This window comes from Symphalangus syndactylus, chromosome 10 (genome assembly GCF_028878055.3).
Source record: "Symphalangus syndactylus isolate Jambi chromosome 10, NHGRI_mSymSyn1-v2.1_pri, whole genome shotgun sequence".
Lineage (NCBI taxonomy): Eukaryota > Metazoa > Chordata > Mammalia > Primates > Hylobatidae > Symphalangus > Symphalangus syndactylus.
Window position 1 is genome coordinate 27,803,258 of NC_072432.2, and position 243,793 is coordinate 28,047,050.

The window sequence follows — 243,793 nt, forward strand, 5'->3', positions numbered from 1 at the left end:
GGAAACTTCTCTCCATGCACAGCCCATTCTTGGCTCAGGTTCTCCTTATTTCTCACCTGGATTAATGCTATGGTTTTTCTCAACATCTATGCTTGGCCTCTTTTGTGAGAGGCTTTTCTTGTCCATCTGTACCCCTCAGTCTCGGCAGGATGCCCTATATCTTTGCACTGCAACTTATCCCATGTATGCTGATTACGTACTTAATTTTGTCTCTTCCTCCAATTCACCATAAGCTTCTTGAGGATGAAGACTGTGTTTTATCCTTGAATGGCCAGCTCTGAACAATGCCCCACACATCGCTGATACTCATTGTCTGTTGAGTAAATGGAAAATGATTTGCAGTTGGTGCTGTGTTTTGTGTTCCTGGGGGAATCTTGTCCTGAGGGATCGGAGTGTGATTATGCAGCTTCTCTATCTGGGGCTTTGGGTAAGTCCCAGTTGTTTTTTTGTTTGCATCTCTTTTGCAAAAATGAATGAGAACACAGAAAAATCAACGGCATTTAGCACAATGTTATGAATATTACAGGTGAGAAATAAGCTTTTTTTTTTTCTGAAACAGAGTCTCTTTCTGTTGCCCAGGCTGGAATGGTGTGATCACGGCTCACTGTAGCCTTGAACTTCTGGGTTCAAGCAATCATCCCACCTCAGCCTCCTGAGTAGCTGGGACTACAGATGTGTGCCACCACCCCTGGCTAGTCTTTGTAATTTTTTTTTGTAGAAATGGGGTTTCTGCATGTTGCCCAGTCTGGTCTCGAACTCATAGGCCCAAGCAATCCTCCTGCCTCAGCCTCCCAAAGTACTGTAGAAATACACTTTTTAAATTGAAACAGGCAGGTTGAATGAGGCTCAAACCTAAGGATTTAGTTTTTAGGCTCTATGATGTAGAAAAACATCTGTTTTTTCGATATTACCAAAACCTCAGCATATTGTATAGTATAATACCTGGCTATAGCAGGCATTTAAAAACAGTAAATAACAAAAACAATGATAATAAGAGCTATCATTTGAGTGCTTCCCATGTGCTATGTATTTCCTATTCTGAATATGATGTGAATATCTCATTTAGTCCTCACAACAGTTTTATGAAGTTAGTATTATTATTATTATTATCTCTATTTAATATTTGAGAGCACTAGGACCCGAGGACTTCAGTGACATGGTTAAGAACATCCGCAAGTCAGTAATGGCACCAGATATGGACCTGTTTGTCTAATTTCAGAGCCCACATGCATTAATCACTACGCTGAAATTGGTGCACACGTGACTAAATCTATGTCATCCTCTACTCAGCTAACTCTCAGCCGGTGAGAGACAGCTGCTGAAATCTGATTTGTAGCAGGCAGAGAAAAACCAGGATTTTTGTTTCTGACATCCTTTCTGATAGTCACAGTTAGCTTACTCAAATTCAGGCAAGTAATTGAAATAATCACACATGCTCAGGTGTGTTTAACATTATGTCTTTTCTTAGGTATAACTGAAGGTAGACTTCACTCAAAGGCATTACTTCTCAACATCCTTCTCAAAATTATCATTCTGGAAGATATTTGCTCAAATTACTTGATTTGTATAGGAGTTGAGGCTTTTTAAAGAATGGATGCGGCTAGGTGCTGTGGCTCACGCCTGTAATCCCAGCACTTTGGGAGGCCGAGACGGGCGGATCACGAGGTCAGGAGATCAAGACCATCCTGGGTAACACGGTGAAACCCCGTCTCTACTAAAAATACAAAAAAATTAGCCGGGCGTGGTGGCGGGCGCCTGTAGTCCCAGCTACTCAGGAGGCTGAGGCAGGAGAATGGCGTGAACCAGGAGGCGGAGCTTGCAGTGAGCCGAGATCGCGCCACTGCACTCCAGCCTGGGCGACAGAGCTAGACTGCATCTCAAAAAAAAAAAAAAAAAAAAAAGAATGGATTCAAAATATATTTAGTGCTAAAACATACAGATTTTTGAATCTTTTCTTGTCATGGCAAAAGAATGAAAACTATCTGCCTACAGCCACCCACACCTTTGGAACAGTTTTTACCCTAGTTGGCTTGGTTTTTACTTGTGGATTGAGAAAGATAAGTATAACGTGGGCCAGAATCGTGTTGACATGAATATGACCTGATTCTAAAAACTATTTTAGCCAAAAACTTTTAAAAGGCAGCTCTGGGAATTACCAACAGATGGGTTCTCAGATGACCAGCTTTACCTAAACGTGGCCAGAAGATCTGCACCACACTGGGCAGGTTTGTGGGTTTCTTTAAAATAGTTGGTGAAAAACATCAACCTTAAATTTTACCTTTTCTCTCTGATGTCCACCACTCTGTATTACCAAACCATAAAAATGTGATCCACTGAGCCTACTCATATAAAACATCACAGAAGCGAAGAGGAAATTAGGTTCTATTAATTTAGTGTTTTACTCAGTTGTCTAAAAAATGTGTCTGCCTCAAGCTTTCGGTTATAGTATGGTTCACAATAATATTAAGACCTTTTTTTTATCCTTTTTCCTCATTGTTAAGCACCAGTTCTAAGTTTTTAAACATTACTTAAAAATACGTCTTTAGGGGTTACACCATGTGTCAAATTCTCAAAGATTTAAGGACACGTGGAAGGCTTTTTTACAGTTAGGAGACTCAGTTATTTATGGCAAAATTACCAATGTGATACTGACAAACATTTCTTTCAAGAGCTGTGCACAAATAAATGCATTAATTATTGCTTTAATATTAAGAACTAAAAAACAAAGAAACTGTTTTTAAAATTTCAAAGCCACTCCAATAAACTTCCCAGATTAACTGTTTGTCTGGTTTCTTAAGGAGCATGCCTGGACTGTACTCTCTACAGACAGGAAAATGTTCTAGAATAAAAAACAATCAGTAGCTTAACTTGTGTCCAAAAGAAGGCTGTTGAGAGTAAACTATCAACAACTCATAAAGCTACCATTATGTTAATAGCTCTTTAACGACCTTTGAAATTGAAAAATGTTAAATATTAAGTGAGAATTGAAAAGTCATGGGAAAATTTTTACTACAACGTGTACATATGTGGGAGAAACTAACAAATAAATACTTCTGCAATATTTGTGTGACAATATGTCAAATATCAGACTTGATGTTTTCTGGGCAAAAGTAGATATCAAGAGTATGCAATGGTTGAAACTCTTACAACTGTAAGTTCAGATCTTTGCATTTCATTATATGTAAATTATACTTCTATTAAAAATAAAAACAATCCCCAAAACGCTCAAGGTCATAAAAAACAAGGAAAGCCAGAGAAGCTGTCACAGTCTGCCTAGGAGACATGAGGACTAAATGTGATATCCTCGATGAGATTCAAGACCAGAAAAAGTGAAAAATAAAGAAATCCAAATGAAATATGGAGTTCGGTTAGTAACAATGCATGAATATTGGTTCATTAGTTGTGACGTGTCCCACACTAAGATGTTAACAGCAGGAGAAACGGGAGGTGGGGTATAGAACTATGCAACTTTTCTGTAAGCCTAAAACTATTCTACAATTTCAAAAAGCTTATTTTTAAAAATATAAACAAGGAGGATAAGAGAGAAAATAGTGTGACAGTCACTGAAAATACTGCAGGAAGGTCAAGAAAGTGAACATTAAAAGAACAGTATACATTATCTATTTCAAACAATGTGTAAATTAGCCACAAAGGGCAAATGTGTTTATCTGTTGGGTATTGGTGCTGAATACTTCTTCATCACATTTACTTTCCCATGATAAAACAGGTTAGGTGGTCATTATGCCATTATTTTCTAGCTGGTTAATGTTAATAAAACGCTTGGACACATGCAAATGGCAATGAACTAAATAAACAATATAGCTTTTATTTTCAGCACAAACATAATCCTCGTTGTAAATTATCTAATGCCACTAATCTGTCCTGCTGAACCCCACCATCCAGGAGTTACACACATTCTTTATACACACAATCATTTTGTGCCTGCCAAACGTTTTCAGGTATGAGTGCGTGTGCAGAGAGATGCGTAAAGAATACTCGATTACCATGCCACCTACATCTTTTTGTTAAAAATGCCTTTATGAAGCCTATAATCCTTATCAAATTAAACCCTGCGGATCCCCCTTTTAATACACAGGGAGTCTTCCTCCTCATTTATGGGCGTCGGCGCTAAGCAGCTCTGGAAACGGCTCGGAGGGGCAGACCCAGCTGTGCAGCGATGTCCAGCGTCGCCGCATCTGCCCCACGGGGTGCAGCATGAGTCTTCCTTTGTGGCGTGCGGCTCCATCGGAACGCGCGTTGCGACGACAAATTCCTTTCCCCTCCCCGCCCGCAGTTAACAGCTCTGGGGCAGAGGCTGGTGGAGAGGCCCAGAGCCCACTCAGACCGAGATGAAGATGAGGAAAAGCATGAGCAGGAAGAGGCTGGCGGCCGCAGCGGCCACAGGGAAGAGCTCGGTGCGCGGCGCAGCCTCCCGCGACCGCGACTCCTGGGCTGCGTCGAGGAGCCGCGTTGCCATAGGAACCGTAGCGGCGCCCCCAGCGAAACCCTGCGTTTGTGACAGGAGAAGCTAACCGCGGCCGCCCACTCCCACCCGCGCTTCCTCCCCGCCCCCACCTGCCGTGCGTGAAAAGCAGAGATCCGAGAACCGCGTGCGGTACAAACGGCAAAAGCTTCGCGCGCATTTTCCGGGAGCTAGAGCGCGGCCGCAGGCCGGGAACCCACAGCTCTCAGGCTCCCAGCCCGGGCGCTACGACCCTGTGGGCGCCGCCTGTGCGGCCCCTCCTTCCAGCCCGCTCGGGCGCATCCCCCAGGCCAGGGCAGCGATGCGGGCACCGGGAGCCCCTCCCTCCGGTCCGGGCTTTGGCCCACACCCGGGGACCGCGGAGTGGAAAAGGAACCGCAGCGCGGCGCCTGGCCGACCGCGGACGAAGTTCAAGGCCGGAGGGCGTTTTCTTTTTTGCAAAATTGCCCCAAAGCCAGGGCCGCCATGTACCCACTGTCTCCTTTGCCCCGCATGCTCCAAGAAAATAAGACACATTGTATCCCGAGTCCTAATTATCGGGCCATTTCCTTAACGCGCGGTCTGTCCCCGTGGCCAGAAACATACTGCGAGATGCAATGTTTGGGTAATTAACAAAGAGACGAGACCCAACTGGGCTTCCGAAGTGCTAGATACTGCGGCCGGGTCGCCCCGCATTCGGGCATCGCGCGGTTCCCGGCCTTCGGGACGTTCCGGCCCGGCCGACTTTGACCGCTGGAGTAATTAGGAGAAACGCAGAAGGCGGACGCTCCCCAATTTCCCCATTGAGCCTTCTCCTCCCGAGTCTTTGCGAAGCCCCTGGCTCCGGAGACACCGGCTCCGCGCCTGGGCCTGCAAATCCGCCTCCAGCGAGGGCAGGCCCTGTCGCTCCGGGCTATAAATATTAATAAGCTGCGCGGCTCCGGGCTTAATTATCTCCGTTTAATTGCAACTCAAAAAATCCAGTCTCCTGCCACTCAGCCCCCCTAGGTCGGGATCGTTTGGTTTCGGTGTCAGGAGGCTCCCCGGGCTCAGAGTCGTTCTTTGTATTCGCAGTCCAACCTGGAAAGCATATGCTGCACCTCTGCGCCGGTTAAAATCACCCCCAGACAGATTCGAGCTGCCGCCTCTTCGCCTTTCATTCTGCCGCCTGCGTCCCCAGCAGCCCCGGGTCCCCAGTTCCCTCCCCTCCGCCAGAGGACCCGGCCTCTATCCTTCCCCCGCACAACTAACGCAATAGCCTGAGGGGTTTGGTAAACAGAAGCGGCCCCGGGAGGGGGTGGGATTCGCCCCGGGTGTGACCCAAAGGCACCTGCGGCGGCCCAGGCCCTGGGCGAGGCCTGTCGGCCTTGTAAAGGCCTCCGTGTCTGTGCGCGGCAAAGCAGCCCTAACGGTTTCACCGCAGCCCACGTCTCTCCAGTCTGCAGGCCCGGCCTGCCCTGTGCCCGGCTGCGTCCGGGCCGTTCTTCCCCACCGCCCCTGCAGCCCGCTCCCTCCCCAGGGGCTTATCTTGTGCCCCTAAGGGGCTGCGCGCAGCGGAGAAGAGGTACCCGGCTGCAAGGGGGCCGCTAGCCAGGAACTCAGCGCGCTCTCCCCAGGGTCTTCTGGAGGCCCAGGGGTCGTGCACTGCTGCAGTTCCTCGTCATCCACCGCCCTCTCTGGAGACGCGATGCCAAAGCTGAGAGCCGGGGCGGTGGTGGGGAGCCAGGGTCTCGCCGCAACTCCAGGGACGTCCAGGCTGACGCTGGCTGCTTCCACTGCTCAGGTCTCCCTCAACGTCGGCTCCCTTCTTGTCCCAGGGGCTTGCGACGCCCGGGGGAGGCCGCCTCTCGTCTCCCAGGCGTGGAGCTGTCAGCAAGGGGAGGTCTTGGGGGAGCCCAGCCGCGTTCAGCCCGGGAAAGCTGGTGGAGGCGGCCAGGAGCCCGTCCGGAGGACACACCTGTCGCCGCCTGAGAAGGCCGGGCTCTCCGTGCGCAGACCTGGTCGCTCAGACTCGTAAGGCACCACTGTAGGCTGAGAGGCGCTGCCTAATTATGTCTTGCCTGCTTATTTCAGTTCGAGACTTGTGTGCCCGCAAACCGCTGCCCAAGGCAGAGAGGTGCTGTCTACTTCCTGGGGATTATGATGGTCATTTAAATACATAACTGTCTGTTTACTTGATATGTTTCCACTTAAATTACAAGAGGAAAGTTCAAATTGCAAAATAAGGATTCAGGTAAAGCACCCAAAGAAGTTAAATTAGCTCTAATTATGTTTCAATTTAAAATGCAGACCCAATTAAAAGAAACTAAGCGTTCCACAACCTGAAATTGTCAGTGATCAGACTGTGATGGTCACAGAGTTTCATGATTGCTAACCTTCTACTGACATGAGAAACAAGAAATCCACCTGGGCTACTTCAAGACTGTAGCTCTTGTGGGCAGTTACTGCAGGTCACTCGAGGCAAGATCAGCTTTTTTTAAATCAAAGTTTCCTGTATAATTAACATAGGCTCAAGGCTCTGGCAGCAAATAGTTAACTGAGGCCCAGAGCTGGGGACACCCATTTTGGTGGGCAGGTGGCATAGGCTGCTCTCATAAAACCACTGTGGTTTGCATCTTCCCTTTTCTTCCCCGGCCCAACCCCAAGTCTAGCACTCAGGTCACCTGGGTGGGGAAGGAGCCTGCCTGATGGGTAGAAGTTGGTCACCTTGGAGGAGGGGGTCATTGAGGGCAGGAGCAGCAATACAATAGGATGGCAGCAGTGGGCATTTGGGCAGGTATGGGTTTCACTTATTATACCTGCACCCAGCAACTATTCAGTAAGTATTAAAGGACCCAGAAGAGCTACATGAAGACCACGTGGGGTTGACCTTCTCTAAAGGGCCGTTGAGCTAAGCCACTTCGTTTAGAATCAGGCCTCGAGCCTGCATGGAGTAAAATGTGTTCTGTCCCACTTTTCTTTCTGCTGTGGTGTGGGATACAGGCAGTGGTGGGAGCCAGGCAGCCACAAAGGCCTCCTGTCCCTTTGGAGCACAAGATGGCATCTGGAAATCAGCTAGTGGGAGTATTTCTTGGAATGTCTTGGAAACTCTTTCATCTCAACCAAGAAGGGTTGCACAAGGCAGGCATAGGCATTTAAAAATTGTTCTTTGCTAATGACAATCCTGGGTTGCTCTCTCTCTCTCTCTCTCTGCCCCTGACCACCCAACTTTCTGTGTCTCTCTTCTCTCTCTTACACTCACCCACATATACACACAAATCTGCTATTTTTGTATTTTATATTACCCTTTTTAGCTTGATAAAGATCAAAGTCACGTACCAACTTGTCTCTTGGAAACCCTACATACAACTCCTGGTCTTCTCTGGCAGTAAAAGTCTGAAAGCTGTTTTTGAATTCTGCTAGCTCAGCCTCACCCTACCCCTCCCCAGATGATGCAATACTAGAACAGGGCCCAGAAAGCTGCTGTGTCTGTTACCAGCTGGCTGAGTCTTGCCTCGAGGTGCCACAGAGAAGTGGACCAAACAAGAGCTTTGCTGAGTGCTTTTCCCCCAATGGCTGGAGCTGCTGCAGAAATGACAACGAAACACCCTTTGTTGTTATGAGACTTTAGATCTGACAGAATATTTGCTGGTTCCTTATGACAAGTTCTTATTATCTGCGTTTAAAGATGAAGAAACTAAGGCTGAGAGAGGTTAAGCAATTAGGCTTAGGCCACATAGAGAGAATGGGGGTCTTCTGTGTCTGTCTTGGGGCTTTTGCTACCACACCCATCACCATCACCATCACCATGGAGTCAACAGGAGACACTGAGCTATAATCGGTTTTTGGAGAGATGGTTTTGTCCTGGAATTCACATTGCATATTCACTGTGTTTTGCTGTGTTTGGCAGGAGGTGCACAAAACACAGCTGTCAGCAGCAGAAGGACCAGTGGGTGCCTGATATGGTTTGGGTCTGTGTCCCTACCCAAATCTCATCTCGAACTGTAATTCCCCTGTGTCCAGGGAGGGACCTGTAATCCCCATATGTTAAGGGAGGAAAGTGAATGGATCATGAGGGTGGTTTCCTCCATGCTGTTCTCGTTATAGTGAGGGAGTTCTCACGAGATCTGATGGTTTTAAAAGGGGCAGTTTTCCCTCTTTCATTTCCCTTTCCTGCTACCTTGTGAAGAAGGTGTCTGCTTCCCTTTCACCTTCCACCATGATTGTGTTTCCTGAGGCCTCTCCAGCCATCCAGAATGGTGAGTCAATTAAGTCTCTTTCCTTTATACATTACCCCATTGCAAGCATTTCTTTATAGCAGTGTGAGAATGGACTAACACAGTGCCTGACAAGAAACCGGGTGCAGTCCAGGCCACAGAACCAAAGGCACACGTGGGAGCTAGGCCTTTCCACAGGACAAAGGTGTGCAGCTGGGGATGTGACACGCATAAGCTAGAAGCCCCCCTTCACAAAGATAGATAGCAGCCGCAGCAGGAGGAGTCCCTGACACCCACTCCCATGGTGGCCATAGATCGTGTTTCTCCTCTTCCCTCCACTGCCCCTGATTGGACACAGGCCCAGGCAATTGCCCTTAATTAGCAATGCAGGCCTGGACTGGGACAGTTTTGTTTGCCCGCAGAAGCTGCGGGATGTGTTATTTATCAGCGCTGGACATTCAGCAATCTCACACCTGTACAACCTACTGGATTTTATACAACATAGACACCCAGACACACCCACCACTCATAAAAACTAACACTCATCTACACTTCACACCTGGTTAGAGCTTGTGAAAATGAGACTGGGATCTACAATAATTGAATACAGTCTTTCTCTGTTTTGCTTGGATTTTCGTATTTGCTACTTAGAGCTGCTCATGTCCTAAGCTTGGTGTCATAGAAAATACTGGAAAGAACTAGGTAGGTATTATAGAAAAGATGGCATCTTTTGATGGGTAGACCTGGGCCTAATGAGCCTTTGGGGGAGTAAAGATTTTTGTTGACTACTTATAGATGTGTGAAAATTAATGCTCAATTGTCATTCGCCAAAGCAGTGAGTCTGGTTGATAATGATAGTGGACATTTATGAGTGCCCACTGCGTATAGGGCACTCTGAGCACCTATTGCCGAATTTCATCTTCACCGCAACCCTATATGGGGTAAGTACTCTGAGTGTACCCATTTTACAGGTGAGGAAACTGAGGCATAGAGATGTTCTGTAACAATGCTGGTAAGTAGCAGAGTCGGGGTTTGACTAAATTCTGTTCACCTGTGAGTTAGCACAAGCCATCAACCAAATAGGTGAAGCTGGCTTCACCAAAGTTGTAGTCACTAATGCTAAGTGGCTTCATTTGGAAAGTAAGTCTTTATTATCTTGGTTCGATCTCAGCTCACTGCAACCTCCGCCTCCCGGGCTCAAGTGATCCTCCCACCTCAGCCCCCAAGTAACTGGGACTACAGGTGTGTGCCACAAGGCTCGGCTAATATTTGTTTTTTTGTTTTTGTTTTTTTGTTGTTTTTTTTTTGTAGAGATGGGGTTTTGTCATGTTGCCCAGGCTGGTGCTGAAATCCTGAGCTCCAGTGATCCTCCCACCTCTGCTTCCCAAAGTGCTGGGATTACAGGTGTGAGCCACCATGCCTCGCTTAGTCTTTACTGTCTTCAAGAGAACACATTTCAAGTTATTTTTTCTTCCTCTTGCTCCTCTGAATAACCTGAGATTCCTGTGGCCATGCCTGGAAGAAGGTGGCAAGTGTTAAAAATGGGATGACTTGTTGCCCTTAGTTCCTCCAGTAACCTACTGTCCCACACAGCTGTCAGTCAGCAATGCCGTGGACAGAGTCTGGCTAGGCTGCCATGCACTAGAAAACTCCTGCTGCCAGCCATTTGACACTAGATGTGTCTTCTTAGGTCAGTAACAATAGTGCCTTTTACATGAATTACATGTATTTACAGTCTACAAAGAAAATTCACTCATGGCCTCTCATTTTAGGTGTTTCCTCTTTGCACTTGGGGCTTTCTCTCTAATTGCAGAATGAAAGGCTGCTTCCCTTGTTAAAAAGATCCCAGGTTAGGCCAGCCTGCCCCCAGATAGAAGCTAGTGATTCACTGTGCCTTCTGAAGGAGGAAAATGCAAACTCAACCTCAAGATCAAAAGGAGGAGGGCAGTCCTGCCCAGACGCTTTCCTACAGGGGGTTTCACCTTCTTTCAACTTGTACTGGTGGCTCACATTGCAACTCATTTTTCCCAAATTGTTCTTTTCCTGTCTGCCCTCCCTCTCCCCACCCCCAATCAGAGTTTGGAAACCCTGCTATCCAGGAGCCAACTGGAAGCATGGCTCAGAGCTGCTTTCCTTACTCTTCTGACCTAACACTTCTTTTTCCCTTTTGGGTGACGTTCAGACAGGAGACCAAATCTAGACTGTCAGGGCAGTTTCTCCAGAAAAGAGATGTGTGTCTTCGGCAACGTAGAAAGTGGAACAGTCACATGTAGGTTACTTGATGAGTGGAAGACTGGAGTCAGGTTCCTGTGTGTACAGACCCTTCACCGCGGTGTCAGTTTCCATTAGCTCTGTTAGGAGCATTTCCAGCTTTCTGACCTCTTCCCCTTTTCACAGGGCTGGTACTAGGGTGAGGTGAATAAGACATTGGCCTTGGGCACAAGATTTAAGGGGCTGCCAAAAGTTTCTCAGTGATCAAAATATTTTATTTCAATTGAGACAGGGTCTCACCGCGTTGTGTAGGCTGAGTGCAGTGGCACAATCGCAACTGCACAGTCTGCCTCCCCGGCTCAGGTGATCCTCCCACCTCAGCTTCCCGAGTAGCTGGGACTACAGGGGTGCACCATCACCCCTGGTTAATTTTTTTTTTTTTTTTTTTTTTTTTTTTTGTAGAGAGAGGGTTTCACCACTTTGCCCAGGCTGGTCTTGAACTCCTGAGCTTAAGCGATCCTCCTGCCTTTGCCTCCCAAAGTGCTGGGATAACAGGCATGAGCCACCACATCTGGCCTAGATAAATATTTTAATGCAATATTTTTTAAAAAATCAAAATTAACACAAAAATTCATGATCAACAAATAGTCAATTTTTTAACTAAAAATACCATTACTGATCTTTTCTTTTTGTCCCACCCTTCATTATAGCTTGTCATATCACTGCTTTTTAATTTATCTTTTAAATCAGAGGAAAGAAACACGAATAAAAACTAACTGAAATAAACCTGAGAAAGTAGGTGTGAATGAAATGAAACCAAAAGTACATGCACTGGAAGTGAGAGAGCAAGAGAATGAGAGCGACTAGATTAATATATGAATAGTTTTTTTAATCAATGGCAATTAAAGATTTTTTTTTTTTTTTTTTTTTTTTTTTTTGAGAAGGAGTCTCGCTCTGTCGCCCAGGCTGGAGTGCAGTGGCGCAATCTCGGCTAAATGCAAGCTCCGCCTCCCGGGTTCACGCCATTCTCCTGCCTCAGCCTCTCCGAGTAGCTGGGACTACAGGCGCCCGCCACTACGCCCGGATAATTTTTTTGTATTCTTAGTAGAGAAGAGGTTTCACTGTAGTCTCGATCTCCTGACCTCGTGATCCGCCCGCCTCGGCCTCCCAAAGTGCTGGGATTACAAGCGTGAGCCACCACGCCCGGCCAGCAATTAAAGATTTTCATAAAGAACTGTTTGACTCTCCAGCTCTCATCTGGTTTTCAGCAATTGTTAAAGATATCCCAACAGTTCACAATGGTTTTTAGGCACATCTGTGTTTCCCTTAGTCCTCTAAACCTATCTTTTAGTAATGGTAGTCTGTTTTTAGAGTGCTTCTTAACTTTTCAAAGCACTTTTTCCATGCATATAATTTCATTTATTCTTATATTAAAAGAGAGAGATGGAACATATTATCCTTTCTCAGAAAATGGGCAGGTGAGATTGCAGAAGAAAAACTAGTTTTTTTCAGTGCTAGGCACTGAGCTTGGTGCTTTACCTACATTTCCTTACTTATTTCCCAGACAGCCCTCAGAGATATCAGCTCCCTTTTATAGATCAAGAAACTGAAATCCAGGACAATTGGTTAATTAGCTAGAAATGTTCTCAGAATATTTATTTCCTACAATGTATATTTGTGTCCTTGTTTTAGTGCATTTGGTTGTTAGTAAAATTTTTTAAAAAGCCAATTACATTAAGAAGTTGTATTCTAACTCCAAAAAATGTTTTATACTTCCATATCTGGTTAAAGTAACTCGAACATTTTCTCTTTGCTTCTTCTGAATGGTCTAATATATACCTATGCCAGAATGACTCAACCTCTAAAGTGCTCGTTTGATAGAAGTGGAGGGTATCTTAAGATGGAATTACTTTGAATTAAGTAGATGTTAATGATTAGACAGCAAAGTGGTTGAGTATTTATTTCTTCTTTACAAATGCATATGGTTTATGTACTGCCGTTTTGCCTTCTGTAGGGATTGTGATAGTGTATCATTCTGTTAGCACTGAACAAGAAAACCAGTTTTACCTTAACCTTGATAACATTGGATGTGTGATTTCTTTAAAAAGATGCTATATGGGCAGGTATAAAATTGCTTCTTGGGGTTGTTTTAAAAGCATATTTCTTTGATTACAAATGAAGACGTACATTTATTAGATGTTTGCTAATTTGTCCTTCCTCTTACCTGTGAATTGTAGTTAATACACTTTGCCCATTTATCTACTGGTGACAATGTTTTTCTCATGAATTTGGATGATCTCTTTATACCTTATACATAATCTTGTCTTTCATATCTGGTTAAAATACTGTCCTACTCTCTGTTTGGCCTTGTAAGTTTTGGTAGACTACATTTAAAAAATAATTTAATAATTTAAGTGACCAATTTTGCAGCCTTGCCAGATAACTCAGTGGTATTTGATTATATAGTTTGTTTATGAAAGCTAATTGAAGTTGATGAGTATGAAGCAGGGAGTAAACTACCTTAACTCTAACAAGTCACGCTCGAGAATAAATTTCTGCTATTTTCTATCATTGAAGTAAGAGATACTTAAATAAATGCAAGTAACTAAAGTAGACTTATGCAGCCTTTATGTTTTTCATTAAAAATTGTAAGTTATATTTATTTTAACAGAAAGTGACATGGGCATCTCTGATTTTGCTTTTTAGCTGTAAAAACATTTCCTAGCAAAGAATAGAAATAATATTCAAGTCCTGTAAAAATATTTTCAAGCAAATAATAGAAATAATATTTCATTCAAGTCCGCATGAGTGACCTGAAATGATAGATTTTGTTGTTAACTCAGATTTAGTTTTCACTTTTTTTTTTCCTGGTACTTTCCCAAAATGGAAAAGAAAAAGTTTTCTGGATCTTTCTAGGTAGTCTTGCAGACAGCCTCTGGGGGACTACACATTATTGTTCTGCCCTAGTTATAAAGGTTTTCTGAGGTGGAAACACCATTTATATCAGTTTTTTTTTTTTTCCTAATTTAAGGTGCAGTATCTGATCACATGCCCTAAAGTTGTGCATTTTTCTCATGTGCATACACGTGTGTGTGTGCACGCACACACACAGGCACACACATACTGATCTTTTACAATCCACCCATGGAGGTTTTTATGGGGGCGGGGGTGGCCATGGGGTCTCACTCTGTCACCCAGGCTGGATTGCAGTGGCATGATCACAGCTCACTGCCACCTCTGTCTCCTGGGCCCAAGTGATCCTCTTGCCTCAGCCTTCAGCCTGCCTAGTAGCTGGGACTACAGGCATGTTCCACCATGCCTGGCTAATTTTTGTATTTTTTAGAGACAGGGTTTTGCCATGTCACCCAGGCTGGTCTCAAACTCCTGGACTCAAGCAATATGCTCACCTCGGCCTCCCAAAGTGCTGGGATTAGAGGGTGAGCTACCTCACCCCATCTTTTTTTTGTTTTGTTTTGTTTTTGTTTTAATCTACCTACCCTTAAGGACCAGGAACACATCCATTAGTTGAGAGAATGTCATGATTAAAAAGTGTTGCTCTCTCCTGCTAAGCTTCCCCTCTTCCTTAATACACACACACACACACTCATACACTCCTGTTTTGTAAAGTGTCCAGACCTGAATTGGTTCTGGTGAATTAGAGCTTTGCATTGAGTTAGGCAATCCCTCAATTTTTCCTTTTTAATAATAGGAGAATACATGACTTTGACTATCATGGAAATCTCTTTGCTGCAAATAGGCAGAGGAAAAATCAAAGGATAAAAAGAAGTCAAGAAAATAAAATGTTTACAGAATAGTGCCAACTCTTTGTGAGGGACCTGGCAATTATGGGTCTGTTGTCTTCTTGTTTCCTGTTTTTTTTTTTTTTTCTCCAACATTTTCATTTTTATTTTTGTAGAGGTAGAATACTTTGTAGAGACAGGGTGCTGCCATATTGCCCAGGCTAGTTGTGAACTCCTTGGACTCAAGTGATCCTACTGCCTCAACCTCCCAAAGTTCTGGCATGACATGCATGAACCACTGCAGCTGGCCACGGCCCTGTTGTCTTAATGGCCATGGTTAGTGTTGCCACTTTTCCTTCTCAGTGCCGGGAAGGAGCCCCTTGTTTCTCTAGGAGACCATTAACTTTTACCAAAGCTCTGCTACCAAAAATGGGTTAGATATTCTTAGAACATCAGAGGAGCTTCCCCAGGACTTTGAAGGCAAAGTTCTGAAAATATAAATGAGTTGCCACAGATTATATTTTGCTTCCAACAGATGCTACAAAGTTGTTCAAAGCACAGTAGCTTCAGAAAACAGGATATCCTTGAACCATGAAGTTAATTTGATCCATGTGGTGTCCGGAATTCCAAGAAACCCGTCCTGAGGCAGCTTTCCTGCCAATGTTCTCTCTCTGACATATTCTGATCTGCTGTACTAGATGAACTATTTATCATTTGGCCTTCCTTCTCCAATTATGACATATTTCCAGATACTTTCTTCCTGAAATATGCCAACAAGCTGGCTGTATGCCCAGGGCATGAAATATCTCCTTAAAATCTCAACATTTGTATAAAACCAGTTTATAGGTACTTTTTTGAGAAAGAGGAGTTAGAAAACTGTGTTCTCTGATGGGTGGTGAATCTTTTTTCTAAGATTTATTTGGAACAAACATTGTTCACATGTTTAAAGATTCACCTGGCCTTCTTCCTACTTGAACTCCCCTTTACCATTTCCTACAAATTATTGTTCCAGTGGCTGCAAACATAGCTCCCTGCAGCCTCAAACTCCGGCTCAAGCAATCTTCCTACCTCAGCCTCCCATGTAGCTGGGACTATAGGTGCATGCCACCATGCCCAGCTAATGTTTTGATTCTTTGTAGAGTTGGGGTCTTCTCATGTTGCCAAGGCTGGTCTCGAACTCCTGGGCTCCTACTGGCCCAGAAAAACCCTTATTGGAAGAAAAAGGGAGATAACTTACAATTCGTCAAGTTTGAATTCAGTGCCCATTATTTGTTGTACAAAATAGTTCTTGCAGTCTCCTGATTACATTTTAGCTCCTCTCATTTATGGAAGACCCCATCCACAGTTCTTTGCAATTTTTGTAAAGGACCAGAACTATTTACTCATCATATTTCTGAGGTGAAGCAGGGAAGAGATTTTCTGTCACAGATTTTCTTAAAAATAATACAGCTCAAGTGTCACTGGACTATCAAACGAATGCCATATTGATTTAATAGATAGTAGCTCTTAAATGAAGTGAAAGGACCTTTGCTTAATTAATTCAGTAATTAATTCAGTACGTATTTATTGTGTGCATGTCACATGCCCCCACTGGAAGGAACATCTGCCTATCATTCTGTGCTTACTAAACCAGAGGAATCAAACCATGCAATAATAGTTGGCATTTATTTGGGTTCATAACACATGTTGAGCTCTGTGCTAAGGATTCTTCACACATAATTTTATTTAATCTTCTGAACCATCTGTTCAGGTAGGTATTATGATCTTTATTTCAAACATCAGGAAGCTGAGCCTTACAGGATTTATCTCTCTGAAACCGTAACAGTACAGCTGGGATTGGCCCCCACTTGGCCTAAATCCACGTATGGCCTGGAATCACCTTAGGTCCCTGCCAAGTTCTCCTTTGAGATAATACTAAGAATGGAATGAAGATAAGAGGGTTGAATCTGGAGAAATCATGAAAGGTGTGAAGTAAAGTCACTTTATAGCCTTTATTGTTAGATTGTGGCTGTTTGTTTCATAGATTGTATTATTTTTTGTTTTGAGACAGGGTCTTTCTCTGTCACTTAGGCTGGAGTGCAGTAACATGAACACAGCTCACGGCAGCCTCAACCTCCTGGGCTCAAGTGATCCTACCACCTCAGCCTCTTAAGTAGCTGGGGTTACAGGTGTGAGCCACCCTACCCAGCTAATTAAAAAAAAAATTTTGTTTTTTTTGTAGAGACAGGATTTTGCCATGTTGCCCAGGCTGGTCTCAAACTCCTGAACTCAAGCAGTAGTCCCACCTCAGACTCCCAAAGTGCTGGGATTACCGGCACGAGCCACTGTGCCCAGCTAGATTGTACTATCGATAACCCTGTTGTTGCCTGTTTATTTATAAAGCCTTCACTCCTTCATTTTAAATTGTTGTAAATGTATTGTTCCAGCTGTCCGATCAGCAGCCCTTCTGGTCTGTAATACCTTGCATCTTCCCATGGCTCGGGTGAAGCTAATCCCTCCTCTAAGAAGTCCTCCCTGATCACGCAGGCGATGCTGCTGTCTCCCTCCATGAACTTCTAAGCACAGCCACTGACACCTTTCACTGCACATTGCTTCTTAACGTTTTCCTCTTGAGAAAGAGGGCAGGGACTCTTTTGTATCCTTCCTGGTGCTTTTCACATGATTCATTCTTTCTTTTTAGAGCCAGGGTCTCTCTCTGTTGCTCAGGTGGGAGTACAGTGACACCATCATAGCTCACTGCAGCCTCCAACTCCTGGGCTCAAGTGATCCTCCTGCCTCAGCCTCCCAGGTAGCTGGGACTACAGGCATGCACCACAGTGCCCAGCAAATTTTAAAAATTTTCTCACTGTGTTGCCCAGGCTGGTCTCAAACTCCTGGCCTCAGGCAATCCTCTTGCCTTGGCCTCTGAAATTGTTGGGATTACAGGTGTGAGCCACTGCACCCGCCTACATGGTACCTTTTTAATACATACTTGCTAAACGTAGGAACACCACTTATGACTTTTGAGGAATCACAGAGGTGAAAAGGGCTGAATAGTTTCAGGGTATGTTGAATTCTCTCTACAAGAGAGAATTTTCCACCTTGGCAGGTGGAAAAGTTCTATCAAACATCACTGTCAGTTTGTTAATCCCTCCAAGAATCCAGCCTGAAAGAAATGAAGTCCATGTAAAGACTCATAAAGACCAAATAAGTGTTTTATATGGAAAATAAATTAGCAAATTCACTGTCAAATTCCAAATGGCAAGGAAGCATGGAAAGTTGCAGTTTAATGTCCTCAACAAACTTGTCACTGATGGCCAGATGACAGAGCCTGTCAGAGAAACCTGGAGTCACTTTGGAAACAGACTGCTCTGATATACAGCATTCATTCCTGGGCCAGTCTCAGAAGACTAGAAGAGGGTGCACCATGAAATCTCAAAAAAAAAAAAAAAAAATGTACTTGACTGTACAGAAGTTTCCTTTCAACTTTGAGGGTATTTTGGAAGCTGTGTGGATTCCACCTATGAAAAGGAGTACTTGTCATGGGAGTCTTTTATGGGAAGTAAAATAAATTTGAAAATCTACTCCAGTTGCATCATTCCATGTAGTATAGGGTTTTTCTCTTGGGAGACACACTATGAGTCAGATAGGGCAGACCCAACTCGTTTCTTTATCATCAAGACTTCCCAGATCTGGCCCTATGTGCTAAGTATATCACTATTTGTTCAGTGTGTTGGGGAAGTAAGAATTGCCATACTAAAAATATGCCAAAGTATTCTGAGAGGCCTAAAGAACAGCGATGAGGTAAAGAAAACAGTATGCTGATGGAAAGAAATGCTAAATGGAATAAAGGAACCTGTTCATGACCCATCTGTCTGATGACAAACATTTATTGGGATTGCAGGTACATGCCCACCACCGTTGGCTAATTTTTTTTTTTAATTTTCTTGTAGAGATGGGGTCTTGCCATCTTGCCCAGGCTGGTCTCAAACTCCTGGGCTCAAGTGACCTTCCCGCCTTGGCCTTCAAAGTGCTGAGATTACAGGCATGAGCCACCATATTTGGCCTTTCACAAAGTTTTGTACCATGTCCTGGGCCCTATATTAGGTTCAGGACATGAAATGTGAGACAAAGCAGTCATGGTGCTTCTCTTTATGACTCTTACAATCTATCAGGTGAAAGCGACAGTAATAGAATAACCACATACATTAATGTAAAATTGCAACTATGATTGGTTCCAGGAAGGGGAGAGTACATAGTTCTTTAAACCCCCCACAAAAGGAAAGTGTTACCTAATCCAGTAAAAACTCCTGAAACTTGAGGATTAAAGTATCACCTCTCTCAAAAAACAAAACCTCCCAGATTTAGCTAGAAGCACTGATGATCATATGTGTCTGTGTATACACACATAATATCTATATTATTTATTTATTTATTTATTTATTTATTTTAGAGATGGGATCTTACTCTGTTGCCCAGGTTGGAGTGTAGTGATGCAATCATAGCTTACCATAGCCTCAAATTCTTGGGCCCAAGTGGCTGGGACCACAGGTGTATGCCACCATGCTTAGCTAATTGTATTTTTGGTAGAGGAAGGGTCTCACTATGATGCCCAGGCTGACCTTGAACTCCTGGCCTTAAGCAGTCCTCTAGCCTTGGCCTCCCAAAGTGTTGAGATTACAGGAGTAAGCCACCACACCCAGCCTGTGATACTGATTCTTGCCTACTTCCAAGGTCAGCCTGAGAGCACAGTCATCACTGACATACAATCATCATGGCAGAGCAGAATAAGAAGAGCTGACGATTATATCAACATCTAGAGAGACTTCTTATTGTGTCATTATCTGATGAGTTAACTCTTTAGGGAGTTCCAATTCATCTACCAACAGAAAGGCTGAATTGCAGGGGAGGGGGACTGGAATGGAAAGTTCAAGCAGCAGCCTCCATATTGCTTATCTAGTGTCCCAGTAGGACATCCCATGGGTTGAGTTATTTTTCAGCTATACCACCTGGTACAACTTAGATTGCTGTACAAATAATGGCACTTTTGCTGCTAAATGGACTATTCAAATATGCTCAAAATTTTTGCAAATGAGCTACTTTTTCCAAGATAGCATAGAAATTCCAACATAATTCAAGTTACATGAAGACAAGGCCTTAGTTGTCTTATTCTGTATCTGCAGCACCTGACAGTCTCCATCCTGCCATAGGTGCTCAGTAAATATTAGTTAAATGAATGGATCTATCTAAGTGATTGGTTGGATGTCACAATCTGCCTCTTGCATCCAGTTGCACTGCAGCAAATATTTCATCTTTTTCTAATAAGAGGAAGATCATACAAGGTTTCATGCTTGAGGAAGCATTTTCCCAACTCAAAATCTTTCTGTGTCTGCAGTCTACCATTGCTCTGGTTGCAAACCTGGCTTTGACCTTCAGCTCTGTAGTGACTTTTGAGTTGGTTCTCTGTACTTAAGTGGGACAGCTGTCCGGCTTTAGCTCATCTCTCAATCACTACCTCTGACCTTTGTGCGTGCCCATATCCACCTTGTCTCTTTGGTTTGCCCTGACACTCAGTTTGCCAAGATGCAGCCTTTTGTCTCTGGATCTTTATTCTCTCTCTCTGATCTCATTACCCACATGACTATGATTGTCAAACCTCCAGCTTCCAAGGGGCAGCATGCCAGCAGAGAGCCAGTGGGCTGAAACAACATGCATGGGACTAGTTGCTTGCTGACTACAAGGCAGCCAGAGTTTCACAGGTGCTGTTGCATGGCACCATTACAGAGGGCCAAAGAGTGATTTTCTAGAGCCACACTATCTAGGTGCAGAGTTAAGGGGCTCATCTTATTTCTTCAAGTTCTTTTGTAAATTAGATTCTAGTTTTATTTGTTGATAATAGTTTTGCTTAAAAAGATGTTTTCTCTGATTATGAAAGTAAAACATATTTATTATAGATAATTTGGAAAACATGAGGTGTTATAAAGTAAACACCTGATCCCTGTCTTACCATCTAGACATACTTAGCAAACCCTGCTAATGCCTAGATCCTATTTAGATGCCGTGAGGTAGGAAACCTGCCTTGTGGTGTATGTGTCATATAAGCCACAGGGACCACTTCCTTCCTACTTAAGGTGACTTCCACCTTCCCCCCTTCATGCAACCCCAGAACTGGGCATTATCATCTCACTACAGCAATGTTTTTCAGCAGCCAATATGGTGCCAGGCTGAGAGTAGCTTTTAGGTCCCTGCAGCCTGTTTTGGAAGAAAGCTGTGTATCAATCAAGAAAGCAGCTGGCCTTGTGCCAGAGATGGTTAGCTGCCTGCCAAAGCCTATCTTCTCCCTCCGTAGGACAGACCTATAGCTAGGAAGCAGTGTGCAAACGTAAGCTACATTGCCTGGCCCTCTTTGTAGTCAGGTACAAAGTCCTCATGTGACTGGTCCTCACAGAGACAATGTGAGCAGGTGTGTGGCATCTTGGGGCCAAGGCCTTTAAGAAGTAGGTGTGCCTCCTCCATCTCCTCCACCAGCTTGCTGCAGATACTTAGGAGTAGAAGATAATGGAGCTACACATGAAAGGAGCCTGGGTCCCTAGCTATAGCATTGGGGAAGGCCACCTTTGCAGCTAAGGACACCCACCAGGGATCACAACTTGAGCAAGAACTAAATTCTAGAGTGTTGGCATCATAATAAGTCTTGGGTCTATTTGTTACTGGGACCTCGGTGACCTTAACTAATATAGTCCTGCCAAATGTCTAGTGAATGCATTAATAAATGAAGACAGTAAGGTCACAGCAGATGATATTCTGTCACTTCATTGGAGTTTACAGAGGTTGAGCAGGAAAGACAAACTTAAATACATCTTCTGAGAGGAACTATTATAGAGGTCTGTGCCTGGCTGTTTTCAAAATGTCCATTGAGTTTGCTATTGAAAAAACCAACTCATTTTAATCCTCTGTTCATGAAGCAATATTTCATAGGCTAACACCTTATACAAATTAGTTGCTGGAGAAAGAAATAGAAATATTTCTATAGAAATATGCAAACCACAACTGCCATTAGGAATGCCAGAGCCATTCAGATAAGCAAAACTAATTGATGCAACCAGGGACTTACCATTCATAAGCATATGTAATGGTGTAGATAGCTCAATCCTCTTCTCCAATAAGAAATGTCCCAGAGATTATGTGTTTTGAGAGCCCCCAGCTAAACTGAGATTCCAGTGCCAGGGCGGCTAGCAACCCTGCCCCAACGGTAAATGAAGGGGAGCTGAATCGGGATGGTTAAAATGTGCCTTTCACGGCATCCTTCTTTTACCTGGAGGATGGCTTAATGTCTACCTGTGACCAGGGGTCCCTCATATGGGAAATTTGTTTATACTGGCAGATGCCCTTGTCTGATCATGGCTTTGGTGCTGGGAGCCTGACCTATGTTCTCCCTGGCATCCAAGGGGAAAACTCAGCCTGGGGCAGCCCCTGGTCCTTCAGATGGAAGGCACAAATTCAATACACCACCACAGTATGGAACAAATTAAAGGGTTTTTATCTACAGATTCTAGGCAACGAGAGTGCAATGAGCTGGGAGGGCAGTCCTCTGTCCCTGGGTTACCAGTGGCAGGAATGAAGGGTCAGGCAGAGGCATGAACAGCATGCTGCAACCAGCGGTGCAGAAAGTGCCTGACCTGTGGTGGTTTTGACTTCCAATTTCTGGACTTTACTGTGGTGCAAAAGTCATATGCATTCAGTAGAAACTACTTCAAGGACCCATACAGCCATTCCAATTTTTACTTTCAGTACCATGTTCAATAAATTACATGAGACATTCAATGCTTATTATAAAATAGGCCTTGTGTTAGGTGATTTTGCCCAACTCTAGGCTAATGTAAGTTTTCTGAGTATGATGAAGGTAGGCTAGGCTGAGCTATGATGTTCTATAGGTTAGGTGTATCAGTGCATTTCTACTTAGGGTATTTTCAACTTATGATGGGTTTATTGGGACATAGCCCCATCGTAAGTCAAGAAGCATCTGTATAAAGGAATAGGGCATGGGTCACTTTAAGTTCACTGGCAAATGTCTCAATGGGTAGTTTAAAGGAAGCGCTGGGAAAGTAGGGAGCCCAGCCTGCTAGGGGGGAGAGATGCTTCTCAGTGTTTATCTCTGGCCATTGGCTTAAACCATTTGGGTGTGGAGTAGAACTGGAAACTGCATCAAGGGTGGCTGAGCCTTGCTTCTGGTCTGATAAAGTTAAAGTTCTATTCAAAACGGAGGCCAAGGCCACATAACATAAGAACTCATTACATGAGGGCATTAAGTACTTTTATTTAGTACAATACCCCCAGAGCAAAGTCCCTGCCTGGTAACTAAGCTGCAGCTATGTATTCTGTGAAGTGTGATAGGTTTGGCTACAAAATTCTGAAAAACCCATTAGGCTTGGTTGCAAATTCTTGGAAGTCCATTTATTTCCAAAGCTGTGATGAACAATGAATGCAGAAATCTAAGTGCCTTCTTACTGAATTTTAAAAGCACAGTTTAGCATTGCCCCTCAGATGCCTGTGTATTTGTATTATGGGAAAGCAGTGGCCCAAAGATTTATTCAACTAGGTGCAAAAGAGCAAGGATTTATTGTATAACTGCTCCACTCAAAGCCGTATCTCCTAAGCACTATGGCTGGCAGGCACCACCTCTGCCATCATAGCTGAGGGAGGTATGTGCCCGCCTACTCTCTGCCTGAACCCCCACCAGCAGACAGACCAGTGCAAATCACAATCATTCCAAATAGCTCAAGATTTTCATCAAACAATGCAATCATTGTCATGAAAAGTAAATCTAGCTGACATTTATCCTGAGTATTTAATTAGTAGGAATTACCCAGTAAGACATGGCGGGTGGTGGGGCATGTGCTGGTATTTTCCCTTCCCCAGGTAAAGGCACATGTATATGTGTGTTTCAGTTGTATCCTATTCCAAAGCTTGTAGAGAGTTTCTGAAACATAGTATCCCCATGGCTAAAAACAAGGATTTATGTGTAGCTGAATCCATTTGCCCTTCTTGGAGATTCCAAGGAGGTGATGAAGGAGGATAGCGGCCACATCATGTCCCCTCTCAAAGCCCCTCTGGCTTTCAGAACTGATTTCTAAGCAGACCATGCCCTCAGGCTTCTGTGCTTGGGCATGGGCATGGAATGCTTTTCCCTGGTAACAGGTGAGGAGCATAAAAATAAATGAATGTGTCCTCACAATGCATTGGTTGCCGGCACCGCAGATGCTTGGAGGCTGGAGTATATCTTTGTCATTGTCTCCAGGTGTGTTCCCCAGAAGGAGAGCAGGCAGAGGGGCTGTTGGACAGCATCATTCAGTTTCGCGGAGGCCATGCATGCAAATTCTCCCACTGTGCCCTTGGAGGTCAGACAGTGTCTCAGTTAGAGGAGGGGCAGTGTGATCCTAACTGCCTTCTGTGGGGCCGTCTCTAAGCCATCCTCTGCTACTGCCAGAGCATCTTTCTAAAGCACACATCTCCCCTTGTCACTCCCCTGCTGAGGTTGACTGTGTTGACTCCCTGCGCCTTCTGGATAAAGTCCATCCCCTTAGCAGATACACTAGCCTTTTTTTTTTTCTTTTCATAATCAACTTTATTGAGGTACAATTTACACACAATAAAATGCACTGATGTCCCAAGTATAGTTCAATGAATGTTGACAATTGGATTTATCCATGGAACCTCTGCCACTGTGATCAGGATCTAGAACAATTTGCTCACACCCTTTCATTTCTGTCCCCTCCCCTTATCTCCAGCCCCTGGAAAGTATTGGTCTGCTTTGTGTCACTGTAATTTTGTCATTTAAAAAATTTTTTTGTTTTAGAATTTCACATAAATGAATCGTAGAGTATGTAGTAGTCTGTGTAGTCTGGCTTGTTTTCATCTATAAAGCTTTTGATATTTATTCATGATGTGTATATCAGAAGTTTGTTCTTTTTTTATTTTTTCAGCTGATGAGTATTCCATTGTGGGGACATAATCACAATTAGTCTATCCTTTCACCAGTTGGTGGACATTTGTGTTATTTTCCAGTTTTTTATATTCTGAATAAAGCTGCCAGGAGCATTCATGTACATGTCTCTGTGAGCATTTTTATTTTTAAGAGGCAGGGCCTCATTCTGCTGTCCAAACTGGAATGCAGTGGCATGATTATAGCTCACTGCAACCTTGAGCCTCCAGGCTCAAGCGATCCCCTTACCTCAGTCTCCCAAGTGGCTGAGACTACAGGCACGTGCCACCACATCCAGCTAATTTTTAAATATTTTGTAGAGATGAGGTCTTACTATGTTTTCCAGGCTGGTTGCAAACTGTTGGCCTCCAGCAATCCTCCTGCCTTAGCCTCCCAAGGTGCTGGGATTACAGGTGTGGGCCACTGTGCCCAGCAGTAAGCACATGTTTTAATTTCTCTCAGGTAAATACCATTCCTGTATTGTACAGAAGTATATGTTTAACTTTAGAAGACTGTTGCAAACTAGTTTCCACGGTGACTGCAGCATTGTACAGTCCCTCCACTAGTGCTTGAGAGTTCTGGTTGTTTCATATCCTCATCAACATCTGGTATTGTCCATCTTTTAATCTTAGCCACTCTAGTGAATTACACAAGGCCTTGAAGCCCACCTGTAAGCGTATTGCCCTTTTCTTCAGGTGGCACCTCCACTCCAGTCTCATGGGTGAATGCTCAGTTTCAAGTCACCAACCTTCCTATGTGAGGCCCCTGCCCTTCTCAAGCTGCACTGGCACCCTAGCGCGGGCACCAACAGTACCTGTGCACACCCGTCCATATAGTGTGTCTGTTGCTGTCTTTGCCTGCCTTCTCCTCTCAACTCCAAGTTCAGTAGCAGGAGTGGGGAGAGGCAGGAAGTTTCCATGTATTTGAATCCCAGTACCACATCTCTACAAAAACTAAACAAAATTAGCCAAATGTAGTGGTGTACGCCTATGGTCCCAGCTACTTGGGAGGCTGAGGTAGGAGGATTGCTTGAGCCCAGGAGGTCAAGGCTGCAGTGAGCTGAGATTGCACCACTTTACTCCAACCTGGGTGACAGAGTGAGACCCTGTCTCAAAAAAAAGAAAAAAAAATGAATCTCCCAACTTTAAAATGTCTTCTAATTGAGGGGACTCATTCCCCATTAAAATGTGCACTCCACCATGCTTCAAATAATGGATGTGTGCATCTCTCTCCATGGATGCTCTGGCCTTCATTTGCAGAAAAGCCAATGATCCATCCAGCCACAGACTAGGAACCAGCAACACTGAGCAGGTCTTAGCAGGACTGAAGTTTTGGCTTTATGTACTTTGCATCCACCAAAGCCATTTGCTCATTTAAAGGTGGATATCAAACACTCACTGTGTGTGAGTGCTTTGGTGAGGTTCTGAGGGTCTGTGGAAGACTCCAGGGAAGGGGGAATGAGGGGGAAATGATCAGAAAAAGCTATAGGGAGGAGGTGCGATTGGAGAGGATGCTGAAGGAATGGCAGCAGCTGCATGGATGGAGAGATGGGGGAAGGATGTTCCTGGTGGCAGAGTTAATGCTCACGGAACTGAAAGGTGATGTTAATCACTAGTTTAGGTGAGAGCATGGTTAGAGCAGAGGGTCCCTGTTGGAGAACTGCGGCACATTTATTAGAGGGGCCTGTGACCAACTGGGGGAGGCGCTAGAATGTTTGAGGGAGGACACTGAATTCTGCCTTACAGGTCAGGGGCTGGGGGGCAGGTGGGGGCAGAGCCATTCACGTATTTATTTTTAATGATGAGCTCAATATTTTAGAAAAAGATTTCCATAACTAAATGGGAGAAAGGGCAGGGAGGCTGAGCCAGCTCAGAAGCCGTCTTAGATATCTGGGCCAGCCAGTGTCAGCTATCTGTGCCCCTAGACCCCCCAGAAATGGGTCACACCTTTAGCAGCCGTCCTGTTCATCACTCTAAAAGAATGTTTCCTCAGGATGCTCACAGCTGCCATGAGGCTTCTCAGGTTGGATGGCTTTCTCTCTACCCTGGCCCCACCACCGATGGAGCAAAGCTTTTGTGTGGCAAGTCTAGTTTTATTTGACCATACTCAATATCCATCAGATAAGAAAAATGAACATTGGCATAGTGATTTAGAATTTACTAGATATCTGGCAGTTCCTAGGTACCTGGGAACCATGACTGTCACTAGGCATCTTGTAAAATTCTGAGTATGACCATCCAAGACTACTCTATGTATGCAGGTCAGCGGGCCCTTGAGGGGATAATTGGTGCAAAGTTCTACTTAGTGGTTCACAGCTTCTTTTGGTAGAAGTGGTACAAGTCCCCTGGGACTTGGCATGGGGGTTGAGAGGGGTGAAGGTGGGTCATTTCAATGGAAAAGACAAGTGTTGCCTTCTACACCATTGCCTTTTTTACTTTTTCTTTTTTTTTCTTTGAGACGGGGTCTGCTCTGTTGCCCAGGCTGGAGTGCAGTGGCATGATTACAGCTGGAGTGTAGTGGCATGATCATGGCTCACTCTAGTCTAGAATGCCTGAGCTCAAGCTGTCCTCCTGCCTCAGCCTCCCAAGCAGCTAGACTATAGGTATGTGCTACCACACCTGGCTATTTTTTTTATTTTCCTAGAAACAGGATCTTGCTATGTTGCCCAGGCTGTTCTCAAACCCCTGTCCTCAAGCAATCCTCCCACCTTGGCCTCCCAAAGTGCTAGGACTACAGGTGTGAGCCACTGTGGCTGGCCAACTTTTGCATTTTTATCTGTCTTCAAAAGACATACTTCCTTTCAGAACTGGTCATATTCCCAGGGAATAGTCACCTCACATCTCACAGTAGAAACACCCTACCTGAGGGTCCTGTGTGCAGAACATTTTTTTTTTTTTTTTTTTTGCAAAGACCCCCACAAAGGCCAGGTGGGCTTTGCTGCAGGCTTAGACAGTGGACACAGCCTGCAGCTGTGGCCTGGGCAGCGCCGAGTTTTTTAAATTTTGATGGTCATTCCCAGCATTGCCCTTTGCATTTAAACTATTAGAGCCAATATAAAACTGTAAGTTCAAATAAACTTGAAAGGATTCATAGGATATACATGGCTCCAGAGTCCCTACACAGAATCTTGTGGCCAGAGGGCCCTCTGTCTGGTCCTTGTGGTGGGGACCGGTTAATGCCCTGGTGAGGTTCTCAAGGGCGGGGGTGCAGCCTCAGACCAGGACTTGAGTTGACTAGAAAGTCTTTCTTCTCCTCTCTGCTTCACTGCCTCAGCCTGTTTTTCTCTCCTGTCTTGACTTGGAATGGAAAACAGCTGGCCAACCTCCTTCCTCTTTGAAGGTGGTTTTTGAATTCTGTCCTTTCTCATTTTCACCCATAGGTTTTGCCCCTTGTCACTTACTGGGCATCTGAGGTACCACATCAGCATGAAAACTCATTACCTGCCCATCTGGTTCCACTGCCTCAGCTCCTTCTTGGAAGCAGGTGGCCTCCACAGGATGAATATGTTTAAAAGGAAAAGAAAAAAGGAAAAAAAAAAAAAAGGAAAGAAAACACCTCTGGTGTGTTGTTAGACTGGCTTCTTATTAGAGACACAATCCTCATTTCAGCCATGTATATTTGAGCCACACAAAGGAGCTCATGAGTGGAAGTATGTTTTTGTCAGGAATTGTCAGAGGCAGTGATTGAAAAACTATAAGCTGCCAGGGGAATTGATCAGCCAGCTCAGGGAGATATCAATATTGCTTAGTTACAGGCAGGCGGTGTTTCCATTTTGCTTAGTTACACATGTGCAGAGGCGTTTCCTCTTTCCACATGGAAGAAGTCCTGCGTGGGGGAGTAGGTTCCATGGAGTGAGCCGGGGGTGCCAAAGGCTTTCGGGCAGAGACCCTGCCCCTAGGGGCACACTGGCCTGGCTGTGGGAGCTGACCTAGGGAAGCATGTGTGTGGAATAGTGACAACCAGCAAGCTCAGGAAGAAACTACCTGGCAGTTAGTGGTGCCAGAGTGAACAGTGACAACGTTCAGGTCTGGCAGAGATGTCTGGTAAAAACTTTGGGGCCAGGAAAGAATACTTCTGAATGTGATCCTCAAATTAAATATCAATTTCTGCCAGGTGCAGTGGCTCACACCTGTAATCCCAGCTCTTTGGGAGGCCTAGCTGGGAGGATCACTTGAGGCCAGGAGTTCAAGACTGGCCTGGGCAACATAGCAAGATCCCATCTCTACAAAAAATAAAAAAATTTTAGCCAGGTATGGTGGTGTGCCTCTATAGTCCCAGCTACTCTGGAGGCTGAGGCAGGAGGATCATCTGAGCCCAGGAGTTTGAGGCTGCAGTGAGCTTTGATCACTCCACTGTACTCCAGTCTGGGTGATAGAGCAAGATCCTATCTCTAATTAAAAAGATACATAAATTAAAAAGTTAATTTCATTGGGAGGCTGAGGTAGGAGGATTGCTTGAACCCAGGAATTTGAGGCTGCAGTGAGCTATGATTACACCACTGTCACCTGGGTGACAGAGTGAGACTCCATCTCTTTAAAAAAATACTAACTTCAGTGACTTTGGATTAATTAGTTTCATTTCACTTATATCCCTCTCACATTTTGGAGACAGAAATATGGAAAAAGAAGAAAGAAAGGGGAGAGAGGGACAAAAGTTCTCAGACATTGGTGAAGTAATTGAAAGACTACAGGGTGAAATTGAATACTGAGAAATGCGTTTGTCGCAGGTCATTTAAGCTGTTAAAATCTACTGTCATTGGTTAGTAAAGAAAGAGCTGTTTAAACTTTGGCAGCTTGATAGACTTTTTAAAAAGCCTCTTTTGCAAGGTTGACTTTAACATAAATCTTGAGCAAGCATAACATGTAAAACACCACTCAGGGCCATTACAGTTATGTTAAAGTTTTTATTTTCTCTTGCCAGTGGGATTTCTCTCTCCACTGGTATTATATGTGCCTGCCAAAACCATCTAAAAAGGCTTCATGCAGAAAAGTTTCCAGTGCCAGAAGCCAATCCAGTTTTTTCCCAGATCTGAAGTTTAACACCGGGCCTGGAGACTGTTAGGAAATAGATGTTACAAAAGATGCGGAGTTAGGGAAGCGGGGAGCGAAGATGAATGAATTCAGTGTCCAGTGTTCCCAGGCTTCAGGGCAAAGGATGCAGATGCTTCAATTCATTACTGTGAGAGCTGAAGGGAGACAGAAGTTTATGGTGTTTTTCAGTGACATTTATCTGCTCATCTGTCAGGAATTTCTTTCTGTCAACAGGGATAAGCTGCTAAAAAACAAAACCACATGCAACCCTGGAGTTCACAATAATCAGTATGTACCTTGGCACTTTTCACACATATTTATGCCAACACAAGTCATCTTGTTTCCTCTCTTCCTCTTAAAATTAGGAATTACAGAGAGGGCTATAGGAAAAAAAATGATTTTCTCTAGTAAATAGCTTTGGTGAAACATACACGTACACACACATACACACACATCCTTCCTGTGGCATTTAGACTAACACCAACCTGTCTAGAGCTGACAGTCATATTTTTATATTGTGACATGGGCCACATATTCAGGACCATCGAGATAGATAAGAATTTTGAAGGCCCTCGTGATTCTACTGCGTGAGGAAGGCTTTGTTTGGCTCCAGGCTCTGTTCTCAGGACAATGGGCTGTGAGTGATATATGCAAATGTGTCCTTTTCCCATTACTGGAAGTGACCTTTATTATTAGATTGGAATAGCAACATCAATTCTTGGGTTAATATGACTTATTGGCCTAAAGGGAGGGAACATGTTCTCCTAGCAAGGTTTAAAAACTGAGAATAAGGTACAATTCTTGCCTTCACCATAGCTAGAGGATTCTTGTGTGATGTTGGAGAAACACGTTACCTTTGTGTATCTCATTTGCTCCGTTTGGAGATTAGGGAAAACCACATCTCCCAGGAGCATTATGAGCCTTTATTAAAGGTTTCCCAAAAAAGCTGGAAGAGATTGATTCTCACACAGAACAATATTTGGATTACTTTAAGCCCCAGTGCCATGGAGGAGGCCAGATTCAGAGAAAAGCATGTCAGTAAAAATCGTGAATGAAGTCAACAGTTACTGCTTATTGGCAAGATGGTCCTGTTGCAACTAAATACAGAAAACACAAGAAGGTAATTTCCCTGAGGGGATGGTGTTGCCTTACCAAGCAAACTATCCCTAGCCGTCCTGCAAGCCAGCATCATGAGGCCTTGAACAATGAGTCTAAGTACCATTTAAGTGCTCTTTTCAGACTCCAGTCTTGGTTATTTAATTATTTTGAGATGGAGCCTCACTCTATTGCCCAGGCTGGAGTGCAGTGGTGAGATCTTGGCTCACTGCAACCTCTGACTCCTGGGTTCAAGTGATTCTCCTGCCTCGGCCTCCCAAGTAGTTGGGATTACAGGTGCCCACAACCATGCCTGGCTAATTTTTTTTTTTTTTTTTTTCTTTTAGTAGAGGCGAGGTTTCACCATGTTGGCCAAGCTGGGTCTTGAACTCCTGACCTTAGATGATCCACCCGCCTTGGCCTCCCAAAGTGCTGGGATTACAGGTATGAGCCACCGTGCCCAGCCTCATCTTAGTTATTTATTTGCCCCATGATAACACCTTACCTTTTAAAAATGCCTTAAAATAACCTGATCAGTTTTTCCAAGTCAAAATATATTAAGAAGCAGGGAGAAAAAGACTAACCTTAAAGATGAAAAGGCAAGCTAGCATGTACTGACGAGTAACATGGAATCACTGGCAAAGTAAGCACAGATGAATGGGGTACATTTTTTAGGAGTCTGGGATTTCAAAAGAAGCAAATTAAAAGTAGTGATATCATTGAAAGGAAGAAAGCACTGGCCACTGTTAGAGGAGGGTTGGGACCTTTAAGTTAAAAAAAAAAAAAAAACAACAAAAGTAAAGACAAGGTTTGCAACTGTGTGAACATTTATGCAGTTTGCCCTCATGGTCTACAGATAAATTGCTGTTGTAAAGCTCACCTGAAATGTATCCAGCAAAAGAAGTTATCTCTTTGCTAAAATATCCTTCTATGTAAAAGAGGCATTTTTGGCTGGGTTTCCCATCCTTTGGGTTAAAATGATTAAGTATGTAATTGCTTAGGAAGTAATCCTATTATTTCAGATTTCATGCATAATAAATCTTTTTTCCTAATTTGAGGAATTATGAAGGGAAAATGAGATTCTCTGGTACATTTATTTTTGAAAGAACACTTGATAGATGTTGGAACTTCTAAGCAGCTCTGGTCAGGAAGAGGGTCTTAGCACCCGATTGAGAATTCTGTCTTGAAGGGTGAATATGTGAAACCCACATGACAGTCAAATGAGGTGATGTCTGCCTTTGGTTTAGAGCATAAAGTCACCATAAAGACCTGACTCTTTAGAAGCAGGGCATAAAGGAATTCTTTGTTTCATTAAAACCTCTAGTATTTCTCATGGGAAGTTGGGCATTTGAGTAAATGTCTCGTCTTAAGCATTTAATAGTAAATTTGCACACCTAAGCATTTAACAGTAAATTTGCACACCTATGAGAAGTCTGGGGAAACAGGGCCTGTCTTTATTTCACAGTTTTGGTCACAAGTGACCAGACAAGAAGGTGATTCTAAACAGAGGAGAAGAAAAGGATGGATGGGTCAGGGGAGGTGTTGGATGAATAGAGGAATTGCAAGTATCTCGGAGCTCCTGGTACATAGGGCAGGCACTAATAAAGATTTGTTGCATAGATGGATGACTGGACAGACAGAGTGGAAGGTTTTGTGGCCACAAAGAAAGGTCAGTCACTGCATTTTCTTGTAGATTCTCTTCCCTCCCCCCATGATTGGGAAGTGGGGACTTCTGATTAAGTTGATTAATATGCCCTAAACGAACTACTTAATGTCAAAAAAAAGTGTTCAAAGGCCTTAATAACATTCACACCACACAGACCAAGCCAACCATGATTTATGTGGCTCTTTGGTGAGTCATAAAGCCCTGAGGACACTGCAGTACCCCGGTGTCATTTATCACCACGCAGCTTAGCAAAAGCATTCTGCGAACTGTTGTTTTCAGATAAATTTGATTCTGGAGGACTAGTAATTTCTTTTATTTAAATTTAAATTTTTATTTTTAGATGATGAAACATGCTGTTATCTAATCTATACTTGAAATTTTCACAAGAGTATTTTGCATGTTGGGGGAGTGGACACCAGCATTGACCTTTGTGGATGGGTTTGGCCTTTGCTAAGTGGGATTCTTCTTGGGGGTCTGCCGGGGCTCTGGAGAAAGGGACCCTCTGTAAGTGAGAAGATTTAAGCCACAAGCAATTAAACGGAGGTTTTGGAATTCGTGTTGAATTTTTTCTTTGTGACTTTGGCTCTGTTTATAGTTTAATGGGATAAACATCCTTTTTTCTTATGCTTTTTAAACTTCTTCATTGCTCCTCAAAAATATTTTTAGGAAGTTTTTTTTTTTTGGTTGGTTTGTGTTTTTAAAGATGGGGTCTCACTATGTTGCCCAGGCTGGCCTCAAAACTCCTGAGCTCAAGGGATCCTCCTGCCTCAGCCTCCCAAGTAGCTGGGACTACAGGTGTGCTACATCATGACCAGGAAATTTGTATTATTTAACTTTTATAGTTTAGTGAAACATCTAAGGATAATTTATTCACAACATCCAAGAAGCTGGACGTTCACTCAAGAATTCTTCCTACCCCCTCGTGTCTCTCTCTCCCCAAGACAGAGCAGACCCATCAACATGGTTTCCTTGAATTCCTATTTGAACACAGTTTATTTTTCCTGAGTTGTATAATAGATCTAAAGAACACTCCAACAGAGGGTCTGCACACATTTTACCTTTAGAGAAAAATAAGAGTGGAAGCCAACAGCCAGGAAAGGTTTTAGGAAGATATTGAGCAAGTGGCTAGATGTTAGATTATGAGGCAACATGCGAATGAAGAAAACCGTATCTTGGGTGTTGTTAAGACAGCTTCAGATAAAACTCTCATCCTGACAGAAAACCCATCAGCAATGTGTACGTCAGGTCCTGGGAAGCTGTTTTTCTGTCACTGGAGGTGAGAGTCTGTAACATGATCTGCCCGGGAGAAACTCCTTTTGGAAAGCTGGCGGCAGGCTGAACAGTCAGCTAGAATGCCTTACCTGCCCTGTTTTCTCTTCCCTTTTGTCAGAGCCCAGGCTTCCTCAGGAATTCCATTGGTTCCATAAAGTTATAATCTTCTCATCAGTGTGTTGCTTTCTGTTACTGCGGAAAAGACGTTACTCCCTCTAGGGTATGATGGGATCCTACTTGGTGATGGACATTGGAACTTAACTTTGTCTTACATACAAATCAAATCATAATATCCCAACATTGACCTTGGGCTGACATTAGAGTAGAAATGGCTAACCTTGCTCTGAAACATCATGTGAAGATAGAAGAAAGGAAGTTTAAAAGAATGATTGAGAGGGAAGGACAATGTTCTGATAATATGGTCCATAAATAGGAAGGAAGGAAAATGAGGCATAAAGACAGAGCATTGATGTATCTATAACTCTATAGCATCTGTGATACCATACCTGTCTATAATGCAGATGGTTGTATGAACATGGCTTCCATTATTCCGTCTAATAGGAAAACCTTATGAATACCCACAGTCCTGAATGGATGTGCTACGTCCTAAAACTAGTGCATAACGTAAGTTACCTCAGGTAATCACTAAAACAACCGTGTAATGTGGAAACTGAATCTCTGAAGCCTTCCCAGAGTCATGCTGCAAGGGCTGGGGTTCAACTTCAGATTTAAAGGATTTTAAAGTCTGTGCTTTCCTTACTATGGGATATACAAGGACAGACATTGAGGCTTTGCACTTAGAATCTGGAGTATGCTGGGGAGACACATATCTATCTACAGGCAGCAAGCAGAGACCAGAGGCCCAGACCCATAGTGAGAGGGTGCCCCCAGTCCTCCAGTGCTGGCATGGTGTTGCAGTTGTCTTCCAAGCTAGCCTGTAAACTGCCATAGTTTATTGACTTGTTACAATGTCAGCGGCTCTCACAAGGCTTAACCCGTAGTAGGAACCCAATAAAAGTTTGCTCAATGAGATTATGACGTAAATTCTGTATAATCAAGTCTTGGAAGTCTGCCCCGTCTGTTCATCTAGAGATCTTGTTTCTTGGCAGCACTGACTCTGTGGCAGCCCTGGTTTATGGGCGTCTGGGACACCTACTCTGATGGCCCAACCCAGCCTGCCCACACAGCCCGCTCGTTTCCTCTGCTGACTGTTAGAGCTGCTCCCAGCACTAACACCGGGACTGCTGTTGACATCTGATTCACACGTCTCGATTGTTTTTACCCCTGTGAGAATTATGGTTGGGGAATAACAAATAAATGAAAATAAGTGAGAAAATAAAAATGAGAAGAGTCAAGCGGGGGAGATTCAACGTCCTCTTTTGTACAAGTATAGTGGTAAGTGCTGTGTGGACATTTGCTCAAAGAATAATGAGGAGGTGAGTCGACATCTGGTACCATCACTGACGCTCATGATTCAATTCAGCCATGGGAATGTTCAGCCAATCAACCAATCATCACCCGGTCATTGCCAGATTTATGAGATCTGCTTCAGGGTGCTGAGAAGGTGGAAGTGAGAATGTAACTCATTATTCTCTCTGCTTAACACACGGGCAGAGATTTTCAGGAGCAAAACCACCAGGAGGAAGGAGAGTTAACTGCGGGCTTGGGCTGCTTTGTGGACATCTTCCTGCCCTCTCTTCTTTTTGAGAGCCCTTTGAAGCATCAACAGTTGGCCATTTCCCCCATCCCAGAGCAGGCTCTGAGAAATCACACCTCGGAGAGATGGGCAGTCCATGAAACTTCCAGGCTCCCCCGACCATCGAGCCTCACTGTCTTCTTTATTTTGATGGAAAGAAATTCCCAGAACAAGGGAGATAGTGAGTGCTCCAAGTGATGACAAATAACATTTTAAAAGTCATAGGTATTTACCTCGACTTCAATATCATCACTTTTTTAAAGAGTTATGATGTAATTTGTATTCTGAACTAGGTAAATAACATGCAAAAGGTACAGAAGGATACATAATGGAGAGGAAGTCTCCTTCCCACCTGTTTCCTTCCCCTCCTGGGGGCAATCACTGAAACTGGTTTCCTGTTTTCTCCCCAAGATATTCTATGTATCTACAGTCTGTATGTCTATGTATGCACGTGAAACACACATGGACTTGTCCTCTATACACTTTGGCACCATGTTTGTTTTTTTTTCTCATTTTTTGGTTAATTTTGGACAGATCATTCTAACGTTTAACACTAAAATGTGCATCCTCACATTTTTTTTTCTTTTTTTTTATTGTCCAACATGGAGTCTCGCTCTGTGGCCCAGGCTTGAGTGCAGTGGCGCAATCTTGGCTCACTGCAACCTCTGCCTCCCGGGTTCAAGGGATTCTCCTGCCTTAGCTTCCTGAGTAGCTGGGTCTACAGGTGTGTGCCTCGACATCTGGCTAATTTTTGGTATTTTTAGTAGAGATGGGGTTTCACCATGTTGGCTAGGTTGGTCATGAACTTTTGACCTCAAGCAATCCGCCCACCTCGGCCTTCCAAAATGCTGGGATTAGAGGCGTGAGCCAGTGTATCTGGCCCATCCCCATTCTTTTTAAGGGCTGTGTGGTTGCCCCTTTCTTGGATAACATCTCATTTAACAGTCCTCTTCTACCAGACATGGAATTTGCTTTCCACATTTGCTATTACAAACAGTGCTTCAGTGAATGTGCAGACATTATTTCACATGTATTTGAGTGTGTATGTCAGATATATTCCTATCAGAGGAATTGCTATGTCAAGGGAGTAAATCGAGTACCGTTATTTGCAGACATGATCCAGTGTGTGCTGCCTCATCATGTTCAGCCTTCTAATACTCTTGGCCTTCAACATTTTTTTTTAATTATACAGGATCTTGCTCAGTTGTCCAGGCTGGAGTGCAGTGGCACAGGGCTTACTGCAGCCTCAACCCTATGGGCTCCAGTGAGTATCCTGCCTCAGCCTCCTGGCTAATTTTTTAATTTTTATTTTTTATTATACTTTAAGTTCTGGGGTACATGTGCACAACGTGCAGGTTTGTTACACCCATCAACTCGTCATTTACATTAGGTATTTCTCCTAATGCTATCCCTCCCCCAGCTCCCCACCCCCTCACAGGCCCCAGTGTGTGATGGTCCCCTCCCTGTGTCCATGTGTTCTCATTGTTCAACTTCCACTTATGAGTGAGAACATGCGGTGTTTGGTTTTCTCTTCTTGTCTTACTTTGCTGAGAATGATGGTTTCCAGTTTCATCCATGTCCCTGCAAAGGACATGAACTCATCCTTTTTTATGGCCGCATAGTATTCCATGGTGTATATGTGCCACATTTTATTTATCCAGTCTATCATTGATGGGCATTTGGGTTGGTTCCAAGACTTTGCTATTGTGAACAGTGCTGCAATAAACATGTGCATGCATGTGTCTTTATAGTAGAATGATTTATAATCCTTTGGGTATATACCCAGTAATGAGATTGCTGGGTCAAATGGTATTTCTAGTTCTAGATCATTGAGGAGTTGCCACACTGTCATCCACAATGGTTGAACTAATTTACACTCCCACCAACAGTGTAAAAGTGTTCCTATTTCTCCACATCCTCTCCAGCACCTGTTGTTTCCTGACTTTTTAATGATCGCCATTCTAAGTGGCGTGAGATAGTATCTTGTTGTGGTTTTGATTTGCATTTCTCTAATGACCAGTGATGATGAACATTTTTTCATAAGTTTGTTGGCTGCATAAATGTCTTCTTTTGAGAAGTGTCTGTTCATATCCTTTGCCCACTTTTTGATGGGGTTGTTTTTTTTTCTTGTAAATTTGTTTAAGTTCTTTGTAGATTCTGGATATTAGCCCTTTGTCAGATGGGTAGATTGCAGAAAATTTCTCCCATTCTGTAGGTTGCCTGTTCACTCTGATAGTTTCTCTTGCTGTGCAGAAGCTTTTTAGTTTAATTAGATCCCATTTGTCTATTTTGGCTTTTGTTGCCATTGCTATTGCTGTTTTAGTCACGAAGACCTTGCCCATGCCTATGTCCTGAATGGTATTGCCTAGGTTTTCTCTAGGGTTTTTATGGTTTTGGGTTTTACATTTAAGTCTTTAATCCATCTTGAGTTAATTTTTGTATGAGGTGTACAGAACGGATCCAGTTTCAGTTTTCTGCATATGGCTAGCCAGTTTTCCCAGCACCATTTATTAAATAGGGAATCCTTTCCCCATTGCTTGTTTTTGTCAGGTTTGTCAAAGATCAGATACTTGTAAATGTGTGGTGTTATTTCTGAGGCCTCTGTTCTGTTCCGTTGGTCTATATATCTGTTTTGGTACCAGTACCATGCTGTTTTGGTTACTGTAGCCTTGTAGTATAGTTTGAAGTCAGGTAGCGTGATACCTCCAGCTTTGTTCTTTTGGCTTAGGATTGTCTTGACTATGCAAGCTGTTTTTTGGTTCTATATGAAATTTAAAGTAGTTTTTTCCAATTCTGTGAAGAAAGTCTGTGGTAGCTTATAGGGATAGCATTGAATCTATACATTACTTTGGGCAGTATGGCCATTTTCAGAATATTGATTCTTCCTATCCATGAGCATGGAATGTTCTTCCATTTGTTTGTGTCCTCTTTTATTTCCTTGAGCAGTGGTTTGTAGTTTTCTATGAAGAGGCCCTTCACATCCCTTGTAAGTTGTATTCCTAGGTATTTTATTCTCTTTGCAGCAATTGTGAATGGGAGTTCACTCATAATTTGGCTCTCTGTTTGTCTGTTATTGGTGTATAGGAATGCTTGTGATTTTTGCATGTTGATTTTGTATCCTGAGACTTTGCTGAAGTTGCTCATCAGCTTAAGGAGATTTTGGGCTGAGCCATTGGGGTTTTCTAAATATACAATCATGTCATCTGCAAACAGAGACAATTTGACTTCCTCTTTTCCTAACTGAATACCCTTTATTTCTTTCTCTTGCCTGACTGCCCTGGCCAGAACTTCCAATACTATGTTGAATAGGAGTGGTGAGAGAGGGCATCCTTGTCTTGTGCCAGTTTTCAAAGGGAATGCTTCCAGTTTTTGCCCATTCAGTATGATATTGGCTGTGGATTTATCATAAATAGCTCTTATTATTTTGAGATATGTTCCATCAATACCTAGTTTATTGAGAGTTTTTAGCATGAAGGGCTGTTGAATTTTGTCAAAGGCCTTTTCTGCATCTATTGAGATTATCATGTAGCTTTTGTCACTGGTTTAGTTTATGTGATGGATTATGCTTATTGATTTGCATATGTTGAATCAGCCTTGCATCCCAGGGATGAAGCTGACGTGATCATGGTGGAGAAGCTTTTGAATGTGCTGCTGGATTCAGTTTGCCAGTATTTTACTGAGGATTTTCACATCAATGTTCATCAGGGATGTTGGCCTAACATTTTCTTTTTTTGTTGTGTCTCTGCCAGGTTTTGGAATCAGGATGATGCTGACCTCATAAAATGAGTTAGGGAGGATTCCCTCTTTTTCTATTGTCTGGAATAGTTTCAGAAGGAATGGTACCAGCTCCTCTTTGTACCTCTGGTAGAATTCAGCTGTGAATCCATCTGGTCCTGGGCTTTTTTTGGTTGGTAGGCTATTAATTATTGCCTCAATTTCAGAACATGTTATTGGTCTATTCAGAGATTTGACTTCTTCCTGGTTTAGTTTTGGGAGGGCGTATGTGTCAAGGAATTTATCCGTGTCTTCTAGATTTTCTAGTTTATTTGCGTAGAGGTGTTTATAGTATTTTCTGATGGTAGTTTGTATTTCTGTGGGATCGGTGGTGATATCCCCTTTATCATTTTTTATTGCATCTATTTGATTCTTCTCTCTTTTCTTTATTAGTGTTGCTAGCGGTCTATCTATTTTGTTAATCTTTTTAAAAAAAACCAGCTCCTGGATTCATTGATTTTTTGCCAGGTTTTTTGTGTCTCTATCTGTTTCAGGTCTACTCTGATCTTAGTTATTTCTTGTCTTCTGCTAGCTTATGAATTTGTTTGTTCTTGCTTCTCTGTTTCTTTTAATTGTGATGTTAGGATGTCGATTTTAGATCTTTCCTGCTTTCTCTTGTGGGCATGTAGTGCTATAAATTTCCTCTACACACTGATTTAAATGTGTCCCAGAGATTCTGGTATGTTGTGTCTTTGTTCTCATTGGTTTTATCTTTGTTTTATTTATTTATTTATTTTTAATTATACTTTAAGTTCCAGAATACATGTGCACAACGTGCAGGTTTGTTACATATGTATACATGTGCCATGTCTCATTGGTCTTAAAGAACATCTTTATTTCTCCTTCATCTTGTTATTTACCCAGTAGTTATTCAGGAGAAGGTTGTTCAGTTTCCATGTAGCTGTGCAGTTTTGAGTGAGTTTCTTAATCCTGAGTTCTAATTTGATTGCACTGTGGTCTGAGAGACAGCTTGTTGTGATTTCTGTTCTTTTACATTTGCTGAGAAGTGTTTTACTTCCAATTATGTGGCCGATTTTAGAATAAGTGTGATGCGGTGCTGAGAAGAATGTATATTCTGTTGATTTGGCGTGGAGAGTTCTGTAGATGTCTATTAGGTCTGCTTGGTCCAGAGCTGAGTTCAAGTCTTGAATATATTTGGTAATTTTCTGTCTCACTGATCTGTCTAATACTGACATTGGGGTGTTGAAGTCTTCCACTATTATTGTGTGGGAGTCTAAGTCTCTTTGTAGGTCTCTAAGAACTTGCTTTATGAATCTGGGTGCTCCTGTATTGGGTGCATATATATTTAGGATAGTTAGCTCTTCTTGTTGAATTGATCCCTTTACCATTTTGTAATGCCCTTCTTTGTCTCTTTTGATCTTTGTTGGTTTAAAGTCTGTTTTATCAGAGACAGGATTGCAACCCCTGCTTTTTTTTGTTTTCCATTTGCTTGGTAGATCTTCCTCCATCCCTTTATTGTGAGCCTATGTGTGTCTTTGCACATGAGATGGTTCTCCTGAATACAGCACACTGATGGGTCTTGACTCTTTATCCAATTTGCTAGTCTGTGTCTCTTAATTGGGGTATTTAGCCCATTTACATTTAAGGTTAATATTGTTATGTGTGAATTTGATCCTGTCATTATGATGTTAGCTGGTTATTTTGCCCATTAGTTGATGCAGTTTCTTTATAGCATTGATGGTATTTACAATTTGTCATGTTTTTGCAGTGGCTTATCCCAATGGTTCCTTTCCATGTTTAGTGCTTCTTTCAGGAGCTCTTGTAAAGCAGGCCTGGTGGTGATAAAATCTCTCAGCATTTGCTTGTCTGTAAAGGAATTTATTTCTCCTTCACTTATGAAGCTTAGTTTGGCTGGATATGAAATTCTGGGTTGAAAATTCTTTAAGAATGTTGAATATTGGCTCCCACTCTATTCTGGCTTGTAGGGTTTCTGCTGAGAGATCCACTGTTAGTCTGATGTGTTTTCCTTTGTGGGTAACCCGACCTTTCTCTCTGGCTGCCCTTAACATTTTTCCTTCATTTCAACCTTGGTGAATCTGACGATTATATGTCTTGGGGTTGTTCTTCTCAAGGAATATCTTACTGGTGTTCTCTGTATTTCCTGAATTTGAATGTTGGCCTGCCTTGCTAGGTTGGGGGAGTTTTCCTGGATAGTATCCTGAGGAGTGTTTTCCAACTTGGTTCCATTCTCCTGTCACTTTCAGGTACACCAATCAAATGTAGATTTGGTCTTTTCACATAGCCCCATATTTCTTGGAGGCTTTGTTTGTTTCTTTTCACTCTTTTTTCTTTAATCTTGTCTTCTCGCTTTATTTCGTTAAGTTGATCTTCAGTCACTGATATCCTTTCTTCCGCTTGATTGATTTGGCTATTGAAGCTTGTGTATGCTTCACGAAGTTCTCATGCTGCATTTTTCAGCTCCATTGGGTCATTTATTTTCTTGTCTACACTGGTTATTTTAGTTAGCAATTCGTTTAACCTTTTTTCAAGGTTCTTAGCTTCCTTGCATTAGGTTAGAACACGCTCCTTTAGCTTGGAGGGGTTTGTTCTTACCCACCTTCTGAAGCCTACTGCTGTCAATTCGTCAAACTCATTCTCTGTCCAGTTTTGTTCCCTTGCTGGTGAGGGATTGTGATCCTTTGGAGGAGAAGAGGCTTTCTGGTTTTTGGAATTTTCAGCCTTTCTGCGCTTGTTTCTCCCCATCTTTGTGGTTTTATCTACCTCTGGTCTTTGACGTTGGTGACCTACGGATGGGATTTTGGTGTGGACATCCTTTTTGTTGACGCTATTCCTTTCTGTTTGTTAGTTTTCCTTCTAACCATCAGGCCCCTCAGCTGCAGGTCTGTTGGAGTTTGCTGGAGTCCACTCCAGATTCAGGTTTGCCTGGGTATCACCAGTGGAGGCAGCAGAACAGCAAATATTGCTGCCTAATCCTTCCTCTGGAAGCTTCGTCCCAGAGGGGCACCCACCGGATGCCAGCCACAGCTTTCCTGTATGAGGCGTCTGGCGGCCCCTACTGGGAGGTGTCTCCCAGTCAGGCTACATGGGGGTCAGAGACCCACTTGAGGAGGCAGTCTATCTGTTATCAGAGCTGGAACGCTGTGCTGGGAGAACCACTACTCTCTTCAGAGCTGTCAGGCAGGGATGTTTAAGTCTGCTGAAGCTGTGCCCACAGCTGCCCCTTCCCCCAGGTGCTCTGTCCCAGGGAGATGGGGGATTTATCTATAAGTCTCTAACTGGGGCTGCTGCATTTTGTTCAGAGATGCCCTGCTCACAGAGGTGGAATGTAGAGAGGCAGTCAGCGTTACTGAGCTGCGGGGCGGGGGGGGGGGGATCCGCCCAGTTCGAACCTCCCTGCAGCTTTGTTTACACTGTGAGCATAAAACCGCCTACTCAAGCCTCAGCAATGGTGGACGCCCCTCCCCCTGCCAAGCTCAAGTGTCCCAGGTCAATCTCAGACTGCTGCGCTAGCAGCAAGAATTTCAAGCCAATGGATCTTAGCTTGCTGGGCTCCATGGGCGTGGGACCCGCTGAGCCAGGCACTGGAGGGAATCTCCTGGTCTGCTGGTTGTGAAGACCATGGGAAAAATGCAGTATCTGGGCAGGAGTGTACCGTTCCTCCCGGTACAGCCTCTCACAGCTTCCGTTTGCTAGGAAAGGGAAATCCCCTGACCCCTTGTGCTTCCTGGGTGAGGCGATGCCCTGCCCTGCTTTGGCTCGCCCTCCATGGGCTGTAGCCACTGTCCAACCAGTCCCAGTGAGATGAACCAGGTACCTCAGTTGGAAATGCAGAAATCGCCCATCTTCTGCATGGATCTCACTGGGAGCTGCAGACTGGAGCTGTTCCTGTTCAGATATCTTGCTGGAAATCCCTTTTTTAATTTTTAAATTTTTTTATAGAGACAGGGTCTTGCTATGTTGCCCAGGCTGGTCTCAAACTCCTGGGCTCAAGCAGTTCTCCCACCTTGGCCTCCCAAAGTGCCGAGATTATGTGCGTGAGCCACTGTGCCTAGCCTTCAAATTTACATGTCAGCCACAGGAAACCATGTGAAAGTGCTGTGCTTTCTCAAAACTCTCTGTCTACTGTTCTGTCTTCCCAAAAGGTCCCTTCTTATGAGCCACTCCACACCCTTTTCTGGAATAGGATCCTTTAGATCTCAGGCAAAATAGCACCACTTCCTCTTGGCAGCTTTCTGTCTCCTCAAGAAATGGCATAAATGCCTTGCCTAGATGCACCCATAGCACCTATGCTTCCACCTGATAACAGGGAATTTACAGAAAACAAAAAATAAGAAAACCAACGCACATGAAAAATATTACAGACCGTGAGATGGATCTTAATGGAAATAGAGTATTATGATAAAGAAAAATGGAACAACCTCCGTTTCACAGGATGTTCAGTATGAGAAGGAATGAGTGACATAAAGACTTCCAGGAAGGAGATTTCAATATTTGAGAACAGCAAAGAGAAACATCCTAGTTTGGAAAGAACTAGGCTTGTTTGAGAAATAGCAATAAATCAGGTATAGTTGGAGCACCGAGGGCACTGCTGGGTGAGGGGGAGATAAAATCTAAAAAACAGGCAGGGACAAGATGATTTAAGCAAGGGCAGGCAAGTCATGTGGGGAGTGTGGATTTTATCCTAGTACTACGGGAAGCCATGGAAGGGTCTTTAAAGATGTGAGTGGCATGTTTGATTTACCTTGTCGGAAGAGCAGACTATACCTTTAAGCAAGAGGACACTCAGGGGGAGATGACAGTGGCCTGGGCTAGCCTGGTAGCAGTGGAAATAGAAGTCGATAGAATGAGGTATTTTGAAAGACGAGCCAGCAGGACTTGATGATAGATTGAATGTGGTAGTGAGGGAAAGAAATGGGTAACAAATGTTCCCAGGTTTCTGGCTTGAGTAACTGAGTGTGCTTACAGTTGCTTAAACAAGAAGGTGGACACAGAAGGAAGTGATGGATTTGAGGGCTCTTTAGGAGGAGAATTAGGAGGGTGTGAGAATCTTGGATGTTGGGGAAGTATGATGTAATTGAGGTTGCAGAGGAATGGCTCCCAAGATTTTGATTTACATACCTAAATGAATGGGATAAAATAGGAAAAACTGGAGGAATCCAAGATTTGGGAGAGATAATAGCATGAATTTAGCTTGGGATTGCAGAGTTTTGGGAATAAGAGCCTTTGAAACATCCAAGTCAAGAGGTTGAATAGCCAGTTGGCTAAAGATAGGGGCCTTTTAGGAGAGAGATGGGCAGGAGATCTACAAATAAGAGTTGATGCTTAGTTGAAAGCTGGAGAAGAGTTCAAGGCTGCAATGAACTATGACAGCACCACTGTACTCTAGCCTGGGGGACAGAGTGAGACTTTGTCTCTTAAAGAAAAAGAGAAAAAGAAAATCAAATTTCAACAGAGCTCCTGGCTAGGCGCCATGGCTCACACCTGTAATCCCAGCACTTTGGGAGGCTGAGGCAGGAAGATCACTTGAGCCCAGGAGTTCAAGACCAGCCTGGGAAACATAGCAAGACCTCATCTCCACAAATAATTAAAAAAATAGCCAGGCATGGTAGTATATTCCTATAGTCCCAGCTACTCAGGAGACTGAGGTGGGAGGATAGCTTGAGCCCAGGCAGTCGAGGCTCCAGTGAGCTATGATGATATGATGCCACTGCAGTCTAGCTGGGGTGACACAGAGAGACCCTGTCTCAAAAAAAAAACTCGGCCGGGCGCGGTGGCTCATGCCTGTAATCCCAGCACTTTGGGAGGCCAAGACGGGCGGATCACGAGGTCAGGAGATCGAGACCATCCTGGCTAACACGGTGAAACCCCGTCTCTACTAAAAATACAAAAAAACTAGCCGGGCGTAGTGGCAGGCGCCTGTAGTCCCAGCTACTCGGGAGGCTGAGGCAGGAGAATGGCATGAACCTGAGAGGTGGAGCTTGCAGTGAGCTGAGATCCCACCACTGCACTCCAGCTTAGGTGACTGAGTGAGACTCCATCTCAAAAAAAAAAAAAAAAAAAGCTTCTGCTGTCCATCCTCCACTGCAAGCCTGTGGGTATGGAAAGCAGGAGAGAGGAAACTTAAGAGACTCAATAAAAAAGAGTAGAGGAGTGCAGAGAGCAGAAAAATGTCACCTCCAGAAAGAGAAAGTCCAATGCAAAATACTGAACCCAAGTCAAGGCGTACTAATTCATAGCACTGGCTAGAGGACAGTGGCTTGAAAGTGCAGGAAGGAAATACTACTTCTGGGGAAGTCTCAGCAATATAGGGTAGGGAAAGTACTTCTTGGAGGTGTGGCAGTAAAGGGAAAAACATAAGAGGCGGAAATTAAGGATCCTGCAGAAAAAAAATGACAATGCCTCTTTTCACTTAATATTCAAGGGAATATTAAACTCAGGAACACAATAAAACTGTAAAATCATATTAGAAACAAAGATTCAATTGCAAGATGCCCAAGGAAGAATAAATTCAAATTAAATTTCAATAAAAGATATTAAAAACCAGGAAAAAACCCAGGAGACAGAAAATAAGGTAAAGAAAGATCCCCCCCCTGCCATCACCCACCTCCTGGCATGTACCCATTAAAAAGACCAATCAGGCTGGGTGAGGTGACTCGTGCCTTCAATCCCAGCACTTTGGGTGTTTAAGGTGGAAAGATCCCTTGAGGCCAGGGGTTTGAGAACATTCTGGGCAACATAGCAAGACCCCATCTCTACAAAAAAACTAAAAAAAAAAAATTAACCAAGCGCAGTGGTGTATGTCTCTAGTCCTAACTACTTGTGAGGCTGAGGTGGGAGGATCACTTCAGGAGTTTGAGGCTGCAGTGAGCTATGATGGGATCACTGCACTCCAGACAGGCTCAAAATAGAAAGGAGAGGATAGAGAGAGGAGAGAAGAAAAGGAGAAAAGAAGGAAGAAAGGCCAATTGGTTCATAATAGCATTATTTACAATAGCTAAAAATAGATGAGTGTCTAAACAAAATGTGGCATCTACATATAATGAAATATTATTCAGCCTTTAAAAGAAATGAAATTCTGACACATACTATAACGTGGATGAAGCCTGCGAACATTATGTTAAGTGAAATCAGCCAGTCACAAAAAGACAACTACTGTATGATTCCACTGATATGAAATACTTAAGAGTAGCTAATTTTGTAGAGACAGAAAGTAAAATGGTGGCTGCCAGGTTCTGGGGGGAAGGGGAGAAATGGGAGTTGTTTAATGAGTACTGAGTTTCATGTTTGCAAGAAGAAAAGAGTTCTGGAGATTGGTTGTGCAACAGTGTGAATGTTTGTAACGTGACTGAGCTGTACAATTAAAGAGAGTTGAGGTGGTAAATTTTCTGTTACGTGTATTTTACCACCAGAAAGAAAGGACCAACTGAGTACCCTCAAAATTAACCTGGGATGATCAACTTTGAGAATCCATGTATAATTGTTATCTACAACTGTGTAGATAATGATTGTGTTATCTACAAACTGTGTAGATAATGATTATGTTATCTATAATTGTGTAGATACAACTGTGTAACAAATTACCCCCAAATTTAGCAGCTTAAAATAGCAAACACTTGTCAACTCAGTTTCTATGGGTCAGGAATCCAGGAGCAGCTTAGCTAAGTGCCTCTGCCTAAAAGTCTCTTGTGAAGCTGCAGCTAACTTACCAGTCAGGGCTGTGGCCTCACTTGAAGGTTCAATTGAGGGAGGACTTTATATTGTTGCTTCAAAACTCCACTTGTTAACGTTATCAGTTCCTTTTCTAGTAGGCTTCAATGTATGTTACCTCACAGCATAACAAATGGATGCCATCAAAGCGTTCAAGCAAGAGAGCAAGCGAGGGTGAAGACTATGGAAGCCCGTGTTTTCGTAACCTAATCTTGGAAGTGACATCTCATTTTTGTCATAATCTATTTTTTAGAAGTGAGTCACTGCTCCAGCCCACACTTGAGGAAAGGCAATTAAACAAAGGCATGAATATCAGGAGCATGGGCTCACTGGAGCCTGCATACCAGACCTAATAACATGATTAGACTTTAAAGATAAAGAAGAAATCTTCAGGGACTCAAACAAAAAGACTAGATGATTTTTAATGGTAACAGTGGAATAGCATTCTCAAGAAATTTAAGGAAAGAAAACATAAACTAGAAAAATAATTCAGCCAGGCATCCTTCAAGTATCAAGGCTATAGAAAAACAGTTCTGAATGTGTGAGAACTTGGGTAATACAGGAGACAGGTGCTCTTTCTAAGAAACCTAGTAAAGTGGTGGTCCTCAAACTGGCCTGATGCCTATTTATCTAAGTAAAATTTTACTGGCACATAGCCACACCAATTCATTGATGTAGTGTCTATGTCTGTTTTTGCACTACAGTAGCAGAACTGAGTAATTTCAAAAGACTTCCGCAAAGCCTAAAATATTTACTATCAGTTCAGCTGTTGAAAAAGTTTGCCCACTCCTGTACTAGTGGATGAGCTGCATCCAAGTAAAAGATGATCAAGAAAACTTTGGCAAAAGGACTTGTGGTGAGCATTCCCTATATTTAATTGTAGTGCCAAAGCTAAAATAAGGATGGGATTATGGATATAAAAATCCATACTTGTTAATGAAATCAGTTCTTTGTTTAGTAGGCTTATTTTGATGTTCTGGAAAAGTAGAATAACACTCAATGGGAAGAGGAGGGAGACAGAGAAGAAAGTAGCATATGATTATTGATTGCTATAGACATAATGGATGTCAAAGCATACCTATTAGAAGATAGCAACAGACTAAGTGATAAAAAGAGAGAATTAGGACGTTACAAAAATACTGACATCAAGGTAACCAAAAGAATAAAAATGCAAACCTTCCTAAATACTCCAAGAAAATGTAGGCAAAGAGAACACATCTAATATAGAAAGAAACACAATAAATATAACACATCGCACATAGAAAGTGTAACAAAACATATAAGAGAATTAAGACCATACTTATCAGGCACAAAAATAAATGAATGGACTTAATTTGTCTATTCAAGTGTGCATATAAAGTAAAACACAACTCTATGGTGTATTCAAGAGACTCATCTAAGATGTAGTTATTCAAAAATCAGAAAATAAAGGTGGAAGATTTACCAGGCAAAGGGAAAAAATAAGAAAGAAGATGGAGATTCTGATAGCGGATAAAGTAGAATTTCAAGTGAAAAAGCATTTCATGAGACAAAGGAATTTTATAACACTAAAAGTCACATTTCAAGATGGTGATGTAGCAATTAGGAAAATGTATGCAACAAATCACACACCAATTACCTATATAAAACAAACTACAGGAGATTAAGGAGAAATAGAAACAACGAGAGAACAAGAAACCATTCTCAGTACAAAATAGGTCCTGTTGGGACAGTTCAGATGGGCAAAATTAAGTAAAGATACAAAAGGTCTACAGCATAATCCATAAGATAGATCTTTTGTGTATGTATTAAACATCCCTCTGTGATGATAGAGAATATACCTTCCTTTTAAAGTACACATGAACATTCCTGAAAAGTGCTCATATGTGAGGACACAGAGAATATTGATAAGTTCCAAAAAGTTAAAACATTACTCAGTTTCTAAAGACAACACAGTAAAGGTAGATATTAAAAACCAAAAAGGCACTTCTACCTGGAAATTTAAAATTCAAAAAAACCCCTCCTATTAGACAGCTCTCGGGTTAAAAGGGAAATGCAGGCATATCTCATTTGATTGTGCTTCATTTGATTGAGCTTTGCAGATACTGCATTTTTTACAAATTGAAAGTTTGTGTAAGCCTGAGTTGAGCAAGTCTATCAGCACCATTTTCCCAGTAGCACGTGCTTACCTCATGTCTCCGTGTCATATTTTGTGAGTTCTTGCAATATTTCAAACTTTTAAATTATTAATAGATTTGTTATGGTGATCTGTGATCAGTGATCTTAGATATTACTATTGTAATTGCTTCGGGGCATCACAAACTGCACCCATGTAAAATGGCGAACTTAATAAAATGTTGTGTGTGTTCCAGTTGTTCCAACTAGCCATTCCTCCCTCCCTTGCTCTCTCTCTCCTGTGTCCATGTGTTCTCATTGTTCAACTCCCACTTATGAGTGAGAACATGTAGTGTTTGGTTTTCTGTTCCTGTGTTACTTTGCTGAAAATGATGCCTTCCAGCTTCATCCATGTCCCTGCAAAGGATATGAACTCATTCTTTTTTATGGCTGCATAGTATTCCATAATGTATATAAGACACATTTTCTATAGTCTATCATTGATGGGCATTTGGGTTGGTTCCAACTCTTTGCTATTGTAAATAGTGCTGCAGTAAACATACATGTGCATGTGTCTTTACAATAGAATAATTTATAAGCCTTTGGGTGTATACCCAGTAATGGGATTGCTGCGTCAAATGGTATTTCTGGTTCTGGATCCTTGAGGAATCACCACACTGTCTTTCACAATGGTTGAACTAATTTACACTCCCACCAACAGTGTAAAAGCTTTTCTATTTCCCCACAGCCTCACCAGCGTCTATTGTTTCCTGACTTTTTAATAATCACCATTTTGACTGGTGTGAGTTGGTATCTCATTGTGGTTTTTATTTGCATTTCTCTAATGACCAGTGATGATAAGATTATTTTTCATATGTTTGTTGGCCGCATAAATGTCTTCTTTTGAGAAGTATCTGTTCATATCCTTCGTCCACTTTTTGATGGAGTTGTTTGTTTTTTTCTTGTAAATTTGTTTAAGTTCTTTGTAGATTCTGGATATTAGACCTTTGTCAGATGGGTAACTTGCATAAATTTTCTCCCATTCTGTAGGTTGCCTGTTCACTCTGATGATAGTTTATTTTGCTGTGCAGAAGCTCTTTAGTTTAATTAGATCCCATTTGTCAATTTTGGCACCTTTGTTGCAATTGCTTTGGGTGCTTTAGTCATGAAGTCTTTGCCCATGCCTATGTCTTGAATGGTATTGCCTAGGTTTTCTTCTACGGTTTCTATGGTTTTGGGTTTTACATTTAAGTCTTTAATCCATCGAGTTAATTTTCGTATAAGGTGTAAGAAAGGGGCCCAGTTTCAGTTTTCTGCATATGGCTAGCCAGTTTTCCCAGCATCATTTATTAAATAGGGAATCCTTTCCCCATTGCTTGTTTTTGTCAGGTTTGTCGAAGATCAGATGGTTGTAGATGTGTGGTGTTTTGGTACCAGTACCATCCTGTTTTGGTTACTGTAGCCTTGTAGAATAGTTTGAAGTCAGGTAGTGTGATGCCTGCAGTTTTGTTCTTTTTCCTTAGGATTGTCTTGGCTAATTAGCTTCTTTTTGGTTCCATATAAAGTTTAAAGTAGTTTTTTCTAATTAATTCTGCAAAGAAAGACAATGGTAGCTTGATGGAAATAGCAGTGAATCTATAAATTACTTTGGGCAGAATGGCCATTTTCACAATATTGGGTCTTCCTATCCATGAGCATGGAATGTTTTTCCATTTGTTTGTGTCTTCTCTTATTTCCTTGAGCAGTGGTTTGTGGTTCTCCTTGAAGAGGTCCTTCACATCCCTTGTAAGTTATATTCCTAGGTATTTTATTCTCTTTGCATCAGCTGTGAATGGGAGTTCACTCATGATTTGGCTCTCTGTTTGTCTGTTATTGGCGTATAGGAATGCTTGTGATTTTTGCACATTGATTTTGTATTCTGACACGTTGCTGAAGTTGCTTATCAGCTTAAGGAGTTCTGGGGCTGAGACGATGGGGTTTTCTAAATATACAATCACGTTGTCTGCAAACAGAGACAATTTGACTTCTTCTCTTCCTATCTGAATACCCTTTATTTCTTTCTCTTGCCTGACTGCCCTGGCCAGAACTTCCAATACTATGTTGAATAGGAGTGGTGAGATAGGACATCCTTGTCTCGTGCTGGTTTTCAAAGGGAATGCTACCAGCTTTTGCTAATTCAGTATGGTATTGGCTATGAGTTCGTCATAAATAACAATTTATTATTTTGAAATATGTTCCATCGATACCTAGTTTGAGAGTTTTTAGCATGAAGTGATGTATAAGGGAAACAGAAAACAAACTGGACCCCTTCCTTACATGTTATAAACAGATGTTAAATTTTATTGGAGGCCTTTTCTGCATCTATTGAGATAATCATGTGGTTTTTGTCATTGATTCTGTTTATGTGATGGATTATGTTTATTGATTTGCATATGTTGAAACAGCCTTGCATTCTGGGAATGAAGCCGACTTGATCATGGTGGATAAGCTGTTTGATGTGCTGCTGGATTTGGTTTGCCGGTATCTTATTGAGGATTTTCGCATCGATGTTCATCAGGGATATTGGCCTGAAATTTTCTTTTTTGTTGTGTCTCTGCCAGGTTTTGGAATCAGGATGATGCTGGACTCATAAAATGAGTTAGGGAGGATTTCCTCTTCTTCTATCGTTTGGAATAGTTTCAGAAGGAATGGTACCACCTCCTCTTTCTACTCCTGCTAGAATTCGGCTGTAAATCCATCTGGTCCTGGGCTTTTTTTGGTTGGTAGGCTATTAATTACTGCCTCAATTTTAGAACCTGTCAGTGGTCTATTCAGGGATTTGACTTCATCCTGGTTTAGTTTTGGGAGGGTGTATGTGTCCAGGAATTTATCTATTTCTTCTAGATTTTCTAGTTTACTTGCGTAGAGGTGTTTATAGTATTCCCTGAAGGTGGTTTGTATTTCTGTGGGATTGGTGGTGATGTCCCCTTTATCATTTTTTATTGTCTGTTTCATTCTTCTCTCTCTTCTTCTTTATGGTCTACCTAGTGGTCTATTTTGTTGATCTTTTCAAAAAAACCAGCTCCTGGATTCATTGCTTTTTTTGAGGGGTTTTTTATCTCCTTCAGTTCTGCTCTGATCTTAGTTATTTCTTGTCTTCTGTTGGCTTTTGAATTTGTTTATTCTTGCTTCTCTAGTTCTTTTAATTGTGATGTTAGGGTGTCAATTTTAGATCTTTCCAGCTTTCCGATGTGGGCATTTAGTGCTATAAATTTCCTTCTTAACACTGCTTTATCTGTGTTCCAGAGGTTCTGGTACATTGTCTCTTTGTTCTCATTGGTTTCAAAGAACTTCTTTATTTCTGCCTTAATTTCGTTATTTACCCAGCAGTCATTCAGGAGCAAGTTGTTCAATTTCTAGGTAGTTGTGTGGTTTTGAGTGAGTTTATTAATCCTGAGTTCTAATTTGGTTGCACTGTGGTCTGAGAGGCAGTTTGTTATGAATTCTGTTCTTTTAAATTTGCAGAGGAGTGTTTTACTTCCAATTATGTGGTCAATTTTAGAATAAGTGCTACATGGCTCTGAGAAGAATGTATATTCTGTTGATATGGGGTGGAGAGTTCTGTAGATGTAGGTTAGGTCCACGTGGTCCAGAGCTGAGTTCAAGTCCTGAATATCCTTGTTAATTTTCTATCTTGTTGATCTGTCTAATATTGACAGTGGGGTGTAAATATCTCCCACTATTATTGTGTGGGTGTCTAAGTCTCTTCGTAGGTCTGTACGAACTTGTTTTATGAATTTGGGTGCTCCTGTATTGGGTGCATATATATTTAGGATAGTTAGCTTTTGTTGCATTGATGCCTTTACCATTATGTAATGCCTTTCTTTGTCTTTTTTGATCTTTGTTGGTTTAAAGTCTGTTTTATAAGAAATAAGGATTGCAATCCTTGTTTTGTTGTGTTTTGTTTTGTTTTTCTTTCCATTTGCTTGGTAAATATTCCTGCATCCCTTTATTTTGAGCCTATGTGTGTGTTTGCATGTGAGATGGGTCCCCTGAATACACCGATGGGTCTTGACTCTTTATTCAATTTGCCAGTCTGTGTCTTTTAATTGGGGCATTTAGCTCATTTACATTTAAAATTAATATTGTTATATTTGAATTTGATCCAGTCATCATGATGCTAGCTGGCTTTTTGTACATTAGTTGATGCAGTTTCTTCATAGCTTTGATGGTCTTTACAATTTGGCATGTTTTTGCAGTTGCTGATACCAGTTTTTCCTTTCCATACCTTAGTGCTTCCTTCAGGAGCTCGTGTAAGGTAGGCGTGGTGGTGACAAAATCCCTCAGCATTTGCTCGTCTTGTCTGGAAAGGATTTTATTTTTCCTTTGCTTATGAAGCTCAGTTTGGCTGGATATGAAATTCTGGTTTGAAAATTCTTTTCTTTAAGAATGTTGAATATTGGCCCTCACCCTCTTCTGGCTTGCCTGGTTTCTGCAGAGAGATCTGCTGTTAGTGTGATGGGCTTCCCTTTGTAGGTAACCTGACCTTTCTCTCTGGCTGCCCTTAATATTTGTCCTTTGTTTCAACTTTGGAGAATCTGATGAACATGTGTCTTGGGCTTGCTTTTCTTGGTGATTCTTAGTGGTGTTCTCTGTATTTCCTGAATTTGAATGTTGACCTGTCTTGCTATGTTGGGGAAGTTCTCCTGGATAATATCCTCAAGTGTGTTTTCCAACTTGGTTCCATTCTCCCCATCACTTTGAGATACACCAGTCAATTTTAGGTTTGGTCTTTTCACATAGTCCCATATTTCTTGGAGGCTTTGTTCATTTCTTTTCAATATTTTTTCTCTAATCTTGTCTTCATGCCTTATTTCAGTAAGTTGATCTTCAATCTCCAATATACTTTCTTCCACTTTATTCGCTATTGATACTTGTGTATGCTTCGTGAAGTTCTCGTGCTGTGTTTTTCAGCTCCATCAGGTCATTTGTGTTCTTCTCTAAACTGATTATTCTAGTTAGCAGTTCCAGTAACCTTTTATCAAGGTTCTTAGCTTCTTTGCATTAGGTTAGAACATGTTCCTTTAGCTCAGAGGAGTTTGTTATTACTCACCTTTTGAAGCCTACTTCTGTCAGTTTATCAACCTCATTCTCTGTCCAGATTTGTGCCCTTGCTGGAGAGGAGTTGTGATCATTTGGAGGAGAAGAGGCATTCTTGTTTTTGGAATTTTCACCATTTATGTGCTGGTTTTTCCTCACCTTCGTGGATTTATCTACCTTTGATCTTTGAGGCTGATCACCTTTGGATGGGGTTTTTGTGTGGCTCTTTTGTTGATGTTGTTGCTTTCTGTTAGTGTTTCTTCTAAAAGTCAGCCCCCTTTTCTGCAAGTTGCTGCATTTTGCTGGAGGTTCACTCCAGACCCTCTTTACCTGGGTATCACCAATGGAGGCTGCAGAACAGCAAAGATCGCTGCCTGCTCCTTCCTCTGGAAGCTTAGTCCCAGAGGGGCACCGGCCTGATGCCACCCAGAGCTCTCCTGTATGAGGTATCTGTCAACCCCTGTTGGGAGGTCTCTCCTAGTCAGCAGGCATAGGGGTCAGGGACCCACTTGAGGAGGCAGTCTGTCCATTAGCCGAACTCGAGCGCTGTGCTGGGAGATCTGCTGCTCTCTTCAGAGCCAGCAGGCAGGAACTTGTAAGACTGCTGATGCTAGGCTCACAGCCACCCCTTCCCTCATGCTCTGTCCCAGAGAGATGGGAGTTTCATCTGTAAGCCCCTGACTGGGGCTGCTGCCTTTCTTTCGGAGACATACAAACTAGAAAAAACTTACTAACTAAATAGTCCAGTAGCTAATTTAATCAAGGACATATGATAGAAGCAGAGCCAGAGAAAGATGCTATATTGCTGGCTTTGAAGATAAAGGATGAAACCAAATACCCAAACAATGCAGACAATCTGTACCTGGAAAAGGCAAGAGAACAAATTCTCCACCAGGGCTTCCAGAAAGAATGCAGCCCTCCTCTAGGGTATGTTCCCAGGACTAAAATTCCCAAGTCATATGGTAACATATATTTAACCATTCAAGGAACTCCCAGACTATTTTCCAAAGTAGCTGTGCCATTTTACACACTTACAGGCAGTATATGAAGGTTCTAATTCCCCCACATCTTCACCAACACTTGCTTTTTCATTATACTCATGCAAGCCATAGCCTCTGACTATGTTTTCTTCTGAATTTTAGTTTTAGTTTTTTCATTTAAGTCTTTGAAGCACTATGAATTAATTTTTCATGTATGATGTGAGGTAGGGGTCCTATTTCATTCTTTTGCATGTGGATATATAGTTGTCCCAGCATCATTTGTGGAAAAAGACTATTCTTTCACCCACTGAATTGTCTTGGCACCCTCAAGAAAAATCAGTTGACCATAAATGTAAGGGTTCATTTCTGAAATCTGTATTATATTTCTTTGATCTATATGTATATCTGTCCACACTTTTGATTGCTATATTTCTGTAACTGTGAAATCTAAAAGTGTGAATCCTTCAACTTCGTACTTTTCAAGATTGTTTTGGCTATTCTGGGTCCCTTGCATTTCCATACAATTTTAGGATCAGTTTGTCAATTTCTGCAAAGCAGCCTGCAGGGATTTAGATAGAAACTGGATTAAATCTGGAGTATTGCTATCTTAATGATGTTATGCTTTCCATAAGTACGGGATATCTTTCAACTTATTAGGTCTTCTTTAATTTCTTTTAATGATGTTTTATTGTTTTCAGTCTATGAGTTTTGCATTTTTGGGCTGAGTTTATTTCCAGATTTAAAAACTTCATCCATGTTATTATAAATAGAATTGTTTTTAATTTTCAGATTGTTCATTGCTAGCATAGAAATAAAATTGCTTTTTGTTTATTGATCTTGTACCCTGCAATCTTACTGAACTTGTTAGCCCTATTAGTTTCTTCTGGTGGATTCCTTAAGATTTTTTATATGTAAGATCATGTCATCTGCAACTAGAAAAAGTCTTACTTTCTCTACAGAAAAGGGCACTCATCAAGAACTTCACCATGCTGGCACCCAATCTCAGACTTCCAGTCTCCAGAAATGTGAGAAATAAATGTTTGTTGTTTAAGCCACCAGTCTATGGTAATTTATTATAGCAGTCCAAACTAATTAAGACAAATGCTGAGTAGAGGTGGCAAGAGTGGTTATCCTTGTCTTGTTCCTGATCTCAGGAGGAAAATATTCAGTCTTTCAGGTTTAAGTGCAATGCTGGCTGTGAGTTTTTCGTAGATGTCCATGGAGGTTAAGGGAGTTGCCCTTTATTCGTAATTTGTTGAATATTTTATGAAAGGATTTTGTCCGATGCTTTTCCTGCATCTATTAAGATCATCAGGCTGTTTATGAATAAAGGCTTTGAGATTTTTTAGTTTTCAATATAGTTACTTAGAGTTGAAAAAATTTTCCTCTAAGCATGATTTTGGTTGCATCTGAGAAGTTTTGGCGTGTGTGTTTTTGTTTTCATTCACTTCAAAGTATCTTAGAATTTCCCTTGTGATTTCTCCTTTAACTCACTGGGTTTTCAGGAAATGTTATTTAATTTCTACATATTTCTATCTGTAAACTTCTTAAAATTCCCTTGGCCATTATTTCTTCGCATATTTCTTCTGTTCCTTTCTCTCTCCCCTCTTCCTCTGGAACTCTCATTATTTATACAGTGGCATGTTTGATATCCCATCAGTCTCTAAGGCTGCTCATTTTCCTTGACTTTTTTCTTTTTTTCCTAGACTGGATAATCTCAATGGACCTTTAAGTTTGCTTTCTTTCTTCTGCCAGTTCATATTTGCTGTTGTACCCTTGTAGTAATTTTTTCGCTCCAGTTATTATACTTTTCACCTCCTGAATTTCTATGGGTTCTTTTAAATAATTTTTATTTATGTATTGAAATTCTCCATTTCTTAAGATATAATTTTCCTACTTTCATTTACTCTTTTTTTTTTTTTTTTTTTTTTTTGAGATGGAGTCTCACTCTATTGCCCAGGCTGGTATGCAGTGGCATGGTCTTGGCTCACTGCAACCCCCATCTCCTGGGTTAAAGCGATTCTCCTCCCTCAGCCTCTCTACTTGCTGAGAATATGGGCACCCACCACCATGCCCAGGTATTTTTTTTTTTTCAATTTTAGTAGAGACAGGGTTTCACCATGTTGGCCTTGAACTCCTGACCTCAAGTGATCGGCCTGACTTGGCCTCCCAAAGTACAGGGATTACAGGCATGAGCCACAGTGTCTGGCCCCTTTAACTCTTTAGGCATAGTTTCCTAGTTCTTTGAATATATTTATAATGGCTGATTTAAAGTTATTATGTAACAAGTCCAAAATCTAGGCTTCCTCAAGGACAATTTCTACTCATTGTCCTTAATACAAGAGCACATCTTCGCCCTTCATCCTTAATGGGAATGATGACAAAAGCTATTTTCCATTACCCATCAGTGTTGGTGTTTAGTACTTAAAAAATGTGCTGGAACTTTTCAGACGGCACTAGAGACAGGATGGTGGCAGCAGCAGTAGCATTTAAGCCTCCTGAGGAAGAGCTTAGAGGCCTTTACTGCATCCTTCCAGAGGTGCTTCTTCCCTTGTTATTAGAAAAAATCTGGAACATCTGAGAGGCTGTTTTAGTCAAAACTCCACCAGAAAAACACAACCAGTAGGTGAACTTGTTTTATGAATTTGGTTCTCTTGTATTGGGTGCATATATATTTAGGATAGTTAGCTTTTGTTGCATTGATCCCTTTACCATTATGTAGTGTCCTTCTTTGTCTTATTTGATCTTTGTTGGTTTAAAGTCTGTTTCATAAGAAACAAGGATTGCAAGTCTCTTTTATAAGAGACTAGGATTGCAATCCCTGCTTTTATTTTGCTTTCCGTTTGCTTGGTAAATATTCCTCCATCCCTTTATTTTGAGCCTATGTGCATCTTTACACGTGAGATGGGTCTCCTGAATATAGCACACCAATGGGTCTTGACTCTTTATCCAATTTGCTCCTTTAGCTCAGAGGAGTTTATTATTCACCTTCGGAAGCTTACTTCTGTCAATTCGTCAATCTCATTCTCCATCCAGTTTTGTGCCCTTGCTGGAGAGGAGTTGCGATCATTTGGAGGAGAAGAGGCATTCTGGTTTTTGGAGTTTTCAGCATTTATGTGCTGGTTTTTCCTTACCTTCGTGGATTTATCTTCCTTTGATCTTTGAGGCTGATGACTTTTGGATGGGATTTTTGTGTGTGGGCCTTTTGTTGATGTTGTTGCTTTCTGTTAGTGTTTCTTCTAAAAGTCAGGCCCCTTTTCTGCAAGTTGCTGCATTTTGCTGGAGGTCCACTCCAGACCCTGTTTACCTGGGTATCTCCAGTGGTGGCTACAGAACAGCCAAGATTGCTGCCTGCTCCTTCCTCTAGAAGCTTAGTCCCAGAGGGGCACCAGCCTGATGCCAGCCGGAGCTCTCCTGTATGAGGTGTCTGTTGACCCCTGTTGGGAGGTCTTTCCCAATCAGCAGGCATAGGGGTCAGGGACCCACTTGAGGAGGCAGTCCGTCCATTAGCCGAACTCGAGCGCTGTGCTGGGAGATCTGCTGCTCTCTTCAGAGCCAGCAGGCAGGAATGTTTAGGTCTGCTGAAGCTGTGCCCATAGCTGCCCCTTCCCTCAGGTGCTCTGTCCCAGGGAGATGGGAGTTTCATCTGTAAGCCCCTGACTGGGGCTGCTGCCTTTCTTTCAGAGATGCCCTGCCCAGTGAGGAGGAATCTAGAGAGGCAGTCTGGCCATAGCCGCTTTGCCGTGCTGTGGTGAATTCTGCCCAGTCCAAACTTCCCTGCTTCCTTAACACTGTCAGGGGAAAACTGCCTACTCAAGCCTCAGTAATGGTGGACACCCCTCCCTGCACCAAGCTCGATCATCTCAGGCTGACTTCAGACTGCTGTGCTGGCAGGGAGAATTTCAAGCCAGTGGTTCTTAGCTTGCTGGGCTCCATGGGAGTGGGAGCAGCTGAGTGAGACCACTTGGCTCCCTGTCTTCAGCCCCCTTTCCAGGGCAGTGAATGGTTCTGTCTCACAGGGGTTCCAAGAGCCATTGGGGTATGAAAAAAACCTCCTGCAGCTAGCTTGGTGTCTGCCCAAAGAGCCGCCCAGTTTTGTGCTTGAAGCTCAGGGCCCTGTTGGTGTAGGCACATGAGGGAACCTCCTGATCTGCAGATTGCAAAAACTGTGGGAAAAGCGAGGTATGCAGGCTGGGTAGCACAGTCATGGGTTTTTTTTGGCTGGAGGAGGGAGGTCCCCCAGCTCCTTGCACTTCCTGGGTGAGGCGATGCCCCACCCGGCTTCTGTTTGCCCTCCATGGGCTGCACCCATTGTCTAACCAGTCCCAATGAGATGAACTGGGTACCTCAGTTTGAAATGCAGAAATCACTGCCTTCTGCATTAGTCTTGCTGGGAGCTACAGGCCAGAGCTGTTCCTATTTGGCCATCTTGCCAGATCCCACCAAGTTTTTAATATTCGATGTTGTTGGCACATCTTGAAATGTTTCTCAAACTTTGTTTTGTATCACAGCTGAGGAAAAACGTGAAGGAACTGTAGCTGAAGCCCCATGGCTTTGCAGAAATTAGACTGTAATACTAAAATGAGGCTGTTTCAGGGGTCAGTAATCCTTTGCTGCAAAGGGCTGGATGGTAAATGTTTTGTGGGCCATGATGTCTGCCACTGTGGCTTGAAAGCAGCCATAGAAAACATTAAATCAATAGGTGTGACTGTGCTTCAGTAAAACTTTATTTACAATAAAAATCATTTTCTGGGTTGGATTTGGCCCTAAGGCTGTAATTTTCTAACTCCTGCTCTAATCAATGAGAAGTTAACTTGTTCATATATTAGGAGAGAGTACAGAAAAAAGGGGGAGAAAGAGGGGAAGGGAGATGGAGAGGGACGGGGATGCAGCAAGACTCCATATCTACAAAAAAAATTTAAAAACTTAGCTGGGCATGGTGGCATGTTCCTGTAGTCCTAGCTACTCCAAAGGCTGAGGAGGGAGGATCACTTGAGCCCAGGAGTTCAAGGTTGCAGTGAGCTATGTTCAGGCCACTGCACTCCAGCCTGGGTGACAGAGCAAATGCCCATCTCAGAAAAAAAAAACAAAAAACAAAAACAAAAAACAAACGAAACAAAACAAAAAAAACCCTTAGCCATCATTGGGAGGGCTTCACTACTTAAGACAGTGGTTTCTAAATCTGGCCATTCAGAAGCACCCAGGAAGTCTATTCATGACAGATTTTCAAGTTCCATGTCCACAGTGCCATTCAGTAGGTCTACCAATATTTTTATATTCCCCAGTGAGACTCCTTGATTTAAAAAAATCAAGAGACAGTTAAAAACCCACAAAACTGTTGGACTCAGAGAAAGAATTAGGAAAATGGGATAATATAGATTAATTCTCATTAAGGAAATGGTGAGGTTCCAGGTCCTTAGCGCATGCATTCAAATTCCACTCTTAGAAGTTGGGGCAGAGAGCTAAGTTCTAAGCTTAGCTTTGCCACTGACCACTGTCTGACCTTGAAGAAGTCACTTAGCTTCTCTGGGCCAAGGTTTTCTCATCTGTAACATCTCTTCCAGCAACAAGTTCTACAGAACATTCTATAAAAACAAAGATCTATCACAGTAGACTCTGGAGAATTCTAATCTTTTGTTCCCTCTCTTATGAAATTAAACAATCACAGATTAGGGCATTTAATTGCTCTTTGGCAGGATTTTCACAGAACTCCAAAAGCAGAACTAGGACAAACTTCTGAAGGGCATTCAGTTGAGAAAAAGAGGTACTTTACTCCTCAGGAGTTTCTTTTATGAAATAACTTTTTTTTTGTTTTGAGACAGAGTCTTGCTCTGTTTCCTAGGCTGGAGTAGAAAAATGGCACAATCTCGGCTCACTGCAACCTCCATCTCCGGGGTTCAAGCTATTCTCCTGCCTCAGCCTCCCGAGTAGCTGGGATTACAGGTACCTGCCACCGTGCCCAGCTAATTTTTGTATTTTTAGTAGAGACAGGGTTTTGCCATGTTGGCCAGGCTGGTCTCGAACTCCTGACCTCAGGTGATCCACCCGCCTTGGCCTCCCAAAGTGCTGGGATTACAGGCGTGAGCCACCAAGCCCAGCCTATGAAATAATTTTCAATGACCACTCTAGATTAAATTAGCAACTATAATTTTCCCAGGTCACTTCATTGGTCTTCTGGGCTACTTTACTATGAGTGCCCCTTCAATTTGCCAACTGTTTATAAAGATACCAGCTCAGAATAAGGAAAACATGGAGTGAAGGCAGGCTGGCCAGAGGCTCCACAAGGCGGTGCAGGTGACTCTACGGGAGAGGGGAATTCACTATCTATCTATTTAATTATTATTTTTTTTAAGAGACAAGTTCGCCCAGGCTGGAGTACAGTGGTGTGATTATAGCTCACTGCAGCCTCAAACTCCTGGGCTCAATTAGATCCTCCTGCCTCAGCTTCCTGAGTAGCTGGGACTACAGGTATGCACCACCACATTCGCCTAATTTTTTAAAATTTTAATTGTTATTTTTTTTAGCAACAGGGTCTCTCTAGGTTGCCCAGGCTGGTCTCAAACTCCTGGCCTCAAGTGATCCCCCTGCAGATATGAGCCAGTGTGCCCAGCCTGGCATAGGAATTCAAAAGACATGGCAGAGTTGCTGCCCTTTAGGAAGAATGACTTCTGTTTTTAATATAGCAATCTATATTAATGTTTATGCTTTTAATATAGCTACATTATAGGAAGGAATGGGGGCCAGTTATTTTCAGAGCTCGAAGAAAGATGCACATGTACAGTAGTCACTCCAATCACTGATTTTGTGCTATTTAAAAATTCCAAGAAAGGTTGTGTGCAGCGGTCCTGAGTCTATGTTCAGCCTCTCGGCCTGTGTACATTTGCACACTATACACATCACCATTTCACAACATGCAGTTTGTAATCTCTTGCACTTAACCACTGTTTTTAAAAGTGTTGCGCTCAGGATTAATGCTTCATGCCAACTTTTGCCCTTCTATGAATTAGAAATAACCTTCTGGAACTATTGTGGATTCCAATCCAGGAACTTAACCAAAATGAAGGGAAAATGAATGTCCACATTCAAACAGTCCACAAAGAACACTGAATTAAAGCTCCCTGCTGACCACAGTCAATTCTACAATAATGCAACATGTATGTTCCTAGAAATCACTGCTTTAGGCAAAGCTGCACAATGGAAATCACAGAACTTCTGGGAAAAATGAGACTAGGGCCACAACAGCCCAAAATGTAATGAGTCACACACTGAAAAGAAAAAGAAATCTAATAAAAGCAGTAGCACAATTACAAAAATGCTAACTGGTTAGGAACTATTCAAAATATCAAAATAGGGCAAGTTACCTTGAAGACGTAAGGCACGCCTGTGGTTGTGGGCATTAGAAGGATGGCAGCTCTTGGGTATTGTAAAGAGGAGAAAGGTGATCTGATATCAGGTGGAAACGTGTAACTCCATATATGAACGAGTGTAACAAATCACGTGCACTGAAGTGAGGTGCTGGAGATGTTTGAAGTGTGGGTGTGTTGTGTTTCCCTATGCAGCTCAGTTCAGTTGAGTGCAGTTCTCTGCATTCACCTAATGTTCCTTGCAGACCAAACGGCACATGAGCAATGTGAAAGGTGCATTATGCTCAAATTATTCTCTAATACGGAGTAGTCCCCAATCTTTTTGGCACCAGGGGCTGGTTTTGTGGAAGACAGTTTTTCCACGGACTGGCAGGGGGCTGGGGAGATGGTTTTAGGAAGAAACCGTTCCACCTCAGATCATCAGACATTAGTTAGAGTCACATAAGGAGTGCTCAACCTAGATTCCTCGCATGTGCAGTTCACAATAGGATTCGCGCTCCTATGAGAATCTAATGCTGCTGCTAATCTGAAGGACGCGGAGCATAGGCGGTAATGCTGGCCAGCTGCTCACCTCCTGCTGTGCAGCCAGGTTCCTAACAGGCCATGGACTAGTACCGGTCCGTGGCCTGGGGTTTGGGGACCCCTGCTATAATACATCAGTTGCATTAGAAGAAAAATGAGTTATCATCAAAGCAAGTGCTATAGACAAGCTGTCTGTGTTAACCTGGCACCAAGCGGAATGCCGTAAGTCTGCTATCCATCAATGGCGTCCCAAGGAAGTTTCAAAAAATGCTGACACAGATAGATAGAACTAAGGTGTATCAAAGCTAAAAACAAAACATATGACTTTATAGGATATTCATGGAAGAGATTCTTTTCCTCTACTTGTTCATCTTGCAGCAAAGTCAATTGTGTTGTGGAAGTTTGTTATTACTGATAAAATAATTCCCAAACTGAAGGCAAGGCTCTAGAAACTAAAAAGATTCAATTCCACTTTTATTTCCTCAAGGATTAGCTAAAGACCCTGTCAGGACTGAGTATTTAAAATGTGTTTGGAACAGAGAGACACAGTTGGGACAGAGGAAAAAAGGATTCAACTTGTGAGTCATCAAAAGTGCTTTATTTGTAAAGCCCGGCTCATGACTGGAGTGTATTGTTAGCACTAGGAGATAACAGGGCAAACGTCCTCACTCTGTCCAAATAGTTTATCAACAGAAATAAATGACAGACTGTTATAGACAAAAATAAAAGCATTCTGTAAACTTCTAAAAGCATACACAGATTGGCCCCCAAGGAAAGAGTTACTCAAATGATGTATGTGTACCTTATCTTTACTTCAGGGTCTCATGGTTGTAGTCTTGGGTCAAACCACAGTAGAACTTCAGAACACAGAAACTGATCTGATGCCAGAATTAATGGTGCAGGGAAAAACCAAATCATAGTATGGATTACTTTAAATACATAAAATATGAATTTGTACACTATGTTACAGTGGCGTTAACATCGTCTGCTGAGGATACCAAATCTATGTAAAATCAGTGGACAGTAGAGGGAGGGCATGACTGCTGGCTTCCAAAGACTCTGTGAACTAGATCCACATACACTGGGCACAACTGCAATCTGGACAGCCCTGAAGTAAAGTTCCTGGAAAAGGCAGTACGGGAGGGAGATCTGTTGAGTTGCAAGTAATAATTAAAGGGTAGATTTTTGTTTTCTTTTCTGAAACTGCCCACAATCATCACGTTTTAAACAAGGAGTTTCAAAGGCACGGCTTTAGCGCAGCGTATAAGTGGATAACCTACTCTAAGCAAGACTAATATTTAAGCTCAACACCTTTTGGAAAATGCAGGAGAGTTGTTAGATGCATGATCTAGGTTGGAAATTTATAACTTGATAAAAAACAATCAGCACAGTTTAGGGCAATGAACTTTCATAAACCAGACTGGGGCGAAATCTCTTTTTAAAAAAATCATTAGGTTGATAAATGTACATTTGGAGGAAAAAAAAATCCTTTTCCTTTTATTGTGAAAGACTGTCTATCATGTACTTTGACTAAAACACTCACGTAAAAACATGACTGCAGGATACATCTCAAAATATGACAAACGTTATTTCACCTATACTGTGACTTTACATGTAAACTTCAAAACTCACATGCTGTACATCAAATTTTTAGATTCAAAAGATATCCCTGTTTTCCTGATAATGTAAACAGTAAAACTGAGGGTTTCAGTTAAAGGGATAATTCATAACAAAATCCCATTGTTGAAACAATGGTCAAACATAAACATCTTATAATTCAGATCTGCATTCGGTAACAGGAGAATTGAGAGTTTTGATGCTTTGCTGGTTTTCCCACAGTGGGAGATGTAGATACCATTGCCCCAAACTATGCACTTTTCAGGTAAGCTTTACTTTTATTTTGTAGCATTAATTCCTATATTGCAACGTAAGGGTGTAACAATGAAGGCTCCAGGCAAGAAAAGAGAAGTAAGCAGTTTTCCTGGACATATTGGCCGAGGTGAAAAATGTATGGCGCATCAGCTGCTTGTTGGGGTAGGGGTGGGGGCTCTGGACACCAGGGAGTCCTGACAAGGCTGGGGCCAGAACCCTGAACCAGTACACACGGAGACGCCAGCATTCTTCCATCCAGTGCTGGGGGCTCAGGTTACCAGTGTTAGGGAGTGTCTGCGTGCGGGGTAGAAGTGGAACATTCACTGTAGGTTTTTTCCTTGGAATCATCATCATTATTATAATAATCATTATCATTATCTTCATTATTCTGAATACTGTCTCACATCTTTCAACTCCAAAAAAAAAAAAAAAACAACAACAAAAAACTGATCCACAGTTTGTTGTGTGATGCCAACACGGTGCCTGACATGCACTTCCGTCTCCCCTCCCCCACACGTGTGTTCACTCACTCACTCATTCGGCCATAGCTGGAATCAAAGAGTCTTTGTTGGGACACATTCTGACCGAAGTGGATCTGTTTTAATTAATTTACGACTTTTAAAATGCACACGCGCACATACACTCATCCCCTCCCCCCAACACATATACACAAAGTCAGAAATAGCTAGAACGATGCTGGGAAAATCAGGTAGCTGTAAAGCGAGTAGCCCCCAAATCAGTCATCTTGGCCTGAAGATGTAAACAAGGAGGTTTGCTTCCTGCAAGATGAGTACTTCACTGAGTTTGGTTTTCATTTTTCTTACACCGAAGCCACCTCTGTCCATCCCATGTTCATGTCCGTCCGAGGCTGCGCAGGAGGTTACGTCAAGATGTGGCCAATAAAGTCCAAAAAGCGCTTTGAATACTGTTCTGGGTTCACGGTGGAGATCTCCGCGCCAGCCTGGGCAGTTTTTAAAAAAGGAAATATTGACATAGTGTTTATGATTTCCCCAAATTATTACTCAATATCTACAGCTATTTCCAATGGCAACTGAATATACAGTAAGCAATTTTCAAATCCACGCAGTCTCTGCTCTGAAAAACATCACTCAAGATATCTTGGCACTCGTGGTTGAATAAGCAAGATTCTTAGAAATCTGTGTCTGCAAATGAGACAAAGGGCCACAGGAGCACCAGATGCTACCACACACACTGGGGATGTTGCAACTCAAAAAAATCAAACGGGCCACGTTTGGGATGTTTACTATCAAACAGTGGAATTGTTCAGAAGTCACGGAAACAATACTTATATTATACTTTTCAAGAAGGCAGACTGGAGCCACCTTGAGAATGACATCAACATTTGGTGAAAGGTAAACCTTAATGACAATGACTTAAAACCGCATTATTTCTTCAGGACCCCCTCTTTGTTTCTGGACAGAGGCACCCAGCTCAGTGCTCAAACATGAGGGGCAATAGCAGCAGCCACAGGTTCTGGGACAGCTGCCCCCAGCCCATTCCCTGCACCGTAACCAGGTGAGGCACAACACTGCTGGCTCCATCTTTCCCACGGGGGAAGGAGCTGACTTCCCTCCGCAGCAGCACACGGGGCGCCACTGTTCCCCTTTCAGAGCCCTACAGAGAGCAAGCAAGCCTGGCCCCTTGCAGAAGCGCGGTGGGGGATTTTTCCATGATGAGATGCAGGGTGCAGGCCAGCACACTCAAGGGAGTCACTGGCCAGTTTCCTGAGCTGCAAAGGGCAAGAACAGAGTTTTGCTAAGTGAGCAGGTGCTGTTTTTAGACACCCATGTTCACGGGGGAACTTGTAATGTTTCCAGGCCTGGGCTGCATGGAGGAGCCCAGGCTTGAAGGCAGAGAATGGTCCCCAACAGCAGCTTAACACAGCGTTCCTTTGCTGACAGTAATGTTTTCTTCTAGTAAACTACCTGTGATTTTATGCCGTGTGGCACACTGTGGAGGTGAACGTGGAGCCATATTGGCTAGGATACACTCCAGTTTCATAGGATGTATAATATGGGAACAGACATTTACAAAGCATTTGTCCAGACAACTCTTGTATCTCTGGCAAAACCCCATCAGCAAGGCAGTAGGATCTCCGTATGAGGTGAAAAAACAGGAGCTCCAAAAGTGTCCCCTTGAGGTCATACAAGTGGGAAGGGTCAAACGAGGATTCCTCCCCAGTTCTCTCCTTGCCACACACCATGGTTTTCAACCAGAGGTGAGCATCAGAATGACCATGGAGGCTTCTGAAGACCCTTCCCTCACCCTCCTGAACTGGCCTCAGAATGACGGAATGGGGGTAGTGCACCTGGTACGGACGTCTGTTTAAAAAGAGTACTCAAAAATTTCTGTTGGGGCACCCTCGCTTACTGACGTGCTCGGGGGCGGTGAGGTCCCAGTCTGTGCTCTGCACACAGCAGGAATACCATAGCTATTGACAATGTGACAACTATTTCTTTGGCAAATAGAATACGGTGTTTGTTAGGCTGATTTCTATTTTAGAACAGAAAAGAAGAGGTTTCAAGTTGAGTTTTTGGTTCTGGTGAATCTTGATTAGTTCTACACAGTCTGTGGGAAGCACCTCTTCTTCCAGGGCCAACAAACCAGGGAAGACATTCATCTGTGTGGGGTGGGCTCTATGGCTTTCAGGACCTCTGCAAAACAAAGATGGCACCCTGCAATGCAAGCATGGAACTCGGCGAGCTGTAAAGTTGGGCCAGGCAGGAGGGGCTTGCAGGCAAGGCAAGGGGATGAGCATGAACACAGAACCCGGAGTGGGCTGGGTCCTGGGGAGGAATCCCATCTTTGCCACTTGCTAGTATGAGGCCCTGGCAAGTTACTCCTGAAGCTGTCTTCCTCAGTTTCTCCAGCTGACAAAAGCAGGTACACTAGTATCTCTTTCATAGGCTTCTCATGGGGGATAAAACAGCTTAACATATGGCTAGAGCAGTGAAAATTCCCATCAAGCACATTAACGGTGAGTAATTAATATTATGCAACTTTGATCTTGCACTCAAAAGATTTCTGTAGTAGAAAAAATACAACTCACTGTGAGAAAAGAAATATTAATCCTGTATATTTTGAAAGTGTCTTAAGCAGACAATTATGCTTCAGTTCTGAATATTTCATATTAAAACACTTCATTATCTTTTGCACTTTTATCTCTGGAACATTGTTCAAACAAAAAAGAATTTGTATAACATCCTAGTGATGCACATGCCTGTTAGTGTCTGCCATGTGTAAAAAGAAGAAATGTTCATGTTTAAGTGACTTCGCTGGAAGCCACAGAGAGCTCTGGTAAGAGCAGCGGTGAGCAGTAAGCGTTTGTGGGTTCTGCATCTTACGCTCAGAACATGACTTGCCCCCAGGGAACAAGTGTCACTAAAGGGCTTTGAATGGCTCAGTAGAAAGCAGCTCAGTGGCAGAATGGAGTGATCCCTGAGTTACAGGCCACACAGAGGAGCCAGGAGAGAGAGAGAAGGAAACAAAATGGAGATACTCACGCCATGTTTAACAGTTTTTGCAGCATGGGCAGCTTTCTTTTTTGCATCATAATGAGTAAGGATGTCAATAATTGCCATGAAGTACACCTCCTTCCTAGGCGAGTCTGCAGAGACAGGAGAGCAATGACTGTGGGACATGTGACAACACCAGGGCCAGCATTGCTGCTGAGGGAGGGAGGGAGAAGTGAGGCTGGAGGGAGGGGATTCAACGGAACGCGGATGGAAGGAGTCCAGAGACAAACTCTATACCACCCCTGCGGATCCTGACTAAACAGACAGCTTGCCTCTCTGACCCAGTCCCCCTGCAATTTAAAAAGAAACAACACTAACAACTAAAAACATCATCACACCAGGGTATCAACAGTGGAGATCCAACGGTGGAATGGAGTCTTTTATTAATTTGCATTTTCTTTAATGACTGTGTATTGCTTTGGTGTGAAGAAATATGCTATTTAAAAATACCCTATAGGCCGGGCACGGTGGCTCACGCTTGTAATCCCAGCACTTTGGGAGGCCGAGGTGGGCGGATCACGAGGTCAGGAGATCGAGACCACGGTGAAACCCCGTCTCTACTAAAAATACAAAAAAATTAGCCGGGCGTGGTGGTGGGCGCCTGTAGTCCCAGCTACTCGGAGAGGCTGAGGCAGGAGAATGGCGTGAACCCGGGAGGCGGAGCCTGCTGTGAGCCGAGATTGCGCCACTGCACTCCAGCCTGGGTGACAGATCGAGACTCCGTCTCAAAAAAAAAAAAAAAACAAAAACAAAAAAAACCCTATAAAACAAGTAGAACTAATTAATGCACATTAATCCTTTACATCAAATGGTAGAACTGTTCATAAATTCTCATTGGATACAGTATCAGAACTGGATAAAGGCATACATCCACTCCAATGTCTATTTTCTTTTTTTTTTTTTTGAGACAGAGTTTTGTTCTTGTTACCCAGGCTGGAGTGCAATGGTGCGATCTCGGCTCACAGCAACCTCTGCCTCCCGAGTTCAAGTGACTCTCCTGCCTCGGCCTACTGAGTAGCTGGGATTACAAGCATGCACCCCTATGCCCAGCTAATTTCGTATTTTTAGTAGAGACGGGGTTTCTCCATGTAGGTCAGGCTGGTCTCCAACTCATGACCTCAGGTGATCTGCCCGCTGCAGCCTCCCAAAGTGCTGGGATTACAGGCATGAACCACTGCGCCTGGCTCCAATGTCTATTTTCTATCCATTTCCAAAAATACGAACAGTAAGAAAAGTACATTTGACTGTCTAATTTTGTGTTGAAGAAAACAGTTTGGTGAGCAAAACAGAACAAAACAGAACTCAGATCCTCAGCTGATATGCCATTTGAGATTAAAAAACAACTGATGAGCCATAGTTTTTATTATTCAAAAAACAAGAAGCTGTTTTTATCCTATCACAAAAATATTTTGGTTTTGTCATGGATAAGTTGCTAAGGTAAGATGTAATATTCAAATAACTGGTGCACCCAATCACCTGGATACGGTGGATTAAGGTTTATCTGACTCTAGGGAAGAGGCCCATAGGCCCTTCCACTGGGGAGGACAGCAGAGCCAGACTCAGCAGCAAATCAGATTCTCACCCCACACACAGGACCCAGCTTCACACACCCTTCACACCCCCGAGAGGGAGAGGGCTGTTGGTAATGACAAGAGGACAACCTAAGGGTCACAGAGGATCACATGCATGTGCCTAGCTTAGATTCATGATGCTTTTGACTTAGATAAAAAAGATAACTAGGCAAAAATGTATTAATATTTTAAAGCATTTCTGATGTTATTTGTATGTGTATGTGAACATGTGTGTTTATGCATATGTACATGCATGTTGTATGTGTGTGCATGTGTGTTGTATGCCAGTGTGTATGTGCATATGTACAGGTGTGTTGTATATGTATAGTATAGTTTGTGGTTTTGCTGTATTCCCTCAACATCACAGAATTCAAAGGTCCGATCGCCTTATGTTTCAGCACTGAGATCAGTTACCTTTAACATACTCTTGTCCCCAAATCCATTTCTTTGGAGTTTGGAGGATGAGTGCTGCCGGGCAGCACCCTCATAACTGGGGTAGTGATTACTGGTAGAAAACAAGGCCAAAGTCAAACCACTTCACATGCAAAAAGGGTCCACAGTAACCAAACTTACTTTCATGGCACTTAATTCCATAGACGTCGATGTTTGGATCGAACTCCCCGGGAGCCAGGGGTGGTGAGCTGTTCAGTGTATTCCCGGGGCTATCTGGGGGGGTTCCCACTGGGTGGGTGCCATCGCTCTCGCCCTCCTCCTCCCCGTCGTTCTCCTCACACTCCACTTCCTCCTGTTCGGCTCTCTCCACATCATGAATTCCCACCAGCAGACTGTAGTCCATGAGCTTCAGCTGGGCCAGAAACTGGGGACAGAGGCAACAGGGTGAGTCAGCCACACCTTAAATGTAAAAGCCAACATTTAAAGGAGACAAGCTTGGGTGACACCCAGAGGGAAGGCTGCGGGGTGGGGCAGCAGAGGCGTCGGGTGCCTCCTTCACGATGCTCTTACCCTCCTGGGCTGTTTCTCTATCTAAAGTGTATTCTCACACTTCAGGCTGGCTCAGAGCTCAGGCTGTTTACCCTGGAAGGCCACACTGGATGCAGAGAAGCGTGTATCTATCACAGGGTGGCTGGATTTCACCAGATAGCAAGAAGCATGACCAGTAAGAGATGCAAAGAGAGACTGGGAGGGAGAGCAAGTTCCTCCCGATGATTAAGACTGGCTAATGGGGAACCCAGGCACCTCCCAAGTAGCTTCCAGCGGAGTCTCTGGTGGTAGTTCAGGAAAGCACCTTGGAATTCAGCACGCGATCGTTCCGCTGTTGCAAACAAGTAAAAGCAAAGGCACTGTGTCCACGTCTGGTGAGTAATGCAGTCCAGTCCGGGTCAACAAGGTGCTTTCCATGTGTGCTTTCCAGGAAGCACCGCACATCCAGGATTCCTGTCCTCCCTCTCCTCCAGCCGTGGCTAGAACATAATGTGGGGGCAAGACCTAGCTCTGCGTGTTTGGCTACTCCTGTCTGCCCAGTTCTTTGACTTTTCAGATCACAATTTGTTTCCCTTTTCTTATTTGAAACATTCAGCACAACTTTCCAATGTTGCCATAAAACGTGGACGGTTGTGCTGAGTGCAAACAGTGGCAGCCCATCTGTGGGCTGGACCCAACTGGCTCCCTGACCCCGTGGCTGGCTGGCTCTGCACAGGATCCTGTTCCACTCTGACCTTGGGCTCGGGGTCCAGGAAGGTTCACGGTCCTGGCTCTGGAAGGACCTCGCTAGGGAATGCAGAGTGGCTGAGCAGCCTCTGGGCTACGCTGATAGAATTTAGGAAGCAAATGTCCTCACGCAAAGGGCAAGCAGATAAAATCACAGGTCTTGAAGTTCTGGCTTAAAATGAGATCAATTTGCTAAGCCCCGCAGAGCCATTTCTCCTCAGCCTGCTGGGAAGCAGTTCTGTCTCGAAACTGAATGAGAAGCCCCGATTCCTTACAGATGAGGAGAGGACCCCTGGGCACAGGGCTGTCCCACTCTCCAGCTGGTTCCCGGTGCCTGCAATTCTCCATCAGCCAGCATCCCGCTCAGCCCAGCAAACTGGCCAGAGCTCCCACTTTGCTGCCTTCCCAGCAGGAATCCCCCGGGGCCAGCTACATCTTCCCCATTTGTTTCGAGCTCAGAAAAGAGAAATCACAAAATCTTACACTCAAATATTTAAGCAAAGTGGGAGAAACCAGTTTATTTAAAAAGAGGCAAACGCCTCGTGGAAACAGCATGGGGCTCCTGCGTTCACCTTTCTGGGTCCCAGAGAGGAGGGGAAGCCACCGCTCATCCCCCTGGCCTTTCCCCAAACTCCATTACAGTAAACATGAGAACCGACTTTCCACTTGCACCTCCCTCTGTCAGATTCCTTGCCAGCGGTCAGAGACTGCACATCCTCCCCTAGAATCTCGGCAGCTGCCAGGCTGTGAGGCGTACCTGGCCAGGATCACCTGGCTGGGATCATGTTTGTGGGGGCAGCTGCGGGGAGAAATCTACAGTGGTGGAAGGCTCACTTGAGTCCTCCACCAGCAAGGTGAAGCCAGCCAGGGAGCTGGGTCTCAGGTACCAGCTCCGCTATACATGGGCCTGTGGATGTGGAAGAGAACTGGGCACTCCGGGGTATAGAGACAGGTGACAAGATCCAAGGCAGGGGGCAGGCTCTCCGTGTGAGACAGCAGCCAGGCTCAGCAGCTGGACGAGAGTGCAAGGATTCAAATCCAAGGAGGGGTGAATTCAGGGCCTGTTCTGAGCTCGTACTCTCTGCCCTGTATCAGCTACCTCTGGAGGCTGCCTTAAAGCAGCTTTCCCCTCCCCTTTTTTCGTAACCCTAGGAGGAAGGTAATGAGTTAAAATCAGCTGGCAGCACAGGCCCTCCACACGTGACTGCGCGGTGGGTCTCCGGAGGGTTAGGCGGCCCAGCAGCAGCATGCCTGGCACTGCTGTGATCATGGAACCTGCTTCCCCGTCAGAATGCCCTGTGGGCCTGGGGTTTCAGAAGCCTATTTGAAAAATACTGCATTATAAGTAACCGGTCGTCTTCTCCAACGCTTGAGGGGTATGGTGGGGGCAGGGGTGCTTATGGTGGGCCCACTTCTCCCTGCCCTGTTGTTCCACGGTCTCTGTGCTCCTGGAGGACTGGGTCAGGGTCTCCTTCACCACCTCCACTGCCCCTCCCAAGCCTAGCATGGTGCCTGGCTCTGCTCCCTGGATCTACGGCTTCCCTGGCCTTCCTCTCTACACCTGGAAGCCTCTCTGGAGCTAGGTCAGGCCCTGCTCAGCTTGAGCGGTGACAGGGAAAAGCTCCCCCCTCCTGCCCATCCCTGTTCCCTCTGGGTGCTTGGAAGGTCCCTGTGAAGTGGTAAAGGCTGAGTAGTGCCTCAACCTCCCCTCCAGTCCTCTGCAAAGGACAGAAGTTTTCAAAATGTGAACCTGATCACATCCTGTTGTGCTTAACACATTTCCATAGTGCCGCAAACAAAACTCACATGGCCCAGGGGGCTTGGATAGGTTGGCCCCATCCACTTCTGGGGCCCACTTGAGCCCTGCTCTGCCCCCTTCCTGGGCTTCTCTGGGGGTAGGTACTTCCTCCTGTGCCTTCAGGTCTCAGCTGCAGGGCATTGCACACAGCAGCACAGCCCCAGAGTCTGGGTATTTAGGGCACTGCACACTCCTCCCCAATGACACGGGGCCACGCTGCACATTCATTTTGTTGGAGTATTTGAGCGACTTCTCTCTTTCCCAAGCAAGGCAGCCCCAAACGGGGCTCTAAGGTTTTGGCTTTCACTGCATTCCCGACTCCCAGCAGGTAGAGGGCTCAGGAAAGTATTCTGCACTTGTTGGACAAGTGAATGGGATGCCTGCTACTTCTTCCCCATCCGTCCCAGCTCGCCCTCATTCTCCCCAACCTGCTTCCACCAGGAAATAACTACCAAAGCCAAATACAAACAACAAAGCAACAACAGAAAACCTTTGTCTGAGACTGCATGAGGCAACAGCTCTGGGAAGGAAGCGCGAGGCGACCATTTAAGACAATTCCCTTAACAAGAAGGTCTACTGGTTGACCTTCAATTGTGTTTTAGTTACAGAAGTCAGGGCTGTCTGTGATTAATTTGCCAAAAGGCAGAGAGGGAAGGGGCAACTGGGACTAGCCAGCCGCACTCACCACGGTGAGCCTCCAGGGCCCAGCCTCCCCTGGTACCCCCCATCTGGGTTCCTCACCACACTGGGCAGCCCAGAGTAATTTTCCTGGGCCTCAGGCCTGTGGTCAGACTGCTTATTGTCGTCTTCCAGTGAGGCAGAAATAAAGGTGCAGTCAACCCCTAGCACAATCCAAAAACCATCAGTGTGATGAAAAATGCATCTCTAGGTAAGAAGCTGTTCTGAGGCACCCAAGAAGACTGAGGAAATTGCAGTCGCAATGGGTATTGCACATGTTTTCTTTTTAAGAGATGGGATCTTGCTCTGTTGCCCAGGCTGGAATATAGTGGTTTGATCACAGATCACGGTAGCCTTGAACTCCTGGGCTCAAGCAATCCTCCTGCCTCACCCTTCTGAGGAGCTGGATTACAAAGGTGTACCACCACGCCCAGCTAATTATTTTTTATTGTGTGTGGAGACAGGATCTTGCTATGTTGTCCAGGCTGGTCTCGAACACCTGGCCTCTGCCTTGGCCTCCCAAACTGCTGGATTATTCATGTTTTCAAATCTCTGAGACAGAGGTAGAAATGGGAAAAACCAAGTATGGCACAATGGTTAAAAGGACAGGTCATGCTGACAAGGGAGACCCATTCAAGAAACAAAGAATCTGATTTGGTCGCACTCGCTAGCTCCATGCTTGATGAGTTCGCCTCCTGGATCTTCAGTCATTCTGACTTTAAAATGGGACAATGCCACTCACCTCACAGGGGTGTGGAAGAATTAAGATTATGAAGCTGAGAGAAAAAATATGGTGCCTCGCACAAAATAATGGAAGCTGTTATTTGTAACTGTCAATGTTGTTTTGATTATGGTAGAAGTCTTTTTTTAATATCAAGATTTCAAATTTAAACAGGTTTCAGTTTGTGGATGAAGGGGAAAAAGAACCATATGGAAAAGCCCGTTAATTCACAGGCTCTCATCTTCATAACCTTAAATTTCTTTTTGAGACAGGGTCTAGCTCTGTCACCCAGGCTGGAGTGCAGTGGTGTGATCATGGCTCACTGAAGCCTCAAACTCTTGGACTCAAGGGATCCTCCTGCTTCAGCTTCCCTAATAGCTAGGACCACAGGCACGGACCACCATGTCTGGCTAATTTTTAAAAATCTTTGTAGAGATGGGGTCTCACTATGTTGCCCAGGCTGGTCTCAAACTCCTGGGCTTAATCAGTCCTCCTGCCTCAGCCTCCCAAAGTGCTGGGATTACAGGCATGAGCCACCACAACCGGCCTCAAATTTTATTTTAAATCTGTTCTGAGGTAGAGTGAATGAAGTGTGGCAATAAATCCGAGATTTTTGTTAGAGAAAACTCCTGTGGGCTGGAAGCTGGCGGATGGAAAGAGAAGACAGAAAGGCGGTGTGGGCTTCACTGTGGGGTCTGCTTCTGGCTCACTGCAGGAACACAGTATATATTTGTTTTTTATTTTTTAAGAACATAAGATTTCAAAGTATGAAGATTTTTCAGTCTTTAGGTCCCCTGCTTTTCTTCCTTTCCAGCTTCTCAGAAACCACCTGCTAGACCTCAGATCTGCCTCTTTTCCCCCCAGAATATCCTTTCTCATCTAATTCCTTACTAATGGATTCCTTGCTGTGACAAATCTTTGAGCTACAATCTTCCTTGAGATCTTTATGAGTCTAAGACTATCCTTCACAATGGTTTTCAATTGATATTTAACTATACTAACACAGTGTTCTACCACATCACCATCTCCCAACATATCTGTGAAGTAGAATTAAAATGCCAGTCAACCCTGTTTAACGTTTATATCCTACCACTTGTTAAAAATTATAATCCTCCTTTGGAGCAATTATCAGAAAACAAAGCCTCCACTGTACTCTCACAAGTATTTTTAACTTTTGTGTTTATGTCAGAATAGTTAAGATTGTGCCCTCTGAGGGCCTGACACCCCAGTCTGAATTTAGAAGCTTTGTGCCTTTGAGCAAATCACATAGTGTCTCTGGGCTCGGCTTCCTCATTCATCAAACTAGGGTAGGGGCAGGACCACTGTCAAGGGGCTGTTTTGAGAATGACAAGTGACACTGCATGGGAAGGACCTGGGCTCGATGTGTACCATAAATGCTGCCACCCATCCCACTACTCCCACCACCCTATCCCCTCTCACCCATCTCCATGGATGGGGGGCTATAAACCTCGGACAGCTGAAATGCCCTCTGAGGGGGTACTCCTGGATGCCACAGAGGGAGAACAGTTTTATATCATGTGAGTCAATGAGAGGAGAGACCAGGGTTGATTCTTCAGGGCAGTGATCAGAGTTGACAAAACACAGGGCAGAAGGCAAAAGTGCTTGTCACTCCCCATACACCAATTTGCGTGTGTGTGTGCAGAAAAAGACTCACCTGTGTTACGTGCAAAGCTATGTGGATGAAAATACCCAGCACGGCACAGGAATAGAACAGGGCTTCAATTATAGAAAAACAGCAACTAGAATCTCAGATGAAAATTAGTTTTCTTAAATCTAGATTTCTTGAGCTGTAATACACTCAGATCTCCTACTTGAGGCATTAAGGAAAAACAGCAACAACAACAAAAAACCGTAATGAAACTCCAACGGGTCAGTCAGCTAAATTAGAAAGCACGGAACTGATGAAAAAAGAAAACTCAATTAAATTCTAGCCTCATTATCCAGATCAGATGTCAAGCTATTTCACCATAATTACCTGCTTAAAAATTTAATGATGGTTCTGCATAAATTTCAAAACTAAAGACACTGTTATCAGCTATTGAGAATATTTTTAAATGAAAAAATGTTTTATACCCTGCCTCCATTTCAACGAAACAGCTAAGTGCTTGAGCCATGTATGGGATTAGACTATGGAGTCCTCTAATCAATGGTATTATTAGAGACAACAAAAAAGCTAAGAGGATCCTTCTGTAATTCAACTGTAAATTTGAACTGCTTGAATTACACTATTTCTGGAGTCTAAATATCATAGTGATATACTGCCAACAGAAAAAAAAAAACTTTTTTTAATAGGTCACAGATAATGCTAAGGGCTACTTACCATAATTGCTAAAACAATATTCTTCTCAGTATCAAAGATTTGCTGATTAATCAATAAAAATCCAAGAGTATGTTTACTAAGGATACATACCAGTTGCATCAAACAGATCCCAAAGCAAGGGGGAAATGCTTAACTAATACATTTTACTAATAACCACCGACAACTGAGGAAAACTAAACATTCCTTAACGAAAGACTGGAGGAAAATGTTACAAGAGAAAAGCAAACACTTGTATCTTTTTGTTTGTTTGAAGTAGATGCTTACAGGCTAAGCACAGTGACTCATGCCTGTAATCCCAGCACTTTGGGAGGCTGAGGTGGGAGGATTGCTTGAGGCCAGGAGTTCAAGACCAGCCTGTGCAATATAGCGAGACCCCATCTCTACAAAAAAAAAATTCAAGAATTAGCCAGGCACCGTGATGCATGCCTGTAGTCCCAGCTACTATGGAGGCTGAGGCGGGAGGATTACCCGAGCTGGCAGTTCAAGGCTGCAGTGAGCTATGCTCATGCCACCGCACTCTAGCCTGGCCAACATAGCAAGATTGTCTCTAAAAACAATGGCAACAAAAAAGTAGATGCTTACACCCTTCACAAATAACCAATATATAGGTTTTAATCCAAGTATGTATACTATAAAGGTTAAAATATGTAAAAAATTTTATTAAACTAATTTATAATCTAAAAATATTAACTATTAATAACTTGGTCAGTGTGAGTTTCTTGTAATAAAAAGAACTGTTAGAAGATTAAAAATAAATTATACTGCTTCTGCCTTCATGGGAAATACAAATGTATGACACTTATTCTGTAGCTTTAGTCATTTTCTTTTTTTTTTTTTTTTGGTTTAATGACATGAAAAAGACAATCTTCACACAAAGCCTCTCTCTAAATAGCAGATCTGTACTGGTGTGCTGGGAAGTGTACACAAATGAATGAAAGCAACAGCTAAGAAAAACTTAGTTTAGTAGCTGCCTAAATTCTAATTCCCACTGCATTGTTTTCTCACTCAATGAAGTCCAAGAAAATAACCTTTTTTCGGCCGGGCGCGGTGGCTGAAGCCTGTAATCCCAGCACTTTGGGAGGCTGAGGCGGGTGGATCACAAGGTCAGGAGATCGAGACCATCCTGGCTAACACGGTGAAACTCCGTCTCTACTAAAAATACAAAAAATTAGCCAGGCGTGGTGGCAGGCGCCTGTAGTCCCAGCTACTTGGGAGGCTGAGGCAGGAGAATGGCGTGAACTCGGGAGGTGGAGCTTGCTGTGAGCCGAGATCGCACCACTGCACTCCAGCCTGGAAGACAGTGAGACTCCATCTCAAAAAAAAGAAAGAAAAAATAACCTTTTTTTTTTCTAGATTTATAAAAGACTTAAATGAGAAAATCCAATGGAAAAGCTGTAATGCCTTTATCATAAACTAAATGACAGGAAAAGGTACATTTTAAATGTTTAGAAGTGTTTAAAAGCAAAACTCCATCATTATGGACCAAAGCCCTTGGACATTGTTCTATGTCTCTCCACTGTCCCCTATGACCTAGTGTCCCAAGCTGCCCCTGCGCTAGTCCCACGATGTGTAAGGGGGCCTCACTGGGTCTCATGACATGGTTTGTGGTGACCGGTGGAGATAGGAAAGCATTAAGTGACCCAGGCTATGTTTACCAGCACTGACATGTGCTTTAGAGGGAAAAGTGCCAAGACTCTAATAGTGACTGAACATTTGTTTTTGAGATGCTCTGCTGGTTGACAGAGAGTCCAGTACTCCCCTGGCCCCTCCCAAACTGGCTGGTGTGGGCAGGTCAGTCCCCTAGCTCAGCCCCAATACAGAATACAGGGGCCTGGAGCCGGGGATTCCCAGCAGATGACAGCAGGTGCTTTCTTGTGTTTGGTGCCTAAATGAGAGGGCTGCTAAACTGGCATGCGTTTGCTTTAAACCAGATCATGTAACATGAGACCTCTTCATGTCTGACTTTGATAAGGTAGAGTATGCAGGTTTTTGCCTTGATTGAAGATTTAAATAGATGGTTTAAAAAGCTCCTAAAAACCAACAGGGCTGATATTTATACAATGAGTCTGGCCTCTACACTGACTGTTCTTACCTCAACATCCTTTTTTAGTTTTTCCAGGAAGACCTTCTTGTTGTTGTCATCAATATAAATCTTTTGGCCCTCATTAATGAAATCATTATCTTTCAGAGTTGGCAGTTCTTTGGCCTAAAACAAATGAGAAAAAGACTGACAAAGACGCTTGAATAAAACCTAAAAAAACCACATACACCTTCCAACCCTGGACATTGAAGTTTGCCCCTTTCACCGCCCCCATCCCATTCACCACCACAGGGGTCTTACCCAAACAATAAAATAGGAGAAGGCTTGAATACCACCGGGGGGTGCCAGTGAGCTGCAACCTCTGGAAGCATTCCCAGGAGCAGTGGAGTGGGGGTCAGACAGACTCCATATTATAAGGCTTTTTGTAACACATTTCATGTTTTTCAGAGGAATGAACCTGACTGCTTTCTTAGATTCACTTTCTTACAAGAAGTCTTCTAAGTATAAAATTTGTATTATTGGAATATTTTCCCAGGAACCCTCAATTTCCTTACTGGTACAACACAACTCCGTCCCTCCTCCCACTTTTGGGTAGCCGTTGCTGGGCTCACATTACAAATAACATGTTACCTTGTCTCAGAACAGCTCTATCCATAATCATATCTACTTTCTGCACCAGGGAGAACATGCAGCCCAAGGTTAGCCATCTGCCCTTCCAAGCCTTCCTGTTCACCACTCCAAGAAGGAAATTCTCTTCTCATTTGGACAATATCAAAGAAAAAAGTCTTCTCTTAACATAAACGTATTAAGATGAGAGTTCTACCTTTTACAAATGAACGAGAGGGTGAGCTAACAAGTAAACTGCACTTATGGCAACCAACACAAAGCAATGAGCGACTATCAAAACATGGATGATGAGCAGTAAACACTGTAGCTTGTACTGCAGCAAACAGGATAATATAGGCATATAGTTTTAAAACAGTGTGGATTATTCTATTTAACTTTGTGCAACCTGCATTCAGTACGAGCTCAAAATAATCTCCCACCCCTTTCAGCTAACCATAGCTTGTTTATTTCAGCAGAAAGAAATCCAATGTCATGCACTGCCTTTGCCTGTATGTTGATGAACCTGGAAGGGTCCTCTTTTCCGTAGGTGTGAACCAAATGAAAACAAAATAATCCAAGGAAACAAGATGCTGTCCTTCCTGCCTCCCGCACTGTTCCTCCTCCCTTCTTATTCAGGGCAATGAAAGAACACTCCCTGGGTCCATCTCCTGCATCTTTCACACGCTCGAACTGTTCACTTCCCCTCTTATTAATAAAGTATAGACATGCATGTAAACATAGTCACATCTATTTACACCAACACAGATGTACAGAAATTATGCATTTCTAAATGAGTCGCTTTGGCTACTAACTTTGAGAAAATTTAAACAGTTTTGCAACTTTGAATTAGATATAACCACAATCTTTATAAGCCAAACAGAATTAATCCTTACAAAACAGGTACAGCGAGGCCCAGAAATGTCAAGATTCAACTCAATAAGCAGTTACTGAGTGAATCAAGTACAGAGATGCAAATATGAATAGGTCACAATTTCTGCGTAAAGGAGCTTGTAATCTCATACGGGAGAATGATGTGAAAGCAAGTAGGTAGAAAATAAAGCAGGATGTGTATGTAAGATGTAAAGATAAATACTAAGATTCTGGGAGAGAATGATCTAATTCCAAACACTTTTATGCTGAGTTATTGAGTCTTTAAGAAATGAAAACGCAACGCCATTCTTCACAAAATTTTAGGATGCGCCTGCTAGACTTACCCCCTAAATCTGTCATTAATAATTTTAAAATAATGCAATACATGCACCCCTCCATTCCCACAAACCTTGAATGTGAAGACAGCACAATATTAAAATGTTTGAGTTCATCACACTAGATTATAAGGTTTCTCTCCTATTAGAACTGTAAACATAATGAAGTTTCACCAAGAATGAAATGCAAGGTTCTGAAGTTTAACAAAACTCAGAGGGCAGTGAAAAGATAAGCACTGCCCAAAATAGAAAATTGGAAGCACGTTGGAAAAAAGGGTTGAAGCGAGACCTACACACAAACAGGAGAGATGGAGAAGGATCATAATTTTCTCAGCAGACACCTTGGGCATTTCTGTGTCATTATGTGTTGGCGATGGGAGGTGTGCGGGTGGGGGTGTTAAGGATTAAGATATCTGCCTCAATTCCACAACTCATTTTATATGTGTAACAAAAGAAGGGTAGAGGGTGTTTTTTTCTGGTTTTGTATAAATGTGAGAAACCTGAAGGCAGAGATGACAGACCCCAGACAAGGCAGTAAATTACACGCTGGATGTGTGTTTGTAACACAAGTCACATTAATGAAGATGAATGCCACTTCAGGTTCACCCCAGCAGAATTACCTCATGTGACAGGGAAAGTATAATCCTACCTCATAAAACTCTGGACACCATGTACTCTATGACTAAGCTGACTTGTGAATTTCACAGGCACTAGGGACGTATTTAGATTGGATCAAGTTCAAAAAAGGGCACCCAGATTGGTTAAAAGACTTAAGGGCTTATTGAAAGGATCAAGAGGCGAAGGCGGATCCTGGCAGGGCAGCTGCCAGCATGGAATCCAACACTGGTCTACAGATATCAACCTCCCAAATGCTTGCTGCAAGACAGAGGGCTCAGAGGCACGAAGGTTTTGGGGTCATGAATCCCGAGGCTGCAATCCTGGTTCCACCCCTTGCTTGCCAGGGACCAGGGGCCAGGTTCCTGGACCTCTCCAGCCTGTTTCCATAGATGCAGAAGGGGGAAAACACCGCCGCTACCACATGCAGCAGCCTTAGGTATCCTGCTTAGCGCTTTGTGTGCGTCATTTTATTCACATCTATCATCTACCTTTAGTCTTTGCAACAACCTTAACTATTATTCACGTTTTACATTCAAGGAAACTGAGATCATGCAATTTAACTAAGGTCGCAGAGTTTGGCGAGTGATGAGCTGAGATGGGAACCTTAGTCATTCTGCTAAGGTAGAGTTGTGCTGGGAACTCAACCAGAAACCATGTGACAGATTCAAAAATAGTGGTGCTTGTAATCACCATCACCACCTCCATCATCATCATCACTGTGAGCATTTAATAAAGCGCACAGACTTAAAACGGGCATTACAGGTTGAAAGATTTTTTTTTTTTTTTTTTTTTTTTTTTTTTTACAAAAACTTAACTATTTTTTTATTAAGAACAAGATAGGCTGGGCGTGGTGGCTCACACCTGCAATCTCAGCACTTTGGGAGCCTGAGACAGGAGGTTCACTGGAGCCCAGAATTTCGAGACCAGTCTGGCTAACATAGTGAGACTCCATCTCTACAAAAAAGTAATAAAACATATAAGATAGGCGTGGTGGTGTGTGCCTGTCATCCCAGCTATTTGGGAGGCTGAGGTAGGAGGATCGCCTGAACCCAGGAGGTCAAATTTGCAGAGAGCCACAATCGCGCCACTGCAGTCCAGCCTGGGTGACACTACATAGTAAGACCCTATCTCAAAAACAGAAAGAAACAAAAAAACGAGATGACAAAGGTTAAGTCACCTGACGACGATTCACTCTCAAGAAAATCTTACAGCTTAGCTTTTTAAAAGAAATTTCAATGTCTCTCTGATAATGAAGTGTTTACATTAGAAACATCTTTTTTTCTTTAATGTGGAAAACTATACTATGATTTAATGAACTTAATAAACTCTTGGTGTAAAACTGCCTACAAAGATGACGTCTGCAGAGCAGCAGAAAATTAACTGTGGGCAGCGAGAGCTTAACGTAGCAACAGATTCTACACTTTGCTTTTAAACACTGGATTATTTGCGCGTAGAGTTTTCCAAGCTTGTAGTCATTGGGTCTGGTTCTGTAATGAGTGTCTTTGATATCTTTTCTAGTTCAGTGCAGAAACAGCCAGAGGGTGGAGGAAACCCCCAGGGCTAACTAAAGACAGCTCAGAAATGCTTCTCAGCTGTGGACTCTCCCAGGCCGGCTTCCAGCCAGCGGTCAGCAACCTTTCTGAAGTGGCGGCCGGCCGAGTCTTTATTTGCTCTGAATTCAGCTCTGGCCAGTTTTGTGCAGATCAGAGCCTCTAAGTAACGCGGGGCGATTGCTGTACGACCCTCTGTACTTGCTGGGAGGGGACGAAGGTATGGGAGGGAACTGCTCTTCCCCACCCCATCCTCCTCCGTGCGTCTAGTCCTGAGCTGGGACTCCTGCCCGGGTGGGGGGCCACCGAGCTGCTCCAAGGCCCTGGCCAGCTGAGGCCCCGTGAGTAAATACAGACCAGCGCAGAGCCAGGCTAGCACAGGCAGGGCTGTTTTCTCTCTTGCATGAAGTAATCTGCTGCGGTGGGTTGGATTCCAAGTGGCATTCATCTCCGCTAATGTGATGTGTAAATGCACAAACACAGTCACAGGCATCAGCAGAGGGACGCTGTTCCCCCTGCAGCCTGGCTGTCCTGCTTCCTGTTCGGATAAAATGAGCCCTTCACTGTCATGTGGAGTGATGCCCGACCCCAGGTCGACTGGGCATGGCTCAGGTTTCCACGTAGGAGACAGACTGAAGCCCATGGTTATGTGAACACACTGGATCCAGGCTGCCTGGGTTGTAGCTCTGCAACTCCAATTATTAGCTATGTGACCCTGGCAAGTTACCTAACCTCTCTGTGACTTGGTTTTCCATCTTTAAAGGGGGATTTGCAAACACAGGGTTGTGAGGATTGCATAGTTCACACAAGTAAAAAGGCCTAAAATGGTGCCTGCCACACAGTGTGTTATATACAAACGTCGTTATATGCTAGTCATGTTCTCAAGTATGGCTTATGGATCTAGGAAAAGCTCATCACTGGTCAATCCAGAGCAAGATATTTCTTTTAAAAAAATATATTGACATATTTAACATTTTAACACTAGCTGTGATGTTCTGGGCCAGTTGCTTAATCTGCCCAAACCTCAGTTTCCTTTTATAATGGGAAATTAGTACTGTACCTATGTAATAGGGTTAGTGTGTAAATCAAATGACACAAAGCACATAGTGCCTGGCAACAGTAACTTACTATGTTTGTTTCTTCTAAAATAGGGTCTTTAAACTTAGGATATCTTCTAGTTGATACCCGGATGATTAAAAAAAAAAATTTATGATGTCGGTAATCTAAACCTGGGTGTCCAATCTTTTAGCTTCCCTGGGCCACACTGGAAGAAGAATTGTCTTGGGCCACACATAAAATCAGTGAACACTAATGAGAGCTGATGAGCTTAAAAAAAAAAACACCAGAAAATCTCATCACGTTTTAAGAAAGTTTACAGATTTGTATTGGGCCGCATTCAAAGCTGTCCTGGGCCCCGTGCAGCCCATGAGCCACAGGTTGGACAAGCTTTATTCAAATGATATTTAAAATTTCCTTTGTTTTTAGGTTTTATCTGCTAGCTACAAACATGTCACATGAATTCTCTACATACTGCCTTCAAATTTGGAAGACACTTTTGTTACTGCACACTGCACACAAACCTACCATATATGAGGGCAAAGTTAGTATTTCATTTCACTACACGGGGAACACAGAGGGTACATGAGACAGGATGCATCGAAGGTGCCACGGCCCGAGGCTCTGACCTCCCTGTCTTGGTGGCTCTAGTTCCCTACTCTGCTTTGCAAACCTCAATTGTGAATTCTCCCGGCTAGAAAAACCTCTACGATCACCTGCAAAAGCTATTCCCAGTAGGAAACCTCACTGAAAAGACTTTTTTTTAAAAACTGAAACCCAAATGAGAGTAAAATGTTCCTATCTTATAATAAAAATTGGACTGGTTAAATTCCTGAATAAAGAATTTGAAATTTATGATATTTATTCAATATATGGAATAAGATGTAATGATTTTATGTATCTGGCCAAAGACAGAAATTTGCTGAATTTTGTCTTAATTTTCCATGGGTTAGTTTTTCTCAGCACATTATAATAGTGGGTAATTTAGTGAATGCTGTTTTGCTGACCTAAAGCAAAAATCCACAGAAGCTGAAATCTTAGTAGCCAGGAAATATAACCAAAATACTAGGGAATGGTGAACTCACTCCTAGGGAGCAGTGAACTCACTGGGAACATTTAACTTGCTATGAGTTGTAAAAAGAAAATTTATTATAAACATTTGTATATATATAATACATTTATTATAGACATTTCTCCCTCATTTTGAAAAGTTTTTGGCTTTTGAAGCACAGCATCACAGGCCTCAGCAAGTCTATTGTAAGTCAACAGTAAGAAACACACTGTGTGATAATACAAGTCACGGTCAAAAATAGTTTGTGTGTCATTAAGACACAACATGAATGTGAGAAGTGACATGCACACTCAGCTGAGTCAGAGCCTGAAGATAACCAACACGCGCGTCGGCTTTCAGTGTGTAACAGCCTCTCGACAGAATTACTTATGCCCTAGGGTTCAATACAAGATATCAATGATCTCTAAGGACAGATTTGGCCAGGGGGTTGGGATTAAAAAAGGGAAAACGTATCAGGACAGTTACAAAGTTTAGAGCCCTCATTTTTAGAATTTCTAAACACATGCTGCCTTTTAGCAGAGACCTGTGGTATAAAAATTACAGAATTCTACGAGAGCAAAGGAGATGTAGCACTGTTTGCTTCCCAGCAGAACTGGTAAAAAGGAGCTAAAAAGCAACATCTAAAAAACTCCTGCTTAATATTACTTATTTAGTACTTTTATGCTTAAAAAATCACTGGCCATCAGAGAAATGCAAATCAAAACCACAGTGAGATACCATCTCACACCAGTTAGAATGGCCATCATTAAAAAGTCAGGAAACAACAGGTGCTGGAGAGGATGTGGAGAAATAGGAACACTTTTACACTGTTGGTGGGACTGTAAACTAGTTCACCCATTGTGGAAGTCAGTGTGGCGATTCCTCAGGGATCTAGAACTAGAAATACCATTTGACCCAGCCATCCCATTACTGGGTATATACCCAAAGGACTATAAATCATGCTGCTATAAAGACACATGCACACGTATGTTTACTGCGGCACTATTCATAATAGCAAAGACTTGGAACCAACCCAAATGTCCATCAATGATAGACTGGATTAAGAAAATGTGGCACATATACACCATGGAATACTATGCAGCCATAAAAAATGATGAGTTCATGTCCTTTGTAGGGACATGGATGAAACTGGAAAACATCATTCTCAGTAAACTATCGCAAGGACAAAAAACCAAACACCGCATGTTCTCACTCATAGGTGGGAATTGAACAATGAGAACTCATGGACACAGGAAGGGGAACATCACACTCCGGGGACTGTTGTGGGGTTGGGGGAGGAGGGAGGGACAGCATTAGGAGATATACCTAATGCTAAATGACGAGTTAATGGGTGCAGCAAAACAACATGGCACATGGATACATATGTAACAAACCTGCACATTGTGCACGTGTACCCTAAAACCTAAAGTATAATAATAATAATAATAATAATAATAATAAAAAATTCCAAATGACTAAGAACTTCTGCAGAATCTCTAAGTACCAAGAGTTAAATGCTTTGTTTCAAGTGGGAATTAACTTGTGTGTGTGTACATATGTGCTTATTTCATTAGGTTCTGTGATTTGATGCATAACTGCTGTCATTCATATGGAGTTTAGCAATATTGGATATTTTAAGGTTTAGTAAAGCCAGAAGTTATATGAACATTTTCTTTTAGTGAGATTTAGTAAAACTATCTTTTAGATGACACAAAATTTTTAAAAATCACAAATTTCAAACTATAGTTTGAAACATTAAACAGAATTCAAACTAAAATATCATTGGATTTTTAATGATCATTCTAAACTTTAATTACACAAGAGCCAACTGTATGGGTAAATGGCCATTAATAACTGGAAATAGAAAATACATGAACCTAAAATGCACACAGCCAAAATCTTTATAATATAGAGCCAAGTTTTTATTTTAGTCTGGATGGAAACCTTACTGGGAAGAAGAAATGCACCCAGTCACACTTGAGTGTCTAATGCAAACAGGATTTTGGCACTAGGTTTTAATGCAAAGGATAATACATATCATAGTACACTGTGATTAAAGGACTTGTATTTCGGAATGAATTTTTTGTTCGATATGCTCATTTGGCAACCTATTTACTATTTTTTAAGTCTAACTGTAAGCCTCGATGTCAAAGACTGCTGCCGGGTGTCCTTTTGATATGCTGTTACTGTGACACTCAGAGCTGAATGCTCCACATAAAAAATATGTAGTAATTATTGTTTTATGTTAGAACTGCTTGTGTTCCTGATTTACTTGTAATTCCAAGCTCACCCAAATGAAAACAAACTTGCAAAAAAGAATAAAACCCCTTTTGCTGTGCTTGCAAAAATCTTCATAAAAATCAGAATCTACGGAACTGAAAACATAATTCACAAGTATTTCTATAAGGGAAGGAATTTTAGGTAACCCTTATGTTGGAGCTAGGATAAAAATAACTTGATGGAATAACATCATAAGTGGCATCAATTCTGGGGTAATAAGAGATGCTAGAGATTTATAATAAAATCAGTTCTGCTTCTCGGAACATCTAAGCCACAAATTTGATACATCAAAAGGCAAATTAGTGGATACGGATAAAGTTTATGCAGAAGTAGCAAAGAAAAAGGGTGGTTTTGCACAAATAGTACATATGCCAACCTCCTTTAACTACATAAGCAGAATGTTTATACAAGTTCATGGTTTGAGAAATTATCTAAGAGGCCATTAATAACTTCTAATTTTCACAGTGAAAACAGTAAGAATGTGAACATCTGTGACTAGCATCCAGATGTGAACATCTTATAATTTTTATTTTGAATCTGTTTATGTATGAATGTGGAAAGAGAATACACCTCAACATACTTGTGAAACAGTGCTGTAAGTGAGCCGCGCAAAACTGGAGAAGTGTAAGTTATAACTGTTAGGGCCGGCAAGACCTAGCTGTTGGCAATTTTCCCTCAAGCTAACATGTAAAAAGTGAAATTCATTCCTTTTTTAAGACTGTCATATTTTATGACCACAGCTCTATGTGGTGATGTCAAAGGTGACGGTTTGGTTTTCCTCCACAAACTGGGATATGACAGCTGAACTGCATACAAGACCTACAAAACAGGACCTACAGGATGGGTTCGTTCCAGTAGGAACAGAAGATTCTGGTGCAGATATCTATGGTGATAATCTAAGAAATGTCAAAGGCTGAACACTCAAGGAGTTTGCTAACTCCTCTAGATTTCTGGTTTAATATTAACATGTTAAAGATCATTATTTAATTAAGAATTATACATCTGTAGCAGCTTGGTTTAAATTCAGACCACATACTGAATTTTGGAAGTCTTCTCTCCACCCCAACTTTTTCTAGAACTGACTAAGTTGTTAGCTTGAAAACATTCCCATACCTAACAGCACTGCTCCATGTGTGCTTGGGATACTCTGAGTTGATTTCATTCCAGTGAGATAAAAATTAATCTGAGGCAAATGAGAGCTGATGCAGCACCATAAGCCATAACATAAAGCCTTGGGGATTTTAATGCTGTCATCTGAGTGAAAATCTGGAAAGTGCTCACAAGAGTCACTGCATGGGATCCTCTCTTTGTCACGTGCCATGCTTACCAGTTAGGAGACATTCTAAATGAAGCTTTAAAACTTCATTTCCAGAATACCCCTCATGGTTTATGGGGTTCTTATCTATATCTGCTGAACAGAACATTTTTTTCCCCATCAATCATAGCAATCACCTTAATCTATATCTGGAACAGAGAAGATTTTAGTGATGGTCAGGCCAGGACTTCTCCAAGTGGGGCCGACTGCTGAACCACATCTCTGAAGGAAGGTCCAGGAAAGCTTCATTTGAAACAAGAGATTCTCACCAACACTACAGCATGAGGAGCAATGATGCAAGCCAATCTTTTAATTTTACAAATGAGGACAAAGTCAGATGACCTATACTGAAACCCCATTAATGCAGCCCTGTGCCCCCAGGGCTGGGACTCAGATCCCCTAACCCTCTGTTTGGAGTCCTTCACCCAAATCTCCCTTTTATAAAATGTCTCTTGTGGATGTTACTGGTGCCGCCTTTAAGGTCTGAGAAAGAAGCCCTGCTTCTGCCCTAGTGGGAAACTTTCCCCTGCACTTTGGGTAGTAGGACTGGTGTCCCTAACACTGGCTGGCCAAGGGGAATGATTCCCTTCTATCTCAGAAGAAAAGGAATTTTACAGAAGGCGGTTAAAGCACTAGCTGAATTGAGGGCCTAAAAAGCTTGACAACCCCCCTTTAACCGATGATCCGCCCACAGTGGAAAAGGAGGCACTTCTTAGCTGAGCGGCAAATAAAGATTTCCAGAAGGATATACTGCTGTGCTTTTGTGTCACGTTTGGGGAGCCCGCCGCCCTGGCCACCTCGCTTCAACGGCAGCCCAGATGACCAGATAGGGGTAGTAATTAATTACAATTTGTTACAATTTAAAGACCACAAAACAAGTGCTGAAAACTGGTTTCGAAAAGCATTTTTAGACGTAAGGGTATTAATGATTAATCCTCTCGAACCCTCAGTTGGTAATAGGTAAAATGTAGGAGACGGTGACAGTCACTTAATTGCTAGTGCAATTCACAGTGCCTGAGAATCGACAAGGCGGCTTTTTGTAGCCCATTATCAAAGTGTCAACAATGATTATTGCCAATATAGTTACACAAATGCCAATTGCAGGGCAGCTGTTTTCTTTCAAACGGGTTTCAGGAAGAAGGCTGTATGTTAAAAGGAATCTTCTTATTATGACCCTACGGCTCCATTACACATGCTTTACTTTACCTAATAAAATCAGACATGAGTTTTGAGAAGAACTGTGCAGGATGATGAACGAAATGCATATTTGTGTAAATCCCCAGGACTCTCTCTCTCAAGAACATGGGCTTTCTAAAGAGTCAGGTCAAATCCCCCAGAAATCAAGTGAGTCCAGTTATGTTTTCTTTTACTTCCCCAGGTCCCCTGCTGAGTCGCTCGCTAGCAGGCAGCATGCTAAGACTGTCATTTGTAAAAAGCAGCCCGCTCAGCTATAATTACTAATTTGATGTCACACTGGAATTGCAGCGCAGCTGTGAAAAGATCGACCACCAGGGAGGTTCGCATTTCTCTGTCTCATTTAGAGGAGGCGAAACTGCTGGAGCCATGAATGGGAGATGCCCTTCCATTAAAAAGGAAAGAATTAAAGAATAAAACAAGTCACAGCAGCTGTCAGAATTTGACAATGGTTATTTTTTTTTAAAGCACTGTTCTGCTCCTAAAAAAAAACTCAAGACATCTGTACATGCATGTTCTGAGACTTGTTGCCATGAAAGTGATTTCATTGTTAGAATATAACTTATTTCCTTCAGTTCCATCTTCATGATTATGCTAATGCAAATCACACTAATTACATGTCAAGCTACAATCTAGGAGATGGGACTTGTCTGCACCTATAATGCTAAATATTTGAAATGACAGTTTCAAAACTTGTCATCAACAAGTTAAAAGTATGGAAAATTAAAACAGTTACAATGACTCATATGAAAGAAAACCTGGGAAGAATGAGAATTGAGATTACTAATTAAACTATGTCACCAGAGATTCTCTATGCAGATTTTTTTTTTTTTTTTTTTCTGAGACAGGGTCTTGTTCTGTCACTCAGGCTGGAATGCAGTGGTGTGATCACAGCTCACTGCAGCATGGACATCCTGAGTTCAAGCAATCCTCCCACGTAGCTGGGGCCGCAAGCGTGCACCACCATGCCCAGCTAGTTTTTTGTATTGTTTGTAGAGTTGGGGGTCTCGCTATGTTTCCCAGGGTGGTCCTGAACTCCTGAGGAGCTCAGGCTATCCTCTAGCCTCAGCCTCCCAAAGTGCTGGGATTACAGGCATGAGCCACCATGCCCAGCCCACTAGAAAGATTGTTCTTTGTACCATAATGATCATTTGGAAAGGAATATAGTTATATATAATAGCAATGAATATTCTTGCAAATCATTTCATTTATAAAAGGCTAAAATGTAGTAAGTGTTTTTAGCCTTCCCCAAATATTTCAAACCAGAGGTACCAGTAGATTGTTTTGATAGCATTTAGTAGACTGTTTTGATAGCATTTTTTCCCATGATGTCTGATCATGAAAAGGAGTGTTTATGATTTGTGAACACAATGAATGGTATGTTTTTTGGAAGAGTCAAAAATCCTAACTGATCATGGAAAGAAAACCCAAAGGTTGGCAGAAAAGGGAAAGCAAAGACTTTTTTTAAAAGTTAAAAAAACAATGTTTTTAAGAGTTCGGCTTGGCTGGGCACGGTGGCTCATACCTGTAATCCCAGCACTTTGGGAGGCCGAGGCGGGCGGATCATGAGGTCAGGGGATCAAGACCATCCTGGCTAACACAGTGAAACCCCGTCTCTACTAAAAATACAAAAAAATTAGCCGGGCGTAGTGACGGGTGCTTGTAGTCCCAGCTACTCGGGAGGCTGAGGCAGGAGAATGGCGTGAACCCGGGAGGCGGAGCTTGCAGTGAGCCGAGATCGCGCCACTGCACTCCAGCCTGGGCGACAGAGTGAGACTCCGTCTCAAAAAAAAACCAAAAAAGAGTTCAGCTCTATTAATACATTTCATTTGATCTATTACAGTTTAATAAACATTTCTAGATCCTACAAAACACTGCCGTATCAGAGAGAGAAGGCATGGCATAATCTCTACCGAGCCATGAATGACAACTTTCCCCTGGGCTCGTTCTAGACGTGCTTCTCTTCTCCACACGCTCCTCCTGGGTGACCCACCCACTTCCCTGTCTCTGCTGACCATCCTTCCAGGGAGGATTCCCAAGCCCTTTGTTTTCAGCTAAGACCCCCCGTGCAGCCTCTCGTGCCTATTGGATATCTCTGTTCTGATGCCACCCTGACATTTCAAATGCCTCCTCTCTTTCTTGTCTGGGGGATGTATCCCAAGGGAAATTGCTGGGGGTGTGGTTGGTGAGGGTGGGTGGGAGCCAGACTGCAGCAGGTGATGAAGTGAGGAGGAGAAAAGGAAATTGTGGATGTTTCTTTGGCCATTTGCCCTTTTACTGTGCATGAATGAAGGTACATTTTGATCTCCATCCTACTGTCAAGGCAGGCACACTCTCCATCATTTACCAATTTCTATTACTTTGACATTCCACATCTTCAAGCTATTTCCTCTTCCCCTTCCCAAGTGAGCATTTCTAATACAGAAGGGTGGGTGGGGTAGCTTTATGCAGCCTCTGTCTTCTGGAATAAGAGTTATTAGAAACCTCAACCACAAAAAGGCGGCTAGGGCACTGAATTCTTCCCCAGGGCAACTGTGTACACAATTCTAATGTTTGCACAGTGTAAGACACAGTGATAAAAACTGCATTATATGTACAAGTTTTACAAATATGTACATCTAAAAGTATGAGCAAAAATGCTCAAGCTCTTCAAATAGAGGAAATATAAATTGTTTTGCTAACATAGTATGAAACCAAATAATTTATTTCACTACTTTAGAAAAAAAATCAAGTTTTAGAATCAACTGTTTCAGCACCATATTTAACTCTGAAACAATGTTTTTGTCAATGTAGTAACTTTTTCCTCATTTTCACAATGGGATTAACATGACTTTTTGATAATATGCCCTTAAAGGAGAGACATGAACTCACAAACATTTACAAGGCAGTGTGCCATAGTGGTTAGAAATGTGCGCTATGGGGCTGGTGACCCCAGGCTCAAACCCTGGCACTGTCACTTCCTAACTGTAGGACCCTGGATGAAGTTACTAAACCTGTCAGTTAAGCAACTTCATCCACTCGAAGTAATGACAGCACCGATCTCATCTGGTGACTGTTAAGGATTACATGACATAATTCATGTACAATTTAAAACTGTCTGGTATATAGTTTGTATTCAACCAGTGCCAGTTGTGACTTCCTCTAAGCCTACCTCTTAGGGAGATGTTTTAAGGAATGATGGCTACATGTTCATATTAGATACAGGATAAAAGCATCCTAGCAGAGTCCTAGAAAGATGAGTTCTCGGTCAAACAAATTCTATTATTCTCTTTTCATAGAAAGCTATACCAATAAAGGGGCTAAACATTTTTTGGAGGAGGGCAGTAAACTGTGGTTCATGCCCTGGGTTTCTGGAAAGTGTGTTTTTTTGTTTGTTTGTTTGTTTTTTTTCTTTTGAGACGCAGTCTCGCTCTGTCACCCAGGCTGGAGTGCAATGGCGCGATCTCGGCTCACTGCAAGCTCCACCTCCCGGGTTCACGCCATTCTCCTGCCTCAGCCTCTCCAAGTAGCTGGGACTACAGGCACCCGCCACCACGCCCGGCTAATTTTTTTTGTATTTTTAGTAGAGACAGGGTTTCACCGTGGTCTCGATCTCCTGACCTCGTGATCCGCCCGCCTCGGCCTCCCAGAGTGCTGGGATTACAAGCGTGAGCCACCGCGCCCGGCCTGGAAAGTGTGTTAAGTCCTATAGGTGGAACAGTGGAAAGGAAGATAGGTAAGTGAATGTCCTGCTTCACAGGGACCGTTACAGATACAGGAAGTCACATACATGTGGCTTTTCTCTCTGTGTGCCCTTGTTTTATGATTTAGGCTTCAGCAGCAACCACGCCATTAGCTGTAACTGTCCATGTTGGCAGTGTTTACTGTCAGAGCAGGACCAAGCCCTTGTTGACTGAACCTGAAGAAATCAAAATGAATGAAGGAAAAAAATCCTGCTAGTGGTAGTCCCAAGGAACTTTGGAAGAAAGTAAAAACAGACCCACCAACATGGGGCATCATGTGACTCAGGGGCTGGCCTGTCGTATGATGCTGAAGAGCATGTGTAACTCTGTATACGCTCTGGTATTTCCTCTGAGGAGAAAATCTCAACAAAATTTAGCCTCTGAGCTTCTCATGGGCTAAAATTGAAATATCTGCTGAGTCTTCAGTACCTGGAAGAAACATTAACTCATGGCAGCATGGAAGTCGACAGTCACTGTTTCTGCCTCTTCTGGCCAAAGCCGGTGCCTTAGAGGGGTTTTACACGAAGGTTGAATTCTCAAAATGTACATTCACTGATGTACAGTAAAAGGGCAAATGGCCAAAGAAGCCTCCACCATTTCCTTCTCTCCTCCTTACCTGCTGCAATCTGTCTTTGGTCCCCACTCACCCTCACCGACCAGGTCCCCAGCGATTTCCCTGTGGATACATCCCTGGACAACTCTCCATTCTTACCCTACCTGGCCTCGCGAAAGCATCTGACACTGGGAAGTTCATTTCCTCTGGTTCCTGGGAAATTACTAGAGTGAAAGTTTCATGAAGATGGGGACTGCACCAGCCTAGTTCCACGAAGCATTTCTTACAATGCTTGGCAGAGTGTGTACTCATCACAGACGCTCAAACAGTATCTGAGTGAGTGACCCAGTGTCTCCTGGCTCCTGTAAAAGGTGATTCTGGGCTTGTTCTAGACATGCTTCTCTTCTCCACACACTCCTCCTGGGTGACCTCACCCACTTTCTTGTCTCTGCCAACCGTCCTTCCAGGGAAGATTCCCACACACTTTTTTCAGCTGAGAGCCACTGTGCTCAGGGACCCCAAACAGAGGGACCAGCTGAAGCCATGACAGAAGAACGTGGAATGTGAAGATTTTATGGACATTTATTAGTTCCCTAAATTAATACTTTTGTAATTTCTTATGCCTGTCTTTACTGCAATCTCTAAACATAAACTGTAAAGATTTCATGGACACTTATCACTTCCCCAATCAACACCCTTGTGATTTCCTATGCCTGTCTTTACTTTAATCTCTTAATCCTGTCAGCTGAGGAGGATGTATATCGCCTCAGGACCCTGTAATAATTGCATTAACTGCATAAATTGTACAGCATGTGTGTTTGAGCAATATGAAATGTGGACACCTTGAAAAAAGGATAACAGCAATTGTTCAGGGAATAAGAGAGATAACCTTAAACTCTGACCACTGGTGAGCCAGGCAGAACAGAGGCATATTTCTCTTCTTTCAAAAGCAAATGGGAGAAATATCACTGAATTCTTTTTCTCAGCATGGAACATCCCTGAGAAAGAGAATATGTGCCTGGAGGTATAGGCTTATAAACAGCCCCCTCTAGGTGCACCTGTCTCTTATGGTCAAAACTGCAGAGATGAAATAGACACCAGTCTCCCATAGCGCTCCCAGGCTTATTAGGAAGAGGAAATTGCCGCCTAATAAATTTTGGTCAGACCGGTTGATCTCAAAACCTGTCTCCTGATAAGATGTTATCAATGACAATGGTGCCCGAAACTTCATTAGCAATTTTAATTTCGCCTCGGTCCTGTGATCTCACCCTGCCTCCACTTGCCTTGTGATATTCTATTACCCTGTTAAGTACTTGATGTCTGTCACCCACACCTATTTGCACACTCCCTCCCCTTTTGAAAATCCCTAATAAGAACTTGCTGGTTTTTGTGGCTTGTGGGGCATCACGGATCCTACCAATGTGTGATGTCTCCCCCAGATGCCCAGCTTTAAAATTTCTCTCTTTTGTACTCTGTCCCTTTATTTCTCAAGCCAGCCGACGCTTAGGAAAAATAGAAAAGAACCTACGTGAATATCAGGGCAGGTTCCCCGATAACTGACATTTCAAACTCCTCCTCCTGCTCTTGTTTGCTATTTCAGGGAGTGGAATGAACACCTACCTACCCAACTGTCTAAACCAGAAACTTGGGGGTCATCCTTAACCCCCTTCCCTCTATGCACACTCCCTGGCACCTCTGGCACTCAATCCCTCAGTTCTGTAGATTCGTCTTTCCAAATCTCTCTGTAATTCATCCACTTCCACTACATCCCAGCTCAGGCCAGCATCTTCTCCGGGATACTTCATCGGCCTCTCCGACAGGTCTGGCTTCCTTCCCTCCATGGCCTCCTCTCTTCCTGCAGCAAATGCACCAAATGCTCCCTACCCTGACTCTCATGCCCTTGCACCTGCTGCTCTTCCTCTGACTAACTCCTATTGATCCCTTCAGGTTTCTGGACATCATCTCCTCCAGGAAGCCCTTCCTTGACCCTGCCCAGCCTAAGCCAGGTGCCCTTGCTATGTGCTCTAGAGCTCCCTGAGTGTCCTGTCTGAGTGTTCACCCCATGATAACATAATTTTCTATTTGAGGTCTGCATCCCCTGCTAGATCTTTCTGTGTGTCTTGTTATTTTAGCCCCTGAAGCTAGGATAGTAGCCACAAAAATATTCATGAACACCTCTGAATGAATAAACAAAAGTAGATTTGCAAATCTACAAAATTCAACTCAAAACTGCTATCATTCTAAAAGAACAACTTTCAAACAACTTTGAGCTCTGTTTTCAAATGGAATAGTTAAGAAAAAGGCACTTCCCAAGGTGACAAGAAGGCATAACTAAGAGTATAGATGTACCCTTTACATAAGCACGTGTTGACTTGAGTTAGTTTAGGTTTACATCCAGGAAGCTACTTCCTAAATTCCTATTCAAACCAATCCTTCAAGTTGACTCAATCTATAATCTTGCATAGTAAACTAAATGTGGCTCAAATACTACCTAATGTCCAATAAGCCAGGAAGAGAAAAAGAGATGCAGCCTTCTTAATTTCTTTGGCAAAAAATACTTGAATCATGTCTTAATAGTTGGAAAGGAGTTTGAGGCTCATCCAAGCCAACATTCTACAGGTGAGAAAGCAGACTCATCGATGCAAAGAAATGTATTCAGGTCACATTCGGTTTGATATTGGTGAAGCAGTGTTAGGTCCTGGTTCCCTGACCTGCAGGAACGCACTCTCAGCTGTCAGTGCCATTTTCGATTATAAGTTTACTGCACAGGTGGCTGTTTTTCAAGAGCAAGTTGCATGTGGAATGTTCCTTCCAACCATGCTTGCAATAAATAACTATTTCACTATTCAACAATTTGATGAAGAGAAATTAAGTAGAACTCTCATCGGGTCAATAAAGTGTTTCTGGCTGGTGGCAGCAGAATGGGGAACAGGAAGAATCGCAATGGCAGGGGTGGCAGACTAGAAAGAAAGAGTAAAGGTGACTGGGAGTGCGTGATCATGCCCCCAGGACACGGGGAGACATACAGCAAGGTACTTACCTTTTCTTTGTCACTAGCTTCTCTAGCCACCGTAGAGCCCTGAAATACAAGGAAATAATAAAAACATGCACATAGGAGGCATTGGGTTTCACACGCGGAAAATATGAAAATGGCTCTGGGCGGAGCGGAGAGCCGGTGCAGCCCCCGCTCTGCTTCGCAGCCCATGCGGAATGGGCTTCTCATCCCTCCCTGACCATGGCTCTCTGTCTGGCCTGTGCCCCCTTCTCTGCAGGTATTCCTGGTCACTGGCCGCTTCTTCAGCCCTGACTCTGTCATGCTCACCTGTGCTTCTGTGGTTCTTGTCCACCTGCTGGAAGTTAGAAAACCTGACCACCACTTACCTGAGCAGTAACTTACTCAACACTGGATCAGCCCCACACTTTGCTCCTTGTATCAACTGCCAGAAATAGTCAGTCTTGTTATCTTAAAGAAGAGTCCCACTAGCTGGCTGCAGTGGGACCACAGGGGCATTAAGTGCCTCTTTCCCCACATTACATCTTCCAGATGTGGGCACATCCTCGCCTGCTGACTTTTTTCTGCAACACTCATTGTTTTCTCCCATCTTAGAGTTGCTGATGAACACTCTTTCCTTGCGTGCTATACATCAGTCCCCCATGGCCACTCTCTGACCCCACTTACTTTGGAGATTCCTTCAAAGACACACAGTTATTTGTACCTCTTTTGTGCCAGGCCCTATGCTGAGTGCAGAGGTACAAAGCGGAGGAAAACATGGCCCTTGATCTCAGCAGTCTGTGCTCTTACTGCAGTGGTGTTCAAAACTCTGCCTCAGAGCTCTGGGTTGTCTAGTATGACCTGAGTCTACCTCAGAGGCCGACGGGGAGGCTTTAGGGGTAGAGTCCAAGCAGAGAAACTTCCCGTGGCTTGTGGAAGATTTTAATTCAAAAGAAAAGCTGGGAAACAAATGGTCTGGTGAATTCCTATTTATGGATGACAATCACGGTGTCTCATACACAGCAGATGTCCTGTGTTTACTGCATAAATGGCTGGAGAAGAATCACAGGCCAATTTCCTGGGCTCCCTTCCCCTCCTGCACTGGACACCCCTAACTATTGTGAGGTCAGCCAGCCACTTGCTTCTCGACCACCTGATGAATAGGTATCTATTGCCCTGCGTTACTTGTGTTAGCCATTCATTAAATGAACTTAGTTGACTTGGGAAAAGTGAAAGTGGCTTTTAGATTGGCCATCTGCAAAGAAATCAAAATTTTTGATTACTGGCTTTCATCGAGCAGCTCAGGCATTGACTAGGATGTGAGCTTCCTGCAATTCACAGATGCGGAAACTTGAACGGAAGAGACTCCTCAAATTGGGGAAGGGAGCCAAGACCAGGCTGCGGGGTCTCCCCAGGGCCGATCTTCCATCCGCCTGGTGCTCAGTGCCCCCAGGACTAGAAGATCCGAGGGACGCTGCTGCTGGCCCAGGGCAAATGTTCAATGTTTCTTAGGGCGAGTCAGAGCAGCCCAAAGCTGACCCATCAGATGGAGATAGATAATGTGAACCATTCATGAAGGCAAACCTGAGAACCCGTTCTACCACCACAGTTCTACCACCACAGCCAGAGCCCCTCTGCACAGCCATGTCTGACAACTGTTACTTGCCATGGTCTACTTTCCTTCCTTTAGGGATTCCTGAATACGGACCACAAGTACCTTCCTTTACACACTGATTTTTAACAAAATATTCCCAAATACTTTATAAAAATTGGGACATTTGTAATACTTGAGCACTGCCTATGCTGCTGGGTACAGGAAGAAACTATTCTACTTTGAATTCTTAACCAAGTTGTTGGTGTGTGTGTGCGTGCGTGTGTTTCCCCTCCTACAATATAATCCACCCTGCTTCTGATTCTCTGGGAAGCTTCATCTGTATGCAAATGCTGATCATTAGTTTGGGAACAACAAAACACAAAACTCATCCAAGTTTAAATTAATTCACAATAAAAAATTATTAAAAAAAAAATAGAAAAGGAAGGCCAAGAGTTTAAGCCATGAACTGATGCCAGATGTACAGGTTCCATCACAACTGAGAGCACTGGCAAGAACAGAGTTTATCTATGCCACAAGCCAGAAAGGGAGATGAAATTGTGAAAAGCAAGGCAAATTAAACCTAGAATATCCAATCTCCAAGTATAATTTACTCCAAGATATGTTTACCAGATGCCTACTTGTCCGAGGCGCTATCTTAGGCATTGCAGGGGGATTAAAAAAAAAAAAAAGTTAAGTAGAACAAAATACTTGCCCTTGAGGCACTTACACATCAAGAGAATGAATGAGGCAACCAAGATTCATTAACTCCCATATGCCATGCCTCACGCTGGACACAATACATATGCATCTTATTTAATCCTCAAAACATCCCTGCAAATGTAGGTAAAATTATCCCTGTTTTAACAGATGAAGAGACGGAGGGTCATAGAGGTTCAGCAACTTACACAAGGTTAACAAGTCATAAAAGAACAACATGCGACTTTACAGGTCACTCTGGCTTTCTCCCCTGGGAAAGTCAGACAGAGTCCTGTGTGCCCTGAGCAGTACCGCCAAGGCTCCACGAAAGAGCTGGTGCTGGCAAGGGCCCTGAAGGATGGCTGGGATTTCCCCAGGGGTAATTCCGGGGGCACAAAATGGCTTGCTTGGGCTAAGACTTTAAGACAGGACAGGACAAGGGTATATTTGGGAAGTGGATCCAGTGTGTGGGGACTTCAGAAGTTAGGAGACAAGCCTAGACCATTTCCTTCACTTAGACTAGCATTTCTCAAAGCATGGTTCAGAACCCTGGGGTCCCGAGACCAAAACTATACAAAGCCAAAACTATTTTTATAATAGTACTGAGACATTTGCCTTTTCACCGTCTTGATGTTTGTATAAATACTGCAAAAACAATGGTGGGAAGAACTGCTAGCAGTTTAGCGTAAGTCAAACAGTGGCACCAATGGGTATTAGTAGTGTTTGTGATTAAAAAAAAAAAACAACCCAATGAAAAAAACCAGCACCATCTAAGAAACCCACCGTCATTTCAGAAACCTCTGAAGCCACACACCCTGGTTTTTATGACTTGTGAGCTGTGTATAAGTTGCTGAACCTCTGGCTAAGATGTTGTGTCCTACAAGTAGGCATCTAGTAAACACATGAAAGCATAACATTAAATGTATCAAATCTAGACCCAGGAGTACAGGTCTTTTCAATATTCTGTGCAGGAAATATACATAAAGCACTTCTGTTTATAAAGAAGGAATGGTTTCTTAAGAACTGTTTTTTGTGATGGTTTGAGTTATGAGCTGAACTGGCCACCTTTTTCATGAAACAACACTTTTACTTGAAAGAACAACTGACAGTCTATGTTTATTCAGATCTGGGCACGTGACTGATGTTTGCTACAAAATGAATGAAGCTGCTAGGCTCACCTCTATGCTGGGGTGCTTGCTACATGTGGTCATTTCACAGAAAACAACGGACAGGGCTTGTAGCCAGTGATAAAATTTGAGATTGCAAGTAAAAAATTGATTTTTAAAAAACTTATATCCACCACCCTGGGCCTGACCGCTTCCCAATATGTAAAAGACTTTTGTGGTGACACTTTTATGACTTTCTGATACCGTATAATGAAATGTGTCAATATTTGGAAGAGTCAAATAACTCAGTGAACCAATGTGTTCCAAATGGCAAGTGCATGCCTTGACAAAGTCACACATTCAGAACAATGCATGCAAACAGATCAATGGATTTCGATGAAGAGTACAAAAAGTTCATTGATATGATTTCAGATTTCATAATGCAACTAAGCTTTGAGAAATTACCTCTTGCCAAGCTTTGGTGTAGTATCAAAGAAGAATATCTACAATTATCCAAAAAAGTTGTTAAAACATGCTTTAACAACTTTCCAAACTTCATTATTGTGTGAGTTCAGATTTTCTTCACATACTTCAGCAGCATAACACCACACAGATTGACAGCAGAATCAGGTATGACATTCCAGCTATCTCACATTAAGTCAAGACATTACGGAGATTTGCAAAAATGTAAAACAATGCTACTTGTCTCATTAATGTTTTTGCTTTTGGAAAATAGTTATTTTTCATAAAAAGGTTAACATGTAATGGTTTTCTCATTTTTAAAGAAACTACATATTCTAATATTTATTATATTAATTTTTAATACTGTAAATATCCACAGACACAACTCACATCTGCAAAAGCTTTTGAGGGTCCTCTTTTAAGAGTGTGAAAGGGTTGAGACCAAAAAACTTGAGAATCAAATGTCAGAGACTAGAGTTTGGCAAACTTTTCTGCAAACAGTCAGAGGGTAAATGTTTCAGGCTTTGTGGTCCCAAATGGTCTCTGTGGTAACTACCAAACTCTGCCATTACAGTGCAAAAGCAGCAACAGACAATACAGAAACAATGGGCTTCGCGGTATTCCAATAAAAACTTACTTATAAAATTGGCCCAGCTAGGCGCGGTGGCTCATGCCTATAATCCCAGCACTTTGGAAGGCCAAGGTGGGTGGATTGCTTGAGCTCAGGAGTTCAAGACCAGCCTGGGCAACATGGTGAAATCCTGTCTCCACCAAAAAATACAAAAAATTATCTGAGCATGGTGGTGCGTGCCTGTGGTCCCAGCTACTTGGGAAGCTGAGGTGGGAGGATTGCTTGAACCGGCGGGGCAGAGGTTGCCATGAGCCAAGATTGCGCCACTGCACTCCAGACTGGGCAACAGAGGAAGACTCTGTCTCAAAAAAAAAGTCCCTCAAGTAGGATTTGGCATTCAGGCAAGTCACAGTTTTCCAACCCCTAACTTGAACATTCTCCCCTGAGTTGGTGACACCAGAAGCCAGATTATGTCACTCCACTCTCAGAATTTCCAGGGGCCCCCTTTTCTCTCCAAGCCTTTGAAATGGTCTCTGTACTTACAGTTCCCTCTGCCAGCAATATTCTTCCTCAGCTCATTTCCTCATCTTCAAGTCTGCTCCAATTTCATCTTTCTCAGGGGAACCTTCCCTGACAGAACTATTTAAAACTCTCCCCCTCTTTAATTCTGTCTATAGCACTTCTGGGTATGCTCTATGACTAACTTATTACTTTTACTTACTGCCTGTCTTTACCCACCAGAATGTCAGCTCCCCGAGTGCAGGTTTGGTTTGTTCATCCCATCATTTCCAGCATGTAGAACAGTGCCTGGTATGCAGTTGGTTGAATACTTAAGTAGATGTGATATCTCTAACATGTGCCAGTGTTTTTTGGTGAGGCCAGCAAGCACTTACTGCCTCATAGGAAGGAATACACTGCTACTTGTCTGGTAGCTTTAAGTGCTGAGTGGCTCCTAAGCATTTCTGATGATCAATGACAACATTTACAATGTAGAACAGTAAGCTTGAGTTACTTTACAAAAACTCATAAAATCAATCTCACCTTTAAGTCGTATTTCCTATATACAGACAAACGGTGGCTGAATACATTTCTTGTAACTATCACGTATATTTCAACTCCATCAACATTAAGCCGGTACATGCCCAAGAATTGGGGAAGAAGGGTGATCCCATGACATTCCACTATGTACTGCATAGGAGAGAAAGAAAAAGGAAAAAACATCCAATCAAAAGATTGTTTCCTTAGATGTAAAATACATATGCCTATGGTGTTTATACAAAGTGAAAACCTCCAGCCATTAGGGTCTTATTTACAGAAAATGACCACATTTGTACTGCTTACCAATCACATCTGTGTTCACCATCTCTACAGAGAAAAGAAAATTCAATTTTATCTCCAAATAGATTTTTTTCCAACATTCCAAATGGAATTTGTATGGTCAAACCTTGGATATGATCGTGTAAGGCAAGAGGACACGTGACTGTCTTTCTCAAATTCCTTTTAAGGGATATTACACTCCACCTAGTATCTCTGTCTTCTACCCCCAAAGCCCTGACTACAGGGCTGAGGCAGAGCGACCTGGCTGCTAAAATCAGCTTCTCTAACAGTGTTGAAGTCGAGATTGAAGAGGAAATTGTGGAGAGCCCACTGTTAGAAGCTGGGAGGGCTGAGCTAAGCTTCCCATGAGAGCAGGGGAGAAGGGGGCGACCCCTGTGACCATAGCACCCTCGCTCCTGCTCTGCCAGCAGATGGGGACTGCCTGGTCCCTGCTGGTTTCCACCAAGTTAACTGGACAAGCCCAGGGTTGACACCATTTCCGAGGAGAGTTGCAAAAACACAACACGACCTTGGCTGTTTTTCATGACCACACTCCAGAGGGCCACAAGATGGAGCCACTTCTCCCCGAGAGCAGATTTTCATAAAACAGGGGTCCCTCTGCACTTCCCAAAGGAAGCTTAGGTTTTCCTTCCTTTAAAATCATGGGGAAGGAATATTTCAAAAAAGCTCTATGTCCATTGACACGTGTGAAATCTCCAGAATAATAAACAGCATAAATGGTGAGATTCCATTATTGTAAATACCATACGTGTTGGGCATATTCAGAGACGCTAATGATGCAACTGGAGGGAATTCTGATCCTTTTCTATACTGCTTTAATTTTTCATTTTCTTTCTTTTTTTTTTTTACAATGAGCATTTTATAAAAAATACAAAAGTAATTAGAATGTCCTTTCAAACTTCTTAGTTGTAAATACCGTTAATAATCAATTCTGATAATATTTAACCACCTTAAGAGTGAAAAAGTCTTTGGTTTTGATCATTAAAGATAAACAGCATTGGTACTTGATTCTCATTTTTGCCATCTAGAGTTTTGGCAAGTTTTAAAGATGCCTCTTCCCTTTCTTCTTATTGACAATAACTGAGCTATATATTTTAATCTCATGTAATTCCTGAGTAAGTTTCACCTTGTTATTTGAAATTAGATGAGTGAAACATTTTCTATTTCCTTACAAATTATAATAAAATGAGTTTTGCTAATGCAAAACAGGTAGTAAATAGCCATTGGGTGAGAAGAAAATTTCTCATATCTGATCTAGAGAAATGAAAAGGGGTTCTTGGCCTCTGTAGAAAGGTGGTTGGTTGGGCCTTCAAACATGGACACTGAGGAAGTCTAGTCTTCACGTGCAGTAGAGAGAACGTAGGTTTGCGAGCCAGAAAGGTGTGTGTGTGTTTCCTGGCGCCTCCATTTACGAGCTGTGAGATCTTGGGCAAGTTACCAAATCACTCCACAGTTTAGCTTCATTTTCCAGAAAAAGAGCCTAATTCCTACCTCGAAGGCTGTTTTGAGGGTTACGGGTAAGAGTATTTCAAAATACTTCACACGATGCTGTGTACTATACTATACTGAAGACGACAGTGATTGTTTTCATTCAAAATTCTGTTAAGAAATTTTAATGTTACACCTGTTTTGTGCTCCCAACTGACATACAGACATGTACTGGGTGGGGTCTGCTCCGAGGCAGTTATTTCTGAGGCCCACAAGACACAGTCCCTGCCTCAGGGGACACACCGGTTTTGGTTTTGCTGCTCAACCCCTCGCTGAGCTCTCATCATGGACTACCTTTACAGAATCCTGCCATTCCTCTCTTGATTCAAGTTGCTGTGCAGAGCCACAGACAGCTATGTCTCATAGCAGAAAAGAACCATTATTCATGCTACAAATATGGTCAAGAAATCTTCTGAATATTATACAGCAAATCATTGACTAGTTGCCCCCACTTAGGAAAAAACACCCATACAGATTACATTCTATACCTCCCCTACCTTAAACATTAGCTAAATTACTACACTGAAAAGAGACAGATCAAATCTATCTACTTTGCCAGGTGCGGTGGCTCACGCCTGTAATCCCAGCACTTTCGGAGGCCAAGGCAGGTGGATCACGAGGTCAGGAGTTCAAGATCAGCCTGGCCAAGATAGTGAAACCCTACTAAAAATACAACAATTAGCTGGCTGTGGTGGTGCACAACCATAATCCCAGCTACTCGGGAGGCTGAGGCAGAAGAATTGCTTGAATCCGGGAGGCGGAGGTTTCAGTGAGCCGAGATCGTGCCACTGTACTCCAGCCTGGGTGACAGAGCAAGACTCCATCTCGAAAAAAAAAAAAAAAAAGAAAAGAAAAGTCTGTCTACTTTATCAGCAAGTCTACGCGCAGTTTTTCTCAAATGTATGGCTCACCTATGGGGCTCTTTGATGAATACCTAAAACTCCTGAGGATATGAACATGTACAAACCCACAAGTCATACCAAAGTTTATCTATTAGATTCGAGTACTGCCAAGCTGCAGGTGGTATCAAAGGTTTAGAAAGCATTAATGGGTTAAAATTTTACAGTAGAGAAAATTATACCCGCTAACCGAATTTCTGGGGGGAAACACTGGGAAAAGGGCACCCTGCTGCATTTCAGTGGAGGAACATTTAACTGGGTCTGTGAATGCCTGGGCTAGGGACCTCTGTTCTCCAGCACGATGCGCTGTTGTAGGTAGATGTTGACACAGAGAGACCTGAATGAGAATCCTGATGGATTCTTCCAGTTGACCCAGAGAGTGCTGAGCACAAACTCATAACACCAGCGGGCGTTAACTCCAAGGATTTCTACACACACCAGCTGCTGGAGGTCAGCCCTGAACCAGGGAGACTAGATTTACAGCTACAGCTTTAGCCAGGGTCTCACGAGCCTCAGCCACATTACACAGCTAGGAGCCCTCCCGGTCCAGCTCCGTGTTCATTACCTGTGTGACCTTGGGATAGTTATTCAACCTCTCGGTCCGCATTTGGAAACTGGGAGGTAATAATAATACTTAACGATTAAATGAGTTAATTATAAAGTTTTTAGAACAAAGCCTGGTGCATAAAAAGTAGTTTGGAAGTGTTATCTATCTTTTGAACCTTTTCCATTTTTATCAAACCTCAAAACCCCCTCATCACTCTCAATATTCATTCATAAGGCCGAGTATGGTGGCTCATACCTGTAATCCCAGCACCTTGGGAGGCCAAGGTGGGCAGATAGCTTGAGATCAGGAGTTTGAGACCAGCCTGGCCAACACAGCGAAACCTCGTCTCTGCTAAAAATACAAAAATTATCCAGGTGTGGTGGTGCAAGGCTGTAGTCCCAGCTACTCAGGAGGCTGGATGAGGCAGGAGAATCGTTTGAACTCGGGAGGTGGAGGCTGCAGTGAGCTGAGATTGCGCCACTGCACTCTAGCCTGGGTGACAGAGCAAACTCCTGTCTCCAAAAAAAACATCAGGTGGAAAAGGGTGCCATGGGAGGGGAATGGCTTGACTTCCGGTAGCCCCATCTCCCAGTGATACAGTTTGAATATTTGTCCCCTCTAAAACTCATGTTGCAATGTGATCCCCAATGTTGGAGGTGGTGCTTTGTGGGAGGTGACTGGGTCATGGGGGCGGGTCCCTCATGAATGGCTTGGTGCCATGGGGAGAACTGCTTATGGAAAAGGGCCTTCCACTCTCCTTCCTCGCCTCTCACCAAGCCATGCCAGCTCCCCACTGCCTTCCAACATGAGTAGAAGCTTCCTGAGGGTCTCACCAGAGACAGATGCTGACACCATGCTTCTTGTACAGCCTGCAGAATTGCAAGCCAAATAAACCTCTTTTCCTTATAAATCACCCAGCCTCAGGTATTCCTCACAGCAACACAAACAGGCAAAGACACTCAGTGCTTGCACGGTGGATCCCCTTCTAAGAGTGGTCTCTCCAGCCACACTGGGACCCGTCTTGTCGGGTTCTTGGGCATCCTCCCTCTCAGTCCAGGATCCTCAACCTCTCTCCCTCCACCAGCAGCTTCTCAACAGTGCTTAAATGTGCTGAAGTTTCTCTCATGAAAGCAACAAAAACAAAACACAAAACATCCTCTCAATTGCAGAGATGCACGGTCTGGCACTGCCTGGATCCTGGCTTGAACGTACACTTTGAGGGCAACTGGGGACACCTGATTATGCCACTCACTAGATATTTGGTGATATTAAGGAATTTATTGGCAATTTTCTTAACCTGAGAAGTGCTTATGTTTCAGAGAAGCATATCAAAGTATTTATGGAGGAAATGTGTCTGTGATTTACTTTTGAAACATTTCTGCAAAAATAAAATGACGCAAACGTGGTAAAATGTTAATAATTGTTCAGTCTAAGTGATGGGTATATACTACCAATTTTCTGTCTGTTTGAACATTTTTACAATAAAAAGTAAAAAGAAACACAAACCCTTCTTTGACTCCATGTCTTTCCCCATCTCTGGTCTCTCTCCTGACTGGCTTCTTGGCAGAGCTGTCTATGCTTATTTTCTGTTGCTCTGTAACCCCCATCCGTTCTGCAGCTCATCCTGCTCTGGATTTTACTTTCCTATCCCTTCAGAGCAACTGTTCCCCCTGAGATCTCAATGCCCTTTGAGTGGTTAAATTTGACAGATGCTTCTCCGCCTTTCTCTCTCTTGAACCCCATGAGCAAACAGCGCTCTTGTCTGGGGCTTTCTCCCTCCCTTGGCTTCTGAGACGCTGTGTTCTCCTGGCAGTCCTCCTCCTACTCCATCCCATCTTTCCTGTTCCTTGGCCAATTCTTCCTCCTCTACATGCCCATTGTCAGGGCCCTGACCTAGATGTCCTCTCATCTTCTCTTCTTCACTGCGTACAGGCTACCTGATCTACACCTTTTGTTTACATTTCTATCTGTGTCTCGATAACTCCCAAACTTATGATTCTCAGTCCACAACCTTTGAGTTGCACATCCATATAGGATTCATCTAGTGTAATAAAGCTTCCTACCAAATGTAAGCTCCACGAAGGTGGCAAGCACTACCCTTAGCAGGACCTCATGTGTAAAAAACATTTCATATACAACTGTTGAATAAATGAATGCAGCGAATAATTAAAAAAACACAAGATGTTTCTTACAGATGCCTACTCTCTCTGCTCTCTTTATAATTAACACCATCGCCCTTACCTCCAGGTGTTATAAATATGAAAATTCTGGATTTTGACAGCAGAAAAAAAAACTGTCATTTATGTTGAAAGAGAAGCCCTAGATTTTTCTCATAATGGCCATGACAAATGAAGAACTTTACACAATAAGTAGGAAAAAAGCAGGCATATGTCGGGCACGAAAGGAGGAAATGAGGGTACCACAAAATAACTGTTTAAGGATGTTAATCTTAAAAAAAAAAAAAAAGGCAGTCACATGGTTAACTTGGGGGAGAATTCGGAAATGGTCACAGTTTATCTGTTTTGGAGCTATTACCGCACATGTAAACTGTACCACACAATGTATCCTCATTCTCTAGCATCACGGGAGAAACAGAACTTTGAGGAAAGGGATGGAGCAGAACCGTAACCCTAGTGATATCAATCTGTCACTGAATAAGAGTAAAGAATCACATCCGATGATTTATACAGAATTCACACTTAAAATTCTCTCAACTTCCCAAAGTTTGTATGCACTGATAAAGCTGATAAATGGTGCTTTCCACAGAATCACGTGCACAGCAATTAAAGGATGCCCGCCTCCTTCCCCTCCAGCTCTTCCCTATCCTCACCCCTGGAGAGGAGGGGATCTTTGGGCATAACAGTGCTTAGACATGATGCTCCCATACCAACCACAGAGGAACCTGCCTTTAAGACGCTCAATTCTGGCCTGGCATGGTGGCTCACGCATGTAATCCTAGCACTTTGGGAGGCAGGGGCAGGTGGATCACTTGAAGTCAGGAGGAGATCGAGACCAGCCTGGCCAACACAGTGAAACCCCGTCTCTACTAAAAATATAAAAATTAGACGGGCATAGTGGCGGGTGCCTGTAATCCCAGCTACTTGGGAGGCTGAGGCAGGAGAATCACTTGAACCCAAGAGGTAGAGGCTGCAGGGAGCCGGGATTGCGCCCGCACTCCAGCCTAGGTGATAGAACGAGACTTTGTCTGAGAAAAAGAAAAAAGAAAAAAAGACACCCCATTCTGATGAATATGGAGATAAGGGAAACAGGATCTGCTGACGACTCAAGCAGGGCCAAGATGCAGCCAAGACCCCGAGGTGAGGGGTGGAGATGGCAGAGGCAGGAAGGGGTGAAGGAGGGAGACTTCCAGGAGCACCTGATATGTGCCCCAAATGCTCTCAGAGACACGGGTTGTATCTTTAATGCATGACGGGGACTCCCAATTTCAAGGACTCTCCATAATTAATAAGGCTGCAGTGTCTCTGTATTTATTTATAAGGTGAGATTATTGTAAATGTAAAAGAAACACCAAAAAAATTATTTCTATCTTATGTTGCTTCTAGGATCACAACTGTGAGCACATTTTTCTTCAAAACTTAAACATCATAGACAAATTAACAAAATAACTCGTAAGTGAATGCTTCAAAAACAGCAAGAAGAGGCTGGGCATAGTGGCTAATGCCTATAGTCCCGGTCATTCAGGAGACCAAGGCGGGCGGATTACTTGAGCCCAGGAGTTTGAGACCAACCTGGCCAACATGGTGAAACCCCATCTCAACAAAAAGAAAAGAAAATAAAGACAGCAAGAAGAAGACCATCGGCCGGGCGCGGTGGCTCACGCTTGTAATCCCAGCACTTTGGGAGGCCGAGGCAGGCGGATCACGAGGTCAGGAGATCGAGACCACAGTGAAACCCCGTCTCTACTAAAAATACAAAAAATTAGCCAGGCATGGTGGCGGGCGCCTGTAGTCCCAGCTACTCGGAGAGGCTGAGGCAGGAGAATGGCGTGAACCCGGGAGGTGGAGCTTGCAGTGAGCCGAGATTGTGCCACTGCACTCCAGCCTGGGCGACAGAGCGAGACTCCGTCTCAAAAAAAAAAAAAAAAAAAGAAGACCATGTACTGGGGGCACCACAATGCCATGCTTTTAACAACCCATTATTTGACCCGGTCATTCTCTTCTTTGTAAGAGTTTAAAGCAACCTATCTATTACCCTTTTGTAAAAAACACTGTTGGCTCAACCACAAGACAATCTGAGGAACCTTTGCTTCCTCTCTTCCACATGTTTAACTTCCAGATTACAAGAATGCCGAAGTTATAATGCAGTCCCTTGGGGCCACTCTTTAGGAAAGGTGCATTTCTTTCACTTTCAACCACGGTCTACATGTGGCTACAAGGCAATCCTTCCCCACTGGCAAAAGGATGTCATCAACACAGTTGTCCCATTCTGCGATGGTAATGTCTCGCTTTACAGACTCGACAAGTGCAGTGCTCTAATGCGGCCCGGGAGGCTCCTTTGTAGAATGGATGAGTCTGCCAACTCCTGTCTGCAGCCACTTTGAAGTCCCAAGGCAGATGAGGCTGCAAATGGACCAAACACTGAACAACGCTGGCCGTCCCGTGTGTGGCTCAGAAATTAAGAGCCCACACCAGATAAGTGGGCTTATTCTCCTGTGAGAGCACAGGCAGCATGAACACAATACCGAAGAGTGTTCCTTCCAGCGGCTCCTCGAGCAGGGCTTTTCCCCTGAGGCATTCCTCCTGGTGGCACAATGCTCACCGGTCATTTCCACCTGTCTGACTCTGCAGGTCACCTGTAGCTAAGACCTCCACTCACATCAAACAGCAGCTCTGCCTGGCACCTGGAGCGGAGGCTTCTAGATGCCTGCGATGCAGCCATGGCATTGAGCTTCCATCTGAATAGGTGCTGAAAATCTACTCTCAAACTTTATAGAAGTGAACCTGATTATCACCAATTCTTCTTATATTTGCTATGTGTAGCAAGTATATTATTCTTGGGGTCAGCTTTCCTATTCTCAATGTTAAACTCACTGCATTACCTATGCTTGCATTTTAAAATATTGTTTTTGCCCAGTTACTTGGGAGGCTGAAGCAGGAGGGTTGCTTCAGCCCAGGAGTTCGAGATCAGCCAGGGCAACACAGGGAGATCCTATTTCAAAAAAAAAAAATTAAAATATTCCTTTTATTAAGCACTGTTCACTTCTGCACTGTCATAGCTGGCCACCTCTTGTCACTTCCCTTCATTACTTACCACATGATAGCTTCTGTTAATTCTAAGAGTGCTTTCAGAAACTTTCCTATTTGCTGGCTTTATTTTTTAATTTTTCTCATCTGTAACATGCATTTCCAACACTAACAGTTTTCACTTTTTTCTTTTTTTAAAAAACAATTTGCTTACAGCTGGGCATGGTGGCTCATGCCTGTAATCCTAGCACTGGGAGGTTGAGGCAGGAGGATCGCTTGAGTCCAGGAGTTTGAGACCAGCCTAGGCAACAGGCAAAACCCCATCTCTACAAAAAAAATGAAAGAAATGAGCCAGGTATGGTGGCACATGCCTGTATTCCCAGCTACTTGGGAGGCTGAGGCAGGAGGATCACTTGAGGCTAGGAGGCTGAGGCTGCAGTGAGCTGTGTTTGCGCCACTGTACTCCAGCCGGGGCTACAGACCAAGACCCTGTCTCAAAAAACAAAAACAAAAAATACTTATAAATGATGTCGTCAGCAAAGGTAAAGTTTCTCCCTTCCTAATTCTCCTTCAGAACTTTTTCCTGTATTACTGTGGGCTTGTTAGAAATGTAATGCAATGATAAATTAAGAGTCATGGAATTAGGCTTTCAAAAACATAAAACATAACAGCCACCAGACCTGGGTTTCCTTTGCTATTAGGCACTCACCGAGAATAACAAGGGTTATGAAGCCCCGATTTGTTGCTCTTCTCATGGAGAATGAAATGCCATTAAGAGATTCACAGCTGACTGAAGGTTGCAGCAGAAAGGGTTCTAAGTGATGTACTGCAACAGATAAATATTTATATCTCCGCACGATAGTGTGAACCTGGGAATTGCTGTTATCATGTTTCACTCATTTTTTTAAAAAGCTTGAAGTGACAATTTAATATAGCATCAAATTAGTACTTCAGTGTAAAGTCTTGTTTCATTTAATGTTTTTGAAAGGTTAAATTATCTGTAATCCTTACTGTGCCATGGGCTATGTTTATAGACTATTCCTACAATATACTTCACATGAAAGAAAAGGAAAGTGAAAGGAAGGGAAGCAAAAGGAAGGGAAGGGAAGAAAAGAAAGAAGTCTAGACAGCTTGAAATTATGGATTGCTCTGGTGTACAATGACCATATAAATAAATAAATGATACAACTTCCTTTGAGAGGATGTCTTGGTATGTTTGGGGATAATGATCTGTAAATGTCAGTTAATACAATTTATTTTGATTTCAAATCGTCTTGAAGTAAAAAAAAAAAAAAAGTAAGGATGACTACATTTAAGCAAATACAACAAATGTAACAAATAAATAACATAACAAATGAAACTTTACTGCTTTTCTTAATTAAGCTTGATCAAAATCAAGCTTAAAAGGAACAAGCATTCTTCTGTAGTGTTTACACAAATTCTTAGTACTGACATATGCAGAAATGCCTAAGTACACACAGGGATGTGCCTAATTCAATTTGTGACACACCATAATAAGGACTCATAAATAACATCATCATTAAAAATGAAATAACTTTGTAAAAAATACAATAAAGTGCTTTATCATATGTACAGATGCCATTTGTTACAAAAAGCACAGAATGGCTGCTCCATGCATGACCGCTGGCAGGGAGCTTTGACAAGCCCAAGGCCTCCTGGAGAGCCCCATCCTAGATAGGAAGCTTAGCTGGTATCAAAGGCAGGAAGGTTCCAGAATGGCCCCTGTACCCCACACACAATGGGGAGCTGGGGCCTGAGTGGCCTATGCCTGGGGCTGGGGGCGCTGAGCATTTGAGCAGGTGCACCCAAGAGCAGGTGTGCCCAGGGAGCATGTGAGGAGCTGGGATCCAAGCCAAAGTGTTGGAGGTGCTAGACAGAGCCTGTCAGGAGCACACGGGTGCAGGGACACTGAGGACATTAGCATGGTGGGGGAGTGGGCCCAGGGGCTCCCACTCCTAGCAAAACCCTTGAAGGGGGCTGACAGGGTCCAGGGCTGGGAATCCCCACCCTCCTCTTTTGCAGAAACAAAACTCTCTGAAAAAGAGCTTCCGTAAATTAGGGTCAGAGGCCTTCCCAAACATTGCAGAGGTGAAGATGAAGCTATGAGTTCAGCAAGACTCTCAGACACTAAGGAAAGCAAGTGTAGCCACAGAGACGGGATGCCCAGACTCCCTCCAGGGAAGGTCGTGCTGCCCAGCTGAGGGTGTGCGGTCTGCAGAAGGCCTGCAAAGGCAGCTCTTCTAGGTCTGCCTTCCGAGGGCAGCCTGTCATTTTGGCCCAACATAGGAGCCTCTAGGGGCATGTTCCATAGTGCCCTGCCAGGTTAGCCGAGGCTTGACTGGGCTAGCATGGCAGTCTGACTTCTCCCTCTGCACAATCTCACTTCTTTCCTCTTCCCTACATAAGCTTTGATCCTGATCAACATCTTGACCCCAAACTGTGTCAGCATCTGGTTAGGCAAGTCACTGTGTGTGAGAGTTGGCAGATCATGACAACAAATTCAGGCCCCCAGGAATTACAGAGGTGGGAACTCTTAGGAGTAAGTTTTGAGTAGTTACGTACAAAACGTCTAAAGAAACAAAGGATGCAATTTCAGAGATGAGCATAAATCAAGAAACTATCAGGAATGAACGGTCAGATTTTGAAAAATCTTTTGGAAAACTGGAATAAAAAAGATAATTGTTGAAATTAAAAAAAAAAAAGGATTAGAACAGTTGAAGAGACACTTAGGACTGGATGATATATTTTGAAGAATTCACCCAGAATTGGGCAGAGATGTTTGGAGATGGAAAATGGAAAAGAAAAGTTAAAGATGGGGAAGCCAGGATGAGCATGTTAAAGATGTACTTGTTGGAGGAATAGAAGGAGAGAGGTGAGGCTGAAAGAGAAAAGGACTGCGGAACTTCCAGGCCCTGGAGAAGAAGTGCTGCAGGAAAAGCTTGCTGGGGAGTGTGCTGGGCAGCTCCCCACGAAACTAGGAGGAAATGGCTGAGCACATTGGGAACAGAGGGCTACAAATGACGCCATCGGCAAGCTTCGGGGCACTCGTTGGGCCACAGGACCTCCCAAGATGACAAATACCTTCTCCTGTTTCTAAGAGAGAAGCAAGATGTGTCTGCAGCTTACAATGGCAGCAGAGGGTCTACTGGGAGCTTGTGTTTAGTCTCATAATCTGATACTTAACACAGGACTGAGAATATCCAACTATCTTCCAAATTTTAATTGATCACTCCTCCAGAAAAATGAACAAAAGAGCTCAAAAGCAGATTCAGAACTCAGTGCTCAGAATGTTGTTGTTCTAGAACACAGGAGCTGCCCTGTCACTCACAGGAGGCACATGGGCATCACCTGGGAGCCTGGTAGAACGGTGGCCTCCACAGACTCCCCGACAGCCCCTCCAGACCCACCCAGTCAGAGCCCTGATGAAAGTCTAAGAAGCACTGACGCAATGTGGAACCTTTTCTCTTTTGGTACTATAACCCTCTCCACTCTTTTTTGTATTTACCTTTTACGGTCCCTATTTTCTCAGTTTTGCTCTACCGAAGCCTCATCCTTTGAATAGTAACACCAACGTCCCTGACCTTCAGGAAAGGATAAGCAGATGTACCATGAGGAGATTTCAAAGAAGTCACATGCTCACCCTAAAATCCTTGAAATCTGAGGTGCTAATTAGCTTATTTAACAGGGAGTTCAGATTTTGGGGTAAAACTTCTGGATTCAACTAAAGATATTGTTTCCCCAAATAAAAGGATAAGAAAGGAATTTAAGTCGATTTTTATCAATTTTACCCATTTATCGATTCAGTCACTTTGGAAAAAAAAAATTAAAATGCTGCATTTCAAAAGCTATTAAAATACTCAATAATATTTTCATAAGGTATTTCTTGATCACCTACATTGCAGCTTCCCTCGGGTTACACTGTGAGTCCTATACAACTTCTGGGAGGTATATTACCAACAATACCTCTCATTTTTTTTTTTTTTTTTTTTTTTGAGACAGAATCTTACCCAGGCTGGAGTGCAGTGACGCCATCGTGGCTCCCTGCAACTTCTGCCTCCGGAGTTCAAGGGATTCTCACGCCTTAGCCTCCTGAGCAGCTGGGACTAGAGGCACACACCACCACCCCCAACTAATTTTTTGTAGTTTTAGTAGAGACCAGATTTCACTGTGTTGGCTAGGCTGGTCTTGAACTCCTAGCCTCAAGTGATCTGTCCACCTCGGCCTCCCAAAGCACTGGGGTTACAAGCATGAGCCACTGTGTCCAGTCAATACTTTTCGATTTTAATTCGAGGTGAAGCTACATGATACCAAAGTTCCCAATGAATTCAGGTCAGTGCGGGGAAAAAGAAATTCAATCGATTTAAGAAAAAAAAAATATTCAAGTAGGCAAATAGGTTTTTTACCATTTTTTTCCTTTTTGAAAGTTCTAACATTGTTTAGTTAATCAGCTGATAATCATCATTTATAGGACCCGAGTTTCTTACAGCCTAACAGAAATGTGAAAAGGATATTTATAGCGAAACATTATTTTCCCAACTACAAGTAAGAGAAAATCAAATGAAGTAAACAAAATTTATGAAAGTTTGCTGTGCTTAATATGAATTCTCCATTGGTCTGAGAGATGATGCTTTTCTTTCTTTGCACAGAGTCAAAACTAGGGTAGCATTTGGGCAGGAAATAAAGAATAGAGCAAGATACCGGAACTTGGGGGAAAAATCTAACTCCTTATGGCTTAAGTCTTCATAATTCTGCATCAGTGCCACAGTCTACCAGAAACCAGGCCCCCTAGTGGATTAAAAGAGTTAAGGACTGAATGCCACATTAGAATGATTTCAACACTGAGGTGTAGGAAATTAAATACGAGAATGATATTTAATTAAAAATCTTATTCAGTCACTCATTTAGCACTTCTTTTTCTTTTCTTTCTGTTTTTTTTTTGAAATGGAGTCTCGCTGTTACCCAGGCTGGGGTGCAGTGGCACAACCTAGGCTCACTGCAACCTCCACCTCCTAGGTTCAAGCGATTCTCATGCCTCAGCCTCCCGAGTAGCTGAGACTACAGGCACATGCCACCACGCCCAGCTAATTTTTGTATTTTTAGTAGAGATGAGATTTCACCATGTTGGTCAGGCTGGTCTTGAACTCCTGACCTCAGGTGATCCACCCACCTCGGCCTCCCAAAGTGCTGGGATTACAGACGTGAGCCACTGCGCCTGGCCCATTTAGCACTTCTTATATACTAGACACTGCTGTGAGCATGTTATAAATATGAATTCACCTAATTAGCACAACACCCAAATGAAGAGGGTACTATTATCCAAATATTATAGACCAAGAGGTGTCAAAAGTATAGGTAACTTGCCCAAGGTCATGCCATTGGCCAGGGGCATGGCTGGGACCGGAAGGTGGCTGGCTGGCTCCAAGTCCTTGCTCTTGAACCACCTGCCACACCAGATTGCTGGCAAGGTCAGTGTGTCAGAAAATTAATTCTAGGAAGAATTTATTCAAATATTCAAATAACTAGCCATGTTCTACTTCTCCAGAGGCTGGCCTTGGGCAATTTTAACCCTCCAGAATATAATTCCAACTGTGGCTGCATTTCCTTAAAACAAGAAACAATAAAGGAAAAGAAAAAAAAAAAGGGCTTTTGGGTAACCCAAAGTTGTCAGAAAGTCCACGCAATTCACTCCACGGGAGAAACCCTCTATGAGAGCCTCTCATCAACTGACATGCAATTGAACAATCTGCATTACTTGTCTAGATTTGGAAGGTTCAGAAGCCCAGAGAATTCCAAGGTAAGAGCAACAACAAGCAAGAAGAAACAGAAGAACTGATGATCACTACTGAAGCAAGAGACAGAAAGTTTCTTATATACAAACCCTAAAAGTACTCTAGGCCCACATAAAGTAGGAATTGGAAGGCCTGACATATACCTCAAATACCTCTGAGCATTTCAAACCACAGGGAGAGAAACACAAAGCTTGACAGGCCTCCCTGGGTTTACCAATGACAGACCTGTGTCCGGTCACACAGAATCACACGAGGACATGCCAGGCTGAGCCCACCACCCAGTAATATTCACCAAAATCTTGTCTGGAAGTGGCATACAAGAACAGCCTGAAGAACATTCAAAGAGAAGCCAGAATGGGAGAGGGCTAGGCAGCCGGTGTGCATTATAGCCTTTCTCTGTAGAACAGCATTTACTAAATGTAAACTACACGCTGGTGTGGCCTTTGCTAATTGCTGCCGGTGTGACGTTTGACTCGGCGGACTGCATCTTCCTTCATGAACACCTGCCAACCTGAGCAGGGTCCCAGCCCTGCCCTCAGTGAGCCTAGCAGGGGTCACCCCGAATAGATCAGTATCAAATAAGCTGTGTGAATGTTGAGACCTTTTATGAGGTTTCTGTGGAATTCTCTGATCATGGAATTAACACTGTTACTCTTCACTGCTGCTGTATTTTTAAAAACCTCTTCTATGTGAGATTTTGTTGAGATATATACGAGTGGCATGTTCATCTTTAATGGTCAACGTTTGTGTCACCCACACATTTCCTTGTCCTGAATTTGTTTTTGTTTAAATGTAATTTAAAAATGGACAAATTAGCAAAACAAATGGTGCTACAACTGTGGCTGTATTTATACATGGCCTATACTGATAATCAGCAGCCTATATGGACAATTTTTTTTTTAAGTTCTCTAACATTCTTGTATGTTTCTCAGCTTGTGGCAAGGATGTTGTTTTATCAGGTCAGGTGTCCTGTGTCCGCTCTGTGGGGAACTCCTTAGAGTCAACCCTGTTGGATCTTAGTACCAAGACCACTTACATTTCTCCTTGGCAACAGACTCAAAGTATCAAGCATGCTGGTCATCTTGGCATGAATATCTATGCTCATTCCAGGCTCCATTTTGTGCCTTTATCTTTCTGCCTCTTCCTTTTCTTTTTTTCATTTATTCTAGCTTGTATTTCCAACTTCTTTGAAGGCCACCTTAAATCCTTTCTGGAATAAGGTCAAGAGTGAATACATGAATACATGAATGAATGAATGAATGAAATGCAGGTGCAGAAGCTGAGTTCAGAGATCATCCAAGAGGCAGTTCCTAACAGGTTAGGATCTATGTCTCCTGACTTCAACTTAGTGCCCTTTAAATAATTTATATTAATAATGTGATTCTCAATCATTAAGACCCTACAAATTATATTTAAAATATTCTGTTTATAAAAAGAAAAAATATAGATGTTGGATAAAGGAGACTTTTCTGAATAAAGAACACATCAAGAAGATAACAATTTTGTAGCAGTGGAACAAAAGGAAGTCTTTATACTGTTAAGGTCCCTGGGAGGTGTCAATAGACTTATTTTGATCCCACACTTATTTTATGTAACACTGGGGATATGTCAAATCCCTATGTTAGGTTACAATAACCACCCCAGAGAAAACATTTCAAATCATGATTTTTGTAGAGTCAAAGGATGCTAAACTCAAAGTTGTCATCAAGAAGTTGATACTTCAATTGCGTGTCACATTTTATTAGCATGGTATCATAGCCATTTTTTAGAACAATATGCTCTCATCAGTCATGAGATATCACTTTGCTTTGAATGTTCTGAGACAACTGAAAGAAAGTATAAAAAGAACGCATAAGTATGATATCAATTTCCAGAGGGGAAAAAATGAAAAAGTAGACAGTTTAAAAGGTGAAGAGTTAAAAGCTGCAACCTGTAATTCAGTTCATTCAGATAACAGAGCCTCACGTCTTCCACCTCACAGGTAGCATCCTGGCACTTTAAAATTTCCTTTAGAATAAGAGGCAGTAGCATAAGCACTGTAGAACAAATTTCAAAAGGAATAGATATTATAAAAGATTTATTAGATATTAAATGAATTTAGAGGCTAATGATTTTAGAAAACAAACTACAGGCAGTACCAAGTTTCAAGAAACAGAATATAGCTCAAAGATTTTTACAGACTTCACTGCAAGCAAAATGCAATTGATCGTATTTGCAAAGATTGGAAGAATAAGCAACCGCCAAGAAAGAATCCATGATATTAGAGCATCATGCATGAACATAAAGTAATGCTTTTAAAGGGATGTTTAAACAGACATCTAGGAGCTCACAAGTCCAGGCCAGTGCTGCCTTCAAAGCAGATACTTAATGAGTGTGAGTGTTTATACTCGAGAATCCTTTTATTAATATATTCAGGGCCTGCGGCACTTTATTTTGAATACCCTTCGTGACAGGCAATTTTTACCTTTGGGGGATTGGGAGCTATTTAAGTGAAAAACACAGTGTGACTCTGTTATGAATGGAAAGTTTGTGTCCCCCAAAATGCTTATGTTGAAACCCTAATCCCCAAGTGATGGTATTAGGAGGTGGGGCCTTTGAGAGATAATTAGATCATGAGGTTAGAGCCCTCATTATGTGATCAGTGCCCTTATTAGAAGTGACAGAAGAGTGCTTTTGATCCTGTCCCACCCACCCTGCCCCTGCCAACACATGTGAGGATACAGTGAGAAGCTGGCTGTCTGCAAACCAGGAAGAACCTGACCATACTGGCACCCTGATCTCAGAGACTTCAACCTCTAGAACAGTAAGAAATAAATTTCTGTCATTTAAGCTACCCAGTCTATGGTTTTTTATGACAGCTCAAGCTGACTAAGATCCTAAAAGCAACAATGTGTGTATGTGTTTTAAACACCAGTTGTGAGGATGATTCCTGGGATGTTGCAAGAGCAGACATGTTCATACCATACGACTACAATTTCTCCAAGTGACTTAGCTGTTATGTTATTTTTATACCATAGATGTTATCTTGATAATAGCGATGCTATAGCCACCACCACACATTGAGTATCTAGTGTGTGACAGACACTGTGCTAAGTACTTGACATGCAATTTCCTATTTAATCTTTAGAATCCATATTAGGTGTTATTATCCCGACTGTATAAACAAAGAAACTGTGGCTTCAAAATCCAGGCAGGGTGTGGAGGCTCACACCTGTAACCTTAGCACTTTGGGAGGCCAAGATGGGAGAATTGCTTGAGCCCAAGAGTTCAAGACCAGCCTGGGCAACATAGCAAAACTCCACCTCTATAAAAACACAACTTAAAAAAATTGGCCAGGCATGGTGGTGCACACCTGTGGTCCCAGCTACTTGGGAGGCCGGGGTGGGAGGACTGCTTGAGCCCAGGAGGGTGAGGATGCAGTGAGCTGTGATCATGCCACTGCACTTCAATCTGGCCACAGAGCAAGACCCTGTCTCTAAAAAACAACCAAGACCAGAAGTCACATGGTTAGTAAGTGACAGGGCTGGGATTTGAGCCCAGGATTGTTGAACGCTGGACTTCATGCTTTTATACGCCATGGTGAAGGAGGCCTCTTACAGCGCGGGCTGGGCCTTGGGAACATGTGCTCTACCAGGGAAGCTTGTGCTGGAATTTACTCCAGGAGAGATAGATTGCTGCTCCCAAGGATGGTCTATTTTACTTCCAGTGATTACAATGGAATTATGCTCAGGGATGAAAAGGGGGCAAGAAGCAGACCAATACTCACCTTCTAAAATCAGAGAGCTTGCTCCATAGCAGATTGTGAATGGGGTGGGCCCTGCTGGGGCCAGGACAGAAGAACCAGTGACAGCAAAATGGGATTTGGAGGTGTAAATGGATACATATTCAGAGGTCAACACCTAATCTCTGGCACAGGCAAAAGCTTCTGCGAAGTTGCCAAATCTTAAGCTGAATGATTTTAAAATCAGAGTAGTGATAACTGAAACTATTATACAAGAGTATTTAGGTTAAAAGTGTTATATAAATAATGAATGACCTTTACAGCATAAGCTTGCCTAAAGGTTAACTGCCAGGAATCTGGCCACTGTAATTTTAGAACACCAGGTTAGAGGAGATTTTTATGTGAAATGTGTTCTTCTTGTTCTCTAACTATATATTTAAATCTTTGGCCTTGGTGAGAAATTGCTATGCATGTTAACCTTCTCGGAGTTTCAAATAAAGATCCAGAAAAATTACCTGGTGGTATTTCTTCAGGATGTTGTGCATTTCGGCCACGTCTTCACTAGTAATAGTCTTGATGATGTATCTTTTGTCGTAGGAAGTGTGAAAACGAGCTCCACTGCGGGCCTGGGAGTCGTTGGGGAGGGGTGCGCTCCTGGTCAGGGAATTCTTCCCGGGTGGGGTAAGAGGGGAAGGAAGGGGGGGAAGATAACTAGTTAAAGGTGTGGCTTTCCGATTCCCAGATAATTTGTCATCGTTGCAAGTTTTCAAAAACATTTGTGTGTGGGATAAATTGGTAAGTAGGATGACAACATTTTTACATGCATCATAACTCACATTGCAAGCCTTTCAGATGAAATGAAAACAACTTGAATTGTACTATGATTCTAATATCCTTAAAGCAGGCTAATGTTTAGAATTATAATCAAAGTAACTTTAATCACTTAGTTCTTTTCAGAGATGGACAAGCTCTCAAAGTTTTCTTCTGAATAAAATTAGGTTCCAGTCATAAAAGAAAATTTTACCATCACTGAGCATTTCCTTACATGACAGGTATCATGCCAAGCATTTTGCACAGATTATTTCCCCCAATTCTGATAACATTCCCATGCAATGGTTGCGATTGCTATCATCATTACTTTACAGATGAGGAGTTGGGGTTAAGAGAGGCTTAGTATCTGGGCAAAGGGCACATAGCTAGTAAGGGAAGAGCTAGAACTCTGACTCCAGTGTGGCTGGCTCAGAATCCAAACTCTCAACTAGTAAACTACTCAACTAGTAAAGTACTTAACTTGCAGACTATGCTACCTGTGTGCCCCAGGAGGGGGAGGCAGGAGCCTGGGAGAGCGTCTTCTAAAACAGCTCCTCCTTAGGCGATTTGAATTTGGTCCATCTTCCACTCCCTACCACCATTTTTGAGAACTACTGATCTCCTGGAGGGTGGATGAGGGGCTCTTCTGACATCATTCACTCCAAGATCTGGTTCATGCTAGTGACACTGGCTAGGTAGGTCTACCCTTCTCCTCCCATGTGACTCTTCTGTTCAGATCTCCTCTTTCTTACATCCTCCAAGAAGCCTCCTCCTTGTCCCAGCCTCCTGACAATGGCCGTCCAGGCCATGGAGTCTAGCAAACCCCTGGCCCCAAGGAAGCCTCATCTCCATCCTTGCCAACTGCTCCTGAGCAGTGACTTTCACTCCTTGCCTGGCCCTGCGGGATGGCCTGTGTGGGATTCAAAGGCAAACATGCTTTCTCTCTTTAACTTCCTCTCTAAAGTGGGCATTCAAAGGCCTCAGTGGCCAAATGCTGTCAAGTTAAGGGAACATGGATACCTTTAGAGAGGCAGGTGATAGATAGCTCTGCCCATGGATTTGCAAAAGAAAGAGTGCCTTTCTGTCTAGTATATTCCAATCTCTTTATCCTTTCCTTCCTTTCTAGATGAAATCAACAGGACTGAACCACTTGAGGTAGAATCAGATTGCAGCAGTGCAGGGGTTCATGCAGGCCCTACCTATGCCTGAAGAGAAAAGTGGCCCATGAGCAAATCTTCATCTTCCAGGATTCTCACCTCACCACCCTGGCATCCCCTGCGGTGGATCACACGTTCTGCAATAGCACACCTTGATCTGAAGGCAAGCAGGCGCATCTGCCAGATGCAGAGTCCAGGCCACCAAGTAACTGAATTTGCTTTCCTTAGCTTATTAGAAAACTTGAGAGAAGGAAAAAAAAATCTACATAATCCCCAATGACTTTAAATAGCAAAACTTGGCAGTGTTCAGTTATTCTTAAGACAACTGAAATTTATTAGACGACTGAGAATGATAAAAATGACTTTCAGGATGAAAATGCCTATATTAACAAGAGTTTAATTCTTAATTACATCTTTTTTTCCTAAAACGAACAAGATCTCCTTTATACTACTTCCCACTTAGAACAAAAAGAAAGAAAATCAAAGTGAATTTCCCCTTGTGGGGTTTTAAATGCTAGCCCCCAAAAAGCAATTATTGCTCTTTGTTAGTGGTCTTACTTTTTTCTTGCAATCACTAATTTGCAAAAGGGTATTTCTTTCAAATAAAACAAGAACTCTAGGAACTGTAAGATTGCAAATTATCTTCGGGCATAAAATCAAAGTGGGAACAATCAAGTTTATGAAAGCCAGGTGGAGCAGACCAAGTGGAACAGACCTTAAACTCTGTCAAACTGACAATACGTGTAAAATAACTTTTGGTGGGATGGGGAATAGTAAAGGAGAACTGTATTCAGCACAGGATGGAATTCCAGCAGCCTCAGTTTCATAGATCGTTTTCTTATGTACATTAGATAGGACAGTATAACGTTCTCTCATGGGCCAGTGGGGTGAAATAAAATCGAAAGCTGCATAGTCATAGTCAGTGCATCTCAAACTTAACAAGCAACTGAATCACCCAGGGATCATATGAAAATGCAGATTCTGATCCAGCAGGTCAGGGGTGGGGCATTTTCAGAAGTAGATGCTGCTGCTGGAGTGGGTCTGCAGACCACACGTGAGAAACAAGGTCTACAGAATGGTGTTTACGCTGTGTTTTACTGGCATGCAGCATGTACAGTCTAGTGTATTAAGTACATTATAATTACAGACTTACTGGCACTCATGCCTTTCCCATTATATTCTCAACACCTCTAGTTTGATTAAAATGGGAAACTTTATAGTTCAGAATGATAATTCACGGCATTTACCTTACTAATTAATTAAAGAAGGGTTCAACAGTACTATGTACAAGTACCAATACAATGTACGGGGTTTTTTGTTTTTATTTTTTGAGACAGGGTCTCACTGTGTTGCCCAGGCTGGAGTATGGTGGTGTGATCTTGGCTCACTGCAGCCTTGATCTCCTGGAGTCAAGTGATTCTCGTGCCTCTGCCTCCTGAGTAGCTGGGATTATAGGCATGTGCCACCACGCCCAGCTAATTTTTGTATTTTTAGTAGAGACAGGGTTTTGTCATGCTGGCCAAGGTGATCTCGAACTCCTGGACTCAAGTGATCTATCTGTCTGCCTTGGCCTCCCAAAGTGCTGGGATTACAGGCATGAGCCACCATGCCCAGCCCAACGTACGGGTTTATAAAGGGCTGGAAACGTAAAAGCAAATCATGTAGGAACTCCTTAGCTCAGATACTACCTCTTCCCCAGTTTTTTGCCTTTTCTTTCAGTTTCAAAGGCATTATTATAGTCATATATGCAGACACTGGATTAGGATATCAGCCATGTCTTCACCCTGGGATAAAAAACCTTAAAAATTCGAATCTTGATTCTGTCTCAAATCACCATTTTAATAATCACATGAGTAGCCCCAACCCACACTATCTGAATATTTTTAAGGTTCATGAATATCAAATAACCAATGAAGTTAGGAACACTGTGTCAAAACATAGAATGTACCTTTCATATCACTATGAATATAAAAATACATAAATCAAGTGTATTAAAAGCCTTATCTGATAAGCAGGAAATCAAAAGAGTTAATGCAATTCTATACAAAACGCCTGATCCTTGGAATGATTCTAAGGCCTGGAAAAATCTAACTCATTATTTCACATTTTCACAATATTCCTGTGAGAGAGGAAAAGCCAGATCCATTTTTCCCACCTCAAGATAAAGAAACTAGCGTACAATGGAGCCAAGCAATGTGCCTAAGATTCCTGTCTAAAGCTTTCTCTGAACTAACCAAAAAGGCGATTTACAAAGATAAGACTAAACTTCTGTCATTATAATCATAGACTTTTTGTAGCCCTTAAAATGAAGTAAAATTGTTTATGTATTTTTATTTATTATTATCATTTACTTTCTTGCCTTCTTCCAAGGCATGAAGCAGATGTGTGTTTTTAAAGGCAGCCCAGGCAGGATACGGTGGCTCATGCCTGTAGTCTCAGCACTTTGGGGGCTGGGGTGGGTGGATCACTTGAGGCCATGAGTTTGAGACCAGCCTGGGCAACATGGTGAAACCCCGTCTCCACCAAAAATACAAAAATCAGCCAGGTGTGGTGGTGCATGCCTGTAATTCCAGCTACTTGGGAGGCTGAGGCACGAGAATTGTTTGAACCTGGGAGGCAGAGATTGCAATGAGCCGAGATCGCACCACTGCACTCCAACCTGAGCAGCACAGTGAGCCTCTGTCTCACAGAAAAAAAAAAAAAAAAAAAAGGCAGCATAGTGTAATGGTGAGGGCACTGGTCTGGGATCTAGAACATTCATCAGTTCTTGTAGATTGCATTTAGTCTCTTTGAGCCTCAGTTTCTGGGTCTATAAAGTGATAGAGAATAAGCCTGGGGAGAGAACAGGCTGAATTAGACCTCTACCTTGGATCTTTTATGACTCTAAAAATGGATTTACTCAGCCAGGCGCAGTGGGGCACGCCTGTAATCCCAGCACTTTGGGAGGCCAAGGCGGGCAGATCACCTGAGGCTGGGAGTTCGAGACTAGTCTGACCAACATGGAGAAACCCCGTCTCTACAAAAAATACAAAATTATCCAGGCATGGTGGGGCATGCCTGTAATCCCAGCTACTCAGGAGGCTGAGGCAGGAGAATCGCTTGAACCTGGGAGGTGGAGGCTGCGGTGAGCCGAGATTGTGCCATTGCCATCGCACTCCAGCCTGGGCAACAAGAGCAAAACTCCATCTTAAAAAAAAAAAAAAAAAAAAAAAAAAAAAGGATTTACTCGAAGACACGACTCGTTGCTCTAGGAAATGCTGTAAAGCATGGGCCTCAGAAGGTGACTCAGGACAACCGTCCCAAGAAACAGAGTCCAATCAGAAGACAGTACAACCATCACCTCGGCAGGGGCCTAATGATGGTTTAGGACACCTGGGCTGAGATGAAAGAGAAGATGCAGTGAAAATAACACTTCACAGATTCCAGAAGTATTCAGGACAACGTCAGCTAGAATGAGCACATGAGCTCAGGGAAGGAGGTCTTATATCTTCAACATAGTCACTGTGCTGCCTCAAAACAGTCTATCTACTGACACTGAATAAGAAACTCCTCAGTGTGCTTTGTTTTGTTGCAAAGGAAAAAGGAATCACAGCATGTTGTTGGATGCTTGGACAAGTTGGGAGGCCCTTGATGGAAACAGAGCTTGGGAGTGACCTTCAGGTGTCCCCAAGGGGTCCCTCCATTTATAAATAAATCTCAAAGAACATTAGAGTTGGAAGCAACCTTGGAGATGATTCCAAACCACTCAATATACAGATAAGAAAACAGACCCAGAGAGCAGAAATGACTTGCCCAACTCAGTTCTCCAACATCAGGTGGGCTGGTGTACATGGAGGGCCCTGCAGGGGCCCTGCCCAGAGCCTCCATCTCCCCCTGCCGTGCTGCTTCCCTGCCTGGGCTCCAGAGTATGGTGGGCATTATGAAGGGACAGTCATTTTTCCATAGTGACATACACCTTCTAATGCCAAGTTAGAGTGTGAGCCAGCTGGCACAAAACCAAACCTGTCTTTAGGTTTTCGATTTTGCCAAGTAAAGTGTGTAGAAAATATCATCAATAACAGCCACAGTGCTAATGCAGTCCAGAGTCTGTTATTTACACTTTTATTAACATGTGTACAAAGCTATCTGGACTCATTCTAGGACTGTTCATTACTTTGCATTAACTGAGTAGGAAGAGTAGGAGCTGTCTTCTCTCCAGGCAGGAGCTGAGACAGATGTGTTTGTGGAATAAGCCTTCAGGACAGGAAGACCGTGCTGCTGTGCCCTGGGCCCAGAGTCAGGCACTCACACAACGTAACACAGGGCTGAAGGAGGACCAGCACTTAGCATTTCCTGTGAGTCCTTTTGACTGTGGTGACGATGTCAACCATAAGAATTCTTCACATTTCTGACCATGTGGCCCACTGCATCATGTCTATTTAAATTAGTTTATGTGGTCTGAGAATTGTTGGAGGTTCTTGTTTTCCTCCTGTCACCGGTTTCTGCCTTTAGAAGACTGTCCCATCCACTTTTTCTGCTTAAAACTCCATAGATTTTCTTCACAAAGAATGCCAAAGTTGAAAGGAGCAATCTTTTATACTGGGAGTGCTGAATTCTGGGTTACTCTATATTCTATATGCACTCTCTATACTACTAAGCTGGGAGGATTAAAAAAAAACGAGAACAGGAAAAAAAGAAATTAAGATGAAATTCGCAAGTTAAGACCAGCTCTGCATGGAAAAAAGAAGGCCTAGCAGAAGGCATCATTTAGAAAAATTCTTTCTCTTCTCAATCACCTAATTTAAAAGGGCAAATCTGAGATGAAGCTGATCCTACCTAAGGCCTTAAAAACATCCTTTAGAGGGCTGGTTTAGTCCTCTTCATCTCCAAAGTAAAATATTCACTTTCTGGAACATTTACCCTTATCTACCTGTCTGTCTTCATGAGAAAGCAGCCAGATAAAATTACCCAGTGAAATCCACCCAGGCTTTGGAGAGATCTACTCTCATTGAAAAACAAATTCCTTGTCGTGGACACACTTGGAGAGTTACATGGTCTGCAATAAAGTGACATTATTTAAATTCAAAATTGGGGGCTGGGCGCAGTGGCTTATGCCTATAATCCTAGCACTTTGGGAGGCCGAGGTGGGAAGATCACTTGAGGCCAGGAGTTTGGGACCAGCCTGGGCAGCATAGTAAGGCTCTGTGTCTACATAGCATTAAAAAATTAGCCGGATGTGGTGGTGCGTGCCTGTAGTTCTAGCTACAAGGAAGGCTGAGGTTGGAGGATCACTTGAGCTGAGGAGTTCCAGGATGCAGCGAGCCATGATTGCACCACTGCACTCCAGCCTAGTTGACAGAGACTCTGTTAAAAAATAAAAACAGACAGACAAAATTGGGGATTCTGCACCTATCAGTTCAAAAGTGACAATAAGTTATTCCCTAAAGGCCTCAATAATAACTTACATGTTAAAAGGAGAATTTAAAATTTCACAAGGAAGTTTCAGATTGAAAATTCCCAGCCCACAAGGTCTTCCTTCTATTGCTGGCCCCTGCTCACTTCCCTGTGACCTCTCAAACCAGAGATGGGCAAAGGACATAGATGACGACAAAACAGAATGGACCCAGGAAGCAGCTTCAGAGTGTCAGGGTGATCCATCTCAACAGCAATGGGCTGAAGTAAGGGCTTTGAGTCCTCCCTCCAACTCACCCTTCCCACGTCCCTTACTCTGTTATCTGATTATCTGCAAAGAAAGACAGCTGGACTTAATGGTCTCTAAGCTTCCTGCTCATTCTTCTAATTATTATTCTGCTGTCGGTTTGTAGAGACTTAGGAAATGGTTGATGATTTATTATTAGTTTATGGGAAAAAAAATATAATAAACATGCACAAACTGCAAAAATACACTTTCTTCATTGGCTATTCCTTTTCTTCTTTCTATACATTTGATAGTTTCATATTATAAATTATGAAATTATTTAAAGTCACCTGTTCTAAATAAAAATACTGATACCATAACCCATCCCAAAAAAAACAACAGCCAAAATCAACTTTGGGAAAAACTGTCTCTTATTGAATAAATTAAACTAGTTTCAATCTTTTGGGAAAAAATGTCTCTGATTGAATAAATTAAACTAGTTTCAAACTCCAAGCATTCTTCTTCCTTGAGATATGACTCACATATCATATGACTCACCTATTTAAAGTATACAACTCAATAATTGTTTTTAATGTTTTCACCAAATCATGCAACCACGACCACAATCATTTTTAGAGCATTTTCATGACTCCAAAAAGAAACCTGAACCTATCTGCAATCACTCCCCTTCCTTCCCCTATCCCCCAGCCTAGAAAGGCCACTGATCTTTGTCTCTATATATCTGCCCATTCTGGACATTTCATACGGATGTAACCATACAGTACACAGGTGTTTGTGATTGGCCCAAACACTGATCTTGCAAGTGCCCTAGACACACTCATCCACCATGAGGCTGTCTCAGGATGAGTGAGGTGACCTGGCAAGTGCTCTCTACTCAGGCCAGCACCCATACACAATTGCAGTGGACACATCACAGCCAATAAATGTTGCTTCTAAGTTTGCTCCTAGCATAGGGAGCTAGAGAAAAACAAACAGTTGGACAAACATTCAAGTTCTAGGGCAAAGCTGTATGATGCAGGGCAGGTAAGAGTATGACAATTTAGTTCATTTTCGCCTATTTTGCAACTTGGTGAATAAATGTACTTTTTCCCATAGCCAAATACCTTTCCTAACTTACACTATCCTAGCTCAAACCACAAAAGCAGTGTTTGAGGCTCTGGTGCTATCTCGGTCCTCTCAACAGCAAATAAAGGAAGGTAATGATAGATGAAGCTCCCTCTTTAATGCCTTTTTATATTTATAACTGGAAATTTATTGTCCTTTCCCTTAAGAAAAGGATTAACGATGCTGTCCTTTCCCCCTTCCTCTAAACGTCTGCGCTGACGATGTTTATTTCCGCAGTTGGAGGTCCAGGATTAGTGGAGCCCCCAGAAGGGGGAAGGAAACATAAATGTCAATTTAATTAGCTCATTCTTACTGCCAATCTTTTCTCTAATAAAAGTGTCCTCATTTAGTAACAGTTACTTTTCCCTGTATTTTTTAAACAACCGAGCATTTTGCATATTTAATTATCTTAATTAATCACGTAAGTCTTGTATAATTTTTTTCCATTTTGATAGTCGTTTGTATACATTCTGCTAAAAATCATGTATGAAAAGTTTTTATTTTTAGTTGAAGGAGGGGCCACTTAAACTTTGCCATGCTCAAATATGTAAAGCCACTCTCGTATAAGGGAACATGCCAGTACCGTGCAGAACTCACGTGACAGCCATCTCCTCATGGTGGCACAGTAATAGATTCAGAGACCTGACAGCTGGGGGGCCGGAGAGAGCGCTGTGTCCCTCTCCTCATGTTACGGATGAGGAAACTGAGACCCACCAGGGGTAAGTGAGTGTCTCATGGTCACAGCATCAGTCACTAAAGATCCAAGACTCAACCAGGCCTCCTAAGTTCCCGGAAATATTCTTTTCCCCAACCCCGGCTACCTGTTTCATGGACTTGAAACCTGGAAACCAATCACTGCCCTGCTGACAGCTCAGGATTACGATTACATGCCTCGAATCACACAGTCCAGGAGACAGGAGCAACTTGTCTGGAGAAGGCTGCTTTCTGGGTCTGCAGTTGACATATCTGAGTGAGCACAGATGGTCCTCTGACCTCGCCAGAGAGTTAAAGACCAACGTGTGAACTTGAACATCATCATCAAGGATTTATTAAATGCCCACTGTGTTCAAAGCCCTGTGTTAAGCTCTTGGGGAATTTCAAAGAAAATCTAAGCTGTGATCTCAAGCAAAGAATAGCTTTCATTATAGAGGGGAGCAAGACACAGTGCAATTTAACACTTATCAATAATGAAACAACTTATCAGAAAAAAAGAATATAAAAATGAAAGGCAGTGACCAACAGAGAAAGGAGCAGAGTTGCAGAAACTTCACAGAGTGCCATGAGACCATCTTTTAAAATCTCAGCTGCTGTTTGACGATGATTAAAACACCAGGGGCCCAGCCTGGGCAACAGAGCGAGACTCCGTCTCAAAAAAAAAAAAAAAAAACCAGGGACCTGTCCCCAAGGCTCACGGTAAACACAGCGTTTAACCTAGAGAGAAGCACCCAGTGGCAAGGATGACTGACTGTCAGCTCTCTGTCAAAAGCCACGAGGCAAAACCCAAAGCAGGTTTGAGGTGGGAAACACAGGCTAACAGTAAGCCTGGGGTCCCAGGTGGGGGCAGGTGGTGGTAGGAACAGTAATTTGCTCAGCTCATAAACAGGACCTGAAACAGCGCAAGAAATGCCTGCTGATCCTGACAGGCTGTGAGGGAGCTTCCCCCAGTCTATCAAGAGGCTGTCCAATCAGAGAGGGGCCTCCCTTGGGTCTCAGCCTTGGTGCGTCTCTGAGCTGGGTGGAGTTTCCTTCCAGGGCAACTAACCTGTGAGGACAAACGGAGCAAACCCAACAGGCAACAACTGGTAATACAGGAATGACAGTGTTTAGGCATTCGAGGAGCAAGCACAGGGGTGATGGTGTAGGTTGAGCGTTAAGAGTTGGACCAAGGAGGAGTCCCACAAGCATGTCTGTGCCAATCTTCCCCACAGCTGGACCTCTGTTCCAACCTCATTCAGAGTTGTGACCCAAGATGCCCAATGCAGGCCACAAGCCTCACCAGGTATCCCACCACCACAGCCAGTCAACAGGTCAAAACCTCAACTCCATCTTCCTTTCTATCCACCGGTAGCCCCAAACATCCCTCCCTCTGTGACCCGCATCCCTGCTCTCTTAGCCTCTCGGGTCCCAGTGCCTCTGTGGCTCTTGTCCTTTGCCACTGGCCACTGAACCTGTGGGTTTACTTCTCTCAATGTCTTTTGAAGCTGCTCCATGCTTTACATGGTGGGTGACAGAGGCTTGGCTCACTGGGATTTCATAGCCTCCTGATTTCCTTATCTCCCTTCTATGCGTTCTATAAATTACAATGCAGTTAGCTTTAGAAAATAAAGACCTCGGGTGGGTGCAGTGGCTCACATCTATAATCCCAGTACTTTCGGAGGCTAAGGTGGGCAGATCCCTTGAGCCCAGGAGTTCGAGACCAGCCTGGGCAACATGGCAAAACTCTGTGTCTACAAAAAATACAAAAATTAGTTGGGCATAGTGGCACATACCTGTAGTCCCAGGTACTCAGGGGGCTGAAGTGGCAGGATCGATTGAGCCCAGGAGTTAGGTGGCTGCAGTGAGCCGAGATTGTGCCACTGTACTCCAGCCTGGGCAACAGAGTGAAACTCTGTCTAAAAAAAAAAAAAAGAAAGGAAGAAAAAGAAAAAAGAAAAGAAAATACAGACGTCATGACATCGCCATTCCCCTGGCAAAACCCACAGGGCTGCTCGCTGGCAGCAGAATCGACCCAGTGTCCCTGGTGTCTTTGTGTCTCTTGCTATTTTAACATCTTTATCCCCCACCATTCTGCCACCATCCAAATACCTTCACATTTCATGGGCTCTCCTGCCTTCTGCTTGGGCCCAGAGGGTTCACTTCTCTTCAAAGTCCCCATTAGCCCTCACTCACTTTCTTTCACAAGTATTTCTTATTTACTTATTTTTCATGTTTTTAGAGATGCTGTCTCACTATGTTGCCCAGGCTGGTCTCGAACTCCTGGGCTCAAGAGATCCCCCTGCACTGGCCACCTGAGTAGCTGGGATTACACGTGTGGCCACTGTCCTGACTGCAAATATTTCTTAAGTGCCTGGTGAGCCGAGCATTGTGCTAAACGGGGGACAGGCAGCCAGGAAACACAAACACTGCTCCTGCTCTCAGGCAGTTTAAAGTCAAAGTGAGAAATCTACAAGTGAAAGTTTCAGAGGATAGACTTGATATTCTAGAGATAAAGGCAGAATTCCCGCTGCCCCACTTCAAGTTTAGTATACACTGAAGGTCTTAACACTTTAGAATTTTATTTCTAAATAAATAAGAACATCAAAAGTTTAAAATGTTAGCTTTTAAAATTAATTATTTTAAAATTAGAATTCTCTATTACAAACACAAAGAAGAAAGGGCATCAGATGTGAATAATGAGGGATTCTAATTTAGGAGACACAGTAGGGGAAAAGCAAACCTGACATTATCCTCCACAGTGAACAAGAGGCCTCACTTTCAAATGTGTGGTCTATTTAGGTTTAACAGCATCAGCTCTCTCCTGCATAACTTTTTGGTTTCTGGGAGGCAACCCTCTCTGGCAGCTACTAAATGTAACTGAAGCCTCTGTTTGACTTCCCAGGGCTGTTTAATGTTCTTCATGAAAATCTGCACCCCTCTTTCCAGTCTCTCTGGGTATGAACATAAGAGACGATCAAATGAGTGTAAGAGACTGGAAGGAGGGGTGCAGATTTTCATGAAGAACATTACAAATCAAGATGCTGGGTTTCTGTAAATCTCGTTAGCATCTAATACAGAATCTGGTATGCAATAGTTTTTAAAGAAAGTGATGCTTCACCCTTTCTTCTCTCTGCATTCCCTAAAACAGCTAGCACAGAGCCTGACATGTGGTAGGTACAAACAAATACTTCCACTGGATAATTATGCATGAAATCCCAGACCTCAGGGTGATCAGGGCTTAAGGGGGCAGTGGTAATGGTAGACACAGGACTGCGGCTATAGTCACAGAAGAGGCCTCCTCCCAGGCAGCATCCATCCTGAAACACACCTTTAAAATGTGACGATGGATATCATGCTGGCCACACAATGATCAGAACCCTGATGCCACACTGATTCAACCCTGAGCACATTACAAACCAATCATGCAATTTAAAAATGCCCTAATGAATTGGAAAAAGTTCTGAATCTAGAAGCACTGGTTACACACATGCGCGAGCACACACACATACACACACACAGAGGTTTACATATGTATGTTACATGGTACTGTTATTAACAATGAATATTCTAGAATTGTTCTTTGAATTTGTCTTTAACGACAAGGAAAAGTCATTTTTAAAAGATATTCCTGAAATCAAAACCAGAGGAAAGATACAAATGTTTACTGAGAAAGCAGGAATGTTTTCATTTTTCATTTCATTATCCTTTTCATTTATCTTAAAAACTTTTTAAGAAGTTTAAATTCACCAGTAGGGGTCAATTGCGTAGGTTACTTAACTATGTTCTACTTTAATCAGAGTGGTCTCCACGGACCAATACCTACTTTTTTCAGGTGTAGCAAAAAGGTGGTCACACAAACAAGACAAGTCGGGACCATTTACCCACTTGGCTGAATGGAAAGGTCTGAATACGAGATAAACCAGACGATGGAGCCCCTAACCACCACATTGATTTAGAGCCGCTTGTCCAACATGCAAGCAGTTTGGAAAAATAAACACAGCAGGCAATGCCTGTTCTCCTTCTGCTATCCAGTGTCCTCCAAAACACTATGAAAGCCTAGGTCACTGATCCTACTTTCCAAGTCAGTTGGGAAAGAATATTCAAAAAGCAGCTCACATTGATAAGCTCAGAAAAAGAGTTGGTTTTTTTCCGATATACGCCGTCTTCAGCAGCCAGTACCCAGGAGTGACAGAGGCAGCCGGTGGGAGACTCTACTCAGCAAAGGCACATTAGCAAGCTCCGGGAAAGGAAAACAAGGTTGCTTTTAGTCATCTGGTGCCACATGTGCCAAACGATACCTGTTACTTGGACTGGGCATGAGGATTGAACTGTCTGGGCAGTAACAATGTGCCAGGCAGCTGGAGCCCCAGGTCCTGGCCCCTGCCCGTCTGCCGCCTGAATCCCTGCAGTACACAGGGGCCTGCAAGGTGACCCTGGAGCCAGAGCTGTCACAACTGCCCTCCTTTCTTAAAAACCAAGTAGCCAATAGACTGGGATACAGCCCCAGATTTACGATCCTGTTTTCAGTTGGAACTCAGGGTCCCTGACCCTGCTGAAGAATTTTAAGAGGTACAGACACTGGGAAAGAAATACAGGACTGAGGAGGGAAGAAGAGTATACCTCTGCAGTACTAAAGTGACTCTGAATACACACTTTTTCTTTTTTTTTTTTTTTAATAGAAATACAGTTGCCAAAGAGAAAGCAGCAATTTAAATACCAAAAGCAGCAGGCAGAGCTAAGGAAAGGAGGAGTGTTCGAATGATTAATCACATTCACACCACTCTCCCCAACAGGGAGCTCTCATGTGAAGAGTTTAACGGACTTGCCAATTAGTTACTTGTGAATCATCCTCCACTTTCCTAATTTTCTTTCAAAGTTTGTACTCAGCAATTTACACTGACTTCAATATCAACTTACGCAGTTTTCTTTGTAGGGTGAAAAAAAGGGAAGGAAAACCAGTTCATGTCTTTGCATTTCAGCAACTAAATTGGTCATCTGAGGAAATTTTAAAAACTACTTTTCTCTGCTGCAGTGCAGAACTCAGATCGTAATGGGTTCATTTTGGATCTCATTTGACAGAATTGATTATGACAAGAAATAGAAAGACTTTATTTCAATAATGAATTGAGGAATCTAACAAGATAAGATGCATGGGCCCTCAAAAGTCAGTCTCTGTGAAATGCCAGTGAAATTGTTTTATTAAAACAAAACCCAGCCAAACAAAAAAAGGATGTGGACAGAAGGAGGAACACACTGGTGTTCAGCTTTTCTTAAGGCAGAGGAGATTTTCTTAAGACACTGAAGGTATCTGCTGTTAATTCCTTTAAAAAAAGCATCTAGTTCATTTTCAGGTGGCCTCTTTAAATTTAGTAATGGTTCTAAAATGATACAGAATTAAATTTTAATTTCAGAGAAACGCTTTTTACTATTCTAATAATTATCTGTTAAAAGTTAATTATTTTTACAGCAGTAAATTTCAAGTCCATAACTGTGATCTAAGGTCTCTCTTAAAAATTAAGCCCCAAGGCCAGGTGCACTGGCTCATGCTCTGAGAGGATGCCTTGAGGCCAGGAGTTTGAGACCAGCTTGGGTAACATAGTGAGACCCCAACCTCTACAAAAAAAAAAAACTTAGCTGGGCATGGTGGTGCACACCTGTAGTCCTAGCTACTCTGGAAGCTGAGGTGGGAGGATCACTTGAGCCCAGCAGTTTGAGGCTGCAGTGAGCTATGATCACATCACTGTACTCCAGCCTGGGCGACAGAGCAAGACCTTGTCTCAAGAAAAGAAATGCCCTAACAGGAGTGTTGGCTCCCATGCAGTTTTAATAGCAAATGAGCAACCACATCCTTCCTGTCCCACTAGCCAGCCCTCAGCTCTTCTGTGTACACAGAGCCTCAGCTCAGGGTCTGGACCTCCATGCAAACCACAACCCCAGGCCATCTTGAGACAATGTCACTGGCAGCCTGGTCAGCACTGCTTTCTCCAAACATGGCAGCCTCTCTCATGCCTGAGCAAACATATGAGAAATTCCTGGAAATTTTTGGCAATGGTACAGAGAGAGCAGTGGGAGCACAGATCTTTAGGAAAGTGTGCTAACTATCTCAGTTTGCCTCAGGGACCCTATTCTTCAGAGGAAAATACAGGGTAAGCTCTATCAGTACTCAATCTGTAGTCACCCAGGGTGGCAATATGTCACTTAATGCAGTAATAAATTCAGATTTTAAATTGAAGGCAAATTAGGACTAGATTTGAAGGGACTTAAGTCAGTATATGTTGAGCATCCTTTATTTGAAATGCCTGGAGTCAGTCATATTTCAGATTTCAGAATATTTGCACAGATAATGACATATCTTGGGGATGGGGTCCAAGTCTAAACACAAAATTTATCTATTTCATATACACCTTATACACATAGCCTAAAGGTAATTTTATAAAATATTTTAAATAATTGTGTACATGAAACAAAGGCTGTGTTGAGCACTTAACTGTGGAATTTTCCACTTGTGGCATCATGTTGATGATCAGAAAATATTCGATTTTGAAGCATTCTGGATTTCAGATTTTCTGATTGGGATGCTCAACCTGTCCCTTAGATTTCTGCTTTTAAAAAAAATCCTTAGCATCAACGAATCTGGTTCGCTATATGAAACTTGGGTAACCAATGTCAAATCCTTTCTTAGAAAAAAATGATCATGGCTCAACAGTTATTTAAAGAGTTAAAATAGATGTTTAAAAGTGAGAATGAAGGACCAGGCCAGTGTGGGGAGGAGAGCAGCAGTGCACATTTTTATGTGGTGGGAATCAAGATGAAGAGGAAGACGCACCACAGGACACACCCAGGATGTTGGGTTCCTAGTGCTGACCACAGTGCTATGGTCACTCCACAGTCCAGCACTGCAGTGCACGAAGGGTGCCCTTTGACAAAAATGCTGTGGCAAGAGTCTGACCAACTTGAAAAGCAGCAAATCAGTAAGATAAAGATTCCTGAGAGTCCTAAGTAGCCTCTACAAAGATAGAAAACATGCACACTCACACAGGCTACTGACATGTCTGACAGCAGAAATTAACAGGCAGCTCTGCTAGCCTGTTAATTTCCACCTGGAAATGAGAGTATTATGTAAAACCCTCACATGCTCAGTCTCCTTTCAAAGAACCGTAATATATTTTCCTACTGACTTTTGTACCGACATGATATGTATAGAGGTCCCCAATCAAGAGAACCCTTTACTTCAGCATGAACATTAAAAACTTCTTAACGCAAAATTACTATTACATAATACTTTTATTGACAAAAATATAGATCCTAATTTACAGAGCAAAAGGCATGGCAAAATCCATTTCCTGCTGGAAGCAAATGTTACAAATGCAACTCACCTGGAAATCTTGATCATCAATTCCAAACCTCTCCCGCAGGTTACGGAAGACCATCGGGCAGTATTCCTTAAACTTGAAATGGCTCGGCATGTTTTCTCTGAAACAGTCACAGCGTGGAATAAAGCTCAGAGAGAGTCAATCAGACTTGCATCTGCCACCACTGAGTTCCACAGGTAGCCAAAGAAGGGTTCGGAGTTCACTGTCTACCAAAAGGACAGGTGTGCTTCCTAGAACCAGGTACAACCCGCAGGAAGATCCAGGAGACACAGGGGGCTAGACGGATGTCTGTCTGTCTCCTTTGTCACAGGCACGCTTGGACTATGTGACCTCTTTAAATCCTGGCCACACACTGCAGCCATTCCTCAAAGAACAAGAGGTGGGGAAGGAAGGGGCCAGGCAGGGGGATCAGTGAGGGAAAAGCACAACGGCGGGAGAATGAGTTAGGAAGAGGCAGCGGAGCAAGGTTCTCTCTCAGCTACTGCCGAGGAAAGGAGGGCCACTCCCTCACCCCCTAAAAGGCCTGTTTTATATAAATGCGACATTCTAAATTTGCATAGAGAAAATTCTCTCAAAGTCAGCTTCTAAACAGTTACGAGAAAAATTAACACATCAGCTTCACATAAGGACAATGGCCCCCTGAAGACATTTCATAATTGGTCTGGCACGGTGGCTTACACTGCTCACTTGTAATCCCAGCACTTTGGGAGACTGAGGTGGGAGGACTGCTTGAGGCCAGGAGTTTGAGGCCGGCCTAGGGAACAAAGACCCCTGTCTTTACAAAAAGTTTTTTAAAAAATCAACTGGGCATGGTAACTGCACCTGTAGTCCCAGCTATTCGGAAGCCTCAGGAAGGAGGATTGCTTGAGCCCAGGAATTTGAGACTGCAGTGACATATAGTTTCGCCACTGCACACCAGCCTGAGCAACAGAGCAAGATCCTGTCTCAAAAAAAAAATTTCATAATTATCCTCACATGGGAGTGATTTGAGGTTCACCTAATCATTCGAAATTGTTTCCCTCTTTGTGTTCCCACGCAACCAGATATGCATATAAATTATACATATGAACACACCCCTCCCTTAACATACTTTGCACACTGAACTATAACAGTTTTTGTATGTGTCAGTTTTTGTACTCTGAGCCCCTTGAGGGCAGGGCCATGTCTTCTATATGATTGCATATCTAGCTCTCAGTGGACCACCTAACATGTAATAGGTGCTTCATAATGACGTCTAAAACGACATCCAAATGAAGGAGAAATGTTCTCAATGCCCAACATGGCATCTAATTGTGCCTTATGAAAATGTACCTTCGGTCTTTATTGTTCTATGATGGAGTCATTGCTGTTCATAAATCATCATTTTCAAAGTTCTGTGTACAAGAGCAGAGGTTTATAACTGCTCAAAAATCCAAGCAATTTACAGCTTCAAAAATTTGAATTATAATGAGAATATCACTTTCAACGTATAAGATATTCATAAAGAACAATATGCCATATGGCAAAGGATATTATCCCAGAAAGCCTGCTGTTGCTTCTCTAAAAATGACAGATGGTTATGTTTATCACAGGATTAACTTCATCAGCAAAACTTTACTCCCACCCATTGACAAATTATGTGATTACAAAAATTCACAAAACTTGTACTCCCAGCAGCCACGCTAGTCTTATGAAAGGTTATACTTGTACTTACTTGTTAAAAAGGTGATTGTCCACCTTTATTTTTGAATAGGCTTTGAAGTCATCTGGCATCAACATAACAGGGATTTGAACATGGCTCAGTTCATTGATCTAGAAAAATATAAAATAAATAGCATGGGTTATTACAATCCAGGTGAGGAGGACTTGACTTGAATGTGTACCTTGGGAAAAAAAATATGGTGGACACAGGAACTTCTCTTCCCACCCACCCTCCTTCCCTCTGCCATCATAATCTCTCTTCCTGTCTTCCTAATTCCCACTTCTTACATCTGTCTGATGCTGGGTCCATGGTGGCCACCGGACGGCAGTGGTGAGGGAGATTCAATCCTCATGCCACCTGTCCCTGCTTCTTGCCCATCCACTCTCCCTACCTTCCCTCCAGAACCTCATCCCACAGCCCTTTGGTCACATGTCCAGGACAACTTCCCTCTGTAAAGAAAATGTTATCTGAGAAAGAAAGCTTTTAAATTTTTCATGTAAATATTTGTTGGATTAATGGACGTGATTTATATATTGAACTCCAAGAACAACACTCATCTGTGTGCTCTTTACTTCCCTTACAGGAAATAAGTTTAAAAATAAAGATTGGGGTGGGGCATGAATTTACCAAAAGAAGAACCTCCATTCAGGGAAGGAAGAAGACATGTGGCCCCAGGACTATAAGAGAAGGAGGTGGGTTGGACATGAGTCAAGAACAAAAGCAAAGATGTGCTTCCAAAGGACAAAGGGTAAGATCAAGTTCCAGTGAATGACAAGGACAGCTTTGGACACGATTTTGAAAAACCTGAACTTTCTCTTGGTTAACTATTTTTGCTTGTTGACTTTCCTTGTTTCTAGCAATAAAAACCATGTCAAAGATTTATGCTTCCAGTAGGATAGAAGGCAGGTACGCTGAAGGATTCTCAGTTACAAAAACAAAACAAGCAAACAACAAAAGAATGAGCTGCTTGATAGAGCAGAGTTTTTTGGTTTTTTTAAATCACATGCTGGGTTCACAGACAGTAGAGGGAATCTCCAAGACACCTTTCTTCCCCCAAAGTGAGTTTAATCCACAGGGAGTGTGGGGACCATTAAGCAAGCCTGAAAGGAGGGACTCTGAGGACAAACGCCAGTTTCAACACTTACTTGGGCCAAACGAAAGCTGGGAGCTCAACAAAGCCTTCAACATTAACCTGAGATCCCTGAAGGAAGCCTTTGAAAGTGGCCCCAACACCTGGCAGAAGTAAACGCAAATGATCTCTGGAGGAGAGCACCCCCTGCCAGGCCTCCAGGCTTCCCACAGATGAAGATCAATCAAACATGAGCTCACAGAGATAGCAACGACTGATTAATATTTTCAAGACGTTAGTTACTAAGATGATCAGATACAGAATTTTTTAAGCTGTGAGAAATTATACGGAAATAGAAGATGTACAAAAGATGATTATATTTGAAAAAATAATGATTCAGAATTTTCCACAATTAATGAAAGTTATAAATCTGTAGATACAGTTGGGCACAGCGGCTCATATATGTAATCCCAGCAATTTGGGAGGCTGAGGCAGGATGACTGCTTGAGCCCAGGAGTTTCAGACCAGCCTAGGCAACAGACTTCGTCTCTAACAAATAAAAAAATAACAAAAATTAGCTGGGCATGGTGGTGTGCACCTGTAGTCCCAGCTACTTAGGAGGCTGAGGAAGGAAGATAAATTGTATCCAGGATTTCGAGGCTGCGGTGAGCTGTGATTGTACCACTGCACTCCAGCCTGGGTGACAGAGTGGATCCATGTCTGTTAAACAAAAAACAAACAACAACAACAAACAAAAAAAGGCAGAATACTCAAAGCAATATATAAGTAAGAATATTCAAAGCACACCTAGATACGCTGTAGTTAAACTAAAGAAGGCCAAATGCAAAGAAGAAAGGAATGGTGGCCAGAGAGAAAAGGCAAACACAACAGAGGAATGATAGTGACAGCTGACAGCTAGCTTCTCAAACCCACTGAACGAAAACAGGAATCTAACATCATATAGCTTCTCCAGTTCACTTTACTCAAGTATCTTATGATACTAAGTCATTCCCAGAGCATATCTATGAAAAATTAAAGTTTATATATCTTTATGCTATCAGTGGAATATCAAAGTTTGAAAAATAACAGAAAAGGAAAATTATAATGTCAATCCAAGTCCTGCGATAATAAACACAATGCAAATGAAGTTGAATGCCAACTCGATCAGCACTTCGATATCTTGTGGAACAAGAGAAAGTGAAACCCAACGTGGCGGTGGGATTGGACACTGATTATTTAAATGCACGTGATGCATTCAGAAGATCCTCCAAAGCTTTGATGCCTCCTCAGGCTGCTTAAATCAGTATCGCTTAAGAGAGTCTTCTCAGAAAGGAAACAGGAAACCAGAAATTTTCTGCATCCTTTTGCTTTATGGTATCTGCTCTGGAACATGTTTTGTGGAGAAAATATGAAAACTTCAGCCAACATGGAATAAGTAAACTGAGAATTTTCCTTATTGATTTTCCTTCCCCACCCATCCTCGTGTCAGCACAACCTTTGAGAGTCCACTCTGTGCTGGGTACAGCTCGGACACCAGTCTTTGCCCTCTTGGGGCTTATGGTCCAGAGGGGCAGACACATTAACTGAAGAACTGCCCCAAGTGTAGAACTCTAACAATGACAGAGTCAGGAGGGAGAAGCACATTGGGCCATGAGCAAGTACGGAAAAGGCCCAGGCCAGATGGGGGAGGCATGTGAGGCTTCCCTGGGCAGCAATGGCTCGTGGAGAAAGGAGAGGGCAGGTGGATAGAGCTTCCAGGAAGAAGGCGAGTCCTGGAGAGGAGGGGGAACTGTTAATGGGAAAACAGTGCAGAAATAGAAAAGGTGCGTGGCATGAAAGGGATGAACAGCAGGCCCAGGAGCACCGGGAAGCGGCTGCTGTAGAGTTGCACCAGACAGAGGAGAGCAGCTCAGCAGAGAGCAGAGGAAGCAGCAGAGATGAAGGAAGCAGACAGACTCCAGCATGCTGAAGTGCTGAAATCTACAGAGCTTGATGACAGACTAGAAATGTAGGGAAAGATGGAGGGAGTGCTGCATGCATGTGGGGGTAGCTGATGGGTCCAACGACTGGCACAATGCATCTTAAGAGTTCAGTTTTGAGCTTGTTAAATTTCATGTGCTCTTGGGACATCTAAGTGTCAATGTCAGGCCGTGGACAGGTGGGTCTGAAGTTCCCAGGGGCAGCAGGGGCAAGAGATAAAGATGTGTGTATCCATGCATCAGACATTAGCTCCCCAGAGGAGTGGATGAGGTAACCTGGGGAGGGGACAGCATGAGGGGGAGGAGGGCGGAGAAGCAGTCTTCAAGAACAGGAGCGTTTCAAAGCCTGGAGAAGAGGATGAGAAAGGGGAAAACTGCTATTGAGGCAGGAAGTGAAAAAGCACAGGGCTACCCAATGGGAGTGAAGGGAAAAGGGGGTTCAAACATGCTATGGGAGGAACATGACGCTTTTGAGAAGGTAGGGACTGGCAAATGTCAGCCAGATTGAACGGCACGGGAGGTCCTTGGCAACCTTGGCAGAGTTGTTTCGGTGGAGTGTAGCAATGGGACCCAGACTGAGGTAAGTTAAGGAAATGCTGGCACTGCACATGGCTGATTTCTAAGGAGCCTGGCAGGGAAGGACAGGAGCGAGATGAAGAGGGATGGGGGACAGAGGGAGGACCTGAGAGAGAAGGGACATTCTGTAGCACTTCTCGAGAAGGTGGGAGGGGATGGGATCCAAGCATGCAGGAAGGAGAGGCTCTGAGGGGGAAGCGACTTTCCTATTCACAGGAGGGAAAAGAGATAGGTGTCATGTGGAGGTGGCAGAACTGATGGAGGGAAGATGGGGCTCCCATCCACTGGCTCCTATTTTCTCTGGGAAGTAGGGCCATGGCCACCTGCTAAGAGTGAGAAGCAGGCTGAGGACTTCAAAGGTTAAAGAGAACCCAGAGAGCTTAAAAAAGGGACTGCAGAATGTGGATGGCCAAGTTTAAATAGAGACAGGAGGCTGAGCTTCTGGGCAGAGCTGAGCATCATCCACAGTTTGTGATGGTTCATGTACAGGAATCAAGCGAACCTGTGGATGACATTCCTCATTCTGGCAGAGCTCAACCCCAGGGTGCAGGTGCAGAGATGGGATGACAGGGGTCCTTCAGGATGGAGGGTGTTTGCTGGCTGAGTGTGACATAAAGGGGAAAGGAGTTCCAGGACCATCACTTGGAAATGGAAAGTGAGTACAAAACAAGATCCCTGACCGTAAGGAGTTTTCCACTGTAGTCGATGGCGCAGGACCTTCACACGTAGTAAAATACCAAGCAGCACACCAGACAACAAGTGCCACAGACGCACAGAGCAGGAGCCCATGGTCATGGGTGTGGGTGACGGGCTTCTTGGAAGGAGAGCAGCCCTACATGGCCTTTGAGGGATGGAGAGTTCTCACTACTGTGTCATTGAAATGTCAGGGAAACACAAACTTTTAGCTATTCCCCATCTTCCAAAACCAGACTACCCCAAGAGGTAGAGAATGTTTGGTCCTCTTTATCTAAGAAGACAAGAAGAAAAATCAAAGATAGTTACACTTATACCTTGGTTTACATGGAATCATAAGATGCTGAAATTAAAAGAGAATTTCGGAGATCATATAGGCTAACCTCTCATTTTACAGATTGTAATATGTCCTGGTAGAGCAGTATCTATACCTTCATATTGAGTAGTGGGGCAGGATATTGAGTTAGATCTGACAGCTACTTTATGGCTACTTTATCTTTCTTCCAGTTGGCCTTTCATTCTTTACATTTGCATCACATTGCTTTTGGCTTTATTTCCCCTCGAGATTCCCCCCAGAAAACTTCTTGGTCAGGTGGTAGCTAGATTTAATGACTTGTAAACAAACACTTCACAAAAGAGAGGATCTACTACTTAAAAGAGAAGCTTTTAATTAGTGAACTATTTTTTCAATAGTGTACCTATGAGCCCCTACATTATGTTTTTCTACAACACGTTTTATTTTGTATATGAGGCTTAGCGATCATCAGTTTTACTGAAATGGATTACTTGCAGAGCTGATTAATAACTGAGAAGACATTTAACTTCCTGAAAAACTCTCTCCTTTAGCCTGTTACTTTGCTTTTAACCCAAACTAAAATATATTGCTTGTCTCTAGTTCAAATTTTGGTGCAAATGCAGGTAATGGCAATGAGCTCCCAGCTTGAAGAAGGCTGAGTTAATCCTATTTGTTAACTTCAATATTTTATATAGGGCTCTGGGCTGTGAACTTCTAGACTTCAAAATAAAGATTCTTGGGTTTCAAAGTCTCCAGTTTTAGAAAACTTTAAATTATTAGTTTGGCATCCTACCTAGACCAACCGTTCTATATGATCTACCCTAAAATTGATAACTAACAGTGGTTTATCATCATTATTTTACACTTATTATCAGGATTTTTTTTTTTTTTAAAAGATAGGGTTGCTCAGGCTGAAGTGCAGGGGCATGATCATGGCCAACTGCAGTCTTGAACTCCCAGGCTCAAGCGGTCCTCCTGCCTCAGTCCTCTGAGAGCTGGGACTACAGGTGCACACCACCATGCATGGCTAATTTAAACAATTTTTTTGTGGTGACAAGGTCTTGCTATGTTGCCTGGGCTGGTCTCAAATCCCTGGGCTCAACAGATCCTCTTGCCTCAGCCTCTCAAAGTGTTGGAATCACAGGCATGAACCATCCCACCTGTCCTTTCATCAGTATTTTATAAACAAAGAATTGACACTTTTCTAAGATACTTATATTGGGAACACACACACACATAGTTCTATCTATATGTTACATAATATTCATAAAGGAAACAAAAAGATTTGTGTTAACCATTACTATTTTGAAGGAAAGAATCATACACCCTTTATAGGAATAAGCATACATTGTGAAATCCAAACAGTTTTTAATTCATGAAGATGAAAGTGGTTTTTGAGTTTATTAAAATTTTCTTAGGTTATCTGAACAAAGTAAAAGCACCAGTTATACTATCACATACAGGCCACATTTAAGGTTCAGGTTGCAAATATTCAATAAAATTCTCACAGCAAAAGAGCAATATCACTTTATACTTAATGGTTGTCAAATACTTAATGGTTGTCAATCCCCTTTGGCAAACACAGGATAGTTCTCTCTTTGTACTGCCGGTCACATTCACAGGCCTGTAAAACAAGTGTATTAGAAATTCCCCGCCCCACACAGAGCGGCTGGAGGCTGGGGCCCCAGGGCGTCCTGGGAGCGACTTCTTGTTCCTGTTTATGCCGTGCCAGTCACCCCCAAATAGCAGGTGTGGGTCTGCACTGCCTTGCTGCCTGGCCATTGGGCATCAAAGTTGCCCATGCTGGGGCTCCAAAGATGACATAAAATAAAGCAGCTTTGTTGTCCGCATCAATAGAAACAGGGTCAAAGGGGGCAGAGAGGGCTAATGCAGAGCACCAAAATGTCCCTGATTATGGTACGACTCAAGAGTGGGGGCAGGGGAGAGAGCAGAGGGGGAGCTGACATGTGGCAGGGGGAGGGAGGAAGCCAGGGAGAGCTCCTCAGTCTTGGCTCAGCTTTACCCTAACTCACTGCCACACTTGGCACTAACCTTATGGCTCATGCTAGGCGCACATGTGCCAAGACCCACGTGAGGCACTCTAGACACAGTATCTTATCTGATCTTTACAACCCAAGGGGGCAGAGGTGCTATTATCGTGCCCATTATACAGATAAGGAAATTGAGGCTTAGTGAGATTAGAGAAGGTCCAAGCTGTTAAACAGTAGAGCTGTACCTGGAACTCAGCCCAATCTTAAATCTTCTTCTGCCAACCTAACTCACATGAGTTACCTGGACTATAAAATACAGGGAGCTGGACTGGCTAAGCCCAAGATACTTTCAAATTCCTAACAGCCAGTGAGATAAGATTCCTAGCAACTTCATAAGACATCTGCCTGAAATTTAAGTCTTCATTGTGTTAAAAAAAAAAAAAAAACTTCCAAAAGATTCCTTATTTAAAAAAAAAATAGTAATTAAGTACATGTTTAGGACAGATGATGAAATACACACTTAACTGAATATGTACCATGGGCTACTACAATTATACCAATGTAAATCTGGAAAGTTGTCATCTAACATTTCTTGTCATTTTAAAAAAGGGAAAATAAATACTCCTCAAAGCTCCATTAAATCTTAATGAATCATACACAGTATCCTTGAAGGATGTAAAATCTATTTCTAAGGCAATTATTTATTAAAGCCAATTGTCTCAGTTTCCTTCATGAAAAATATAATTAAACAAAACACAGTAACATTTATGTGGGCCTTTCCTTTTAAATTACTATATAGCCCAACTCAGAAAACGCACCTCGATTCCTCTCCCGAGCAAGGCATTGAAATTTACATCACATGCAAGTTCCCTCCAACACTGCAAAACACACAGGTTTGTTTTTTTGTGTGAGATTGGCTGACTGCAATGAGTATCACTCCTGCAGATGTAAGACTAAATTCACACTGGCAGGAAAAGAGAGGTTGCAATTAAGCTGCAAAAATGGGAATACTAAATAGCTACTGGACAAGGAATAAATAAGTGAGACCCAGCTGGTAATGGTTCTGAAATTAAGGCATACAGAGGTGCCCCCACAAAGCCATCTCACAGTGTGACATTTAAAAAATAAACCTCACTAATTTATATCATTTTTAAGTCAAGCAAAGAATATGCTCATAAATTCTGAGAGGCATTATTAATGACACTTAATTAATTCAGATATATTCACCCTAAACACTATGTTCTCAGACTAATACATAATTAGTAATTGGTTTTCATTCAGCCAAGAATATGCAAAAAGAACCAAAAAAGCCTCTCACATGTAGAGGAGACACTGAGATACTTAATCTGATTATAATGAAGACAATTCCCTACAAATTATGACATATTGAGATGAAACAGGAAGCACCCCTTGTGTGGAGCCCCTGCTAGGTATAAAGGCTGGCAGAGGTGGCGGGGGGCCTGGAGGGGGAGCTATTTCATGGCAGCATGAGCATGGAGGGAGACAGGAGATGTCGAGAGTGAGTTGGGAAATATCTTGAAAGGCCCGTGCATCCCTTCTCAAAAATCTCAAGATACAGATTGAAAAAGGGCTCACTTTATCTCCCAAGATACATTTCTACTACTTAAATATGAGGGCCTATTTTAAAACATAATTCAATAACAAAAATAACCAGAGCGAGGTAAGCACAAAGGGTTCAAGATCAATGAAGGCCCAACAGGAAGAAGTGTAACGCATAACTTGATATGATGATTATTCTGGATACTACTTTAACTTTAATTAATTTCATAGGGAAATCGAACAGTAAATATGTCGTACCAGATTCCCTAGACTTTGCAAGTTTTGCAATTGCTTCTGGCTTCTACAAATGGATGCTCGCTAGCTTCATGACCTAAAATGTGATATGAGTTCACCATTATAGATAAAAATCTCTCCTCTCTTTCCCCACATCCCTTCCTATCAGTTTCTGAAAATAGATACTTTCCACTTACTGGATTCATCCTAAGAAAACAAAATTCCTTTGTGACTCTGTGGCTGATAAAACACACAAGGATTCCTTCCACCAAACAAATGACTTTGAACCATTTCTGCCCTGAGGTGCATTCGCTTTAAGAAGTGAATAAACAGAGAACTAAAATTAGGACTATTAAGAGATAAGAGTTGAGGGTATCCAGAGCTACTGAGGTGACTCACAGCTGGAAGTTCTGACTTGTTATGTCCCTGTCCGGCAAACAGAAGGGCCCTGCAGTTGTGATGAGAACTTTCACTTGTTCTCCACAAAGGTATAAAAAATGACCTCAGGTGCATTGCTAAGAAAATATTTTCCATAATGTCACCTAAAAAAGGCCATCACATTGTACAATCCCCTCCACACCATGCTCTTCTCCAGAGCTATCTGCACACTATTTATTTCTGGAGAGGTACAGAGGGCTTGGCTGGGAGCTGAGAAGCAGAGACAATACAGCTTCGAGGGTTAGAATCATGCACATGAACATAGTAGTAGGCTCCCTGGCTGACACAGAATTACCCACATTAGGTGCAATACCTATGACCTCTCCTTCAGAATACTTGAAAGTTGTGTCCAATTTGTTTGTAAAATGGGGAAACTATGACTATTTATACACCAAAGTTCATATTTTTGATGTGTATTGGTAGCAACCAGAACATACTTAGAACAAAGACCATCATAAAGGCATAATTTTTTCTTACTTTTTCTACTAAGTGTCTTATTGGGAGAATGAGGGATTACCTAAACATTTTTTATCTGATTTTCACTATCTGATATTCATGTGTAATTGTTAATTTTGTACTGGGGGAAAAAAAATCACCAACTTGAGCACCAGCTCTCATTTGGAAATAATTTTTATAATATTACAATGAATATAGGTTGAAACAATTAAGAACTTTAAAAAAAATGAAGTTCTAATATGATTCAGGCATGTAGCCCACACTTGGAATGCTGTGGCTCTCATTACAACCTACCCCGCAAACCAAATAGCAATTTGAAAGTTCTGAGGTTTCAGAGTGGGCAGGGCAAATTAGAATCAGTTACAGAGGCAGGAAAAAACAGGCAGCTGAAAATGTCTGGGAAAGGTACTTTTATTTGCCTTGAGGCACGAGGTCAATTTTCTACAGCTGCTTCATCAATATTCATTTTCTTTTTCTTTTTTTTTTTTTTTTTGAGACAAAGCCTCGCTCTGTTGCCCAGGCTGGAGTGCAATGGCGTGATCTTAGTTCAATGTAACCTCCGCCTCTTGGGTTCAAGCAATTCTCCTGTCTCAGCCTCCTGAGTAGCTGGGACTACAGGTGAGTGCCACCACATGTGCCTAGTTTTTGTATTTTTAGTAGAGTCGGGGTTTCACCATGTTAGCCAGGCTAGTCTCGAACTCCTGACCTCAGGTGATCCACCCGCGTTGGCCTCCCAAAGCGCTAGGATTACAGGCATGAGCCAACACGCCCAGCCAATATTCATTTTCTAAGACCGTGTCTCAAAAGTTGATGTCTTTCTATCTGCAGATAAGACAAAAATCAAAGATCCAAGTATATTTTAATTAACATTTTCTTCTGAAATCTGAGCTACCTTCCAATATCTAGAAAATTAATGCTTTTTTTGACAAGCCAAATAAACTTATTCTGTTATCAAAGCTGAGTAGGTATAAGAATAAAAGTTCCAGGGTCCATAAACTCAAAAGCCTAAATTAATTCACTTCAGCAGATTTTTCAGTTAAACAAGAATCATTAAGTCAATCTTTTGATTAATGGCTACTTGACTAAAATTAAAATGTCATCAGAAATACTTAAACTCTTGCTTAGAATCTTACTTTAATTTATAACATAGACACAAACTCTCCCATCTGTCAACTCGGTATCTGCAAGCTCAATCAGACTCTTATGGACATCCTTGCCGGCTGGCCCACTGTCAACTTCATACAAAAGAATGTAGTCATGTTAAAATTCTACCTCCCATGAACCACAGAATCTGACATAAAACTATTGAATTCAGGCCAAAAATTTATAATCTAGTACAGAGGTAATACTGGCTTTTTAAAAAATTCAAACAAAGACATTGCCAATGAAAACAAGAGCTTACAACGTGGTCCATTCAAAAGGGCCCAGGCTCAGGGAGTCAGGAGACCTATGACTGAGCCCTGGTCAGCCACGTCACCACCCTCTGGCCTTGAGCAAAGTGCCCCATCACTCTTGATCTCGCTTTATACTTTAAAAAACGAGTTTGAGAAGAGATCACGTGATGTGTGCTTTGGCCAGATAGTGATTTAGAAAATGCTTGAATTAATCACCAATCTTTCAGACTTGAGAACATTTACATACAGATTTGGATTTCTGGCTTCTTTTAAAAATGGGAAGACCTGGCACTGGGCCCCACATCACTCATCTGGTGCTGAGTAGCTGTGGGGATACACTCTCTGGCTGGGCACAGTTCCTGCCACTCCCTGGAGTCTCCTGCCTGGATGACTTGGCCCATTCCAGGGCTTTAGCCACCACAGGGCTCTGGTGCCTGCACTTGGGAGACATTCCCACAAATTCAAATGAATCACAAAACAACTTTCCAGAGATCCACTTAATTCCTGGAAGACACACATAACCTCTTTAAGTGTTTCATTTAGGTGGATGTGGCAGTGCAGGGACAAAGGTTGGAAGAGAAGCCACAGCTCCAATATTCTAATCAAAGGCATTGCAGGTTCCTGGTCTTCCTTTGAAACTGACACAGGGACAGGGAAGAGATGCTAAATGAAGCTAATATGCCTGCAGTTGCCTGTAACCATGTCTTCAGCCATGTAAAGTAAGCATCACCATTGATGCACAGAAAAGACGGGATAAGACAGACAAGAGCCATGTGCAGATGACATCATTTGAATTTCTGGACCCAAGGGATCTTGAGGCTAGCCTAACCCAACATCTTTTCCAGAGACAGCAACCAATCAATCCCCTAAGCTAGTGGAAGGTAAATTTCTGCCACTTGCAATTGAAGACACTCAAATACTTAATGGATGTCAAATAAGAACTTCACTCATTGAAATGGTATGACGACTAGCAATCACACAGCACTGTAAGAAACTGATCTTGAAAGCTTCAAATAAACATTTTACTTTTTAGTCAGATATTTAATATGCTAAAATAATTTAATACTTCCTGTTATCTTTCTAACCATTCATCCTGGGATACGGATGTTCTAAAACTAGAGTTCCCCAAGTAAGCTACGAAGGCAAAGCTTCCAGAAGGTGCTGGATGATACCAAGCTGGCAAGAAGCCCTAAATGTCATACCCCTTTGGGAGCAGGGTCGGGCTAGCCATGGAGAAGATGGGGAGGAGTTTGGTATGTAATACAGGTGTCCCTGGGTACCCCAGATAATCACATCTACTGAAAAAGTAAGCAGTGAGTGACAGCCGTGCATTTAGAAAATCAATCACTGAAACACATCATTAATAAAACCTGTAAGACAATGGAGAAGGGGATGGCACGTACAGTTCAGCATTTTGAACTGAGATGTGTTCAGCAGACTTCATGGTTGGGACCTTCGTTAAGATTCCAGAGGGAAGCAATGAAATCCTAATTCTGTTACACCAGAACTTTTGTTTTTCTTTCCATGACCACAACAGAGGGGCCGCCTGCTTTCCCGCCCAGCATCCATCCTGAAGGAACAATGAGAGGAAGGGTACCATGCTGCCGTTTACACTGCTTTCCCGGATTCCCATTTTAAGAGATGACCTGACCATGCATTTTTATCTCTTTTCCTTCCAGAAGCTCTGCTAAGATGACAGTAAAGGAAGTTAGAGACTGGGGGAAAAACAAAAACACCACCAACAAACATGACAAGAACACTGGAGAGCAGACAACAGAAAAGGAGAAATACCAAAAAATTTTTTAAAGACAGAAAAGAAGTAGAGAATTGTTAGTAGACAGAAGAGGAGAGAAAGCTGCTACCTCTGTGCCGGTGGCCACTTGATGCCATGTGCTCCCAGATGCTGAGGGGCTCCACAGCTGGGGTTCAGGTGGCAGAAAGACGGTGCGCTGCCTGTTGCTGTCCATGCCATCCCATTGCATGGGAGGCACAGGACTGATTCCTCAGAGACCCCAGCCCAAGAGGCTTCAGGCACGGGAAGATCCAGCTCACATAGGGCTGGGCTGGGCGTCATGGAGCACAGGAGGAGCCAGTGACCATCTGTGCTCTGAGGCCTGGGCCCTCCGCCGCTGTCCCCTGCTCTGCTGCAATCACATTTTTGGCCTGGGTCACTCCCCGAGGGGACACTGTGGAGAATTCCCATTCTGGTGGAAAGGCCCCAGAAATATTAGTAATTCCGCCAGTGGGCAGCAGCACGAAGGTTGGCCTCTTCCCCACTGTCGGTGGACAGGCACCACCACTCCACATACCCAGGACAGGTCGTCTGTCTTCCAGCACCTCGTTCTAAAACCTGACTGGAGAGCAACAAACCACCGGACATGGGAGGAAAGCCTTTAGCATGAAGGAGACTATAACAAATCTATAATTTTTTTCTCAATGCTATTTAACATCAAGCAATACTAAATCGCCAAATTTAGTACTTCACAAAGTACTAAAAATAACTGAGTCACAGTAAGGTGAATGCTATTATTTTACCAAAAAAACTATGCATTATTTCAAAAAAAAGAAGGATGATGGGAGAAAAGAGATGGTGTGAGAGAGCCAGCATCATCTGCCACGGCAGAAACTCAACAGAAAATGCCTAACATGACAAATTCATAAATAATGGCACAAGCATATTACTTAGCAAACACCGGGGCAAATAATTATGTATAGCTGTGTAAACCAACATGGAACGTTCTCTAAGAAATAGTGCGGAGTGAGAAAAGCAAGACAGAGGTGTGTTTAATGAGCTACCATTGACTTTTTTTAAAAAAAAAAAAAAAGGTTACACATTCATGTGTTTGTCTATGAAACTTACTGAGAAAGCACAAAAAAAGCACAAAGATCGAGTTTAGGTGTCTGGGGTGGGGGGTGAAGCTCACCTGTAATGGTGAGCTTCTGTACTATTTAAATTCTTGATCACTTGTTATTTTCATAGTAATGATGGAGAGAAAAACCAAAGTGCTCACGAAGGAAGCATCTACCTCAGGGGCAGACCACAGCTCTAAGGCAAGGGTCGCAAGGGTCTTCCACAAGGGCAGTGTGCTCCTCAGGGAGAAGACAGCAGAACTTCTCTATGTACGCTACACTAAAAGGCTGCCTTTACAAAGCTTGTTTGACAAATGCCCTCCTCAGTCCAATGTGAGCGTCATGAGCTGTATATTGGAAGGGAGGTACCCCCAGGAACAGTAGGAGCTTAGAGGTTGGCGGTCGGCAGGGGACGTCCGGGCACTGCTCAGGTCCAATGGATTGCAACCGATTGTAGGTTACATGTGCCCAGTTAAGTGGATTTGCAGATCATACCATCTGGCTTTAACTAAGCTAAAGCAACGCTCACAAAACAGGCAAGTGCTTAAGAGGATGCCTGAAAAACAACCACATGGGCTGAAGCTAATGTTAAACACACAGGACCAATTAACAAGAAGCTACGTGGCAGGCCTAAGACTGAGCCCTGAGCTCCCAGGGTTCTCGCTATCAGTCACATGATGAGGTCAAAGCACTGATTATTTCATCAGATATGAAAAAGAATAGTTCACAACAATTAAAATGACTGGGAAGACTTTATTTAAAATGTGGGCTTCCATTCATTTTTGTTCATGATAAAGCTTCCCGAAGTGTACACTGTGCCTAGAGATACCAGCTAATGATACTCCAGAGCTATCAAAATGCGCAAGTCATTTAAAATCTAAGCACTCAGGACCTGAAGACAAACAACTCTAGCTTTTTTCACTATGTTTAACATTGTGCAGTACTACACTACAAATTGAGTACTTCACAAAATTTTATTAATTTAATGATTAACAAGTAGAAGCTTCTTTCTGGGTTCCTTTGCTAGCAAAAGACTAAAAACCACATATTACTGGAGAAGCACTTGCTATTTCTACCAAGGCAAAAATGGCTTAAAGCATGTAAAAACCAATATGGCATCAAATTTGAATGAATTCCTTTGTCAGCAAATACTGCTGGCAGAAGCACAGAAACACCAGTCAATATTTGAAGACTCAAGGATTAGAATAAATTACACAGCCTATGAAGTTTGCTTTAGAATTGCATCAAAGTAAAGATGATTCTAACATTTCTCTGCTTCGGGTATTTGCTAACTTATTTCCTGTATTCAAAGAACTACTGTGTATGGTGGAGAGGGAAGAAGAACGCAAGCACTTTAAAAAAGTTGTGGAATTCAGGAGATGAGTCATGCACTTTTCCCTTACAAAACATGTGTTCCAAATTCATGGACCTTTGCAGGGGTCAGAGGTGCTTCTCAGTAGTATGTTACCTAGCAGGGGGAAAAAAAAAAATCAGCACACTTTACGCTTCCTTTCAAAGTAAAGGTGAGACTCAAGATTGAGTAAGAAATTAACTGCTTTTCAAGAGAAACCAAAGCTTTGAAAGAGTATTATTATACAAACAGATGTTTGGAAATATTTCCACTGTTTTGCTTTCTTTTTGCCAAAAACAATGAAACTGTGTCACCTATGAAAACTTTTATATCAGCACACTTAGGAACTTGAAAATAGAATATTCTAGTGTATTAGAAATCTTGCCAGAGAGTTTCAAACCCATTTGTTAATGGCTTTTGAATCTATTTGTTAAAAGTTTAAAAATACAATAACCTTCCAATAAGTTTCAGAATAAAATTTTACCATCTGAAAGTCAACTAAAAACCTTTGTATAACTGGTGGGATGTGTTGAGAAAAGGAGCGTAATAATTTAGTATGATTTAGTAAAAATGGCCAGTGATACAATTCTTCCACTTGTATTTACAAATCTTTATGGGTTGTATTTTTCAGTAATGAAAGCCATTAAAACCGACAATCAAAATATGCTAAACTTAGAGCTAGGCTTTAAAAAATCACTATTAAAACAACATTTTCAGAAAATTCAAAAATTAGTTTTACTGCTTTCATGAAAAAATCTCTAACGGAGAGCAAAAGATTTTCTGTAGTGTTAAAATTACTGAAAATATTTAATCTTACCTTTTTCAGTTCTTAAATATGCATTAAAATGTATAGAACATCAATACTTATATATGACTATAACGTATACATCACAATACATGTTATTCGTATGCCCTGATTTCACATAAACACAGCTATGTGATCCAAAAAAATCTGGAGTCTATTGTTCTAAGGGACATGTTTTCAAAATACACCTATCTTCTTTATGCATCTATTACCCCAGGGATGAGGAAACAGGATATTTGGCGGTGGGCTTTGGAGTTACAAAACAGTCCCCAGGTATTTGTCATACAATCCTCTCCTCTTCTACATGCTCCTGGCATTTAGTTGGCACTGCTGAGAAAGAAAGTGATCCTCTTATACTCAGGCTGGCCAGAGGCAGGAGGCAGGGCCACGACACAGTATTTACGCTTAGCCACAGCAACATCACGTTTTAAACACTGTCAAAAACCTTTCACATAGACGTGGTTTTCGCAACACTGAAATAAGATTATTCTCACTGAACAGAAGAGAAATAAAAGTTAAATAACTCAGTAGGGAGGGGAAATGGCCTTTCTTCTCTCTTGGGTCATAACAAAAGGTAGATTCAGACTTCTGATAAAGGCTTGTGCTTACACCAATGTCACCTACACAATGGACTCCAGAGTCCTGAGTCTTGAAGTGGGTGCCACATGGACAGAGATGACATTATAGCCATCCTGAGTGGTCCCGCTGAGTCTTCCCCATGGCCTGGTGGGAGGCTGCATTCCAGGAGCCTGCAAAAGCTATGGAAGTTGGGAATATAAATCAGATGATAGCATGGGGTACTCAGCATTTTTGGTATCTAGATCCCAATCTTCTACATTAATTTCTCCTACCCAAATTTCTAAAATATATTCTGCTTAAAAAGAAGAAAAAGAGTAACTTGCTTTTGAGTTCAGAGCTTTTCTCATATACTGAATTAATCATGTTTTCCTGATGAGTTATGTTCTTTAGCCTAAGAGACTATTTCTAAAAATGCATGTTTTTAAAAAAATAAAACCAAGAGGCAACTCAAGTTGTCTAAAGAAATAATTGTTTAGCAAATAATATTTCAAAGCTACTGTATTCAGAACATGAGGATATTGTTTATAAGACATATCATACTACATTTCTTACATAATTTTCTTTTGTGCCTGAAAATGTTTCTGAAAATTGAGGAGAATAAGGACGAGCTACCCAGTATAGTAAGTTGCTACAAAGATTTTTCACTTTAGGTTTTAGCACACCTATACTTCCATCATCACACTGAAGTGCAGAAAATCACTTCCTAGTATAGATACAAATTTACTTCATATTTTAATGCAAAGTATAGGGGTGTGGTTTATAAAACCACCATTAGCTCAATTTCTTTTTCATAGCTGAAAACAGGATATTTTCATCTATATTTAGATGCATGTATACTCACAAAAAAATACTTAAGAGCTTTACAAATAACAAAAATAACAAGTACTTTCTTTTAACCTGGTAAAAAACAACTGTCAGTTTCATGACTCATTTTCAAAAATATATCATGCCAATTAATATATATCTCCTACCCACAAATATTCCTATTCACAAACTGTCAAGAGAACAAAACTGCTACTAGTTGTTTTCATTACTTTAGGAAAAAGGGCACTTGCCATCACATGAGTTTTGCATAAAGAATTCTCTCTTCTCTCCATCTCCTCCCACGCATTCTATGTATTCTATCAACTATAAAAATAGATGAGCAAAATAAACTGGAGAATTAGATGTCAGAGAATCCTAATTCCTAATTAGATCAATTAACATTAATTTCTCATTCTCCATATGCTATGAACATGAATCAAGAATGCAATCTACCCAGATTTAATCCAGGCAGTTCTCACTACATTTTAAACCTGGAAACCTCTAAAAATTCTTCTGAATCATTTGAGGCTAACAGTTTTCATCAAGATAAAATGCAGACTGTGAGTATTTAACTCTCACAATCTCTCCCATCAAACCACCCAGCTTCACAAACATATTCCTAGGAACAACATAGATTGCCCTAAGTGATCTCTCAAAGGTTATTAGGTGAATAATACAGATCTTAAATAGCGTATCAGTTTCTTTAATATTTTCTCACAAATATCTCTTTTACATAAACTCTAATACATTGCCTTTCCCTGCTCATCAAGAATGTGAAATCTAAGAAATACTGAAAACAGACCTGCATCATTTGTTTAACCAAAAGCTAATATGTAAAAAAAAAAAAAAAAAAAAAAAAAACATAAGGAAAGCCACTGGCTGTGGCTTTGTACAAACCTGCTGGGATACATGACACATTGATGACACATTGTGCTTTCATTGCTGCCATCTCACTATACAAGGGCTTTGCCTGTGTGCAAGGCCTTTTACTGTCAAATTTAAGAATCCCCATGATATTCTTTATTTGAGGACTCTAGTAATTTCTTATGTAAAGACAGTCTAGGGAGAATGTAAGAATATAAGCATTAGCTGTCACAACAGGATAAAACACAATTTTTCCCAATGAGAGAAAAGTTGGCCTATGGTTGTCATTTTTCCCTACAATATTACAGCTACCTTAAGGGTGGGGACTAGATCTATTCATTTTTGCACACTTGGTCCATCCCAGGAACCAACTACAAGAAACAGTTGTTGACCAAATTTTAAACTCATTCCTTGGGTTATAAACTTTTGAAGTGACTTTACTATTATATCTAGCAAAGAAAAATCCTGATTTTCATATTGATCTCTCAGAAACCCAAAAGCTACAATGCCAATGATTAAGTTTCTGTTTACCAAGTTACCAAAGTTTAGACCGATTAAACACAAGATGACTTACTAAAATATTATTTTACTGGCATAAAATAAATGCAATAAAATATTCTCCACAGACTAATTCCACCAGCTGAGCAATTTTTGAAGAAGTTGTTTTTGTAAATGTGCACAGCATTTCAAACTTATAAATATTCATATCCATTATTTAAGTCCTTTTTATAGTATGAATCTTGGTCATTACAAAAAGTCTCAAAAATCACAGAAAAAATTGTACCCTAAATGCTTTAAATTGTTGCTGTATACTCAGGGAATAGTAACGCTGATGAAGAGTCAAACTCTGTAATGTGAAGAGGTTTATTGTGAGCCAAATATGAGTGACCAACGGCTCATGACAGAGCCCTCAGGAAATCTTAAGAACATGTGCCCAAGGTAGTTGGGGCAGAGCCTAGTTTCACACATTTCAGGAAGACATGAGACATCAATCAGATACATGTAAGATTCACACTGGTTAGGACATCTTGAAGCAGGGGAAGGCAGGCCTTCCAAGTCACAGGTAGATTGAAAAATTTTCTGATTGGCAGTTGGTTGAAAGACTTATTCCACAGAGAGGAATGTCTGGGTTAGGATAAGGGGTTTTGGAAACCAAGGTTATATCATGCAGATGAAGCCTTCAGGTAGCAAGCTTCAGAAAGAACAGATTGTAAATGCTTCTTATCAGACTTAAGATCTGTGTTGAGGTTAATGTTGGTTGGCTTTTCCTGAATTCCAAAAGGGAAAATGGTAGAATGAGGCATGTCCAACCCCCTCTTCCATCATGGCCTGAACATGTTTTTCAGGTTAACTTTGGAACGCCCTTGGCCTACAGGAGGGGTCCGTTCAGATGGTTTGGGGACCTTAGAATTTTGTTTTTGGTTTACATAACTCCATGCTAAAAAAATCCAAGACAACAATTTTCTCTCTTATTTCCATATGATTTGTTGACAGCCCATCAAACAGAACAATTTACCAGAAACTTAATAATGCTTAAGGATTATTAAGCTTTAATATACAAACACTTTTAAATTCACTGCCTCTAAACATATACTATTGAAACCTTAAAAATAACAGGATAGCTATTAAAAGCACGCTTCATTTAATATTTTACTTATATGTGGTTAAAGGTCCACCATACTTGCATTCTTTTAAAAAAATGTGGAAGCCTAAAGCACTCACTAGACCTATGATTATTCTAAGACAACTGCAGTCATACCTCGAGTCACACTGCAATTGGGAGAGGATGCTAGAATGGAATGACAAGTTTTATTTTGAGGAAAGCAATCTATGCTAATTATAAAATAAGTTGTCCTTTTTAAAGAAAATAAAGTTCTGTATTATAATTTAAAAAATCAAGAGTGACTTTAAAGTAATATATAAACAACACTGAAGATAAATTTAAAATACAAATAATGGCATATACTAAAAGTAAAATTCCAGGTGGTTTACTATTTCCACTGAGGAGGTAGAGCTAACCCCCATCAGAACTTTAGGAAATGTCATTTTCCTAATTTGTTGACTAAATTAGCTAAATCAGTTTCACTAGTTTTCTCTTACCCTTTTTAACACTCTAGAGGAAATATATTTCCTATTCCAACCAAAGACAACCCAGTCTTTGCTGTAGTTTTTGTTTTTATTATCACATGTAGATACAGGAGATAATAAAAGTGTTCAATTCTAAAGAGGGAGTGAGCAGGGGAGCTCTCCTTTCTATAAGATGTCTTTCAAAACAGGATTAAGAAAAAAAGATATTCTACTTTCACTAGATGACAAAAGGAAGTGGTATTAGATGTTCTCCAAAAATGTCTTCAGTTGACTGGACTAGCTACAAGATGCTCTCTGTATTTCTCAAGCAGTTTCCATCTGACTCCAAAGCACACCCAAGGCCAGGCGCAGTAGCTCATACTTGTAATCCTAGCATGTTGGGAAGGCCAAGGAGGGAAGACGCTTAAGGTCAGGAGTTTTAAGACCAGCCTGTGCAACATACGGCGACTTCATGACTACAAAAAAAAAAAAAAAAAAAGCCAGGTATGGAGGCATGCACTTGTGGTTCCAGTTATTTGGAAGGCTGGGGTTTCATATGAAACAGCCTTTTTGTTTGATATGAAGCTGGTAATGACACCATGCCATTTCCTCCACCTAATTTCCATAATGATTTACACTGTCCCTGATGATCATCGTAGCAGTTTAATCACGTGGTTTCTATTTTTTCTCTAGCCCTATGTTTTAAAGATTGTTTCAAGTGCTCTGCTTTGTAGCTATTCAGAATATAAGTAGCTACTGAGATGTTAAAATACAGAATTACTAGATGACTGTTAAAAACATGACTAGATAGGAATCATCTTTCTTATCTATGAAATGGGGATTTTTACAACGAAAACTGCTTTCCCTTGTAGATGTGAATCCACCAAGTCAGCAGGTTCTAGAACTGCTGTATTTATCTGCTTTACAGCAGTGACCCAACCGTTCTGTTTTTAGACATTAGCAAATATATGATTATCAGCAAAACTTCAGAATGAGCCACAAAGGGTAACAAACTCAAAAACAGCAACAGCAAAATTCATATTCTGTTAAGTTTTGGTTTCAAAATCCCCAACAGTCCTCTAAAGCTGGGACAGGATATGCAAATTGCAGGGATGACTCACCATCTATCAATTACTACAACATACTTGGGTTCTGGGTCCTCTCACCTTCCACCGCCATCCAACCCAATTAAGCCAGCAGACTCAGGCAAGGTTTGACACATCAATTCTCTTATTCTTCTTACAAGAGTAAATACTAACGGACAGGAACATGGAAACAGGGACAAGAGAGTAGGTAGGAACTAAAATGACAGCTTCTCGAGATCAGGAGCCAAGTCATGTACCCTGCCCAGAAAGCAGCACAACAGGCCATACACAGTACACTAACACACCGCAGGATACGACGTTCAGTTTTACTTTGTATTGATGGTCAATACAGAGTTTCTTTGATTTAGCAATAATCCCTCTTCCAAATATTTTTTAATAACCTTTTTGTAAATAGTGATAATAACAGATTATAACTGTCATGGGCTCAGTGTTTTTGTCTCCCCCAAATTCCTACGTTGGAGCCCTAACCTCGAGTGTGACTTTGTTTGGAAATGGGGCCCTTAGGAGGTATTTAAGGTTAAATGAGTTCATCAGGGTGGGCCCTGATCTGATGGAATTAATGTCCTTTTAAGTATAGACACCAAAGAGCTCAATGCCCCCATCCCCAGCCCAGGCCCACCATGTGAGGACAGGGGCAGAAGGTGGTCATCTGCAGGCCAGAAAGAGACCCCTCACCAGAAACTGAACCCTGTCAGAACCCTGATCTTGAACTTTCCATCTTCCAGAACTGGGAGATAATAAGTATCTGTTATTTAGGCCGTCCAACTGATGGCATTTTGGTGGTGGGTCTGAGCAGACTAATACAGTAGCCACAGAATAAGAATCTATGAGTTCATGTTCTATGGAAGGGGAGGAAACTCTTCTTATAGTACAATTTCAACTATATAGAAAGAATAATGAAAATAAAAAATCAGCAATTTGCAAATACCACAGTAATAACTGTTACACATTAAGAATCAGCAATAAATGTTCAATTTTTGGAGCAAAAGAATGCTGAGAAACAGGATATTTACACAATCTCTAAGTATCTCCCACAACATACTTAAGAACAAAGGGAAACAACAGTGATTTAACAGTGGAGAGAGCTGACACTGACATCACCGTAACCAACTGACCAGAGTCAACAGCTTCAGTGATGAGATCAGTGGACATCACGCGCCTTCTGATACGTGTGCTGAGATGGACACAACACTAACGCTCTGGTATTCTCTTGAAAACTGCATAATGAATGTAATCATTAGGAAGCAAGCTCTCGTTGAGAGCCATTCTACAAAATAACCAGTCTTCATGAAAAGTGTAAAGGTCATGATAGACAAAGACAGGAAATAGTCCAGATTAAAGGAGACTAAGAGACATGACAACCAAACGCATCAGGTGATCCTGGACCAGAAAGAAAACAAAAGTGGAACGAGTGCGGAAATGTAAATAAGAGCTTTCTATTATTATGCAGTCATCTTGTATCAGTGTTAGTTTCCTCATATTCATAACTGTACTATTTGTTATATAAGATGTTAGCATCTGGGTGAAGGCCATATGAGAGTTCTTTGTATTATTTTTGCAACATTTTTATATGTCTGAAATTGTTTCAAAATGAAAATAAAAACGAACATTAAAATGGTATTTTTAGTACAGTATGTACAACATTGTTTCTCTCCCTAATAATCTGCACCGTCCTTACTGAAGTTGACAAGTTGGTGTTAGCTCAATTTGTCATTTTTATGCCACATAATGCACCTTACATACAATTAATTGGAGTATTTCTCTCACACCCCACTGGGATAAGCAATGTCATCTGCTCTATTCCATGTGCAAGAAGCATGACCTCTGGCGTAGGTCACCAGGCACACTCATATCCCTGGCACCTAGCTCAGTGCCCCCTCATTGTTATTTTTTAATTTTACTCCATGACCTGCTGAACCAGCTCAGAATCTCTAGAGCTTATTTTGGAATAAAAATTATGGGGAAAAAAATGTACGGGGAAATAGGACATAAATATTCTTGACTCTCTTACATTATCAAATTTGATGGATAATTTCCAATCAAAAGAAAAAAATGTCTTGAAGAAAGCGGTTGAGTTTCATATTTTGTTTTGTATTCTTTGGTTTTCTATTTGTATGGCCCCTTCTCATCCTCAACATTCATCATTTCAAAAAATGGCCCATAACAATACATCACTAAGGCTAACTTTTATTTAAGGCTTAGTATACATCGGGTATCTGCTAACCACCCTAACAGCCTCCCATGTAACCACCTTAACCCTGTGAAATGGGCACAACTATTACACAGCCCTCCTCTTTACAGTAGGAAAGCAGAGGCTGAGTTAAGTGATGGCTCAAGTTCATAGAGACCTTTGCATGGCGCAGGGGATTCAGATCTGGCCAACACAGCTCCAGAACCTGGGCTCTTGGCCATGGCTCTCAACTGCCTCTTGTTTTATAAACACATAAATAAATGAAAGGGACATAAATTTTTAAAAGAAAAAGAAAAACTTGCTTAACTACTTAAAGTAGCCAGAGGGAAAGCTGCTTACGAGGTAGATGGGAGCTAGATTAAAAAACACACAGCCTCTCTGTAGAACACACTCACTTTCGGTAAGTCTATGCGATCCTCTGCTCTTTTTATTTTACCCACTCACCCACAGTAAAAATACCTTCATGGAAAAAAATCCCAACTTTGTCCCAGCTACCAGTAAAGAGAGGGAAAAAATATAATTATCTTCATCATTCAGGATAGGCTGGAACTTTGGAGTACTCCTTGGAGCCAGGAGCAAAGGGTACAGGCAGGGGAGGGGACCTTGGGGCAAGAAACCCAGGTCAAAGGGATCCGAGACATGGCAGGCGCTGAGTCCTTCTCACCTGGACCGTCATTCCTTCTCGCCACACCCAGAGCTATCTGCAGTATGTTCCAAAAATGCTTCACACAACTGGTCACCAAGGAAACAATAAATGCTAAACACTCGCATGTAGTTTTGTTTTCTCAGATCTTTGCCCCAGTATGGAGGCAACTGGGCATAAGCAAGTGGGAGGCCAAGCAAGCGAATTCACAGGTAGAAAAGTGAGTGTCGGCTTCTCAAGGCATCTCAGATGCAGTGCTAGGAGCGTGGAGCTGCTGTGAGGACAAACTGAGTCCACAACAGTGCCTGGCTCAGGCACTTCATTGTCATTGTCATCACTGGCCCCAGAGGGCTGCCCCAGAGTAGACGCTTAATAAATCTTTGCTGACTTTTATTGAAAACAAAATGTAGTTAAATCAAAATATGATTATGTGACTTAGAGTCATTATGAACATGAACTCAACATAGAACCTGCAGCTGATATTTCAGAGAGCAGCTGAGAGGCAATGCCACCCTGAGCACCTGTGAAATCTGTGTCCACAAATCACAGAAGAGACCAAAGAGCCCAGCCAAAGAGGACGGGATGGAACAGAAGTGGCCTTGCCTGTTTCATTACCACTGGCCAATCTAAAACTACCATGCATCACACCTTTTGCTATAGGAAACTGTAATGTCTTGCTCTGGTGTATCACCTTCCTTTCCTATAGTACTTCTTGTTTATTTTCAAGTTTGCTTCCTTTAGTGGTTACAGATTTGGGGGAACATTTAGACACCTGCTGACAAGGCTGTTCAAACCACTTTAGAACACTGTATCTGTTTTGGCCGAGTTCTTTGCAGCAGTATTATACCATATTCTGCATATGTTACTGTTAACCTGTTTGGCATTTACTCGCTTGTTTCTTATAATAGGATCTCTTAAAAGTCCAAATTTAGAAAACCAATTAAGAGGTGATTATTCATATTAGAAATGGAGACTGCCTTAAAGAAGGATCCACTTTAAGTATTCCTGTCCAAGGTCCAATTCTTCTCTCTCTCTCTCTCTCCCCCTCTCTATAGCAGAGGTGTAAAGTGTTTTAGGAAGCATAGATTTTTTTAATCTATAGAGAAACCATTTAGAAGGGAGCACACACAACTATGACATAAAGCAAAAATCATCTCTAATGTCACCAAATACTTATTGCCCTTTACTAGGCTGTAAAATGTCTCCCCTGTCAAGTTTCATCTTAAGTAACCGCTAACCTTAGTGGCTTGTGTCCCCAAAGAAAATTTCCAATTTGTGTAAAACCTGGGTCTTCCTTAGGAGATAATGACTGCACTTTAACTGGGATTTTGAAGATGTAATCTACATCTTTTAGAGATCTATACAGTAACAGAAGACTACGATGGGGTGGAGAGAGTCATAGGTGAGCGACAGAAACAGTGAGGTGAGTGAGAAGTGCAGCAGATTTAGGGGGAGGGAGGGAGGCAGAGGTGGAGCATGACAGATTTGGGAGACAGTGACACTATTCTGTATCATACTATTAATATAATGGTGGGTACATATCATTATACACTTGCCAAAACCCACAGAATATACAACACAGAGAGAACCCTAATGTCAACTGTGAACTGTGGTTGACAATGAAATGTTATGGCAGGTTCATCGAATGTAACAACCGTCCTGCTCTGGTGCCAACTGGGATGTCAGTGGTGGGAAGGCTGAATGTGTGTGTCTGGAAGGGCTTTGTGGGAACTCTCTGCACAGTTCTCTCAATTTGTTGTGAACCTAAAACTTCTGTAAAAAAAAAAATGTCTATTTTAAATAAAAAGAAAAGTTGCTAACAGCATGAAAGGCTGTGACAGTATTGAGAGGGAAGAGACTGTTACCCACTGAGTTTGTCTGCGGAGGAGGAAATGCTGGAGCCAGACCCTGAAGGAGGGAAAACACTTGGATTTGGATTCTTATTCAAGAGAACATGTCATTAAACCCAGAAAATGACTGAAGAACTTCAAAGGCCCAAACGGATGGGGATCTTCAGTGCCAGGCTGAGTTCTGTGGGCAGCGAGGAAGCATGGAAAGTTATGAGCCGGGGGGTTCTACGATGGGGACCCTCTAAGGAGCTCAGTGTGTGGAATATAATTTGAAGCAAGGATGAGGACTGGAGGCCAGAATCACAATGCAGGACCAAGCAACGGACGCTAGGAATGCTTAAGAGGTTTCAAGCCTTTGAGACTAGAAGAGCGGTGAAGCCATTACCTAAAACAGGAAACGCAGAAAGAGAAGTCGATTTAGGGTGTGTAGAAGATGCATTATCTTGGTATGTCCACAGATTATTCATGTGGAAATGTTTAACATGCAGCCACAAATGTGGTTCTGATGCCGAAAACATTTAGAAGTAATCGGCAAAGAGATTTTATTTAAAGCTTTAGGAAGAGCATAGCCATTGGGATTGATAATGTCACAAAGGGATTCAGAGAGAAAAAAATGGTGAAAATCTTCAGGAAGAGGACTCCAAAATGGAGTCTTGAAAAGGAACTGGAGAAAGAACTAGAAGGAACAGAAACATTCTCTCCTGGCCATACTCAGGGAAGTACAGACACCCACCTCTGTCATCACAACTGATTTATTTTTCAAATTTATTTATTTTTAGTTTTTAAAGACAGGGTCTCATTCTGTCACCCAGGCTGGAGTGCAGTAGTATTACCACAGCTCACTGCCACCTCAATGTCCCAGGCTCAAGGGATCCTCCCACCTCAGCCCCTTGAGTAGCTGGGACTACAGGTGTGTGCCACCACACCCAGCTAATTAAAACAAACAAAAAAAAATTGTAGAGACAGGGTCTCGCTATGTTCTCTAGGCTGGTCTTGAACTTCTGGCCTCAAGCGATCCCCTCCTGCTTCAGCCTCCCCAAAGTGGTAGGATTATAGGCATGAGCTGCCATACACAGTCAAAACTTATTATGCACTCACCTCATTCGCTGTAGGGGTGTAGATACTGTCAAGCAAAACTTTCTGAAAGTTTACAGCCTAGGACAGGGAATACAGACATGTCCTTCAAGTCTGTGGTACAGACTTTCAAAATACAAGCTCAGGGCGTAAATATGTGGTTGACTGCATATTAACGGTCTCCGACGAATCACACTTCTAGGTGTTCACACCCTTATGCAGCCCCTTCCCACAGTGACTCTGGTGCTGGCCTCGAGGCTGGCTTTCGCCAGTGAGCAATCAGCAAACGAGACCATAAGCACAAGGCCTGACAAGCACTGAGCCCTGGGTTTGTTCTTCTGGAAGGTGGTTACAACAGCCCCAGACCCAGTGATTCTGCAGGTGACTGCGGCCACGTGATTGAGACCAGAAGAACTGTCCAGCAGAGCCCAGCCCAAATTGCAGAATCCCCAGCAAATAAAGACTTGTTGTTTTAGGCCACTTATATATGAATAGCAGTAAATAAGTACTACAGAGCATTTTAAAGATGGAGGCAATGTATGTCTATGTAGGGTGGCAAGGAAGAGCAAACGTCAAGGAAGCTTTAGGTTTGGAATGGAAGTGTGTATTTTAAAGCCCACAGAATAGTGAAAATGGCCCCATGATTTGACACCTAGGTTGGTCTCTCTGGAACTAAGCACCTTTCTCAGTATGGCTCTTTTCAAACCGTTATATCCTCATCTGTTGATCCCATCCATAATGATCTAAGATACAGATTCCATAGTTTAAGAGCTTAAAGGACCTAAAGATGACAAAAAGATTAATAAACTGAAGCCAAATAAGTGACTTATTACTAAAATAACACAAGAAATTACTTTTAGCATCAAGACCAGAAGCTAGACCTGCTACTGCTCAGCTGATGTACCTTGGACTATGCAAACCTGCCCAACCATAACAACACACGCTGCATAACTTAGCCTATCCAGACTCTATTCATAGATTTGCCATCCTCAAAAAAGCCAGCCTCTTGAATGCCCTAACGCATATGGGTTATTTGTTCTTTTCTTCTTTGTGCAGTGAGGTTCAACGGCTGGATGGAATCATCCAGGTGGGAAACAGCACAAAGCAAGACAAGGAGCGTAAAGTGCACTGGCCAAAAGGCTGCAGCAACCATGCTGCCCAGATGAAACCAGAACTCAGACACATGCCACCAAAGCAAAGCAACTCGGCCACAAAGAGTGTAAAATCCCACAAAACGTGATCATTCAACAGTCTTGATGCCCATCAACCTGCAAAATGTAAAAAGTACTTGTTTACTTAAAAGGATCTCAGCAAGTATACTCTGAAACAGATTTTTCAGAGTCACAGAATGATTCTGAATGGATAATCTGAAAATAAGTATGAAGACAGTTCTGTAATGGATGTATAAGTGAATACTATCTCTGGAAAATCTGCTCTTTGGAGATCCTTAGTGCTGCAATTCGATCGGCTAATTCTGGCATCACCTGCCTCCTGAACAGTCCCCCGGGACCAAAGAACACAGTGGAATTTGCACTAATGATCCCCAATGGGGCTCCAGGAAGGCTGCATTTTGGATAATAACTTGCATGTTGAAGCAGGTTTGATCATCCTGGTTGAGTGTACTTGCTAAGATGAATGAATAAAATTTATAATGAAAATAAATACAGAAAGCATTGGGTTTTGATTAAAAGAAATACCCTATATAAAATTAAGTATATCATAGTAAATTAACTCCACTCTTCTCTGCCACACTCTCCCCTTTCTTTGAACAATCTCTTCTGTCTCCGTATTAAGTTTCTATATGGATGGCCATATTCTTTGGTTAATCTGACCTCAATTTATAGCCTCTCTCAATAACTCTTCTCCTCTCCTCTTTCCAGAATTAGTCTTCCTGACTTAAATTATTATTTAAGTATGTCTTAAAGTATTCGTATTCAAACTAAATACGCAACCAAAAGGAAAGAGCAGGAAGAGTCCAACGGAACTACTCATCTTTCTTCTTTCTTCTTTTTCCCTTTACTTTTTCTGGATCCCATCTAAGTAATTTTCAAAGTAAGTAGCTTAAATGAAAATTTTCTCTATTCTCCTAGTGAACAGAGATCAACTTTTAAAGGGGGAGGGAAAAAACCCACTTTTCTATTGTTATTGTATGTTTGATGGAAAGAAATTCATTGACATATTTTTTGGCTTTTGTTTTTAAGTATGTAGGAAGTTGAAGTTCAGTGAAGGACAAAGTCCAAAAATCATGGTGCCTTAGAATATTTATTACAGTTCTTCTGTAAGATTAAAAGTATTATGCCCATGTAAGAATCTTAGTAGTGATTCTTACTTGGTTAAAATCTTAATATTAGCACTTGGTTAAAGTCTTCTTTTGACAGTGTTTTTGTTAGCACTGCCCTGAGCATGTGGTTGGTTAACAGCACCATGATAGCAAAACTGGAAGGTATATTCTCAAGGCCACCAGAAGCCCTAGCCCAGACCTTCAACAAACTCAAATTAATCTGATCACACTGATAGGAAAAACAATGACTCATGGTCGAGACATGGTGGGGGTTAGGAAATGGGGCAGAAAGAATCCTCAGTAAAGAGCATCCACCAAATCAAAGACATCAGAAAAAAACATTTAAAGCACATCAACTAGCCAATAAATCCAAGGAAGCCAAGAAGGAATACCAAAAGCCATTTAGGTAATTGTCAACCTTTATCATGCATGTTTATCATGCAGGTAACAAAACCAAAAAGTGCTCAGAGAAACACCAGCTGAGCTTGCCAGAAACATCCATTTACTTTATACTTGAGAAATCAAAAGAAGTTAAAAAAAAAAAATTAACATTTTGATTAACTTAGAGACACAAAACAAATACAGTTCTCTAATTTCTCCATTTGAGAGTTAGGATTAAGGTTTTTTTTTTTAAGGTATGTATATGTCCAACTTTTCTTAGGTTCAAATTCACTTAAAAATGAGTGGGAAAAAAGTGGGTAATACACTCAAGAATACAAATTGTCAAGGACATAGAGTGTGCACAACTCACAGAATACCCTGAGATTTCTTTAGAGTACATTTTTTTCACAACACAAAATGCCTCAAGCTTTCCTAACTAAAATCCCTAAGTGAACTTATTTGCTATAGTGAATAAAAAGAAATTGCCATAGCTTAAACCTGAATATCCTTTTACTGATCCCTTCCCTTCAAGAAGCATAAAAGGATTTTTATGAACACCATCAAAACTAAAAAGTTGTATTTAATTCACAAAAGCAGGTGTAATTAAAGTCACATAATGTCTTCAGCCACATAAATTCACAGTCCCTGCTGCAGAACACGAAGAACACGTGAAGGAAATTACTATGCTGAATTTCATCCATTTCCAGCCAGATTTCAATTTTCAAATTTAATTAAAACTGGCAGTTTTACCAAGAAGAATCAAGTATCAATCCAATGGATGCATGGATGTGTTGTCTTTTTTTTAAGGAAAAAGAAAAAGAAAAATCAAGACATCCCAAGCAAAGGATTAACAGAGCTTTGATTGGAATTGAAAGCCATGAGTTAAACAGGTGTTTTGAATGATCACTTTTATTAAAACACAATCCTTTACATGAAGCTCACTAGATTTTTGAAATTGTTAATTTTAGAATATCGAAAGAAAATGTTTGACTTAACAGGGACTCATAAATCAGCAAAGAAGGATGATGGGTATTGCATCTGGGAAATTCAGTATTTCCCTTGGTAGCACCAGGTACTATTTTGGTACCAAAAGAAACCTTGGCAACAATCAGGTGCTTTTTCTGCACACAGAAGAGCACCTCCCAGTTGGGAGATTCATCCCACAGGAGCCTCAGCTTGTTTATCAACACCAGGTCCTTTTAATGCATGTGAAGCATGAAGGGGTCTAAGGACAGCAGCTGTGGGGAAAACAGGCTGGCCAAGACCCACCGCCCCACAAAGGGCTCCGGGAGTGGATTATGCTGATGCTGTGGTAGCAGGGTGGCGTGCCCAGTGACCCGTGCAGAGCCTAGGGGATTGCCTGTCCTCTGTGTGCAGTTCTGCTGAAAGAGACAATGATGGGCACATCCTAATATCCAGGCTTCTCACTGGATCCAATTTATTTACCTTCTCCTCCGCCTGGGAAAATGGAATCTAAACTGGGTGATTGACACTACATTGCTTAAACATGGCTCAGTTTTGTATTCCCTAATGCAAAGTGGAAATAAAGTGCAGATGAAACAGAGAAGCAGTTGCAGTGAGATGAAAGGGAATGATGTTTAATATTCTACATAAACACAGAGCAAGGATGTGAAGCCCAGAGAGACCTAGTGGGAAATTAACAGGAAAAAAAGTAATAAATAGTTCTAAGAACCGAGAGAAAGATTTGGGAGAAATATAAAATTTTATTCATATTCCATTTTGAAAAAAAAAGTAATGCCTCTCCAATTACATTAGCAAGCCTTATCAACTCAACAAATGGTAATATACGCTTGTGTAGCAGCAGTATTTTTAAAATTTGTCATCTTAAATCTTGTTGTAAAGTCTATTATATCCTATGACATATGATGCTGCAGACAGAGCAGTTTTAGACTCAGAGGGTACTCTGGAGACCACCTAATCTAACCCCGTCATTTTATAAATGAAGAGACTGAGGCCAAGGTCATTCATGGAAAAGCTGGGTGAAACTCCAGGGACTTCCTAGCTTCTACCCACAGCCTGCAGAACAGGGTCCTGGCTTAACAAGGCCACTCTCTGCCACTACAGAGTCTGTCTCAGTAAATGGATCTACATTAACGTGCTGACATTGACATAAGAGTGAATTTTTGTTCTCTTATATAGATTTCATGTTTACTTAACGTATATCTGACCTTTTTTTTTTTTTTTTTTTTTTTTTAAAGATGGGGTCTTGCTCTGTCACCCAGGCTGGAATGCAGTGGCACAATCATAGCTCACTGCAGCCTTGAACTCATGGGCTCAAGTGATCCTCCCACCTCAATGTCCCAAGTAGCTGGGACTACAGGTATGTGCAACCACACTCAGCTAGGTTTTTTTTTTTTTTTTAATTTTTGTAGAGATGGGGTCTGAGATCAGCCCAAGCTGGTCTCAAACTCCTGGCCTCAAGTGATCCTCCCACCTCAGCCTCCCAAAGCACTATGACTATAGGCCATGAGCCGCCATGAGCCCCCGTGCCCGGCCTACCTTCTCTTTTGAATGCCCAGCTTACCACCCACATCTCACCCTTCCTTGAACCCCAGATCTACCTGGTTACCACAGGAGTGATGATTCTATATGGCTGTGACCCTATTCTCTGGCCATCACAGGGTTCCCTGCTCTGCAGCCAGAACTGTTCAGGGCTGTCCAAGGCTGGCCCCAAGCCCAAGCAGACCAATGAGTTTTCTTTCCAGGATCTGACCTTCGGACTTTCACGCAGGCCTCTTCCCATAACTTAATGATGAGATTTAAAGAATGGACACAGTCACTGTTCACCAAAATTTGGCCTGGAGGAGACAGAGATGCAGATAGAAGCAGAGGTGAGAAACAGAGAGGTCCTGGCGGCATTTGCATCCCTGGTTCCAGCTGCACTGTGGGCTCAGCCACATCCCTTGCTCCACACCCTAGCTCGGGCCTCCAGAATGCACCCTCGGATCCTGGAGACAAAGCTCTCTTTCTGCTTAGTCTGAATTGGGTTTCTGTCACTTACAATCACCGTCCTACAGCACTTTCAAGTTTCAGTGAATTTTGCTTTGAAGATACTTAGTACCTAGTGTGTGGTTTGAGGCAAACCAATTTATTTTGGCAAATAAAATCATACCAACAAAGAATACTAGGATAGGCTGGCAAAATCAACATTGTCACTCAGAATGTCACTAATAGGTATTCAATTTATTAAGATAAATAATGAAACATAACTTTACCACTTGCAACTTGAGAAATTTTAAATATGTATTCTTAAATTAGGAGTATCTATAACAGTGTATTTATAAACAGATTATGTGTGTCTGTATGTATATTTATATGTGTATTTAACAGATCAGTGTGTATGTATATACAGACATACACACTCATCTGTTTATAAACACACACATACAACAGATATATAACAGAACAGTGTATTTATAGCACATCAAAACGGTATTTAGAACAGATTTGCCTCTTACAGAGTTAAGACAATGACACATTCACATGAAAAGATCTAGGGCTTGGAAAAGACCAACGAAGTCTCTGTGGTCCAGGTTAGAGAAGGAAATTGGTCTTGTTCATTCTAACCTCCAACCTAGATAGTAATTCGTGTATTTTAGCTTCATTCCTGCCAAGAAGTTTTCTTTTGTCAATGTAAACATCTCCGATTACATCCTAAGCCTCTTTCCTCTAGTCTGGCTGCTGTGGAGATGAGGAAAACCTCATCACGCTCCTGAATATGAGACCTGGGATCACCTGCCTCTTTCATTAAGCAATTTTCAAAAGGCTCCAGCACCAAGGAGGAGGAGTGGAAACACCTAGTTCTCCCTGTGGGTGATGGACACCTCATCAGGATGGGGACAGACCGAGGACTTGGCTCCTGGAGCTCCAGTTTTCCCAACTCCAAGTCTTGGGCCCCCTCTTCCCACCCATCTCCTCATCGCTCTCTCACCAATTACTAACTCCCTTGCCTACAGCTTGCCAGACTACATCCTATGGGCAAATCTGGCCGCTGGCTGCTTTTGTCAATAAAGTTTTATTGGAACAGAGCCAGGCCCATTGATTTGTGTTATCTATGGCTGTGTTCGTGCTATGACAGAAGTTTGAGTCACTGACAGAAACTGTATGGCCTAAATACAGTGCCTAAAATACTATCTTTTTGCAGAAAAAGTTTGCTCACCCTTAGATCTGGTCTTAGGAAGGCAGACTAATCCTACCAGGCCTTCCAACCCTGTTTAATTCAGATGTTACAAGAATTCCAGCCACCAGCTCCATTCCACTCCAAAGATTGCCTAACCTGACCCAGTTGACCTGAACCTTTGCCATCCCAGGCCCCCAAATCCCTCCATGGGGCTCTCCAGGAGTCATAATTTCTCATCAGCAAAAATTAACCTATCACTGAACACTTTATCTTTTCATGCCAGCCAAATTCTGATTGTCCCCAAGGACCACACTTCCCTTGCAGCCCCCCTCAAGTATTTTTTCTTCTGCGTAGGAACCACAGAACCAGAAGATGGGGTAGGTGCTGTTCTCCCCCGGCCTGCAACCAGCTCCTGCTCACCCCTCCCTCTCTCAGCCAGTGGGACCTCCATGCACAAGTAGCACCTCCATCCACAGAGTAGTCTGGGCCCAAATTCCCGGAGTTGACTCTGACTCCCATCTCACCCTGCAGTCAAGTCTTCAGCAAATCTGTGGGGTCTGTATTCAAAGCATGCCCCAAATCAGCCACTTCTCTCCACCACTGCCTCTCTCTTCAAAGCCATCAGCATGATTCTGCAGATGGCGGCAAAGCCTCCTGGGAGGTCTTGGCTTATCAGTTCCACACTTTGCAGCCCAGGGCATCCTATGCAGAACATCAAGCTAATTATTTCACATCCCTGCCCAACTCCTCTACAAGTCCTCACCTTGGCTAAGCTCCTGCCTGGTCTGCCCATGGCTAGTCCATCAGGCTTCGGTCCTCACCTCACTTCCCAGTCTCTCACCTCAAGTCTCCACTCAAATGCCACCTTAGCAGATGGGGCTCCCCTGACCACCCTATCCAGATGGCACCCACCACTCTAATCTCCTTCCCTGGCACTTGGTAGCACCTGACCTGACAACTTACTTTGTTCATTTTTGACATTTTCTCTCCCCCTCCTAGAATGTAAGACAAGACAGTAGGGATCTAGTCTGTGTGTCTATTTTTTCCCTAGTGTGTATCTTCTAGGACCTACACTTGTGCCAGGTAATTAGTGGACAGGCCATAAATATTCAATAAATAAATGATATAATGAACCAACGAAGTCACCATTATTTGTTTCATGGCAACTTCCCTTAACTGGAGAAGAAAAAGAACTGCTTCGGTTAATTTCCAGATACCCCTAGAAATTCCCAATCCATAAGAGTCAGTAAATTTACAAGACACTGTTTTCTAAGACTTACTGCCTACCCCCTTCCCCCTCTGCTGGGGACTTACTAAAAGGGCAAAGAAATATTAAACTATCAGGTAGAACCAAATCACTATAATTGGTCAGAATTGAATTTTAAAATACCAACATTTTGATCTTTAAAAATTTTGATTCTCTGCACTAGGTTGAAGCAATTCATTTTGAAAACACAATTTTTTTTAAATGGGTGACGATGATAAAAAAAATTAATGCTTATGTATAACACCACTAGTGTATCTGGTTAGTTATTAAAAATGAATTAGGGCCAGCCGCAGTGGCTCACGCCCATAATCCCAGCACTTTGGGAGGCTGAGGTGAGGGGATTACCTGAGCCCAGGAGTTTAAGACCAGCTTGAGCAACATAGTGAGACCCTGTCTCTACAAAATATTTTAAAAATTAGCCAGGCATGGTGGCGGGACCTGTAGTCCCTGCTACTCGGGAGGCTGAGATGGAAGCATCACTTGAGCCTGGGAGTTTCAGGTTGCAATGAGATATGATTGCACCACTGTGCTCCAGTTTTGGGTAACAGAGAAAGACTCTCTTTAAAAAAAAAAAAAAAAAAGAAAGAAAGGAAGAAAAAGATTAGTTTTGAAGGAATGAAAACAAGTAGAATACTGTAAACTTTGTTAAAGTAACAAGTGGAAAATGTCTTGAAAAAAATGAAGATAGTACTTAATTTTTTTTTTTTTTTTTTTTTCTGAGACAGGGTCTCACTCAGGGACTCAGACACTCAGACACAGTCTACACTCCAAGCTGGTGAGATCTCAGCTCAGGGCTCATTGCAGCCTGGACCTCCTGGGCTCAGCTGATTCTCCCACCTCAGCCTCCTGAGTAGCTGGGACTACAGGTACGAGCCACCACACTAGCTATTTTATTTATTTATTTATTTTTTTATTTTTATTTTTTTTTTTTTTTGTATTTTTTTGTAGAGACGGGGTCTCCCTATGTTGCCCAGGCTGGTCTGGAACTCCTGGGCTCAAGAGATCCACTGATCTTGGCGTCCCAAAGTGCTGGGATTATAGGTGTGCGCCACTGTGCCTGGCCTAATAATATAATTAACTCAGGTAAACCATTTTTAATTTTATGATCAATCTGCCTGAGAAAAGGGGTCAGCCTGGCAGTGCACAGTAACAGATGAACAAAGAAGACTATATCTGAAAGACAACTTTCCTACAGACACAAGTAGGAAAACAGGCTTCTCTGCTTTCTGTAAGCAGGTACTTTGGTCACCAAGAACCCACCTGTGGGGACGTGATGTGCCTCTCGATGAAGACACTGCTTGTCCCTAAAGTTGGCTGGAGAATGAGACAAGAGGAATAGAGAAAGGAAGATTAAGATTTCCTTGGACTTTTGTCTATAGTCTTACTTTTAAAAATAATTCTCATGGCCTTTTGCTGCATTTTTATTCTTTCCTTTCACACAAGAGAGCTTATCAACAGCTCTGACAGCTCATTTTGTATTTGGTTTCTGGTTATCTTGTACTCATCTAATAGGTGGTAGTGGTGGTTTTCAGTTCACACATTTTTCTTACAAACAGCCTTGCGCTCTGAAAGACAGGAAGCAGACTGGATGGAAAAAAAAAAAAAAATCAAGACCACCCTTACTTCTGCTGAGAATAGTTGTTTAGAAGGCTAATCTGGTTATCAGAGAGTAAAAGCCACAGTATACAACTTGTGCTTGTAACTTGGGAGGGACACTTTGTCTTCCCTTTTCGAAGGCAAGCCCAAGTGGGCCCCAGGATCTCCAGTGGGAAGCACTGTTGTTTGCACCCACCTGTGGAGTCTGAGAGTTAGGACTGTCTTAAAGACAAAGTTTATCTAGTTAGATTCTTAAGATAGGTTGGCTGATACATCCTTTTCCTTAATTACTGCTTTCTATTGTATGCATATTAAGTAGAACTCTAACGTTTCCTTCAGCAAAAACTCTTCAAGACAAAAAACAAACAAAAAAAACAAACCAGGATGCAAGCTGACTGGGCTGTCAACCTGGCTGATCCACGGGTGTTTTCTCTCATTGAAACGAACAGAATTGTTTACTTCTACTACAAAGTTTTTTCAAAGAAAGATGGAAAACTGCTTTTTAAATGAGGCTTTATTGCTCTCTGGCCAAAGCAGAATAGGAAATGCAAGGCTTCGTAACTACTATTATTATTACTCTCATTATTTCATGGGCCTAAGTTGCCTATTAAAAGTGTGTATGTGTGCCCACATGCCATTTTTGGTAGCAAGATACAGGGTAGGAGAATCAAATTCGAAGTCTCGTCAGATAATTCAGTATCCAGTCTCTAAATACTTTGTGTGTGTGTGTGTGTGTGTGTGCGCGCGCGCGTGTGTTTTCAAGCTTTGTCTTAAAGCAAATATGTTAACTATTTTGTGAAAGGCTTTTGGGACAGAGGAGGAGGCAGGGAAGCAGATAAGTGAAAGGACTGAGGTGGAGAAAAACAGGCTCTCCTGGGATTTGATGGCGGAGGCATCCCATCTTAAACACCATCGGAGAGTCATGGGATCTACACAACGTGGACAACAATAACATAGGCCACAACAGTAACTCAATCTGCATTCGACAACATGGAAAAACAAAGTGACTGGTGTGATAGATGAATGAAACACTCTCCTCCCAATCAGCTATCACATCTTTGTTACAAGTAACAAAGAAAAGGCCTCAGAAAGGTCACAGAAGACAGGATTGTGGGGACTTTCTTCACATCAGGTCCACTGGGGAAGTGGCATATTAAACCACAGTAAATGACCCAATGAAAACAGGCTACTGGCAACAAGTACATGCAAGTGACCCTTTGGGATTTTACACAGCAAAATCTCCAGTGAGTTGCAGGAAAACTCACCATTAGCCCTGGAAGCAGAGAGCTGGGAAAAACAAAAGAAAAACAACGTGTGAAAAGAAATAAGATCTTCCAAGAAAAGCATTTAGAAGATAAAAATAAAATATCGACAACATCTCAGCCACTGGATCTCTACTTTTGTTATCTAAAGACCTTCCTGAATCCTTTCCTACGTCTATCCATTCTTCAAGGATGTTCAGACTTTATTTCCTTCCTCCTCAAAGCCTTCCTGGAATATTCAAGTCCTGACTTATCTTCCTTCCAGTCTCTGTCCTTTCAGGATTAACACACAATTCACTCTGTTTAAATATACAGTTTTCTCTCTTCTTTCCTGCAAAGGTTGTATCTTAAAATATACTAAAAGAAAAAAAAAGTGCCAAATAATGAGTGAGAGTACATACAGAAAATATTCAGACAACCAAAAAACTCAGTTAAGGACAGTGTGGGGAAAGTTAATTCCTTAAGTCTGCTTAGTAGTTATTCCGTGAATCCTTTATTAGCTGACATTAAATGGCCTTCTGGTTATTATAGTATCAAAGAAGAGGAAAAGTAATCTGAAGAATATTTCTTCCATTGGACAACTTCTTTTCATTATTATTCAATTTTTATGAATGTCTTTGAAAAATCTTTAACCACTTGTTACAGATAATGAACATTTTGCCTTTTCCAAGTATTTTCCTCAGACTGGAAAACACTCTGTCTGTCATTTCATACTATCTCTGATTTTGCAGGAGGGGCCCTGAAACATGTGAACTTTTCTTATGCAGTTTATCTCCAGGAAGAACAGAAAACTGATTAACCACAATCAAACATTAAAAAAATTCCCTGGCTCTTGTGGTCTGAAACAGGCACATTTCCTTCACACGCTTCAAGGAAACAATTGAATGTAACTATTTAAAACATACTCCCAAGCTTAATGAGCAAGAAGTGGCTTTGCCAGACCACAATGTCTTTAAGAGATCAGTTTGGCCAATGAAGACTAGAGAGGATACACATTCCTGAAACAGAAAGTAATTCAGAGATACTTGTGATCATCAGAACGTAGCCCAAAGCCGTACCATTTGCTTGAGGGCAGAAAGCACATTCTACGACATCAAAATCATACTTTCAAGAATTAACCCTCTGATTTCCCATAAAATACCAGTTTTTAGAGCCAGAGAGCACTAGTAAAAATAATTTGCTAATCTGGGCACTGGAATATTTTCACTGATAGTTCTAATTTGAGTTTAGCTATATGTCATCCAATTTATAATAAAAATTTATCCAAAACTTGCTGTTGGATGCATTTGTTTAATGGATTCTCTAGAAGGCTTTGCCAAATTCTAAATGTTCCATCATACATTTATTCACCAGTTATCAAGCAACTTATGAATAATTTAACATGTTCCTGTATTCCACAATCAGATGGGTCTATAATGTCCGTTTCTTTCTCCCTTTGACTATAGATTTTCCAGCTCCCAAAAAGTTCCTTTATTGTTTTAAGTTCACACTTTTAAAATATTAACTTGGCTGTCAAATGAATCATCTTCCACATAAAAGGGCTGAGTGAGTGGAGTTACTGTTGAACTTGAGAAAAACCTGAGCCAAAACACGTGTCAAATGGCCATCTCTTTTCCACCTAAGCGCCAAGTTGCACCTGGCACAGTGCAAGAGGCCAAAAGCAGGAGAAGAAAACATGCTCCCTGTCCTCCAGGAGCTAATAAAGTAACTAGTGGGTGACACTGCAGACACAAGGAAGAAGTCTGAAAGCATTAGCACACGCAGGCTCACGGTTAACCCCAAAATCCTGACTTAGCTCACCTGCAAGGGAGGGGCATGCTCCCTCAGGGGCAAGACCAGGAACGGGGTGGACAGCTACATAATGGGACAGATTTACTCGGTAAGAGGGATGGCCATACCCACGTCAGTCTCCTCGCTAAATTACACAGCACAAGCAGGTGGAAGGACCTGCCCCAGGAAAAATACTTATGTAGGTTCATTCTTCAGCAAACGATATCAGCCCTACTTTTTTCCTGTATTTCCTTTATGGCCATTCATATCCCTCATTAGTCCATCAACTCCTTGGGGACAGGGACTGTGTATCTCCCCAGAACCCATCCATGGGATTTGGCTCAAACATTTGACCAATAAAACTAAGTGTGTGTCCAAAAATCTTCTAGGCTACTCCAGAATCACAAGTGGGCTGCCTTGTGGGCCACTCCCTTAGGGACTTCCCAGGTGACACAGCTCTGATGATCTATCAGACGTATTTACAAGCAGGTGTGAAGGTTTTACAGTCATATCACTTACTGCTTTTTAGCCTCAGTTTTCTTTTTTCTGAGATTGGGTCTCCCTTTGTCACCCAGACTAGAGTATATAGTGACATGGCCACAGCTCACAGCAACTTCGACTTCCCGGGCTCAAGGGATCCTCCAGCCTCCGCCTCCGGAGTAGCTGGGACTACAGGGGCAAGACGCCACACCCAGCTAATTTTTGTAGAGATGGGGTTTTGCCATGTTGCCCAGGCTGCCTCAGTTTTCATAACTATAAAATGGAAAAAGGAATATCTGCCCTATGTAGTTCACCATGAAATATCAGAGCACTCTACACAGCACTCTATAAACAAGAGGACATATTTGAGCTCAATTTTACTGTGATATTGTGAACAAGCTGGACTTCTGGTTTCAATATATACTCTCATTTAGGTGTCACTCGTGGTATAGCAAGAAAGTTAATGTTCTCAACAGAGATAAACTCATTCTTTATTTTAAATTAACTTCTCCAGGCACAGCCTAGCTGCTAGCAGGATGAGATACATGAACCAACTTCTATACTTTCTAGAAATGGTCTATTTCCAAACAAAAAGATTCCTTCCTAAACTAGATGGAGAGTTTCTTCTTTTTGGAAATCTACTGTTTTTTTTTTCCCCCTACCTTTTACTGGCTGGCTGTCCTTGCTCTAGCCTGCTTCTACATGTCCAAGTGGTCTGGCTCGAGCCACCTCAGGCCACAGCCTCTCTCAAGCCTACCTGGTTCACTACTGGGCTTTCAATCTCATCTGGAAGTGACAGCTCCCAGATTTGTAGCTCTAACTCCTATCACCCTCTGAGCTCCAGACTTCCACGACCAATGGCTTTCTTAACATCTCCACTTTGAGGGCTAAAAAGGCACTCTTACCACAAAGTTAATTATGCCAGAAAACCATGCCCTGAGTCTGGGTGAGTGGATCTCTAGTTTCTCTCCACCTCCTAAGCCCCACCAGCTATCTGGACTCACTAAGTCTGTCCACCAAGCAGACTCTTAACTGGTCTCCTGCCTTTCACTCTGTCCCTCCTCCAAGACTTTCTCCAAATTGCGGCAGCTGTGATTGTTTAAAAGCACTCATCTGCCACTATTCCCAGCCTCAAAAGATGTCTTCCAATTGCTCTTAGGAAAAATCCTTTTGGTGACCTCAAAGCCCTACCTGACCCGCCTTGTCCCCAACTCTATGCCCTGTGGCCTTTCACTCCGATCACCCTGGCCTTTGCTCTGTTCTCCCAGCGAGCCTGGGGCCTCCCATGCAGCTCCTCTGCCTGGAATTCTCTCACTCCCTCATTCCGCTTCTCCTGGCCAGCTCTCAGCTTAGATGCATCTTCCTCCAGGAGACTTCCTAGGCATCCACACCACCTCCAGCTTAGACTCTGTCCCCTTATTATTTACTTCTAAGCATTGTGGACCTGTCTTTTAGCCTCATGCAGTTGTCATCATTGGTATTTGCATGATGTATCTGACATCTGTCTCCCGGACAGTATAACTGGTGAGAGCAAGGCCATGACTACTGAGGTCTGTGCTGGTGCCCGGGAGGCAGCTCAGTGGCTGCAGGGTGCTAAGGACAGATGCATGGGTGACCGATCACTGCTTGTGCGACTTCCTGTGCTGCTTTGTCTGGGGAACTAAAAATTAATTTCTCAGATTTCCTTGCTACTAGTGATCTGGATATAAAATGATTCCCCACCTGCTAGCACTATCCAGAGCTGCTTTTTCAGCATTTGCAGAGACTGAGCCACTATTAATACTCACTAGTACATTTAATGCCTTGCTATCTAAATCAGCTCCTGTAGATTCTGTATTATTTAACTGAACCCTGTAATTGATACAGTGCTGAATTTGTGCTGAATAACCACTAATAGTCATGAAATAACTGACAAACTGCACACAATTTTTTTTTTTTTTTTTTTGAGACAGACTCTTGCTCTGTCACCCAGGCTGGAGTGCAGCAGCATGGTCTTGGCTCATTGCAACCTCCGCCTCCTAGGTTCAAGCCAAGCGATTCTCCTGCCTCAGTCTCTCGAGTAGCTGAGACTACAGGTGCGCACCACCATGTCTATTTTTTTGGTATTTTTAGTAGAGACAGGGTTTCACCATGTTGCCCAGGCTGGTATTGAACTCCGGACCTCAAGTGATCCGCCTGCCTCATCCTCCCGAAGTACACAGATTACAAGTGTGAGCCACCACGCCAGGCCTCAATTTTTAACTATCCACTTTAGCAACTGTCTGACAATAAACCACTGAATTGTGACATTTTGAGACATCTCCCTCTGCAAAGCAATGTCTTCATAGTAATCAACACTGTAGTTATAATAAATCTAAGGCATAACTGAAGTCAAAGTACCTGTAATTATCTAGCATATTATTTCACAGGCTGAAGGTACATTTGCTTTTAAAATACACAAATGTGTATTAAAACCAAAAATTTAAAGTCTGACACTGTGTGGTAAATTCATCTTGCAACTCAGGTTACATAAACATCTAAGTTAAGAAATGTTATGTTCTTAATGAAAAATACACAATGAATTCCCAACTGAAAACGCTGATCCTTGTTCTGGTTCAATGCTGCTTGAAACATTTATGAGGGGTCCATCGCAGTGGCTCACGCCTACAAGCCCAGAGCTTTGGGAGGCTGAGGCCTGAGGATCACTTGAGCCCAGTAGTTCGAGACCAGCCTGAGCAACATAATGAGACCCCCATCTCTACAAAACCACAAAAATAAGCTGGGAGTGGTGGTACACACCTTCAGTCCCAGCTACGCAGGAGGCTTATGTAGGAGGATGGCTCAAGCCCAGAAGTTTGAGGTTGCAGTGAGCTATGATGGTGCTGCTGCACTCCGGTCTGGGCAACAGAGTATCTCAAAAAAAAGAAAGAAGTGTTTATGAGAAAGGACTATCCCCGGGGGTATGAATCATACTGTACGCTAAGTTAAGGGCCATTCCATCAAAGACAACTCTAAGAAGAAAATAGTTTCAAAGAATAAAGAAGAATATATGGAAAAGGTGAAAACTCCTCCCCTCTTGCCTCAGATGGGGGGCAGTACATGGGAGGTAAGGAAATGAAGGAAGGCAGTGCATGACAGCCAAACCAGGCCAATTCCTTCCTTCTCCTCTGCCTCTTTCTACCCAGTGTCACACTGCAGGATCCCATAAGACCCTGGGCCACTTACTCTAAAACTTCAACATCCCTTTGTCTTCCTGACAGTTTTACTGGGGAACGTGAACTGTCAGCAACAACAGGCTCACCTTCCATCCATCTTAATTTTTCTCTTAATGATTCAATTCAGCAGATGCACACTGGGAAGGCGGGGGAGGCAGACACAAGAAAGGAGGTAGGCCCTGGTGCTTTGGGATTTCCGTAATTGCTCAGTCCATCCTACACACCTAAAGTTAGTGGAGATTTGGGATCGGGCATGGTGGCTCACCCCTATAATCCCAGCACTTCGGGAGGCTGAGGTGAGTGGATCACTTGAGGCCAGGAGTTCGAGACCAGCCTGGCCAACGTGGCGAAATCCTGTCTCTACTGTAATCCCAGCTACTTGGAGGCTGAGGCAGAAGAATCGCTTGAGTCCAGAAGGCAGAGGTTGCAGTGAGCCGAGATTGTGCCACTGCACTCCAGCCTGGGTGACAGAGTGAGACTCCATCTCAAAATAAATAAATAAATAAACAAAGTTAGTGGAGATATGGGAAAGGTCTGTATTCTGAACAACTGGCAATCTGCAGATCCGTGTTAATGCCAAGAGAAAACAGCTGCTGTCTCTGAAGTGCCTGAGTGTTTTATAAATAGTATTTTTTTGGTGAGTGCAGCAGTGTCTCTCCTCGCTACAGGGCTTAGATTTAATAAATGGATGAAAGGAAACCCTGCAGTGAGGGGTTCTGGAATGGAAATGACTTTGCTGGCCGCAGATGCCCAAGGCCATTCATATTTCCAACTTAATTTTGAAAAACACATGTTTCCGTAAATTTTTCAGGAAAATTTAATCTCATAATTTTTAAAAATGCTATGAAAATGTTCAAGGTTAAATTATTTCCTCAAGGTCAGCTGGACACTCAGATTAAACTTCCCCCTAGCAGAAATATCCACTATTAAGGAAATGGAAAACACAGCTCTCACTTTCCAAGAATTCACCATGTGTGGAGAAAAAAAGATGTGTAAAAATAGATATTAGAGTGGGCAAATGATCCAAATCATAAGTACGAAAAGCGAAAAATTGGAGAATCTTAGTAACAACGACATCTGTGAAAGGTGTTTTTAATATGGGCTAAGATTTCAGGATCAAAAGCGCAACAGGAGGGAAAGAGGTTAACAAGACTGAACAGTGCTAGTGAAGCTGTCTCTGAGAAACAATGTCTTCAGAGACAGGTGAGTTTTAAAGTGATTCGGGGTAGTCAAGTGTGCATTCCCAAGGAAGGGTCTGGTTCAGCTGCTGGTCATGGTGGGGAAGCCCTGCAAGCTGGAGTCGGGAGACCGGGGTTGTATAATTCTGGGCAGTTAACACCTCTGAGCCCTCCCCTCACGTATTTTAATAGGGATGATGGCATCATCCAGCTATTTCGCAAGGCAGCAAATGAGATGTGTGAGACTGCTATGAAACCTATGAAAGGTTTGACCTGTGAAAGTTCAAATTAAAGCAAATCAGAGAAGGCTATGGCAAAAGTGGGCCTGGGGCTTTACCCAAGGAAAATGCAGGGGATAGAAATGAGTGGACTGCAAAAACGGTGCACCAGGAGGGTGGCTCACACCTGTAATCCCTACTTTAGAAGGCCAAGGAGGGAGGACCACCTGGGGCCAGGGGTTTGAGACCAGCCTGGGCAACAAAGCGAGACTCTGTCTAAAAAAGAGTATTTAAAATTTAAAAACAAAAATGTAAAAAGGAAATGGTACCTCAAGAGGGGGTACACAGGACATACACAAGGTAAATTGATAGAAGCCCTGGGATACCACCAGGTGGAAAAATAACAATTTGACTCAATTGAAACACTTTGCAAAATGCCATCTCTAAGGCAGAGGTCTGAAGATTTTTAAGAAGAGCTGAAGCTCTTAACCCAGTGTAACAGGCACTGATCCCTGTCTATGCAGCCGTGCACAAGATGAGATCTTCAGAGCTGGAGCCCTTGACAGGAGGTGGAGGTCTGTTTGTGACTGCTGCCCTGCCTTCCAGAACTGTGGTAATTTATGTTTCTTCTCTGCACAAGCCTGACACCCCATGTTTCAAATGCTGTCTCTTGATTTAGCCAGTTCACAGCTGTGCGGTCTTTTTCATTTGTCTTAAAATTACAGGTAAGTATAAAGAAAAGAGACAACCACATATCTTTTTGATGTATTTCCTTCTAGGCTTTTGTGTTTTAAGTTGTTTGCAGATGGCTGAACTCATCCTGTAAACAACTCTGCAGCTTAGCTTTTCTCATTTAAAAATTCTTCCAAATATTTTAATGAGTAGGTGCTCAACAACTACTTATTAAAACGTAAACATGACTGGATGGCTAGAAAACATTCCGACATGCATCTGTACCATAATTCGCTTACTTACTCATTTATTGACTGCTGCTGAAGCATACCCTGGCTTTTTAGTACATCCGTGATTTATGCAAGAGTGAAGTTTCTGGGTTCCTGTGTCAGCCTTAAGAGCTGGGTGTGTTGTGTAGTGTTGCATCATTCCACTGGAGGGGCACAAAGCACTGGAGTGGGCATCAATTCCAACTCCAGGCATTCCCCCATTAGCATCTTGGGGCAATCAAACCAAGAATCCACCAATCCTTAAGGGGCAAGTTCCTATCGATCTGCTCTACGGAGCATTAATACCTCAGTGACCCCAGACCTTGCTGCCGTCCTCCTCTCAACTCCTGCAGCACATTTAATGAAATATATAGAATTACTCCTAAGTGTTTCATCTCATGTTATTGTTTCCTTGTGGATGAGTTCTGACTCCCGTGTGAGGGACACCGGCTGTTGCCGCTCCTCCACATCTACTCAGCTCCTTCTGGTTAGTGTCCTGTGTCCCCACCTGGGGCACCGGCCCCTCTCGAATTCCCGGTCCAGCTCCAGAAGTGAGAGAGGGGAACTATGCCTAAAAAATAAGCACTTCCCATTCCCCTGGACACGGCAACTGCTTCAGGGACAGACATATGACCCAATTTGGGGCAAGGACAGTCAGGCCTAAGACTTTCATTCCACTGTTAGGTGATGAGACACTGTCTTGCTGGACTCAGTGGTGAACACGGTAAGGCTGGAGCTGCTGAGACCATCTTGCTGCTACAAGGGTGCAAATAAAGGCACGGTGGTTCACACCTGTAATCCCAGCACTTTGGGAGGTTGAGGTGGGTGGATCACCTGAGGTTAGGAGTTTGAGGCCAACATGGTAAAACCCCATCTCTACTAAAAGTAAAAAATTTGCTGGGTGTGGTGGCGGGTACCTGTAATCCCAGCTATTCAGGAGGCTGAGGCAGAAGAATAGCCTGAACCTGGGAGGCGGAGGTTGCAGTGAGCTGAGATCGTGCCACTGCACTCCAGCCTGGGTGACAAGAGCCAGACTCCATCTCAAAAAAAAAAAAAAAAAAAAGCAAAGAGCCAGGCCATGGTAAACTATATGAAACTCTAGGTAGAACTACACCTGGATTTTTTTTATACTTGAAGTTTTCTTTCTGATCAAGTCAGTTTGAGTTATTTTATGTCACTTTCAAAACTGACTTTCAAAATAGAGTCCTAAATGATTCGCCAACTAGATTCTAAACTCCCTGAGCTTGAGGAAGCCTCTCCCAGTTCCCAACGGGGCCAAGAGCAGTGTTCAGCATTTAATGTACGCTTTGGCTCTAGGGCCATATTTTATTTTGCTTTCTATCTGCCCCAACATCTAATACTGTGATTGATACATCAAACATCTGTGTCTTACTTTGTAGAACTCAGGCCTCCAATTGGAACAAAACATTCTCAGAAGCACCAACCGCCCCAGACAGCTGGTGGAGATAACTCTGCTAGCAATGCAGTATTTTTTCCTCCCTCTGCAATGGGATGCCTTCACCTCCAGACATCCATGGGAGACAGCTGGGAATAACCTCAAAGCACTTAAGACAATGAATGATGTTTAGGAACAAAGCACCAGTCTTCCATCAGCCTTTATCAAAAGGGACTCCATATTTCAAGGAACTAATATTTGTCTTTTCAAGGAACTTCAATTTTACTTTCAACTGCTGTGGGTCAGTAGTAAGTCTTCCTAGAGCAATTTCAGATTTTTCTTTTCACCTGAAGGATCTCGAAAAGGATGCCTTTCAACTCCCTATTCCAAAGCAAAGACAGACGCACTGCTTTGACAAGAAAAAAATAGGCTAAAACCAATTTAGATTGGTAAACCAAAGAGTCTTTAGCCTTGATATAAATGTCTTCTAAAAGAATATGCTTCACCAAATAAAACAAAGACTTGATGTCATAGCTTGAATTTTGGAAATGTGTCCTTATCCATGTGACTACTTGAAAAAGCAAGTGTAGCTGGCCCGCCCACTTGAAAAACTAAAACCCATTTTGCCCAGGCATGGAATTAGAGACAGTAGATAGGAACACTGTTATTAAACACCCCATCAATTTTTAATATGGGTGCAATTGCTAAATTTCAAATCTAGTAGTTTTTTTTCTGCATATAAACTAATGCTATTGTAAAATCATTTTTTAGCTGGACGTAGAAAGTGGGATCTATTTTTTTCAGGCTAGAAACCCTACTGAGATCACTACTACAGAAATATGTGGCGCCAGAAGTACAGACAGGAAAAGAAACGTGCAATTTTTTTTCTAAGCAATCAGCTATGAATAAAACACAAGAATACTTTACTCACCCCACAGGGAAAATGTTTCCTATAAACTTCCTTTGTTGATCTTCTCAGAATTAGACATTTCAAAGTTTGCTCTACTTTGAATATGTGGCATCAAAATGTCACACCACAATACAAATCATTTTGGAAAAATACTGTTGATTAGAAAATGTTAACAGTTAACAAAAGGAGACTAAAAGTGTTGAATGTGACATAAACTGAAACGGAAGAAATACTTGGATAACAAGCAAGGTTATTACCGGAAAGAACTGAAATACTTTGCAAAATAACACCATCTCTAACACTTGAGGTACATGTATTGGTGGAGAAAGGGACCACAGTATATTAATGTTTCATATAACTATAAGAATCTGAGAACTTAAAATACTACCTGTTAAACTGATACAAATAAATTAAAAAGTAAAGCAGGAAGGATAATAGGCTTAAACTACCAACCATTCAAAATACAGGGAGACAGTGAATTAACTAACTGCAATTAGAAGCTATTCTATACCTGCTTTTTAAAAAAATGTAAAGCTTCTTAGACTAGATCTTTACCAAATCTCTATTTCATCAATCCAGTGGGATCATATGGTTGCTGTGCAGCAAAAGATCCCATAAGAATGAGAATATCTCTCCAGCAGTTATCCTAAGCCCAGGAATGTCACAGGCATTTTACATATATGACCTCGAAAAGTCTGCAGAGCAATTCCACTGGTGGATATGAATTTTTGTCTCCATTTTATAGAAGAAAAAACTGAGTTTAGAAAAGTTACATAACTCACCCGAGGTCACAAGGTCGTATTTAATCCCATGACTATCAGATGACAAAGCCTGGAGCTTTTTACATCTTTCTGATAAGGGCTCCATAGGGTTCCTAAGCAAATCTCCAGGCCCCTTGGGGCAGCTCAAGGCTGCGGAATGTACCCTCACCAGAATCCAAGAAACTTGGGTCTGCCTTGGCTCCGAGGCTGGGACTGGTAATGTTGGTTTGTCAAACCACCACCCCTCTAGCCTCAGGTCCCTCTGCGTAACGGTAACGTGAAGAGGTTGGACTAAATGGACCCTGGTTCCTTCTGGCTAACATTTGGATTCCATAGGAAAAAACTAGCTTTACCCAGTCTTCAGTGATTTTCTTTTTCTTTTCCTAAGCACATACCACTGAATATACTCGTAATACATGTCTTTTTGGCCACAAAAGGATTCAAGCACCATAAGGACTACAGACAAAAGGCTCTGATTTGGCCGGGTGCAGTGGCTCACACCTGTAATCCCAACACTTTGGGAGGCCAAGGTGGGCGGATCACCTGAGCAGGAGTTTGAGACCAGCCTGGCCAATATGGCGAAACCCCGTCTATACTAAAAATACAAAAATTAACTGGGCGTGGTGCCTGTAATAACAATAATGTGAGATGAAACACTTAGGAGTAATTCTGTATTATTTCATTAAATGTGCTGCAGGAGTTGAGAGGAGGATGGCAGCAAGGTCTGGGGTCATTGAGACATTAATGCTCCGTACAGCAGATCAATAGGAACTTGCCGCTTAAGGGTTGGTGGATTCTTGGTTTGATTCCCCCAAGATGCTAATGGGGGCTGGACATGGTGGCAGGAGCCTGTAATCCCAGCTACTCGGGAGGCTGAGGCAGGAGAATGACTTGAACCTGGAAGTGGAAGTTGCAGTGAGCCAAGATTGCACCACTGCACTCCAGCCTGGGTGACAGAACAAGATTCCATCCCTCCCACCCCACGCCCCTCCTCCCATCCCCAACAACAACAAAAAACAGGGTTTGATTTAATAGCCTAAAGGGCAGGTCTATTAGGAATCTCTTCCTAGAGCTGTTTTCAGACTGAGGCAGGGCTGGCTATCTTTAGTTTAGCTTAAACGTCATTTATCACTTGTCTTGCGAAGCAGAGCTCTGGGTCCCTCCTGGCTGCAAGGTACAGACATTGTGTCCTTAACCACCCCCACAAACTTTGATTGTTTCCAGGACTTTCTGCCTTGCTAGATAGATGTGGGCCCCTGGTAGACATGAAAACTGTCTCACTTGCCCCTATATCCCCAGCACCTACTCCTTGCTACCGTGCCTGGTACATAATTAGTGTTTATAAACGCTTACTGAGGCCGGACACGGTGGCTTACACCTGTAATCCTAGCACTTTGGGAGACCAAGGCGGGCAGATTGCCTGAGCTCAGGAGTTCGAGACCAGCCTGGGCAACATGGTCAAACCCCATTTCTACTAAAATATAAAAAATTAACCGGGTGCGGCAGTGCGTGCCTGTAATCCCAGCTACTTGGGAGGCTGAGGCAGAATTGCTTGAACCTGGGAGGCAGAGACTGCAGTGAGCTGAGATCGCGCCACTGCTCCAGCCTGGGCGACGGAGACTCCGTCTCAAAAAAAATAAAAAATAAACGCTTACTGAATCCTGAATTTTTTTTTTTTTCTGAAAGGCAGGCAGGAAAGAAGATGCAAGAATCTAGGTGATCCATGTGCTTTATGACTCACAGGATCCCGTTAAACAAATACCAAGCACAGCCCTATCTCATTTTGCACAAAAGATGTGTTCCTGAAAGGTAAGAGATTTATACCTTGATTCAGCTTGCTAATATTTTCCAAGAACCTAACCTTAATTTCAAATATAGCCTTTCCTTACATTTTTCTTTAATAATCTGTACAGCCTCCTAACTCATGACATCAATAAATAATTCAATATACTGTACTTCTAGAACTCAAGAAAATGTATAGTACTTTAAAGCAAAAAAAAAAAAAAAGTTTATATGAAACTACAATGGTGGATACCTGTCATACATTTGTCAAAACCCACAGAACATATAACACCAAGAGCAAACCCTAAGGTCACTTTACAGACTCGGTGATAACGACGTGTCAATGTAGGTTCATCAATTGTAACAAACAAGCCACTCTGGTGTGGGACAACAGGAGAGCGGTTGTGCGTGTGTGGGGACAGGGAGTTATACAGAATCTCTCCATATTTTCCACTCAGTTTTGCTGTGAAACTAAAATGGCTCTAAAAATAAAGCTGATTTTTAAAAAGTGAACACCACTGCAGTTAATCCACACTGTTAAAGAGTCAAATGTTTTAACTTAGACTATGTATTCATCTTTGCAGTTGCAAAGCACAGTGTGACAAAAACCACTGTTAACTCCAAGTGCCTAAAAATTGATCAGATGGAGTTTTCCCATGAAAGCAACACTTATCCTCCAAATTCATCTTGTTTTTGATTCAGACTTATATATACTAGTCTATACCTATCTGTGAGGATGATGCTGCTTTTTTTTTTTTTTTTTAAGAGATGGGGTCTTGTTCTGTCGCTCGGGCTGGAGCGCAGTGGCACAGTCATAGCTCACTGCAGCCTCGAACTCCTGGGCTCAAGTGATCCTCCTGCCTCAGTCTTCTGGGTAGCTGGACCACAGGCACGCACCACTGTGCCAGGCTGTTTTTAAAAAAAAAATTGTTTGTAGAAACAATGTCTCACTTTGTTGCCCAGGCTGGTCTCAAATTCCTGGCCTCAAATGATTCTCCTGCCTCAGCCTCCTAAAGTGCTGGGATTACAGGTGTGAGCCACTCACTGGCCTTAAATACGAGAACACTTTTAAGTTAAACTAAGCTCCTTGAGGACAAGGGACTTGCTTTTCATTGCTCTTTATTCCCTTGATACCTGGTATGTAGTGTGTACCCAATTATTGTTTGGATGAATCAATTGGTAAATGAATATATTATTTTCACGGTTTCTGAGCAGGAAGTTAGAAACACTGGATGCAAATTCTAGGATGAAGGACCAGAGAGAAGAGGCTGAAAATTAGTAAACAAGTCTCAGTAGGGAAAGCAAAGACAAACACTGTGAAACATGAGGAACAGGATTGTGACGTGAAAGGAATTCTGTAAAATTTAGCTGGATACCAAAATGGATCTTAACAGTCAAAACAACACCCTTGATCATTTATTATAAATCCAACTCTGAAAAGTTGGGTGCAAGGAATGAATGACAAGAAAACAAAAATGTACCCACCATTTATACTGCAGGAAGCAGAGGGGAAAAGCTGTCTTTATTTTTGATATTGAATTTTGCCTCACCTATTATTTGCCAGATTCTGTACGCTCCTATTCCACTTCATTTTCATTTTTACAAATGTCAATTGTTTAATCTAGGCATCCCCATTCTTCCACCAGACTGCATTCTTCCATCACTTACATCTATCTTCCCACACTCCAACTCCTCTTCTTTTCCTTTATCCCAAATATAATTCAAAGAATCAAGAACCTTTTGTACGATCACAAGAGTTTTCTCTCTGGTTTGGATGTAACATTTCAGGGAGATTCTGCTGAATGCTGAAGATTTCTGAAATGTTGTGCTGTGAGTTTTCCAAAGGCCAACCTCAAAATTTGATATTTGTGCATATGACAATAGATTTGATTGAAAACGTTTTGCACATAATTAAGGGTACTTGCCTTCAGTGTTCAGCTTTGCCCTTTAATATGCAGGGTATATCACTGTTTATCTGGGAGAAAAAGATACTCTTGAGCTAGCTTAAAAGCTTATTTGCTGAATCAAGTAATATAAAAGAAACTTTTAGCCCGATGACTGCTTGAAAGGTTGAAAAAACTCACAGGCACTCACCGGAAAATGGAGAAATCATACTAGCACAGTATATCTAGAGACACTACAGGGGCGAGGAATTAACTAAAACTCCCCCCGCCACAATGGTGAGGACACCCAAAGACTATGATACAAATTGTCCCTTCCCATAAAATCTGATCACCTGGCCAAGCTAGGGGAAAGTTAGAGAACTCCAAGCCTGGGCTTAGAGAGATATGCACACATCTACATGGGGTAATGGAGCAATGCAGCCCCCACGCAGTTCTGCAACGTCTGGTGTGTATAGCCCCAGGGTGTGGAGAGAGATGAGGCAACTGATGAATCCAAAAATCTGGAATTAGATGCACATTCTTTTGGGTTCTGCCACTCCTAGTGACAGTATGGTGACCTCTGGTACATCAGTCATTTGAGCTTAGTGTCAGCAGTAAATTGAGAGGATCCTGACAATTCCAGCTGTATTTAAATTCTTGGCTTTCCACTTAACTAGCTGTGTGATCTCAAAGGTCACGTCTCTGAGACTATTTCTTTTTCTGCATAAAGGACTCTTTGTTGTGACTGTAACATAGGAAGAGGTATCTGATATATATTTGCTAAGGTAGTAAATCAAGGCTTAGTTGAAATAATGAACTGGCATACAATTAGAGCCTAATAAATGTTCTCTACCTTGATTCTCCTCTTCCTCTCTAACTTTGGAGAAATCTTTTGTGTATAATTTCCATATGGTTGGTTGTTTGGCTTTTTCTTCATATCTCAAATGAACAAAGCCAATTCAACTTTTTTTCTAATTATAAAAGTAACACATGTTCATTGTAGATATAACAAATTATATATTATATTTGTAAACTGAGAAATGTAAGTAGGTAGCATATTTCATTAAAAGTTTGGGGCTTATATCAGAAAGCTAAAAGAATAAGAAGAGAAAAAAATAAAAATCACTGACTATCATCTAGGGATAGTCGCTATAAATGTTTTTGATATATATTCTTCTAGACATTTTTCTATACAGTGTTCTATAAATATTTTTATAAAAGCAGAAAGCATACGATACATACTATTTTGCAAATTAATTATTCACTAATATTCCACATAAATACACAGTCACATGATTTGTAATGACACAGGACTCAATTGTGTAACTAACTACACCATCATTTAATGTCACTGTTGTGCATTTACAATTTTCCCCTCATTTTGGCCATTATAAACAGAGTTGCATGATAAATATCACTGTGTATACATTCTTGTAAAAAGATGTTCCTAATTAGCTAAATCATAATAAACTCCTAGAGGAAGCATTACTAGGGTCAGGGGTATGCCCACTTAAGGCTCTCTCTCTCTCTCTCTCCATATATATATATGTATACACACATACATACACACACACACAAGAACTGTTGTTCAGAAAGACTATTAAATTATATTCTCATCAGCAATGTGTAACTGTTGTTTTAATTTACATGGATAACTACTGTGACTGAACATATTTTCATGTTTCCTGGCTATTTATATTTTTTATCTGTGGTTTTTCCTCTTCATGGTTTTTTAAATTCCATTTTCTACAGAATTATTTTATTGTTGATCACACACAATAGTATGCCCTTATGCTTGCCAATTTTTCTCCATTTTTTTCTTTTGATTTTACTTATGATAAGCATTGATAAAAGAAGTTTTCACCCTTATGTGGTTAAATCTATTAGTCTTTAAGCCCTTTGTTTTCTATTTGGTATATACATGCTTTTAAACAAAAATTCTACAATCCAAAATGTTTTACTTTTATTTTTTAATGCTAATAAATGATGTCCTAGAGTTTCAACACAAAAGAAACATTTAGCTGTATGCTTTCAGTATGAAGTACTACCACAGAGCCACAGATATCTTCTAGGTCTTAAAATATATTACATTTGAAAGTGAGAACTCTTTGGGTGAATTAGCAGATTTCATTAAAACTTTGAATACTAATAACACAAAATGGAAAACTGGACATCATTGTTCTTTTGTCCCCCACTCCATGAAAAGTTTTATTTTCCTTTCACATTACATAAACACAAGATCCTTGAAAAAAATTCAAATAGAGAAAAATAAGGAAAAAAACCATAACATTACTGTAATAGCAATACCCAAGATAACCACAATATTTTGATTTTTGTATACATATCTTTATGCATATATTTAATACACTCGTATACAAACACACACACATACATTTTTACATAAATGAAAAACTGGCTCTATGATGTCTGTCTTCATCACTTTACTTTTTTCCCTCTAACCATCCTGTGACTTTCAAGCCTTCACAAGCCAAGGTGCGCAGCTTGGTTGGTATGTGTGATGACAAAAGCAACGAGAGAAGTGCTTTGCGTTTTAAAATATGAAATCCTATTACATATATTTCTCTGAACTTGCCTTTTCCTAAACTACGTCATACAGCTCCCTCCTACACAACTGGTCTAGCTCACTTTTAATTATATTACTTCAGAGAGTGAATACACTATAATTTATTTACCTGTTCCACTACTAAAGGTCATTCACTTTGCTTCCAATGTTTCTTTTGAGACAGGGTCTCACTCTGTCACCCATGCTGGAGTACAGTGGCACTGTCATGGCTCACTGCAGCCTCAACCTCCTGGACTCAAGAGATCCTCCTGCCTCAGCCTCCCAAGTAGTTGAAACTACAGAGGTGCACTACCACACCTGGATTTTTTTTTTTTTTTTTAAGAAAAAAGTAATGGGGTCTCACTACGTTGCCCACACTGGTCTCGAACTCCTGGGCTCAAGCAATCCTCCCACCTCAGCCTCCCAAAGTGCTGGGATTACAGATGTTAGGCCACTGCACCTGGTCTGTTTCCAATGTTTAGATGCAATACACAATGATGCTATAAATATATTTATATATACAGACATATACATATATATACATACACACACAGACACATACATATACATATATATGTATATATATACACACACACACAATTTTACTAACCAGTGCTTTTAGTTCTATGGGATAGATTATCAGAAGTGGGACTGTGAGATCAAAGGCCACATATATTAATTTTGGTTACTATTTTCAGATGGCTTTCCAGGAATGCTATATAAACATACAACATTCTCTACAACGTCTGAGATAGGTTTCTAATAAACTTGACCAAGGAAAGGTTGCCTTGCCACCTATCTTGAGGAAAAAACCTAATAGAACACATTTTAATTATTTTCCCCTAACTCCAATAAGTTTTGATGCTACTTTCATTACTCTCCTTGTTTCCCAGTAACACTTTTACCAATATTACACAGGGAAACACAGAAAATAATACATTACACAAATTCTTCCACCATGAATTTCAAAATAAATATCTGAGAAGTGTTGAGAGCTACGATGCCTTTAAAGTATATTGTATAACTTACTGATTATCAACCAGTTTTTATGTTGGCCACCTAAACTACAGGGGTAGAAAAATGTACCTTCATATAAAAGTCACGGGAGAAACCATGCCCTTTCAATGCTCTTTTCCCAATTTACCAAAGAAAAGGAACAGCTTTTTATGCATCAGGAAGGCATTAATTTAGGAAGCCTGTTTTGAAAAATTATCGATCCCAAAAGATATTATCAAATACTTAAGTAGAACCAAGGAACGGCTCTAAAATTCTACTCAGAAGGCAATTCCAAACACCCAGGCTAACACAGCCCCTGTGTCAACATCCTGCAGCTGGCTTATCATCAAATGCTTTCTTCAGCCTGCACAAACCCCAACTGCGGTTATTCTTAAGTTCTCCCTGCACTGTTTCCGGCACCTACACTTTTTTTTTTTTTTTTCCCTGCAGGCCTCATCTGAAACAGCACTCTCCAAGTAGCCATTTGCATTTGATAAGCCCTACTACCCCTTTGCTCCCCGAACGTACACTTTCCCATTACATCTGTAGAAAGTTTTTAATAGTCCTATACTGATAGGAATAATATGCCAATATAGCATCAGAACAACCAACATCCACATCTCTGCAAGAAAGTTAATCATTGGCCGATGCCATTCTATGAGGCACATGTAAAAAGGGCAGGTGAATCTATTCACTACTTGTTTAATAACAATTACTTTCTAATTAATATTAACTATACCAAATAACATGGAAAGAAAAAAATACCCACATTTCCAACTCAAAGACTGTAACTTTGTAAAAATAACAATGTGTTGACTGGCACAGAAATCCTTCATCAGATTCAGAATAATATTTGCCCTGATCATGTAAAATGCCTTATTTTGCCAGGTAAAAGTGGGTACTAATGGTTTCACATGATGCTTAAAAGAGCAAGATCTTGATCAAGTAGCAAGGAAATTAAAATAACTAATGTTCAATTCCACTAACTAGCTTTAAATTTAGTTTCTCAAGTGGAAAAAAGAAAGCAACCACAGAGTTTTGATGTGTGTATTCAAACAGAGCACGTTAGTCTTGAAATATTACATAATTTTTTATGAATACCAAATTAGAATTATGGTAGCAAACACCTTAAGATTTCAGTCTAAGTCCTTTGGCTTTGAATGTGTTGTTTTCATCCAAAAGATTAAAGTGGGAAAGTAACATCTATGTGGTTTTACTCATTCTTCAACAAACTGAAGATCACTTATAAAACAGATAATCGTAAAAACAAATTTAGCACCTAACAAATGATGTGCTTCTCATGTCACATTCCATGAGATACACATTTATACACCAAGACATTAATCTGGGAGGTTATAAAATTAAAATTCTCTTAGAAAATGAATCCTTTGCCTTTATTTTTTAACTAGAAAATATGTGTCTTCCAGCTTTTCCCAGAAACTAATACTTGTAAAAAGAGGATTTAAAAAAAAAAAACTTTGTAACAATTTTAAAACTTCTCCAAAAAATTTTAGAAGTAAATCATACTTTCATGATTGAAATGACTCTTAGCCACAGAAAATCCTGAAGTTTTCAGTGAACTTCTAGTGTGTGTGTGTGTGTGTGTGTGTGTGTGTGTGTGTATAGAGGCGGGGAGAGAGAGAGAGACAGACAGACAGACAGAGTCTGACTCTGTCACCCAGGCTGGACTGTAATAGCATGGTCTTGGCTCACTGCAACCTCTGCCTCCCAGGTTCAAGCAATTCACCTGCCTTAGCCTCCTAAGTAGCTGGGCCTACACGTGCTATCACTCCCAGCTAATTTTTTGTATTTTTAGTAGAGACAGGGTTTCACTATGTTGGCCAGGCTGGTCTTGAACTCCTGACCTCATGATCCGCCTGCCTTGGCCTCCCAAAGTGCTAGGATTACAGGCAGGAGCCACCACGCCCAACCCTAAGTAGTATTTTTTAAATTGGTCTTTAAAATTCCCTGCATTAAAATTTTAAAAGATTCTCTCAACGTTTCCCAGCAGGCCTTTTCATCACAGACTATCACCAACTAAGAAGACAATGGGCTGAAGTCAAAGCAAAATTAAGACCTCTCCTGGCACGAAGTGTTTTTTTTTTTTTTTTTAATGGTATGCTAGATAAACTAGATGCTTCTGGATCATATTTAAATATCACACAAAGTAAAAACCCTTCATGGGCTTACAGGGTAGGCAGCTCCCAACATACAATTGGGCTGTGTTTTCAAAAGTGAAGTTCTAAGCTCATTATTTGGAACCCAGAATGCATTTTCCTGAAAATTCAATGTTATAAATAGAAGTTGGTTTTCTGAACTAGTCTGCAAAATTCTATATGGCCCACAATGTAAATGAAATACTATGCATGTGGATCAATGCAGAAAATACTAGAAAATAAGTTCCTTTGCAATACACAGTCTACTAGCAACAGTAGACATTAAACCAAACAAAACACGAATGGGAATTTATATAAGAAACATTTACTTCTCTTGAAGCCTTATGCTTCAAGCAAAACATGGTTTGGGCTGTTATTGTAAAGAAAAAAATACCAAATAAGATAATTTAACAGTAAACTTTGGGGATGTTTCTTCATGTTTTGCTTCTGTTAGCTCAATTTTCTGTTTTAATACATTTCATTTTTAATAAAACACTCCTGATTTTAATACTCTTTTTTTGTTGCTAGCTGATAATTTGAACATGTCTGTGGAGCTTTCAAGAGCTCTGGGGACTAAGAACACTACATTCAAGTCTCACTTTGCTTCAAAAATAATGTGGCTCTGAAATCCTTTGATAGGGAAGTATCACAGTACTAGCCATATGCTTTGCAACTATAATGAGGGGAGATTTTTGACTCACAAAGAGAATGAGTAAAAAGGAAATTAGAAGAGCCTGAAGATCAAAAAAGGAAAGAAGGAAAGGTATGTAGAGTTATGAGCCGCATAACAACACTGCAGTCAAGGACACAGCCTATACACGACGGTGGTGCCATAAGATTGTAGGTGTGGGACAGGCAACACCACCTAGGTTCATGTGAGTACACTCTGTGATGTTCACGCAACGACGTAATCGCCTAACAACATATTTGTCAGAACACATCCCTATCATTAAGCAACACATGACTATGTATAAATGAAACAAACAAACAAACAAAAAACAACAAAACTGTCAGAAGCAAAAACCAAGCTATGAAAGGAAGAAGGAAAAGGAGCACTCCTCCCCACTAAGTCCTCTCCACCGAGACAGCAAACCCTGTAGGTAATGCAGCTGAGGCTATGGACACCGGGTTTATTGCGGGCGTGCCCACTGGAGAGGCCACGCACGCTCAGAGGACACCACCGATGCAGGATACAGACGGTCTGCGACTTGCCAAGTTCCAGGTGCAGGCACTGGGGCAGTGGAGCTTGGAAGATTTTGTGCAATCACTTTTTTACCAAACCAACATTTTTTGCTAGCAAAAAATATGAATGTCTTCCTGATTTCTAGTCTGCATATTTGTTTATTTGCAGAATCACAGTGAAAATGAATGACTATGACCTGTTAGTTCACAAGCTGACCATGATTACAGAAAGCCAGGCTGGGCCAGCCACTAGAAGCAGAGCACCTCATCTGGACATTATGGGACCTCAGCATGATCCATACATAAATTAGAGCCCCAGGCTACCATGACCTATTGTGTTTCTTAGTGCTTCTATTAATTGCAGTCTTAATAATCATACCACATGTAATTTACAACTCATTCTGACAACTAAAAAATATGACAGGCCAGGTGTTGTGGCTCAAGCCTATAATCCCAGAACTTTGGGAGGCCAATGCAGGAGGACCACTTGAGCCCAGAAGTTTGAGACTAGCCTGGGCAACACGGTGAAATCCCATCTCTACAAAAACTACAAAAATTAGTCAGGCGTGGTGGTGCACCCCTGTAGTCCCAGCTACTTGGGAGGCTGAGGCGGGAGGATCGCTTGAGCCCAGGAAGTTGAGGCTGCAGTGAGCCATTATGGCACCACTGTACTCCAGCCTGGGCAAAAACCAAAACCAAAACAGTATGATAGCCAACATACTCTTTAAGGTCTACCTGACTGACAAACTTCTTCCATATGTAAACAGCTGTGACCTTCCTTCTATGTGGTGTTCACTACAAAGACATGGGTTCATTTATTCATCCTCTTACTCGGCAATTATTTATTGCATACGTACAGTGTATCGAAATCTATTCTGGGGGCTAATAGTGCAATTAATAATAGTAATTTCAAAAATTTTTTCTCACCCATATCTTCTGCATTTTCCATAATATATTATTTACATAATTTCAAAGCTAATTTAGTAAAAACTTTTATATTTCTCCATAGTATTCAAAAACAGTTCGCCACACACCCTAGAAATACATAAAAATACTGTGGACTTTTCACATATTACAACCAGTTGATATTAATCATTACAAACACTTGATTATCTCTTTCCACTAAAAAGTCCTGCTAAGGACAGTAACATAATTCCAGCTTTTTTTAAAAAAAAAACAGCAAATGTGTGACACTAGAAACTAAAATTTGACTGCAATTATAGTCACAGCTGCAGTGAGCACAAAGTTCCTGGAATAAATTGGCTCAGAGAAGAAAGAGCAGAGAAGTAGTCATCATATTGGCATCATCCCATCGGGCATCCAGTAACTACCGGCTATGATGTGAATGCCTTTCCCTTCACTGAGTACCCAAGAGACACTGTGGTAAATCCTCTTGTTTCTTAGTGAAAAGCCAGGGAAAGCGAACATATATTATACACATATAATTCACACACCCACGTCCGCACATATATATACCTTTACATATATTTATATATGCACACACACATATCAGTCCAAAATATTATAGAAATAGCTAATTCAACATACTATTTACTGCCTTTGGCAATAAACCATTATAGAAAGAAATATGAATAAATAACAATGCAGAGAAAGAAGTGGGAAGAAAGACCTGGTAAGCCTAAACTATTAGTCTCTTCTGGGTGGAGAGAGTACACCTGATGAATTTTTAAAAAGAGCTGGCACTTATTAATGACTTGCTCTGGTCAGCCATTGCTCGGAGGAGTTTGCCTAAACCATCTCACTGAATCCTCAGAACCACACTCCTGGGGTGGGCCGCTGGAAGGTGGCAGCCTGATGCCTGGCATCGCGATAAACAAGACTGCCCACTTGGGTCCTGCCACGTGGGCCACATGGAGCTCCGAGGCTGTGCGAGTCATTAGGGGCATCGTTAAGAGAACACAGGATGCTGGGAGGCAAAGGGGTACAACCAGATCTAGGGGGCCCTCTCAAAGAAATGTCATTTATGTTAAGACTTGAAGAAAAGATTACTGAGAAGACAGTTTTCACTATTAATTGCCTGAATTTTCTGATTTACTTGGAAAATACACACACACACACACACACACACACACACACACAAACTGGTGGTCTAGGACTCTCCTCCAAGAATATTTTTCTAGGGAAATGCAGAGACGCTGTTGTTCTTTCATGAAGTAGACAGGTCCATTACCACTAAGAAACACAAAAAATGTCTGGACTAGCACCCACTGAGAGGAATAAATTATTAAAATAACTAATAATATTTGTTAATGTGAAATAATTTGTTTTTGGCAACCAATGTTTCAGTCTAAGTCAAAGCTATTAGAAAAATATGCAGCTATATTTTACATATAGCCCCTAACAACAAAAACGATATAAGGTATATCATAACCTGAAGCACTGGTTCTTCCTCCAAAGACTCTTTGTAATTCTTATCCTATTACAGAAAAAGACCAATGTACAATAAGCGGTTATTGTTAAAGGAAAAAAAGGAGGCCAGATATCTAACTCATTTAATGCCGCTACATCATGAATAATATATCAGCATCAGCATCCTGAAAACAGGGTTCCCTCTGGCTGCCCTGACAGCTCTGGGTCGGGGGGCAGTGGGGGGCGGCGGGGGATTGTCAGAGGCGGATGAGATTAAAAAACAGAATCCAATGCACTGTCCTTGAACAACGAACTATTCACACCTTCATAACCACTTCCAAAGAATTACAAAAATGGATAAAGAGATTTGTCTATAGTGACGTAATCTGGAGAACACGCCCACTTCAGTTTCTGATATGTGCATATTTCTTGCTAATGCCGATTTTTGTAATTACAATACTTGAATGTCACAGATGTACTTGTGAATATATACAGGGATAGGGAAAATCCAGCCAGATCTGTGGGGCATCTGCACACAAAGGGCATGGGAGCTGGTGAAGGGTCAGAGAAAAGAGAAATGAACATTTATGTCCAGAGGAGATGGATGCAGAGATCAATTCCAGAAGGGCCTATTAAGAAGGGGTGGAGAAACACAAAGGCCTGGACAACCAGACAGACGCAGAGAAAAAGACCAACAGATACAAATCTGATAACTCACATGAGTCACACCAACCATAATTTAGGATGTCCTTGTTCAAAATATTGCCAAACTCAAGACAGTTAATACCTAGGCCTCAACGTCCTAAAAAGGTGAGCAGTAGGTTAACATGTCATTCTCCAACAAGCAGCAATATGAAAGCTTTCCAGAAAATGAGTGAGTTCCTGAGAAGCCTTCTAGTATTAACAGAGCTTCACTTCTAGGTAAGGAAACGGAGATCCAGTGATCTCTCTCATTCCTGCAGCTTCATTTCCTATCTCCCTGTCCAGGGCCGCTTCCTGGACTGGTGAGTGCTCTGAACACACTTGGGGTCTATCTGCCTTGCTATTTGATAACCTCTAGCCGAAATGCCCTACAAAGCCCCTGATCCCCATGGTGATGACTTGTACCTAATTCAGGCATCACCTCCTCCAGGAAGTCTTTCCCATTACTTCCCGCCAAGGATGGTTTGGGTTCCTTCCCTTACATCACAAAATACTCCATACACATCTCTAAGCTGTCTTATAATTATGCTTATCTCTGTGATCCTCCAACTAAACTGATTCCTTACAGGAAGGAACTGGGTTTTATTCATTTGTGTATGCCCAGGACTCAGTGCAGGAAAATGCAATAAATATGTATGCATGAATTAATTAAAATGACCACAACAGTCAAAGGTAGACCTAGAACTAGAACCAGGTGCCCTGGCCCTGGCCCTGGCCCAGGGGTCTTGCATCAAGCCCAGGGTATACTAAACTCAAAGTAGCATGAGACAACCAGAAAGACAGTTTAAAAGGAATAAAAGTTATTTTAATACAATTTAAACATATACCACACACGATTCCAAAACAACCATAACTTCCTGTTCTGCTCCTGCAGCCCCTCAACACCAGGCTCTTCTGAGGAAAAAAATAAAAAAAATAAAAATACCACCATTCATGTAATTGTGGACTATTACATAATAGGAAGATAGAAAGCACTATTCCCAACACAGCCAATAATAAACTAGACCCTTAACAAAATGACTGACAGTCCTTATAATTTTAGCCTAGGGAGAATAAGAAGGGATACTATTTTTATTCATACCACTATTTAATCCTTTTTCTTCAGTAATATACTGGATGGCACTAATTTCTATGGTTAATTATACGGTCCCTCAAACAGAATAGGTTTTTCTTTAGCTTTGTTTTACTGAATTCACAGAGCCATCCCAGAGGAATATTACAGCCAAATAAAAAGTCATTTTGCAAATGAAAGCTCAACTTACTTACTTTCTTCAGAAATGTGTGTGTTTTTTTTTAACCCCATTGCCTTGGTTATTACACAGAATCCTTGCTTTTCTTCTGCTGCTTTCTCCTAATTTGGTGTCATATCTATTTCATGCAGACTAACAACCAAACGTTTAGCCACAGGGACACAGACTGATCATCTTGGACTTTCAGCAACCAGCAGACACTGTCTTGTGCATGGTGGGTATTCACAAAGCATTAATTAGCCTTCATATCAACACTGTTCTCCTCTAATAACCCCTTTTGGCTTGTATCATCTTTTTTTTTGGTGAATTCTCCCTCCAAAAACGCTCTTTTCATATATACCAGACACTTTGACTCCTAAGAACCATGCTGTGGTGATCACAGAAATGCAAGAAGAGACTTGGGAGCAAAAAAGCAAAAAAAAAAACAAAAAAACAAAACAAAAAAAAACAAAAAAGGAAGACCAGACCAGCTGTTTCTCTTACTCAAAGTTCATTCCAGCCATCCAGTTACACATTCAGCAAATACTTATTGTATGTTAGGTGTAGTTCTTTAACTCTTAGCTTTAGCTGACAATAGGTAGAAATGTTTACTGAAAATGGAATTTTATATTCTTTACAGCACTGAAAATATATTTGAACCACTAACGAATTTTGTTTTACTAAGAAATTTCCAGCCAGGCACAGTGATTCATGCCTGTAATCCCAGCACTTTGGGAGGCTAACGTGGGAGGATGCTTGACGCCAAGATTTCAGGACCAGTCCAGGCAACATTGCAAGACTCAGTCTCTACCAAAAAAAAATAAAAATTAAAATAAATAAATAAATAAATAAAACCCAGTCAGGAGTGGTGGTGTGCCTATGGTCGCAGGTACTCAGCAGGCTGAGGCAGGAAGATTGCTTAAGCCCAGGAGTTTGAGGCTGCAGTGAGCTGTCATCATGCCACTGTACTCCAGCTTGGGCAACAAAACAAGACCTTAGGATTCTGTCTTAAAAAAAAAAAATGTCCAACTATATTTTTCATGGGCAGCTAAAAGGTAGCCAATGTAACTATTAATCAAAGAGAACTTACTTTAGTGCTTTAAGAGAACACAGCTCAGAACAGTCACCACTGATACATGACGTCTTTCTGGCCCTTCATTCTTATAATTTACATATCATTCATTCAATGTTGATTGGTACATTGACTAAAAATTAGGAACATTTGTATTCACGTAAGAGTAGAGATAGTAGCAAGCAAATGAAATTCTTCTATCCTAGGTACCATTACAATGAAGTATTACCTGATACTTTTGCTTTATCTCTTAGAACATTGTTGAGGCGGCCGGGCGCAGTGGCTCACGCCTGTAATCCCAGCACTTTGGGAGGCCAAGGTGGGCAGATCACAAGATCAGGAGGTCGAGACCAGCCTGATCAACATGGTGAAACCCCATCTCTACTAAAAATACAAAAAGTAGGCGAGCGTGGTGTTGTGTGCCTGTAATCCCTGATACTCATGAGGCTGAGGCAGGAGAATGGCTTGAACCCGGGAGGCGGAGGTTACAGTGAGTGAGCCAAGATTGCACCACTGCACTCCAGCCTGAGCAACAGAGTGAGACTCCGTCTCAAAAAAACAAATAAACAAAAACACTGTTGAGGAGAAACAGTAAATAAGAAATGTCAATAAACAAGCCATTATAAGTAATGAAAAGACTCTCCTGAACAAGCAGAATGGTTCCCTTAAATGATCAGTGTAGTACAATTCTCCTGACACCGTCCATGAATGAGCCCTCACATCCACTCTATATAATGCTAAGAGGGGCAATGGCAGGAGGTGCTGAAGCCTGACTAGTTCCTGGCTGTCATCCTTAAACAACACAGTGTTTCTCTGATATTTCACGACTTGGAAGAAGGAAACTGATCCACAAAAAAAAAATCACATAATTTATTGAACATTTTCTATTCCTTAAATACTTTGGAAACTGTGGCTAGTATTTCTCAACAACCATTAACAGGGAAACAGACACACTGTTGCCATTTCTTTGTCCCTGTCTCCATGATGGCACACGGAGCTCCTTTTCGTCTTTTCTTTCCTGTCTTTTCATCTTTTCGGCTCTTTTTCCTGTCTTTTCATCTCTTCTGAGCCTCAGTGGAGAGCGTTTTTGAAGTGTCTGTTTCCACTGACAGCAGAGGCTCAAAAACTGTGGTCCCAGTAACAGTGCTTTCATTTCCCAAGTTTCTTCTGCCCAATAAGACCCTTGACCAACTTGCATTAAACAGCAAATAAAGTTAAGACTTCATCTAAAGTCATCAAAATGTATTCCCTTCGTATGGAAACCAGTACCTACAGAAGTTGTTCACAGTGATGACCTACTGCTCCCAAAGGGCCATGTAACAGCCCAAAGACTTCAAGGACCAGTCTTCATCAGAATTTGTAACCAATCTTTAAACCTATCATCTCTCAGCTTTGTCTCACTGCTTGAAGAAACTAGCATTTAATGTAGATATGGCCAGATCAAGAGGGGCATTCTAAAAATCTGAATGTGGCACGACACAGTTACAGGTGGAGGGTCTTCATCTGCTACATCATCTCATCCAGCAGAGAGGAAAAAGGGCAAGAGACTAACCAGGGGGGAATATCTGACTCAGTGATGGGCTGATAAGGGGGACCTTTCATAGGCTCTTCCTGCTGATGAATCAGAGAACAAGAAGTAAAAGGTACATCTGTTTAACTGGGCAACTGCTATAGTTCAGGCACTGTTCTGGGTGCTGAGGATACAGTGCTCAACGAAAGAGAAAACATTCCTTTCCCTCATGGAGCTTCTTAGCAGAGGAGGAAGCCGACAATTAAAAAACGAGAATATCACTCAGTACTAAGTGCTACAGGGGAGAAAGGCTTAGTTCAGAGGGATGGCAAGAGCTGAATACTGGGAGATGCTGTTTTGCCTAAGAGGCTTACAACTATTTATTACCTGCTGGTAGGTTAGTCTGGCACAATCTGGGCCACCAATACTAGAAATAGGAGAAGAAAAAGCATGATTTTATTGCAAATTACTTTCCTTATATTTCTCTTTCCTGTTATACTTAGGGCATTATATTCATTTTTTAAGAGCTATCATCTGTAAATTTCATATCAAGATATTAAAGGAGGTTACCATGTACATGTTTTGCATGTACATGTTTGCATCACATGGCAAAGAAGGTATTGGGCCCAGCTGGGGTTGAGAATTCCTACTGGGGTGTGCTCATTCACTGGGTGCACTCTGGGCACCGATTCCACACCAGGCCCTACCCCTCCTGGAGACTGTATTATCATAGGGAATCAGGCTGAGACTTAATGGGCACACCAAATAATTAAACAGTGACATTTTAAAAGTGTTTTAAAGGAAAGAAAGGAGGGGCTTACACAGAGATAGGGCTAGGGTGAGGTTCTGTTTAGTTATGAGGAGCCCCCAAGAGGGGGAGTAGGCCGCTGGAACAGGCTCTCAGGTTGCATTTTACACTGGGGAACAACTTCCTTCAGATAGCCACAAGGCAAGCATTCAGCAGCCACACGTGGCTCGTGGCTGCATGCGGGATCCTGCAGAATGATGAAACAGAATGAGCTCTGAGAGGATGAATGTGGAAGCTGAGTGACGGGTTCATGCGTATTCCCTCTACTTTTGAAATGTTTTAAGTTTCCCTCAATAAAAAGGTAAAAGAAAAAAAAAAGTCCTCAAAACCACTTCCACTTGTCAGTTTCCTACAAACTATTCACTTAGCTTACTTAGTTCACGGCAAGCAGTTAACAGATCCTTTAAACCATCAGAAAATGTTTCTAAGATGCAGCTAAAACATAATTTAGCATCTCAATCAGTCGGTAAGGTCCTAACGTGGCCTTCTAGCTGAAGTTTAAATGACAGTAACAATTCGGAGGTTTGCTAAAAGGAAGCTGCGTGTGGTCTAAGGAAGAGTCGATATAATAGGCCACTAAGGGCTCTTAAAAAGCATCTAAAAATATGAAAACACTCATCTGCTACTTTGGCTCCTCTAAACGAATAGCTGACCATTAATCACATTAACACAGATTTTACAGAGCAGACATCAGTTAAAGCTCCTGTACATTTTTCACTCCTTTTAAACCATGAGGAATGAATGATATAAAAATTATGTTCAATTTTAATTGCTGGACTTTTTAAAAAAGTATCTTTATTTTGTCACAATTGTCTTCTCAGTGTTACCCCTGCCAACCCCCCTTTCAACAACAGAAATGAGATACCAGGGACCAGAGCAGAGCCAGGAGGGTTCCACTTTCTCAGTGATCCCATTAGGTTCATATATCAGCAGATATGGCTTCACACGTATGAGTGTCTTCATGTGGTCCCTGAATTCTTCTTAGCAGTGCATGATAAAAAGAACACACATACATACACACACACTCCAAATACAAGACTGAGAATGAACACCGGCATACTTTTCTTAGTGGCTATTTCCCAAACCTTTCTGCATTTCTTTCCTTTGTCGTTCTATGGGAAAAAGTCTCTTTTACTTCCTTAAAGACAGTAAAAAATAAATAAATAAATAAATAAATAAAATAAGCTGTTCAAAGAGGAACAGAATGTGAAGGCAACCCAGCTTTATGAAATGAGTTTGCTGTGATGAAAACTCTTCTCCAGCAGATTCCTAATCTTTTTTTCCCTAGCCAGCTGACTAGAGTGCTCAAATTCTAATGTCAGACAAATCTTGGTACTTAGATTCTGAAGGAAGCTTCCCATTCCGCCCTAGGTAATGTATCCTGTAGGAATAAAGACACCAGAACAAAATAATAAACGTACACAGTTTTGCAGTCTTATTTGTGGCAAAACCCAAAAAACTGGAAATAGGTTATGTCTATCAATAGGAAATGGTTGAATACAGTAAGGTCTACTTATACCTAGAGTATTAGACAGCTATGAAAAAGAATGTGTTCCCTATGTATTGTCCTTGAAGGATCTGCCTTTTTAAAAATACAGCAGAATGAGCTATAAATTCTACAATAAATGAATAAAATAACATTTAAAAAAATTCTCTAAAATCTTTGTGACTTGTGTTAGGCAATGGTTTCTTGGATGTGACACCAACGGCAGAAGCAACAAGATAGAGGAATTGGACTACATCAAAATTTACACCTAATGCTGCAAACAATACTATCAAAGTGAAAAGAAAAATAAAATGAGAGAAGATATTTGCAAATCTGACAAGTGATTTTTACTCAAAATATATAAAGAACTCTTACAATTCAATAAAAAAAAACAACCTAATTAAAAAATGGGCACAATATTTGAATAGCTATTTCTCCAGAAGATATAAAAATGGCCAATAAGCATATGAAAAAATAATATCATCGGTCTTTGGAACATGTGAATCAAAACCACAATGAAATACTACTCTTTCATACCTACTAGGATGGCTATAAGAAGGACAGACAATATCGAGTATTGGCATGGATGCGGTGAAATTAGAAACGTCATACATTGCTAGCAAGAACGTAAAATTATACAGTTGCTTTGGCAGTTCCTCAGAAAATTAAACACAGAGGTACCATATAACCCAACAATTTCACTACTAGGTATGTACCCAGGAAAAATAAAAACATGGGTCCACACAAAAACTTCTACACAAACGTTCGTAGCAGCATTATTCATAATAGCCAAAACATGGACACAATCCAGAGGTCCATTAATGGGTGAAAGGATAAACAAAATGTGGTCTATCCACACCACAGAATATGTCTTGACCCCCATAAAAAGGAATATTGTTACAAGGTACAAAGTGGATGAACCTTGGAAACCTTATGCCAAGTGAACAAAGCCAGTCACAAAAGCCCACATAGAAATCTACAGAGACAGGAAGCAGATTAGTGGTTGCCTAGGGCTAGGGGTAGGAGTTGGGGAGAAATAAGGTTTGGGTTTCTTTTAGAGAGGATGAAAATGTTCTAAGATTAGACTGAGAATGGTTATACAACCCCTATATTTAAATAGTATATAAAAATATATACATTTTAGTAAATATACTAAAAAGCAATGAATTGGATATTCTAAATGGTATTTGAATTGTACACTTTACATATCTGAATTATATCTCAATAAAGCTGTCTTAAAAAAGGATTCCTTTAAAAAAATACTCTAGCAAACCTAGAAACAGAAAATGAAGACCACGCACTACTTTTGAATTATGTGGATTTTTACATCCACTTAAATGGGCTGCTGTGGTCATTAAAAATTATGTTTTTGAAATATGCTTGTTTATTACACAAATAAAGCAGAGTACAAAACTATAAATAAATTTAATAAAACAAGAATATATTTTTAAAGAAAAGGCTGGTACTAATCGTGATTATCTTTAGATGGCAGAATTATGAGTAATTTACATACTGTGCTTTAGAATTTTCTATCCTTTTCTAAATCTTCTCCAATAAGCATGCATTGTTTTTATAATCATAAAAATAGCATTTAATGTCTTAGATGAGCCACACGTACCAGGAACTCAAGTGGCAGAAGGATTTAACTACATTCTTTACTAACATCCTGGATGAGAGGATATTTTCCCTCTGTCATGAATGACAATAAAAAGGCTAGCATACATCCCTAGTCCTTTTCAGTTAAGCAACACCGCGTAAAAAACACCCCAAAACTTCATGGCTTAAAACCAGTGCCATTTTATTGGCTCATAATGACATGGGTCAAGAACTCAAGGAGGCTCAACATTGTGTTCCTGCCACAGCTCAGTGAGGGCTGGTGATCCAAGGTGACCCTACACATGTATTGAGGTCTTGGTGATGTTGTTGAAAGAGTGAAGGACATGCCATCCCAAAATATGCCAGATTTTTATATTGATTAGTGTGAGCTGAAAACACTGTAAAAGTTGTAGATTCCAACTTGACCCCAACAAGCCAGGTGACCTGGCTCTTCCTGCATGTAGCAAGCCACAAAGATTCCTTTGGGAGGGGCCCCTCACCTATTCAGGCGAGAAAATAGCCCTTATCCCAGAGACTGGGGTTTGGAAGCTGCAACTGACCTGAATAAGGAAATTTCTGGAAGTAGCCCTTATCTTCTACCTGTTTTATACTCCCCACGTATCCTCCCAGTGACTCCCCTAGAAATGTACTGCCCCAGATTTTGTCTTGTCATTTCTTCTCAAATGCATTGTTCTCAGCATAAAAGTGTCTTGCTTTGGCCACTTCCTTCGGATTTCACTCTTCTAAAGATTCCCAGGTACATGTAACACTAAGAAAATTTGTATACCTTTCTCTTGTTAATCTGCCTGATGTCAACTTGACTTCTAGATCCAGCTGAAGAGCCCACTAAGAGCTAAAGGGGGGTTGGAGGGGACCTCTGTCTCTCCTTCGCTGTCAGCTAGGCCTTCTGGGCCACCTGGCTTCTCAGCCAGGCACAGTGGCTCATGCCTGTAATCCCATCACCTTGAGAGGTCCAGGCAGGAAGACTGTTTTAAGTTCAGGAGTTTGAGACCGGCCTTGGCAACATAGTGAGACCTTGTCTCTTCAAAAAATTTTAAAAATCAGCCAGGTGTGGTGGCATGCACCTGTGGTCCCACGTACTCAAGAGGCTGAGGTAGGAGGATGTCTTGAGCCTGGGGAGTAGAGGCTGCATTGAGCCATGATGGCGCCACTGTACTCTAGCCTGTGTGACAGAGCAAGACCCTATTTCTAAAAAAAATAAAATAAATAAAATTAAATAAAATTAAAAAATAAAACCCAGGAAAAGAGGTGAAAACTCCTAATTTCAGCTACCAGCAGTATTTTACTGTAGCAGGAACTGACAAACTTTCCCTGTAAATGGTTACACAGTAAATAATTCTAGGCTTTGCGGGCCACACAGTCTCTGTCACAATGACTCACCTCTGCTGTTTGAGCAGCTATAAACTGGCAAACAAATGAGTGTGGCTGTGTTCCAATCAAACTTATCTACGGACACTGAAATTTGAATTTCATAGAATTTTTACATGTTATGAAACACTTTTTTTAAAAACCATTTTTTTTTTGTACATACATAAAAACTATCCTTAGTTCGTGGCCACACAAAAACAAGCAGTGGGCCAGATCCGGCCCACAAGCATAGTCTGCCAACTCCTGTGCTATAGTTAATTCAAGATATAAAAATGCCCAAAGAGGAGTACTCTGTTGCATACCTTACCCACAAATCCACACACCATCCCTGTGTAGAGAGCACACAACCCTTAGCTACTGAATTTTTCACTGTCCTCAAACTGTTCTACTTGAGAGCCAAAGTTACTTTTCATTAAACTTTTCTCAGTACTTCAACTATTGTTTCTTTTTAACCTAGCAACTGTTGGGCCTACTCATTTCCTCTGCCAGGAGGCAATCGTAACCCTCAAACCTCAAGTATGCACACCTTGCCTTTATTTTCTAGAGAAGGCCAGCAATCTAAAAATTAGGAAACGACCCTGTTCTGATCATGCTATTCCTAATAGAGTGTTTTATTTTACTGATAAAACAAAGTATTGGTGACTAACAAATTACTGGACAATAACAGTGTCCACGAATGTAAAAAAAAAAAAAGTGCCATCAACTTGACACTTGAGAGTTTAGCTAACAAAGTACACAAAGAACAAACCACATGGTTGGTGCTCGGTGGTGGGGGTGGCAGAAGCAGGAACTGGTTGACAAGCACATCACAGGACCTCCAAAACCTCAGAGTATCTGTTCTTCCATTAAACCTGCCTCACTTGTGAATTCCTCCAGACTGAGCCAGTCTGAACTTGGCTAGGTCCTAGACTCTCTACTCAGGGAGAAGTAGAACCCGAGGTTAGTCAGGTTCATGCACCACATTAACCCTTGCTGGGAACACTTGGTAATCGCAAAAGGATCTGAAGAGACACAGATGGTCTGGTCATCTTTACATACGCATCATTTGCGTCTGAAAATCCTGGCACTACCCATGACCTCGGGAATGAACAATGTGCGGTCAACTACCATGTCACCTGCCATCTTCTTTACAACAAGACTGACCTTTCGGATCCTTCTTTATTTTTGCGTAGCTGAAGCCATTTCTGAAGCCGAAAAAAAAGAAAAACAACAACAACAAAAAAACAGCTGACACATGATAGTACAGTAAAAATGAAGAAACTTTATGTTGGATCAAGTTGATAAATTACTGTTCAACCAGCAGCCTCTAGCAAGGGCAGCTATCTGAGCTGAAGACAGCTGGACTGCTCTCTGACTCAACTCTTCCAAGTTCTGTTCATACCACCGAGTCAAGGCTTTTCTTAAAGACTTTAACAGTATTTGCATTTGCCGTTTTTCACAGTGATCCTAAGTCTTCCACGCTGTGGTAAAGACCCCAAGTTTTCGCAACCCAGAGGTGGGACAAGCGCAAGGGGACCTGAGTCAGAGCCAGGTTTGATCCTGATCGCAGAGCTGACAGTGTGGGCTTAGCCGAGTCACTTAATTCTGATCTGTTTGCTCATCTGTCAAATGTGAATAATGACTTGTCCCCACCCTTCTCAGTGCTGGGTACGGGTCAGGTGAGATGACAAAGGTGAAACTGCTTTGTCGACTGTTAAAAACAAGTTATTTTCTTCTTCCATTAACTTTCCCCCTCAAGCAGCAACTGCTCTCTTCTGTTCCATTCTGCAGGGTTTGATAAAGAAGTCTGTTGAGCCCGTGTTTATTATGTTTTTTAATCACAGCTTCATCTTTTGAGACTGAAGGGTCCCTCCTGACTGTAATTTCTTCTCATGGTTTGGTACCTCTTTCAGTCGCCCCTCCCTTAGCGTTTCCCAGTCTCTCTTGTAGCTTTCCTACCAAGCAGTTCACACACACACACACACACACACACACACACACACACGATTCAAAGTGTGTAAGATCTTGAAATATTTTCTTTATATCTCTCCTGGAATCGCCCAGCACTTCCTTGCCCGGAACGTTCCTGGCTACAGTAAGCACCACATCTGCCAAATACCCATTAGAAACTGAATGATTCCTATCTGAAATACTCACAAGAAGCCTGGAGCCCGTTACTTTGTGTGTATAATGTAGTCTTTTTTTTTTCCCCCTTAAATGCATTACCTCACATTTGTCTGTATTACAATTTAGTATGCCAACTTCCCCACTCGCAGTTTCAAGCCTGTGGCAAATCATCTTTCAGTTTATTTTCCCCACTGGCTTGCTGTTTTATGACTTAAAAATACTTGAGAGCAAAATGTAAATTTAGGCAATCTCAAAGACATTACTGATTAGGTCGTTTTAATTAAAAACCAGCATTAGTATCTGTGGTACTAACAGTTAATACTAGGTACGCTTTGTCCGAATCCCTTATTTTTTCTTTGATAGCCACTCCCTCTACTTCTTTTGCCATAGAAAGTTGTTTAAAAAACTTTTACGCTTATATTCCTTCTGCCAAAAGCTAACACACAATGTGTTTTACCATTATTCTTTGTAATGCACTTGTTTCATTATACGGTTTCTTATACATATATGTTCATAATTTTTAAAAATATACCTATTGGCTTTTCTTGTCCTCTTAAAAATATTCCCTACCTCAAACAAAACATTCTATTAGTGAAACATAATTTGTCTATCAGAAAACCTGACACACCCTCCAATGTCCAGTATCAGCTCAAGCTCCCTGGCATCAAAACGATTCCTGGTCTGTAGGATGCCACCCACTAAAAATCTTTCCAATGTCTCAAGCATATGGCAAAGTGGCCATTTGTAAATTACCCTGGAGTTCCTTGAATACTTCTGCGAAAATGCGCAGCCAATGACTGTTGCTTCCCAGCATGTCACTGCCCTGCCAAGTCATCTGAAGTTGTGCTTTGGTGGGTCCTTATAGCACTGCTTATGGACATCTTGTCCACAACTGTCCCTGATACACAGCTGCTTCACTTTCGTGTTCTTGGCCATTTCGGCAAGTGTCCAGCTAGTAAAACAGGGGGCTAGTAAGGGTTATTTTTACACCTGTGGAACCCATGCAATAAGAGAAACCGCATTCCTGGTGACACTCTTGTCATTTAATTTCATCCACAGTAGATCTGCCATGTATATATTTTTTCAAGAAGTCTAATGTTTATATTTGCAATAGGACTTTGATTCTGAAAATGGTTCTGCTTGAATTGGAGAGTATTTAAAGTTATGAGATAAAAAGTACAACTTATAATTACACAGCATAAGAGATTATATCCAGATAATTTTTAAAAGGAGTTTAACAGTCCCAGTGTATACTCTTCTACTGATTTTTTTCTTAAACAATGTTTTTGATATTTAGCATCACGTCATACTATTAATGAACCATAATATTAACAAATTTCAGAAGAAAGGCGAATCATTAAGAAAATTTTCCTTGTGAAACTTTGGTCATGACAGAATCAAAATCTCCGGGTTAAGAAAGTGAAAAGGGTTGGGCACGGTGGCTTGCACCTGTGATCCCAGCTCTTTGGGAGGCTGAGGCAGGAGGATCACTTGCTGCCAGGAGTTCAAGACAGGCCTGATCAACAAAGCGACACCCTATCACTACAAAAAAAAAAAAAAAATGACTTTAAAAATTCGCTGGGCGTGGTGGCATGTGCCTTTAGTCTCAGCTACTCAGGGGGGTTGAGGCTGATGCAGGAGGATCCCTTGAGCCCAGGAGATTGAGGCTGCAGTAAGCTATGATCCCACCACTGCATTCCAGGCTGGGTGACAGATACTGTCTCAGAAAAAAAGGAAGAAAAGAAGGGACAGCGGGGGTGGGGGCGGGGGGAGGAAGGGAGAAACAGAAAAGCTACCTAGTCCTATCACTCGGCTGGTGCCATGCCCCTCACAGCAACGGCAGGCCATAAGGTCAGCAGACAACACCTCCAGTCATTCACACTGATGACTGCAATACTCAGTTATCTATTTTGTTGTTTGTAATTTAATAACAATTATAGTTCTCTAATTTACTTTTTATATATGAACGTGAGTAGATTCAATGCCATGCCATCCTTTCCCTCTCATTCCAATATTCGCCTTAAGAGAGGCAGAGATCGAGTAAATAGTGGGCGTGTCAAGATTGCCGCAAACTTCCGACAGTGCCCATGGGAGTCTGCTGTGCTTGTGAATGTTTATCCATCCTGTCTATCGCTGTGGAAAACAACTTGGAAACATGCTGAACCAGCACATTTCGGATAATTTCAGGAACAGGAAACTCATTATTCCCAAAGGCAGTTGGCTAAATCCTTGGACAACTTGAACTCCTAGATAGTTGTTCTTCTCCCCTGAAGGAAATCTAATCTCCCAATAGATTCCACAAATTACGTCTTAACTAAACTCCACAAATAATTTGAGAGAGGGGACTTTAAACCCCTGGATTCCTTTCAGAGTTCTGAAAACTGACATCAGTAGGCATCAAAAAGACTTTTCTTCCTGTTAGTTATACTAGGTTGAGAAGTCAATCAATAATTGAAGAAAGCAAGCTCTATTTTCTTCTTATTGGATTTTTATTTTTTAATTAAGAGATGGGGTTTTACTCTGTTGCCCAAGCTGGAGTGCAGTGTTGCAATCAAAGCTCACTGCAGCCTTGAACTCCTGGGCTTAAGTTCCACCTCAGCCTCCTGAGTACTGGGGCCACAGGCATACACCAACTAATTATTTAAAAAAATTTTTTTTTAGTAGAAACGAGGTCTTGCTTTGTTGCCCAGGCTGGTCTCAAACTCCTGGCTTCTAGCAATCCTCCCACCTTTGTCTCCCAAAGAAATGGGATTACAGGTGTGAGCCACTGCGCCCAGCCTCTATTTTTTCTTTAATCTAGGAATAAAGTAGAGTATGGTACAAAGTAGGTAACATTTCAACATTTAAATTTCTCATGTTGACGCAGCTAAATTAGACCATTTGAATTTCTCATGTCTGGAGACGCTAGAAGCGCATTTAGGGCCATCTGTTATGAGAGGTATTCTGCAGCTGAAGAACGCGCACATTCTGTCTCCTGCTCCACAGTTACTTAGCACATACATGCTCACTCGTAAATAGCAAATGAGACCTTATTTGTTTTACTGGATTAAGTTCTTATACATTAAACGTGATATTCTGATATGCTCATGATGCAGCATGCTATGCGACACTATACTAATCTGCAATTCAACTAGGCAAGAATAAGTCAGATTAAAAAAAAAAAAAGGAGGAAGGAAATGTCGACCTCAGATGAAAAAGAAACCCTTCCTGAGACCCTGCCATTTGCCACAGCATGAAGGGACCTGGAGGACATTATGCTAAGTGAAATACGCCAGGCACAGAGAGAAAAATGCTGCATGATTTTATATGTGGACTCTTTTTTTAAAAAGGTCAGGTATGCATTTAATCAAACAATGATTATCAGAGCTGAGGTGGAGGGAGGATAAAATGAAGAGATGGAGGTCAAAAGACACAAAATAGCAGATACAGAGGATGAACAAGTTTAGAGGTCTAATGTAGATCTCATGTATTAACATGAGGCCTAGAGTTCATAAAACTGTATTGGGGATTTTTGTTAAATAAGTAGGTTTTAGTTACTCGTTACAAATGCAGACACACACACACACATGCATACACATGCAAACACACACACAAATTAACTACCATCATCCTTCAAGGTCAGTGGACAACCAGTTGCAGGAATCCCTCAGGACACCAAAATCCGCAATGATCAAGTCCCTGATAAAAAATGACTCAGCTTTGCATACAATCTACACACATCCTCCTGGATACTCTAAATCATTTCTATAATCCCAAATATAATGTAAATGCTATGTGAATAGTTATACTGCATTTTTTAAAAATCTGTATTATTCTCATTGTTATATTTTTCTCCCAAGTATTTTCGATCTGCGGTTGGTGGGATCTGCAAATGCAGAACATGCCGATACAATGCGAGATCATTGATAGATGAATTTGCTTCACTACAGTCACTATTATCTCTGTGACTCCCGTAGCATCATGTTGTAAACCTCAAATATATAGAATAAAATTAATTTTAGAAAAATAGGGGGAAAAAATGAAGAGAAAGTACACCATAGGTCAGATCTTCACACAGACAGGAGACCCCATAGCATGAACTGCAACATCTCACCTGAAAATGTATTCAGTTCACATTTTATTAGAGATGAGTAAAGGGCCCACCAAAGTGACAATAATCTGAAACATTTTTAAAGAAGAAGTTTTCTGAATACAGTAAGAAAGCAACATGAAGAAAAAAGAAAACTGGTAACACTGAGTAACTTATGTACAGTATCAGAAGAGGACAGGATTCTATACAGACTCAAGATGAAGGACTATGGCCAATACACCTGTGCACATTCTCAGGTGTCCGGCACAAAGTTAAGAACCATTTACAGAGTTTCCTTATGTGGTTCTTTGATAGCAGTGACAGCATCTGGTGGGAAAACCACAGAGTATCTAAAAGCATGAAATACTGATTGACTGATTAAGACAGGGTCTTGCTCTGTCGACCAGGCTAGAGTACACTGACACCATCTTGGCTCACTGCAGCCTTGACCTCCTGGGCTCAAGTGATCCTCCCACCTCAGCCTCCCGAGTAGCTGAGACTACAGGCACTCACCACCATGCCTGGTTAATTTTTTTATTTTTTGTAGAGACAGGGTCCTGCTATGTTGCCTAGGCTGGTCTCGAACTCCTGGGCTAAAGTGATCCTCCTACCTCAGCCTCCCAAAGTGCTGAGATTATAGGCATGAGCCACCAGGCCCAGCTGAAATGTTTTACTCATAGAAGTTGTGACATTTCAACAATATTAGGTCTTCAGTTCATAATATTTTTTATCTGGTACAATTAGTGGTTCATTATTAGACTGGAGAATGGGGTGTTCCTATTACCATTAAGTTCCTTACATATATGCATACCCAGAGCCAAGGGTAAAAGGTCTGGGCTTGTTATAATTTATCACACATCTCAAATAATTGGCTATCATCAAGAATTAGATTCATGCAAGGAATCACTTAAAGATTCATTTGTCTGTCACATTAAAAACACTAACCTATCTTTTTCTTCTTCCTTAAGCAGATTTTTCTTCGAGGAGCACAAGGGTGGGTCTGGTGGAACCCTTCAGGAGCTAGGGTATCGGAGGTGGGGGACTAGCCCTGGTCCCCCTGTCCTTCCTCTCCTCCTCACTCCCCAAGCTGCCCCTCACCTCCTCTCTTCTCCTTGGGAGCAATCCCCCATCTCCAATGCTTGTGACACACTGAGCTTACTTCTGAACACTCAGTTAATAAAGACCTGTACATTGAAAAATATTTTTAAAAAACAACAACCAAAAAAACACTGCTCTGCTATGTCATTAATCACCTAGATGAAGCCCATACAACAGGTCCTCCATATTTGCAGGTTCCGCATCCGATGGAAAATGTAACTAGGCCTACGATGGTTGCAGCTATACTGAACATGTACAGACTTTTTTTCGTGCCATTATTCCCTAAACAATACAGTATGGCAACTATGTACATAGCACTTACATTGTATTAAGTACTATAATCTAGAGACAGAATTTAAAGCATGCAGGAAGATGTGCACAGTATAAATGCAAACATCATGCCATTTTATATCAGGGACTTGAGCATCTTCAGGATTTTGGTATGGGGAGTGGTCCTGAAACCAATCCCTCACAGATACTGAGGGATGACTGTACACAGATTTCAGGTGCGTGACAGTAAAGGAATGGATGGCTTCAATTTGGAATTGTAAATAATGCATACAGGTATTACTGCAAAGAAAGTGGAAGCACATGAGACCAACCAACCATAGCATAATCACTGCAAACTGATGGTTGTTGCCATAACACCTTGCGATGTCTTTACTAACTGCTCAGGTTTTTCTTTAGCAACATTTTCATGTCACAAAAGACTGATGCACAAAAGCAGGGTCCCTGTAAGGACATCACTGAATATGGCTGGAATGTACTTACTCTTTTCAAACACTTGAGCCCTGCAGGGGGAAAAAAAAAATCCTTATAACTGCTTGTCCAAAGACATTTTATTATAACTAAGTATTTCTCAAAACTTAAATTACTCTTGACTTTATTCGCACTACAGCAGCAGCATCATAACAATAATAAATAACAGCAAACAGGGCCAGGCATGGTTCTAAGGGTTTAATGTATTTTAACTCATTTAAACCTCAAAAATACCCTATTTTGGAGTAGAGGTTGGGGGAACAATCCCAAAATCTAGTTGTTAATACTACCCATGTTGTATAAATAATAAAACCGAGGTACAGAGAAATTAATTCACTTGCCCAAGGTCACACAGCTAGTAAGTGCTGAGTCCAGCCAGTAGGCTCCTAAATCTGAACTCAGGCACTATGCTACGCTCTGTAAGTTAATACAGCATCAGGACATATTTAAATCATTAGGGTTCCCCCTACTTGGAAATCATTAACTCCACTAATTTATTTTAAGATTATTTGCCATCTTAACGTATTTTCCACAAGCTAAAATACTAAATAAAATTTTGAAAGGTTTTTACATCTCCTCTTGTGGAAGAGTGACAAAAACCCAACATATCTCCTCTTTCAAGAGGATTTTTCTTCAAAGAGCACAAATACCAAAGAAGGGGAGGAAAAACCCTAAGATTCACTGAGTGCACATGGACTGACACTTGGGTCATCCTTACCTCATTCTGTCCTCTTAATAGCATGGCAAGAAATAACCGTTTTACAAAGGAGAAAACTGAGCTTGAGATAAGTAATCATGCAAGGCAAATGGGAGGACTAGAATCTGAAATAGTCTGGCCCCAAGGCTAGCCCTTTAATTATTACGCAATGCTGCATTGATTGCAAAATCACCATATGTATTTCCCCTAAACAAGAAAAAAATTAACAAAGGGATTCAATACAAACACAAGAGCAGTGGGGCATCAATTGGCTGTGGGCACCTGAGCAAACATTTCTACCACCTCCCTCTGCTGGCACTTCCTCCAGGGTAGAAAAAAGGATTTGGTCCCCCATGTAACACCCTAAGGGAGACAGAAGAGGTGGTGGTATCCCAATTTTACAAATAAGAAAACTGAATGGTTTTGGTAAAGTCTTAAGAAATGCCTGAGGTTCAGACGGTGTGTGCCAAACAGAAGCAACGGTGTGCATGAACCACTGCAGCCTATTTTACGCAAATGCAATTCAGCATGGCATCTGCGATTCAGAACAGCCCAGAGCTTGTCCCCTGAATAGTTCAGGCCTGCCCTCCTTTGTCCTTCTCATCCTACCTCCCGGGAACCTGCATTATCTTCCAGCTCTGTAGTTAAAAGGCCTGAAATGCTCATCCATATACCGGCCCTCTTTTCTTCAGACCGATACATGACAGAGCCCTGTGTTTATTCTGACTCTTGCCCCTTCTCCTCCTCCCAGGATGCTCGATTGCCGCCCCAGTACATTTCCTTCCACTGCGTATGCATCTTTATACCAGAAGAGACTTGTTTTTGCTTTTGTTTTCCAGAAGTTCTTATAAAGCTTTTTCAAATTTTATTCCTTACTTTTTATCATAAAATCTAAGTCCTCACATAATCATTTGTGTAAAACAGAAATACTTTAACATTGAAAATTCATTTCTGTATGTATGTCCTACCTGATTCCACAGTGAGGTGGCTCTCCCATTGTGTCATCTGCTATGTTTCCAGGTATAAGCTCCTGACTACAAGGGAAACCCTGCTCCCAGCATAAAACTTGACCCATGAAGGTTTGAGTCAACAGCTCTCAGGAGCACACCTCAAACAACACAACTCTAACTTCCCAAAAATAAGTCTTCTTAAAAATATGTTTCTCATAGTTACTCAATAGGAAGAGCTGCTGGAAACAGAATAATAGCTGAGATTCTAAATTCCTTGTCATTGTCAGTCTGGACTGTGCAATAGAAAACCATCTTATAGACTAGCAGTCTCCAACCTTTCAGGCACCAGGGACTGGTTTCGTGGAAGATAATTTTTCCAGGGACTGGGGTGGTGTAGGGATGGTTTTGGGATGATTCAAGACCATTACCTTTATTGAGCACTTAATTTCTATTATTACATTGTAATATATAAGGAGATAATTATACAAATCAATAATATATAGAATCATTGGGAGCCCTGAGCTTGTTTTCCTACAACTAGATGGTCCCATCTGGGGGTGATGGGAGACAGTGACAGATCATCAGGTATTAGATTTTCATAAGGAGTGAGTAACCTAGATCGCTCACATGTACAGTTCACAATAGGGTTTGTGCTCCTATGAGCATCTAATGCTGCCGCTGATCTTACAGGAAGCAGAGCTCAGGCGGTAATGTGAGCAATGGGGAGCAGCTGTAAATAGAGATGAAGCTTTGATCCTTTGCCCGCTGCTCACCTCCTGCTGTGTAGCCCAGTTCCTAACAGGCCATGGACCACTACTGGTCCATCTGTGGGCAGAGGTTGGGGATCCATCTTAGACAACAGAAAATTGTCTAAAATCCACACTAGATTATTTGAGAACTAGGGCAGGGTGGGATGTGATTCTAAATAAACATATTACATACAGAAGCTGCATCTAGATTCTTCTGTGAAAGGGGTAGGCACTTGGTGTCTCTTTTCCTAGACATTGTCTTTTCTGCTCTGTAGCTTAGAATTTGGGGCTTCAACAGAGTACTACCATCAAATGTTTTCTCAGAAATATCCAGGCCCCACTTATGACCTTCCCTTAGAGATGGAACAGCCCTTCACACAAGACCACAAGTGAGGTTCTCATTTGACCCAATGGTACAAGGTCTTTACTACCTACATACCAAGGTAACTATGGTATAGGAATCTTCTTTCAGTCAACAATGCAGAAAACATGTCCTTTAGGCACTCAATAGTGATCTCAATTTTTCACCGAGCTGGACTGGAAAATGTTCTTGAAGGAACCATTTATTCAAGGCTGACCTCTGTTTACAGCCAGGCTGGGAGAAAGCCGTACCTCTGGGCTGCCTCACTCTGATACCTGGTGTGTGTCCCATTTTGCCTTGGCTTTCATGGGACTCAGTAACAAATAGTTCTGCATATCCATTAATTTTAGTCCTGTTTTAATCGATTGGGGTCATAAGTTTTCCTTAGAATCAGGGAATGAAAATAAACCAGTATCTGTCCTCCCATTAGACAAGGATAGTTAGATCACAGATTTGTCATGGTTGCTAAGAAATTCAGACCTAAGTTTCAAGTTCCAATGTCAGTTTCCTTAACCAGGACTGTGAAAAATTTTCTGGTAAATGTGTTTTTCTTTCCCCATCTTTACAAATTGATTTTTTTTTTTTTTTTAGCTGATTGCATTTTGCTTTATTTTTACCTATGCATTCTTTGTTAAAACTTTTAAGGCTTTTGGAGAGTACTACCTACAAGGATTTCACCATCATTACTAAGAAGAGTCCAAGAGTGATTCTACATGGCATCTTGATTCACTTAGAAGGTAACTTCTCAGGAAATGAGAATCTATTTATGAGTATTCTTCACGTTTCAGTAATAGCTAGACAAAGCATGTGTCTATAAGAAGAAAGCAAAAAGACAAAAACTAAAGATGATTTCAAGGCCATATGTTTGGGAAACAAAAGAACAGAGCCAAGAGATCTGAGAGAGAAATTAGTTTTTAGGAAGTCAGATATCAACAGATCTCCACTAGTTCCCATCTGGGGAGCTTAGTCATTGACACACTACCCACAGATGACCTTAACACACATACCCAGCCTGGTGCTGAGTTGGGAGACATAATTCTGGTCCTCGCTGTATCACTGAGCACTGTTTCTTTATTTCACTGTCTCAGCTTTCTCATCTATAACATGAAGGGATTCGGAAAAAAAAAAAATCACAACTACCATCTGGTTCTGATGGTTTATGATTTTTTTTAATGGAATCCAAGAAATGAAGAGAGCCTGATAAAAGAGGTGTTAAGTCCAGAGTCACTCTCTCCTTCATTTACACACCTTATCTGAGTATGTGGAGCCCTCGGATTCAAACAAAGATGATTCAAAAATACTTTACTGGCTGGATGCAGAGCCCGTGGATACGGCGGACTACCTTTTCATACCCCTGGGTGCCACAGGGCTGACTGCAAGGCCTTGAGCATCTGAGGATTTTGGTGTCTGCAGGATGCAAGTACCAATCCCCCTGGGATACCAAAAGGTTACTGTACCTGAAAATCCAAGTGATGTGTACGGGAGAGGGGTAAGCAAGACAATCTACTGAGTGCAAGAAGAAACTGTCAGAATGTCTACTTACACTTAGTTTTACCTTAAACGCTAAGAAATGCAGCTTTTACCAACACTGACAGTCCTTATTTGGGTCCATAGGTTAGATGTCACATGCCACTTAAATAACTCAAGATGTGGCAGTGGGCCCCTTTGTCATCTGTTCAACTTATTCATGTAGGGCTACCATCTATGCAGTATAAAAAAACAAAACCTTTCAGTAATGAGGTGGGGCATGACCCCAAAAATGTTTTGTACCATACAGAGGTGTTCCAGTTCTCTTGTGGCAAAATACATAGAAGAATTGTTTTAAGAATGATTAACACATTTTTCCCTTACATAAATACAATTTGCTCCAAATTTCCTGACCTACTCTGTGATCACAAGTGGCTGTCAGTAATACCTGGCAGATGTTTTTTTCAATGACCTTACTTAATCAGTCCCTTCAAGGTAAAGATGAGGTTTTAAGAAGTGCAAGAAAATAACTGCTTTTTTGAAAAGAAACTCAGACTGTACGGAAAGTATTTTGAAAAGAGATGTGCTTTTGTATCTTTTGTACAAAGAACTTATAAAATACTTCTCATCTGTTTTAAAATTTTCAATAAATGTAAAAAGCTTTTTATTTTCAACCCTCTTTATCCTTAATATAAACTGGAACACATTTTATGAGAACTTAGTGCTATCCACAAAAATGGAAATTTACCAGAAAATTTTTTATCTAACTGGTGGACAGTGTGAAAATGAGAATCACCAGTTAATAAGCACAGTCAACAATGCACTTCACCCATTTGCATCAGTGTATCTTTGTAGGTAACTTTTGGAGCTATTAAAACCAAACAGCAAAATGAATATAGGACCAGACCTTCAAACTGCTTTATCATAAAATAGTCACCATTTTTAAAAACAGTGATACAAACTCATCCACATAACCTTCGTATGAAAAAATAAAATCCACTACACACTAATGATAATTTTTCACAGTATCAATAATTTTTCACAAAGCAAGTTTTAGTTACTAATATTTACCGTCAGTGCATCCTTCTAAAATTTCTGTGTATAAGACAAAATAATTCAGTAGTACACACAGGAAAACTTATAAATAAAAATTCATATAGTGAGAGCACATGCTCCGATTTTTCTCACTGCTAAGATGCAATAAAAACTTGGATACCTGTAGGTAAATTAGTGGTCATCACTGCAGTTTATCCTTGTTTTTCCCAAACTCACAAAAAGTGACAACTTTTAGAATTATTATTTGTTTCTCCCAGTACAATCAGTATTTCTTTTAATCAAGGGATTTTCTAGGATAGCTACACAGAGAAAAAAAATCCCCCATATCAGGAGAATATTTTATTTCACAAACCAAAATGTACAAGTTATTTCTGCCTCATTGAATTCAATATACAGTCTTCCCTTGGTATCTTTGGGGGATTGGTTCCAGGACTCCCCAGGATACCACACTCCCCAGATTCTCAAGTCCCTAATACAAAACGTTGTATTTGTATAAAACCTGCACACATCCTCCCATATACTCTATATCATCTCTAGTCCATGTGTAAGTACCTAACACAATGTAATGGTCACAGTAAGCAGCTATTTTACTGTATTGGTGCTTTTACTTATATCATTTTTTATTTTTTTCCTTTAATATTTTCGACCCGTGGTTGGTTGAATCCGAAGATTCAGAAGCCTTGGATACAGAGGGCTGACCGTATACAGACTTCTTCCCACCACCCATCTCACCTTAGAACATGTCTTGGGTTTTTCCCTAATTGTAAGAAGACTGCATGCTCAATATTTTTGTACGAAACCTATAAAAAGGTGTCAGTAGAAAGCAAAAAATCATCTGTAATCCCTCCTCAGAGGGACATAATACTTTAAAGGCACACTGGCTATGTTCCCACTCAAAGTATCAGCCATGTGTCTAGATCAGTACAACCTCAGCCAACACGTGTAACAACTACAGAATATTTCAACATATGTCAACATCGTATTTTATTTAGCCCAAATATACCATCAACTTGTCTACTTTCATAAAAGAACTGTGTTTTTGTTTTTGTAGGAAACACAGACTATAAGGGTCTCTCCTCAGCTGACATGCCCAACAGTTATAAGTGTGTTTTTAGCTGAGCTGATTACTTTAGGACCATCCTACGTGCCATCAGAATAGTCTTTTCTTCTTATAAATAGCCAAATTGAAATGAATCCTTAAGTGGTCTCTTGATTTGAAGGTTCAGAAATGGGAATAAATTTGTTTTGAAATAGCCTTTGGCCACTCTGGTTAAGTGGAAAACAACTCATTTCGTTCAATATATTACTCGATATGGAAGCTTTTATCAATCTTGCAGACATCTTTCACGTAAGAAAAAAAGGGTAGTTTCTTAAAATAGGGCATAAAAATTTATATCCATAATTTTTAAAGTTCTTATTTTGAAGTTAATGAAAAATTACATATAGTTTATTCATACTGAGAAGTCACCTACTTCCTAAAGCCTATTCAGAATGGTCTGTTTTTGTGTCAAACATTTAATATTTTAAAATACTCGAACAAGGAATAATTCTCTATTAGGTAATCATCCAAGTTGAATATATATTATCAACTTTTACAAAAGACCCTTAATTTTCTACTTAATTCAAGCTTTAAAAAATAAGGATCAATTAAGGTTCCATTTTAAAAGAAATATATTATCCCAGGGCTAATTTTAAAGCCTGAATTCATCTAAAATAGTCAGTAATTTAGGCCTCCTGAAAATTGGCAACTGTAGTTAGCACTGTCACAATAAAATACATCCACATAAAGTGGAAATAACAGTTTATCTAGATGGCTACAGTTTATAAGCGTGACCTTTCCTTTGTTTCTAAGAGCTCTGCTTTTTTTCTTCAGTGTTCTCTGGAGTTCATTTCCTTCAGCTTAAAAAAAAAAAAAAAAGGGCTATTTTGTATGTTAAGTAAAAGAGTTAAAAATTAAAATTGTATTGCTTTTCCTTTCTGAGTGTCTTATCTAAATGGAAAGAAGCCCGAGTACTCACAGTTTGATGGCAAAGCTTTCAGCTTCCACACCTGCCTTGCCAGGCTTCGGAATGTCTGTGAGGTCAGCACAAGTGACCGGCATTATTTATACTACATATGCTTGACAGAGTGGCTAGCACACAGAATCAAGCTTCGAGCCAAACTATAGGACCACAGCAGAGGGATGGTAACATCCAACATTTAAAAAAGAAGGCTGGGTGTGGTGGCTCATGCCTGAAATCCCAACACTTTGGGAGGCCAAGGCAGAAAGATCACTTGAGCCCAGGAGTTCGAGACTATCCTAGGCAACATAGCAAGACCCCCACCTCTACAAAAATTTGTTTTTAAAAATTAGTGGGGCATGGTGGCACACAACTATAGTCCCAGCTATTAGAGGAGGCTGAGGCAGGAGAATCACTTGTACCCAAGAGTTCGAGGCTGTAGTGAGCTATGATCACACCACTGTACTCCAGCCTAACAGGGCAAAACCGCATCTCAAAAAATTTAAAAAATTAAACACACACACACACACACACACATACACACACACACACCCTGTAACTGTGGACTGTAGCAGATGTCACATTACATTTTCTGAAATGGTTCATGTGAATCGTCCACGGGTCGAGTCTAACGTTAAGCAGTCAGACCGAGAATAATGAAATGCAAATTCCTGACTAGTCTACTTACATGGGAAGAATTCTGCCTGCCATTAAATGCTACTGGATTAGGTTTAATATAAATCATGTGGGCTATGGCCAGCAGAAATTAACCAACCACAGACAGTGGACAGTGACCTGCTTCTGGGATGCAGGCACTCTCTGCCTAGAGTCCGATGAAGAAAAACTGGGAGAAGTGGGTCAGTTGAAAGCAGCTCTTTTCAGAGGGCAGACTCGGGCCAGGCAGCCTATGTGGGAGCCATCCTCCAACCTCAGACTTGATACTCCCACACTGCCCATGTGTGTACATCTTTGGTCAAACTGCTGAAAATCTCTATAAAGAGATTTAAATGGGTTAAAAGCATATGGAAAAAAAGGATATCTTTTTATTCCCATCTTTGCTGTTCAATTTAGAACCCTGAAAGAAGGCCGGGCACAGTGGCTCACGCTTGTAATCCCAGCACTTTGGGAGGCCGAGGCGGGCGGATCATGAGGTCAGGAGTCGAGACCACGGTGAAACCCCATCTCTACTAAAAATACAAAAAAAAAATTAGCCGGGCGTGGTGGCGGGCGCCTGTAGTCCCAGCTACTGGGAGAGGCTGAGGCAGGAGAATGACGTGAACCCGGGAGGCAGAGCTTGCAGTGAGCCGAGATTGCGCCACTGCACTCCAGCCTGGGCGACAGAGCGAGACTCCGTCTCAAAAAAAAAAAGAACCCTGAAAGCAGAAGATGTGGGAAAGCAGCTCTTAGCCACACTGCTAGGGTTATAATCTGGTATAACCCTTTTTGAAAGCAACTTGGCAACATGTACCAAGAGCCTTAAAATATTCATACCCTTTGACCAAGTAAATTCCCCAAAAAGAGAATCTGTTCTAAGGAAATCATCCCAAATAAGAAAGAGTTTCATACAAGGAGATGCTGACAGCAACATTATTTGTGGTGGCATAAACTATTTAGGTTGGTGCAAAAGTAATAGCAATTTTTGCCACTGAAAGTAATGGCAAGAACCACAATTACTTTTGCACCAACCTAATTATTAAGCAGTGATCAAAAATTTAAAATAACTGTGAAGAATACATAGTAAGATTAAATACGTACACAGAACAGTCTCAATGAGATTTTTTAAAAAAGATATTGGAAAGAAACATTAAAACGTTAACACTGGTTGCTTCTTGATAGAATAGTTATGGTAATTTTTTATATTTGTGTGTGTTTTTCAAGTTTTTCAGAAAATATTCTACATATCTGTACTTATCAGAACTTAAATTTCACTGAAACCATATTTCTAGCTCACCTAAATAAGCATAAGAAGAAAGAAGCTTTATTTAACACATAATAAAAATATTCACTATTGGCTATTTCCTGGCTCAAACATTCATTGGCATGTGTTAAATCTGTGAGTATCTGATGCCAGAACTGCAAGAGAAAGTGAATTAGACAAAAAGATCAGCTTCTCCTAACCTATTTTTTTTAATGTTCCTAAAATTTGCTCCTGTCCTCCTACTTTGGCGCAATGTGCCAAAAAGAAAGTGCCTTATGGATTTATCATAATTTCAGAAACAATATCTGTTTCCCAACAGTTCTTCTGATGCCAAAGCATTTAACTTTCCATCTGGGTGCAGGCAGAACCTAATTTATGAATGGGTTGTGTTCCAAGCATTCATTTGTAAGTTGGCCCTTTGATTCTACAGGAAAGGTACTCCAAAGCCTAATGTAGCAAAAGCCTGTGGACTTGGTCTAAGAGAGACAGGGGACAGCTGAGAAGAAAACTTCTGTTCCTGTTCCTGGGCACAGAAGCAAGCTAGGGCCAGTGCTGAAAAAGGTAGCGGCTGAGTAGCGCAGGGAGACAACCGAACACAGTAGATACCTGGGAATGTGCGAAACTTGGGAGGGACACATGGTCAGGCCAGAGGAGGATTAGTAAGAAAACTCAAAGAGCCGACAAAGAAATTAATGTTCTGCTTGTTTAGAGCAGTATCTTCAAACCTTTTAGGCTATGGGCCACTTAGACAACACAGCTTCTACCACATCTATACCTGGTTATCCTTGGAAACAAAAAAACCAACGATTACATCTTTCTTTAGGAAACTTGCAGCCTGGGCATATAGTTGTTCAAAATACATTGTAAATGCAATATATGTATTTTTATTGTAATGCAATATATGTATTTCTGAAAAATTTCTCAGTTCTACATAGACACTAAAACCCAGATTTTAGGCAGACCACTCAAAAACCATGAAACTCTATCACCAGAATGCTTAAATAGAAAAATCCCAAAAATAGAAAAATAAACAGTATTTTAGTGTAATTTCTAATTGATATATAATGGACTTTAGAAATACAAAGGTGAGGATCACTTGATGGAAGGAATATAAGGAGTAACCAAGCTTCTAAGTTACACAGACTAGGAGAAAATGTCCAAAGATTGGAGAGAACCCTGAAATGAGTACTTCTGAGATCGAGCAGAAGGCTGCTGAAGTCAGGGGGAAGAAAACGGATACATGAGCAAGGTATGCAGTCCTGTTTTCCAATTTGGCTTGCTGCCTTGAGCTGTATTAGTGTACTTTGCACCTAGCTGCTGATACTTGGAGGCAGTGGTGTACTCAAGGAAAACTGCATATGGACCAATTCATACATCCTACACCACATTCCCGATACACAGCTCTCATACAAGTGAATCTGCATTGTAGAAGCATGTATGTAGCAGCAGCAAAGACTGCACAACGGTGCATTTTCTAAAGCAGATTCAAATCTATAAGGGGACTTTATAAACCCCACTTTCTTTCCTTCTGTCCAGACTGAACACCACCTGAAAGCTCCTCCAAAGACACCAGTGCTCGGGAACGTGACATGAGAAATTTTCGATGCATGACCCGAGAAAAGCAAGGCAAAGCGGGGCAGCTGCTAGCACACAGGCACCTCTGTGCACACCAGAAAATGAGCTTCCTCTGAGCGGACAACTCACAAAAAGGATGCCTGTCTCCCGCTAACGCAGCCCGCAGGTGGCAATACTGACGTCAGCCCCCACCTGCCCCTACCACCTGGAGCCTTTGTGCAGGTCATGTGGAATGCTACAGAGGTCATTCTTGGGTTGACTAATACCTAACACCTTCCTCAAAGTCCAGGTTGAAAAAACAAAACCAAGGCTTATTTATTACAACTACAAATAAACTAAGCTCTGAATGTTAGGGTGTCTAGCAACTTGCAAACATGTTTCTAAGCGTAAATGACCAAGCCTAGAAAAACACAAACAAAAGTAATTTAAATAAGAACATGTCTCTAAGAATGGAAATGAATAAAACCACAAAATCAGAAGGAGAGAAGTATGGAAGCACCTGAAGAAGGGTTTGGCAGTTCCCTGGAAATGCCACATACCCTTTATGCTTTTGTATGCATTACTCTGCCTGTAATGTGTTTTCTCCAGCTTCTCCATCCACCACGCTAATTCAATTCTTGAAGAATTTCAAGAGCCTACCACTAACTCTCCCAGGGCAGTTTATTAATCCTCTGCTGTCTCACAGTATCTGTGTGTACAATCCCAGTTGTGGCAAGGGGGGCAGGGGTATCCCGCCAGAAGCTAACAGCCCCCAAATAACAATAATGTAATGGAGAGTGTGAATGGTAAGACACTGACCTAGGTGAGTCACTGTCGATTCCTTCCTGTTACCTAACAGTCACCAAATCCAGATGATTCTACCTGAAATCTCTCTAAGCACATCCTTTGTCTGCTTGTTTGGAGCAGTATCTTCAAATCTTTTAGGCTATGGGCCACTTAGACAACACAGCTTCTACCACATCTATACCTGGTTATCCAACAATGTCTGTTACCCCTGCCCAAGCTCAGGTTCCCATCACCTCTGGAAGACAGCAATGGCATCCTTCCTTCTTGCAGTCCTGCCTCCTGTCCCACTGACTCCCCTCACGGATCCATCCCTGGAAGGCTGCAGAAGTGCCACCATGCTTTGGCTTCCCACTGTCTTACTTACTGTTGGATTCCCTCTTTTGAAACTTTGAGGTTGATTTGCATTTCTGCTGATAGGGTTATTCAGGTCAGCTCTGCACTGAAGATAAGTAAGCGTCCTGAATAAAATATGTTCTTAAACATCTTCTTGAAGGCATCAAAGATTTGGAAGAGGGAGGAGAGAAGTCGGCCTGCCAAGACCTTAGTGAAAACTGGAAGCAGGAAGAGTAAGTTAGTCATGGAAGCCACTTTAGCTCTAAGGGCTTTGATGGTCTCATGGGTTAATGGGAACAGAAGACAAAGCCTAGGGCCCACCCAAGGTGTGAAGTCTAATAGGAAACCTTTTCTCCATAAGGCTACAATGGGTCTACCAAAAATAAAACCATGCCACCCCAGGGACTGCAGAACAATTTTATATCACCATGAGATCCAAAAAATTCCAAGCCGTGAATTTAGTTTCAAATGGGCTTGGTCTCCAGTACCCCTAGCCATGTGGCAAAAACAAACAATTCTCTCTGAAAGGATACATCTTTATACCAAGACTTGAAGAATGCTCCCTGAATAGCTATCCAAGGGAAGTGAGCAGCTGAGAGCCAAAATGAACCAAACATAAATGTCAACAAGGCACCATGAAGAAGAACCAGCAGAAACAATACACAATAGAAAAAGACCCACAAAGGACGAGATATTGACATTATCACTATTCTTACAATGTTTATGCAATCTTAAATTTAACTTATGGTACACTTCTGAATACTACAATTTTTAGAGGCATGTCTGAAGCCATTAAAAGAACAAGTCAGTAACAACACTGCAGCACACTCTTCTACATAATATCTCAGATTACTTAGAAATGCATTCATAGTCTTCACGCAGTTCACTTGGCGGCCCTTCAACATCTGACACGTTTGAAAGAAGCTGTTTACTTTCTGAAACTTTTCTGTCGTGTTCACAAGACACAGTTCTTGCATGCTGCTGTAAACATAACCTCTTTCTTTGGCAATGGCTTGCAGTTACCCCATACCTCTTATCACCAATTTGCAGCAAGTTTTTCCCCACTCTCTAATGCATTGCACAACCCGCTCAGCAAAATGCTCTAAAATGCTCTATGCTTGATTATAACAAAAGTGAACTTTACATGTTTATGAAAATTGAATATCAGAGGCCTCATGGTATGCCACCTGAGAACTAAAGGCCTACGGTTTAGAATCCCAGCCCCACTCATTCATTCAACAATATGTATTAAGCCCCTACTATCTAAACACACTGTTCTAGATACGTGGATACACCTAGTAAATAGGAAAAAGTCTCAGTTGCTATGAAACTTATTGTTCTAGTTGAGGGAGATACGCAATAAAAACGTACACAACTCAGTTTCAAACAGTGTTGTCACAGAGAAAATAACAGTATGATAGTGGAGGGGCTCCCTTAGCTTAGGAGGTCAGAGAGGCCATCTGAGAAGGCAACCCCTTAGCTAAGAGACTAAAATAACTAATAGGAGCCAACTATCCAAAGATCTGAGCAGGCTGGGCATGGTGGTTCATGCCTGTAATCCCAGCACCTGGGGAGGCTGAGGCAGGAGGATTACTTGAGGCCAGGAGTTGAAGACCAGCCTGGGCAACACAGCAAGACCCATCTCTTACAAAAATTAAAAAAATTATCCAGGCATGGTGGTGCACACCTGTAGTCCCAGCTACATAGGAGGCTGAGGCAGGAGGATCGCTTGAGCCCAGGAGTTCAAGGCTGCAGTGAGGTATGACCATGCCACTGCACTCCAGCCCAGGTAACAGAGCGAGACCTTGTCTCAAAAAAATAATAAAATAAATAAAAGAGGCCCGACAAAGAGAAAAATAAAGACTGAAGAACTGTAGCTACTCTGAGCTTGCCTTTAGGAACAGAAAAAGCGCAGGGTGGCTGGAACATAGGACTCATGAAGAGGGTGTTATGGGATGAGGGCAAGGAGGAAAGTGGGGCCCAGGCCAGTAAGATCCTGCAGGTCAGAAAAGGTCTGGATTTTATTCTAAATGCAATGTAAGCCTTTGGAAGGTTTAACTGAGGACATGACATGAAATCATCTACAGTTCAGCAAGATTCCTCTGCAACTGCTGCAGAGAAGGCGGACTGAAACAGGGCAAAACTGAACGCCGGGAGACCAAACAGGAGGCTACCACAGTGTTCCTGAGAAAGAAGATTCAAATAGAAAGAAGCAGGTGGATTCAGGACTCAAAAATTGGATGTGGAGAAGGAGTGGCGAGAAAAAGCATAATCAAGGTTGGGCCCTATGTTTAAGCTTGAGCACCTGGGTCTATGGTGGTCCATTTTCTGAGACGGCAAGAGGCCAGTGTTAAGTCATGACGGGGGATGGGGCAGAGTGCAGGGAGGAAATCAAGAGGCCTGCTTGGGACAGCTGAGATGTCTATTAGGTATTCATGTGAAGATACCTGGTTAAGAAACTGCATATAGAGCCCAAGAGGAAAGTTAGAGCTGAAGTTAAAAATTTCTCAATCATCACTGTAAAATGGTATAAAAAGCCATGAGACTAAATGAAATCATGTAGGTTAAGTAAATGTAATTGTAGAAGATGATCCTGGACAGAGGCCTGGGGCATTCCAACATTTCCAGACTGAGCAAAAGAGGAGGAGCCTGCGCCTAAGGAGTGGCTAGTGAAGCAGAAGGAAAACAAGAGACAAAAAAAAAAAGGAGCCCCCTGCACTTGAAAACGTGAGCACTGCCAGTGATGCTGACTTGAGCAGTTTCCTAGGTGTGCTGGAGGTGAAAGCTAGATTGGAGTAAGTTAAGGAGATCATGGCAAGAAAGTTGAGGGTTGCGCGGTAGGGTGTCTCTACAGAAACAGGAGACCTCAGCTTTAGACAAGGCCTTTCACTCCTGCTATGAAAAGGAACAGGGCAGGTGTGGTGGCTCACATGTGTAATCCCAGCACTTAGGGAGTCTGAAGCAGGACTGCTTGAGACCAGGAGTTTGAGGCAGCAGTGAGCCGTGATCGCACCATGCACTCCAGCCCAGGCCAAAAAGCAAGACCTCATCTTAAAAAAAAAAAAAAAAAAAAGGAACAGAAAACATGAGAAGACACTAAAATGAGAGACTAAGGGTGAAGGAGAGCTTCTGCTGTTATTGTAGTTTATTTTGCTTTCAAGATGGGAGGCCCCGGAGTGGTGAGCCATGTCAGTGAAAGATACTGCAATGGTGGGAATCGTCTATATCTGCACTGTTCAATCCAGTAACCACTAACCACATGTGGCTAAGTGAGCACTTGATAGGAGAAACTGAATTTTAAGTTTTATTAGCTGAAATTTAAATTGCCATATGTGGCTAGCAGCTACCAAACCAGGCAGGGCAGCCCCTCCAGCATGTCTGTAGACTGACAGACCCAGCTGTCCAAAATTCAGATGGGATGGTGGGAAGAGCAGAAGCTGACGGCTTCCATTTGTTCAATGCTATCTAAATGAGGTTATATGCTGAGGGGAGGACGAGGTGGGGGGAGTGGGGGACAGGACACTAGGTGAAGTTCAAGGAGAGGGGAAAAGGAAGAAATGACTTCAGAGAGTAGAGAACATATTAAAGGAGGCAGTAACACTTCCGGGTCGAGTGTTATTTGAGATTTGTGGCAAATTTTAAAGTAACCCTGGTCAGAACTGCTGGCTTTTCTCTGGCAAACATCAACCACTTGGCCCTTCAAAGGTGGCCTCAAACTACTCTTTCAACCATCTCCTGACATTCCCTTTATGTTCCTCTGTGGTTTTCAATTTTCTTGGCTGCAGGATCTTTTTTACCCCCTTTACATATTATATTCAGTACCCCACTTAAAAAAAAAAAAAAAAAAAAAAACGAGAGCAATGACAATGAGGACACAAACAAGGCTGTTCTGGAGGAAACTGAGGTAGGACTAAATTCCCCCACCAGCTCGGCCCCCTCCCACCAGCCCCCGAGGCACATCTAAGGAACCCCAGGGCTTGAAACCAAAGATTTATCCTGATGGGTGTTTCTCAAACTTAAATATGCTGACCATCAGCATGCCTTGTTAAAATGTACATTCTGCTCCAGCAGGTCTGCAGAGGCCCAAGCTCTGCATTTCTAACATGTTCCTGCCATTGTGGCCACAGCCAAAGCCAACTACTCACATTCTCCGCTCTGCTTGGTTTTGCCAGCTGTCGGACCCTCGGCTGCACATGCCTTTCCCCATTGTATTAATCTGTTCTCACGCTGATATGAAGAAATACCCAAGACCGGGTAATTTATAAAGGAAAGAGGTTTAACTGACTCAGTTCCGAGGGGCTGGGGAGACCTCAAGAAATTTACAATCATGGCAGAAGGGGAAGCAAACACGTCCTTCTTCATATGGCAGCAGCCAGCAGAAGAATGAGTACCCAGCAAAAGGAGAAGCTCCTTATTTAAAACCATCAGGTCTCATGAGAACTAACTCACTATCACGAGACTAGGATGGGGAAAAACTGCCCCCAAGATTCAATTATCTCCAGCTGATCCACCCACAACACCTGGGGATTATGGGTACAGTTCAAGATTAGATTTGAGTGGGGACACAGCTGAACCATGTCACCCATCTTCTGCAGCTGGGAGATTCTATTTAATCCTCAAGGTCCTCCTCATTGTTACCTCCTCTCAAGGATTCTCCAAGTCCCCCAGGCAGAAGTAATCATGATCCAGTCCTGGTTAGCACCTTGGCCCCGTCTCCTACCACTATATCCCCCTCTTGCTGTGCTCCAGCCACGCCAGCTTTCCTGCAGTTGCCATAACAGGCCAAACAAGCACCAGCCTCAGGCCCTTTGCACCAGCTGACCCCTCTGCCTGAAATGCTCTTCTCCCAAATTGCCTGTCTAAGCCCTTCACCAACGTCATGCCTTTGCTCAATGTTCTGCACAGTCTATTTAATACCCTCCACCCCTAGCATTCTGGACACTGTAGTTATTTACACATATATTTATTTTACATCTGTGTCCCCTGTAGTTATGCACAATTTGAGGGCAAGGTCCACAATATATTCATTTTGCATCTGAAGCATCTTGCAGTGTCTCCATATTTAAAGACAAGGTGAAATATCAAGTCAATAGCTGACATAACTTGCAACTAATGGATGTGAATTAGATTTCTGACACTTCAAAGAACCTAATCGCCAGCGGAAGTGTGAAAAATACAAGAAAGAACATAACAAAATAGATACAGAAAGTAAAGCAAGGGCACAAGGGTAATTCTAAAATGATAATTCATAACTCAAAAATACACAAGGATGCCAAGTACAACGGTGATGTTTTACTACAAAACAGGATAAAGTAACCATTGATTTAGCATACAATCTGATAATCTGCTACCTCTTAGCATTTAAGATACTAAAAAAAAAAAAAATAGGATAGGCATGGTGGCTGAAGCCTCTATTTCCAGCACTTTGGGAGGCCGAGGTGAGAGGATTGCTTGAGGTCACAAGTTTGAGACCAGCCTGGCCAATATAGCAAGACTCTGTCTCTATGTTAAAGAATAGTAATAATGACAGCTAGCATATTAAGAACTTGCCATGTGCCAGCAACTATTTAGGCATCTTACAGGTATGAATTGATTTAATCCATATAACAAACTTCCACAGTAGGTACTATTATTACCTCCTTTTATAAACAAGGAACTGAGAGGCAAAATAACTTGTTCAAGGTCACATAGCCAACTGAACACGGACTCCGGATCTCTTAATCACTGCGTCACTGTGCCCAGGTAGCTGAAAAACTATAAAGATTTAGAATTGCGAGGCTTAGCTTTAGGTAAGTTACTCTTTTAAAACTCTCTACATTTTTCTTAAATAAATTATGTATTGGTTCTCTCCCTACATGCTCTGAACATTAACAATGATTTTCTTTCTATAAAGGAAAAAACCGTTTTTCAAGTAGTTTTCTCCCATGTTAACAGCTAATACTCTGTCCATCCAAGAACAGCTCTTAAAACTAAGAAAATAAAAGAACTCAAAGAAATGAATGACTCCTGAGCTTGGCCCAGGCAGCACAACTCAGTGGTTAAGGGTACAGCTGTGAATCCCAAGTACTAGGCACTATGACCCAGGCGGGTAATCAATTCAGCCTATGCGTGGTCCCCCCTGAGAATTCTTCCTGGCTGCTGCATGCTCTCCCCACTTTCTCACCCCACACTATCCCCACCTTATTCTTGCAAGGGTTCTTGATGGGGGTTCCATGAACTCCCAAGTGGTCCATGGATAGAATTAAAGGGATCCTTGAACTTGCTAGGACATATCCCCTGTATTTTCATTTATTCCTTTAAAAGCCTCATTCTGAGGAGTCTGTGGCCTTCACTGGACTGCCAGAGGAGTCCCTGGTACAAAAAAGAAAAGAAATGAGGATAAAGGCAGACACAGGGAAATAAGCTAGGGGGTTTTAATATCAGTCTAGGAAATCTGGTTAGGAGTGACAGAAGTGAGAATGGAAACGAAGAGATGGATTCAAGGAAACTCCCCAGGTATTCCTAACAAAATGGCATCTTTCACCTTCCTTCTACTTACCTTCCAAAAAAGAGGAACTGCCTCTACTTCCACTCATTCACTCCTTAAGTCTTTAAGCTTTCACACCCACCCCCAATCAACCACTTTAACACAAGCACAGCCATGACTTTCAAGCACTTGGGAACATCTAATTCTGCTGACCTCTGTTTTCTCCTCCTGTTTCTTCTTCCTCTGTCCTTCCTTCAAAGCCAACTGTCCCCAGTGTCCCTGCTCCTCTGGTGAAGATCTGACTTACATCTAATTCTGCTGACCTCTGTTTTCTCCTCCTGTTTCTTCTTCCTCTGTCCTTCCTTCAAAGCCAACTGTCCCCAGTGTCCCTGCTCCTCTGGTGAAGATCTGACTTACCGATTCTGTACGGGCAGGTCTCAATGGTCTGTCCCAGCCCTAGTGGCTCCCAAGCTCCAATCACACCTCTCCAGCATCCCACATGGTACTGTAACTGCAGGATGCACCCACCACCATCACCTGCAATTCCACATTCTTGAATCTAAATTGTTTGTGTCCCTTTCCAACCTACAATTTCTTCTCCCAAATTTTCTAATCTATCATGGGGCCACCATTCTTCTAAGGGCTCATCACATACAGTTGGGGCTGGGGGAGGAACCCTTAGTGGTAAAGTTCTTCCTTCTACTGCTATGTAGCCTGTGGACCTGCAGCACCAGTACCACCCGAGAGTATGATAAATGCACAGTCTCAGGCAGCACCCCCACCAGATCTGCTGAATTAGACACTGCATTTTAATTTTTATTGTTTCACATTTAGTGGGAGCCTCCATCTGTCACCCAAGCTAGAGCGCACTGTACAACCATGGCTCCCTGCAGCCTGGACCTCCCGGACTCAGATGATCCTCCCACCTCAGCCTCCTGAGTAGTTCGGGCTACAGGTGTGTGCCGCCATACCCATCTATGTTTTTACATTTTTTGTAGAGACAGGGTCTTGCTATGCTGCCCAGGCTGGTCTCGAAATCTTGGCCTCAAGTGATCCTCCTGCCTCAGCCTCCCAATGCATGGCTAGGATTACAGGCATGAGCCACCTGCCCAGCAGCAGAGCCTAATTTAGCAGACTTTTTTTTTTAAAAAAGTCCCCAAGTCATTAATAAGCACCTTAAATTTTGAGAAAGAGGGATCTGGTTCTTTTAATATATCACCATGTGCTAATTACAGTGCTAGGCCTTAAATACAGTATTTCATTTAACCCTCAACCCTGTGAAGTCATATCATCATCTCCAATTTAAGAATGTGAAAATTGAGGCTCAAGTGACTAAATCACCTGCTCAAAGAGCCCATCAGTTCCAAAGTAAGCATTTGAACCTCATCTGTGCAACCACAAACCTTTTTAGCCAAATTGCACCAATTCCCTTCAATTCTAAAATTTGTATTTCGAAGGCTATGCTGGCAGAATTAATTACTCTGGTTGACTGTATTTTCTAATCAACTTAAGGCAGATTTTGGTGGTTTATTATAATTCTTACCGGCAACCTTTCTAAAGGCACAGCAGATAAGGATACCCTGGAAATAGAAATCACTGACCTGACATGGGGCATCATTCTGAGTACTGAAGTTTAGTAACTGTAAGTACTAAGTAACACTAAGCACTAAGTATAAATACTTAGAGTTCACTCTAAGTATAAATACTTAAAGTTCACTCTAAAGTATCTGACAAATGGAGAGGAAAATGTATTCTGTTCTCCGGTTATAATCCCAAGTTTTAAGGAGTATAAAACGACTTCCCTAATAAACTTTCTGTATGTCTGCTTGGTGTGTTTCTTTCCTCTGAAGATTAAAAAGAACAAAAAAATAGTTTGAGGAGACTAGTTCTTGAATGAATGGTAGCTGGATTCCACTCAATAATTTCATCTAATGTCTAATTTTAATTTTAATGTAATTGCCTTATTATGTCCTATTCAGTCAAAGTCATTTCACAGTCACTCACATCACTTTAAAACTTAGTTTTCTTATCTTCTTTCAGTGCCCAAATAAAAACCCATGAAACTAAAAAAATAATAATTATGATGCATCCAATATGGTCTTTATCTATTCCAAAAACCAGAGCCTGTGGAGAGTATAATCAAAGCTACTGATGCTCCACCAAGGACGCCATGAATTCTCCAATCCACACACAACACAGCACACGGTGCTCATCAGGCTGGCCCTCTCAGATCCCCATGGTAAAGACCCACGGACGTCCAGAACCATCCAGCTCTATTACTAGGACAGAGAGCTGCGTGACACTGCCTGGCAGGCCCTTTCCCCTGTCTGGGGACTGTTCTTTCCCCAACGCCAACAGGCAAGCGCTGCCATGTTTTTATAACTGCTTAGTCCAAGGGACGGCCACAAATGACCAAGGCCAGACCAATCCCAAGTGGAATCCTTCCACGGTATTTTTATAACTGAATTAGAGACAGGAAACCCTTTTGGGGGAGCAGAAATGACAAAATGTGAAATACAGGAACCGTTCATTCCCTGCTCTGTGGAGCCAGCCAGCTATGAAGGAGAACTGAGCCAAAGGGTACAGAAAAGTCCCACGCACTCACACACCCACACACTCAAGCACCCAGCTCTTCACATGGTTCCGTTACCAGTCTTTCCTTCTACTGTGATAGGCCCCCCAAACCCCTCAATACCTGACATTTTTGCCAAAGCTCATTTGAACTTCTACAGCTTTAAACCAAAAGCCTCTAACATCAATACTTGGCTACTTCTAAATGCTACATGTTTTAAACAAGTTTTATGTGCTTTAAGGTTTTTCTATACAGATAATGTTTTCCTTTGGATATTTAAATAGGTTTTAAAATACTAATTTCTAAAAGGCTCACATTTCACTGAGGATAAAAATCTTTTTCAGTATCTATTTAAAACAAGTCTTGGCTCATATCATTCAACATCCTCCCCACACTATTAAAATATCATCTTAAGACGCTTACTGTTTGATCATTTTTAGTTTAATTCTAAATGTAACAAGACAAAATTGCCTTAAGTCTTTTCCTTTATGTATTCAGTTATAATCTCTGCTTAAAATACTTAAAAATTGGCACTGATCCATTCACTGATGGGTATTTTAAGTTAGAAAGCAGTAACATATCAAATTAACCACACAATGGCAGGCTTACTCCCGACTATGACCATTGCCCAAATCAAGATGTCCATTACCACCTCAATGGACTTGAACATTTTCACCGTAATTGCAAGTTGTTATGTTTCAATCAAATCGACTTTGGCTTAATAGACTGTAATGCAGTTCAGCTACATTCAATATAACAAACTGTTAGTTCACAGTCTCTTAAAATCACCATAGATTTCCTTCCCCTCTAGTCAAGGTCTTGAAAATTCCCTGAATGTTGCTGCATTTGGAAGGTTATAATAGTAAGACAACTTTTATATATAGTATTCTACAAATCCTAGTATAACACTGTGCACCTAGTAGACTGAAAAAAAACATAATCTTGAGTTAGACTTGAAAATCAGCCAAACAACTTCAGTTCACAGGTGCAAACACTGATGCCAAAACCTGACCTTAACATGCCCAAGGTCAACAGTTAGAATTTAAGAAAAACTTAAAGCACAGATCCAGTGAGCGTTTTACCACAGTATGTGGAAGATGCTCATATACAACACCATGCTTGTTTGTTCTTAAGACTGCTGACATATTTATTCTCACATCATACTATAAACTTTGGTGCACAGAAAGTCATATAAAACATTTATCTAATATCAGACATTGTCACCTAAAATGAAATCAAACCAGAAATACATGGCATCTAAGTGTTTAGATTTCATGTTTATATTACACCTCCATTCTTTTTTCAAAAATAATATAGTAAAGAAAATACACATTTTGAAAAAGAAGGCTGTGAAACAGACCTTTCTTATGTCAACTCAGAGCCCTCAAAATAAAGACAGCTGGACAAAAATATTAGAGGTGTTTTAGCAATTCTTCCCATAGTAGCTGACACTGTATGTGCCCAATATATATCTGTTGAATGAGTAACATGCTTACATTTATATGAAATGGAAACTTCACTCCTCTGGTTATGGATACTCAGAATTGCTAACTTCTCTTGAGAGCAAAAGAAAATAACACCAAATGTACTATTCACAAGTCATACACTATGAAACACTTAAGTAGTTTCAAAATATTTCCAATTAGCAAGAAACTCTAAAACAAATGTAGCAATTCATAAATATAAGGTAGCAACATAAGTGGTTACAGTAAAACATACACAATTACAAGATTTTTTAAGGCAAACTGGAATTCAGACGAGTTCCCAGAAAGCACTTTCTCGGCAGCATATTGTTGACACTACCTTACTAAATTAAGCCCCGAGACAGAAACACTCTCCTGACCAAAACACCAGAACTCCAAAGGAGATAAAAGCACCATAAATATGAGTAAGCACTACAGTATTCATCCTTTTTTTAAATTATAAGTTTCTATTCTACTAATAAGGGACCCAAAAACTAATAACATAAATAATAAAAGAGCTTAACAAAATTATACATAACTCTACATTGTAAACTTATTACTTAGGAAAAATTGCATTTCATTTTCCGTAATAAAACTTGAGAGGAGTTTTTGGTGCAGTAATGCATGCTCTTGTAACAACTTACACTCCCAAATAGCTAAAGAAGTTGTCAGGAAGTTAAAATGAACTTCAGTGAATCAGTCATTAAGCTGGATAAAAATAATCATTTCTCAACTTCTTCAAAAACACTCACTCCATGCAAACACGATCGATCCTGATACTGTTTCGCCCTTCCCCCTGCTCAGCTTGGGGAAGAAAAATACAAAAACGACGCTTTTAGGCATTTTAAACAACTTCACTACATTGAGAGTGTGTGTGTTTTTTGTTTTGTTTTGTTTTTTCCCAAAAAGCCAGCATGGTTTTCTGTCATTTCCATTACGCTGAAAAGGACATACAGACATCCATCGAAATCAAAAGCAGGGAAAGCGGACTTACACTTTTCCCCAGATACTAAGTGACTGCAGTGGCTAAGGTCATGGTCAAAATTCACAGCTCGTTTAAACTTTCCTGGCTGAGCCAACAGCTCCGATCATGTTTCCTGATCCTATCTAAGTGGATTAAAACTGCAGGAGTTTCTCACTGTCAGATCAGCAGGAGGCTATTTCAGACCCTCGAACCGCAGTCCGCATAGCCCGCAGCGGCGCATCCTCCAACCCCCGACTGTGCGTGACGCTAACCTTTCCACGCGTTCTTCTCCAGCCTTTCCCACACCCCCCACAGCGGGTGCGGCCAACTGGGGACCCCCTCCGCCCGCGCCCGCCGGGACCCCCGCCTGCTGTCCCCGCCCCGGCCGCCCTTCCGCAGTCGGTGACTTCTGCCTGACTCCCCAAAGTGGGGGAGGCGACGAAGGGAGGAAGACTCCCCGCCAAGGGCTCTCCAGCCCGCACAGCGGCAGGGCGATGCGGGAGAAGCGCAGGGATGCCGCCCGACGCCAGAGCCATATTTACATCGGCTGCTGCTTTGCCAAAAAGCCGACTTGTGCCCAGTAATACTGCCTTTAAAGGAAAAAGAAAGGACCTAAGCACCAAAGCTGCTGCCCCAAATCTGCTCGCGCTCCGGTATCCTCGCCCCAGTGCCCCAGTGGGAGGCTTCCACGCGCCCAGCCCGGGACAGGTACACCTGCCCGCAAGCGGAAGACGCGGGCGCCGCGCGGCCCCCACACCGGGCAGCGGTCGCCGGGACCCGGCCCCCAGCAGCTCCCGCTGGGGCTGACAGCCGAGGCGCCGTGCCCCGCACAAACTTCCTACCTCCCAGGCTGCGGGGACCGACCCGCGGGCGGGCGGGCGGACGGGGGGCGGCACTGGCACCCACCGTGAGACTCACATGCACACGGGACCCCCAACCCGCACCTGGCCACAGATCTAAAGGGGACGCAAGTGGTGGAGCCTGGGCGGCCCGGAGGGCTGGGGGCACGCGCCACGAGGCTGGGGGCTTCGAGGCGGGCGAGCAGCCGGAGGGCCAGGGCTGGCTCCGGCTCCCCGCCCCGCAGCAGCTGCAGCCGGAGGAGGAGGGGAACGAGGAGGAAGAGGAGGAGGAGGAAGGGGACCGCGCGCCGCAGCCGAGCCCTTACCGAGTGGTTTACCCCCCACATCAGGACGCTGAGCAGCGGGTCGCTGGCCCGAAACAGCTTCACTTTCTGCGCTACGAAGTGCTTCTTCTTGGTCTTGGTCTTGCTCGCCAGGACGGAGGACCCTAGGTTGCCGGGGGTCGCCATGGCCGCCTCCTATGTCCCCTCCACCGCCGCGCTCCCGAGGCCGGGGACCCGCCCTCTCTACACCCTGGCCCGGGGAGGCAGCCGCATCCCCCCGGCGGCGGCCCTGGCGCGCCGCGCTGCGCTCCGCCCGCCGCCGCAGCCGGCGCGCTCGGCCCCGCTCGGCTCGCTCCGCCCGCTCGGCCCGGCAGACTGCGCTCTGTTCGCTCCCCGGCCCGTATCCCGCGCCCGCCGCGGCTCCGCGCTCAGCCCGCGGCTGGACCCGGCGCGCGGCGAGCGGCTTCCGCGTTGGGCGCCGGCGTCATGACGCAGGGGGCGGGCGGGCAGGCGGGAGGCGGCTGCGGCGCCGCGGGCGGGGCACTGGGTGCGGGGCCCGAGGCGCGGCAGCCGGACCGTTAGGCTGCGCCTTCCCGCCCCGGCTCCCCTGTAGCCGGGCCGTCCCCTGTGCGCGGGCGACCTCCGGGCGTTCGCTCCCTGCCCGCGGAGGAGGCCGTGGGTTGCGAGCAGGGAGCCTGGGGACCCCGGCCAGGCGTCCCCTGCCGCTCCCCGAGGAGGGAGAGGACAGAGTGGGCAGAGTGAGGAGGTTGGGGAGGGGAGCCCCCAGGCGTCGATCAGGCGAAAGAGGGAGGCTCACG

At 42.1% G+C, this 243,793-nt stretch overlaps 1 protein-coding gene across 3 annotated transcripts; it reads right to left on the reverse strand.

Annotated features, from left to right (window-relative positions):
* Nucleotides 1–63,407: 63,407 nt before the first annotated feature.
* PIP4K2A (phosphatidylinositol-5-phosphate 4-kinase type 2 alpha) lies at nucleotides 63,408–243,161 on the reverse strand. 3 transcript variants are annotated; one of them, XM_055296744.2, is made up of 11 exons: nucleotides 243,018–243,161; nucleotides 139,107–139,204; nucleotides 137,417–137,513; nucleotides 131,834–131,956; nucleotides 121,151–121,303; nucleotides 102,670–102,816; nucleotides 97,248–97,286; nucleotides 79,109–79,222; nucleotides 70,384–70,627; nucleotides 68,228–68,331; nucleotides 63,408–65,664 (listed from the first exon to the last, which is right to left on the reverse strand). In XM_055296744.2, exons 1-11 carry the CDS (start codon nucleotides 243,159–243,161, stop codon nucleotides 65,584–65,586), a joined length of 1,344 nt encoding a protein of 447 aa, XP_055152719.1. In that variant the 3' UTR covers nucleotides 63,408–65,583. The 3 variants fall into 3 exon arrangements, with proteins under 3 accessions (XP_055152719.1, XP_055152722.1, XP_063467144.1); XM_055296747.2 differs by lacking the exon at nucleotides 131,834–131,956; XM_063611074.1 differs by lacking the exons at nucleotides 121,151–121,303; nucleotides 131,834–131,956.
* Between the last annotated feature and the right edge of the window lie 632 nt (nucleotides 243,162–243,793).

Bases quoted from the DNA above. Each gene is read 5' to 3' on its own strand.
- PIP4K2A (XM_055296744.2), bottom strand. From the start codon at position 243,161: ATGGCGACCCCCGGCAACCTAGGGTCCTCCGTCCTGGCGAGCAAGACC. The intron at 97,287-102,669 runs GTGAGATTGATT...CTTGTATTTCAG, and splicing joins ATAGGAAATACGACTTAAAG to GGCTCTACGGTGGCTAGAGA. The intron at 79,223-97,247 runs GTAAGTACCTTG...CATTTGTTTTAG, and splicing joins AAGCTAGTGACAAAGAAAAG to GCCAAAGAACTGCCAACTCT.